At 41.5% G+C, this 251,916-nt stretch overlaps 1 protein-coding gene across 2 annotated transcripts; it reads right to left on the reverse strand.

Moving 5' to 3' along the window:
- Positions 1 to 21,399: 21,399 nt before the first annotated feature.
- LOC145361441 (phosphatidylinositol 5-phosphate 4-kinase type-2 alpha) lies at positions 21,400 to 236,811 on the reverse strand. Of its 2 annotated transcripts, none has more exons than XM_080217254.1 (10): positions 236,356 to 236,811; positions 133,803 to 133,900; positions 130,519 to 130,615; positions 76,154 to 76,306; positions 70,233 to 70,379; positions 60,362 to 60,400; positions 44,877 to 44,990; positions 34,727 to 34,979; positions 23,319 to 23,422; positions 21,400 to 22,376 (listed from the first exon to the last, which is right to left on the reverse strand). In XM_080217254.1, the coding sequence occupies exons 1-10, from the start codon at positions 236,485 to 236,487 to the stop codon at positions 22,296 to 22,298; spliced, it is 1,218 nt and encodes a 405-aa protein (XP_080073380.1). In that variant the 5' UTR covers positions 236,488 to 236,811; the 3' UTR covers positions 21,400 to 22,295. The 2 variants fall into 2 exon arrangements, with proteins under 2 accessions (XP_080073380.1, XP_080073390.1); XM_080217264.1 differs by lacking the exon at positions 236,356 to 236,811 and adding an exon at positions 235,479 to 235,525.
- Positions 236,812 to 251,916: the final 15,105 nt, after the last annotated feature.

Below are 251,916 nucleotides of genomic sequence, written 5' to 3' on the forward strand. Positions count from 1 at the left end.
ATAATACTTGCATCCCTCAAATGCCAGGTAATGACCATCACCAATAAGAGACACTCTAACCACCATCCCTTGACATTCAATGGTGTTATCATCACTGAATCCCCTACTGTCAACATCCTCGGGGCTATCATTGACCATAAGCTCAATTGGACTCACAACATAAACACAGTGGCTACAAGAGCAGGTCAGAGGTGCCATCTAAGCAACATTCTATACAATTGTGGCAAGATTTTGCTACTCTTGTACTCAGCTTCTCTTGTAATAAAGGTGAACATTCCATTAGCCTTTCCAATAGTTGGCTGCACTTGCGTGTTAACCTTCAGTGACTTATGGACGAGGGCACCCAGGTCCCTTTATACACCTACCTCTTACCATTTAGGCAATACTCTGCACATCTGCTCCACAAAGTGGATAACCTTACATTTTTCCACATTATATTCCATATGCCATCTTCTTGCCCACTCACTAAGAAGGAGGCCATTTGGCCCATTGAGGCTGCACCAACAACAATCCACCCCATAAACCCACATAGTTACCCTCCTAGTGCCCCTGACACTAAGGAGCAAATTACATGGCCAGTCAACACAACCCACACATCTTTGGAGTGTGGGGGAAACCGGACCACCGAAGGAAATTCATGCAGATCCGGGGAGAATGTTAGTGTGGACAATCACCAGAGGCCAGAATCAAACCCAGGTCCCTAGCACTGTGAGGCAGCACTGTGCCACACAGACATAGGACTAACAGACTTTATCCTGGCACAAGCATGTCTGGTGCAGGAAATAATTAGATAAATGTGATTTTTGGAAAGAGATAGTCCCAAAGTGGAAATATTCAATTTAAAAAATGGACCATTTCATTATTTTCACACTTGTAAATTTACTGATTTCTTTCGGGCCTCATGATGAAATGTGAGATCACCAAAATTCAAACCCTTCCTCACTGACTGACTTCTCCCCTTTCTCCATACCCCTCCCCACAAAAAAAAGTTAAAACACAAAAGTGTTGTTTAATATTGTGACATTTATAATGAGTTTTGATATATTGACCTGGGATCTACCGAATGTTGCATGAGCAGATAATGGGCTAAAGACCTGCCTTTGTGCAGAATGTACATGAACAAATTATAGACTGTAGCACATCAGTGTGCACGTGTATTAATCTGCCTTTTCTTTTTCAGATACTGACTGACCTGCTGTCTATTTTCACACTTCTTTTTTTAAATTTCTGACATTGGTGATTTTTCATTGAACCCTTCATTCAGGCTGCAGGGATGGACTGCAGGGAGTCAGCAGGAAATGAGAACTCTATGTAAAGCAAAGTAAGACATTTTCTCCTGTGGCTTATACATTTTTGAACTGTGCTTCTCATAAGCAATTGATTGGGTCCTGCTGTTGGTTCCACTGAAATATTAGTGGCAGTGGCTGCTATTAATAAATCAAATATGGAGGATTACTTTTGGCAGAAATGTCAGTGAACGAAATAAAATAATTAAAGGTTTACAGATGGTGGAAACCCTGTCTAAATGCACATAACACCTGTTTACTTAAATTCAGTCTGAGATGTAGGGTTAACAGGAGCTTCTGGGAACAATATGCACAAGCAAATTGCTCACAATGACATACTTTGAGTCAAAATGTTAGTATCTGTTTAAAATAAATGCAAAGTGTACATTCTAATGTGCTCTGTGGTGATTGTTGTGATGAGAAAGTGTTGAGTATCCTGAATTGCATTAATGTAGACAAATCTCCTGGGCTAGATTAGATCTATCCCAGGTTACTGCTGGAGGCAAGGAGTGAAATATCTCGGGCCTTTACAGATATCTTCACATCCTCTTTGACCACAGGCGAGGTTCAAGAGGGCTGGAGAATAGCCAATGTTGTTCCCTTGTTTAAGAAAGGAAGCAGGTATAATCAAGGAAATTATAGGCCGGTGAGCCTGACGTCAGTGATGGGGAAACTTTTGGAGAAGATACTGAGGGACAGGATACATGCACAGCCTTCAACGCTCCAGACAAAAAGGTCCCAGTCTATTCAGCCTCTCCTTATAACTCAAAGTCCTGGTAACACCCCAGTAAATCTCCTCTACACTCTTTCTAGTTTAATAATATCCTTTCTATAATAGGGTGATCAGAACTGTACACAGTATTCCAAGTGTGGCCTTACCAATGTCTTGTACAACTTCAACAAGACATCCCAACTCCTGTATTCAATGTTCTGACCAATGAAACCAAGCATGCTGAATGCCTTCTTCAACACTCTATCCACCTGTGACTCCACTTTCAAGGAGCTATGAGCCTGTACCCCTCAATCTCTTTGTTCTGTAATTCTCCCCAGTTCCCTCCCATTAACTGAATAAGGCTTGCCCTGGTTCAATCTACCAAAATGCATCACCTCGTGTTTATCTAAATTAAACTCCACCTGCCATTCGTCAGCCCAACTGATCAAGATCCCGTTGCAGTCCAAGATAATCTTTTTCACTGTCTACTATGCCACCAATCTTGGTGTCGTCTGCAAATTTACTAACCATGCCTCCTATATTCTCATCCAAATCATTAATATAGGTGACAAATAACAGCAAACCCAGCACTGATCCCTAAGGCACACCATTGGTCACAGGCCTCCAGTTTGAAAAACAACCCTCTACAATCACCCTCTGGCTTCTGTCATCAAGCCAATTTTGTTTCCATTTAGGTTATGTTTTTTGTATCCATGTAGTTTATATGGATTTTAGTAAGGCATTTGACAAGGTCCCACATGGCAGACTGGTACAAAAACTAAAATCATATGGGATTCGTGGTGGGCTGGCAAATGGATACAATACAAAAGTCTGAGGTCACATGTCAACTGACACAAGAACAGCTTCTTCCCTGCTGCCATCACACTTTTGAAAGGACCTACCCTACATTAAGTTGATCTTTCTCTACACCATAGCTATGACTGTAGCACTACCTTTTGCATTCTCTCATTTCCTTCTCTATGAATGATATGCTTTGTCCGTATAGCATACAAGAAACAATACTTTTCATTGTATACTCATACATTTGACAATAATAAATCAAATCAAATCAAAATCAAATAACTGGCTTGGTTATAGAAGACAGAGAGTTGCGGTGGAAGGATGTTTTTCAGAATGGAGATCTGTAGCTCGTTGTGTTCCATAGGGATCAGTGCCGGGACCCCTGTTGTTTGTAGTATATATAAACGTATTGGAGGAAACTGTGGGTAATCTGATTAGTAAGTTTGTGAATGACACAAAGATTGGTGGAGTTGCTGTTAATGCCGATGATTGTCAGAGGATATAACAGGATATTGACAGATTGCAGACTTGGGCGCAGAAATGGCAGATGGAGTTTAATCCAGACAAATGCGAGATGATGCATTTTGAAGGATCAAATTTAGGTATGAATTATGCTTAATTGGCAAAACCCTTTGGAGCATTAACATAGAAAGGGATCTAGGTGTGTAGGTCCACAGTTCCCTAAAAGTGGAACACAGGTGGCCAAGTTGATTAAGAAGGCATATGGCATGCTTGTCTTCATCAACCAAGCCACTGAGTGCAAGGATTGGGAAATCATGTTGCAACTATATAAAGCCTTGGTTAGGCCATATTTGGGGTATTGCATGCAGTTCTGGCCTTAACATTATCAGAAGGACATGGAAGCTTTGGACAGAATGCAAAGAAGGTTCATCAGGTATCCTTGTTCTCAAGGGTATTGGCTATGAGGAGAGGTTGAATAAATTAGGATTGTTTTCACTGGAAAGACAGAGGCTGAGGGGAGACCTGATAGAGGCCTACAAAATTATGAGAGGTATCGATAGCGTGGATAGCCACAAGCTTTTTTCCAGGGTGGAAGTGTCAATTACAGGGGGGCACTGGTTCAAGGTGAGAGGGAGAAAGTTTAAGGGAGATGAGCAGGGAAAAGTTTTTCACACAGACTGGTGGGTGCCGGGAATGCATTGTCAAAGGAGGTGGTGGAAGCAGGCAGAAAAGCAACATTTAAGAAGCATCTAGATGGGTAGGTGGGTAGGGAGGAAATAGACCGAGTAAGGGTAGAAGGGCCTGTTTCTTTGTTCTTTGTTCTAAGCACATACAAAAGTAGGGAGTTATGGTTCAGTTGTGCAGGGCACTTGTGAGAATACATTTGGAGCACTATGTGCAGTATTGGTCACCTTATTTAAAGAAGAATGTAAATGCATTGGAAGCAGATCAGAGAAGGTTTAACAGACTATTACCTGGAATGGGTAAATTGTCTTATGAGGAAAGGTTGGACAGCTAGGCTTGCATATGCTAAAGTTTGGAAGAGTAAGTGGCAACTTGATCAAAATGCATAAGATCCCGAGGGGTCTTTGACACAGTGGATCTGGAGAGGATGTTTCATCTTGTGGGAGAATCTAGAACTAGTGTTCACTATTTAGAAATAAACACCATTTAAAATGAAGAAGAAGCAAAATTTTTCACTTAAAAGATCATGAGTCTTTGGAACTCTCTTCCTGGAAAGGTGGTGGAAGCAGAGTCTTTGGATATTTTTAAGGTAGCAGTTATTATCAGATCAGCCATGATCTTATTAAATAGCAGAGCAAGTTCAAGGGACTGAATGATCTACTTCTGTTCCTTGTTCATATGTCAGCTGTAGGTACCAGATTAAAGCTCTGGAATTCTGAACTTCAATGGTAGGACAAAAGCACAAACAAGGAGACCCTCCACTGTGCTGGGCTTAACAAGATGGAGATCACCCTCCAGAATATTCAACTTAGACGGGTAGACCTTGTGCCCCACATGGATGGTTACAGAATCCCCTAGCTGATCTTCTTTGAGGAATTGTCTCAGGGCAAATGTCATCAATGTGGTCAATACATGTGATATAGGAAACCATAAAAATGAGCCTTACAAAGGAGAAATACAAAAGCCAGGGATTAAGTCTTTCAGTAAGCCCTTACTGCTGGATCAATACCCAATATCTGTTAAATTCCACATACAGAATTTACTTCATAGTTAAAGGAGAAAACACTGAAGATGTCCACATGGAAGCAAGAACTGAAATTTGGTGAAGCATGTTTTGAGGACCTAAGTTAAATTCACAACAACCGATGTGCCCAGTGGAAGGCCAGAGGTCATGCAGCTGCCCCCCATGCACCAACAATGAATAATATGAACTGCCAGTTCTGATGTTGGCCATGACGATCCCACATTAGACTTTACAGTCACGAGAAAACGCACAGAAGATGCCAAAATCATTTACAGCTTGGACGTTCTCGAGCAATGAGAAACTATTTTCACAAAATCTTTTTCACAAACTCAGAAATTGGTTGCCCCAGGTTGTATAGAATCCCAATAAGGTGCTAATAGCCAAGGGTTAGTGCAAAAGAAAAATACTGCAAGTGTTTGAAATCTGAAATAAAAACAGAAGATGTTGGAAAAACACAGCAGGTCAAGTCAGCCTCTGTGAACCTTATCTGCTGACTATTTTGATTTTTCCTATTTCTAGTTAATGGTTCATTTTTATTTCTGCATTTGCTTCTCGTACATTTCTCCTTCCGCAAAGGTTACAAACTGGATGCAAAAAAAGGCTTTGAGTGACTCTGGAACTTGAATATTCAACCTTCTTCGTGGAACGTGAGAACTCAACCACTTGAATTTTTGGTCAGTATTTGGCTCATTGTTTTATGTTCATCCTATTATTGTATCTAAACCTGCAGCTATCTATTGTATTTTGTCATCCGTATCACTGTCTATGCCATGCTGCCATAAAACTTAACAAAAATGAATCAATGACATAAATGAGAGAAAATGTGTACTTTCTTCTTGCGGTAATTTATTCCAAGTATGAATGGATATAAATTATATGAGCAATGCTCATGTTACAAACCAAATCGCCACAGCATTCCGAACTCTGCAAATAATTTGACAGTGAGACAAGGGCACAATACAATCTGAATGACATCGTGAAATTATCTTGAGACTCTGATTAGGAACAGTGAAACTGGATGAAACCTTTCCAGTTTTCAGACAGCAAAAGAACTCGGACAGATATTATCACACTAAGTAGATAATTAGAGAAGGTGGTGATACAATATTATCCCTCACTTCAGAATTCAATGTGTGCTACATTAATGATAACCCCTGAAGGAAATCTGTGTCTTCTACCAAAATGATTGAAGTTCTCTGAAGAGCTTTGTGGCCTGAGGACTATCCTTAACATTTGGTAAATGTATGTTGAGACATAAGATCCTTGTCATTCCTAAGATCTTTGAAAATTTCCACTGATGTTTTTCAGCTGGATATTTTGTCAGTTTATAATGGACTTTTTTCAATTGTTAAGACTTCTTTCAGTAAGCCCTGACTGTGGATCAGTACCCAATATCTGTTAAATTTCACATACAGAATTTACTTCACAGTTAAAGGAGAATTTAAATATTAATTAGTTTTCCAAAATTCAAACTATCATAGAATTAACACCAGCATAGGTCTGTCATATGAGTGAATAAATCAGTTAGGATTACATTCATTGGAATTTAGATGAGTGAATTGGGATCTCATAGAAATCTATAAAATTCTAACAGGATTAGACAGGGTAGATTCAGAGAGAATGGTGGGGGAGTCCAGAACTAGGGATCATAATTTGATGATAAGGGGGGTTAAATCTTTTAGAATTGAGGTGAGGAGAAATTTCTTCATCCGGAAAGAGGTGAATCTGTGGTATTCACTACCACAGAAAGTAGTTGAGGCCAAAATGTTGTATGATTTCAAGAAGAAATTAGGTATAGCTCTTGAGACTAGAGGGATATGGGGTGAAGGTGGGGTCAGGATATTGAATTTGATAATCAGCCATGATCATAATGAAAGATGGAGCAGGCTTAAAGGCCAAATGGCTTACTTGTGCTTCTAATTTCTAACTTTTGCTTTTGTTCTCTACTTTTGTTGAACTTGCTGAACATCTTTAGTTAAATATTTTAATTGTGTTTCCAGGACCTCCTCCGAGAGACTGATTTAGGAGAGTTACTGATAATTCATTCGTGTTACACAACTATTTCTAAAAATCCCTGTCCACATTCAGTTTCTCAATCCCACTGACAAAATTGTCCAGTTTTTTTTCTTCCAGGAGGCAAAGAAGATACTTTCACTGTAAAAGGGAGGAAAATGTCATAGCAGTCAAAAATATTGCTTTCCTAGTCCTGCCCTTGCTACAGTTGAAGCAAGATTTAGGGTCACTTGTCTGTATGCCATATGTTAAATGTTATTTTACAAAACTGACTCAGTTAACAAATATATGGCAGCATTTCATGACATGCACAAGTGATTAATGCACATTCAGCTTTTAATTTTTTACTTTTGTTCCTTCCACTCAGCCAGAAAAGGCAGAGCTCAGGTCAAAAGCAGAAAGCTGCTTCAACTGCAGAAGGGTAAAAGTCGGAGGGCCTGAGATGGGCAAAAGCCAGAGGTCTGCAGTGGAAATGCTGTTTATTTGCCAAAGAAAGGTTAGTTCCCTTTCACTGCTGCAACAATAGTGACCTGTGGAAAACTATCCCAAGGGTGGATTTCACCTAACTCAGGAATTTTGACATTGCTTTGTTTACCCTAGTAAATGAGAGCTGAATCATGCATTGACCCTTGTCTGTTATAACAAATGAGATACGATCAAGACATTGTCAGGAAATTGAATGAACATCTTTGGAAGTATGGTCATTAAATATAGCATCTTCATCTTCACTGGACAATTCCATTCAGCCTCCACATATTATCAGATTCAATAATTCATCCAAGTTCCTTCATGTGCGGATTCATTAAAATCTCAGGATCATGGAGATTTGTAGCAGAGAAGGAAGCTATTCAACCCATTAACTGTCACCCAGCTGACCTCATTTTATAGCTCTTGGTGTGTAGCCCAGCAGATTACAGCATATCTATGCACTTCTTAAGTATTTTCTCCTAAAATTAAACATTTATTTGTGAAATTATTTTTAGGGCACACCAGGTTTGCCACGCTGAGTAGAAGTCATTGTGAAGGGGTGGAGGCAATGACAACAACTTACATTGATGGTGGCCTGATGTGGGCACTGTTGATAAGGCCAGCATTTATTGCCTATGCCTAATTGTACTCAAGAAGGTGGTGATGAGCCACATTCTTGAACCGCTGCAGCCCATATCATGTAGGTGCAACCCACAGTGCTGTTTGGGAGGGAGTTCCAGCATTTGGACCCAGTGACAATGAAGCAACGGCGATATAGTTTTGAGTCAGGATGGTGTGTGACTTGAAAGGGAAATTGCAGGTGGTAGTGTTCTCATGAGCATGCTACTCCCATCCTTTTAGGTGGTAGAGGTTGGATATTTGGAAGATGCCTTTTTTAAATTAATTTTACAGTATGTGGGCGTCATTGGCCAGGCCAACATTTATTGCCCATTCCTAGTTGCTCTTTGGAAAATAGTAATGCCTTCTTGAATCATTGCAGTCCCTGAGGTGTAGGTACACCCATAGTGCTGTTAGGGAGAGAATTGCAGCATTTTGATCCAGTGACACTGAAGGAAAGGTGATATATTTTTAAGTCAGAATTATGAATGACTTGGAGAGGAACCTCCAGGTGGGGGTGTTCCCATGTATCTACTGTCCTTGTCCTTCTGAACGCTGCGGTTGTGATTTTGGAAGGATATGCCTAAGGAACATTGGTGAGTTCCTGTAGTGTAACTTGTAAATGGTACACATGGCTGCCGCCTGTTCATCAGCGGTGGAGAGATTGACTGTTTGTGAATAGGCAACAATCAAGCATGGTTGCTTTGTCCTGGATGATGTGGAGCTTCTTGAGTGTTGCTGGAGCTGCATACATCCAGGCAGGTGGAGAGTATTCCACCGCATTTCTGACTTGTGCCTTGTAGGTGGTGGATAGGCTTTGGGGAGCCAGGAGACGAGTTAGTTGCCGCAGAGTTCCTGACCTGCTCTTGTAATCACAGTATTTATATGACCTAGTTCAGTTTAATTTCTGGTCAATGGTAACCCCCAGTATATTGATAATGGGAGATTCAGCGATGGTAATGCCATTGAACGTCAAAGGGTGATGGTTAGATTCTCTCTTGTTAGAGATGGTCATTGCTTGGTACTTGTGTAGCACAAATATTACTTCCACTTATCAGCTCAAACCGGGATGTTGTCCAGATCTTGCTACGGTTGGACATGAACTACTTGAGTATCTGAGGAGTTATAAATGAAGCTGAATATTGTGCAGTCATCTGCAAACATCCCCACTTCTAACCTTAAGATAGAGGGAGGTCATTGATGAAGTATTAGGCCTCAGCTCCTGGGAACTCTTGCAGTGATAATCTGGAGCTGAAATGATCACCCTCCAATCACCACAACCATCCATCTTCCTTTATGCCAGGTATGACTCTAACCAGCAGGTAATTTTCCCCCGATTCCCAGTGACTCCAGTTTTGCTTGGGCTGCTTGATATCACACTCAGTCAAATGCTACTTTGATGTCAAGGACAGTTACTCTTACATTTAACATTCAGCTCTTTTGTCCACATTTGAACAAAGGCTGTATTGAGATCAGGAGCTGAGTGACCCTGATGGAACCCAAACTGAACGTCCGTGAGTAGGTTATTGCTAAGCAAGTGCCACTTGATAGCCCTATTGATGACCCCTTCCATCACTTTGCTGTTGATTGAGAGTAGACTGATGAGGTGGTAATTGGCCGGGTTGGATTTATCCTGTTCATTGCGTACAGGATATACCTGGGCAAATTTCCATGCTGCCGAGTAGATGCCAATGCTGTAACTGGAACATCTTGGTTAGAGGCACAGCAAGTTCTGTGAAAGGAGTCTTCGAGAGTTGCTACAGTGCAGCTTATAGATGTGACCCACTGCTGCTACTGTGGTGGAGGGAGTGAATGTTTGGGAATTGGATACCAGTCAAGCAGGTAGTTCCTGTTATATTTACCAGATTGAAATTTTAAATTTCACATCTTAGAGTTTAGAGAGAGGAGATGAAAAGCACTGACCAATCAATCACAAGATTATTTATTGAGTGTGTATTTTCTAGCACTTTTATGCTTTCCACTGGTCTTGCTCTGTCCTGGCTCTCATTGCTACTGCTACTCTTTTACACATCCCACTGATCTTGCTTTGTCTGGGTGGCTTGCACCCCAGGTTGCTAAGGGAAATAGGGTTGGAGATATTGGAAGGGTTTTCTGCAATCTTCCAATGATATGAGATGAGTGCCAGAGAATTGGAAAGTGGCAAATGTGACACCATTGATCAAGAAAAGATGCAAGGACATTCCGATCAATTAGAGTCGGTACATTTAAAATCAGTGGCAGGTAATGTTTTAGAAACAAACGTCAGGCACCTGGAGAGGGTCGAGTTAATGAAGGAGAGCCAGCGTGAAATTGTAAATGGCAGCTTTCAACAAATCAAACTGAATGTTTTGATGATGCAGAGAGGGCTGATAATGGAAATGTGGTTGACGTTGTCTGTATGGCTTTTGGGAAATCATGCGACAAAGTACCATGTAAAAAGTTGCTTAACAAATTTGAAGTTTGTGGATTAAAACAGTTTAAGAACAGGAAACAGTGGGTCGTGATGAAGAATTTTGTTTTTCAGTCTTATGGATGGTAGATGGTGGCATTCCTCAAGGGTCAGCACTTGGATATTGGAATGGGGAGTAAAATTTCAAAATTTGCCCTATGGCAAACAATGAGGATGATACTAATTCATTGTAACACAATGTAGGCTAACAGAAGGGCATATGAGTGACGTGTCTTATACAATTTTCTGTCAGGTAACAGTAAGTCTTTGTTAATTATAGAACTATTTTCAGATGTACAGCAAAGGACATAAATTAGAAGCTGAGTTCATTCTTCAGCCTCCATGTTTCTGTGCTCAACACTGCACTGACCCTTGTGGCTGGGTCATGTGTCTTCTTACATCATTATGTAGGTGGTACTGACTCAGTCTCACATTAACCTGATACATGCCAGATCCTTGTACAATAGATTTGGTGGGATTTTGAGCTTCATAAACAGGGGTATAAATAGAGGAGCCTAAAGACAGGGAAGCTATGCTTAACTTTTAAAAAGCTCTGGTTAGACACAAATAGAGGATTGTGTCTAGTTCTGATTGCAACAATTTATGAAGAGTGTGAGGATTCTTGTAAGGGCACAGAGGAGACTTAGCAAGATGTTCTAGCTACAAGGTTAGGGTGCAGGAGCTCAGATCCATTCTCCTGGGAACATCTTCTGATACCACACGTTCACTGATGACAACCTCACCATCAGCTCTCTCCACCGATGTTCATTATCAGACTGCTTACCCAACACCCACCTCTGGATCAGCAAAAATTTCCTTCAATGAAATATTTGGAAGACTAAAGCCATTGTTTTTGGCCCTCACTCCACTCCCCAGTTACAGACTTCATCCCTCCCCCAGCAACATTCTGAAATTAAAACAGTTTGCAAACTTTGTGTCACCGAAAGGGACTTAAGCAAAGCGTAAAGACGGCTAAAAGGGGTCATGAAAAATCATTGGCCAGCAGGATTAAGGAAAATCCCAAGGCTTTTTATACAGATATAAAGAGCAAAAGGCTGGCCAGGAAGCGAGTTAGCCCATTCAAGGACAAGGGAGGGAATCTATACACGGAGCCAGAGAAAATGAATAAGATAATAAATGAGTACTTTGCATCAGTATTCACCAAAGCAAAGGACTTGGTGGATGATGCATGTGGGAAAGGGTGTGTAGATAGTTTGAGTCATATTGAGATCAAAAAGGAGGTGGTATTGGAGTTCTTGAGAAACATTAAGGTAGACAAGTCCCAGGGGCTGATGAGATATACCCCAGAATACTGAGAGAGGCAAAGGAGGAAATTTTTGGGGCCTTGAGCGAAATCTTTGTATCCTCACTGGTTATAGGGGGAGGTCCCCAGAGGTTTGGAGAGTAGCTAATGTTGTTCCTTTGTTTAAGAAGGGTACCAACAATAAACCAGGTAATTACAAGCTGGTGAGCCTTACATCAAAGGTAGGGAAATTATTGGAGCAGATTCTTCGAGACAGTATTTATCCCCACTTGGAAATAAATGAGAGGCAACGTTGTTTTGTAAAGGGGAGGATGTGTCTCACGAACTTGATCAAGTTTTTCAAGGAAGTGACAAAGATGATTAATTGAGGGTGGGGCAGTGGATGTTGTCTACATGGGCTTCAATAAGTCCAATGATAAGGTCCCTCATGGCAGACTGGTGTAGAAGGTAAATTTGCACGGGATGAGAGGTGAGCTGGCAAGGTGGATATAAAACTGGCTCGGTCAAAGAAGACGGAGGGTAGCAGTGGAAGGGTGTGTTTCTGAATAAAGGGCTGTAACAAGTGGCATTCCCCATTGCTGTTTGTAATATATATAAATGATTTGGAGGAAAATGTAACTGCTCTGATTAGTAAGTTTGCAGATGACACAAAAGTTGGTGGATTTGCAGATTGTAACGAGGGCCATCAAAGGATACAGCAGGATATAGCTAGGTTGGAGATGTGGGTGGAGAGATGGCAGAATGAGTTTAATCCGGACAAATGTGAGGTAATGCATTTTGGAAAATCTAATACACATAGGAAATATACAGTAAGTAGCAGAACCTTTAAGATTTTGATAGGCAAAGGGACCTGGGTGTACAGGTCACTGAAAGTGGCAATGCAAGTGGAGCAGGTAGTCAAGAAGGCACACGGCATGCTTGCCTTCATTTGCTAGGGCATTGAATTTAAAAATTGGTGAGTCATGTTGCAGCTTTATAGAACCTTTAATTAGGCCGTACTTAGAGTATAGTGTTCAATTCTTGTTACCATACTACCAGAAGAATGTGAAGGCTTTAAGCGGGTACAGAAAAGACACCTATCCCTACTGTACTCACTGCCCTCCATTGGCTCAAGCAGTGTCTTGATTTTAAAATTCTTATCCTTATTTTGTAATCTCCCCGTGGTCCCATCCCTTCATATATCTATAATCTGCTCCAGCCTCAGGACCCTCCAAGGTATCTACGCTCCTCTAATTCTGGCCTCTTGACCATTCCAATTTTAATGGTTCTGCCATTGGTGGCTGTACCTTCAGTTGCCTGAGCCCAAAATTCTAGAATACCCTCCCTAAACCTCTCCAACTCACTCTCACCCTTTAAGACACTTCTTAAAACCTACCTTCTTTTGGTCATCTGACCTAATATCTCCTTATGCGGTTTAGTGTCACACTTTGTTTTGTAGTGCTTCTGTGAATGTTTTCTTTAAAGGTTCTAGATAAATATAACAAGTTGCTGCTGGAGCTTAGGATGTTGAAGGAAATTTGATAGCCATGTGAAAGATTGTGACAGGTTTAGATAAAGTAGACAAAGAAAATTTGTTCCTATTAGTTGATGATACATGGGCTAAGGGGAAATAAATTTAAGGTTTTGGACAAGAAATACATGCAGAATGAGGGGAAGAATTTTTTTTAATGTAGTAAGCAGTGATGACGTGAAACATGCTGCCTATGAGGATGATGCAGGTGGAGACAATCAATAATTTCAGGAGTAAATGAACAAACTTGCAGTGTTTTCAAATTACTTTGCAGTCTACATGACTCATTGACTTCCTACACTATGGTTATGACTCTACATAGCTCCTGATATTTTAGCTATCTTAGTTCCATGTGCGTGTCCCAATTTTTTCTTCAATGTGATTGGCTGCTGAGTCTGCTTAGTGACATCATTGTTGCTGAGATCCCCTATAACTGTGGCCAGAACAATATTAGTGTCAAGAAATGTGAAATCTATGTCATCCAGTTAGATCTTTGTGGCCAACTGTATCTGAGGCCATTGTCAAGCACCAACACATGGTTGTTGATCACAAAATCTGGGCCTATAAGTGGACCACAGACCAGAAATCTGAACAGATGATACAAAAACTATAAGAATAATTGATTATGCCATCTAGAGTATTGCACCCAGTTCTGGGCATCCTAGTTCCGGAAACATGTCAAGATCATGTAGAGAATGCAGAAGAGATTCACTATACCAGGGATGTATGGGCTTAGTTAGAAGGAGAAACTGGAATTGTTCTGCCTGACTTAGAACAACTGAAATGGGAGTCTTATAGCAATGTTTAAATTATATGGAATATTGATATTGATATGGAAATATAGAAAGACTGTTTCCACTGGTTGGTGGGTGCGTCAGTAACTAGAAGATATAAACTTGGGATAATCAAGAATGAAAGGAATAACTCAGAATTTCTTATTAATAGGAGATTTAATACATGGAATGGCCCAACGCATTGGTCGTAGAAACTCAACCCATATCAATATTCAAAGAGAAATATTTGACAAAGAAAATAATTTAAAATGTATGAGGAAAGAGTAAGGGAATTAAATAAGTATTAGCTCTTTCAGGGGTCCAACATTGGTGTGGAGATCATTCAGCCCATCAAGCCAGCATCAACAATGATCCCACCCTATCCCCGTAACCCCACATATTCACCCTGCTAATCACTCGAAACTAGTGTCAATTAGCCATGCTCAATCAACTTAACCGGCACATCTTTGGACTGTGGGAGAAGACTGGAGCACCTGGAGGAAACCCACATAGTCACGGGGAGAACATGCAGACTCCACAAAGACAGTGACCCAAGCTGGGAGTCGAACCCAGTCCTTGGTGCTGTGGGGCAGCAGCGCTAAGCACTATGTCACCACTCCACATGTTTTGTTCACCATTGTCCCATTTTCCAAAATCCTTCCTCTCTTCTTGCTATCAGGCCTTCTACAGATCCCTTTCCTCACCAAGATCCTTGAATATGTCATTACCTCCTAGATTTGTGCCCTTTTCCCTCCAACTCCCTGTTTTAATCTCTTCTACAGCTAACTAAAGTCAACATCATTTTCTGTAAAATTCCCCAAGCTCAAGGATAACAGGTCACAGTTTGTGGAAAAGTAGCTAAGTTGTTTCTGTCATCACAATGTTTCACTGAAATATAACCACAATGTTTAGAATCACACAACATGAACAACAATGAAGATAAAGTTCTGAGAAATCAGATTTAATTTGGGAGCAGCTTTTGGTTTTGTCTCCAGCCATGACTCTAAAACCAACTTTTATTAACGGATAATTTGAAGATTCAAATGTTCAGAGTTTCAGAAGAGATGGGGAGGGGAGATAAAATAATAGGTCAAGACTGAATTATTAACATAATCCCTTAACATGCATTAAGTTGATCTTTCTCTATACCCTAGCTATGACTGGAACACTACATTCTGCACCCTCTCATTTCCTTCTCTATAAACAGTATGTTTTGTCTGTATAGCATGCAAGAAACAATACTTTTCACTGTATGTTAACACATGACAATAATAAACCAAATCAAATCAGACATTGGGAGAAGCTCTCTCTCGTTTACTCTGTAACAAAATCATACCAGTTGATAAAGAATACGGTTACCATTTTGTTCCAGATGATGCACAGATTAAATGTACCACCCCCTGACCCCCTGTACCTGTACCAATGCAATGGCACCTTTTCCACCCTGCGGTGAGCCATGCCAGCATTGCAATGTTTCTAGTATGAGTTAGGAGTAGAAGCATTTTTAAAATAACAGATAATAAAGGCTGAAATATGTAACTGTCAAATGTATGAAGAGTCAAGCTAACTGCAGTTTATAAATTGTTTACAATAATATTCATCCACAAATGTGTTATATGCACTTGAGATATACTATGAAATGTATACTACATGAATGTAAGTTGAGGGGAATGTGTTTATTCCCTTTTTGGAAATTCTCTTCTGCCAGTGCAACTCATCAGGGCACATAGCAGCCCCTTGTAAACATGATTTGAAATGCAGCAACATCTGAACAATAGTCACTGAGAGGCAGGACATGAACATGTTAATTTTGCAAAAGTACTTTACAAATAAACTCAAATAAAAACATCTTCCTTCTAATATGCTAACATTAAAACTATTGCAGGACAACATTAGCACTGGGAAAACAACTATAATTGACCACAGTGAAAAAAAATCATGTAATTGTTCACAAACCTATGTGTTGTATACAAGAATACAAATTAGATGCAGGGGTAGGCCACTCAGCCTCTTGAGCCTGCTCCGCCATTCAATAAGACCATGGCTGATCTGATTGCAACCTCACCCCCACACCTTGTCTACCCCTATAGCCTTTCACCCCTTTATTAAGAATCTATCTAGCTCTTCCTTAAAAACATACAAAGACTCTGTTTCTACTGCCTTTTGAGGAAAAAAATTCCAAAGACTCATGGCCTAACCAAGAGAAGAAAAATTCTCCTCTCTGTCTTAGATGAGTGAATCCTTATTTCTTAAAATAGTGAATCCAATTCTAGATTCTCCCACAAGAGGGAACATGTATCCATAAGCACCCTTTCATGACCGCTCAGGATCTGAAGAGTTTCAAGTCACCTCTTACTCTTCTAAACAGTGGATATGAGCCTAAACTGTCCAACCTTTCCTCATAAGACAACCCACCCATTCCAGGTATCAGTTTGCTAAACCTCCTCTGAACTGTTTCTAACATGTTTACACCTTTCTTTAAATCAGGAGACCAATACGCTACACAGCACTCCAGATCTGTTCTCACTTGTGCTCAGTTATAACTGAAGCATAACCTTCCTATTCTTGTAATTAACTCCTCTCACAATAAACAAAAACATTCTACTAGCTTTACTTGCTGTATCTGCATGCTAGCCTTTTATGATGCATGCACTAGGACACCCGGATCCCTGAGTCTTGGAGCTCTGCAAGCTCTCACTTAGATAATATGCTTCATCTTTATTTTTCCTGCCAAAATGGACCATTTAACACTTACCCACATGATACTCTATTTGCCAGATTTTTGCCCACTCAATTAACCTATGTATTTCCTTCTACATCTTCCATGTGCCCTCTTCAATTTATTTTCCTACCCATCTTTGTGTTGTTAACAAGCATACCTTTGGTCCCTTCATCCAAATAAGTTATAAAAAATTGTAAAAAGAGTTGAGATTCTGACACTGACCTCTGTGGCACACACCACTCATCATATGCTGCCAAGCAGGAAATGACCCATTTATGCCTATTCTCTGTTAGCTAGTCAATCTTCTCCACACCAGTAATATTACCCTCAACATGAGCTTTTATTTTCCATAATAACCTTTGATGTGGCACTTTATCAAATGCCTCCGGGAAATCTCAGTACATCCACTGGTCAGCACTTAGAGCCACAGAGGTTTACAACATGGAAACAGGCTGTTTGGTCCAATTTGTCCATGCCACCCAATTTTTACCATTAAGCTAAACCCACCAATTGCCTGCATTAGGCCTATATCCCTCAATACCAATCTTACCCATGTAACTGTCTTAATGCTTTTTAAAAGACGAAGTTGTGCCTACCTCTGCCTCTGGCAGCTCATTCCAAACACTCACCACCCTCAGTGAATCAAATTGCCCCTCTGGACCCTTTTGTATTTCTCCCCTCATCCAGGCAAGTGGAGAATATTCCATCACATTCCTGACTTGTGCCTTGTAGATTTTGGCAAACTTTGGGGAGTCAGGAGGTGAAAGAATTCCAATAAATTGGTTTGATTTCCCTTTCACAAAAACCATGTTGACTTTATCTGATTACCTTGCATTTACCCATGTGCTATTACATCCTTAATAATAGCTGCTAACATTTGCTCTGAGACAAATGTTAAGCGAATAGGCCTGTACTTTCCTGCTTTTTGTCTGCCTCTTTTTTTGAATAAAGGAGTTACATTTGCTATTTTCCAATCTAATGGAATAGTTACCAAATCCAGGGAATTTTGGAAAATTAAAACCAATATGTCAACCATCTCACTAGCCACTTCACCTAAGATCCTAGAATGAAGTCCATCAGGTTCCAGGGCTTTGTCAGCCACAGCTCCAACAATTTACTCAGTACCGTTTCTCTGGCGATTGTACTTTTTCTGAGATCCTCCCTCCCTTGCATTTCCTGATTTATTTGGTTTCTGGTATCCTCCATAGTGAAGACTGATGCAAAATACCATCACTTCCCCACTTTCTACAGGAGACACGCTCACTTTGTTAACTTTTCTTATTTAAATATCTATGGAAGCTCTTGCTATCCTTCTTTACATTTCTAGCTATCTTTCTCCTGGATTGAATTTTCCCATTATTAATATTTTAGTCAATCTTTGCTGTTCTTTATACTTTTCCAATCTTTTGACCTCCCACCTGCCCTTGTGCAATTATATGCTCGACACTGTTTTTAACTAAATATGGTATCCGCCTTGGAATGTTACATGTTGGACAGAGATGGGATTTTGCTAGAAATGTGCATATCTTAAGTTACATATTTCTAATAATAAAGTCCTAGAACTATCAACACTATGGGGCAATTCACCCAGCTGCTGCCTTGCGCAAGCAGCAAAATGGGCCGAGAGACATCAGCGGAGCTATTTAGTGGCCTCTCCCAGGCACCCAGGCCTCTGTGGCAAAGTTTTTAGAGTATTCAATTTCCAGTTTAAATATTTAAACCCCCTTTTCAGTGACATTAGCGGGCCTGGGACTGAACAGGCAACCCAACCCTGCTGGAGGGAAGAGAGGCCATTGAGGCCCTACCAGGAAGTCGGGGATTGAGGGGGGGGGGTGGCCCCTGGGTACAGCCAGCCTGGCCTCCTGGCACTACCCAAGGGGAAACTGGCAATGCCCAAAGGGCACCATGGCACTGCCCACTGGGCATTGACCAGTGTCAAAGGGATGGGGCCACAGTGAATTGGGTGGGGGTGGGGGGCAGTGTGTCCACTGCCATTCTGCCAGAGTATTGCTGGGAGAGGGAGGGAAGGGGGCGATCGGGGTTTGCCCAGACAGATCCAGGAGGCCACCAATTGGGGGGCACAAGGGGATTTTGAAATGGCAGCGATGCAGAGTTGCGGGGCTAGCCAGCAATCAGGAGGCCGGCAGTATGGGGCCATTGAGCATGCGCCAGTCTCAGTACTGAGAAATCAGCGCATGCGCAGTGGCTCACTCAGCGCTATGCTACCAGCCTCTCCAGCCCCCTGATTTTCAGAGGGAATCCTGCTAGAGCACTCTGCCATGCTCAGTGTGGGAGGTTCAATCTGAAAATTCCGCTAAAAAAAAAATCAGTGGGAGTTACTCCAGTTTTCACGCAAATTTGGCAGTTGGAATGCGATTTGGGATAACCCCCCTATATCTATGTTTAATGACCATCACTATTCACCAAAATGACAAATTTTACATTGTGTCTAATAATATATTGCAAAGGCTTCAATAAAAACTATCAACTTTGCTGATTTCTAGAAGGGACAGCTTGTTGAGAAAGGCTTTATTAACCACAGTAGAATTTTCAACAGAAAATAAAATACTTGTTCAAAAAAAGTCTTGATGCTAAAGGCAAATCAGAAATCACTTTTTACTAATGGGACAATGTTTCCTGTAGTTGAAAGGGCAAAACAATTATTGAGAACGGGTTCACGAATGTGAATTTTATACCACTTCAGGGAACCTACATAAACAAAGGGACAACAACTCCCCCTGTTGGTAAATGGGGCAATTCTGGAGATATGTCAAGGAAAAGAAAGGATAACAATTAGTTGTCCATAAAGCAAAAGGATCTTGATTTTCCCCAAACAATTTAGAACGTTGGAACGCTATTCATTGTTCTTTTCTTCAATAGCAATTTATTAAAGGGCCCAGATCAGTTACAAAGACTATTGCATGGTCAGGCTGATTCCAAATATAGAAGAAAAGGCATCTATTATGCACTTTGCTACCATTCCTTGGCTACACATTGACAAAGGGGCACTCAATTGCTGCAAGGTGACTATGCAGTGACTGGGTCAGAGCTCTAACAGCTTCTAGGCATCAGCTCTACTTTTTTAAAATGGTTCTGGAAATGTTACAATAGGCAACTGCAGTTATTCTCACTGCCACTATGAAAATAACACCATCAATGCAAGAAACACTTTGAGACAACAGGGTGCTTTATTTCATAAAGCAAAGCTCAGATATGGAGTGTGTAGAATGCAGCACTAGTACATACTTTATGAAGTTGCCTCACTTTAACAAAAAAACAATTTATTTACATGAATGACTAATAAAGACAAAACATTGTGCATTATATTTTAAGCTGCCAGAAGCATTTAAAATACATAGATGAACCAGAGGGGAATTTTTGCCCAAATATATTGTTTGCACGCGTACCTCTTTTTCCCACATGGGCATGTTTCTTGTAGTCCTATTACTAATGGAAACTACAGCCATCCTACAGAAGATTTGAAATGAAAATGACTGGCACAACGATTATGGAAAAAATTCTTTAAATACGTAAAATATATAACTGTACATTTACATTACAGTGTTAACATCACTATATCAAGAGTAACAAAACCATGTTAAATTATTACATAAACACACTGATGATATTGCCTTTGGCCACTGAAGATGCTAATACTCACTAGAATCCTAGTACAATCTTGGTAATTGCTACCTAATGTGAAGCATTTAAAAAAATTGCAGTCCAAACAGCATTGACACATTTTTAATAGGAAAAGGCATTCTGGCACTCCTTTGCTTGCTTAAGTTCCCAAACATCTGGGGAGGGCACAGCAATGCAGCTGATAATAGTCTTAACAGCAATCTCAATGATACACCTAGGAAAAAGGCACACCTGTTGCACAGTGTAATCTTTGAAGATATTTAAGCATGTTTTATTTAACAAGGCATAATCTGCATAATTAGATATAGTGGAAGTAGTACAGAAAAGATCAGTTCATGCTTAAAATAAGAAAGATGACCATAGTTTCAGGCAACCATTTATTACATATTTACATGATACTTAAACAATGTTGCAGCAACTAAAAAGGCAACTGTGAATTCTGAAATATTACTGTTGTGTTCTGATGGTCCGAATCTATTCCTCTACACGAAAGGTGTAATGAATAATTGAGGCATTCCACATTTAATTAAGGAGTCAAATTCCTCAGAGCCCACTAATACCATGGAGAAGATGGACATTTTCCTGAGGTCATTTTATTTGAATCCATGTTAATATGGAAAAGCTGCTCACAATGTGACATATCAGACACTTCTTTTGTAAACACTAGTAACAGTGGGAATGAAAAGAAGTTTTTACATTGAGATGAAATAATTAAATCAATCTGCACGATTTATTACGATTGGTGATCTGAGATGTTACGAATGCAGTGTTCCTTTCCATTTTGTATTCCAATCCCTAACACAATGGGATCTGCTGTGTAGAAAAGTGACATGGAGATGCCGGCATTGGACTGGGGCTGGCACAGTAAGAAGTCTCTCAACACCAGGTTAAAGTCCAACAGATTTATTTGGAATCACTAACTTTTAGAGCGCTGTTCCTTCATCAGGAGCAATGCTCCAAAAGCTCGTGATTCCAAATAAATCTATTGGACTTTAACCTAGTGTTGTGAGACTTCTTACTCTGTATAAAGTGGTCAAGGTGTCTTCAAATCCTTTAACATCTTACCCATTTTTTATTAAAATACGAGTTAGATAAATGTAGTAAAATGTTGCCCAAAACAATGTTAAATAATCATAAGGCAGATCCTGACAGTTAAATGCAGATCTTTTCTGTACTGTGAGAATGAAGCTCTGATAAATTAAATACAAAGCGCCCAATTACTGTGAATGAATGAGACTGAAATTTTTGATTTCTTAATTTGACCTCTGCCTTAAAATAATTATAAACTTTTAAACAAAGATGGTATAAGCTGCCTAAAGTGGGGGATTTAAGACTAACTTATCACAACATAAATTTACAGTACTTTGCAAGTTTAATTAGGTCAAGACTCCCTTTGAAAAAAACAAGAAGCTACCTTGTGGAGTGCCAGTGTGCACAATGGAAGTGTAACATTAGCAAGTTAAACAAATACTGCTCTGCATCTTTCAGTTCAAGTGATAAACCGATCCACAGTTTATAATTTGATACCAGTAATTGCTGTATGTCAATTAACATGCAATTTCTTCCCATTATTGAAAGTACCTCCTCCCATGAAGTTCCATCACAGCTAATCCTGGAGTGTTGCTAAAGCAGTGCACTCTGATGATTTTATATTCTTCCCACAAAATAAAGTCCTTAATTGGGAGTACTGTGCTGGCAGTTTCAGGAAGCAGTTAAAGCTATTTTCCGTCAGTCATCTCATTCAGAAGATGTAAAGAAGGGAATGCTTTCAGCAAGACGAACATTGCATATGCCACTTCATTTAGCCCATTTCATTCCCACATTTTTGTAACCCCTCCCATTCCCTGCATGTGCGATCCATGTCGAGCTATGTCAAAATACTGGTGATAAATTCCACAAAGCGCTTTGAGTACTGCTCTGGGTTGACGGTGGAGATCTCAGCACCAGACTATAAACACAAGAAATACAAATGATCATCATTTTAAATTTAACTTTCTAAAGTAGGTCTTCACATAATGACTGGACATGGGATTGCATAAAACTTTGCATACAAATCTTTTAAAGTGCTTATTTCCTTGTGAAGGCTGAGAGAATTAAAGAAAAAAATTTAGGTAATTCTCCACAAGCGGCGGATAATAATGCAGTGCATCAATTTCAACCACTCATTTCTTCCTGATGACTAGACCCAATTGCAGGACTGAGGCATGTCAATTGACAGCCAGTGAATAATGTCTAATTTAGTTTGAAATTAAGAACAGGAAGAAACCTATATATGCTCATTCCTAGGTTTTTCTCATTAAGGGCAGAAATGTCAGTATTGATGACTGGAAAATTTTCAATTTAGCCATCTAGAATCAGTATCCAATGTAATCTGGTCAGCTATTGAGTAACCAGTTCCAGAAAGTTTTTGAAGTGTGGACACTTTTGTGCAGTCAAATCCGATATACAATACGCAGAGCGACAGCAAATACAATAAATCACAATTGAGTCTGTTCTGATGGTGTTGCATCAAAATTGATCATTGGGCAGGACGCAGAGCAGGACATGCTACTCTTCTTCAAATATCATGATCTTTTACTTCCAGCTGAACAGGCAGTTAGGACCTCAGCTTATTGCCTCATTGATGGGATGTCTGACAGTGCCATACCAATCCAGTTTGGCATTGGAATGTCAGCATTGAGTGGGTGCTTTAGTACTGGATGGAGCCCACAGTCTTAAGTCTCAAGAGACAAATGCACGGCCTGCTGAGCCAGGCTGACACTAAATAACTACCATAGTCACTTAGAATGACTCTAGCTACATAACCACACTTTTAACTTCATGATATGCACTCACTAAAGAAGAATAACTTTCTCAAACTTCAAAACAGGTTTTGAGGGAAAGTACTTACGCCATGCTTGACTGTTTTGGCAGCATGTGCAGCTTTCTTCTTTGCATCATAATGTGTTAGAATGTCAATAATTCCCAGAAAGTAAGTCTCCTTCCGCAGGGAGTCTATGAAATAATTATGTGATTTATGAACAGGATGTTATTGAAAATGTGTAGATAGATTTTATTAAAAAGGTGGAAATTTTTTAAAAAATGGCAACATTAACTAACATATATAGGACATGCAGCAGTGGGAGTTATCTTATGAATACTAAAAGAAGGAACAATGAATGAGCACTTTCAGTACAAGCCAATTTCCAATATATATCTTATCCCTTTTTAAACTGATAATTGTGAATCCTAACTTGTAAGCAAGGACTTGCCATTTCACATTTTCCCACATCCAACAAAAAACACTAGGCTTTGAACTAGATGCTAATCTGGAGGCACACCACTGGGATGGCTCCAGGTTTCAGTGGAAATCCAAACTAGCCTATTTCCAAAGAAAGAGAGCAGGGGGGGCGGGGAATAAAAATCAGTACACAAAAAGCAGTTTGTATGTTTAAGTTAACAAAAAATACAAAAGAAAGCACTTTGCATAAAGGCTCCACACCTTTACCAAGGTTTTCTATCTCTTAAGATGGTCAGAAGATCCAGGCTGGATTTTCACAGCAACTTCACTGCAGTATTAATGCAAGCCTACTTGTAAATAAACTAATAAATAATACTAATAAGTAAACTTAAATTTACTGTTTTTAAAACCAGTCCTTTGGTCAGGCTAGGAGCCGGGAAGGCTGAGAAAATAGTGTAGCATCATGCCACTTCTCCAGCAGCGGGAAGTGTCATCAATGGCCCACACTCCTAGACTCCTATTGAACCACATATGCAGCCTAGGGTACTGCTGAAATGGATTTGCCCCTTGCTTCCAGCCCTGCCCCTCAGCACTTAATCCAGCCCATGGTATCTATGCAAAGAAATAAAAGAGTAAGTTACAGCAACTGTAGAATCTCAAAGTACTCTTTAACCAGCCATTAAGTCATAACACTGCTATTGTTTATTCTTTATTTCATATCAGGGGCCGAGAGAAAAAGTGAGAAGTGGAAATCACAAACCAGCAACTCACCCAAAATTCAATTGTCTGTGGTATCCTGTCCTATTTGCAGCAGAACCTTAAGAACATAAGAAATAGGAGCAGGAGTAGGCCATCTAGCCCTTCGAGCCTACCCCACCATTCAATAAGATCATGGCTGATCTGAAGTGGATCAGTTCCACTTTCCCACTTTCTCCCCATAACCCTTAATTCCCTTGTCTATCAGAAACCTATCTACCCGTGACTTAAATATATTCAGCGAGGTAGCCGCCACCACTTCAATGGGCAGAGAATTCCAGAGATTCACCACCCTTTGAATGAAGAACCTTCTTGGTACAGACTGGCCTTAGCAGTCACCCATGTACCCATCAGAACCCTACTAACCACCCCAGCTGATGACCATAGTCATCTTTGCTTTGAAGAATGAGCAAGCCTTTAAGTTATAATTTATAAAACAAAAACATGAAATTAAAAATTCTGAAGAAAATGACTTGGGGAAAAAAACACTTAGTCAATGTGCAGGGTTCAAAACTTTGTAATTTGACTAAGGAATTGAAAGGTTGCCAACGTATCATGTTTGTTTCCTCTTCTGAACTTTAGACTTGGTAAACATGTATACGTCCAACATTGCTGGTTACACTGTTGTTAAATGTGACCTTACCAGAATTCAAGGAGAGAAAGCTGCAAGTCTGAACAGTTCAACTAGCTGTGCACTTAGCCAAGCTGTTCCAGTACAGACTGGCATCTGCTCACAAAAAGCAAGATGAACACAATCCTGCCAATTACTGCACCGTCAGTCTACTCCTGATCATCAGCAAAGTGATGGAAGTGTCACTTGGCATCAACAGTGCTGCCAAGTGACACTTACTTCAGCAATAACTGCTGTTTGCTGCTTAGTCTGAGTTCTACCAAGATCAGTTGGCTCTGGACCCAATTACAGTTTAGGTCCAAACATGCAGACAAGATGAATTCAAGAGGTAAGGTGAGTGACTGGCTGGCTGGCTTTTACATCAAGACAACATTTGACCCAATGTGGCATTAAGGAGCTTTAGCAATGTTGAAGATCAGGGGAAAACTCTTCACTGGTTGGAGTCATAACTAGCAAAAGATGATGATTTTGGTTGTTGGAGGCCAATCATCTCAGCCTCAGGGCCTCCTCAAGGTAGTGTTTGTGTCCATACCATCTTCAGCTACTTCATCAATTGCCTTCCCTCTATCACAAGATCAGAAGTGGGATGTTTGCTGACGATTGCACAATGTTCAGTGCCATTCCTGACTCCTCGGATATTGATGCAGTCTGTGCCTACATGTAATGTGACCACGACAACATTCAAGTTTGGGCTGATAAATGGCAAGGAAAATTTGTGCCACACAATTGCCAAGCATTGATAATCTACAACATGTGAGTATTTAACCATCTCCCCCTGACATTCAACAGCACTAACAATGCTGAAACCGCCCCCCCAATCAACATCCTCAGTCTTACCATTGACCAGAAATTTAACTGGATCAGCCATATGAACATTGTAGTACCAGAGCATTTGACTAGATTTGATTTATTATTGTCATGTATTAGTACATAGTGAGAAGTATTGTTTCTTGCATGCTATACAGACAAAGCATATCATTCATAGTGCAGGCTAGAGGTTGGGAATTCAACATAGAGTAACTCAGCTATCAACTCCCCAACCTAGGGTGTTTTAGAATATTCTCCACTTGCCTGAATGAGTGCAGCTCCAACAAGATTCAAGGAGCTTTTCATTCTGAACAAAGCAGCCCTCTTGATCGACACTCCATTCACCACCTTGAACATTCACTCCCTCCACCACAGGTGCACAGTGGCAGCAGTGTGTACTGCCTGTAAGATGCACTGCAGCAATTCACCAAGGCTCCTTTGACAGTACCTCCCAAATCAATGATTGCTACCCTTCTTATTTCTAAGGACAAGGACAGCAGATGCATGGGAACATCATCATCTTCAATTTCCCCTCCAAGCCATACACCATTCTGACTTGGAATAATATCGCTGTTCCTTTACAGTCACTGGTTCAAAACTGTGGAATTCACTGTGTGTGAGGTTCAAGAAGCTGGCTCACCATCATCTTTCCAAGGGCAATTAAGGCTAGCTTTCCCACCGATACTCAGTCACGAAAGAATTAAAAAAAAAAGTAAATTAGGTGTAAGCATTTTGAGGTAACATTTGCCCTGGTCTACACTTTTTGCAAAAACTCATGAGGTGTTAACGTGGTAAGCACTTTTTCATTGGTTGTTGGTGTAGGAGCCTGATGTAATAAAGAAAACTGTGACTATTTATAATATTACAACCATACTCTGTTACATTTTTTCTAACTCCAGCCCCGCATATACTTTGAGCCTCCACACCTTTAACTTTAGCGTGCATTGCTGAAAGATGACAAAATGTGTGGGATACATTTACTTCTCCAGTCATTTCAGCTCAGAATGTTGAGTCAAGAGTGTGAGATGGAGATACTTTGAGATTTAAGGGACAGTGAGTAATATAAACTCCAGAATGCAGTCACACTGCAGAGAAATAGAAGTACAGAAAAAGGATTAAGAATAAATAGTTGGGGGGGCAAGGGAAAACTGAGTGGATGAAGTGAAAGAGGAACCACAGAGTTTGGCGAAACTGAGCAAATATAAGCAACTTAACTGTGGTAAGGAAAGGGTCGCTGTGAAGATGTGAAAATACTAACCAAGGCACCGAAGTCCAGGATGTAGTCCAGGGTGACGGAATATAGAAGTTGAGATCTTGGGGATCTCAGTTAGAGACAGAGGGCCCAATTTTAATCATCACGTTGCACCCGTTTTTGAGTGCAAAAACTTGGTAAATTCAGGCCTGAGGCAAGTAATGCGATCCACGCCCACCTCTGCGCCAGTTGCCCCTTTACCAAGGCCCGAAAATGGCTGCAACTGGGGCCACACCTGAAACTAGTGTGACAGCCATTTAAATACATTTGCAGGCATTTAAATTGACTTATGGGCTGCACGCCTAACCTTACCAGCACTTCCCCCTTTACCACTGTGTTCGCCCATCTGGAATTGACGCGAAACAGACATACTCCATACAAGTCCGATTTGGAGGCTCATCAGTGAGAGTTAGTGAGGAGGTAAGTGCCGAGCGTCCAACAACTTGTTTGCAATTTGGGGGGTGGGGGTCCAATGGCTCTCTGCTTGAGATCGGTGAGGGGTGGTTAAAGAGGGTCTGCTACCATTCTGTCTGTGATCAGTGGGGGTGAAAGGGAGGCTGTGATCAGTCTGAGTGGCAGCAGCGTAGGGTGATGTGGGTCACTAATGTTGGGGAGGGTGGGGCAATGTCGGTGGGGGCCAGGGGGAGGTATTGTCCAGCCCAGGTGGGATGTGGCAGGGGACCAACATTCTATCCTTTCTTTCTGCGCATGCGCATTTGGAGGCACCGATCGGAGCTGCAGGATTTCGGGTACGTTAAGCCCCGCTCACAGGCTGGTGCAGATTCAGACTAGCTGATATTTTTGCAGTCAGTATGTGTATGGGGGTACCTGAGAACAGGTCTAAAAGTCAGATCTGACACACTCCCAGTCCGCCCAGCACTTAGAATCAAAATGGTAAAAAGGTAGCTCCACGAGTTGTGATCAAGGGTCCCAGAATATATATTGGCGACCTTGTTGTTCCAGAATAAAGGATATATTAAAAGCAGTTGGGAAGGAGTTTGGAAGTGAAGGAGTTGGACCAGTTGTTGTGGTTTATATCAAACCTGCCCGAGACTAAAAACCTAGTGGAAATGCTTGGTAAGACTGCAGAGAAGATTAAACCAATAAAAGGGGGAAGAGATGAGAAGGAGATCAGATCTAAGCTCTGAAGTCCTGTCACATTTAGTCCTGAACGGTGGTGGATAATTAAACAATTAACTGGAGGAGGTTCCACAAACACCTCCATCTTCAATGATGAGGGAGCCCAGCACATGGGTGCAAAAGACAAGGCTGAAGCATTCGCAACCAACTTCAAACAGAAGTGGCGAGTGGATCATCCATATTTACATTCTCCTGAGGTCTCCAGCATCGCAGATGTTAGTCTTCAGCCAATTCAATTCATTCCATGTGATATCAAGAAATGGCTGAAAGAACTGGACTGCAAAAGCTATGGGCCCTGCCAACATTCTGCTGAGGACTTGTGTCCCACAGTCAGTCAGGCCCCTAGCCAAGCTGTTCCAATACAGCTACAGCACTGGCATCTATCTGGCAATGTGAAAAACTGCCCAGGTCAAGTCCTGTCCATAACAAAATGCAACACAATTTACTGCCCCATCCTTCTACTCTGGATCACCAAAGTGATATGGCCACCAGATGCTTCTTCTGCAGGAGTCCCTGGAGCCTTGCTTGCTAATTGGTTTTCCATTATAGATACTGGCAAGGGCAATGGTTCCTAAGGATGGATGCAGCCAGAGCCAAGTCTGTGGCACCATGGATGGCTCAGCTACACTGGAGATTAGGTAGATGAGTAGAAAAGCAACAGTAATGAGGATTCCATAGTCAGAGATCAGACAGGTGCTTCTGTAGCAGTGAACACACCAGGATTATATGTTGCCTCCCTGATGCCAGGGTCAAGGTTGCCACGGAGCAGCTGTACAACATCCTTCTGGGGAATGAAGAAAAAGGCAGAAGTCGTATTCCACATTGCTACCAATGACACACAGGTAGGAAGAAGTATGAGGTCCTGAAACCAGTTTTTAGGGAGTTAGGAGGAAATTAAAAAGCAGAACCTCAAGATTATTCTTGAGGTGGGCAGCACAGTGGCACAATGGCTAGCACTGAATGGCTAGGGTGAATGCGTGGCTGAGGGACTGGTGTAGAGGGCAGGGATTTCGGTTCCTAGATCACTGGGACCTCTTTAGGGGTAGGTGGGACCTCTATAGTAGGGACGGGTGGCACTTAAATACCAGGGGGACTAGTATCTTGGCGGGAAGACTGGCTAAGGCTACCGGGGGGACTTTAAACTAGAAAGGATGGGGGGAGGGAACTGTGATGGGGAAACTGGGACGGAGGAGGTTCGCTCCCAGGTAGGGGAGGACCGCAGGCAGTATGGGAGGGAGGTTAGACAGGTGGTGGAGATGGGAAATGCCCAAACTGAGGGGCTGAAGTGTATATATTTTAATGCAAGGAGTATAGTGAATAAGGTAGATGAGCTTAGGGCGTGGATAGCTGTTTGGGATTGTGATGTGGTGGCCATTACGGAGACTTGGATGTCTCAGGGACAGGACTGGGTACTTCAGGTGCCAGGCTTCAGGTGCTTCAGGAAGGACAGGGAGGGTGGCAAAAGGGGTGGTGGCGTGGCACTGTTGATCAGGGATAGTGTCATGGCTACAGAGAAAGAGGATGTCGTGGAGGGATTGTCTACAGAATCTCTGTGGGTGGAAGTTAGGAACAGCAAAGGGTCAAAAACTTTGCTGGGTGTAATCTATAGGCCGCCCAATAGTGACAGGGAAGTTGAAGTGCAAATAGGGAAACAGATTCTGGAGGGATGTTTTAATAACAGAGTTGTCGTGATGGGAGACTTCAATTTCCCAAACATCGACTGGAATATCCCTAGGGTAAGGGGTATAGATGGGGAGGAGTTTGTTAGGTGTGTTCAGGAAGGTTTCCTGACGCAGTATGTGGACAAGCCTACGAGGGGAGAGGCTGTACTTGACCTGGTACTGGCAAATGAACCAGGGCAGGTGATGGATCTTTCGGTAGGAGAGCATCTTGGATATGGTGACCATAATTCTATCTCCTTCACAATTGCGTTGGAACGAGATAGGATCAGGCAGGCTAGGAAGGTGTTTGTCTGGGGTAAGGGGAGATACGAAGAAGTCAGGAAGTTACTTGGACAAATAAACTGGAAGGAGGCGTTCTTAGGGAAAAGTACCGAAGCAAGGTGGCAGATATTCAAGGAATGTGTGTCTGGAGCTCTGAATGACAACGTTCCGATGAGACGAGGGGGTTTTGGTGGGTCGAGGGAACCGTGGTGCACAAAGGATGTGTTGAACCTAGTCAGGAAGAAAAGGAAGGTGTACAAGAGGTTCAGGGAATTAGGAGATGTTAAAGATCTTGAGGAGTATAAGGACTGTAGGAGGGAACTTAAAAGGGAAATTAGGAGAGCCAGAAGGGGTCATGAGAAGACCTTGGCGAGTAAGATTAAGGAGAATCCCAAGGCCTTCTATAAATATGTGAAAGGTAAAAGGATAAGAAGAGAAGGGATAGGACCTATAAAAGGTGAGGGGGGAAAGGTTTGTGTGGAACCAGAAGAAATGGCGGAGGTGCTTAACGAGTACTTCGCCTCAGTATTCACGGTAGAAGCCGATCTGGGAGATTTTGTTATGGATTTGCAGCAGATGGAAAGGATTGAGTACGTGAATATTAAGGAGGAGGATGTGTTGGAACTTTTGAATTCTATCAAGGTAGATAAGTCGCCGGGACCAGATGGGATGTACCCCAGGATACTGTGGGAGGCGAGGGAAGAGATTGCAGAGCCCCTGGCGATGATCTTTGCGTCGTCAATGGAGACGGGAGAGGTTCCAGAGGATTGGAGGATTGCGGATGTAGTTCCTATTTTTAAGAAAGGGAACAGAGATAGCCCGGGAAATTACTGACCGGTGAGTCTGACCTCAGTGGTTGGTAAGCTGATGGAGAGGCTTCTGAGGGACAAGATTTACGAACATTTGGAGAGGTTTGACATGATCAGGAATAGTCAGCATGGATTTGTCAAGGGCAGGTCGTGCCTTACAAGCCTAGTTGAGTTCTTCGATAACGTGACTGAACACATTGACGAAGGAAGTGCCGTGGACGTAGTGTACATGGACTTCAGCAAGGCGTTTGATAAGGTCCCCCATGCAAGACTTCTTGAGAAGGTGAGAGGGCATGGGATCCAAGGGCCTTTGGCCTTGTGGATCCAGAACTGGCTTGCCTGCAGAAGGCAGAGAGTGGTTGTGGATGGGGCTTTTTCTGAATGGAGGTCAGTCACCAGCGGAGTGCCTCAAGGATCTGTTCTGGGACCCTTGTTGTTTGTCATTTTCATAAATGACCTGGATGAAGAAGTGGAGGGATGGGTAAGTAAGTTCGCTGATGACACGAAGGTCGGTGGTGTTGTGGATGATCTGGAAGGATGGCAAAAGTTGCAGCAGGACATAGATAGGATGCAGGACTGGGCGGAGAAGTGGCAGATGGACTTCAATGCGGATAAATGTGTAGTCGTCCATTTTGGCAGAACCAACGGGATGAACAAGTACACTATCAAGGGCAGAAGTCTGAGTAGTGTTGAGGAGCAGAAGGATCTTGGGGTCCGGGTCCACAGGACTCTTAAATCGGCCTCGCAGGTGGAGGAGGTGGTCAAGAAGGCGTATGGTGTACTGGCCTTCATTAATCGAGGGATTGAGTTTAGGAGTCGGGAGGTAATGCTGGAACTTTATAAGACCCTTGTCAGGCCTCATTTGGAGTATTGTGCGCAGTTCTGGTCGCCTCACTATAGGAAGGATGTAGAAGCTATTGAAAGGGTACAGAGGAGATTTACAAGGATGTTGCCTGGACTGGGAGGCATGCCTTATGAAGTTAGGTTGAGGGAGCTGGGACTCTTTTCCCTGGAGAGACGAAGGTTGAGAGGTGACCTGATAGAAGCTTACAAAATGTTGAGAGGAATAGATAGGGTGGACTCTCAGAGGCTATTTCCCCAGTTTGAAATGGTCGCTACGAGAGGACACAGATTTAAGGTGCGGGGAGGGAGGTTCAGAAGTGATGTTAGGGGTAAGTTTTTCACTCAGAGGGTGGTGAGTGAATGGAATCGGCTGCCGTCAGTGGTGGTGGAGGCGAACTCGCTGGGGTCTTTTAAAAGACTTCTGGATGAGTATATGGGGTTTAATGAGATTGAGGGTTATAGATAGGTCTGTAGGTTGGTAGGTGATGATGTGATCGGCGCAACTTGTGGGCCGAAGGGCCTGTTTGTGCTGTAGTGTTCTATGTTCTATGTTCTATGTTCACTGCTGCCTCATAACTTCAGGGTCCTGAGTGCTATTCCCAGCTTGGGTCACTGTCTGTGTGGAGTTTGTGCATTTTCCATATCTGCGTGGGTTTCCTTTGGGTGCTCCGGTTTCCTCCCACAGTCCAAAGATGTGTGGGTTAGGTCCCGGGATGCATAAATTAGAGGGATTAGCAGGGAAAATATGTGGGACATAAGGATAGAGCCTGGGTGGGATAGATGTCAGTGCAGACTCGATGGACCAAATGACCTCCTTCTGCACTGCAGGGATTCTATACTCCCGATGTTACGTACTAGCGAGCATAGGAATAGGAGGATTGATTGACTGAATACATGGCTGAAATACATCAGCTTTCTTTTCTCCTTTAGAATACATTATTGTGATTATTTGAAATTTGGCATTCTTGCAGTTGTCCTGCTGAGCACAAGAGTAAAAACTTCAGCCACATATTTTTTCAGCAATACATAACTAGCAGGTAATGTTACATTTATTTGGATCTGTGGTCAGAACACCTTTGGAGTACTGTATGCAATTCTGGCCTCCATGCTTCAAACAGTATGTTAAAACACTGCAGAATTTGTAGGAAAAGATTTTCAAGGTCTTTACCAAGATTGAGAGGATCTAATGATAATCAAGGATTTAACAAGACAGGACTGTTTTCTCCAAAAAAGAGAATACTGAAAACAGAGCAAACAGTGGTGTTTAAAATGAATAAGACATTAATTAAGATGGATGTGGAGAATTCAGAAACAGGCAACATAAATCTAAAATATTAACAGGTCAAGTAAAGCATTTAGCTCCAGCTTTAGGAAAAATTTATTTATAGAGCGTTGTGAGAACATGAAATCTGCCTTCATACAGTATGATTGAAGCAGATAGCATTGATGCATTTAATGAGAGTGTTTTTAAAAATAGGATGTGGGCATCGCTAGCTAGGCCAACACTTACTACCCATCCCCAAGTGCCCTTGAGAAGGTGGTGGTGAGCTACCTTCTTGAACTGCTGTAGTTCCTGTGGTGTCTGTACACCCACGGTGCTTTTTGGGAGGTAGCTCCAGGATTTTGACATAATCATAGTGCAGGAATGGCAATAAATTTCCAAGTCATGAGGGTGAGGCACTTCAAGGCGGACTTCCAGGTGGTGGTGGTCTCTTGTATTTGCTGACCTTGTCCTCCTAGATGGTAGCAGTTGTTGGTTTGGAAGGTGCTGTCTAAGAAGCCTTGGTGAGTTTCTGCAGTGCATCTTGTAGATAATAGGCAGTATTGCCATTGTTCAGCGGAGGCAGAAGGAATGAATGTTTGTGGAAGGGGTGCCAATCAAGTGGGTTGCTTTGTCCTGGATGCTGATGTTGTTCTTGAGTGTTGTTGGAGCTTCATTCATCCAGGCAAGTGGAGAGTATTCCATCACACTCCTGGCTTTGCCTTGTAGATGGACAGGCTTTGTGGAGTCAGAAGTTGAGTTACTCGCCACAGGATTCCTAGCCACTGATCTGCTCTTGTAGCCACAGTATTTATATGGCTAGTTCAGTTGAGTTTCTGTTCAATGACAACTTCCAGAATGTTGATAGTGGGAGATTCAGCGATGGCAATGCTATTGACGATCAAAGGGTGATGATTAGATTCCATCTTGTGGGAGATGGTTATTGCTTGGCACTTGTATGGCATGATTGATACTTGCCACTTGTCAGCCTAAGCCTGGATATTGTCTGGGTCTTGCTGCAGACACAAGGCAGAATAGAATGGGACCCAGAGGGTGGTGGGTAGAAACTCCAGCAGAGAATAAATTTGGCATAGAACTAATGGATCAACTAGCCCTTTTCAGATTTGTAGATTCTGTGGTTGGAATCTTCTAGCCCTTTACGCCAGTGGGACCTTCAGGCCCCGCCGAAGTGAACAGAGATTTCGATGGCTTTCTGACCTCTCTATGAGTGTGATAAGCAGCACAGGCCAACCCACGGGAATCAATGGTTAAAAAAAACACTATGCATGTGATTTGAGTGTTAGCATGCAAATGATTAAAAACAGATCCATTTTAGACAAATATTCTCTGATTAAATTAAGATCTGCAGAAGTGCAGTCTGGAGGAAAATGAGTACGCATTTATCATAATTAGAATTTGTATTTAATTGTTCTGATGTAAATGGCTGAATGCTTTTTCAGACAAGTATATAACGGTTAATTTAAATTAGTTTATATTGACAACCATACTTTTATTTTCTGTGTAAATTGCATCAGCACATAAATGTTATCAACTATTTTGTTATAACTGCTGGCAGCAACTTGGATTTTTATATTTTTATGTACATTACATGAACAAAGTACAATTGTTTACTTACTTTCATGGCTTTTTATGGCATACACATCAATAGTTGGGTCAAATTCACCAGGTGCTAATGGTCTTGAACTGTTCAGTACATTCCCAGGGCTATCTGGAGGTGTTCCACATGATCCAGTTGTATGGGCTCCAGCCCCATCACTTTCTCCTTCATCTTCTTCATCCTCAAACTCCATTTCTTCCTGTTCAGCTCGCTCAACATCATGAATTCCAACCAGAAGACTGTAGTCCATGATCTTCAGCTGAGCAAGGAACTGAAGTAAAATTACAGCAAATGAAAATTATACTTAAAGATACTTATAATTAGAACAAAACATGACAGTAATTTAAGAATTAAAAACAGTATTTATTGGCACGGTGGCACACAGGTTAGCACTACTGTCTCACAGCACCAGGGACCCGGTTCAATTCTGGCCTCGGGTCACTGTCTGTGCAGAATTTGCACATTCTTCCCGTGCGTGCATGGGTTTCCTCTGGGTGCTCCAGTTTCCTCCCACAGTCCAAAAATGTGCAGGTTGGGTGTGTTGGCCATGCTAAATCACCCCTTAGTGTCTCATAATGCAAATTCCAACAGGGAGGACATGATCTAGCTTACTCAAATGTGAATAACCTTTCAACACTTAATTTGGGCCTGAGCTTCCTCAGAGTGAGTGAGTCAGATGTTACTCCAGTCCTAGTTTTTTTTAATCGTAATATTTTTTCCTACTGTGATGTCTGACCTTCTGACTCAGGATGAGCGAGACCCAGGCAGTGAAACATGTTCTTGGGGCCTAGCATCGAGGGCAGCTCCAACAGATAAAAAAATACCATGTCCATCTGGACTGGCCTCATGGGGCGAGGTGACAGGTTGACCCTTGGGGTGAGGGGGGTTATGCCTCAAAAGGGAGGGGGTGGAATTGGATAGGATTGGTTGGAGGCAAATCTTATTAACTGGGGACCAAAAGAGAAAATGCTGGAAAATCTCAACGGTTCTGGCAACATCTGTAAGGAGAAAATAGGGCTGATGTTACGAGTACAGATGTCAAAACTGAAAGGCATGGAAAAAGTGAGAGATATTTATACTGCAGGGTGAGGGAATGAAAGATGAATCATAGCCACAAAAGCAAGGGGAAAGGCTGCTAATGGCAGTCCATAGAGAGAATAGAAGGTGCGAATGGCCAAATGGCTGAAATCTGAGGGTAAGCTGTGACAGATGAAGATTTGAGGGGGCGGGGGGGTGGGGGTGGGAAGAAAGGCAGTAAAGTAGCAAACAGTAGAGATCAGTTAAAAATGAAATGAAATGAAATGAAAACAAGGGGGTCGAGATGAGACACCGCTAATTATCTAAAGTTGTTGAATTTGATGTTGAGACCAGAAGGCTGTAATGTGCTTAGCCGGAAGATGAGGTACTATTCTCCAGTTTGTGTCACACCATTAGCAGCTTCTCTTTTGGTTTCAGATTCCAGCATCTGCAGTAATTTGCTTTTATCCCATTGATTGGGGAATTCCCATATTCACACAGGGATGGAAGAAGTCTGTTAAGAAAGCGGGGTGGGGGGTGATCCACAGGAGTGCGAGCAATAGTTATTCACAAATTAGAAGAGGTTTTAATTCTTCTAGCTTTATCTGGGTAACTATTTATACAACCCAGTTGGGACTCTTTGAAGTGTGCAATTTAATAGCATTTCCATACAGTTCCCTGAGGAATGCAATTGTCCAGAAGGAGTATGTACTTGCAGGTAATTATTATATAAATCATTATCTGTGACCATCTGAAAGAAGTCCCCAGTGCAAATTATGGGTATACAATATCTTGGAGTTTGCATGTTACAGCCCTAAGTCTAGGCTTGTGAGGAATGACCATTTGGACAATTGATTGTCAGGTGTATGTAGAACTGTATTCAATATGACTTAAAATCTTAAGAAAACAACATAGGAAACAGGAATCTGTTCTTAGTCTTATTTTAGTATGTAAACTAAATTCACAAATAAAATCAGTAAGCTCTAGAAATACTCAGCAGGTCTTGCAGCACCTATGGAGGGAGAAACAGTTAACATTTTGAAGCAAGTATGACTTCTTCAGAACTGAAGTTAACTCAGACCACGATAACTACAATAGTGCCACACACATCAGTTATCCTTATACACGGACTAATGGTAATTAGTGATGATAATCATTTGTAAGACCACACCTGGATTACTAGGTGCAGGTTTAGTCTCCGTAGTAATGGAAGGATATACTTGCATTGGAAGTAGTACAGCAAAGCTTGCTAGATTGGTCCCTGGGATGAGAGGGTTTTCATATGACGAGACATTGATTAAATTGGATCTATGTTCTCTGGAACTTAAAAGAATTAGATGTGATCACATTAAAATATACATGATCCTGTAGGGGCTTGATAGGGTAGACATTGAGAGGTTGATTCCCCCTGGCTGGGGTATCCAGGATAAGGGAACAATTATTTAGAACTGAGATCGGGGAATTTTTTTTTACTCAAAGGCTTGTGAATCTTTGCAATTCTCGACTGCAGAGGGCTGTAGATGGTCCATCGTTGAGTATACTTAAGGCCATGAGAGACAGCTTTTTGTCTCTTAAGGAATCAAGTGATATAGGTAGAAACATAGAACATTACAGCACAGTACAGGCCCTTGGGCCCTCAATGTTGTGCCGAGCTATGTCCAATCCCAAGATCAAGCTATTCCCTCCCTATAATTCTGGTGTGCTCCATGTGCCCATCCAATAACCACTTGAAAGTTCCTAAAGTGTCCAACTCCACTATCACAGCAGGCAGTTTATTCCACACCCCAACTACTCAATGAAGAATCTACCTCAGACATCCCTCCTATATGTCCCACCATGAACCTTATAGTTATGCCCTCTAGTAACAGCTACAGCCATCCGAGGAAATAGTCTCTGCGCATCCACTCTATCAATCCCTCTCATCATCTTATAAACCTCTATTAAATGGCCTGTCATCCTCCACCGCTCCAAAGAGAAAAGCCCCAGCTCCCTCAACCTTTCCTCATAAGACCTACCCTCCAAACCAGGCAGCATCCTGGTAAATCTCCTCTGCACTCTCTCCAATGTTCCACATCCTTCTTATAATGAGGTGACCAGAACTGCACACAATATTCCAAATGTGGTCTTACCATTGCCTGGTATAGTTGCAGCATAACCCCACGGCTCTTAAAAGGTAAAGGTAGCAGGTAGGAAAGTGGAGTTTAAGCCCTATTTCTTATGTTTTTGTTCAATGCTCATTAATTTCCCCCCCCAAGTAGAGATTCTTAAAACATTTTCTCAGCTGGAACTTTGGTACAGCTTGTTAAGACTTACGGTTTGGCAGAAATGATTTTTTCTGCAATGTGACTGGCTGGAATTATTTTGATGGGGCAGTGTTGTGGAATGGGAAGAAATGTTCTGCATGACATGATTAGTGAAACAGGAAAGATAATTGAGAGAAAAACAGGTCTAATCAATAATCGGACAGACAAAGTGTATCTGTCCATATCAAATATCGTGAACATTGCTCAAGTTAACATCTTTGGCCTATCACATCCCCGTGTTGCAAATTTCTTCTGACACACTTGATAGCACATTTACATCACTTAATTGATTCTCAGCCCTGGTATTTTCAGCCCAGACTCCCACAGAAAGAAAATTACAATGAACTAAAATAAATTGAATTGTTGTGAGTGTAGCTAGTTAGTGCAGTAAGAATGAAACTCTTAAATAAGGCTACTTACAATTAGGTTCATCAAATCTTACAGCACAGAAATAGGCCATTTGACTGATTGTGTGTATCCAATTAGTCCCACTTCCCCAGAGTCCTACATACTTCTCCCCTCTTAAATATGCATCCAACTCCTTTTGAAAGTTACAATTGGATCATCTTCTACTAACTTTCAGTTAGTATAATAAACCCCTGCATAAAGATTCTCAGCTCACCTACGCTCTTTTGTTAATTTTGTTAATGCCACATCCTCCGTATGTTGACTCTTTAGCCAATGGGAAAAGTTCCTCCTTATCAAAATTCTTCAGGATTTTTAATGCTTCAATTAAATCTCCATAACCACCCAGCTTAGGTGAACCACCAACTAGCTTCTCTTCTCCCTCATCCTGGTAATTTTTTTCATGCTTTCTTCAATGTCTTGACATCCTTTCTAAAGTATGGTAGCCAGAGTTGAACACAATACTCAGCTGAGGCCTACCCAGCAATTTATAATGTTAAAGTGTCTCTGAGGTGGCTGCAAAGCAAGGTAGATGAGGTGTTTAGAGGTTTGTGCATTTGGTTTGACATAGAGCCTGATCTTACCTTCAAGTTGTGCCCAATTTTGGGCGCAAAATCTTGGTAAAGTCAGGCATGAGGTGAATAGCATGATCTGCACCCGCCTCCACACCAGCTCCCCCTTTACTGAGTCAATATGCATGTATTTAAATTGACAATGGGCTGCACACCAAACCTTATTGGCACTTCTTCCTTTATCACTGTGTTCGCCCATCCAGAATCGGTACAAAACAGATATGCTCCACAAAAGTCTGATTTGGACACTCCAGTTGTGTGGGGGGCGGGGGGGGGTAAAATCGGTCTGCGTGGTGGAGAGGGTGGGGGGAGGATAAGGGGGTCAGCAATGCTGGGGTTGGGTGTGGCGATGTCTGTGGGGGCCAGCGGGGAGGCGTTATCTGACCCGGAAGCGATGTGGCAGGGGAGCCACATTCCATTCTCAGTCTGCCACACTGAGGTTGCATTTTGTCACTTACGTCAGGCTTCGTCAAAAGCAGGCTTGCAAGGTACACAATGGCGCACACTTTCCAGGATCTTGCTGTTAAACTTAATCTATGGGAGGGAGACGTGCTGTGATGCAGGTTGGAAGAGGACCTTCGTTTACTGGCTGTTTAGTGAAAGGCCATTTTCTCCTGCATCAGAGAAGGACTTGACAATGACCTGGAGCTCAGTTTGAATGAATTCACACAGAAACGTCATCTGCATACTGAACCTCAATCAAACTCCTTTTGCATGTCTGTGAACATGATATCAATCACATTACTCTCAGCAATCTTTCTCAGTTACTACATTCAAGAATTGAATCAAGTGAGTCAATTTGCCTTTAAAGGAGTTTGTACTGGCTGTCATTGAATAATTCATGTTTTTCCATGTGCCGATTAAATTTATCCCAGATTATTCTTTCTAACGTTTACTCATTGCTATAATAGGTCTAACTGGCCAGCTATACTTTGTTTATTCCGCTTCTCTTCTTTGACCAGGGCTGTAACATTTGCAACTCTTCAGTCCCCTGACATCACTCCCATGATGGATTAGAAAATGATGATCAGACCTCTGCTATTTATGTAAGTGGCAATTAGAGATGGACAGTTCATGCTGGCCTTATCAGGGCTTCTCATATCCCAAGAATGAATAAGAGAAAATATTGTCCTGGATTTTTTTTCCTAAATAGGACTAACTATTGTTACAGCCATAGCAGGCGTTATTTGTTGAGCGAGACAAATCCAAGAGGGAAACTTGTCTTACTGATCAAACCTTTCTTTATATTCTGAAAACAAGGATCCTTGAAGCATAGAACACAATATCAATCATATTACTAATAACACTTTTAGGATTTTAAAAATTTAAGGGTGCACCAACAAGAAAAACTTAAACACCCAAGATTAAAGTTATACAATTAAACCAGTCTTGCAGAACAACTCCCACCCCCACCAAAAAAAAGCAGCACTTGGTCAGAACACAGAAGAAAACTGCTTGGCATCAACTCCCATACACATTTATAACCATAAAAATCCAGTTATATTACCCAAGGCAAAAACTGTTGCCACCTTAGGTAAGGTATGCCACATGATTTCTCAAATTTTTCCACGCAGCAATGGAAAGCCAAGTTCAGAAACAAAACTACTTTCTGAAATAAGATTTTTCTGGCCTATTGGGATGGCTTTTTCAGATTTCACACCTTCTCAGTATAGAACATCTCCCCCACACAGCAACCCAATTCAGCTGGACACGTTTTAAAATATCCTTCTCCCCTTTCACCACTGATTTCATTGCCCTCCTGGGTCCTCTTTGAATTTAATTTTCATGTTTTCCCATTGTCTCAACCTTTGGGTCAACACAACTTAATAATGTCCTCCTGCTTAGTTATGAAACCTTTGTAAATTATATAAGGCCTTTAATTTCCCCCCACCTTGAAAATTAACAGCTGAAAAGCCTAATTCCTACTTATCTCAATGCAAATTTTAAACCCCATCCTATTTACTTGCAAGTCCAACTTCACCATTGTACAAAGGTGAATTGCTCTTCAGTGTCAATCACGGACTTTGATATTTTCTCTTCCTAAAGAAAGTTATGTTAAACCCAAGAGTACAGCACAGACCTTTGCATTTGATGATGTATGATATGCATGCGATGTGCAATAGAAAGGAAATACACAGGTAATCATAGAATCCCTACAGTGCAGAAGGAGGCCATTCAGCCCATTGAGCCTGTACCGACACCAATCCCACCCAAGTCCTATCCCTGTACTCCACATATTTAGCCTGCTAACGCTAACATGGCCAATCAACCTAACCTTCACATCTTTGGTCTGTGGGAGGAAACTGGAGTACCCGGAGGAAACCCACGCAGACAAGGGGAGAATGCGCGGAGTTTGCACTGTCACCTGAAGCCAGAATTGAACCCAAGTACCTGGTGCTGTGAGGCAGCAGTGCTGACCACTTTGCCAATGTGCTGCCACTTTGGTGAAGGTACAAAAGGTTCCATTTTCATGCTCACAGGAAGTCAGATGTGCTATTTATAAAGACAAGAACTTTATAACATAGAATAATTAATATTAAATTGTGTTTTATAAATACTGCAGTGTCTCCTCAGGTTACAAAGATCTAATTGATAAAGCTGTGTAAGCTCAGTCAATTGATGGGCTCTGGTATTTTATTGGAGCTCTTGGGTGTTCATCACAAATTTCTATCTTTGCTTTTTTTTTAAATGTGGTGCTAAAGGAGGTAGAGGTAGGTTGGTAAACTTATGAGAAATTTGATTCAAGGAGTATACCACCTTTCTGGTGGAATGGGTATTTGAAATGCACCACAATCGGGAATGCATGCCTACATTTCCACAGGAAGCATGTACTAGAATATATAAATACACACCGCATATTTTACATTATTATCCAAAATAAAGTCATACACATGCATGCGCTTCCTGCCAACATTTTCCATTATAAATTCCTTCAGAAACACCACTAAAGAGATTGGGCTATAATTACAGCATGACACATTTAGATAGGCAGTTACCATTTTAAATGTGGACACAGAAATATACAATTGAGAACTGCATGTATGACTTTAAAATAGGGACTCCAGCATACTCTGGTTCAATTATACCTGCCGCCCTCTCTGCCTGCTTCACTTCAAAGCTATAGTTGATTATGATTCCATGTGCAATTCTATAGAAAATTGACCAATATGTATATGCACACACAAGCAGATCAGCTAACATGGTTAATGGCGAGCCAGAAGATATGCTGTTTCATAACAGTGTTGACAGTGAGAGAGAAAAAGATTGACAAGAAGTCCAAGCGTGCTTTAGTCAAGATTTAATAATTCAGTTATAAATTTATATCCATTATAGAAAAAGGATATATAACAGAGTTAGATGAAGAGAGGCACAAGAAGATATGTGCACAGCATAGCCAATAGTCTGTTCCATAGAGTCAATGCAACTTGATGTAACACATATTCTTCCTACTTTCTAAACCAATTTGTGCATAAAATATTTATGCATACTTATTTCTTAAACTTATATACAAAAGATACACAATTCTCATCACATGAAGAATATAACAGACACTCAACAACTGATTCCAAAACAGTGTTTTAATTGATGGGTTTAAATCAATTTAAGATGATAATATAAGTGGTTTATGTTACCAAAATTACTATCATTATTTATAATAAGGTTTTCATGTTATGAAAGGTTTTAATATTGTGCAGACAAATGTCATTGAAGAGGAAATTGATATTCTGTTCTACATTCTTAACATATATTGAACTTCATATGATAATTCTCAGATAATGATTAATGATCATGTCTCCTTCAGTGCTGGATTACTGAGAAAATTGCGTCTAGTGGATGTATATCAAACAGCTATAATTTTGAGATGCCCTAATGAGGCAGTTAATATACTGGAAGGATGAGCTTCAAAAGCTAAATGACCTTTTGCTCATTCATTGCATTTCTTATGTTCTGCAGTTGCATCTGTCCAATGCAAAAATGCAAAAGCCAAAGTGATTCATTTGTATTTTTAATGTGTTGGAATTCTGTTATTTCCAACGAGTCAGCCATTTATTTAAAACCCTACAAGTGCCACAGATCAATACTCATCATAAAAACTACATCACACCACACACTTAAATTGTACTTCACTATTTTATAGTTCATTGAAAGAGAGAATTAGTGTAAGCTCTAAATGCAGTTAAACAAATCATACTATGTTTATTATGAAGGTTACGCTGACTTTTCACCTAAATTACCTTTGTAAAAATAGATACAATGCAAAATGAATTTAAGTAAATGCTGTAGGTTAGAACAAAGAAAAGTACAGCACAGGAACAGGCCCTTCGGCCCTCCCAACCTGTGCTCTAACTAAACTTAAAAAAAGATCTTCTATCCTGACCTGGGCTCGATCCCTCCCTATTCATGTACCCATCCAGATGCCTCTTAAATGTTGCTAATGTGCCTACTTGCACCACATCCTCTGGCAACGTGTTTCAGGCATCCACCACACTGTGAAAAACTCCCCCCACACCTCTCCCTTAAACTTTTCCCCTTGTCATTGACACTTCCATCCTGGAAAAAAGCCTCTGACTATCCACCTGTCAATGCCTCTCATAATTTTGTAGACCTCTATCGGGTCTTCCCTCAGCCTGTCTTCCTAGTGAAAACAACCCTAATTTGTTCAACCTCTCCTCATAGTCAACACCCTTGAGACCAGGCAACATCCTGGTGAGCCTTCTCTGCACTCTCCCCAAAGCTTTCATGTCCTTCTGGTAGTGTGGCGACCAGAACTGTATGCAGTACTCCAAATGTGGCCTAACCAAGGTTTCATATAGCTGCAACGTGATTTCTCAACTCTTGCACTCAATGCATTGACTGATGAATACAAACATGCCACATGCTTCCTTAATCACTTTGGCCACTTGTGTTGCCACTTTTAGGGAACTGTGGACCAGCATGCCTAGATCCCTCTGTTTGTTAATGCTCCCCAGGGTTCTGCTATTTACAGTATAATTCACACATAAATTTGATCCTCCTTTATAAAATTTAAAATTTATAAGTTTTAATAAATCTTCCAACCTTTTCATCCATGTGGATTACATGGAGAGAAAAAAGCTGGCGTTTTGAGTTCAGATGACCCTTTGTCTCATATAGAAAGCAATTGGATTAATAATTATGCCTGACATAGTTGCTGCCTGCTGCAGTTGTAAATGCGCCTAGTTTGGGGGCGTTTAAGAGATCTGTGGATAGGTTTATGGACGAAAAGGGATTGGTTTAGATTAGTGGGTCAGTGTTTTTTTTAAAAAAAACTGGTCGGCGCAACATCGTGGGCCGAAGGGCCTGTTCTGCGCTGTAATGTTCTATGTTCTATAGTTGGAGAGGAATTTTCTGAAGTTATTTTTCCCTGATGGTTTTTTTTTTCCCCCACTGGAAATTACAAGACTGAAGGTGGCAGCATCTGATCAGGATGTTCCATGGGGTAGACTTGGTGGTCTTTTGTCTTTTAAAGTTAAAGTTTTAAAATTTATTCATTATTGTCACAAGTAGGCTTTGATTAACATTGCAGTGAAAATCATCAGACTCCGGCGCCTGTTCGGGTACAATGAGGAAGAATCTAGCACAGTCAATGCACCTAGCCACCACATCTTTCAGACTGTGAGAGGAAGTGGAGAAACCTTAGAAAACCCACGCCAACAGAGGGAAAACGTGCAGATTCTGCACAGACAGACAGACAAACCAGGAAACAAACCCAGGTCCCTGGCACTGTGAGGCAGCAATGCTAACCATTGTGCCACAATGCCATCCATTTGCAACTCATTTCAGTATGATCACATATACTTAAGGCATCAGTAGAAGAAACACAAACTACACAATCCTTATTTAATTTCTTACCTCGACATCCTTCTTGAGCTTTTCAAGGAACATCTTTTTGTTGTTTTCATCAATGCAAATTTTTTGCCCATCGTTTATAAAATCATTGTCCTTGTATGTTGGTAGCTCCTTGGCCTGCAACAAGATCAACACTAATCAATCACAAAGATTTAGTCAAAGAAACTGGCAGATCATGAAAGTGTCCAATCTATTATCAATGTTGGATTCACATTAGTCAGCACATCTCAAAAAAATACAAAAACACAAGATGCTTTCTTAAATTAAGGAGTGAGTTGAGAATGAACCAGAGGTGGCGCAATTGAGCTGTTGCAAAACAGTCACCAAAATAGCTGAAGAGCAAAATTTGAGCAAATGCAGCGTTCTAAAAATACACAACAGTTTGTCGTCTGAGTAGATATTGCGTATGTTACAGAAGTATTGCCAAAGAAAGTTCAATATGTTGAAACGGTAATATTTGAGCTCTGTCCTTCCCCACCCCACCCAAATGATCCTACACAAAAATAAATACATCCTCAAGCTCTAAACAAAGTTTATAATATTAGAAACAAGAGGACAACTGAAAGAAACATCTGCCTAAACAGTAAATGGCATGGAGTGTTGATACAGTTGCACTCTCGGTGAGGTAATTCTCCTGAAATTGGCAAAACCAGCTCAAAATAAATTACAGAACTTACGTCCAGCACAGCTTTACGTTTATTTATTAGTAGTGTCACAGTAGGCTTACATTAACACTGCAATGAAGTTAGTGTGAAAATCCCTAGTCACCAATCTCCAGCACCTGTTCGGGTACACTGAGGGAGAATTTAGCATGGCCAATGCACCTAACTAGCATGTCTTTGGACTGTGGGAGGAAACCGAAGCACCCAGAGGAAACACACGCAGACACAGACAGTGACCCAAGCTGGGAATTGAACCTGGGTCCCTGGCGCTGTAAGGCAGCAGTGCTAACTACGGTGTTGACCTGGCTTGAGTTTCATGGGCTGGAATTCTCTTGCTGCTCATGCGAGCAGGATTCTAATGGTCGCACCCGCAGTGCACTCCCATTCACAGGTTTCCTACTGGCATGCGGGTGATGGCAATGGGAATTCCCATTGATAGCAGTGAGACCAGAGATTCCTGCCACTAGCAAACAATCTGCCATCTCCTCCCTGTGGGAAACACGCAGCTGGGAGGTTGGAGAATCTCACCCATGATCTTCAGTGCAAACTTAAAATACATCACAGTCGACGTCAACTTAAACAATAAAACTGGCCATGTCCTCAAATCGAATCAATCACCACTGGCAGCCTTCCTTAGTTGGCGATTGAGGAGAATGTTAAAATGAAACATTTTGGGAGCTTAAAAACACAAATATGAACATTCCAAAAGATTTTGAATACAAGGTTTCTTAATTTATTAAGGAACTGACTGCCGTACAGCAGTAAGACTAGCAAAAAGTTGCATAATTTCTATTACAATTCATTTCCAGTTATTTAAAAAATTGGGCTACTCATAGATGTGGTCTAGACACTGATCAAAACCTTCTTATGATTACCCTATTTATATAATAGTGAAGCTGTATCAAGTTATTTTAAAAAAGGAATTGTTTTTAAAGCACAAATTTACTTTTAAATTACATCCGCAAATGATTGCGCTGGTTCTTGGCAGAATGTGCACTTGGCAAAACGCACGAGTAAGGCAAGAAATATGAGATTAAAAAACACTTTGCAAAACTGTCGGGCACAATTTGCACCTGGATTACACACTGCATCCAAAGTGGAAACTCTAACATGATATGTACAAACGTGGCACTGTTTACTGAGTCATAACTTTGTATTGCTCAATGTTCACAAAATTGAAGCTATCCCAATTTGTCCCTGATGGAATCCACGTGTGGTGCTGGCTGAGCGAGGCATTCACTGGAACTCAATCTTACTGCTTTAGTCAACCTCCTAGCCTGAGTCTAATCCTTTCTTAAGGATACATTCTTCCACCCTTCCATTTTGTCAACACCATTGGATCAGTAATTCAGAGATCCAAGTTAATGGACATGGGTTCAAATCCCACAACAGCAGTCAGTGAAATTCAAATTCCATATAAAAAACCCTAATGGAAAGCTAGTCTCAATAATGGTGACTATGGTCAGGGTCTTTTGGTCCCACCCATGGCAGGAATCATCATGGGCAGAATGGAAAATGTGACGGACCAGCTGTAGATACATTGATTATTGATTTTGGCAGGAATTTCCAGTCCTGCAGTGCGCAGAACCAGAAACTATCCAATTGCTGTGAAAACTCATGCGGTTCACTAATGTCCTTAAGGGAAGGAGATTTCCCATTCTTAGCTTCTCCAGCTACATGTGACTCCAGACCAACAGCAGTATGATTGACTCTGAAATGCCCTTGGAAATGATCCAGTAAGCCACTCGCTTCAGGGCAATTAGGGATGGGCAACAAATGCTGGCCTTACCACCGATCTCCACATCCAGAGTAAAACCTTAGAATTTCATTTATGAACCTAACTCATTACTTCCACTGCTGCCCAAAACCCATATAGCCTACAATCACAAGGAATGAATACTCAAATTTTCCCTACACTGACTTTTCTGTGCCCACCTTTAGTGAACTTCAGCCAATCAAGAACTCCCGAGTCTCTTCCTGCTTAAAGTCCCACACTGTTGTCAGTGTTGCTCCCATCTTTGTTGGGATCCCTTGGATCCTGATGTATTATCTAGTTAACTTCAAGATCCTTGTGCCGGACTTAATGCTCCCTTTCCAGCATCTTTGTGGTGGTGGTGAGGGAGCGAGAGAGAGCACGAGAAAGTGAGCTCATTAAACACATTACGTGGCTTGCCTACTGCTGTCCTGCCTGCTCCCGATCTCTTAAACACAGCAAGAGGAGGTCTATGTCAAGCAGGTAGCCAACAGCTTTCAACAAGTTGGACTAGTGGCAGAGATCACCTTGCCACTGCGCCAAACCTCACCATCACCCTCTGCCTCCGACTCCCACTCCCTCACTATAACTGCCACCACCTACCCCTTCCTGTAAATGTTGTAAGTCCTTGTCTATATTGAAGCAAGAATTGGTTGGGGCCTGCCTGAGCAGGGGCCCACCTCCAGTCTGGTCTCCATACCTCCTCTGCTGGGGCATTGCCGTAGTCCAGGCAGTGGCCACCGTTCAAAGCTGCTGGAACTTCAGAGCTTCCAGTTGATTGGATTGGTTGATAACATTCTAAGGCGGGAATTTCTCCCTGGATGGGTGGGTGCAGAAATCTTGCTCTTGATCAACTAATGCCCTGCCCAGCTTATTCCAGCCAGCTTCTTTATAGGCAGGCTTCTGACGAACAGGTGAGAGGGCATGGGATCCAAGGGGCTTTGGCCTTGTGGATCCAGAACTGGCTTGCCTGTAGAAGGCAGAGAGTGGTTGTGGATGGGTCTTTTTCTGCATGGAGGTCGGTCACCAGTGGAGTGCCCTAGGGATCTGTTCTAGGACCCTAGCTGTTTGTCGTTTTCATAAATGGCCTGGATGAGGAAGTGGAGGGATGGGTTAGTAAGTTTGCCGAAGACACGAAGGTTGGTGGTTTTGTGGATAGTCTGGAGGGATGTCAGAAGTTGCAGCGTGACATAGATAGGATGCAAGACTGGGCGGAGAAGTGGCAGATGGACTTCAACGTGGATAAATGTGTAGTGGTCCATTTTGGCAGGACCAATGGGATGAAGGAGTACAATATCAAGAGTATGAGTCTTAGCAGTGTTGAGGAGCAGAAGGATCTTGGGGTCTGGGTCCATAGGACTCTTAAATCAGCCCCGCAGATGGAGGATGTGGTCAAGAAGGCATATGGTGTACTGGCCTTCATTAATTGAGGAATTGAGTTTAGGAGTTGGGAGGTAATGCTGCAACTTTATAAGACCCTTGTCAGACCCCACTTGGAGTACTGTGCGCAGTTCTGGTCGCCTCAGTACAGGAAGGATATCGAGAGGGTGCAGAGGAGATTTACAAGGATGTTGCCTGGATTGGGAGGCATGCCTAATGAAGACAGGTTGAGGGAATTACTTGCAACAAAAGAACTAGTTTTAACCTTCAGAGCTCCTCTGATAAAACAATAAACAACCAACATAGCAAAAATGAACATTAGAGATGGAGCACAACCCGTTCACTGATTCAAACTTCATAAAAGTAATATGTAATTTCTTTTTCACTTCTGCCTTTGATTTGGATTAAATTACATTAAAGACACCAAATCCCTGCATGTGGTTGTTAATTTTGAATCCCAACAGTGCAGGAGGACGACGACATTTGGCCCATTGAGTCTGTACCGGCTCTCCAGAAGAGCATCCCCCCTCGACCCTATTGCCAAAACTCCACACATTTCCCATGGCTAAGCCACTTAACCAACACGTCTTTGGACACTAAGAGGTGTCAATCCATCTAAACTGCACTTGCCTGGAATGTGGGAAGAAACCGGAGTACCCGGAGGAAATCCAGGCAGACATGGGGAGGACGAGCAAACTTCACAAAGGCAGTGACCCAAGCCAGGAATCGAACTGTGAGGCAGCAGTGCTAACTGCTCAATGCCACCCTCAATCAATATGGTCAATATGAATACGCAAGATTGAATAAAAAGGAAGAGATCGGCCAAGGCAACATCAACATACTGAAAGAGGTACTGCACTCGGAAAATAAATGGTAAGTCATGAATCACTTTCATCCAAATTCAACACAGCTTGTGTCATTAAACAGTGTAAATCAACAAGTAGACCTGGTCATTCAAGTTTAAAGTAAACTCAAGTCAGGAGTCACTGTATTAAAATTGAGGCCACATTTTGAAAACATATTCATGATTTATTTCAGACTTCAAGCATCCACAGTATTTTCTTTTTTATTTCCATGATCTACTTTCAAAGTTCTTGGATGGACACAAAGTACCTGCAAAATCACATGATCCCTACAGTGCAGAAGAGGCCATTTGGCCCATCAAGTCTGCACTGACTTTCTGACAAGAGTATCTTACCCAGGTCCTCTCTCCCACCTTATCCCTTAAATGGCAAATGGAATTTAATGTTGGCAAGTGTGAGGTGGTCCGCTTTGGTAGGAATAATGGTAGGAAGGATTATTACTTACGTGGCGAAAAACTGCAGCAGGTGATGGTGCAGAGGGACCTCGGGGTCCTTGTGCATGAGTCGCAAAAACCCAGCTTGCAGGTGCAGCAGGTGGTCAGGAAGGCGAATGGGATGCTGGCCTTCATAGTGAGGGGGATTGAATATAAAAGTAGGGAGGTCTTGCTGCGGCTGTATAGGGCATTGGTGAGGCCGCAGCTGGAGTACTGTGTGCAGTTTTGGGCGCCGCACTTACGCAAGGATATTTTGGCCTTGGAGGGAGTGCAGAGGAGGTTTACTAGGCTGATGCCGGAGTTGAGGGGGTTGAGCTATGAGGAGAGGCTGAATAAACTAGGCTTGTACTCGTTAGAGTTTAGAAGAATGAGGGGAGATCTCATTGAGACGTATAAGATGATGAATGGGATGGATAGGATAGAGGTGGAGAGACTCTTCCCGCTCAGAAAGGACAGTAGGACTAGGGGGCACAGCCTCAAGATAAAGGGGGGGCAGTTTAGAACGGAGTTGAGGAGGAACTTCTTCACTCAAAGGGTGGTGAATCTCTGGAATTCTCTGCCCGTTGAAGTGGTGGAGGCTACCTTGCTAAATATTTTTAAGACGCGGGTTGATGGGTTTTTGATAAGAGAGGGGATTAAGGGTTATGGGGAGAGGGCGGGAATGTGGAACTGAGCCACGACAGATCAGCCATGATCTTATTGAATGGCGGGGCAGGCTCGAAGGGCTAGATGGCCTACTCCTGCTCCTATTTCTTATGTTCTTATGTTCTTCTCCCTGGAGAGACGAAGCTTGAGAGGCAACCTGATAGAGGTTTATAAATTGTTGACAGGAATAGATAGGGTGGATTCTCGGAGGCTATTTCCCAGGGCTGAAATGGTCGCTACAAGAGGACACAGATTTGAGGTGCTGGGAAGCAAGTACAGAGGAGATGTTAGGGGTAAGTTTTTCACTCAGAGGGTGGTGAGTGAGTGGAATCGGCTGCCGTTGGTGGTGGTAGAGGCGAACTTGCTGGGGTCTTTTAAAAGACATCTGGATGAGTATATGGGATCTAATGGGCTTGGGAGTTACAGATTGTTCTATGACCTGGTAGGTATGGATATGATTGGCGCAACTTGTGGCCTGAAGGGCCTGTTTGTGCTCTAGTGTTCTATGTTCTATGTAACATCCAACATTCAGCAGTGGGAGGAGGGCAGGGGTGGAGGGTGCTGTGGGAGGCACTGGATGGGGTGGAGGGGGAAGAGGGCTGCAGGAAGCATGATGCTCCATAGAATCCAGCCAATTATAATAAACAATAGGAAATGCTGGAAATAAATTAGCAGGTCAAGCAACATCTGCGGAGACCCCACTGAGGAAAGTCAACAACCTGGAACTTTCAATGTGTTTATCTCTTCACAAGTATAATGCATAACCTATTGGTTGTTTTCAGCACTTTTTGCTTTTGTTTCATGTTTCCAGCACTTTGCTTTTGCTCAAAACTCTTGTCATGACAACGATATTCTTTTATGGGTAATTATCTTTATCCCGGCCTGGTCTGTATCTTTAGATTTTCTGACATTGGTGACTGGTCAACCCCCATTCTCTCTCTTATCTTCCAATTTTTATGACTTAACCTATTGATTTTCCTGCTAAAACCACCTTGAAATGTAGAGAGAAAGAGAAGGGCTTCTGAAAAGCTTTTGCTTCAATCATGCCCTTGATCCTTCTCTCTCCAGCCTCCCTTTACTTATTTTCCCCTCTGACTTGGAAAGTTCACACCTATGTGTGGAGTACTATGAGATGGTGACCATTGGTCAGTATAAAAGAAAGATTTCAATATTTTACACTTGCGTGGGAGCACAGGAGAAGATCATTCAGCCTGTTCCACCTTTTAATCTGATCATGGCTGATCTATATCTTAGCCCCATTTACCCGCCTTTGTTCTGTATCCTTTGATCCCTTCACCCAACAAAAATATCAATTTGAGTCTTTAAAATTTTAATGGACCAGCAAAGCCTGTGTGTGTGAAAATATGCTTCCTGACTTCATTCCAAATTTGAGGGTTACTCCGTCTCCTGAATTTGGATTTCCCTCAGAGGAAATAGAGCAATTCAATTTCATAGTACTGCCTCGGGGACTTCAATGCCACGGGGAGAATCATGGGGAGATGGTGGCCAAATGGTAACGTCACAGGACTAGTAATTCAGAGCTCTGTGTTAATGCCTTGGGGTCCCTCGTTCAAATCCTATCACTGCAGTTGGAGCAGTTTAAATTCAATTCAAATGAAAGCTAGTCTCAATAATGCTGACTATAAAAATATCATCAGCTGTTGCTAAAAACCCATCTGGTTCCCTTTAGGGAGGGAAATCTGCATCCTTACCTGGTCTGCGCCTCCAGACCTACAGTAATGTAGTCGACTCTCAACTGCCATCTAAAATGGCCTAGAAAGCCGTAAGGGCAATTAGGGAATGGTATGAAATGCTGGTCCATGTTTCCACACAGGTAGCAATTTGTGTCCCTCCTGCACCTGCAGATCAAGGCAAGTCTTTATAATGCTGCTAGCAGCAGCATCACACAAATGGACTTTGCCTCCAGTTTCTTTGCATCGACTCTACTGAATTCCTCAATCAAGTAATTTCTCAATTGTCTAAATTCAACCTTCTACAATGAACAGAATGGTAACCATGTTTGTGCGACCTGGCCTCAGAACTTAACACTAAGAACTTTCATTCTGACGAATCTGTACTTCAACCCTTAGACTGCAACATATTTTCTTGTTCTGATGAAGTGCCACTGTTGACCTGAATGATTAAATCCTCTCCACGGATGCTGCCCGATTTGCTGAGTAAATCCAGCATTTTCTGTTTTTATTTTGGATTTTCAACATCTGCATAACTTTACTTTCATTATAAATTTTCCTGTGGTTCAGTATCCTAAACTGAACATATTATTCCAAACAGGATTGAACCGAGAAACCATACAATTGAATCTTCACATTTGGGTTACAAAGCCCTTGAAATATATATATAAAAAAAATCAACATTCCAACAGTCTTTTTGATTAGCTTTGGTATCTCTGCAGTAGCTTTTTTTGATTTGATTTATTGTCACATGTATTAACCTATTATAAGTATTATTTCTTGCGTGCTACGCAGACAAAACATACTGTTCATTGAGGAGGAAACGAAAGAGTGCAGAATGTAGTGTTATAGTCATGGCTAGGGTGTAGAGAAAGATCAATGCAATGCAAGATTAATGCAAAGTAAGTCCATTCAAAAGTCTGACAGCAGCAGGGAAAAGACTGTTCTTGAGTCTGTTGGTACGTGTCTTCAGACTTTTGTATCTTTTTCCCAACGGAAGAAGGTGGAAGAGAGAATGTCCGGGGTACATGGGATCCTTAATTATGCTGGCTACTTTGCCGAGGCAGCAGGAAGTGTAGACAGAGTCAATGGATGGGAGGCTGGTTTGCGTGATGGATTGGGCTACATCCATGACATTTTGTAGTTCCTTTTAGTGCATTTTATATTTTGGATCTAAATTCATTTGCTCCAGTTTTTTCCCATGAACAAATTCCAATTTGTCTTTCTCATTTACAAGTGGATGACCTCACTTCTACCATTGTTTCACCAACTCATTTAGTTTTTGTCCTTCCACAATGTTCTCCTCCCATCTACAGAATTTACTATGCCTCCTAACTTACTGTCATCTTAGAGCATGGATATACAACTCTACTCCTTCATCCAAGCCATCAATACATATAGTGAATAATCAAGACCACAGTATAGATACCTGGGGAACACCACCCTGTCACGTTCTTCCAATCAGGAAAGCTTCTCTTTCTCCCTATTCAGTATATCGTACCTCACTGCATTACCGTGTTACAATGCTAACCTGTTTCTGTATGTTTAGCATTTTAGAATTATTGCTTTTGTAGAAAATTGGAGTGTTTTCTGCACGTTCATGTAAATAAAATTCATAGACAGCTCCCCATCTTCCGTGCTGCAAATAATTCAACTATTCTAGTTAGATATGACCTTAACATGTACTCAATGTCTGTAATGAAAGATTCCAATAAGTTCTTTCTATTTGAAATAAATCTGTAATGATCTAGTTTCACCCTTTTTCAACATTTATCCACCTGTATCTTCCTTTCAAGTCACTCATCATCCTGCCTTGGGAACATATTGCTGGACCTTTACTGTTGCTGAGTCAAAATCCTGGAACTCCCACCCTAACAACACTGTACCTACACCTGCTGCAGCAGTTCAAGAAGAGAGCTCACCACCACCTTCTGAACAGCAAATAAGTGCTGGCCTAGCCAGCAACGCCCACATCCTGTAAAAATGAATTTAAAAAAGGATCCTTGTAGATTCTAAATTTTAGTACAAAAAAAACTACTGTTAAAACATCTTAAATTTGAGGCAGTGGGTGAAAGGTTGTGGGAGCATTTAGTAACTCAATGAAAATATCAAACTCAACTTCCTATTTGCATTCTTGCTTTCGAAAGTAAATTGTTGATATATGGAGTAGTGGAGGCCAAATATTATCACATTCAATAATCGCAATAAAGTACTTAAAAAAAAAGCCACTAGTTGCAAGCAAGCCACCATGTATCAGTACGGGACACCAGCCCAGAAAACCGAGGAGGGGTATCTGGCTATAAAACCACCTGCCAAACCCAAAACATTATCAACAGCATTGTGGCGACCTGGGTAAAGCCAAATGAGAAAGAACGAGATACTTCAACATCACGAGTAAGCATCTTGTATAAGTAACACACACAATGAAATATCCCTACAGCACTACTAGCCAATCAAAAAATTAATTAAAATTAAAACTCTACTTACAAAAGGATCACATATATATGTATGGTTTGCAATTTTCTATTCTATTTCCCTGGGGGGGATGATCAGTGCTAAGGGGAAAAGGAGATGTGGCCTTGGCAATTACAGATATGTTGTAAATTTCAATAATGGCAGACTGAAGACAGTGCAATGCAACAGTGCCTCATACAGGGATTTCACTGCATTTGCCGAAACATTTTATTTGAATACTAAATATCAGTTAGCTCCCCAGCACAATTCTGCTTTTAAGTCAGTTAACCTCAAGAACCATTTTATTTTCCATACCACTACCATTTCCTGATATAAAATCCACTTTCAAAATAAACTACAAGCACATTTGGCAAGCCTGCGATGCCTGATTTCTTGCAGCATATAACATGAAGTCCAATGTCTATTAACCAATATTAATTGAGGAGATGTTTAACTTATTTGGTAAAATCTAATCAATATAATGTAGGCAAATGGTAAAACCACTGTGTCCTGAAGAAAACAATCATCTCAACTTTTGATTCTTCATTTGATATATCAGAAACAATGTTTCTGATATCAAGGGATATTCATTTATGAATATTTGGAGACATATAAAAATAAACACTATTCCAGAAAAAGGTGATCACCAATACTGTTCATGAAATTTTACTCTCAGATTTTGAGAATAATAGCGCTGCTTATCCAGTTCATTTTTTTCCCCATTTGGCAATGTTCCCCCCGCCCACCCCACCCCCTGCAAGTCTCTGAAATGTTCCATGAGCGAGTGCAAGGAGAATGAACTATTGATTTAATTTGCATAATTCTCATTCATTTATAAAGAAGTTGCTGGAGCTGATTTTTTTTTCTGGGATGTACAACCAAAACACTCTTAATGGGGGCCCACTAAATGTGTACAATTCTATCGTAAGCCAAGTAAAATATGGGAATGAGCAAATTTACTCGCACGCAATTTGCTTTGGACTTGTCACTTTGAACCTACATTTTAGTCTTGTCGTGTGAAAATCTGGTCACAAAGAGCTTTCTTGATCTATCCAACCTGCTGCACGCATGTTTATTATACAGCTTTAAGATCTCGTGCTGCTAACTTAGAACTGGAATGTATACAGTACTTTGAGAATAACACAGTACTTTGATTAATTATTGAATAATTATTTACTATTTGTGTTTTTAAATGTCTTTATGCAATGAAGATGTTAGTTTAAGTTCATAGTAAATGCCCACTTTAATTATGAAGTAAATAGTATTGCTGTTAGTGAAATTTAAAAAGATTTCATTGTTTTTAATAAAACTCTAGTCCACTCATTTCAACTCGATATTAAACATGGCTGTGCTGACTTGCAGTCCATCGTTAAGGTATAATTTATATTTGTAAAGAAATGACTAAAGGGCCAAAATTTAACGTCAGAAAAAAAGCAAAGCTAATTATCGTTGTTATTTGTCGGTAAATGGCATAACAAATTTAGGTGATTAGTTAAATACGAATAGCCAAAAATTGCTGTCAGAGTTGTACTACTCCGCGGTGCATCTTGCCCTGAACTTCCAATTCTTTTGGAGCGACTTGCTGCCTTTGTCCATTTGATTTACCACAGGAAGTCATTTCTTGTTATTACAAGCATAAATATTTTCAACAACATATTAAGAGTGAATGACTGACCATCAATTTTCAGGTACTGAAATTTAACTATTCCACATGTAGAATTTGGAATTCAGATTTTGAATTTTTCCGGAAATTTTAGAAGAATTCTTAGTTTTCTTTGTTTTTTTTCTCTCCCAGACAGGGCAATAGAAAGGTTAGTTTGGGAGAGAAAAAAAAAGGAAACTAAATCTTTCCTTTCCTCTCTATTGCCCTGTCTGTATCTACTTGACATTGAATTCACCCCCTTTAATACATATTCCTTCTTGTGTTTATTTCCTAATCCTTAAATCTCATTGGTTAAGGATATCCTGTTAGGTATCTAGTTCACAGTGGCTAGCACTGCTGCCTCACAGCACCAGGGACCCAGATTCCATTCCAGCCTTGGGCAACTGTCTGTGTGGCTTAGCCAATGGTAAAAGCGTGGGGTTACGGAGACAGGGCAGGGGACTGAGCCTAGTAAGATGCTCTTTCAGAGAGTCAGTGCAGACTTGATGGGCCAAGTGACCTCCTTCTGCACTGTAGAGATTCTATGGATCTTCTGTTTCCTTCACTGCCATTATCAGCTTGCACCTTTAGCAAAAACTTGGTGGCGAAAATTATGAACTGAAGGGTACAGGAACAGTTCTCACTGGTAGTAGACGCTTGATGTCCTGCTGCACGAAGTTCTGACCCTTTTATTATATTTAGGCAGCAGCTTGTCTGAGAAAAGATACATTGCAAGGGAATTCATGAATACTTCATCTGAGAAAAGTAGCCTTCTAAACACAGCAGCTAAACATATCCTTCTGTAAACAGGAAACACAATTTACTAATAAGTGAAAGCCCAAGTGTCTTTAGCATTGCTTTAGCACAGCAATGCTAAAGATGCATTTTGTTTGAATTTTTTTAAAACTAAACTCTCTCCAAATTAGGAGCCGAATTTGTTTCGCCTTTAGGCTAAACTGCCACTCCATATTAGGTGTTGAAATAGTAACAAAAATCTTAAATATTTTCTTATATTAAAGTGTTTTTTTTAATTTCTATTGGCAATAAACATAAATAAGTGGTTACTAGGAAAAAGGGCCGAGTGGCATTGGGAGTTAGCCTATTGTCCTCTCAGCTCTGGGACCTGAGATTCTTGAATTTAGCATAAACCAATGAGTGAAAGTCTATTTTTTCTCTTGATTGAAAGAATCCTATTTGACTAAGTTAAAGTGGATGTTGGCCCTTTGACCCAGAGGACAGAACAGCTCAAATTCCAGCACAAAAAGGAACAAAATTGACAATGATCATGAGAGGACAGTTTTAACACTTGCGCAGCAATTACTGTGTGTTTTTCCATGAGATTTGATACCATCCAGCCAGATCAGAGAAAATTCTACACAGCAGATGGTTCAGATTGTGCTTCACTTAGGAGTACTTATTTCTAATTTGACACTCCTTTTCTCAGCACTGGTGTAGTTATTCTTTCCTTTCACAGGATGTAGGTGTTGATAGCTGGGCCAGTTAATCGCCCTACTCTGAGACTGCCCCAGCAAAGTATGTCCCCATAGGTACACAAATTCACTTCCCCTTCACCAAAGGAAGAAATCAAAATGAATAAAATGAGCTAAATTTCAACAAGTATTCTCAAAACAAACATTGTTTTCACGGGTGCGCAGTGACCCTAGCATGCTTGCTTGATATTATGGGAATATTACTCAGGAAGAGTTTGTGTAAAAAAGCAAATTACTGCAGATGGTGGAATCTGAAACCAACAGAGAAAATCTCAGCAGGTCTGGCAGCATCTGTAAGGAAAGAAAAGAGCTGGCGTTTCGAGTCTAGATGATCCTTTGTCAGAGCTGAGTTTGTGTGGCTCATCTAAAATTGGTTCCAAGTTAAACAGGCAATATCGAGTTATATTTTTCTGTAGAAACGTAATAGATCAATGACAGAGCAAAGCCAGCAATGTTTGAAGGCCACAATTATTGAGGTTCACAGTACACAATGAGGCCATTGTATTATGCCTGCACAGCCTATTTACATGGGTGACACAGTGGTTAGCACTGCTGCCTCACAGCTAGGGTCACTGTGTGGCGTCTGCACGTACTCCGAGTCTGCGTGGGTTTCCTCCGGTTTTCTCCCACAGTCCGAAAGACGTGCATTGGCTATGCTAAATTCTCCCTCAGTATACCTGAACAGTTGCCAGAGTGTGGTGACTAGGGGGTTTTCACAGTAACTTCACTGCAGTGTTAATGTCAGTCTACTTGTGACACTAATAAACAAACTTTAAATTTAATCCAAAACTAATTCTATTGCCCCACCCTCTCACATCTATACCTTACTCTATTTCAAATATGCATCTATATAACAATGTATTATTTATCAGAAAAAATCACTTCCATAACAACAATGAATATTGTATAATGCAAAGGAAAATATTCTTCACTGAAGCAAATTCCTGAATCAATTTGCTATTTGTGTTTGACATATTTATTAGGGATCTGTGAGGAAGCAACAAGCAGAGTGGATAAAGGGAAAACATTAAATGCGGTGTATTTGGATTTCCTAAAGGCAGTCGATAAGGTGCCATATAAAAGGTTACCACACAAGGTAACAGCTTATGGTGTTATGGATGATGTATTAAATGGCAGAACAGGTTCAAGAGGCCGAACGGCCTACTTCTGCTCTTATTTCATATGCTTGTGAACATTCATGTGGACAGAGGATTAAAGGGAAACAGAGTTTTGAGATAAATGGGTCACTTTTCATTTGCTAAACTGTAACTTGTGGAGTGGCATAGGGATCAGTGCTAGAGCCTCAACTATTTACAATCTGTATAAATGACTTGGTCAAAGGGTATATTGTAGTTAAATTTGCTGATGGTACAAAGATAGGTTGGAAGCTGTGAGGTGGTTGGATAAATTAAGTGAGTGGCAAAAATCTGTCAGATGGAGTATAATGTGGGAAAATGTGAGGTTGTCCACTTCCATGGGAATAATTGTAAAGTAGAATGTTATTTAAAAAGAGAGAGACTACAGAATGCTGCAGAACAAAGGAAACTGGGTGTCCTTAATCACAATATGTTAAGCTTGCAGGTACAGAAAGTAATTAGGAAGGCAAGTGGAATGTTGGCCTTTATTGCAAGGGGAATGGAGTATAAAAGCAGAGAAGTCTTGCTACAACTGCACAGGACATTGGTGAGGAGGTTCAATGAAACACTTAGATTAATGATCTGAACATTTCTTGGGTTAGGCGTTTCCAATTCAGCAAGTAAAATTACTTACCTTTCTTTATAATGGGAAGTGTGGTTCTACAATGATTAACTTTCCCATTAATCTCATATTCAGAGAAGATCCCATGTCACACCATGTGGCCTTTATAAGTGAATTCAGATGCTCTGAACTATCGAGCAATAAATAACCGAGAAACATTTCAGTAATTAGCTGGAGGAAGGAGTGAAAAAAAGGATTTCCTGCTAGTTTTTAGTTTCTCCACCAAGAATGTATACAAAAATTGAAGTAATCAGTTAAATGCGCGAAAGTGAAGAAAGGCTGTATGTGTGGCAGAAGCAGAAAAAGTTTAAAAAATAGGAAGAAGCATTACAATTGACATGGCCATTCATTGTTAATAGATCCCAGCTACCAATGTCATTCGATTCCTGCTCTTAGCTGTTTTGCAAAGTAGTGTTAACCTTTCTTTATTGCAGTTTTCAATCTCCTAAAGGGCTTACAGCACTAGTCAGTTTGCTGGGCTAATATTTCATCTTGTTTTTTTAAGTTGGGATTACGCTGGAACAATGTAATGTTACTTTAACAAAATCATTTTCTTTCACATGTATATTTGGAAATTGATGATTAAAAAAGAGAAAGAGAATAAATTTGTTAAATTCCTATTTTAGTCAGACTATTGAAATAGCACTTTTTTGATTTAAAGCTTAATATTGCATGCTGTCACCTATAATTTATCATTGGCATAATTAGCAATTTACCTTTTCTTTGTCACTAGCTTCTCTGGCCACTGTGGAACCCTGAAATGAGGAAACAGAAGTTGGGTATCACATCATACATCCAGTGCCAACAACTTGTATTAAATTACCTTTAACATAGCAAAATGTCCCAAGGCCCTTCTCACAGGAGTATTATCAAACAAATACTGAGTCACAAACAGAGATAATATGGCAAACGATCAAACTCTTGGTCAAACAGATCATTTTAAAAGGAGCATCTTAAGTGACCTGGAATGCACTATCAAGCAAGTTGGTTGAGGCAGACACACTAGGAACATTTAAGACTTATCTAGATAGCCACATGACAGACTGGGAAGAGAGGGATACAAACAGATGGTCTAGTTAGGAACACATGATCGGTGCAGGCTTAGAGGGCCAAAGGGCCTGTTCCTGTGCTATATTTGTTCTTCTTTGAAAGGAAGGAAGGGAGCCAGAAGTTCAAGGAATGAATTCCAAAGCTTAGCATCTTGGCAGCTGAAAGCACGGTCACCAATGTTGGAAGAAATCAAAAATAAAATTGCTCAAAAGTCAATAACTGGGAGGACTGCAGATATCTGAGGCTAGTAGGCAATTGAGATGATAGGGAGGCCATGGAGGGATTTGAAAACAATGGTAAGAATTAACATTGAATTGTTGCTTAACCAGGAGCCACTGTAAGCCAGCGAGCACATGGGTGATGGGTGAATGGGACTTGGTATGAGTTGTGACATGGGCTACAAAATTTGAAAAACTTTAGTCATGGGCATCACTGGCATAGCTTTGGTCCAGGCCTCTGAATTACTAGTCTAATAATGTAACCATAGTGCTACCTTAAACCTAGGATATTGGAATAGTCAAGTCTAGAGACAAGAAATGCATGAGGGTTTCAACAGAGATGAGCTGAGGCAAGGACAGAGTCTGGCAATATTATGGAAGTGGATCAGGTGGCCTTGGTGATTATGCAGATATGTGGTCAGACACTCCACTTGGGGTCAAATATGACAGCAAAATTGAAGCTGGCCTGGTTCAGCCTGAAACAGCTGCCATGAAGAATGAAGTCAGTGTTGAGAAAACAGAGTTGTGGAGGAGATTGAAAACTTTGTTGTGGTTCTTTGATGCCAATCTCAGTCAAACGCAACCTTGATGTCAAGTGTAATCACTTTTACCTCATCCCTGGCATTCAGCATTTTTGTCATACTTGGACCAAGCTGCAACAAGGTCTGGAGCCCAAATTGAGTTTAGGCACCTTAGATGACAAAGGGTCAACTAGACTCAAGCCATTAGCTCTTTCCCCTTCTTACAGATGCTGTCAGACTTGCTGACATTTTCCAGTGTTTTCTCTTTTGGTTTGCTGATTTAGTCCTGTGGCAGCATAGAACCCTGACCGGAGGGATTCAAACATGGGAGTTCTGGAATTATGGACATGGATTTGGGAGCTAATTACATTCTCAAGGAGTTCGGAAAGGAAAGAAATAAAGCTGGAGATCAGTGTTAGTTCAGAAAGAGACAAGGGCCAAGGGTTTTTATTGGGATGCAAGATACGATGGTGACAGATTAGAAAGGGTTCTTTTGGGGGGGGGGGGGTGTGGTGTGGAGCGAGAAAAGAGAGAGAGAGTAATAGTACATTAGGATAAAAAACCATTAACAACAGGGATCCAGCAAGAAAAGCCCCTTGAAACCCTTTAAATCCAGCAAGGTCTGCTGTTTATTTTGAATAGGGTCAAGAGAACAGAAGGTGGGCCTTCTGTGCAAGATGAGCTTCGAGAGGGCATGGAAGATGCAAATTCTGCACCAAAGCAGTGGGGGCACCTGAGAAGATATTTGGCTCAGGAGGAGAAAAAAAAGGAGAAGCAGTTGATCAGATGGTCTCAATCTTATTGACAAAGAAATCCGGGATTTCCTAGCAAGCATTGTTGAAGAAAAACCTGAGAAGGCATGGGAAGAGAGGTCTAAGGAGATAGTTTACTGTAGGAAAGAAGCTGTGGATGTCTTTGCATCCACAAGCAAATAATTTTAATGACTGCACCTCAATATAGAAGTTACTGTCAATAACAAAGAAGCACACTCAAATCCATTAGTATTTCATGGCACAATTTACTTCACTTTAACATGGCGCGTGCATAAATTGGATTATAGACAGACAGAGTTGCACATTGTCAGCCTTATTCTCTTATCCTGGTCTATTCTACTCGAGTGGCAAGATAAGTCTAGATGACCCGAGATAGGTCTGGATGCAGTGGGTGACCAGGATGTCTTGTCTCTTCTCAAGCTCTATGCTGATCTCCCACTAAGGCTGTTAGATCTTAGATTGCCCAGTCTTCACATGCCAAAGTAAATAAATCCCTAGGTTATAGAGGGTAGGAGACCAGACAGCTACTTTAACTGTTTTGGCTCACATGTCAAAGCAATTTAGCAGACCGGGACTGCTTGGAGGCACAGGTGGGAACCAAATGAACGTGAGGACCAATACAACATGAGTCACTCACCATCATGCTGCCTCTAGGTGACATCATCCGAAGGCACGGTATTAGTTTCTACACATAGAGCCGAGTGTCACCAATGTATCTGACCATCAACTCTCCCAACTCTGCTACTGTTGCTAAATTATCAGACTGCTATCCGACATGCAGTTCCAGAAATTTCTTCCAATTAAATTTTGGGAAGAGTGAAGCCATTGGGTGGGATTTCCTGCTCAATCCGCTGCACGCTTCATGACAGCAGAGATGGCCCACCATTGGCTGGCAGCGAGATCTTCTGGACCCACCATTGTCAACCAGGCTTCCCGTGAGTGTATCATTCACCGCCAGGAAACTCAGGATAGGGGTGTGCTGTTGTCAGGATCAGCGGAACCCCCAGTCGGAATGGCCTGAAAATTCCGACCATTGTTTTCAGTTCCCTCTCTAAACCCCATTACCTTGGAGCTCATTGTCTGGGCTCCAAGCTTTGGGATTCCTTCCCTATGCTTATCCCCTTCTCTATCACACTTCCTTCAAGTCTACTTTTAAAACCCACCTCTTAAATCAAGGAATTGGTCTCCTAACCCAATATCTCTCTATGGTTCTGTATTTGTTTTATAACACTCCTGTGAGTCACCATCTCCATCTCGTTTCCCGGTAACAATGAAATTAAGCCAGCCTGTTTGCAACCTTAGTGTCATGTTTGACCTGAGATTAACTTCCTATTTCAAACTTGTGCCATCACTAAGACCACTTTTTACTAGCTACATAATAGTACTCATCATCTGTTGCTGAAAGCCTCATCCATGCCTTTGTTACCCCTCAGTTGACAATTCCAATGCAACTCCAGGTTGGTCTCCACATTCTACCCTCTGTAAACTTGGGGGTCATCCAAAACTCTGGTACCCATCTCACCTCACTGTGTGCCCTGTTCCACTAACACCCTTGCTGACCTACATTGGCCTCAGGTCAAGCAGCATTTTAAAATTCACATTCTTGTTTTCAAATCCCTCCAAGGCCTTGCCCTCTCCATCTTTGGAACCTCCTCAAGATTTCTTTGTTCCGTTAATTCTAACCTTTTGTATATTCCGAATCATAATTGCTCCACTAATAGCTGTGCCTTCAGTTGACTGGGTCCCAAGCTCTAGAATTTCTTCCTTCCACTTCTTCTTCTTCTTCCACCCACCCAACCCCCCCACCTTCCTCCTTTAAGACCATCATTAAAACCTACCTCCTTGATCAAGCTTTTGGTCGTCTGAGCCAATATCTCCTCTGTGCCCTGGTGTTTATTCTATAATGCTCCTGTGAAGCACCGCAAGGTGTCTCATTACATTAAAAGCAACATACAAGTCGCTGTCTTGAAAATTATGTTGGGTTCTGAGATGGTGAGTAGTGAGATTTTGGTGAGACTGTAATAAGGGTGCATGGACTGAAAAATCATCACAAGAATGAAGAAACCGGAGCATCCAATCTTTTCCCTCCACTTTTCTGTATGGAGGCCTATTTCACACATTAGTCACTGTGTCTATGCAGATGAAAAGGAAGAACAGGAAAAGGATAGGGAAATTTAAAAAAATCTATTTTCTCTTGGGAGCTGGGTGATATTGCTCATACAAGCTACTTTGAAAAGTTGGTAATGAACTTGCCTGAATTGCTGCCCCCTGGTGGTCCTAAAGCAATATTAACTAATAAATTCTAGGATATTGATGCAGCAACAAAAGAATGGCGATTTAGGTCCAAGTCAAGATGATGTGGCTTGAAAGGGAACTTTGATACGATGCTCCCATAATATTGTTGCTCTTGGTTCCCCCAGTGGTAGGAGGTGCCATTAAAGGTAACCTGCAATGAATCTTGTAGAACATATATTGAATCTATAGACTGTAGTCAGTGTATCAATATTGCATAACAAATCACGGGCAGCACCCTAGCTTCCTCTCTCCTAGATGGTGTGCAGCTTGAAATGCTGTCGCTCCTGCACCCATCCACACAAGTAATGAATATTACATCACAAACTGGTCTTCAGCTTTGTAGCTGGAGGAGGAACTTTTGAAGAGATCAAAACATGAGCCAGTAATCACAAAGCATTCAGCTTCAGCAGGAAAAGTCATTGCTTCAGAACAAAGATACAAGACAGTGGAAAAAAGTCACCATTCCTTCATAGTTACTGGGTCAAAATCCTGGAATTCCCTCCCTGACGGCATTGTGGGTCAACCAACAGCGCATGGATTGCAGCAATTTAAGAGGGTGGCTCACTGCCACCTTCTCAAGGTCAATTCGGGATGAGCAATATAATGCTGGCCAGCCAGTGATGACCATCCGCACAAATAGATAACAAAAAAGGCAGTTTAACTTTGAGTTTAACATCACATCGACTCTAACTTCACTGAAGTGTCAAACCTGGTTTATGCAGTGATTAGGAGTTCTCCTGGACTCCCTGCAAAAGATTCAGAATGTAAGCCTCTGTGACGGGAGCTATACACATGCATGCAATGATACAGGCACAGAATTCTCCACTGAGCAGGAGAATTGGGGCTCTAGTCAGGCAATGTAAATGGGATACGGCCTGACTGAAACCCATTCTAACGCTACTATTTCAGATGGATAGCTGTGGTATCAATTTGACACCTGTCAGCCAGGCCAATTATTCCAGTGGAAATTGGGAGAGTTTTAATTGTATGATTAGAAGCAGGTTTCAGTTGCTGGGGAATGTGCATGAGATAAGAAGGGAAGATGGGGAGGAACAACTATGGCTAAAAGATGCAACCAATGCTGGTTCTAGTAATTATAGTTTGTTAGTTAGAAGCAGCACATTGGAAGCCACAAATTGAATTAGTAGGAACACTTGTTAAGGGGATATAAAAGGAAAACAGGGACAAGGTTCATCGACAGGGGCACAAAAGGATAGACAGGAGGGCCAGACTGACTTACAGGGACAGAAGGGGGCTGGCAATGTGATAGTGGTAGGGGATGGGAGGGTCAAAGGAATCGACAGGAGGTTCTGTGGGCAGAGGCGTGACTCCAGGATGGTGGTCTGCCTCCCTGGAGCATGGGTACAGGACATAACGGAAAGGATAGAGGGAATTTTGAAAGGGGAGGGGACCCAGGCAGAGGTAATAATACACGCAGGGGAGAGGGACGTAGGAAGGCGGGATAGGGCAGATGTACGTAGGCAATTTAGGGAGTTGGGGTCCAAACAGAAGAGCAGGACCTCCAGGGTGGCATTCTCTGGGCTGCTGCCTAGTACCAGCAGGGCTAGGAATAACGAGATCATGCAGCTGAATGCATGGTTGAGGGATTGGTGCAAGGTAGAGGGCTTCACTTTTGTAGACCACTGGGAGGTATTTGTGAGAGAAGGGCAGCTGTATAGGAGGGATGGGGAAAATTTGAATGGGAGAGGGACAAATTTCTTAGCAGGGAGGTTAGCTGGAGTGTTTAGGCAGGGTATAAACTAATAGGGAGGGGGGGTGGGGATGTGTCTGATAGCTCAGTAAACACTGGGGTTGGGAGGGTGTTGGGTGATAGGGTAGGTTTGGATGAAAGGAAAATTAGCAGGGAGAAGGAGGTTCTGAGTGGCACTGGTGGGTTGGACTGCGTCTGTTTCAATGCGAGGAGTGTGACGGGTAAAACGGATGAGCTTAGGGCCTTGATGTTTGTGAGGAAATTAGATGTGGTGGCAATAATGGAGACGTGGTTACGTGAAGGGCAGGACTGGCAGCTGAATGTCCCTGGGTATAAGTGTTTTAGGTGTGACAGAGGAGGGTTGAAGGGAGGTGGTGGGGTGGCGTTGTTAGTAAAGGAGCACATCACAGCAGTGCAGAGGGAGGACAATATGGAGGAGTTAGGGATTGAGTCGTTGTGGGTGGAGTTGAGGAATAAAAAGGGAGAGATTACGATGCTAGGGGTATACTATAGGCCACCCAACAGCCCGAGGTCAGTGGAGGAAGGTATTTGCAGAGGCATTTTAGATAGGTGCAGAAAGAAGAAGGTAGTTGTAGTGGGTGACTTTAATCTTCCTGGAGTAGATTGGAAGGTGCCTAGAGCTGGGGGTGCAGAGGGAGAGGAGTTTGTAAAACGTGTGTTGGAAGGGTCCCTGGAGCAGTACGTAACTAGCCCGACTAGGGAGGGGGCTATGCTGGATTTAGTGCTGGGAAATGAGCCAGGGCAGGTGGCTGAGGTTGAGGTAGGTGAACATATGGCTAACAGTGACCACAAGTCCGTCTACTTTAGGATAAAAATGGAAAGGGATGAGTGCCGGCCGAAGGGGAGGGTTCTGAACTGGGGGAAGGTGAGCTATAGCCAGATTAGGAGGGAGCTGAAGGACACTGATTGGGAGAGGTTGTTAGCTGGCAAGTCCACGGTTGGTAAGTGGGAGGCTTTTAAGGGCAAACTGATAATGTTGCAGGAAAGGCACGTGCCGGTAAAGAGGAAGGATGGGAAAGGCAGGATTAGGGAGCCGTGGATTACAGGGGGTATAGAAGACTTCTTCAGGAAGAAGAGGGAGGCATATGTTAGGTCGAAACAACTAGGAACAGAGAGTGCGCTGGAGGAATATAGAGCGAGTAGGAGGGAGCTAAAAAGGGGAGTTAGAAGGGCGAAAAGGGGGCATGAAATGGCCTTGGCCGATAGGATTAAGGAAAATCCAAAAGCATTTCACTCTTGTATTAGGAGCAAGAGAGTGGTTAGAGGGAAAATTGGTCCTCTTAGGGACAAAGGAGGGGAGCTATGTATCGAGTCTGAGGGAATGGGGGAGATCCTGAATGAATACTTTGCGTTGGTATTCACGAAGGAGAGGGGATCGGTGTCGTGTAGTGTCTTGGAGGGAGCTGTAGATCAGTGGAAGGAAATATCCATTACGAGGGAGGAAGTGCTAAGGTTTTTAGGTAGCATAAAAACGGATAAAGCTCTGGGGCCTGATGGTATTTATCCCAGGCTGCTTAGGGAGGTGAAAGATGAAATTGCTGGGCCTCTGACGCAAATCTTTGTCTCTTCTTTGGACACAGGTGAGGTCCCAGAGGACTGGAGGGTAGCTAATGTGGTACCGCTGTTTAAAAAAGGTAGTAGGGATAACCCTGGTAATTATAGACCAGTGAGTTTGACATCGCTGGTAGGAAAATTATTGGAAAAAATTCTTAGGGATAGGATGTATGAGCATTTGGAGCGTTGCGATCTGATTAGGGATACGCAACATGGCTTTGTTCGGGAGAGGTCTTGCCTTACGAATCTGGTAGAATTCTTCGAGGAGGTGACAAAAACGGTTGACAATGGGCGAGCCGTTGATGTCGTCTATATGGATTTCAGTAAGGCGTTTGACAAAGTCCCTCACAGTAGGCTGGTAGAAAAGGTTAAGGCACATGGGATACAAGGACAGGTAGCTAGGTGGGTCGAAAACTGGCTGGGCAATAGGAGACAGAGTAGTTGTCGAGGGGACCTTTTCTGGCTGGAGGCCAGTCACCAGTGGTGTGCTGCAGGGCTCAGTACTGGGATCTCTCCTCTTTGTAGTATATATAAACGACTTGGAAGAGGGCGTACGTGGCGTGATCAGCAAGTTTGCGGATGACACCAAGATGGCAGGATTGGCAGATACCGAGGAGGACTGTCAGGTGACACAACAGGATATAGATAGGTTGGTATATTGGGCAGATAAATGGCAGATGGAATTTCATCCTGACAAATGCGAGGTGATGCATTTTGGAAGAAATAATGCAGGGAGGAGTTACGTGACAAAAGATAGACCGATTAAGAGTATAGAAATACAGAGGGACCTGGGAGTGCAGGTGCACAAGTCTCTGGAGGTGTCAACACAAGTAGAGAAGGTTGTGAAGAAAGCTTATGGGATGCTAGCCTTTATAGGAAGGGGTATAGAGTATAAGAGCTGCCATCTAATGTTTCAGTTGTACAGAACATTGGTTAGACCACATTTGGAGTACTGCGTCCAGTTCTGGTCACCTTACTACCGGAAGGACGTGGAGACCCTGGAGAGGGTGCAGAGGAGGTTTACCAGGATGTTGCCTGGCATGGAAGGAGTGAGTTACGAGGAAAGGTTGGAGAAACTGGGGCTCTTCTCCTTAGAAAGACGGAGATTAAGGGGGGGTATGATAGAGGTGTATAAAATACTGAAGGGAATAGATAGAGTCAACAGTGGTAGGCTTTTCCCTAGATTGGCCACAATTACGAGAGGTCACGATCTAAGGGTGGTGGGGGGGGGGGGGGGGGGGGGGGGTGGGTGGGTGGGGGGGGGGGGGGGTGGGTGGGGTGGGGGGGGGGGGGGTGGGAGTATAATTTGGATATGAGAGGAAGGTTTTTCATGCAGAGGGTCGTGGGGGTATGGAACGTGCTACCGAGTAGGGTGGTGGAGGCAGGCACGTTGGACTTGTTTAAGGTTTACTTAGATAGACACATGAGCGAAACAAGGATGGAGGGTTATAGTAGAGGGTATTAAATACGGTAAGAGCCTCGGGACAACACCGGAAATGTAGTATTACATGTTAACGTTTTGTCTTTTTAATCCACAGGTGTCGGTCCACCTTGTTGTCAAACGAGGGGCATGCACACGGTGGGTCGTGCGTAGGCTGCTCTTGGAGGTTCCGGGAGTGGCCCAGTACTTCGTGTCGGTGTGTGTGCTTAATCCTGGACCAGCAGACAGGCACCACAACAGCTCAGTGACTAGCACTGCTGGCTGTGCAGATTCATGGATTTGGGCCTGTGTCTGTGGGAGTTTGTGCATTCTCCCTGTGGTTGTGTGGGTTTCCTCCGGGCGCTCCGGTTTCCTCCCACACCCCAAAGATGTGCTCTTAGGCTGATTGGTGTACTAAATTGACACTATTCTCCCCTGAATCTGGCTACATTAGGGGTTCCACTCACATACACACAGGGCAGGGTAGGTGTAGGAGGATGCGGCAGCGCGGGCTCGTTGGGCTGAACGGCCTGTTTCCCATGCTGGGTTGTTCTTTGTTCTGTAAGATTAAGCTGGGAAATAAATGAGTGAGGAGAAAAATGTTGGTTAAAGATGAATGAAAGGGAATCAAATGGCTGGGGATGGAAACAAAGTATAGAAAAAATGCAAACTGTCTTCAGCCAGTGAGAATAATTTAAAAGAGAGCAAGAACAGTGCAAATAAAAAAAAGTGGAAGCTGAAGAACCAATATGGTTATTGAAAGGGTTTGTGAAAATTACTTTTAAAAATGTGCTCATGTGTTTTTAATTGGCAGCTGGGAAATTTGACCCTCACTGTAATTTTGTAGCTTACATGTCCTATCGACATGTGCCAGATATAAACCTTTTTTAAAAGCAGCAGAAATCAGGAAAAGAAACTAGATTGAGAAAAAATAATCAAGGGAGAAGAGTCATTGTTAATGTTTTCAAAAATTAATAATTGCAAAAAATTCTAACAAGCGAATTTGGAACCCAGCTCGCAGTACCTTCAGATCATATTTTCTGTAAACAGGGAGTCGATGACCAAAGACATTCCTTGTGACAATCATGTAGGTCTCAACCCCATCCACCGTCAGTCGGTACATTCCTAGGAACTGTGGAATAAGGGTGTTCCCATGACATTCCACAATGTACTGCATGGAGCACATGGAGAAGGAGAAAAGAGAAAAATCATTTAGTTCTACAATACTGAAACTCGGGTTGAGACACTCATAAAAATGCACAACAAAAATAGATTAAAAAACTGAATAATTTGTCTAGTTAATCAAAAAGAAATTTTTTTAAAAAGTCCCCTCTGCATGACCTTAGTAAGCCCAGTTATCTGACCATCACCTTAATTCATCCAATCAACAGTTTAAGTATAAACAGGTGGAGGGCATTGATTGCATGATTGCTAAATTACATATAAGAGACACCTAACTGGCAGTCTTAACAATTTAACATCTACTATCCTTGAGGATGGCAACCATGTGATAGCTTGTATTCTGAATTGTTTATTTTGAATAAAACCCAAGTTGGGACTGCAATTTCCAATGAAGAAAAATAAAGAGATGCTTATAACACTGGTTGAGTAGTGGTGCTTGGAGCAATACATTTGTAGCTTTTCACTCTGAATAAATCTAAAACGGAGTGAAGATAGACTTCCGGTCTCTGACTTCACTGACTGGCAGTCAGGACTTTAAATGGGCATCTATATGCTTGGCTGATATAATGGATGGCATGGCTATGCAGAAAAGCACAAATCATTTATCTTATAGAAAGATGAATAATGGTCAAACCAGGGGGTCAGCACATGTTCTCATCCCTTCGGGACCAGATCTGAATCCAGTCCAGTGAAGTGATCACAATCTCCCATCTCTGCTGAAAGGGTCGTCTTATTAAAATGATCTGAACAGCTTGAACACAGCTCCTTATAAAAATGGACACCCAACTTAAAATTACTCCTCATTTCAATGACCAATATCTTGTGCTCAAAATGGAAAAATTAAGATTTGAAAAGGTGGACTACTCTTCCATACAGAAAAAATGCCACTAAGAAGCTTCACTCTGTGTCTGGCTGTGCCATTCCCACATTACAGGAAGGATGTAGAGGCTTTGGAGAGGGTGCAGAGGAGGTTTACCAGGATGTTGCCTGGTATGGAGGGGAGATCCTATGAAGAGAGACTGAGAGATTTGGGGTTGTTTTCGCTGGAAAGAAGGCGGCTAAGAGAGGACCTTATTGAAACATATAAGATGATTAGAGGTTTAGATAGGGTGGATAGTGATAGCCTTTTTCCTCGGATGGAGAAAGCTAGCACGAGGGGGCACGGCTTTAAATTAAGGGGGGGGTAGTTATAGGACTGATGTCAGGGGTAGGTTCTTTACCCAGAGGGTGGTGAGGGACTGGAATGCCCTGCCAGCTGCAGTTGTAAATGCGCCTAGTTTGGGGGTGTTAAAGAGATCTGTGGATAGGTTTATGGACGAAATGGGATTGGTTTAGATTAGTGGGTTAGTGTTTTTTTTAAAAAGCTGGTCGGCGCAACATCGTGGGCCGAAGGGCCTGTTCTGCGCTGTAATGTTCTATGTTCTATGTTCTATTCCTGGTCTGGATGAGGTTGATGAGAATGAAACAGAATTCTCTCTTTTCTGAAGCATAAGAAATTCTTCAAGCACAAAATACTCACAGAACACTAAACGATTCACCCTGCCCCCCCGCTTGACCTGATCAACAATTCTTTAAAACCCCAAAAACACACCACAGTAAAGTAAATGTGCATTCATACTGAAAAATTATGTAGCATCAAGGCTCTATTCCTCTATAAAACAGCAGTGCAAGTTCTGAATACATGCACATAATCCATACGTGAGCAGGCTGATGCGCTGAAGTCTATGACATTTTAAAAGGGCTTGGCTCCTGTAACAATATTGTTCATGATTTTTGAAAATGTTTCAAAATATTAAAAATTACACTCAATTCCCCTAAAATACAGGACTCCCATTTAAATTGATTTGCACTGGTCAAATATGTTATGGAAATGGTGTTGTTAATGAACCAAGGGCTTGTGGCACAGTAATAGTATCCCTGCCTCTAAGCCAGAAGCTCCAAGTTCAAGTCCCACTCTGGATCTTGATGACCATGGAAGGGTGTGTTTATAATGTGACTACACTGATTGTAACCTTCTAATGTGCCTGATGCAGGCGGTAAGAGCAGGAGAGATGGCAAACCACTGAATTATTTTACCAAATATAATCATGGACCAATCTAATAGAAGTCCATGGTCACCAACTTCCTCTCAGGGCATGGTACTTGAAGTGGGAGGAGGCGCTTTATGAGGGCTGGATGAACCTGTCAGGTTAGTTATTTAGTTGCTTAGTCAAAATCCCATGCCATTTCTCCAATAATGTTATTGTACGGTAAAACAAAGTTACTCCAATTTGAAACCTACACATTCTGCTGAAGTTTCCCACCAATACATGCCTTTTGTTTAAGGCATTGCATGACACAACAATTTCTACCGTTGACAAAATAAAAATATTGCATTATACGATTAGTGTTGTATTACCACAATATTAATAAAACAATATTTTAATAATTTAACAATTTATAACAATAGTTATCACTAAGCACCATTGAAAAGTTATCTAGCTTTGGATAGTCAGATGCTCTTTCCCAAGTAGAAAAGTCAAGTACTAGGGGACATAGGTTTAAGGTGCATGGGGAAAAATTTAGATGTGTGAGGCAAGGTTGTTTTTTTTTTACAGAGAGTGGTGAATGTTTGAAACGCATTGCCTGGGGAGGTAGTGGGAGCAGGTACAATAGTGGCATTTAAGGGGCAACTAGACAAATACATGAATAGGATGGGAATGGAGGAAAATGGTTTTATTTTTGGCAGGCATCATGATTGGTGAAGGGTTGGAGGGCTGAGGGCCTGTTTCTGTGCTGTATTTTTCTTTGTTCTTGGGAAAAAATTATTTTTTGTCTGCAAGAATACATGTTTGGTATTGTTAACAGTTTATTTTCCTTCTGTGTATTTCAAGAACTCCACCTATGCAAAGGGAGCCTTACAGAGGCATCGATGGCCCTTGAGTAGAGATTGGATACTTGATTATAAAGCTGCTGCAAAGTTAAGCACTCCTCACAACACAGAATAGCTGAAAATAGTTAGGTTAGACTATCTTTGAAAACTTGACAAGTTTTTGTTTCAAAACAAGGAGCATTTCTTTGTTGTTAAAATCTTCAACACTAAAAGTCTGTCACATTGAGCTCAAATAAGACTTGCTTTAAGCATAATTTTCAAGTCATGGAGGTTTACAGCATGGAAACTGGCCCAAATTGTCCATAGTAAAAAGTCTGACAACACCAGGTTTTAGTCCAACCGATTTATTTGATAATAGACTCACAAGCTTTCGGGGTTAGTCCCTTCGTCAGGTGAATGGGGAGTTCTGGCCTCAGACAGAGCATATAAAGCACAGACAGTTTAGAGATTACTGATTAGAATGCAAATCCTTACACCTAACCTGCTGTTCAAGACCTGAAGTGGCTGACAATGTGAGTGGAAGGAGCACTGATCACAGGTTAAAGAGACGTGTATTGTCTCCAGACAGTACAGTAAGTGAGGTTTTGCAAACTCAGGCAAGTCACGGGGGTTACAGATAGTGCGACATGAACCCAAGATCCCTGTTGAGACCGTCCTCATGTGTGCGGAACTTGGCTATCAGTCTCTGTTCAGTGACTCTGTGCTGTCATGTGTCGTGAAGGCCGCCTTGGAGAACGCTTACCCGGAGGTCAGAGGCTGAATGCCCGTGACCACTGAAGTGTTCGCCAACAGGAAGGGAACAGTCTTGCCTGGTGATTGTCAAGCGATGTTCATTCATCCGTTGTCGTAGCGTCTGCATGGTCTCCCCAATGTACCATGCTTCGGGACATCCTTTCTTGCAACGTATCAGGTAGACAATGTTGGCCGAGTTGCAAGAGTATTTACCACGTACCTGGTGGATGGTATTCTCACGTGTGATGATGGTATCCATGTCGATGATCCGGCATGTCTTGCAGAGGTTGCTGTGGCAGGGTTGTGTGGTATTGTGGTCACTGTTCTCCTGAAGGCTGGGTAGTTTGCTGCGAACAATGGTCTGTTTGAGGTTGTGTGGTTGTCTGAAGGCAAGAAGTGGGGGCGTGGGGATAGCCCTGGCGAGATGTTCGTCTTCATCAATGATATGTTGAAGACTCCGGAGAATCACCAGGCAAGACTGTTCCCTTCCTGTTGGCGAACACTTCAGTGGTCACGGGCATTCAGCCTCTGACCTTCGGGTAAGCATTCTCCAAGGCGGCCTTCACGACACACGACAGCGCAGAGTCGCTGAACAGAGACTGATAGCCAAGTTCCACACACGAGGACGGTCTCAACAGGGACCTTGGGTTCATGTCACACTATCTGTAACCCCCGTGACTTGCCTGAGTTTGCAAAACCTCACTTACTGTACTGTCTGGAGACAATACACATCTCTTTAACCTGTGATCAGTGCTCCTTCCACTCACATTGTCAGCCACTTCAGGTCTTGAACAGCAGGTTAGGTGTAAAGATTCGCATTCTAATCAGTAATCTCTAAACTGTCTGTGCTTTATATGCTCTGAGGCCAGAACTCTCCATTCACCTGACAAAGGGACTAACCCCGAAAGCTTGTGAGTCTATTATCAAATAAATCGGTTGGACTAAAACCTGGTGTTGTCAGACTTTTTACTGTGTTTACGCCAGTCCAATGCCGGCATACCCACATCATGACTACTATCGACACCCCAAATTGTCCATGCCATTCTTTTTTTCTTAAAGCCCCTAAACTAATCCCAATTGCCCGCATTTGTCCCATATCCCTCTATACCCATCTTACCCATGTAACTGTCTAAATGCTTTTTAAAAGACTATATTATTATTATTTTATAGACCTCTAAGATCACCCCTCAAAAGTGTTGCTGTTTTGCAACAAATCATGTTCCTATAGCAAAAGGTAAACAAAGTTCCTACTTTAAGAACTTTGCCATTGTGCAAACTTTGAAATAATAAGACCAGAGTCATCAGTTCATCACAATTCATATAATGTCCTCTAGACTTGACGATTCCCATGCACGCCTGGTTAACCACCCACATTCTTCCCACCATAAACTTAAGGTCATCCAAAATCTGCTATCCGCTTTCTAATGTGCAGCAAGTCCTGCTCTCCTACCGCCTCTCTGCTTGCTGACTTACATTGGCTCCTGGTCAAATAACATCTTGATTATAAAATTCTCACCTTTGTTTGCAAATCCTCCATAGCCTTGCACTTCTCTTTCACTGTATTTTCCTCCAGCCCCACAATCCGCTGAGATATCTGTGCTCCTCTAATTTAGGCCTCTTGTGCTTTTCCAGTCATAACCACACTGTCATTGGCAACCATGCTTTCAGTGACCTTGGCCAAAGCTCTGAAATGCCTTTGCTGCACCTCTCCACTTCACTTTTCTCCTTTAAGACACTTTCTAAAGCCTATAATTTTTAATCAAACTTTTGGTTATGTGACCTAACATCTCCTCGCGACTTGTGTCATACTCAGAAGTGTTGTAGGATATTTCATCATGTTAAAGTTACTATCTAAATATAAGTTGTTTCTGCTGTTGAGGTCCATTTTACAGTTACTGGGGGAAAAATACACAAAGGAAAGGCATAATCATAAATTTCTGGCCCACATTTCATTTAAATATACTTTGACTTCTGTCAAAGATAACATTCTAGTTAGACTTTTATTCAGGATTCCGAGTGAAGAATGTGATGGAATACGTCTTTTCTGAAGTACTTAACATAATTATTCTCATTAGTGCTTGGGAGGACCACTGCTCTATCATTTAAAACAAAAAAAGTTCCCTATTTCATACATTATTCTAAGAACTTCTAAGAATTACCTGATGGTATTTCTTCAAAATGTTATGCATTTCAGCCACATCTTCGCTGGATATAGTTTTGACCACATATCTCCTGTCATACGTGGTGTGAAAACGAGCACCACTTCGACCTTGAGAGTCATTTGAAAAGGGAGCACTCCGTGTCACTGAATTCTGAAAGGAAAAGATGCAGCTTATTTGATAGTGAATTAATGCCTTGTGACCTTTTGGGATAACGTCCTTGCGCATTTGTTGAGCTCTCATCAGCAAGCTCTCAGTTGACTGTGACTGTCAGTGAGCAAAAGCTTAAAAGCCATTCACGTCTTTGGCTATGAACTATTAATGGATGGCATCTAATATGAAAAAAACAAAGATTGGAGAAGGAAAGCACAATTACCAGGTGTTATCTTGGCACAATTGGCAACACACAAGTTAGGAGTGTGATGGAATACTCCCCGCTTACCTGGAAGGGTGCAGCTTCCACAACACTCAAGAAGCTTGACACCATTCAGGATAAAAGTGACCCACTTGATTAAACACCACATCCTCAAACATCCACTCCCTCCACCACTGATGCTCAGTAACAGCAGTGTGCACCATCTACAAGATGCATTGCAGAAATTTACCATAGATCCTTACACAGCACCTTCCAAACCCATGACCACTTCCATCTAGAAGGACAGGGCAGCAGATACATGGGAACACCACCACCTGCAAATTACTCTCCAAGCTACTCATCATCCTGACTTGGAAATATATCGCTATTGCTTTGCAGTTGCTGGGTCAAAATCCGGGAATTCCCTCCCTAGCAACATTGTGGGTCAACCCACAGTATGCAGATTGTTGTGATTAAAGGCGGTGGCTCACCATCACCTTCTCAAGGGCAACTCAGGATGGGCAATAAATGCTGACCAGCCAGTGATGCCCATGTCCCATGAATGAATAAAAAGAAACACTTGCACCAAAGTCAGGTGGCTGGGGTTCAAGACTCATCCCAGTGCTTGAGCACTTAATGTAGGCCAAACATCAAACTTAGGGACTGTTGCATTGCTAATTATTCTGTTTGTTGAAAGAAATATTTTAAAATCAAGATTCTGTCTGGCTGTTCTGGTGGATGTTAAAGATCCAGTAGTGCCATTTGAAAGGCTGGGAGCCTTCCTGGGTTATAACCCCACATTTCTCTATCTATCATTATCACCAAAAACAAATTTGAAGCCACTGATGTTTGGGGCTTCTTGTGTGAAAGATAGCTGCACTGTCAACTACGTAACAATAGTTACCATCTTCTTGCGCCTTTTATAATTCTAAGCACCAAACTGATAACCACAAAACAAAAATTAACAGAAGCAATCCATGAATACTTACCCCCCCCCACACAACTTGTTCCAAACTTTGCTGTACAATAGTGTTTTTCTAAAATTTTCAATTTTAATTTGTAGCCTCATCATTCTGGCCTCATTGAATCTAACCTGGCGTTGCGAGACTTCTTACTGTGCACATTGAATCTACACCTCACTTGTTTCTGTCCATCATTGAACCACAAACCAGTGATGCAAATTTCCAACGAATCAGGAGAAGTTAAAGCAACAATAAAATTGAAAGGCAAGGCAAGTAAGTTACTTTCCTATATATACACATATATTTAAATTGAATTACAGCTGTGTAATAAATTTTAAAAAATTAGCACCAAACTTGTGATCCAATGATACTTCATCTATTAGAAAGATCCTATAATAAAAATATTCCTTTCTCCACCTCAAAAATGTCAGAATCTATGTTCAGTTTGCGATATCCGTGTCCTTAAACAAACAGAAACACCTGTTTACATAAGTAGAGGCTGCAAAAAACAAAAATCAATTTGATAATAGGTATGAGACGATTCCAATATTACAAAGTAAAGTTGACAGGCCAGGAAGAACAGAGAGAAAGAGGGGGAGGGAGAGAGAGAGAGAAAGAGACGGAGGAGTGGAAGCAGAAAACAATTAATAATATCAAGCAATTACTTAACATGTGAAACCACAAGACTAAAACTAAAAACATAAAAAAGGAAGAGCGCAACTAAAGTAAACAGTGGTCTTCTAAAGGGTGAGATTGGAGAATTAATAATGGAAAACAAGGAAACAGCAGAGAATTTAAACCTTTGGAGGCTGAGTCATTGAACATATTCAAGGCTGAGTGTGTCTGATTTTTGATCTACAAGGGTGTCAGGGGAGAAGAAAGAAAGGTAGAGTGGAGATTTGATTAGATCAGCCATGATTTTATTGAATGGCAGTGCAGGATCAAGGCGCCGAATGGCTTGTGCCCATTCCTATTTCTTATGTTCGTATGTTCTCTGTAACATAAGATTTATAATCTTTGCAAACTAAGGCTGAACAGGGGTAAAAAAAATGACCAAGGCTCAAAATAATTGATGCAAGAGGCGATATCAGTTTGGGCCAATTGACAGCATTGTATATCAATCCTGACTTTGCATACATGTTATCAAGACAATACCTTACAAGTCAATTATGACGAAAAAGCAATTTGGTCAATTTAAATTGTTCATCCTGAGAGATGCCACCCTACCTTCAAATTACTCCTTAAAATGTTTTCAGGATTTTTAGTTCTACTACGTTTTATGATCTCATATAGGCAGAAGAACGAGAATGAGAAAAATATCAGCCATGGTTGAATGGCGAAGCAGACTCGGTGGGCCAAGAGGCCTAATTTTGCTCTTATGTCTTATGGTCTATTTATAAGTCCATCCCTCATGTTGCTCACTGAGTTTGTGAAGAATTTCCTCTTTGCAATACAAAGGGAGTGCACAGGTGAGATTTTGAAACAATATTGGAGAACATGAAAAATTGTAGGGCACTATTCTGGCTAACATTTCCTTACAATTTTAACTTGCTATTCATCTCCTAGTACACAGCAAATGACAGCAAACAGCAATGTGGCCGCCTCATCTTCCTAAATAGCTTAACAGACTCCATTTTCACAAAGTAGTTGGTTGGACGTGAAGTACAGCATCCTGAACGACATGGATGGAATTCTCTGGCCGGGTTAGTCTAGAAGCTAAAAACTCCCGCCCGGCCGTCAATGGTGTTTCACATTCTCTACAACTGCGCACCAACATTCCAGTAGCGGGCGGGATGGGAAAATTCTGACCGTGATAAGGAACTGCAAAAGCCTATTCTTTTCTTTGCTCTTTTTCCATTAGATGGCTCTGGAATTTGGTTTCAACAATGTGTCTGCCAAGTGGCTTGGCAGAAGCCATTGTTATAAATCAATATCCTCAGATTTCACCTTCATTCCTAATCCCAATAGCTGTTATTCAGGAATGAGTACGATTTTTGCTCTAGGGCTTCAAAGAGTGTGGTCTCTTGTTTTGACCTAAGCAGAAGTGCACTACAGCTTTTAAGCTATTAACTCTTAGCCATTAGTGCACATGCCAGTCAAGATAGCAACAGTAGGTAGCACAGTAGTTAGCACTGCTGCTTCACAGCTCCAGGAACCTGGGTTCGGTCCCGGCTCGGGTCACTGTCTGTATGGAGCTTGCACATTAGCGGGTTAAAAAAAAGTAGGGATATGGAGGTAGGGCCTGGATGGGATTGTGGTCAGTGCAGCCACGATGGGCCGAATGGCCTGTTTCTGCACTGTAGGCATTCTATGAATCTAGTTGAGCAGCAACACAGTATTCTCAATGTGGTAAATATGTTCTCCTACACATCTCTCATGTATACCTTGCCTCTCTTTGCACTTGGCATGCATCAGTAGCACAGGCTTATAACACTGGTGTTTTGTAGTCATGCAAATAGCATTTTTGTTTGTAGTGTATTCATTTCACTTATTGCAAAATATTATAGGCTGTCAAATAAATTGCATAGTTTGCCCGAGGACCATTCACAAAACACCTAACAATTTTCTGCTGAAGATACGTGGGCTACAATTACAACCACTTCTAAAGATGTGAAGCTGTAGAACGTTTTCTGGTAAAGGGAAACAACAGGAGTCAGGAGGCAAAAATAACTGAGCAAGGTTCCAAGCTAAGACATATAAATAGTTTATGTGAGCAGATCACCAGAACCATCTGTTGAGACTATAGAATCTCTTAAAAGGGACATAGCCTTGTGATTCTGTGAATTGTGTGATGTTTTCAAGCAGTTACTTCATTCATCCAAGGGGTGAGGGCTTAGCTGGCTAGTCCAGCATTCATTGCCCATCCCTAACTGCCGTTAAACAGGTTATGACGAACTGCCTTCTTGAACTGCTGCAGCCCATGTGTTGTAGATACATTCAGTAAGAAGTCTCACAACACCAGGTTAAAGTCCAACAAGTTTATTTGATAGTAAATCCACAAGCTTTTGGAACGCTGTTCCTTGGTCAGGTGAGTGTAGGTACACCCACAGTGTTGTTTGGAAGGGATTTCCAGGATTCTGACCCACTAACAGTGAAGGTCAGCCAATGTATTTCCAAGTCAGGTTGGTGAGCGATTTGGAGGGGAACTTCCAGGTGGTAGTGATGGTGGCGTTCCCAGGTATCTGCTGCCTTTCTTCCCACATCTTGTCCAGATGGTCACAGGTTTGGAAGGTGCTGTCTAAGGTGCCTTGGTTAGTTTCTGTAGTGCTATCTTGTAGATGATACACACTGCTGCTACTGTGCCTTGGTGGTAGAGGGAATGAATGCTTGTGAAAGGGGTGCCATTCAAGAGGTGCTGCTTTGTCTAGCTTCTTCAGTGTTGTTGGAGCTGCAATCATCCAGGCAAGTGGAAAATATTTCATTACAAACCTGACTTGTGTCTTTTAGAATGTGGTTACGCTCTGGGGAGTCAGGTGAGTTACTTGCCCAACAGCTCTGAGCCCTTGTAGCCACAGCATTTGTACGGCTAATCAAATTCAGATTCTGGTCACTGGTAAACCCCCAGGATATTGATAGAATTCAGCAATGATAATGCCATTGAATGTCAAGGGCGGATCCTCTCTTGTTGGAGATGGTCATTGCCTGGCACTTATGTGGTGCTAATGTTACTTGTCAATTGTCAGCCAAAGCCTGGATATTGTCCAGCTCTTGTTGCATTTAGACATGGACTGCTTGAGTATCTGAGTCGTCACGAATAGTGCTGAACATTGTGCAATCGGCAAACAGCTCCACTTTTGACCTTATGATGGGGGAAAGGTCATTGATGAAGCAGCTGAAGATGGCTGGGCCTAGGACACCACCCTGAGAAAGTCCTGCAGTGCTGTTCTGGAGCTAAGATGACTGATCTCCAACAAACACTATAAATCTTCCATACTATAAATCTTCCATTTTACTAGGTATGAGTTGAACCAGCAAAGAGTTCCCCCCCCGTTCCCATTGACTCCAGTTTAGTCAGGGCTCCTTGATGTGACACTCAGTCAAATGCTGCCTTCATGTCAAGGGCAGTCACACTCACCCTACCTCTGGGGATCAACTCTTTTGTCCAAGGTTATAATGAGGTCAGGAACCGAGTGACCCTGGTAGAAACAGAATTGGCATCAGTGAGCAGGTTAGTGTTAAGCAAGTGCCAGTTGAGTGCACTGCTGATGATCCCTTCCATTGCTTCACTGATGATTGAGTGTAAACTGATAGCGCAGTAATTAGCCAGGTTGGATTTGTCCTGCTGTGTGTGTGTTCAGAATTTAGGCAATTTTCCACATTGCTTGGTAGATGCCAGTGTTAGGGACACAGTAAGTTCTGGAGCACAAGTCTTCAGCAGTATCTCAAAAATATTGTCAAGGCCCAAAGCCTTTGCAGTGTTCAGTGCCTTCAGCTGTTTCTTGGTGTCATGTGGAGTGAATCAAATGGATTGAAGATTGGCATCTCCGGAGGAGACAAAAATAGATCATCAACTCAGCACTTCTGGCTAAAGATTGTTGTGAATGCCTTATCTTTTGCACTGATGTGCTGGGCTCCTCCATTATTGAGGATGGGGGTATTTGTGGAGCCTCCTCCTCCAGTGAGTGGCATGTGGCACGTGGCACAGTAGCGAGCACTGCTGTCTCACAGCTCCAGGGACCCGGGTTCAATTCTGGCCTTGGGTAACTGTGTGGAATCGCCTCCCACACTTCAAAGATTTGCATGCTTAAGTTGATTAGCCATGCTAAATTTAACATTCGTGTGAAGAGGATTAGCAGGGTAAATATGTGAGGTTACGGGGATAGGACCTGGATGGGATTGTCAGCGCAGGCTCAATGGGCTGAATGGCCTCCTTTTGCAAGTAGGGATTCTATGAGTTGTTTAATTGGTCACCGCTATTTATGGCTGGATGAGGCAGGACCTCAGAACTTCGATCTAATCTGTTGGTAGATTGGAGGATAAGTAAAATTATACTAAAAGGTTGCATTAAAAGGTTGAAAGATTTGGTCACAAATGGTACAACTTAGTAACATGAAGTGCTAAAACAAAATGAAGCTACTTAACGTTCCTGGAAATTGTGGTAAGAAAAGGTTATTAGAAAGGAGATGCCACCAAGGAATCTCAAGGTACATTTTTAAGTGTATAACGGAGACATGAAAAAAGTTCCTCTTTATTAATGAGCCCAGAAGAATAGATATGAAGAAGAAAACAACATAAAATGGTCTGAACAAAGCCATTTCGTTGGTGTGGGTGGAGGGGAGGGTGGTGGATGAGAGAAAATCTAATGGAAATTGACACGGATAAAGTGAAATATAGTTAAAGTTTATTTATTCGTGTCACAAGTAGACTTACATTAACACTGCAATGAAGCTACTGTGAGTGAAAATCTCCTAGTCGCCACACTCCAGCACCTGAGTACACCTAGGGAGAATTTGGCACTGCCAATGCACCTAACCAGCATGTCTTTTGGACTATGTGAAGAAACTGAAGTACCTGGAGGAAACCCACGCAGACATGGGGAGAATGTGCAAACTCTACACAGTTACCCAAAGCCGGAATTGAACCCTGGTCCCTGGCGCTGTGAGGCAGCAGCACTAACCACTGCTCCACTATGCTGCCTAGATTATATACTTTTCAGTTATGAACAACTATATTGAGGTATAACCTACCTTTGCAAATTTAGTTAAAGCAAACTGGAAGCTAAATTTTTTTTGAGAAGCTAATTACAAAAGGGCAAGAGTCTCACTGTGGGCACCAATGTTAAAACAGGCAAGAGGAGAGGTAAGTAGTAGGCGATACAAAGTTTATTCAAACAGAAGTGTGGAACAAGCCATCTTAATGTCAATGCATTAAGCATGTGGGTATTAAGGAACAAGCAAGATGCATTTTTGGAGTTTAAAAATACAAGTAGAAAGTTTGATGGTTTCTGACCACAAACAGTACCAATGGGACACAAAGAAAAAGGTTGGCATCTATAGGTGATGTAGGATTTGTAATCGGTTACAAAGCATTTACTTGTAAACTGTCCAAAATTTCATAGACATCAGCTTGATATAGAGATTAAAACTTGTTGATGCAAAAAGAAATGTTTTCCACAGAAGAGAAACACATGCTTTGGATACAGCTTGTGGCAACAGAGGAGATGTGGGAGTTCTATTTAAGGTCAAGACGTCAAGGCCAAGAACGTCAGCAGATGGAGGAGGATTAGGACTACTGCTGTCAAAAGGTAAGAGGTGGTAGCTTCCCCGTGCACTAGCAAACGCAGAACACAAGATTATAAACTCCAAACAGATTGTGGTCAATCTTTTCAGGTTCTTAAGTTAGAAGATGGCAAAATACCAATTTAATGTCCCCAAAATGCTCAATGAATTTTTTTTGAAACAAACTTCAATAATGCTGCTCTTATGTTTATTTCAGAAGGGAGGTGTGGATTTCAGATGATTCTTCCCTTTTCGTTCTTAACTGTACATTTTGAGGTCTAGCTTCAGATTTCTAGGATTCTCAGTCTTTTTATCTCCATCTTTCCCGCAATCTCAAATGGTACATTTTTCTGTCTGACTGTTATTGTCTACTCCCGACCGTTCCATGTGCTGTTTTCTCTGAAAGCTGCAGCTAAAATCACGGTGATGTCAGTGACAAGGCTCATTTTTCTGGTGCGCATTAGGAATCCTCAAGAGCAAAATAAATTTATCCGAAAAGATTTGTTTTTTTCCCTTGGCAGAACATCAATAATGATTTTTTTCGAGCTGGATTTAGTCAGCCATGGCAGCTGTTTCTCATTAAACTTTTTTCCAAAAGACCTTTAAAAATCTTATTCTTTGCAAACTCAGATTCCATCAACATTCCTGACTTAAGCTGAAAGTTGCTATTTCGAAAAAGACCTAGTCAATACAAGTAGTTATATGTAATTTTCTTCCACAGTTCTTTTAACATTTGAAAGCCCAAAAAGCTTTCAAAATATTTAATATTTATTTGTCTTGTGGGAAGGAAAGTTAACAATTTATAAATGAACATCCTACTCCTAGTCGGTATACAACTTCGCTCTTGCGGCCTATCAACTTCCTTTTAGCATTAGTTCTGATCCAGTTCTACCCATCTAGCTGCTCAATGAGATCCTGGAATAGTTGGACCATTTTCCAAATCTTGCGAGCCTCCTTTCGATGTCGGTTCGATGAAAATCATCATCAACTCCAATGTGCCAGTTCAGCCTTTGTCCCAACTGAAGAATGGCTCTGAAGCTCAAACCCAAAATCAAGGTGAGGGGTAACCAGACAGCAGTGATCCTCATCCTTCCACATGGTTTTGAGACTGGGACAACCTAGAGGAGGCATCTCAAACACAAGAGAAATATCTCCAGAGGTGTCTTTGTAAGATCCCCCAAATCTGGTGGCAAGACAGACAGTCCAACAGCAGCCTCTCTCAAACCAACCTGCCCAGCTAGTGATGCAAAGCCAGCTCCAGTGGGTGGGATATATAGCTCATACGCTTGACACCATACTCCAAAGCAATGGTGGACAACCTAAGGCAAGAGTGGATCGCATGTGGAGTCCTCCTTCTTCTCAATGGGCCGTAAGATTGAAATCAAACATACTCGCTACCCATGACCCCATGAATAAGATCAAATACATTTAATTACACACAGAATGTGTCATAATGAGTTAATAAGAATATTAGAACCAGAAGCAGAGTAGGCCATCTGGCCCCTTGAGACTGCTTCGCTATTCAATAAGATCATGGCTGATCTTTTTGTGAACTCAGCTCCACTTACCTGCATGCTCACCATAACCCTTAATTCCTTTACTGTTCAAAAATGTATCTATCCTTGCCTTAAAAACATTCAATGATTTAGCCTCAACTGCTTCACTGGATAGGGAATTCCAGATTCACAACCCTTTGGTGAAGAAGTTCTTCCTCAATTCAGTCCTAAAATTGGCTTCCCCTTATTTTGAGGACATGCCCCCTAGTTCTAGTTTCACCTGCCAATGGAAATAACTTATCTGCTTCCATCTTAGCTATTCTGTTCATAATCTTACATGTTCCAAAAGACCTCCCCTCATTCTTCTGAATTCCAATGAGTTTAGCCCCAGTCTACTCAGTCTCTCCTCATAAGCCAAGCCTCTCAACTCTGGAATCAACCTAGTAAATCTCCTCTGCACCCCCTCCAGTGCCAATATATCCTTTCTCAAGTAAGGAGACAAAATTGAACACAATACTGAGGTGTGCCCTCACCAGCACTTTTTACAACTGCAACATAACCTCGCTGTTTCCAAACTCCATCCTTCTCGCCCTGAAGGACAAAATTCCATTTGCCTTCCTAATTACCTGCTGCACCTGCAAACTGTTTGTGATTCTTGCACAAGGACACCCAGGTCCCTTTGCACAGCAGCATGCTGCAATTTTTAACCATTTAAATAATAGTCCATTTTGCTGTTATTCCTACCAAAATGATGACCTCACATTTACCAACATTGTACTCCATCTGCCGGACCTTTGCCCACTCATTTAGACTATCTTTATCCCTTTGCAGACTTTCAATATTCTCTGCACACTTTGCTCTGCCACTCATCTTAATGTCACTTCTGAACTTTGACACATTACTCTTGGCCCCAACTTCAAATCATCTATGTAAATTGTAAACAATTGGTCCCAACACTGACCCCTGAGGCACGCCACTAGCCACTGATCGCCAACCAGAAAAATACCCATTTACCCCCACTGTTTGCTTTCTGTTAGTTAACCAATCCTCTATCCATGCTAATACATTACCTGTAACACTGCACCTTTATCTTATGCAGCAGTCTTTGGTGCGGCAACTTGTCAAATGCCTTCTGGAAATCCAGATACACATCCATAGGTTCCCCACTTCCACTGCACATGTAATGTTCTCACAGAATTCCACCAAATTAGTCAAACACGACCTGCCCTTCATGAACACATGCTGCATCTTTCTAATGGGACACTTTATATCCACGTCTTGCTACTTCTTCCTGGATAATAGATTCAAACATTTCCCCCACTACAAAAGTTAAGCTAACCAGTGTATAGTTACCTACCTTTTGTCTACCTCCTTTTTTAAACACTGCATCATATTTGCTGTTTTCCAATCTGCGGCAACTACCCCAGGGTCCAGCAAATTTTGGTAAATTACCACTAGTGCATTTGCTATTACCCCCACCATCACTTTTAGTACCTTGGGTTGCATTCCATCAGAGCCAGGAGACTTTTCTACCTTTAGCCCCATTAGCTTATCCAACACTATCTATCTCTTTCTAGGTCCTCACCAGCCATAGTCTTCTTGTCGTCAATTTTTGGCATGTTATTTGTGTCTTCCATTGTGAAGACCAACACAAAATAACTGTTCAATGCCTCATTTCCAGTTATTACATGCCCCTTCTCATCCTCTAAAGGACGAATGTTTACTTTAGCCATTCTTTTCCGTTATATATATATATCACACGTAGAAACTTTTGCTATCTGTTTTTATATTCTGAGTCAGTTTATTCTCACAATCCACTTTACTTTCTTTTTAAAATAGTTTTCGTGGCTTTCTGTTGACCTTTAAAGATTTCCCAATCCTCTTGTTTCCCACTAATCTTTGCCACATTGTATGCATTTTCTTTCAATTTGATATCTTTATTTCCTTAGATAATCAACCATGGATATCTCTTTTTCTATAGTCCTTCCTTAGCACTGGTATATATTTTTGCTGAGCACTGAAAAATTGCTTTGAAAGTCCTCTCCTATTCCTTAATCGCCCTACCATAAGTTTTTGCTCCCAATCTACCTTAGCCAACTCCTCCCACATCCCATTGTGGTCTCCCTTGTTTAAGTGTTATAGGAAATGCTTTATCACTAATATATTAACAGTACTATCAAATGGTAAAACAAAAGAAGTATTCACCCTTTGGAGATATAGAGGGAGCACAGCTGTGTTGTATGCAATCAGCATGCACCTCACTTCGTCTGCCCTCGCTTTATGCGCGTATCACTTCAGTCATACCAGTACAAAGAAAATTTTGCAGATGGAAACCAGTGGAATGTGGCAACCCTGAGAGTGGGCAATGGTCAACAAAATGTCTGGTGGGCCACATGTGACTCCTGGGCCACAGGTTGTTCATCACTTCTCTAAAGCAACTGCTATACCTAGAAGTCAGTTGCAGCAGAAGACTCCTAGGATAATAGAAGTGTTTTAGGGATATCCTCCCAATGTCCCTGAGGAGGTTAAACATACATGTGGACTCCTCATGTGAAGCCCCGGCCTAATACCAACCAAAAAGAAAGCCAATAAATACCCCAGCATACAACATAGACAAAAAAAACTATTAAATGTCATGTTGATTTCTGTAGGCTAGCAAGGAATGATCGAACCAGGTCAGAGGAGAAGGACTGTTATCCCTCAGCGGGCAGTTTCAGAAAGAATGCAATGATGGGAACAAGGATCAGGAAAACAGTTACAGGGAAGCAGGTTTTCAATCAGAAAACAAATTCAGGTAGGAAACTGCTTTAGTATTCCTCGCAAAGACGCAAATGGAAATGCCTTAACCAAGATTATTCCTTTGAAGTATCAAAACATTCTATAAACATGATATGAAAACGAGGTTGGGGGAGGGGAGGTGGTGATGGGAAAGCGAAAACATGTTTGCTTTGAGATTAGAGGATTTCTATATCAGCATTAGAAATGTCCCAATTTAATATCTTTAGGAGTCATAGATTGATTCCACACACGATGTCACCAAAGGGATTTGCCTGCCATCATAGGAAACGCAAACAATAATAACTGATATTGATGCAGGGTCTTTAATGAAACATCCCAGGATGCTTTGTGGAAGAGAAATAGACACAAGGCAGTGGTGAGAGATGAGTTAAAAGAGGTGAACAGCCATCGTCTGTGTGGTTTTTCTTATAGGAAAAGAGGATTTAAAAAACTATAAACAGAAGTCATTGTTTAGAGGATGATTTATTTAAAACTGACTAGCAACTATGTTGTTTTTGAGTGACTATAGTAGCCATAGTAAGAAGTCTCACAACACCAGGTTGAAGTCCAACAGGTTTGTTTGGAATCACGTACCATCAGGAATCACGAGCTGTCACACAGCCATCAGGAGATGCGTCAATACCAGATTCATCAGCCGCACTCACAAGACAGCCTCAAATGTCACCCAATGTCTATATATGCCTCACCTACCTTTCCGCTCACCTGATGAAGGAGCAGTGCTTCGAAAAACTCATGATTCCAAATAAATCCGTTGGACTTTAACCTGGTGTTGAGAGACTTCTTACTGTGCCCGCCTCAGTCCAAAACTGGTACCTCCACATTGTTAGCCATAGACCTGGCTGAAGTCAGCTATTCCAACACAAGCCCACTCTGCTTTGTAACGCGAGCTTTTCCTGATCATCTGGGTTAGGTTGATTGGCCATGCTAAATTGCCCCAAGATGTTCAGGCTTGGGGGGTGGGGGTGTTGGTGTTGGTGGTGGTGAGTGGGGTAACCACGTGGAGTTATGGGAAAGGAGCTGGGTGGGATTGTTGTCAGAGAGTCGGTGCAGGATTGATGGGCCAAATGGCCGCCTTCTACACTGTAGGGAGTCTATGATCTGACACTAATGTAATGATAAAGGATACATTATGATTATGAAGTCTTGCTGTCATTGTAGCAATTTCTAAGCACAAGACTTTCACTAATATGGATTTGAACTCACGTTCACTTAATTGTGTACCATAGCTTAGAAAGCAGGTCACAGCTGCAATAAAACAAGAATTGGTCAAATACTGTAATTCTCAACAGATAAAGATTTGTAACTGTGTAACAATCTATGACGCATTTCAAAACCAGCCAATATCCACAAAACCTTAATGAATGCAGATAAATTAAGTTTTGCAATGTAAATAGTAAAATTGTTTGTCAAATTTTATTAATGCATATACAATAATAAATTCAGAGTAATAGGACAAAAATTAAGTTAGATTGCCATGACTTATAGATGAGATTAAATGCACCATATGGTCTCAAACTGAGTTACATAGATTGGAAGACAGCAAGTTTAATACCTGGTTTTTGTCAAGTTAGTAAATCAGCAGTATTACAATAGGCCTCTAGGATAGAAGAGGGTAAAAGTTAATTAGTTAGGGTCCCACTTTTCATGTCTATCCAGGAATTCTGGTAGGAAAGTAGGTGTTCATAGGCTAAGACTGACCATCCAGGCCACACAGAGAATACAGGAGGGCTGTTGGCAGTAAAGCATGGGTCAATGCCTTCAGGTAATTAGAAGGGAGATCTGATTTTTAAAAATCTAAGGTAGAAAAAGTGTAAAAAATGCACACTCAACAATATTAGAACTGTTCCAATGGCATCTATCACCTCTGGCAATATATCCAGCAGGATTCTTCTCAAAATATTACAGGAAGCTGTGAGTCACCAGTAGGGTTTCTTTACAAGGTTCTTTACAAGGTCATAAATTTTAAATACCATGTCTAAATACTATGTTGTGGTGAGCATGACCATTGTACTTTTCATGGAGAGTAGAAATTGTTAAGCACCGGGCTCATCTTTAAAAGAATAGGACAATTATGGATGTATATCACTCAGGTTTAGGGGTTATAATGGAAGAATCATGATACTGCAATCAAAATAGGAAATATACTATTCTGATTTGATTTATTGACTGAAATTCTCCCGCTTCGCCTGCCCTGGGGTGTGCAGAATGGCATTCTCCGTTGTCCCCAGATGGGATTTTACATGCCTTGGGCAGGCGGTAAAATTCCAGCAATTATTGTCACATGCATTGGGATATAGGGAAATGTATTATTTCTTGCGTGTCACACCGACAAACCATACAGTTCATAGAGTACATAGAAGGGAAGGAAAAAAAGGGTGCAGGATATAGTGTTACAGTCAGAACTAGAGTTTAGAGAAAGGTCAGCTTAAAAAGAGATAGGTCCGTCTAAAAGTCTGATAGCAGCAGGAAAGAAGCTATTCTTGAGTCAGTCATTTTGATACAAGGAACCCGATTTTACCATCACGTTGTGCCTGTTTTCGGGCACAAAAAGCTTGGTAAAGTCGGGCATGAGGCAAGTAGCACAATCCATGCCCACCTCTTGCCAGTTCCCCCTTACCAAGGCCCGAAAACGGCCTCAATTGGGACTGCGCCCGAAATGGGCACGACAGCCATTTAAATGCATTTGGATGCATTTAAATTGACTTAATGAGTGCATGCCCAACTTTACTGGCACTTCCACCTTTACCATGTTCACCCATTTGGAATCGGTGCAAAACAGACATGCTCTACAAAAGCCCAATTTGTTTAGTGAGGAGATAAGTGCTGAGCATCTGATGGTTCTCTGCTGGAAATCAGTTGTGTGGGGGCGGGGGAGCCGTTCCCACCCTGCCCGAGATCGATGGAAGGGAAGGGGTCCACAATCGGTCTGGCTGGGGAAGTGGGGCAACATGGACACAAATGGATATGATCTAGTGGCCATTACAGAGACGTGGCTGCAAGGTGACAGGGACTAGGAGCTGAATATCCAGGGGTATCAAGTGTTAAGGAAGGATAGGCGGGAGGAAAGAGGGGGGGGCATAGCTCTGCTGATTAAGGATAGCATCAGGGTGGTAGCAAGGGATGATATTGGAGCCAAGGAGCAGAACGTGGAATCGTTGTGGGTAGAGATTAGGAACAGCAAAGGGAGGAAGACGCTGGTGGGTGTCGTCTGTAGGCCCCCGAATAATGATCTGGAGGTGGGGCGGGCTGTTAACGCGCAAATAAGTGCGGCGTGCAGGAATGGGATAGCCGTAGTTATGGGGGATTTCAATCTGCATATTGATTGGTCGACCCATGTTGGACACGGTGGGCTCGAGGAGGAGTTCTTGGAATGCTGCCGGGATAGTTTCCTCGAACAGTGTGTGTTGGAGCTGACGAGGGAGCGAGCTATCTTGGATCTGGTGCTATGTAATGAAGCGGGTAGAATTAGGGACCTTGTGGTGAAGGATCCTCTTGGGGAGAGTGATCATTGTATGGTGGAGTTTCTGGTGCAGATGGAGGAGGAGAAAGTGGGTTCCCGGACACGCGTCCTTTGTTTGAATAGAGGGGAGTATGGTAGGATGAGAGAAGAATTGGCGAATGTGGACTGGGGGAGCGCGTTGGAAGGTAGGTCTGCTGAGGAGCAGTGGAGGATCTTTAAGGAGATCTTTCTTGGTGCTCAGCAGAAATTTATTCCGATGGTCAAAAAGGACCGTAGGAGGAGAGGTAATAAGCCGTGGATAACGAAAGAGGTGAAGGAAAGTGTTAAAGTAAAAGTGGAGGCGTTTAGAGTATCTAAGAGTAGTGGGCGAGAAGAGGATTGGGAGAGGTTTAAATGTCAACAGAGATTGACAAAGAAGTTGATAAAGAAGGGTAGGAGAAACTATGAAGCTGGGCTAGCGCTTAATATAAAAAAGGATAGCAACAGTTTTTATAAATATATAAGGAAGAGGCTGGCTAGGGTGAACGTTGGTCCCTTAGAGGATGAGAAGGGGGACTTAGTGGTAGGGGATGGGGATATGGCTGAGGTCTTGAATAACTTTTTTGTTTCTGTCTTCACGGAGGAGGACGTGAATAATTTGCCGGATGTTAGAGATGGAAAGGTGGTAGGACTGGAGGGTCTTAATGACATTACTGTTACTAGAGAGGCGGTGCTCGACAGACTGGAGGGGGCTGATGGTGGACAAGTCCCCAGGACCGGATGGAATGCATCCGAGGGTTCTGAAAGAAATGGTCCCTCTGCACCGTCGCCTACTGCAGTTTTTTGCCCCGTAGGTAATAGTCCTTCCTACCATTATTCCTACCAAAGTGGACCACCTCGCACTTGCCAACATTAAATTCCATTTGCCGTTTCCTGGCCCATTCGCCCAGCCTATCTAGATCCTTCTGTAGACGCTCCACACCCTCCACGCAATTTGCCGTTCCACCAATCTTGGTGTCATCAGCAAATTTCGACACCATACACTTGGTTCCCTCCTCCAGATCATCTATATAAATGGTAAATAGCTGAGGCCCCAGCACCAACCCCTGGGGCACTCCACTAGTCACCAACCGCCAATCCGAATAGCACCCATTAACCCCCACTCTCAATGTAATGTTGCAGTCATAGCTCGGGTATAGAGAAAGATCAGCTTAATATTTAGTAGGTCCATTCAAGAGTCAGCTGGCAGCAGGGAAGCTGTTCTTGGGTCAGGTGATCTGTGTCCTTAAACTTTTGTATCTTTTTCCTGACCGAAGAAGGTGGAAGAGATAGGGTGTGTGGAGTCCTTGATTTATGCTGGCTGCTTTCCTGAAGCAGCAGGAAGCGTAGACAGAGTTAACAGACGGAAGGCTGGTTTGCGTGATGGACTGGTCTTTGTTCATGACCCTTTGTGGTTTCTTGCGGTCTTAAACATAGCAGGAGCCATACCAAACTGTGATACAAGCAGAAAGAGCGCTTTCCAAGGTGCATCTGTAAAAGTAGGTGAGAGTCATAATGGACACGCCAAATATCCTTAGCCTCCTGAGCCTAAGGCAGACTCCTAAGTAATTGTTATGTTCTGAACTTGGTTGTGGCAGTAGACAGTCAGGAGCATCGTGAAAACACTTTAGCGATGTTCTCAGTGTCACTAAAGAGACCACATGTACTTGTCAATTTAGAGACTGAAACAGGATGGGAGATTGAGGGCAGAGAGACTGAGGTGGGAGAGTGGGGCAGAGAATGAAAATGACGAGGCTGGAATCTGAAGGTCCTGTTTGTGAATTGAACGAAGGTGTACAAACTTCAAAGAAGTTGAACTAAAATCACCATTTCTCCTGGAAAGAATATTTAGAGTGCTGGCCAGTGAGAAAGGAGGTGGTGAAAGGCCAGATGAAAAGCATCCCCTATCAATAATGACCATTGGTAATCCGATTTTTAAAATAATAATTGGGTACTACGTTTTCTTTTAATTTTCTTGCAGTTTAAAATGACTTCAAAATATTTTTGTTTCCCAAGTTTCATATTCTTGACTTCCAAGTTTTGAAATCTTTTTTAGATGAATTTCTGTCTTAGCATTCTGCTAATAAAACAATAGATTTTTTTATTTTACAAAATCCAAATATTAAATAAATGTAATGATTTTAAGTAACTTATGTTGATAAGGTAAATAACCATCATTGTGAAACAAATAAAAGTAGGGTCCACTTTACATCTGAATCGTGCTTTGAACTGTGGAATCACTTCTTAGGCACGACGGGTATAACTAAGACACTTGTGTGAAGCTCTCTCCTGGTAAAATCGGAATAATTTGAAAGCTCAAAACATTGGAGAAAGTTTCTAATGCTTACTAAAAAGTAAAAGGTTTAAGACTACTCGAGCATTTATTAAACATAAACTGACACTCTGCTATCCTTATTCTTTATGCCAAATGAAGCTTCAGCCCCAGAGACACTCTCCTCACTGCTCTGGAGTCTGACTAAACCAAACTATCAACTCCACTCTAATGTTTCCATGACTGGGGAATAAAAAAAATACACCAATGCAAAGGTGTAACTGAACATCTCTAATAGCTGTGATTCCATATATGAAGAGTTAGTTTATTTTTGGCACAATAGGCTGTAGTGAACCGATGACATCAGTCTTGTATCATTTCAGTATTGCATCCAGTCATGAAATGCTTAAGGTGCATCATTAATATGCATGTATAACCTTCAACTTGGGCCTGGAGTTCCCTTGTATCTGCAGGACTAAGTGATTTTCAATGCTTACAGTGAACGATGAAGCTTTTCGGATCAGAGATAAGTAACATTCAACACACGTTTACTAATGAAAGAAAAGGAAGACTAACATTTATGTAACAGCTTTCACAATCTCAGGACATTTGATAGCCCAGTACGATCAATTATGTACTTTTATCGCTAATATACTATAGGGATGGTGGTAGCCAATTTTTGCACAACGAAGCCCCACAAACAAAGAAATACCGATCATCTATTTTAAGTGTTGGTGGAGGAATAAATGTTGGTCAGGACACCAGGAGAATGTTCCTACCCTCCTTTTGACCAGTGCCCTGGGATCTTTTCTATCCAACTAAAATGGCAGTTGCAGCTTGACACATGAGCCCTATTTTACCAAATTGGTAAAATAGGGCTCATGTGTCAAGCTGCAACTGCCATTTTAGTTGGATAGAAAAGATCCCAGGGCACTGGTCAAAAGGAGGGTAGGAACATTCTCCTGGTGTCCTGACCAACATTTATTCCTCCACCAACACTTAAAATAGATGATCGGTATTTCTTTGTTTGTGGGGCTTCGTTGTGCAAAAATTGGCTACCACCATCCCTATAGTATATTAGCGATAAAAGTACATAATTGATCGTACTGGGCTATCAAATGTCCTGAGATTGTGAAAGCTGTTACATAAATGTTAGTCTTCCTTTTCTTTCATTAGTAAACGTGTGTTGAATGTTACTTATCTCTGATCCGAAAAGCTTCATCGTTCACTGTAAGCATTGAAAATCACTTAGTCCTGCAGATACAAGGGAACTCCAGGCCCAAGTTGAAGGTTATACATGCATATTAATGATGCACCTTAAGCATTTCATGACTGGATGCAATACTGAAATGATACAAGACTGATGTCATCGGTTCACTACAGCCTATTGTGCCAAAAATAAACTAACTCTTCATATATGGAATCACAGCTATTAGAGATGTTCAGTTACACCTTTGCATTGGTGTATTTTTTTTATTCCCCAGTCATGGAAACATTAGAGTGGAGTTGATAGTTTGGTTTAGTCAGACTCCAGAGCAGTGAGGAGAGTGTCTCTGGGGCTGAAGCTTCATTTGGCATAAAGAATAAGGATAGCAGAGTGTCAGTTTATGTTTAATAAATGCTCGAGTAGTCTTAAACCTTTTACTTTTTAGTAAGCATTAGAAACTTTCTCCAATGTTTTGAGCTTTCAAATTATTCCGATTTTACCAGGAGAGAGCTTCACACAAGTGTCTTAGTTATACCCGTCGTGCCTAAGAAGTGATTCCACAGTTCAAAGCACGATTCAGATGTAAAGTGGACCCTACTTTTATTTGTTTCACAATGATGGTTATTTACCTTATCAACATAAGTTACTTAAAATCATTACATTTATTTAATATTTGGATTTTGTAAAATAAAAAAATCTATTGTTTTATTAGCAGAATGCTAAGACAGAAATTCATCTAAAAAAGATTTCAAAACTTGGAAGTCAAGAATATGAAACTTGGGAAACAAAAATATTTTGAAGTCATTTTAAACTGCAAGAAAATTAAAAGAAAACGTAGTACCCAATTATTATTTTAAAAATCGGATTACCAATGGTCATTATTGATAGGGGATGCTTTTCATCTGGCCTTTCACCACCTCCTTTCTCACTGGCCAGCACTCTAAATATTCTTTCCAGGAGAAATGGTGATTTTAGTTCAACTTCTTTGAAGTTTGTACACCTTCGTTCAATTCACAAACAGGACCTTCAGATTCCAGCCTCGTCATTTTCATTCTCTGCCCCACTCTCCCACCTCAGTCTCTCTGCCCTCAATCTCCCATCCTGTTTCAGTCTCTAAATTGACAAGTACATGTGGTCTCTTTAGTGACACTGAGAACATCGCTAAAGTGTTTTCACGATGCTCCTGACTGTCTACTGCCACAACCAAGTTCAGAACATAACAATTACTTAGGAGTCTGCCTTAGGCTCAGGAGGCTAAGGATATTTGGCGTGTCCATTATGACTCTCACCTACTTTTACAGATGCACCTTGGAAAGCGCTCTTTCTGCTTGTATCACAGTTTGGTATGGCTCCTGCTATGTTTAAGACCGCAAGAAACCACAAAGGGTCATGAACAAAGACCAGTCCATCACGCAAACCAGCCTTCCGTCTGTTAACTCTGTCTACGCTTCCTGCTGCTTCAGGAAAGCAGCCAGCATAAATCAAGGACTCCACACACCCTATCTCTTCCACCTTCTTCGGTCAGGAAAAAGATACAAAAGTTTAAGGACACAGATCACCTGACCCAAGAACAGCTTCCCTGCTGCCAGCTGACTCTTGAATGGACCTACTAAATATTAAGCTGATCTTTCTCTATACCCGAGCTATGACTGCAACATTACATTGAGAGTGGGGGTTAATGGGTGCTATTCGGATTGGCGGTTGGTGACTAGTGGAGTGCCCCAGGGGTTGGTGCTGGGGCCTCAGCTATTTACCATTTATATAGATGATCTGGAGGAGGGAACCAAGTGTATGGTGTCGAAATTTGCTGATGACACCAAGATTGGTGGAACGGCAAATTGCGTGGAGGGTGTGGAGAGTCTACAGAAGAACATAAGAACATAAGAACATAAGAAATAGGAGCAGGAGTAGGCCATCTAGCCCTTCGAGCCTGCCCCGCCATTCAATAAGATCATGGCTGATCTGTTGTGGCTCAGTTCCACTTTCCCGCCCTCTCCCCATAACCCTTAATCCCCTCTCTTATCAAGAACCCATCAACCCGCTTCTTAAAAATATTTAGCGAGGCAGCCTCCACCACTTCAACGGGCAGAGAATTCCAGAGATTCACCACCCTTTGAGTGAAGAAGTTCCTCCTCAACTCCGTTCTAAACCGCCTCCCCTTTATCTTGAGGCTGTGCCCCCTAGTCCTACTGTCTTTTTTGAGCAGGAAGAGTCTCTCCACCTCTATCCTATCCATCCCATTCATCATCTTATACGTCTCAATGAGATCTCCCCTCATTCTTCTAAACTCTAACGAGTACAAGCCTAGTTTATTCAGCCTCTCCTCATAGCTCAATCCCCTCAACTCCGGTATCAGCCTAGTAAACCTCCTCTGCACTCCCTCCATGGCCAAAATATCCTTGCGCAGGTGCGGCGCCCAAAACTGCACACAGTACTCCAGCTGCGGCCTCACCAATGCCCTATACAGCTGCAGCAAGACCTCCTTACTTTTATATTCAATCCCCCTCGCTATGAAGGCCAGCATCCCATTCGCCTTCCTGACCACCTGCTGCACCTGCAAGCTGGGTTTTTGCGACTCATGCACAAGGACCCCGAGGTCCCTCTGCACCGTCGCCTGCTGCAGTTTTTCGCCCCGTAAGTAATAGTCCTTCCTACCATTCTTCCTACCAAAGTGGACCACCTCACACTTGCCAACATTAAATTCCATTTGCCATTTCCTGGCCCATTCGCCCAGCCTATCTAGATCCTTCTGCAGACTCTCCACACCCTCCGCACAATTTGCCTTTCCCCCAATCTTGGTGTCATCAGCAAATTTCGACACCCTGCACTCGGTTCCCTCCTCCAGATCATCTATATAAATGGTAAATAGCTGAGGCCCCAGCACCGACCCCTGGGGCACCCCACTAGTCACCAACCGCCAATCCGAATAGCACCCATTGACCCCCACTCTCTGCCTCCTATTTGACAACCAATCCTCTATCCACGCTAACACCCTACCCCCAACTCCATGTCCCCTGACCTTCTGCAATAACCTCTTGTGAGGTACCTTGTCAAACGCCTTCTGAAAATCCAGAAAGACCACATCCACCGGCTCTCCTCTATCCACTGCCCTAGACACATCCTCATAGATAGGCTGGGCGAATGGGCCAGGAAATGGCAAATGGAATTTAATGTTGGCAAGTGCGAGGTGGTCCACTTTGGTAGGAAGAATGGTAGGAAGGACTATTACTTACGGGGCGAAAAACTGCAGCAGGCGACGGTGCAGAGGGACCTCAGGGTCCTTGTGCATGAGTCGCAAAAACCCAGCCTGCAGGTGCAGCAGGTGGCCAGGAAGGCGAATGGGATGCTGGCCTTCATAGCGAGGGGGATTGAATATAAAAGTAGGGAGGTCTTGCTGCAGCTGTATAGGGCATTGGTGAGGCCGCAGCTGGAGTACTGTGTACAGTTTTGGTCACCGTACTTACGCAAGGATATTTTGGCCTTGGAGGGAGTGCAGAGGAGGTTTACTAGGCTGATGTCAGAGTTGAGGGGGTTGAGCTATGAGGAGAGGCTGAATAAGCTAGGCTTGTACTCGTTAGAGTTTAGAAGAATGAGAGGAGATCTCATTGAGACGTATAAGATGATGAATGGGATGGGTAAGATAGAGGTGGAGAGACTCTTCCCGCTCAAAGGACAGTAGGACTAGGGGGCACAGCCTCAAGATAAAGGGGGGGGTGCGGTTTAGAACAGAGTTGAGGAGGAACTTCTTCACTCAAAAGGTGGTGAATCTCTGGAATTCTCTGCCCGTTAAGGTGGTGGAGGCTGCCTCGCTAAATATTTTTAAGACACGGGTAGATGGGTTTTTGATAAGCGAGGGGATTAAGGGTTATGGGGAGAGGGCGGGAATGTGGAACTGAGCCACGACAGATCAGCCATGATCTTATTGAATGGCGGGGCAGGCTCGAAGGGCTAGATGGCCTACTCCTGCTCCTATTTCTTATGTTCTTACGTTATGTTCTTTCCTTCTCCATGTACGGTATGCTTTGTCTGTATAGCACCAAAGAACAATACGATCACTAATACATGACAATAATAAATCAAATCAAATTAAGCAAGCGAACAGCATGTTCCACCCAGTGAAGTTGGTTTTCAGTGATTAGTTCCTTGATACCGGGCAAGCTGGTTTGGGAGAGGGTGCTGCTGTTGGACTGCCTTTTGTTGGCAGGGGATTTGGAGGATCTTGTGAATGCACCATCAGTTGTACTTTTTGATGATTAACTGGTCAATCTACCATGGAATTGCACGCAAGTCAGAAAATGTGATCCCTCTCTTTCCTATCTCTGTACTGCTGTTTCCCTCTTTGCTTCCCTTCAGTTGATTTCGTCTGAGGGATTTTAACTTGCTCATACAGTGCATAGTGGGTGAACGGGTAGTTAAAAACACCTAAAGAACTTGTCCACTGGACTCCTGCTCTCTGTTTGAGGGTACCAATGCTAACTGAGTCTTCGGAGCAGATGAGAAGTTGCCTGTTAGAAATCAATGTGGTCCTATAATAAGTAGTCAGACTGACCTCTGACAACATCCTTGGGGCCTAACTTGCCATTTTAGAGAGAGGCCTGCAAGTCAGTGTGGCTTTCCTACCAGGACTACTTAGCAGAGAAGCTTGACTATAACAAGCCCAACAAGCCATTTATTTTACTACAAATTTTTAATCTTTTGAGCCTCATATAGAAGGTTAAAGCCTCCCATAAGGCCTCTTGTTAAGATTTAGTGGAAGACCAGGAGCCACTTCTTTACTCCCCCAGTGACAACCGCTGCTACCCTTCATGCAATCTCACCTGCTGCTTCCAGCAATTTCGAACAAGAAACTAATTCGATGCAAATGAGGCCTGTGTATTAAAATCTCCCTGGCTTCTCACTGCTGGTATCAGGACAATTTACTGCCCACTTCAGCCCCAATTGCTTGATTCAAGTTATTTAAAATTAAAGGTCGTGTCTCTTTGTTTTTCTTCCATTTCTTATCATTTGTACTTCTGCAATAAATCTTTATATATTTTCTATCAATCTCGGTTTCTATTTGATGTAATTTTTAAAAAAAGGTAATTAGGTTAAAACAATAATCCACAGAAATCATTTTCAAAATTACTATGATATGTATTCCTGTATGAGGCAGCTGTAAATACATCTGTGGCTTTAACCACTAGAGAATCATACTTTGAATCACCTACAGAGTAAACTAGATATTCCGTAATGTTTTATGCGTTGTATATGGTTCGGTTCAGGAGATGTAACAAATTGTTTTTCAGATGGCAAAGGCAGACAATTAAAAATTCCAAGTGCAAGCTTCTTTTGTAAAACGTTTAAGTATAGTTTAATCTTAAAGTGTCACCTTTTATTGACAAGGTGAAGAAAAATCAATGCACTGTTTTATTTTACAGCTTCGGCAGATGAGACATGCACACCAGCAGCAGACATAGTGAAGTCATTATTGTGAATAAGAAAAGCACTGATCAAATTTATGAGATTTACATGAGCTGACAATTTCAAAAGCTATAGAACCTTTCCTAGGCCATTAAACACATGTTGTAAGGAGTGACATTTTTATTAAGGCTTTCCCACTCTCACAAATGCTGCATTGATACATATTTCATGTTTTGTTGTAATGCAATCAGCAATATTATTCCTTTCGTATCACTGACTTTAATTAAACATATCTTTCCACAATGCAAATAATGTACATTTCTTAAAATCTTCAACTGCAGTAAAATATAAAGACTAAGGGGCCAATTTTACCATTCCACTTGGAATAGGAGCGGGCAAGGGGTGGACAATAGAAAAGGTCCATTGACCTCGGGCGGAATTTTCTGGTGTTGGGAGAGGTGAGGCTGGAAAATCCCACCTGAAATCCCTCTCCTTACAAAAGGATGATGGGTTAAATAAGGGGCACGATCTTACCTGCCATTCACGCCACACTCCTGCTGCAGCAAGGCCAAAGAATTTGGCGGCCAGCCAGATCTCAGTTCACTGTGGTGGGTTGGGAAAAAACCACTAGTGGTGAGAATCCACCCCTTGTTATTGAAGAACTTCATTTGTATTAAAAAAAAATCAATTTTAAAATACATTTTAAGAATAATTTTGATCAAATGTCCTATGCAGTGGATAGGAATTGGTTAAAATATTTAAAACATATTGCAGATGTATTATTTTTCTACTTCCATGATTTATTCTGCAACAACTATATTTCTTCCACATAATTAGTTGGACCCACTGTCTGCTAAAACATAGGGCAAGGTGCATAAGGCAAATTAACAAGTGGGACTTCTTTCAAATACCAGTATTGTGATTTTTCAAAATGAGTAATGAGCAACCTCTGGCAATGGCACAACTGTGTTTACAGCTAACAGATAAAATACTTTGAACATCCTATCTCTACACTGGCTGCTTTAGGTTTATTAACCTGCGGCTCATGAGAGGAATATTACTGAAGGTCAGTTTCATTAGACAGTTATAATCACTGAGTCTAGTCAACTAATGACACTTTTGCATGACCTGCCCCTAGAAACACAGCATGGTGTGCAGATAATTATTAATTCCCTGCTCTGCAGCTAAGAGACTAATCTGTCTTCTTCTCTCCTACAGGGTTTTCTCGAAGGATAACACAAATAATTTGTGCCAATGCAAACTGCAGACGTAGAATAAATGTATGCTTTTAAGCAAAGACATTACAACACCACTTTGTCAGCACAAATGCAGCCTACTAAGGCTAATTATGTTTTTGTAATTTTCCACACATCTAGAATCATTTTGTTGCTTTACGAACCACTAGTAAAACAAAACTTGCAATTGTAGATTAAGGTGCCTACACAACATTGAAAATTTGATGCACTAAATGTAAAATGTCACATTTAAAAATACATATTCTCACCACTTTATCAAATCCACATAGTGCAAAATATACAAACAAATAGATGTACGTAGTAACCTGTGGTTGCCCATAATATACCTGGCTGAAAGCTTTCGGTTTACTGCACCCATACACAAGTACATCACATTCCCCAAGGACTTGACAATTCCCCATTCTATTACACCATTTTTCTATTGGTAATCAAAACACATTGTGATGAATCAGACAAACTAGTTAGCTATATCTGTACTAGCTTTGTAACATCCTATGGGCAGGACTTTTTGGCAGTACTCACCACAAAACTGGAAAATCCTGCCTGAGGTCAACACATCTTTGATTGGTCCACCTACCCATCTGCTACAATTTACAATTCCAGTGGCAGACAGGATGGAAAAATTCCACCCTCCCCTCTTCCAAGTGTCGAAGCATGCCATGCGGGAGATTCAACGCTCACAAGTAAACAGTTCCGCTAATTTGAGAAGAACCATAGTACCCAAATCCTGCTCATGTTTCACTTTCATAGAAAGGTTTTAGGATTTATCTTGCAATATCATTTTATTTGTATCCCAAGTAACAAGGAAAGCTTTTGTAGCTTTTTTGTCTTTGTGGCTTTAGTTTGATGGATTAAACATTTTCCACTCAGAAGGAAGAAGGTATGCAAATTTTCTTCCTCACTATAACTGATATTATGGTCAGAATCTTTTGCTGACCTTAACAATTTCTGCACTTGTGACTTACTAGGGCCAGCTATGCTGGAAAGTGTGCACAATTTTCTTTTCTGACGATGAGTGACTTTGCGTACGTGTTTATAGTCTTGGTTTCTGGTTCTACATCTGCATAATTTGGATTGACAAGACAACATTGTTTAGCTTTTGTGCATTGAGCGGGTTGTTTTTTTTGTTGGTTCATCTTCCAGAGCTACTTCGTTGTTGTCTAATATTTTGACATTTGAACAGATCTTTTTCAGTTTGTTTTGCTGACTGTTTTTTTGGCTTTTACAACTTGTGATTCTGCAACTAATGCATAATAAAATAAGGAGCATTTAAAATGCCTCATTGAAAAAAATGAGAAGAAAATGCTAATCATGTTAAGTATGTCTGGAAGTAAAAATATATTTCCCAAAATATACTTTAATCACAAAATTGAGAGAAGTGCATTACAAAGCCATTTACAGTTGGTTTGCAAAGCAAATATTGTTATGTACTCACTACAATTAGTTAATATTTACAATATTCATTACATGTCAAACATACAGCCTGAGGGGTTTTACACAGGTTACACTTCACTGTACCCTTTCCCCTCTTGTGCCTTTCTAGTAGCTGCCCCAAGCTTTTATCCATCCCCCAGCACATTCTCCTTGACCTTGGAATGTGCCAATTTGCAACGCTTAGTTTGTTGACAACTCTCTGTATTGGGAGGTCAGCACATTTCAGGCAAATCAAAGAGAGTGAGTTGATGGTCCTCCAAGAGCAGTTGATGTTTATCTTGGTGTGCCCTGGGAACACCCTGTACAGCACAAGAGAGCTTCAATGCCAAACTTCAATACCAATACCAAATACCAGAGTGATAAAAGGTTTACAGCATGGAAACAGGCTCTTTCGACCCAACTTGTCTCTGCCACCCAGTTTTTACCACTTAAGCTATTTCCAATTGCCTGCATTTGGCCCATATCAGCCATGTAACTGTCTAAATGCTTTTTAAAAGACAAAATTTAATTCACCTCTACTACCCTCTCTGGCAGCTTGTTCCAGGCACTCGCCACCCTCAGTGTAAAAAAATTGCCCCTCTGGACCCTTTTGGATCTTGCCCCTCTCACCTTAAACCTATGCCCTCTAGTTTCAGACTCCTGCCTTCGGAAAAAGATGTTGAGTATCTTATTTATGCCTCTCAATATTTTGTAGGCCTCTATAAGATCACCCCTAAGCCTCCTATGCTCCAGGGAAAAAAGGCCCAATCTATCCAGCTTCTCTTTGTAACTCAAACCATCAAGTACTGATGGCATCCTAGTAAATCTTTTCTGCACTCTTTCTAATGTAATAATGTCCTTTCTAAAATAGGTTGACCAAAACTATACACAGTATTCCAAGTGTAGTCTTACCAATGTGTTGTACAACTTAAACAAGATGCCCCAATGCCTGTATTTAATGTTCTAACCAATGAAACCAAGAATGTTGAAAGCCTTTTTCAGCTTGGGATGAATTTCACTTTTCCCTAATCTGCTTTGCAGAGGGACATAGCAGGAGCTGGACAATAGCTTCCTCTCCATTGTAGCTGCAACCTGCAGAGGGAGTGAGGCTCTGGTGAGCAGGAGGAATCTAATAGGGGAGCCCATTCTCAAAAAAAACAAGCTACATCTTGGTACTTGTTTGAAGTTTCTGGCATTGAGGGGTTCCATCAAAATGACATTGACAGTCTGTTCAGGAAATCAGCTCAAAGGGTCCCGCATCTCTTTTTTTCCCCCACAGAACCTTGAGGACATCAACATGAAGGCGCCCTTGGGAGTCTAAATAAAATTGTGAAGGTGGGGGGAGGAAATGATAGGCCCCTTGGATTGGAAAGGAATCCCTCTGTTTGGCTCATAAAGGGCCTTAAGGGTATCTACTGATGCCCATGCCCTTCTCTTTGGTGGATGAAGCCTCCAATTCCAATGGCTTTCCAGACTGTTGCAGAGAGGCTGCTTGCATTCAACTGATGGCCTCCTTATATGTGAGGAGGAGCGGGGGGGGGGGGGGTCAATCTGATATGGCTCCCTGTTGTTTCCCTTCCTCTCTTCATCTCTCCTCTCCTATTCCTGTTTACTAACCCACTGTGAATATTACATACCTCAACTTCGTGGTTAAAGCTAATTATTCCACCATAGGTAAACCAGTTGAACCTCTGCCTCTATTCTGACAAAAGTGCATCACTATTGCCTAGAAATCTCTTGAGGACCCAAACCCTACACAATAGGAATGAACAACAAACGCATTTACATGTTTTTCTTTTTGCAGAAAGCCAAGGAGAAGAAGTCCTGAATTAATAAAAGCTTAAATCACTCCACTCAACACTATCCCCATAAATCCAAATCCATACTGCACTAACACTATTGGTCATATGTAACTTTGTTGTGAAGCCCTAAATGTGGAAAAAGTCATCAAATTATTCAAGGTGTGACCCTTCTGAAATGATTAAGCAAGACACTTAGCTCAAGCGCAATTAGGAATGGGCAACAATACCTTGTCTGCAATGCCCACATACCATGTAAAAATTTTGAAAGTGCTTTGAACAGGCACTTGTTGACTGTATTCACCTACAAGGCAGTCTTTCCACAGGAGCATCAAATCCTTACAGTGCAGAAGGAGACCATTCAGCTCATTGAATCTGCACCTACTCTTCAAAAGAGCATCTTACTCAGGCCTGCTCTCTCCCCACTCCTGCCCTATGCTCATAACCTCACACATTTACCATGGCTAATCCACCTAACCTTCACATCTTTGGACTTTGGGAGAAAATCAGAGCACCTGGAGGAAACCCATGCAGGCACGGAGTGTGTGCAAACTCCACACAGATAGCCACCCAAGGCCAGAATCAAACTGCAAGGCAGCAGTGCTAACCATTGTGCCCATTCCATTAATTATAGCATGAAGAGGTTCAGAGAGTTAAACAACATCAACTCTTTTCAGACATCAGCTGACAAGAATGAATGAATGAATTCATAGAATGTGTTTAAGGATTCATACCAGTAGACACTTTCCCCTACCCAAATGCAAGCCCCAAGAACCATGGGTGAGTAAACAACATCAATGCTGAAAAGTTCCAGGCAATGACAATATCTTAAAAAGAGAGATCACGGGATGATGGCTGAGGATTAATCTTGTTGTTGAGTGACATTCTTTGCCAGTGGCATTTTATGTAGATTTGTTTTCAAATGAAGCAGATCGATGAAATGTGATTCAAGCAGAACATCTTCTTGGGATAAACACCATTAGTTATTGAGTGCTGCAACTTGGTCATAGTTTGGCATTCAGCCAAATCTCCCTGGTGGAGAAATATGAACAATTTTATGTTTTGCACTACAATAATTGGAATTACTGCAATAGCTAATCTTGGGATCGGTTGAAAAGTAATCAACTCTCAAATTTAAATACATTTTCAATTTCTTGATTGGTATTTTAAAAAGCAATGATACCAAGAAAAACATTGCCTGTAACAAGTATAGTAGAGGTCATGCAAATCCCTAATCCTAATTTGGGATCAATGGTAAGCCTTTCTTGATATTTAAATTTCTTAAATCTGAATCAAATATCCCATAGGCATTTCTCACAAATATTAAACACATCAATTAAATGAGTTAACAACGTAATTTTGCGAGTTTTAGGGATTGCAAGGGAAAAACCACTCTCCACTGTTCAACCCCTGCCAGAATCTGAAAACTTTGGCCCATGAATTCCATGCAGCTTCTCTGTAAGGTAATCCAGTCACTCCCATTGGACTATTCTATCGCTGTAACACTGCTTGTTTATTTCCCTCAAATTGTCTGCCCAACTTCCTTTTGAAATCAATGTCCCCTCTTCCACCACCTTCATAGGTAAGTCAGTATCACTCATTGCCCAAGTTCTTCCTTATATTCCCCCTAAATGTCTATATACAACCTTAAAATCATTGTCTCCTCGACTTTGTGCTCTCAGTTAATGAGAACAGATTTCCTCAGTCTAATTTATCGAAACCTGTCATGTTTCTGTACACCTTCATCAGCACTCTCCTCAAACAGTCTTGCTTGAACAACTACTCCAGTTTCTCTAAACCCAAATTCCCCTGAACCATCTTGGTAAATCTCCTTTGCACCCTCTCAAGGACTCTTACATTCTTCCTGACGTGTGCTAACCAAACCTGGTTGTAATACTCTATGTGTGGCAGATCTAGAGCTTTTTACAAGTTTGGCATGATTTCTCTGCTTTTGCACTCATTGGTTCTGTTTGTCAAGCTCAATGCTTGGTTAATTACCCTCTCAATTTGTTTTGCCACCTTCAAAGATCTATGCACATGAATTCCCAGACCTTCTGTCCTTGCATAGTCTATAGAGCTGCAATATTAAGCCATATTGCCTTTCTCTATCACCCAAATACATACATATGCTGAGGCTACTGCCACAACATCTTCAACACAGCTCACTCCATAACCTGGGCACGCTTAACGTGTAGATACGGTGAACACAAATAATGAGGCAGTAAGAAGCAAAAAATGAATGGATTATATCCACAATTCAGAGAAAAATCCACGCACTACATCAATGTCATGCAAATATATTTGATGATCCAACTCGAGAGCAACAGATTTTGCCGTAATGAAAATTAATACAAAAGGTTAGTATGTAGTACGTAGCACAGCAACAAAGTGGAACCTTCATGGATTTGACCGGTTGAAAACAATGCTATATAATTCACTTTCCCAGTGGTTTTGAATTCACACAATGAGATAGGCACCCCGATATGAGCCAATCTTGTGGGCAATGGTAAAGAATTTCCAGCACAAGTAATGTAGATGAGGCCAACTGTCCAACTTAGGCTAGAGTTCCTTTTCTGTGAAGCTGTTTAGATGGTAAATAGCAGACTGAGCTCTTTGCAGGTCAATATTACTGGTTCCATAAGCCAGAGGCCCATGTCACACGACTCCCACTGCTCCACACTGTCTTTGATAGAGGATGTGCGCCCTTTGAATTTATTAAATATTAGATAGTTATATGTCTCGACCATTAAGAATTAAAAGGTTGTGGGGCAGTTTGTCTTAGCAGACCAGCAGCCTCCTATTGGCCAACCTGGATTATGAAATGCAGATGGCCTTTGAGGTTGGGCTGTACAATCCACAGGAGGCTATTAGTGGCTCTCAGAGATAAAGAGGCGAGAGACTTCCGAAACTGCCAAATGGTTCATTTTGTCCACGGGTCACAGTACAACACAGTTTCAACTATTTTGTTCAGTTTTTAACATTTAGAAATAGCCCATGAGGATATCTGTATATATTTTGTAAAACCAAACAGCATGAGATCTTAATCCCTCACAATATACAGGCACAACATTTAATGACCTCTGGCAATATTTTTCCCCTTTACACTTGTTCAGCAAGACCATTTATATGTTTGACTTCATAAAATATTCAAAGTTCTTTTCATTCAGCAAATTAAAGAAGAAAAATGTTCTAATTATACGTTCCAGATTTGTAAAATTTTATACCATTGAAGAAAAGGAGAAGTGAAAGGAGCCATGAAGTTTTAATATTTTTAGTTTATGGAAGCATTTTTGAATACCTTCGAGATTTATGGTTGGCATAGAACTCTATTTGTAGTCAGCTGCAAAACAAAGCTAAGTCACACTTGAAAGATCAGTAATTAGTTAGATTTATGAAGCATTTGGATGATGAAAATAATATCAGGCTCACAAATTGACAATCCAATGTTGTACAATAAACATGGTCGCTGAATAAATCAGGTCAGTGAAATATGATCCATAAGTCACCAACTATTGACTACTAAATTGGGATAGGTTAGAACATATCCCAATTTGTAATCAAAAGTAATTGAGATATAATCACTTGGTCGTACAAAACTTCTATTGCTGAAAAGGGGGACATGCTATCAAAGCTTTATGTCTTTCACACACCAGAACAAATGCAAGAATGCCAAATTTCAAATGGTCACAACAATTTATACTACAGGAGAAAAGGGTGTTGATTGGTTAGCTAGTCAACTCAGTCTGGCCAAAGCATTGTCGTAGAGAAAACAACAGAGACCAATAGGCTTCCCAAACTCCCAGGTAATAGGGTGCTGCTGTCAGTCTAAAAAAAAGACATAGGATACATAGGGTGGAGTAGGAAATTGCAGGGGCTGGGAACATCTGAAATGTGGAGCTTATTCAAAGAGCAGCTACTGCGAGTCCTTGGTAAATATGTACCTGTTAGGCAGGGAGGAAGTGGTCGAGTGAGGGAACCGTGGTGTACTAAGGAAGTTGAATCTCTGGTGAAGAGGAAGAAGGAGGCTTCTGTAAAGATGAGACGTGAAGGCTCAGTTAGGGCACTGGAGAGTTACGAAATAGCCAGGAAGGAGTTAAAGAGAGAGTTAAGAAGAGCTAGAAGAGGACATGAGATGACTTTGGCAGATAGGATCAAGGAAAATCCTAAAGCTTTCTACAGGTATGTTAAGAATAAAAGATTGGTTAGAGCAAGATTAGGGCCAGTCAGAGACAGCAGTGGGAAGTTGTGCGTGGAGCCTGGAGAGATAGGAGAGGCACTGAATGAGTATTTTTCGACAGTATTCACACAGGAAAAAGTCAGTGTAGTCGAGGAGAATGCTGCGATACCAGGTAGTAGACTAGATGGGATTGAGGTACATAAGGTGGTGGTGTTGGCAATTCTTGAGAGTGTGAAAATAGATAAGTCCCCTGGGCCAGATGGGATTTATCCTAGGATTCTCTGGGAGGCTAGGAAGGAGATTGCAGAGCCTTTGGCTTTGACCTTCATGTCGTCATTGGCTTCACGTATAGTGCCGGAAGACTGGAGGATAGCAAATGTTGTCCCCTTGTTCCGAGACCATCCTGGGAATTATAGACCGGTGAGCCTTACTTCTGTTGTGGGCAAAGTTTTGGAAAGAATTATAAAGGATAGGATTTATAATCATCTAGAGGGAAATAAATTGATTAGGGATAGTCAACACGGTTTTTTGAAAAGGTGACCAAAGAGGTGGATAAGGGTAAGACAGTTCTTCATGGTGTATATGGATTTTAGCAAAGCGTTTGATAAGGTTCCCCATGGTAGGCTATTGCAGAAAATGCAGATGCATGGGATTGAGGGTGATTTAGCAGTTTGGATCAGGAATTGGCTAGCTGATAGAAGACAGAGGGTGGTAGTTGATGGGAAATATTCAACCTGGAGTGCAGTTACAAGTGGTGTACCTCAAGGATCTGTTTTGGGGCATCTGCTGTTGGTCATTTTTATAAATGACCTAGATGAGGGTGTAGAAGGATGGATTAGTAAATTTGCTGACGACACCAAAGTTGGAGGAGTTGTAGACAGTGAGGATGGATGTTACAGTTTGCAGAGGGACATAGATAAGCTGCAGAGCTGGGCCGAGAGGTGGCAGATGGAGTTTAATACGGAAAAGTGTGAGGTGATTCACTTTGGTAAGAATAACGGGAGTACAGAATATAGGGCTAATAGAAGGACTCTTAGTACTGCGGACGGGCAGAGGGATCTCAGGGTACATGTGCATAGCTCCCTGAAAGTTGGCACCCAGGTTGATAAGGTTGTTAAGAAGGCGTACAGTGTGTTAGCTTTTATTGGTAGAGGGGTTGAATTTCAGAGCCGTGAGGTCATGTTACAACTGTACAAAGCTCTGGTGCGGCTGCACTTGGAGTATTGCGTACAGTTCTGGTCGCCGCATTATAAGAAAGATGTGGAGGCATTGGAAAGGGTGCAGAGGAGGTTTACCAGGATGTTGCCTGGTATGGTGGGAAGGTCTATGAGGAAAGGCTGAGGGACTTGAGGTTATTTTCATTAGAGAGAAGAAGGTTACGAGGTGACCTGATTGAGGCATACAAGATGGTCAAAGGATTGGATAGGGTGGACAGTGAGAGCCTTTTACTTCGGATGGTGATGGCTAACACAAGGGGACATAGCTTTAAATTAAGGGGTGGTAATTATAGGACGGATGTCAGAGGTAGGTTCTTTACTCAGAGGGTAGTAAGGTCTTCGAATGACCTGCCTGCAGCAGTTGTGGACTCGCCAACTTTAAGGGCATTCAAATGGTCAGTGGATAGGCATCTGGATAATATTGGAATAGTTTAGGTTAGAGGGTCATTAGATTGGTTCCACTGGTCAGTGCAACATCGAGGGCCGAAGGGCCTGTACTGCGCAGTAATGTTCTATGTAGATTCTGTTCTGCTTACCATACAATTGAGCAACTTTGTGTATGAATTCCAAAGCTAGTACAATGCCAGGTACATGGGCCATGCATCCCAATAAATGGCTGACTGAAGCAAACAATGTTTCTGCTGTTCACACATTCTGCTACCTTACCTTTATGCCACTATCAGCACCTTCTTTAGTCTTTAACACGCCTGTTAATACATTTTGACTTGTGCCATGTGCCTTTGGTATCTTTGTTAAACCTCTGAGCTCCCATCTATCCCCAACCTTTTGTCCTTTCCCCCTTCTTACACAGTATAAAATCCATCATATTTCTCTCTCTCTTTAACTCTGAAAAGAATTATATGGACCCGAAATATTAATTTTGTTTCTCTCTCCACAGATGCTGTCCAGTCCTGCTGAATATTCCCAGAACTTTAGTGTTTTTATTTCAGACTTCCAGCATCCATAGTATTTTGCTTTTATTTATCATAGCTCTTTTGGTTGTTTGTTGCAGATGGAGTACAGACTCTGTCCAACCAGCCTACGCTTGAAAAATCTAAAAACAAAATCTGCTGTTAAATGGGATTCCACAATTGGGCAGCACTTGCTGAATAATCCTGAGTGTGCTATTAACTACATTTAGTTATGCAGGAGCTTGAGACCTGTTGCTCCACATTGTTTTCTTCATGGCAATACTTCAGCTAGAATCAACCTGCTAACCAATCAGCACTTTTTCTCCTGTAGTATAAATTAATATCGTTTGAAATTTGGCGTTCTTGCATTTGTCCTGTTGAGTACAAAACTAAAATCTTTGGCAATATGCTGTCTTTTCAGCAACAACAGAAACAGGCCATATAAATAAACAACAGCCATAATCACAGATGAAATTTTACCAGCATGTTATTCACAAAGTTGCTGAAAATAGCATTTCATTGAATACAAAAATAATGCAGAATCATGTTGTAACTATTTGCATACTAGGTCAGAGCTAAAAGAAAAAATGGATATTAGTGAAATTTAGAAGGAAGGGATTTTAAATCCTGCAAAACTGAAGAAGTGGTATTCTTACACGTACCACCCCAAATGAATCACTTCTGTTAACACTTCAGTTTACATAAGAACATAAGAAATAGGAGCAGGAGTAGGCCATCCAGCCCTTCGAGCCTGCCCCGCCATTCAATAAGATCATGGCTGATCTGTCGCTGCTCAGTTCCACTTTCCCGCCCTCTCCCCATAACCCTTAATCCCCTCTCCTATCAAAAACCCATCAACCCGCGTCTTAAAAATATTTAGCGAGGCAGCCTCCACCACTTCAACGGGCAGAGAATTCCAGAGATTCACCACCCTTTGAGTGAAGAAGTTCCTCCTCAACTCCGTTCTAAACCGCCCCCCTTTTATCTTGAGGCTGTGCCCCCTAGTCCTATTGTCTTTTTTGAGCGGGAAGAGTCTTTCCACCTCTATCTTATCCATCCCATTCATCATCTTATACGTCTCAATGAGATCTCCTCTCATTCTTCTAAACTCTAACGAGTACAAGCCCAGTTTATTCAGCCTCTCCTCATAGCTCAACCCCCTCAACTCCGGTATCAGCCTAGTAAACCTCCTCTGCACACCCTCCAAGGCCAAAATATCTTTGTGCAGGTGTGGCGCCCAAAAATGCACACAGTACTCCAGTTGCTGCCTCACCAATGCCCTATACAGCTGCAGCAAGACCTCCCTACTTTTATATTCAATCCCCCTCGCGATGAAGGCCAGCATCCCATTCGCCTTCCTGACCACATGCTGCACCTGCAAGCTGGGTTTTTGCGACTCATGCACAAGGACCCCGAGGTCCCTCTGCACCGTCGCCTGCTGCAGTTTTTCGCCCCGTAAGTAATAGTCCTTCCTACCATTCTTCCTACCAAAGTGGACCACCTCACACTTGCCAACATTAAATTCCATTTGCCATTTCCTGGCCCATTCGCCCAGCCTATCTAGATCCTTCTGCAGACTCTCCACACCCTCCGCACAATTTGCCGTTCCCCCAATCTTGGTGTCATCAGCAAATTTCGACACTCTACACTCGGTTCCCTCCTCCAGATCATCTATATAAATGGTAAAAAGCTGAGGCCCCAGCACCGACACCTGGGGCACTCCACTAGTCACCATCCGCCAATCCGAATAGCACCCGTTGACCCCCACTCTCTGCCTCCTATTTGACAACCAATCCTCTATCCACGCTAACACCCTACCCCCAACTCCATGTCCCTCGACCTTCTGCAATAACCTCTTGTGAGGCACTTTGTCAAACGCCTTCTGAAAATCTAGAAAGACCACATCCACCGGCTCTCCTCTATCCACCGCCCTAGACACATCCTCATAGAACTCCAGTAAATTTGTCAGACACGACTTCCCTTTAATGAAACCGTGCTGCGTCTGCTCTATCAAGCAATTCCCTTCAAGATGCCTCGCAATTTCCTCCTTAATGACAGATTCTAACATTTTACCTACCACAGACGTTAAACTAACCGGCCTATAATTCCCCGCCTTTTGCCTGTCACCCTTCTTAAACAACGGCGTAACATTAGTCGTTTTCCAGTCATCCGGCACTTCCCCGGAATTCAGCGACGTTTGGAAAATAACCACCAAGGCATCCACTATCACCTCCGCCATTTCTTTCAGAACCCTCGGATGCATTCCATCCGGTCCTGGGGACTTGTCCACAATCAGCCCCTCCAGTCTGTCGAGCACCGCCTTTCTAGTAACAGTAATGTCATTAAGACCCTCCAGTCCTACCACCTTTCCATCGCTAACACCCGGCAAATTATTCACGTCCTCCTCCGTGAAGACAGAAACAAAAAAGTTATTCAATACCTTAGCCATATCCCCATCCCCTACCATTAGGTCCCCTTTCTCATCCTCTAAAGGACCAACATTCACCCTAGCCAGCCTCTTCCTTTTTATATATTTATAAAAACTCTTGCTATCCTTTTTTATATTAAGCGCTAGCCCAGCTTCATAGTTTCTCCTACCCTTCCTTATCAACTTCTTTGTCAATCTTTGTTGACATTTAAACCTCTCCCAATCCTCTTCTCGCCCACTACTCTTAGCGATTCTAAATTCCTCCGCTTTTAGTTTAACACTTTCCTTCACCTCCTTCGTTATCCACGGCTTATTACCTCTCCTCCTACTATCCTTTTTGACCATCAGAATAAATTTCCGTTGAGCACCAAGAAAGATCTCCTTAAAGATCCTCCACTGCTCCTCAACAGACCCTCCCTCCAACGCGCTCTCCCAGTCCACATTCGCCAATTCTTCTCTCATCCTACTGTATTCCCCTCTATTCAAACAAAGGACGCGTGTCCGGGAACCCACTTTCTCCTCCTCCATCTGCACCAGAAACTCCACCATACAATGATCACTCTCCCCAAGAGGATCCTTCACCACAAGGTCCCTAATTCTACCCGCTTCATTACATAGCACCAGATCCAAGATAGCTCGCTCCCTCGTCGGCTCCAACACACACTGTTCGAGGAAACTATCCCAGCAGCATTCCAAGAACTCTTCCTCGAGCCCCCCACGTCCAACATGGGTCGACCAATCAATATGCAAATTGAAATCCCCCATAACTATGGCCGTCCCATTCCTGCACGCCGCACTTATTTGCGCGTTAACAGCCCGCCCCATCTCCAGATCATTATTCGGGGGCCTATAGACGACACCCACCGGCGTCTTCCTGCTAGGTGTCACATTTGCAATGTTTCTTATTTAATTGATAAAATGCTTTGGTTTTAAGATCCTTTTAATAAGCTGAAGCAGGCCTAGGGTCTAGTGGTCGACTGGACTCACACACCAGGGTGTAATGGTTAAAGCAAGTCAAGATTATTAACCAACAGTAGTCGTGTCTTTAACTGCAACAAAGCACACAACAGTACTAGTGATTATTTTCCATCATATCTCTTCTCATTCTCTATTCCTTTCTCTCCAAGTTAAGAATGAGTTCCCTGCCGTTTATCTTTACAGGCTGGAAGTTCTTCTTCATCTGGAGCACTTAGAATCATACAGTGCAGAAGGAGGCCATTTGTTCCATTGAGTCTGCATCGACCACAATCCCATCCAGCCCCTATCCCCATAATCCCATACATTTACCCTAGCTAGTCCCCCTGACACTGAAGAGCAATTTTGCACGGCCAATCCACCTGACCCGCACATCTTTGGACTGTGGGAGCAAACAGGAACACCCGGAGGAAACCAAAACCACGGGAGAATGTGCAAACTCCACACAAGCTGGAAATTGAACCCAGGTTCCTGGGACTATGAGCTGCAGTACTAACCACTGTGTCACCATGCCACTTAAAGGGCAACAATTTCTTAAAATAATACCAATATGTCACAGATTATAGCCTTTGGCTCACACTTTCACAACCCACTAAGATCTCTTAAATTTCCAATACTGTCAGACATTTTGCTCATCTCTCTTCCTATGTAGCATCCTTGCTGTCTGAGGATTGCTAACTTTGGCTCATAGCACAATATCAGAATGGGGCAAAGTGAAGAAACAAGCCTCAAGAATAATCTCAGCCAGGACAGGGATTGAACTAGTGTCATTGGTCTTTCTCTTTACAACACTGAGCTGACTTTTCCATGATTCTTTGTAAACAATTTTCAAGTCAAAATTTTGTAAATAGTTTTGTTTCTGTTTAAAAGACCCAATGTATAATTCAACAACACATCATCTTATAAGCATGCAGGTACACGAGGCAGTAAAGGCGAAAAATGGTTTATTGGCCTTCAAAGTGAGAGGTGTTGAGTATAAAAATAGAGCTGTTTTACTGCAATTGTATAGGACATTGGTGAGGCCATATCGGGACTATTGTGTGCAGTTTTGGTGTCTTTATATGAGAAGGATGTCCTTGCCATAGCAGATAGTACAGCAAAAGTTTACCGGGCTGATTCCTGGCATGACAAGTCTGTCACATGAGGAGAGATTAAGTCAGTTAAGGATTATATTTGCTGGAGTTTAAAAGAGTGAGAAGGGATCTCAGAAACTTATAAAATTCTAACAGGGTCAGACAGGGTAGATTCAGAATGTTTCCAATAGCAGGGGGAGTCAAGAACTAGGGGTCATAGTTGAGGGTAAACCTGAGGCGAGGATAAATTTCTTCACCTAGTGAGTGGTGAATGTGCAGAATCCAAATGGAATTTAATGTTGGCAAGTGCGAGGTGGTCCACTTTGGTAGGAATAATGGTAGGAAGGATTATTACTTACGTGGAGAAAAACTGCAGCAGGCGACGGTGCAGAGTGACCTCGGGGTCCTTGTGCATGAGTCGCAAAAACACAGCTTGCAGGTGCAGCAGGTGGTCAGGAAGGCGAATGGGATGCTGGCCTTCATAGCGAGGGGGATTGAATATAAAAGTAGGGAGGTCTTGCTGCGGCTGTATAGGGCATTGGTGAGGCCGCAGCTGGAGTACTGTGTGCAGTTTTGGGCGCCGTACTTACGCAAGGATATTCTGGCCTTGGAGGGAGTGCAGAGGAGGTTTACTAGGCTGATGCCGGAGTTGAGGGGGTTGAGCTATGAGGAGAGGCTGAATAAACTAGGCTTGTACTCTAGTTAGAGTTTAGAAGAATGAGGGGAGATCTCATTGAGACGTATAAGATGATGAATGGGATGGATAGGATAGAGGTGGAGAGACTCTTCCCGCTCAGAAAGGATAATAGGACTAGGGCGCACAGCCTCAAGGTAAAGGGGGGGCAGTTTAGAACGGAGTTGAGGAGGAACTTCTTCACTCAAAGGGTGGTGAATCTCTGGAATTCTCTGCCCGTTGAAGTGGTGGAGGCTGCCTCGCTAAATATTTTTAAGACACGGGTTGATGGGTTTTTGATGAGAGAGGGGATTAAGGGTTATGGGGAGAGGGCGGGAATGTGGAACTGAGCCACGACAGATCAGCCATGATCTTATTGAATGGCGGGGCAGGCTCGAAGGGCTAGTTGGCCTACTCCTGCTCCTATTTCTTATGTTCTTATCCACTACCACAGAAAGTAGTTGAGGCCAAAATGTTGTGATTTCAAGAAGGAATTAAACATAGCTCATGGGGTAATGGGATCAAGGGATGTAAGGGGGGGGGGGGGGGGGTGGTGAAAATCAAGATATTGAATATGATCAGCCATCGTCATAGTGAATGGCAGAGCAGGCATGAAGGGCCAAATGGCCTTCTCCTACTTCTAGATTCTATGTTTACCTACAGAAATGTGCAACACAAACAATGATACAATGCTGCATCACGGTCCTCATAAACAGTAGTTAATTTTCCATAAGGAAATAATCCATTTATTACGCTGCCTGATAGTGATCCATGTAAGCCTTTAATGATTACACCTGGGTTGAAATAAGCTCAAAATAGGTTTTTGTCACTCTTTTTTACCAACAGAATCGAAAACAGCCGCTTCTAAATTGCCAAGAAATTTAGGATGAGATTTGAAAACCATGGTGGGGGATTCAGTGGAAACTGGGGGAGGTCCTGGCATTTTGAAAACAGGCTAACATCATGCCCAAAGGGTGAGAGCACAGATCCAGGCATCTACCTACGTGTCAACCAAGGAGCAAGGTTGATAGCTGTTATATTAATAACCCATTAAACAGTGCTACACAGATGCAGAAGTGAAGTTCAGTCTCCCTGAAGTCTGAGGAAACAATATTCCAAATGGACAATGGAAAGTGCTTCAATATGCCGTGACTTCCAAAAACCACGTGTAAAGGTTCTTGCCAAAATCTTACCAGTTAAGCGTAAACTAGTGGGGAAATTCAGACCAACATATGGGCGTTCTTTCAAGGGCAGGAAACAACAGATTCTTTCAGAAGTTTTATTAGGGCGAGTGCAATTACTGAGTTGGGTGCCCAGATATCCCCATTTTGAATTGACATTAATGACATGGATTCATAAATCCAACACAATACAAGCTATACCAAACCAAGGCGGGCAATGAGGAATGCAGGGGAACATGCCAAGATCTGCAACAATCATGCCTAAAAATGAAGTGCCAACATGGTGAAGTTACAACATGCTTGATAAACAGCAGAGACAGCATATGATAGCCAGAACCAAGTGATCCCATAACCAAAGGATAAGCTTGATGCTCTGCAATCCTACCATATCCAGTCATTATTGGTGATGGGCATCAAACAATTAGAGGACGGGTTCCAACAAAATACCCATCCTCAATGATGAGGGAGCCCAGTATGTCAATGCAAAAGATAAGACAGAAGCATTTTCAACTAACTCCAGTCAGAAAAGCTGAGTGGATGATCCATCTCAGCTTCCTGCTGAGAACCCCAGTATCAGCCAACTGGATTCACTCCAACTGATAAAGAAACAGCTGAAGGCATTGGACACGGAAAGGTCATGGCCCTGACAACGTAGAAGCAGTAATATTGAAAACTTATATTGCAGAGCAAGCCACAACTTGAGTCATTTTGTTTCAGTACAGCTAAAACACTTATCTACCCGACAATGTGGAAATGTGCCCAAGTATCTCCTATACAAATTCAAGCTGTTAACCTGACCAATTCTTACTCCATCAGTCTACTCTTGATGATCAAAGCAATAGAATGCGTTGTCGATGTTAAAATGGCACTTGCACAACAAGAGCACACTCACTTTGGATTCCGGGCCCACTTAGTTCCTGACCTCAAGACAGAACATAGAACATTACAGCGCAGTACAGGCCCTTCGGCCCTCGATGTTGCGCCGACCAGTGGAACGAATCTAATGACACTCTAACCTAAACTATTCCAATATTACCTATACGCCTATTCAATGACCATTTGAACGCCCTTAAAGTTGGCGAGTTCACAACTGCTACAGGCAGGGCATTCCACGACCTTACTACCCTCTAGTAAAGAACCTACCTCTGACATCATCCTATAATTATCACCCCTCAATTTAAAACTACGTCCCCTCGTGTTAGCCATCACCATCCAAGGAAAAAAGGCTCTCACTGTCCACCCTATCTAATCCTCTGATCATCTTGCATGCCTCAATTAGGTCACCTCGTAACCTTCTTCTCTCTAATGAAAATAACCTCAAGTCCCTCAGCCTTTCCTCATAAGACCTTCCCACCATACCAGGCTACATCCCGGTAAACCTCCTCTGCACCCTTTCCAATGCTTCCACACCCTTCTTATAATGCGGCGACCAGAACTGTACGCAATACTCCAAGTGCGGCCGCACCAGCGTTTCATACAGTTGCAACATGATCTCACAGCTCTGAAATTCAATTCTTCTACCAATAAAAGCTAACACATCGTACGCCTTCTTAATCACCTTATCAACCTGGGGGCCTGCTTTCAGGGAACTATGCACACTTACACAGAGATCTCTCTGCTTGTCGACAACTACCAAGAATCCTTCCATTAGCCCTATATTCTGTAATCCTGTTACTCTTTCCAAAGTGAATCACCTCACTTTTCCGCATTAAACTCCATTTGCCACCTCTCAGCCCAGCTCTGCAGCTTATCTATGTCCCTCTGCAAACTGTAACATCCATCCTCATTGTCTACAACTCCTCAGACTTTAGTGTCATCAAATTTACTAACCCATCCTTCTACACCCTCATCTAGGTCATTTATAAAAATGACCAACAGCAGATGCCCCAAAACAGATCCCTGCGGTACACCACTAGTAACTGAACTCCAGGTTGAATATTTCCCATCAACTACCACCCTCTGTCTTCTATCAGCTAGCCAATTCCTGATCCAAACTGCTAAATCACCCTCAATCCCATGCATCCGTATTTTTTGCAGTAGCTTACCATGGGGAACCTTATCAAATGCTTTGCTAAAATCCATATACACCACGTCAACTGCTTTACCCTTATCCACCTCTTTGGTCACCTTCTCAAAGAACTCGATAAGGTTTGTGAAGCACGACCTACCCTTCACAAAACCATGTTGACTATCCCTAATCAAATTATTTCTCTCTAGATGATTATAAATCCTATCTCTTATAATCCTTTCCAAAACTTTGCCCACAACAGAAGTAAGGCTCACCGGTCTATAATTCCCAGGATGGTCTCTACTCCCCTTCTTGAACATGGGGACAACATTTGCTATCCTCCAGTCTTCTGGCACTACACCTGTAGCCAATGACAACATAAAGATCAAAGTCAAAGGCTCTGCAATCTCAGCTGATGACACCAAGATTGGTGGAACGGCAAATTGCGCGGAGGGTGTGGAGAGTCTGCAGAAGGATCTAGATAGGCTGGGCAAATGGGCCAGGAAATAATGGTAGGAAGGACTATTACGTGGCGAAAAACTGCAGCAGGCGACGGTGCAGAGGGACCTCGGGGTCCTTGTGCATGAGTCGCAAAAACTCAGCCTGCAGGTGCAGCAGGTGGTCAGGAAGGCGAATGGGATGCTGGCCTTCATAGCGAGGGGAACTGAATATAAAAGTAGGGAGGTCTTGCTGCGGCTGTATAGGGCATTGGTGAGGCCGCAGCTGGAGTATTGTGTGCAGTTTTGGGCGCTGTACTTACGCAAGGATATTTTGGCCTTGGAGGGAGTGCAGAGGAGGTTTACTAGGTTGATACCGGAGTTGAGGGGGTTGAGCTACGAGGAGAGGCTGAATAAACTAGGCTTGTACTCGTTAGAGTTTAGAAGAATGAGGGGAGATCTCATTGAGACGTATAAGATGATGAATGGGATGGATAGGAGAGAGGTGGAGAGACTCTTCCCACTCAGAAAGGATAGTAGGACTAGGGGGCACAGCCTCAAGATAAAGGGGGTGCGGTTTAGAATGGAGTTGAGGAGGAACTTCCTCACTCAAAGGGTGGTGAATCTCTGGAATTCTCTGCCCGTTGAGGTGGTGGAGGCTGCCTCGCTAAATATTTTTAAGACGCAGGTTGATGGGTTTTTGATAAGCGAGGGGATTAAGGGTTATGGGGAGAGGGCGGGAATGTGGAGCTGAGCCACGACAGATCGGCCATGATCTTGTTGAATGGCGGGGCAGGCTCAAGGGGCTAGTTGGCCTACTCCTGTTCCTATTTCTTATGTTCTTATGTTATGTTCTCCCAGAGAATCCTAGGATAAATCCCATCCGGCCCAGGGGACTTATATATTTATCATACTCTCAAGAATTGCTAACACCACAAGATAGCACTGGTCAAAACATGGACAAAACTGAATTCATCAGGAGGGAGACTCTCCACTGGTTTGACTCATCTCAGCCCAAAGAGCTCTTCAGGGGACTGTCCTAGGTCCAACCATGTTCAGGTGCTTCACCCACGACTTTCTCACCATCATAAATTCAGAATGTGAAATACTACACCTTGGAATAAGCTAACAGGTACACTTGCTTGATAAGACTATTTTATAATCAACTTTATACATACTAGCCATTCTTTAAATCTTTTACCATCTCCTCCATTATTTGCTCACATTTTTGTTGAGAATCAATCATGTCATTGCAATTGGAATTAATGATTTGTTCTGTTCTATCGAAGCAAGGATACACAATGGCATATTCATTCAAATCCATTTCTGGACTCATCATCTTTAGCAGCAACACGGTCTGATGAAATTGTTACTTGTCTAACTTCTATTTTCATTCACTTATGTGAAGGTATGCATCGTGCCAAGGGCACGTGCTTAAAGAATGACACAGAATGCACAGCAAGGAAACAGGCTATTTGGCTCAAGTCACTGTTTTTCTAAAGTTCATTTATTAATGTCAGAAGTAGGCTTACGTTACTTTTGAATGGACTTGCTTGCATTAAGTTGATCTTTCTTTACACCCTAGCTATGTCTGTAACACTGCATTCTGCACTCTCGTTTCCTTCCCTATGAATGATATGTTTTGTCTGTATAGCACACAAGAAACAATGTTAATACATATGACAATAATAAATCAAATTTAAAAAATCAAATACATCTTCTCTATTCATTACACCCAAGGGCCTATCTGTTCCCCTAAAGCTCTTTGTTCCTTTACCATGTTTGGAGACTCATTATCCAGGCAGCGTGTGACCTCCTTATTCTTCCCACCTATATGCACCACCTCACATTAATCAATAGACCAGTAGCCAATTAAGGTAAATCAAATGAACAGAGTTAAGTACATTTGCCAATTACCTATTTTGCAAGTGGAATTGCCTATTTAATTTTGCAATATTAATTAGACCAATCACACCCTCTATTTATATTCTGTCATTACTTGGTCGAATACGAACAAAATAAATGTCTTGTTCATGAGTGGATGTGGACAAGGGATATTGTTTAGTTCGTCCATCCAGTCCATGCCCACACATTCTCAAGCGTATCCTGTTATTTTAAAATATCAGGTGTTCAACCTGACTATATTGCCATCCATGCCATGTGTTATTCAGTTATTTTACAAAGAACATTCTGGCATTGGTTCTCAGTTTCACTTTTCCTCCATAACAGTAATGATTCCACTTTTAGTATTGATCAAATCATGGAGAGCTGGCATGTGCTGAGGAGCTATACAAATGCAGCCTTTCCCTTGCTTTTAACCTTCTCATGTCCCCTTACAGTGCTTTCATAATTTACCTGAAGTGTTTAATTACTTGTATAGCTTTTCTACTTTGTTCATCTGCGAAAACACCTCTTAAGTTACCTGCTTTGAAGGCTCAAAAGCCCAAATCTCTCCAGCTTTGCTTCTCATTTTGATTCCAAAGTTCAAATTAATCCATTATTGCTGCACCATCTGCAAGGCTTCTAGTAACTTTTTCGTCTGTCCGAAACTGGAGACAGTTTGATGTTCCGACCCGATTAGGTCTCCTTTTCGGCTTTGCATTAATTCCTCCAACGTTTGTTGTATTGAACTTTTACTTTCTTGCATGTGATTCAGCATTCTGCCAACTTTATTGATTGCTTTCCTTTTATTTTAAAATAGGAAATGTACAATTTTGGTTGAATTCTCCAAATGATTCATAATTTTTTCGACGTTCTTGTAATATTCCTCTTACCAATACTCATTACTCATGTGCATAAATTTGAATTTCTGGTGATTTTACTTCAGTGTTCCATTTTATCAAGAATAGATTCAAACCTTCAAGTGCACAACTACAAAATAAACTTGGCGTTGACACTCAGTTCTCAAAATATAAAACAAAAATCAAAACAAGATGACTAAGCCAAATAGGGAAAGATACTAATAACTGGAGTGAAGCTAAATGCAGAGAAACTGAACAGTATAACCTAGATAGCTCCATCCACAGTACAAGTTAATATAAAATGGAAAATACATTATACTTTGACATACATGGCATATACAGTATAAAAGACTAACAACCCCAAATTTAAATGAGCAAGAATATTTCTGGAAGTACATTGATGAACATAGGTAAGCAGAAATGCAAAAGGGTAGAACCAATATGGGCAAATTTACAACTGAAAATAAAATTGTACCTTATATAGCAGTCAAAAATAGATGCCAATTGTTCACCATTACTAAATTAAGTATTGAAAAAAGAATGAATGTTGTCTGTCTGGCCCCAAAGTGGCTGACATTCACACAATAAAAGCTTATGTTTACACTGCACTTTTAAATAAAGAAAAAGGTCAAAGATAATTCACAAATATGCAATTAAACAAAAATTGATATTAAGCCAAAGAAGGAAAAATTAGGCAATGTGGCTGCAAGTTCGGTTAAAATGGTAGATTTGAAAAAGATCTTGAAAGATGAGAAAGAGGTGGAAGATTTTGGGAAAACTTCAGGTCTTAGTCTTTGCACAGCCAGGACCAAGGACAAAACGCCCTTCGATGATGGACACTAGCCTCGAACGGGAAGAATGCAGGTTTCTTGGAGGATTGTAGTTTGCAGAGATGGGAGATATGTGGGCTGGCGGTGCAAGAGATTTAAACACCAGGGTGAGAATTTTAATTTACAGTTGTTGGCGGAGTAGGAGTGGATATCGGTGAGCAGCCATACAAAGTAATGGTTCAGAGAGGATTTTTGCAAGTTGGAGTATAGGGAGCCTAGTTTTGGCTGAGCTTAAAGTAATGGAATGTGGAAGTTAGGAGGCCAGCCAGGAGAGCATTGGAGTATGAGTTAAGACAGGCATGAGTGGCTATTTCAACAGCAGATTAGCTAAAGGACCAGTGATGTCTTGATTTCATTTATTATTGTCACATGTATTAGCATACAGTGAAAAGTATTGTTTCTTGCATGCTATGCAGTCAAAACATACCGTTCATAGAGAAGGAAATGAGAGAGTGCAGAATGTAGTGTTACAGTCATAACTAGGGCATAGAGAAAGGTCAACTTAATGCAAGACAGGTCCATTCAAAAGTCTGACAGCAACAGGGAACAAGCTGTTCTTGAGTCGGTTGGTATGTGACCTCAGACTTTTGTACCTTTCTCCCCAACGGAAGAAGGTGGAAAAGAAAATGTCCGCAGTGCGTGGGATCCTTAATTATGCTGGCTGCTTTTCCGAGGCAGTGGGAAGTGCAAACAGAGTCAACGGATGGAAGGCTGGTTTGCGGGATGGATTGGGCTACATTCATGACCTTTTGTAGTTTCTTGCAGTTTTGAGCAAAGCAGGAGACATACCAAGCTGTGATACAACCAGAAAGAATGCTTTCTATGGTACACCTGTAAAAAAGTTGGTGAGACTTGTAGCTGACATGCCAAATTTTCTTAGTCTTCTGAGCAGGTAGAGGCATTGGTGGGCTTTCTTAACTATAGTGTCAGCATGGAGGGAGCAGAACAATTGTTGGTGATCTGGACACCTAAACATTTGAAGCTTTCAACCATTTCTACTTTATCCTCATTGATGCAGATTGGGGACGGGGTGGGGGGCATGTTCTCCACTACACTTCCTGAAGTTGATGACTATCTCCTTCATTTGTTGACACTGAGGGAGAGATTATTGCCATCGCACCAGTTCACCAGATTCTCTATCTGTCCTGTACTCTGCCTCATCATTGTTTGAGATCCAAACCACTAAGGTGGTGTCGTCGGCAAAAAACTTGAAAAGCGTGTTGGAGGAGAATTTGGCCACACAAATCATAGGCATGCAAGGAGCATAGTAGGGGGCTGAGAACACAGCCTTGTGGGGCATCAATGTTGAGGACGATTGTGGAAAAGGTGTTGTTGCCTATCCTTACTGATTGTGATCTGTGGGTTAGGAAGTTCAGGATCCAGTTAGAGGGAGGAGCTGAGGCCCAGGCCACAGAGTTTGGAGATGTATTCCATAGGAATAATTGTGTTGAAGACTGAGCCGCAGTCAATAAATAGGCGTCTGACATAGGTTTCTTTGTTACCTAGCTGCTCTAGGGTTGAGTGTAGGGCCAGGGAGATGGCGTCTGTGTGGACCTGTTGAGGTGGTAGGCGAACTGCAGTGGATCCAGGCACTCTGGGAGGCTGGAACTGATTTGTACCGTGACTAGCCTTTCGAAGCACTCCACAATGATGGATGTTAGAACCACCAGCTGATAGTTATTAAGGCATGCTGCTTGGCTTTTCTTTGGTGCTGCGATGATGGACGTCTTCTTGAAGCAGGTAGGGACCTCAGATTGATAAGAGGGATCGAAGATGTCTACAAATACCCCCCGCCAGCTGATTCGCACAGGGTCTGAGTGCTCGTCCGGGTACCTCATCCGGGCCCGTCGCTTTCCAGAGGTTGACCTTCAAGAAGGCTGCTCAGGCATCTGCAACGGTGACCCCAGATACAGGCTTGTCCGAGACCTCCAGGGTGGATGGTGTGCGCTTGTTGACCTCTTGCTCATTGGGCATAGAATGCATTGAATTCATCTGAAAGTGGTGTGTTGAAGCTGGCAATTTCGCGTACCTTCATCTCATATCACAGATATAGAAGATGACAGCCTTTGATTTCAGTTTTCTATCAGTCTCTTATCAAGCACCTACATTTGTTCACTTACCAGCATGTTACATCTGTTGCTGCATGCTAAAAATAACGTTTCCTGCCAAGTGACATTATTCTTATCTGAGCGATTGTTTCTTCTAGAAACTGGGGAGCTTGTCAATATGTTTAGGAATCCTCAGGGAGAAGTTTGAAAAATCACCATGGTTGCAGATTAAGGAAAACATAAATATCCACTATTCTGTTTCATTTCTTAAGATTGGAAGCCAATCTTTTCATTACGAAGAACAAGAATAAAAAGCTGAGTTGTTGCAAGTTACTAGGAATATGTTCTAATATATATTTGTATTGTTGCAAAGTGACGTGCTACCAGTGAGGAAAAAGGGTATGGATTGGAGATGGACTTTAATGCTGAATTTCTGAACTGTAATTCCAGTGAGCACAATAACTACTGGGAGCACAGGATTTACTCTGCAGTGTATACACAACGATAATCTTAACAATTATTCATAAAAGAACATAAGAACATAAGAAATAGGAGCAGGAGTAGGCCATCTAGCCCTTCGAGCCTGCCCCGCCATTCAATAAGATCATGGCTGATCTGTTGTGGCTCAGTTCCACTTTCCCGCCCTCTCCCCATAACCCTTAATCCCCTCTCTTATCAAAAACCCATCAACCCGCTTCTTAAAAATATTTAGCGAGGCAGCCTCCACCACTTCAACGGGCAGAGAATTCCAGAGATTCACCACCCTTTGAGTGAAGAAGTTCCTCCTCAACTCCGTTCTAAACCGCCTCCCCTTTATCTTGAGGCTGTGCCCCCTAGTCCTACTGTCTTTTTTGAGCGGGAAGAGTCTCTCCACCTCTATCCTATCCATCCCATTCATCATCTTATACGTCTCAATGAGATCTCCCCTCATTCTTCTAAACTCTAGCGAGTACAAGCCTAGTTTATTCAGCCTCTCCTCATAGCTCAACCCCCTCAACTCCGGTATCAGCCTAGTAAACCTCCTCTGCACTCCCTCCAGGGCCAAAATATCCTTGCACAGGTGCGGCGCCCAAGACCCCGGAATCCAGCGACGTCTGGAAAATAACCACCAAGGCATCCACTATAACCTCCGCCATTTCTTTCAGAACCCTCGGATGCATTCCATCCGGTCCTGGGGACTTGTCCACAATCAGCCCCTCCAGTCTGTCGAGCACCACCTCTCTAGTAACAGTAATGTCATTAAGACCCTCCATTCCTACCACCTTTCCATCGCTAACACCCGGCAAATTATTCACGTCCTCTTCCGTGAAGACAGAAACAAAAAAGTTATTCAAGACCTTAGCCATATCCCCATCCCCTACCACTAGCTCCCCTTTCTCATTCTCTAAAGGACCAACGTTCACCCTAGCCAGCCTCTTCCTTTTTATATATTTATAAAAACTCTTGCTATCCTTTTTTATATTAAGTGCTAGCCCAGCCTCATAGCTTCTCCTACCCTCCTTTATCAACTTCTTTGTCAATCTTTGTTGACATTTAAACCTTCCCAATCCTCTTCTCGCCCACTGCTCTTAGCTACTCTAAATTCCTCCGCTTTTAATTTAACACTTTCCTTCACCTCCTTCGTTATCCACGGCTTATTACCTCTCTTCCTACTGTCCTTTTTAACCATCGGAATAAATTTCTGCTGAGCACCAAGAAAGATCTCCTTAAAGATCCTCCACTGCTCCTCAGCAGACCTACCTTCCAACGCACTCCCCCAGTCCACATTCGCCAATTCTTCTCTCATCCTACCGTACTCCCCTCTGTTCAAACAAAGGACGCGTGTCCGGGAACCCACTTTCTCCTCCTCCATCTGCACCAGAAACTCCACCATACAATGATCACTCTCTCCAAGAGGATCCTTCACCGCAAGGTCCCTAATTCTACCCGCCTCATTACATAGCACCAGATCCAAGATAGCTCGCTCCCTCGTCGGCTCCAACACACACTGTTCAAGGAAATTATCCCGGCAGCATTCCAAGAACTCCTCCTCGAGCCCACCTCGTCCAACATGGGTCGACCAATCAATATGCAGATTGAAATCTCCCATAACTACTGCCGTCCCATTCCTGCACGCCGCACTTATTTGCGTGTTAACAGCCCGCCCCACCTCCAGATCATTATTCGGGGGCCTATAGACGACACCCACCAGCGTCTTCCTCCCTTTGCTGTTCCTAATCTCCACCCACAACGATTCCACGTTCTGCTCTTTGGCTCCGATATCATCCCTTGCTACCACCTTGATACTATCCTTAATCAGCAGAGCTATGCCACCCCGTCTTTCCTCCTGCCTATCCTTCCTAAACACTTGATAGCCCTGTACATTCATCTCCCAGTCCCTGTCACCTTGCAGCCACGTCTCTGTAATGGCCACCAGATCGTATCCATTTGTGTCGATCTGCGCCACCAGCTCATCCACTTTATTCCGAATGCTTCGTGCATTCAGATAAAGCGCTTTCATCCCAGCCTTCACCTGGACCCTATTTGCCGTAACGCCACCAATTGGGACATCCTCGGCCTCTTCCCTTACCTGTACCCTATCCTTAACTTTAGGCCTCGTAGCGTCACCTACCCTCGCACCCTCCCCCCCCCCTAATTAGTTTAAAGCCCTGTCTACAGTCCTCTTTACTCGATTCGCCAACACTCTGGTCCCAGCACGATTCAGACCAACCCCATCCCGCCCGAACAAGTCCCACCTACCCCAATACTGGTGCCAATGCCCCATAAATTCGAACCCATTCCTCCCACACCAATCCCTGAGCCACCCATTCACTTCCTTTATCCTGTCAACCCTACGCCCATCTGCACTCAGTTCAGGCAGTAGCCCAGAGACGACCACCTTGTCGGTTCTACTTTTTAATTCCATTCCCAGCTTCTCATACTCCCTCCCCAGATCCTCAGTCCACACTTTGCCTACGTCGCCGGCACCCACATGTACTACAACGACCGGGTTCTCACCCTCCCACTCCAGGTTCCTCTGCAGCCCAGCTGTGACATCCTGTACCCGAGCACCAGGCAGACAACACACCCTTCTGTGCACTTTGTCATTGTGACAAAGGACAGTGTCAATACCCTTCACCCCACTATCCCCAATAACTATTACGTTCCTTTTCCTCTTCTCTTTGCCTATGTCCTGCTGCATCACTGTACCGTGTGCAGTTTGCTCACCAACCTCACCTGCCTCGTCCTCTTCCAGACTGGAAGCAAGAACCTCAAACCTGTTATGCAGATTAAGAGGCTGAGGCCTCCACTCCTCACCCCCCTTCCTCCTCCTCCCAGCAGCCCCCTTTTGTCCCTGACCCTTAGATTTAGCCAGTCTAGGGGCACCCTCTCTCCCCTTGATGAGCCTCAGTGTCTGTAGCTCAGAGGCCAGCTCATCCACCTTGAGCTGGAGCTCCTCCAGCAACCTGCACTTACTGCAGACATGGTCACTGGGAAGGACCCTGGGGTCCGCCAGTTCCCACATCATACAGAAACCACACATCACATGCCCCTCCATTATTCACTGTAATTTTTTATGGGGAAAAAATTTTTTTCCTTGTTTCTTGCTGTAGTAGTTTTGAAAAAATTTTTTGTCCTTGTTTTTTTTCAAACAAACTCACCTGGCCTTTTTTCCTCCAAGCCCTTTTTGATATTAAGCCCTATTAACTCACTCTGCTTCCCACTCACTCCGCTGCCCGCTCAGACGCTGCCCGCTATCTACACCAGGCCTCCTTTTAAACCTGGCGCTGATTTAAAGCAGGCTGGTCCACAAATGCCTTTTCACCACACCCTCAGAATTCATAAAGCAGTAAATACAATAAATAAATGCTTTAAACAGTTCTACAAAGAGTAAAGTGCTTTAAACTTATTTTAAACAGGTTTTTAACAGGTAAAATCTTAGCTCTCTCTCTCTCAGCTCCAGCAAACAATGGAAGGCTTCACCGTGTGGCCCCTTGATAATTAAAGCAAGCTGGTCCACAAATGCCTTTTCACCACACCCTCAGAATTCTTAAACCAGTAAATACAATAAATAAATGCTTTAAACAGTTCTACAAAGAGTAAAGTGCTTTAAACTTATTTTAAACAGGTTTTTAACAGGTAAAATCTTAGCTCTCTCTCTGCTCGTATAAGTTATACCAATACAACAGACACTTCATAAATGCCACAAAATCAAAGTAGGTTACATTCACTGATATAAAATTTGAGAAGATAGTTGACATTTTTCTTTGTAGACTGGGAAACAGCATTTTTCATATACATTATACATGCATACAGTTTCTCTGGTTGCAATGTTCCTTTAATTTTCTTTGAAACTATGGCCAGAATTCTCCCGCCTCTTCTGCGGTTGGAGTTATCCGGTTCCATTGCTGAGAACAGAGATTTGGTTGAGTGCCAAATTCTCCATTCTCACTGACAGCAGTAGCGGGACGTGCAAGATGAGAATTCCGGCCTATGACTATTTTGAAAATTCAGTACACCTTGATCTATTAATGGCCTTCTGCTGAATCAGTCATTGTTGCCAATGTGTTCATTGCTATCTTTTAAGTCAAAGAATCCTAATTTTCTATCAATATAAATTTCACTTCAAAGATACAACTGCATTCCCCTCCTCCCCCCACCCCCGCAAGCAACAAAAGCACACCAATTGGTAAACTAGGACAATTTGAACCACTGTCAGTGATCATGTGATTGTCCAATGGTATTCTGAGTCCCAGCCATTAACTGTAATCTTAGGATGAACACACTGCTTCCAGTAGCCATCTACGTAACAGCTATCCACCCCACCAACCCCCACAAAATAATTTAAACTAGCTAAGGCAAATTCTTAAAAGGCAGCTCTGGGATTGGAAACCAAGGCCTCACAAAGAAGTTAAGCATTAAATCAATTGATTGATCATACCAAACAAATTCACCGAGTTACGGAAGAGAATTTGAAAAGAGGAATTTTCATTCCTGTCACAGTTATTAAGTGGTTGCAATGCAGACCTACCTGGAAATCCTGATCATCAATTGCAAACCTCTCTCTCAAATTTCGGAAGACCATAGGGCAGTACTCTTTAAACTTAAAGTGACTTGGCATATTCTCCCTGGTAAATAAATTACATCTCTTAGATACCGTTTTCATAAATAACTGAAGACATGTCAACCAGTTGTGGAGGGAACAAAACTGTTCATTACTGCAGTATAAAAGAAAAGGGTGCATTTGATTAAAAAAGTAAGACTTTGACAGAACACACAAAGGTCAAGATCAAGTCCAGGTGAATCAGAGTTAGAAAGTGTGGGGGTGGATAAAATTCATCTTAATTTTGCCTCTATTATATAGATACATTCTGTGGAGCATTAAGAATGGGGGGGAAGGGTTGTGGAGATGGGGGTGACTGAATACATTGGAAATTTTCAGCTGGACAAAGACAGCCAGTATGAATTTGTAAAACATTGACGATAGCCAACAAGTCTGATTGATTTCTGAAGAGGTAATTAAGGAATGGACATGGGATTGTCTATGGGTATTATTTATATGGACTTCCAAAAGAAATTTGATAAGTTCTTCGAAGAGACGGTTAGCTAAGATTGAAGCCTGTGAAATTGAAGGCAAATTGTTGAACTGCGTAGGAAAATGGCTGAATGGCTGGCTGGAGAGAATAGGGATTACGAGCAGATACTTGATTGGCAGAATGCAAAAAGTGGTACCCAACAAGGATCTACATGGCAGCTGCAGCTATTCACTGTATTTTGTAATGACAGATGATGGAATAGAAAGATACTTATCCACATTTGCCTGTGACACAAAGGCAACTGGATGGAAGTGTACCATTACAACAAGATACTGATAAATTAAACGAATGGACCAAAATGTGACAAATGGGTTTTACTGTGGGCAAATGCAATCACCCACATTGGTCTGAAAATGGATAGAACAGGATATTTTCAAAATGCTGCAAAACTAGAAACAGCCAGGGTCCAAGGCGACTTGGTGATTCAGATCCATAGATCATCAAAATGTCATGAATAGCTACAGAAATAGTTCTTAAAAATAAATTAATAGAATCCTGGTCTTTATATCTACAATTATCATACAAGGGAGTGCAAGTCATGCTTCAGTTGTCCAAAGTTCTGGTTAGACCACACCTGAAGTCTGCAAGTAATTCTGGGTACCACACCCTAGGGAGGAAATATTGGTCTTGGAGAGAGTGCAATAGAAATCTATCATAGGTGATAGCTGGAAACCAAGGGTTCAATTGTGAGGTGATAGTATGTTGATTTCCCTGGCATTTATTAAGGGATGATTTGTTCAAAGCTTTCAAGATTGTTAACCAAATTCATTAAGAGGAAAATGGGCCAATGGTGGGTTTATGGAGTTAGGTCACAGATCAATCATAATCCCACTGAATGATGGGAAAGGCTCAAGGATCTAGATGGCTTATTCCAGCTCCTATGTTAAAACAGTGAAAGTGAAGGCAATCTGGAAAGTACAGAAATACTGTAGATTGGCTGAAGTATAGGAATTTTTCTGTAGTCCTAGCTAAGGAACCAGGTAATGCTATTGCATCGTTATTGGCAGGAGGGTTCAATCACGGCATTGCAAGTTAAAAAGGGCAATTTTATTATAAATTAGGATGTAGGAAGTCAGTGAGAAAGTTGACAGTGTTAATGCAGATCTAAGTTCCTAAAATATAGTGTAGATGCATATTTGAAGGATTGCATGGTGCAAGGAATTAACCACACCATCCATCTGCCTTTTAACATGATGGTATTTACAATAAACATTCTCAAGTTAACAGTGAAAATTTGTAGCTTTTTAGGAAGTACTGACAAGTTCTCTGCACAACATATCAACAGTACTTTTCCCTAGTTCAGCCTTAGTCTAACTCTGGCAGCTATACCCAGGGTTTCTTTCATTGCCTCATCTTATTGTCAGGTTGGCCTCTCATTCTCCTGCTGTGAACATCAGCTCCTCCTGCTGTAAACATCAGCTCATTCAATCTCTACTGCCTACACCTTATCCTGCATCTACCTATTCCCTCTGACCTCGCTTAACTATATGGACATCTGACACCTCATGCCATAAATTTAAAATGCACATTTAGAGAATAATCATCTCACTTCCTCTACCCTCTCAAAACCCCCCCAACTTTCTAAACTTCCAATTCTACAGGTAATCTAGTCTATCGCACATGGTGAATCTCTTTTTGAGGGACGCGAGTTTTGTGTGGTTGAAAGAGAAGAGAGCAAGATAGACAGTTGATTTCAAATTACCAAGATTCATCAATAGTTTCTGAATAAACTATCAGTAAGCCAATGATCTGACGTAACAAATAACCCAGAGTTATCTAATGGTTGAAGCTTTCTCAGGTTGATGAACTGAACAGAAATCATTGAGTGTTTCTGCGAAGTGTGGTGTATAAGTGCAAACATCTCTCAAAGTTGAGGGATCCTCTCAGATCCACTTTGACCAATGGGTTTTGGTTTATGGTCTTGCCCAAAGGATGTCACCTTTGTTAATGCAATACTACCTCTACCAAACGCAACATTAAGGAGAAACTTCAGGAAAAAAAAGTATGCATGAATCTGGGGATTAAAAATCTAAATCTAAGCAGAAAAATGTATGGCAAAAGTGCAACATTCCAATCAGGAATTCTCAAACAGAAACAATCAAATTGTATTGTCGGATTATTCAATGCATCCCACAAATCATATGAATTGTTAAAAAATGCAAGCAAATGAAATTCTTTTCTCCAAGTAATGTTCTGTATCACTTTCTGCCATAATATATATTTACACTTCTGATTGTAAACTTAAGCTATAAGTCAGCACCAAGTTGGGGTGCAATCATTTCCTCCTCTACGATGGAGAACTGTTGACAGCATTGTGTGTGGAAGCACGAACACAAAAGGCTGTAAGCAAAAGTTTACTTTAAGTTTATTTATTGGCCACAAGTTGGCTTACATTAGCTTCATTGCAGTGTTAATGTGAAAATCCCCAAGTCGCCACAGTCCAGTACCTATTCGGGTACACTGACGGAGAATTTAGCATGGCCAATACATCTAAACCAGCACATCTTTCACTCTGAGGGAGGAAACCGGAGGAAATCCGAGCAGACACAGCGAGAACATGTAGACTCTGCATAGACAGTGACCCAAGCCAGGAATCAAACCCTACTGGGAGGCAGCAGTGCTAATCCATACCGCTGCACATTCCATTGCACTTAACACAAAAATAACTTTCCAACTTAGTTAAAAGTTATTCAAAAGCAATGTAAGGCAACAAACTTACTTATTGAAAAGGTGGTTATCCACTTTTATCTTGCTATAGGCTTTGAAGTCATCTGGCATCAACATAACTGGAATTTGGACATGACTTAACTCATTGATCTGCAAAAAAAGGACAATTTTTCTAGAAGTATATCAATCACATTACATTAAGATTTTTAATCTTGTTAGAAAAAAATCTGATTTTATTTTAAATTTCAGAGTAAATTTCGATATTCTGCAATATGACAGCAAAAATGAAAGTTCTTGTTAAGATCTGTATCTTTGAATCCAATATTACTGTTAAGACGACAGACCCCAAGTGTTTGAGAGCAGAAGGAAAAGCAAGAAATGTCAAACGTTAAATCATTCTTCTTGCACATTATTTCCATCGTGACACTAAAATACATTTTGGCTGATTTCATTGCTTTTGCTTTTATTCCTTTGCTAGATTATCCCAAACATCCATCATTCTGTGATCAAAGAGTTTAAATCTAAATATGCATTTTCAGTTTATTTCTACTTTCCACTTATGCTTAAACTTCTCTAAGCCTGACATGGACCCCAATTCTTTATACCACGTGTCAGTCAATGTGCACTTATTGCACCTTCTGGAAAGAATATGGTCACAGCAGAAGGTCTGGATGATATTGAATGCAAATTTCTTGATTCTTTCTCCTGTCTCCCCCAACCATGATCCCAGTATTGAAAAAGAAACCATTTCCTAGATTATCAGTGGTCTTATCTGTTCTGGGATTCTTCCACTCCCCTACTTCCCCATCTCAATTCCTTTATTGCACACAGCTCCATTTCTACCTCTTCTACAGATGCACAATTCAGATTGTCCCAGCAGACTGTAATTTCAATTGTTCCTGTCACACTCATCTAGTTCCTTCCCCGGAATCTAATGATTTTCTCTTAAGTTATACACAATTACATAGAATATATATAGTACAGAAATGACCATTCAGTCCAGCTAACCTGCGCTGCTGTTTATATTGTTGCCTATACGCAAGTCCATCTGACTACTTCATCGCAGCCACTCAGTTTCTCTTCCCATTCCTTTACCTCTCACATACTTATCTAGTTTCCTTTTGAAAATATCCAAGATGTTTGCCTCAATCACTTTGTGGTACTAGGTACCACATTCTAACCACTCACTGAATAAAGAAACTTCCCCTCATTTCCTTTTGGGATTTATTCATTACCATCTTGTATTGTTGGCCCCTAGGAAATAGTCTCCTCACATTTACCCTGTTCATGATTTTAAAAGCTTTTATCAGGTTTCTTCTGAAGCCTTCTCTTTTCTAAAGAAGAAAGCCCCAACATTTTTGATCTATCCTGGCAGCTGTAATCTTTCAGTTCTGGTATCATCCTTGCAAATCTTTTTTTCTTGCACTTTCTCCAGTGCTTATACACTTTTCTCATAGTATGGAGATCAGAATTGTGCACACTAGTGTGGCCAGAACAAGTTCCCATACACTTTAACATAACCTCACTATTTTTGAATTCTGCCTTTTCAAAATCCATACCCTGAAAAAAAAACCTTATATTTGTCAAACACAATTACACTTTAATAAAAAGGATGCTGACTTTGTCTAATTATGATTTTCTGAGTCATCTATCACCACTTCCTTAATAACGAAACCAGCATTTTCTCCATGAGCGACTGTAGTTCCTGGTTTTCTCTCTCTCTTCTTGAATAGTGGTATCACATTTACTACATTCCGATGCACTTGGGCATTCCACAATTTTAGGAATATTACAACCAATGAATACACCCATCTCTATAGCCACCACTTTCTAAATCTAGGATATTGCTCAAGTCAATGGAATGTCAACTTTTAGTCTCACTAATTTTTCCAGTACCTTTTCTTTCTCCAATCAACCAATTTTTAAAAATTTGTTCAGGGGACATGGCCATTGCTGGCTGGGCCAGCAGTTATTGTCCATTTCTAACTGCCCTCCACTTCAGAAGGCATTTAAGAGTCAACAACATTGCTGTGCGTCTGGGAGTCGCATGTAGGCCAGACCAGGTATGGACGACCAATTTCCTTCCCTGAAGGACATTTGATGGGTTTCATGGTCATCAGACTTTTTTAAATTAAATTCATATTTCACCAACTGTTGTGTTGAGATTTGAGCTCAGACCCCCTGATCTTGTTCTGGGTGTCTTGATTAGTAGTCCAGTGGCAATACCAGTAAGTCATTCCCTCCAATAAGGAAGTTTAAGTCCCTCATTCTCAATAAACTCAGTTTTCCATTATTTCTGGTACATTTTTGAGACTCCCACCAGAGGTACAAAATATTTGTTCAACATGTCTTCCATTTCCTTATCTTCATTATAATTTCCCCTGTAGCAACCTCTAAAGGACCTCTTCTTTTTAAAAGTGGTAGAAGCTCCCACAATGGTGTTTTTACATTACTTACTAGTTCACTTATGTTCCATTTTGTGTCTCCACTAGTCTTTTCATTATCCTTTGCTGGTTCTAAAGCTTTCCATATGCTCACACTTACTACTCCTTGCAACAGGGGAGACAGTGGTGTACTGGATAAATTACTGAACCAGTAATCCAGAGGCTTAGGCTGATGCACTGAAGGCATGGGTTCAAATCCTTCCATGGCAGCTGGTGAAGTTTAAATTCAATGAATGAAGCCTGGAATTGAAAAGTCAGCTTCTGTAATGGTGACCATGAAATTATCATTGGTTGTTTGTAAAAAGCCACCTGGTTCACTAATGTCCTTGAGGGAAGCAAATCTGCCATCCTTTTCTGGTCTGGCCCTCACGTGAGTCCAGATCCTCAGTAATGTGGTTGATTCTTAATTGCCCTCTAAAATGTTCAAGGGCCATTAGGGATGGGCAAGTGTTGTGTTACTCACATTTTACCTTTAGTTGGACCCAATCTGCCTTTTTAACATTGTGTTTTTCTAAACTGTCAACTTCTGCACTGGCAGGATTTGTTTTGCTTTCTCATGTAGGTACTTACTGCTCCCTTTTACCACTTCGGCTGTTTTTAATGTTATTTTGTCATTTTCAATCTTTTGATTGTGTTTGTACAGTATCCTCCCAAGTTGCCCAAGATCATTATATTTTTATGTGGATGTGCATTTCTAACCCTTTTTTAGGTGAGCGAGTCAATTTCAAACAACTCAGCAACAAAGCCTTTTTGTACTTGAAAAGAACAGGTTAATTAGTTTCTACCGTCTTGCTCTGGAGGTTACTTAAGGAAACACAATACCACTTGCACACACAAATACACACAAAGACTAATTACAGATGAAGATAAAACAATACTTACAAAAATCCGAATCAAGTTTAGTCTTTCATTGTTTGATGTGGGTTTGGTTTTTTGAAACTGAAATGTTGCATTGTCTGAAGTGAAGGCCAGGAATTGGCACAGGCTGCTTTCACAGTTAGTTGTTACGAGATGGAACAGGGCCCAGGGAAGAGAGGGGCTTCTTATTTTGATTTCACAGTATTGCAGGTGTGACTGCCCAGTTACAGCAGACCATGAGCTTTTTCGAGGTGTCTCTCCCTCTCACTCCAAGTTAAAGCCCGTGTCTACTCCTTCCACTTTACAAGATGTCTCTGATTGTAGGCTGCTTGCCCTGACTTTTCTATATTCTTGGCAGGCAAGCAAAGATGGCCACTGTATCATCTGACCACACCTGCCCACCCACCTGCTACCCCCCACCACCACCACCCAAGAAAAATGCAGAATCATGTTGCATATAAAGCGGGCGGTAATCCAATTTACAATTTGGATTCCCAAATGCTTTTCAAACCTGAGTTCATTCTTTCAGTGTTCTTTGAATAGAACTGGACAATGGCAGGTATGAAATTCCACAGAGGACTTGCCTTAGCACCTCTTATTTGTAATCCATTTTCAACTTTCTAGAAGCTTGACAAACATTACAGCTGCAAAAGGGCAGGTAATTCCTGGATTCATTTTAAAAGTTAAATAGTGTCCTTTATAAAATAAACTTGTTTCTAAAGTTTTGTAATACCCTTGTGTCTGCTCAGGGATGGCAATTGCTTCTGTCCACTTGCTATTCAATCTGTTCCTTTACTTGTGTAATTGAAATTTATTTTCTATTTTCCCCCCAATTTAAAAAGAAACTGGGGAACACATTTTAAAAGCTTTCTTATCTTGAAGTAGTAAGGAGAGTCAAGAACCAAAATACAAATCTGTCTTCTCTGTTTAATGGAGTAGTTCATTTCTAGCAGCCTGCATGTTGCGACTGCATTTCAAATGCATTCGGATTAGGACAACACAGCAACAGAAAAGAAATACTAATTTCACTGCATCTCAGCAAAGTCATATTGAACAGAGAAGTGATTCAGCAACTTGGGTCACCATCTTAAACACATCATTTGGTTAAAATTGACAACGTTTCTCTTCCCCTTCCTTCCCCACCAATATCGAGATTTGTTAAAAATGGTGTTTGAGTACTGCTCAAACCAATAAGTATTATTTATCCCTTCAAAATTCAGTTGATTTGTTGTCAGATGGCGCAAGTACAGTGTTGTTTCTTTATGGCAGCTAGAGAAACAATAGTCAACTACAACGAATAAGCATGACAACGAGCTGCAATTGTCTATGACAACATACATTACTGAAGGATCCTTAATATAAACAGTGTCCCAAATGGACTGGCTGTCATGGACAAGATAGGCCAAAAGGCCACCTTCTGTGCTGTAACTTTTCTATGGTTCTAAATGGAAAAGGATACAGCAATGGACACTGAGCCATGGAGGAAAAACTTTAGGATGGCAAACTAAAAACCTGATGGAAAAGATAAATGTTGAAAAGACTTTTTTAAGAAACAAATGATAGAGCTGGAACAGTTGAGAATCCCCGAGGCAGGCCCAGTATCTGAAAAGATTTACAAGATGTTATGAGACAATGCATGCAAGGGCTGAAATAAGAGGACTGAAGAGCGTGGAACGAGAAATAAGGCTCGAGAGGGTTGTAGAAACAGGATGTAGTGAGGCAGAGAAGGATTTGCAGTAAATAATGTGGATTTTAGATTTAGTACAGCACAGGAACCAGTGTAAGTTGGCGTGGGCAGACCATTGTTATGAGCAGAACTTAGTACAAATGGGTTTTAAACAAGCTTTTGGAAGGTGAATGATGAGAGTCCAGAGAGGAGGATATGGGATGCAGCTGGCCTGCAAGGTGAGAAAATGGATAAGGATTTCAGTGCTTGAGCAGCTGAGGAAAAGCAAGCAGTCCTGCAAGTCGCTTGGTGACAGAAAGAGTCAATGCTCAGATCAGGGTCCAAAAAGAACATGAAGGTTTTGCACAATCTGGATCAGTTTCAGCGGCTGGGGAGACTGGAAAGGAGGAACCGAGTTTGCTGCAGGAAATGAAAACTGCATTTTGATATTCCTGATGTAACACCAGCTGTGTTTCACTAAGTAGAACCCTGCCATTGTTCTGACAATAGGATAATTAAGTAGATTCATGCAAAATGTCAAAAAGAAATTCAATTTTAATCCTAGCTGTCTGAAAGGATCTATTACGTCACCATCAATGAATCCTACAACAGTTGTAAACACAACTTCACAGACTGCAAATTAAGGATTAAAGCTCCTAAGCTTTAGTATTACAAGTTTTAGAAGTCTCAGAGCTAAAATACAGCATGTAATCACAGAGCAAAATAATTTTACTCTTAAGAGCTGAGACAGACTACAATTGTAAGCAAATGAGGGTTTCAGAAACATTGAAAAGTTGGTTAGACAGGAAACAGGAGATTAACTCAAAAGGATGGGAGTACCAACATGTAAGCAACACTCAAGTGTTGCAGGATCGCCTGCCTTTCCTCAGCTGCTCAAGCATCGAGATCCTAGGATGTGATGAGGCAGAGGGAGATTTGCAGAAAATAACATGGATTTTAGATTTAGTACTGTTATTTTCTGCAAATCTCTCCTTGCCTCACTACATCCTAGGATTAAAATCGGAGATTTTGGTTAGGACTAGGTGAGATGGCTTTAATTATTAAAAAGAAAATTAAAATAATGATAAGGATACCAGTAGAAATACAAAATTCACTGCTAAATATTTGAGGTCCTGCAATGCTAAACAATGATGTGGAGGTGCTGGCATTGGATTGGGGTAAACACAGTAAGGAGTCTCACAACACCAGGTTAAAGTCCAACAGGTTTTTTTGGTAGCAAAAGCCACTAGCTTTCGGGCCTCTGACCCTTCGTCAGGTGAGTGGTGAGTTCTAATCTCAAACTGGGGATGTAAAGAGACACATTCAGTTTACAGAATACTGATTCAAATGCAAGTTTTTACAGCTAATCAAGTCTTAAAGATGCAGACAATGTGAGTGGAGATAGCATTAAGCATAGGTTAAAAGAGATGTGTATTGTCTCCAGACAGGAGACTAAGAGAGATTTTGCAAGGCCAGGCAAGTCATGGGGGTTACAAATAGTGTGACATGAACCCAAGATCCTGGTTGAGGCCGTCTTCATGTGTGCGGAGCTTGGCTATCAGTTGCTGCTCAGCAACTCTGCGCTGTCATGTGTCGTGAAGGCTGCCTTGAAGAACGCTTATCTGAAGATCAGAGGCTGAATGCCCGTGACCGCTGAAGCATTCCCCAACAGGAAGAGAACAGTCTTGCCTGGCGATTGCCGAGCGGTGTTCATTCATCCGTTGTCGTAGCGTGTGCATGGTCTCCCCAGTGTACCATGCCTCAGGATATCCTTTCCTGCAGCGTATCAGGTAGACAACGTTGGCCAAGTTGCAAGAGTATGTATTGTGTACCTGGTGGATGACGTTCTCACGTGAGATGATGGCATCCGTGTCGATGATCTGGCATGCCTTGCAGAAGTTACTGTGGCAGGGTTGTGTGGTGTCATGGTCACTGTTCTCCTGAAGGCTGGGTAGTTTGCTGCGATCAACGGTCTGTTTGAGGTTGTGCGGCTTGGCCTTGGCGAGACGATCGTCTTCATCAATGACATGTTGAAGACTCCGGAGAAGACATCGTAGCTTCTCCGCTCTGGGGAAGTACTGGACGACGAAGGGTACTCTGTCCACTGTGTCCCGTGTTTGTCTTCTGAGGTCAGTGCGATTTTTGACTGTGGCACGTCGGAACTGTCGATCGATAAGGCAAGCGCCATATCCTGTTCTTATCAGGCATCTTTCAGCGCCTGGAGGTGTCTGTTACAATCCTCCTCATCTGAGCAGATCCTGTGTATATGAAGGGCTTATCCGTTCGGGATGGCTGCTTTAACGTGCTTAGGATGGAAGCCAGAGAAATGGAGCATAGTGAGGATAACCGTGGGTTGTGGTACAGTGAAATGCTGATGTGACCGTCCTTAACGAAGGGTCAGAAGCCCAAAAGCTAGTGGCTTTTGCTACCAAATAAACCTGTTGGACTTTAACCTGGTGTGGTGAGACTTCTTACTATACTAAACAAAGAACAGGTGTTGACGTGTGAATAATACGTAGGAGGAGTGATACACTGCCGATATCACCAAATGAGAGTTAGGGTTAACATGCAGTGGTTATGCTTTCTAACGTTCCGACCAATTATCAACCGATAAGCAGATACAAAAAGAACATCCACGAATCGGTCTATCCCATCTAGAGGAGTGCATAAGGCAGCATGGAACCTACATACAAACTAGTGGCATACTGTGAATGTCACTGCACTGCTAAGCCAGTAGTCCAAGTTAATGATTTGAGGTTTGGATTCAAATCCCACCATAGCAGTTGGTGAGATTCAAATCTGATTAACTAATAAATCTGGAATTGAAAGCTAGTCTTAGTAATGGTGACCACGAAACCATCATCGATTGTAATAAAAACCCGCCGGGTTCATTCAGATTCATTCACTTTAGCAGTCTGCTGTCCTTCCCTGGTCTGGCTTAGTTGTAACTTCAGATCCACAGCAACGTGGTGGCTATTAACAGCTCTCTGAAATGGCGCATCAAGCCACTCAGTGCAAGGGCAATTAAGGAATGGGCAAAAAATTCTGGCCTTGCCAGTTATACTCATATCCCAAAAGAAAAATAATAAAAACAGAATTGCCCATACTGTGAAATATACTCCCTGAAATACAGCGGCATTCCAATTGTCAAAGTTGTGTAATTTATTGGACTTAGTAAGGATTTGGGGTTGAATACAAATAATAGTCTAAATGTTCTGTGGAGTGCTTCCATTCCTTTTTACTTATCTAGCATTGGAGCTAGTCGGGTTGGAGATTTTAGTTGGGTGGTTGCAGGTGGAGGGTTTGGTTAGGGGTAGTGGGAGTGGAGGTGGGTTAGTTTGGTGATCGGCGAGGGTGGGAGAATGGGGGCAGTGCTGAGTTGGGGAGATTGGTTGTATAATCACCCAGGAATTAGAACTCTTCTTAATTCTAATTTTTCCTGGTTAACTATTCTCTGTTAAGCGAGTTGGAACATAGAAGCTGGAAACATAGAAAATAGGAGCAGCTGGTCCTTTGAGCCTGCCCTGCCATTCATTATTATGGCTGATCATCCAACTCAATGCCCTGATCTTGCCTCCCCCCACCTTTCCTTTGATCAAGAGCTATATCTAACTGCCTCTTGAAAACATTCAATGTTTTGACCTCAACTACTTTCTGTGGTAGCAAAGTTTATAGATTGGCCACTCACTGGGTGAAGCAATTTCTCCATATCTCAGTTGTAAACCATCTACCTTGTATTCTCAGACTGTGACCCCTGATTCTGGATACCTCAACAATTGGGAACATCCTTCTTGCATTTACCCTGTGTATCCAGTTAGAATTTTATTGGTTCCTGGGAGATTCTCCCTCATTCTTCTGAGCTCCAATGAATACATTCCGAACTGACTCGGATCGCTCCTCTTATGTGCTGCCATCCCAGGAATCCATCTGGTAAAGTTTCTCTGCACTCTAGAGCAAGAACATTCTTCCTCCGATAAGGAGGCCAAAACTGCACATAATACTCCAGGTGTGGCCTCGCCAAGACCCTGCATAGCTGCATCAAGACATCCCTGCTCCTGCACTCAAATCCTCTCTATATAAAGGCCAATTTTCTACTTGCCCTCTTCACTGCACCCGAGCGCTAACCTTCAGCGACTAGGGTACAAGGACACCCAGGTTTCGTTGCTCATACCCCTCTCCTAATTTATGGCCATTCAGATAGCTTCAGTGCATGCGATAAGAATAGCAGTGTAGGCTCCTGACAGTTATTATCTGGCCTCAGAATTTCAAAGTATGGAGATCCGATATCAGAAGTTCTGTATTTTAAGGTTCAGCTTGATATCCCAACTAAAATGACATTACAGTGTTTAAAAGCACAATGTAATCTCCAAGCTACCTGATCTCCATTATAATGTTACTGCACTCTGTATTTAAATATTACTGATGCATAACTAATAAACTAAGCCAAGTGCAAAACTGAATAACATAGTAGGGGAGACACAATGGATAGCTATAAAGCGCCCATTTAGCACTAAGTGACAAAAACCCCAGTTGCAGGTAGCAATATAATGACAGCTGCATCATAAACTGGATAAACACCCACCATCTGGTAAATGAGGTGCATTTTCCTCATTATAGGGAGACAGGGTAGGTGAAGAGAAAAAGGGGAATCAGTTTAGTGAAAGGAAGCCTCTAACTTAGCAATGTTTATGCATGGGGGCAGCAAGGCGATGTGAGGGGCAGGGAGGAGAGGCGATGTGTGAGATGGGAGAATGAGAGGAGATGAGAGTAAGGAAGAGAAGGAGCAGAGAGAGTAGAAGAAAAGTGGTGTCATGGAGTAAAAAGCATCAGTGGATAAACAGATAAAGGAGACAGGGAGAAACTAACATGAAGACTGAGGGTGCAAGGTGCAAGTGACCATGTTCTCCAGTGTGAACGATGCAATGTTTTTGCAGATCAACATTCAATAAGTAGGAATTGCTTTGTATTATTTGTAAAGAAAGCGAAAACAAAACTAAAACTTCCATTTGTTTTTCAAAATACTGGCATTTTGTTCAAGAATATTTTAAAAGGGAGCTTTTGAATTGTTGCTTTTTGGGATCTTTATCTACATGGTAAACATCTAAGAGATTATGCCATATTCAAAGGTTCTTTGGGAGTGGATGCTTAGACAATTGAATATAGATGAGCAAGGGAGGACTATAGTTTTTCAATCTTACCACGGTCAGAATGGGAAAATGTCATTGATGAAAGCCAGTCAACTCCACCAATTCACATCCTCCAAACCTCGATGCAAAAACATAGTTGTCTCCTGAATTCATTGATCTGGACTGTGTCACAAACCTTTCCTGTTCTCATTCACAATCATGTAATTGAATGAAAAAAGAACCTGCCTGACTTCCTACCTCACTAATAGCTTTCCAATTTCTGAGTGCTCTTTCTGGATTCTGAACTATTCATGACAAGAGTCAATTTGCCAGGGTCATTTTGTCAATTCTCTGAAAATGTGTAAATTTCAATTGGTCACCTTGAAACCTCTTTTCCAAAGAGTTTTTCATAACTCGAATCACTTTTGTTGCTGTCTCTCGTGAGCAGTAATAGCTTTCCAATAACCATGGTTATAGGAAACTTCTATTCTCTGCACCCATCAAAATGATTTACACTGTTTTCTTTCCCCTTATTTTATTCCCAGTCAAACTCTTGAGTTGATGTTACTTCAATAGTATACATCAATGGTCTGAGATATTATACATTGTTGGTCGAAATACAGAATTTCTAAACAGATACTTCAAAGCGATTACATTGGTTCTTGACAGAGGGGGAGTTGGATGGAATCATGATAGAGTTTATACGGGACCACGGACATAAGTTACCATTTTGACACTTAAACCAAGAAACCAAAAAAGAGAAAATGCTCAAAAAACCTCAGCAGGTTTGACAGCATCTTTAAGGAGAGAAAGAAGCTGATGTTTTGAGTCGAGATGACCCTTTGTCAAAGCTAAAAGGCATAGAAAAGGAACTTAAATCAAGTTGTTGACATAATTTAGCTGAGGCTGGCTGACTTTACTGCCGATCCATATTTGAGAAGGCAGTGACAGTTGCCTTTTGAGTGGCAATTATTGATGGTGAATTCTATGAACATCGACAAAACCTTGGGGTGGCACCGTAGCATAGTGGTTAGCACTGCTTCCTTACAGCACCAGGGACCTGGATCCAATTCCCAGCTTGGGTCACTGTCTAAGTGGAGGCTGCACATTCTCCCTGTCTCTGCGCGGGCTTCTTCCGGGTGCTCCAGTTTTCTCCCACAGTCCGAAAGACATGCTGGTTAGGTGCATTGACCATATTAAGTTCTCCCTCAGTGTATCAAAACAGGTGATGGAGTGTGACAACTACAGGATTTTCGCTAACTTCATTGCAGTGTAAATGTGAACCTACTTGTGACTAATAAATAAATGTTACAACTTTTTAAGTTGAAGATTATTCTTCCCTGTGGATAGCTGTATGGAACTGTGGTGTTAGCTGGGGTGCGCAGATGGCTTTTGAACCCTATCTTAGCCTTGCAAGTTCTGCCAGAGTGATGTCATCATTTGTTAGTCAGTAGAGGTGGTGTTGAATCTTATCTTGAGGAGCTGTCCTTTCTTTCTGTCTCTCTCACGACAGTTGCTCTTGTTGATTGAAAATAAATCTTAAGACCCTTCAATGTGAGCATTGACATTAATGCAGCAGACCTTCATGCAGACTTTGATTGCCTTTGAAATGTGTTCCCTGGCCTTTGTGTAAACAGGCTCCCTAGCATAGCTTAGGGAAAGGTATTTGTTTGGGCAGTTTTGAGTTTGGCATTCTGATGGCATTGCCTGTCCATCTTAGTTCATGTGTGATTGTTATGATCGCTACACATGGTATATCTGTGTCTTGGAGAACACTTGTTTGCTCTTCTGTCCTCCCAATTGATTCACAACTGCTCTGCACACTAGAGCTTTTGTTGACTTGTAGAGGTCTTTGTTGTTAAACACTCATTGCTATAGTTTATAGAAGGCCAAACTGGTGCAGCTGATCTGGTGTTGGATCACCTCATCAATGCTGGCCTCCTAAGATTGCCAAGGTCTTAGAAGGTCCTAGAAGGTCTTAGACTCTGCACCAGCTTAGCCTTCTACAAACTATAGCAGTGAATTTGTAACAACAACAACTTCTGCAAGTCAAAAGTCCTAGGGTACAAGGCAGTTGTTGATGCAACTACACTCCTGTCCTGCTGTGAAGCTTGGACTGCACATCAGCGACACAGAAATTTCAGCAGCAACACCTTTGCTACAAGCTCTGGATTCAAAACAGGGACTGTCAAACAAATGCTAATGTGCTGCTTGAAACCAACTTAGATGGATTGGACACTGTGTCTGAATGGGTGAAAGCCATTTCCCCACTCAACTGGCCACTGTTCTGGGGAAAACAGAAAAATATTGCTTCAAAGACACACTGAAGCTCTTTCTGAAACTCTGGAATCATTGCCATTAAGTGGCAGGGAAAAGCTACTATCAATCAGACAAAACAGCAACAGTATGTTTACCCCAGCTGCATTACACTACGAGCCACAGTGCTCAAAATGAGGCAGAGTGGCAGCAGAGAAGAAAAGAAAGCAAATCCTTCACTCTGGATCACACTACCTGCTTCATGTGCCCAAAGACCTGTTGGTTGAGAATTGGCCTGTTCCGTCACATGAAGATCTGTGGCAGAAACTCGCAGCCCTGAGAATATGTTATCTTTGAATTGATGGACAGCCGACAATGACAGTGTGGGTCTTTATATGACATCTATAGTTTGTCCAAACCAGCACCATTGAGAAACATGGAGAGAACCACTACCTGATTACTTTAGGTAAGGAATCATGATTCTCGAAATCATAAGGATGTAATTTATCATATATTCAGCTAGCAAATTGTCAACAGGTACATTACCAAAACCAATGTCACCTCTTTGGGATATATACCTTTAAAAGATATGGGAAGTGAGGGACATTTTCCAACAATTCACCATTCATCTCTGTTGAAAGCATTAGATTTGATTCACTTTGCACGAGTTGGCAGAGGATTTCAGTCTTCCTGAAGTTAGGGCATGTCTCATGCTCTCATAATCTTTGGAGAATATGTCAACTATCTATTGTAATTCTTCAGATTGAGCACAAACTTGTACATCATCAGAATACTGTCATTTTATTACAGAAATGGTTGTTGTCTTGGTTTTAGTCTTGATTCAGGTTGAAGAGTTTACCAAAGCTTTGCCATCAGTTATTCTTTCTGGTTGCATCACAGCTTGGTATGGCTCCTGATCTGTCCAAGACATCAGTAAACTATAAAAGGGTCGTGAACAAAACACCGTTCATCACACAAACCAGCCTCTCATCCACTGACACTGTCTACACTTCTCGCTGCCTCAGAAAAGGATAGCGTAATCAAGAACCTCACACACCCCAGACATTCTCTCTTCCATCTTCTTCCATTGGGGAAAAAGATGCAAATGCCTGAGGACACTTACCAACCAACTCAAGGCAGCAGGAAAGAAGCTGTTCATCAGACTTTTGAATGGACCTACGTTGCAACTTGATCTTTCTCTACACTCTAGCTACGACTGTAACACTACATTCTGCACTCTCTCCTTTCTTTCTCTATGTACGGAATGCTTTGTCTGTAAATGGGCAAGAAACAATACTTTTCACTATATACCAATATGTGACAATAATAAATCAAATCAAGTATTACCACACCAGGGACGGGAATGAGATGCTGTCAGTGTTGCTGCAAGAAAGATTGGCACAATAACATACCCCTTTGACTTGGTCTTGACAGGCAAGAGGTCCATTGTGGAGCCTGTTATTTACATTTTGTCACGTAGGAGAAGGATGATGTTTGTGAACTTAGTTGGGCACACATTTCTCTGTAAAACTATTCAAACGTTCATGCAATTAAGCAGCTTACAGAAGCCACTTCAGAATTAACCAGTTAGGATGGGGCTAGATTGCATACTTGACCAACCAGATTGGTGAAGCAGATTTCCTTCCTCGAAGTAGTGAGCTATTCAATAATCGCACTTCCCTTCTGGAGCTCAAACGCTACATTAACAATTCTGACAATTATTATCTGACCATCCACGTTGACAAGGGGAAGTAAAACAATTTTCTAGAGAATAGTAGAACTAAATCTCGATGAGGTTGCAATGGAGTAATTTGGTTTCATACTGAAATACTCACTTCTACATTAGCAAAACAGCTGGGGGAATGAGTGAAAACATTATCTGGCTACATTTTTCAGTGTCTCTGAAGCAGTTTCTGTTTTGCAGCAGCGCTAACACTGTAATATTAATTCAGAGCCTGGATCTGATCTGCCTTCAAAAGAGAAGAGGTGAGAGGAAAAGGTAATTCCACGCAACCTGGGGACGAATATGGCAACTCCAGTACAGCTTCAAAAATAGATTTATGACAAAAGCAAAATACCGCAGATACAGGAAAGCCAAAATGACAACAAAAACACTGGAAATATTTATCAGGTCAGGCAGTTACTGTGGAGACAGAGGCCAGGATTTTCCAGCTCCACCCACAGTATGAATCATCGTGGGCAGGATAGAAAATTTGACAGACCAGCCAAAGATCTGTTTGTCTTCAGGCAGGAATGTCTGGTCCCAGGAAAGGCGGGACCAGAAAATCCTAGCCAGAGTCAACGTTTCAGTTTGAGGTGATTTTTCAGCAGAACTAGACTTACACAGGTGTGTGGCGGCAGTATTGTGGACTGTTCAGCGTTCACCTTTTAGACACTAGGCAGCAACTTGAAATTCAAAAACGGTATTTGAAATTCATTTGCACACTCAATGGGATGAGTGCAGACGGGACATTCTAACCAACCTCCTCAATCCAGCCTGGCTGAATAGGACATTAAACAGAATGAATGAAGGATATTCCACCTGTTCTCCTTGAAGGGATCAGGAATTACTTACAGCTCAGGAGCTGATGTGATTAGCAATTTCTGTAGCACTCCTACACTGGCTCCAGTTTGAGCATTCTACAGGGAAAGACTTGGCTGGTGTTGAAGTACATTTTCTGAAAAATGTTGCTTCCAGACAGAGGTGGCCTGCTAAAACTTTATCTGGGAATTGAGCGTGACTCGAGAATAACGGGATGCCATACAGTGCAGAATAAGTTGCTAAAGGAAACAAGGGAAAAAGGCTTCTCAGCAGGAGGCCAGATCCACTTAGGGTCTTTAGGAGACAAATTTCTGATCTCAACTTCATTGACAACCAACGTACAAGATTTCCTTTGCTTCACAAAGGTGCTTACATATGGAATCTACCAAATGTTGCAGCTTCAACTGCAACCCCAAAGTAGGGCAAGGATACCACTGCCAGTGGTTCATAGTTTTTACATACCTGGCTCCTTCCATGCTGTTACAGGGAAATATAAGCAACATCTTGCAGCATGTGGCACACTGCTGCACAAGGGGTGTCACAGAGACTCTCCATATAAAGAGAAACAGCTTCATTTCGTTGTCTCAATAACAATGAGGGTTTTCATAAGAATCCCTATAGTGCAAGAGAGGGCCATTTGGACCGTCAAGCCTGCACCGAGAACAATCCTACCCAGGCCCCATCCCTGTAGCTTCATATTTACCTGCTAATCCCCCTGACACTAACGGACAATTTATTATGACTAATCCATCTAACCCGCACATCTCTGGAGTGTGGGAGAAAACCATAGATACAGGGAGAATGTGCAAACTCCACAGACAGTGACCCTAGCCAGGAATCAAACTCAGGTCCCTGGTGCTGAGAGGCAGCAGTTGCTAACCACTGTGCTGTCCCTTTGATGGACGGTAGACTTTCACATGGTGCAGTCTGCCATTAACTGCACATATATTTTATTTGTGGCACCTCTATGGAGCTGAACCATTTTCATAAACCTAATGGGATTCCACTCCCTCAGTAGGTAACTAATGTGAGACCACAGGGAGCACAACAGGCAAGGCTAAATACTCCTGTTGTTGCAACAATAATAAAAGGTTCCTTCTTCTGCAAGTCCTTCACACCACCCATGTCTGACCCACCACGGAAAGTAAAAGGCCAGCTACTGGGTCCACGACATAGCTTATGACTTAGGTCCATGTGTGTGCAGCAGGTCTAGAAGGAGTAACATGCTATCACGAGGAATATTATAGAGCACACTAATGATATCTTCAATCAATGTTTTGACAGTCTGGGTCACTTTGGAGCAGCCCTGCAATACTCAGCTGAGCAGATGGCAGAGTTTGTAGAACATGCTGCATGGTGTTATGTGGGCACAGCCAGGGGGGTTAGTGAAAAAGAGGGATGCGTAAAGCCTGCTGATGGGATTGTCTTGATTTCCATGAGTAAGGAGTCCACGAGTTCTTTGCGCTTGTTGTGGAAAGCATGGTGAAAGGGACAGGGGAAAGGGATTTAATTGCAGCAGATGATCATCAAAGCTGAGGGCCATACCAGGGGGACCAGGGTGAGAGAGAGAGAATAATGATTTTATTGGTGTCTAGCACAGCAGAGGTGGGAGATGAAGGTTGAGTAACTCAATAGCTGCAGAAATATTGTGGCAAATGGAAGGCTAAAGGCCAGATAATTAGGATTTTGGAAGTGAAATTGGGGTTTTTTTTTTCCCCCGGGGCAATTACTGAAGGAGGTGGGGTTGGGCCTTGGTGGTCAGTGATGCAAGAAAGACTATTTTGCTTAACTGGAAAACCGTGGCAAGTTACCAAGATTCCTTTGACAGGAATTTCCAAATTTGTGACCTCTATAACTTAGGAGGGCAAGAGCAGCAGGTGCGTGGGAACACAATGACCTGCAAGTTCCCCTCAAAGCCACATACCATCCTGGCTTTGAACTATATCACCATTTCTTCAAGTCAAAATCCCAAAACTCCTTTCCTATCAGCATCATGTGCGTTCCAACGCCACATTGACTGCAGCAGCTCACCACCACCTTCTCAAGGGAAATTAGGAATGTGCAATAATGCAGGCCTACTCAGCAATGCCCACATTCCAAGAAATAATTTTAAAAGATGATCAGCAAACACAGGAGTTATGAGGTTACTGGGACTTAGTACAAGTTAAGACATGGGCAAAACACTGGATGACCTGAAATTTGTGGAAGGCAGAAATCATAGGCTGACTAGGAGCGCAGTGAAAGAAATAACAAAGGCAAGGGTTTCTCCTTTCTTGATTCTTTCATAGGATATGGGTGTTTGACACATCACTAAATGCCCTGAAGAGCAGTTAAGAGTCAAGTACATTTCAACAACACATCAGCTGAGACAGGATGGAGGTACCAGCTGTTACTGAGGTGGAAGCAAGTGGTCTTAGTGATAGCACAGACAACTGGAAACTCATCTGGAGGTTACATATGATTCACCAAGATTGTTAAGGGTCAGTTCAGCCTCTGATAGTTGCCAAGGATCAATGTGGGTCAATGCTTAGGGAATGGAGTTTATTGTGGGAAGCGAAGACAATGGCTTCAGGTCTCCCAATAATTAGTTGGAGGAAATTCCTGCTCATCCCACACTGGAAATCAGTCAAACGATCTGACAACTTAGCAACAATAGCAGTGTCGAGAGAGGTGGTGGTGACGTACAGCTGGGTGTCACAGCATATTATAAAATATGTATGGTCTACACATGTAGATCATTTTTAACCTTTCAAATTAGTTTTGCATTAGAGTGCAGGGATGTGAATTTCAGGTAGTGCAAGATGATTTTCCACCACTAGGCTTCACTGCAGTTGGTATGGAGATTGCTGAACTGATTATGCTAGCACTTTTTCAATGATGTGTCATGGCTTTAGATACACATTGGATGTCTTAAGTGGTAGCTCCACTGATCTAACCTAAAACATACTAATCTTTCAGTGTTGACAGATCTTTCTCACAAACATTATTTAACATATCAAGCAAAGACAAAGGCTTTGAATTAGTCAGTGCAGTGCAGCTGGTTCAGAAGAAAAATATGTCTTTGAGAAGCTTGGTCCAAATACACAAATAATCCAATCGTGTGTTAAATTTTTCAAAGAGTGCCCATTTTATCTGGTGTGTTGTGGTGTGCATGTTATAGATCACTCAGATTCCAAGTTGCTGTGACAGCATGGTTTGCAGGTGCAGCAGGTAATTAAGAAGGCAAATGGGATTTTGCCCTCCATTGCTCGAGGGATGTAGTTTAGAAACAGGGAGGTTATGTTGCAGCTGTATAAGGCACTGGTGAGGCCACACCTGGAGTTTTGGTCTCCTTACTTGAGAAAGGATATACTGGCACTAGAGGAGTGCAGAAGAGATTCACTAGGTTGATTCCAGATTTGAGAGGATTTGCTTACAAGGAGAGACTGAGGCTAAACTCATTGGAATTTAGAAGAATAATGGGGGGGATCTTGTAGAAACATATAAAATTATGAAGGGAATGGATAAGATGGAAGTAGGGAGGTTGTTTCCACTGGTGGGTGAAACTATTACAAGGGGGCATAACCTCAAAATAAAGGGGGAGCAGATTTAGGACTGAGCTGAGGAGGAATTTCATCGCCCAAAGGGTGGTGAATCTATGGAATTCCCTGCCCAGTGAAGCAGTTGAGGCTACCTCATTGAAAAGGTTTTTAAGGTAAAGATAGATACATGTTTGAACAGTAAAGGAATTAAGGGTTATGGTGAGTGGGCAGGTAGATGAAGCTGAATCTACGATAAGATCAGCATGATCTTATTGAATGGTGGAGCAGGTTTGAGGGGCCAGATGGCCTACTCCTGCTTCTAGTCTTAAGTTCTCATCACAAATATGCTGCAGTCTGGAGTTATAGATAGTGATGGCACAGGCTTCAACTCTTTCAATTGTGTGGCTGACTAGAAATCTCTCCCACTCTTATTGTCTGCCATTGGCATGCTGTTAGGGGGGATTTGCAATCTGATAATTAACTTGTTGGGTTACATTATGAATGCATCTTCCTTGGTCATCAAGTCTGGGGTTTGGACTTGAATCTGGAGCTTCTGACTCAGAGGCATGGATGCTGCCCAGAGCATAACAAAACTTCTTGTATCTATTGTGTAGAAGGCATCAACTACACAATGTCACAACATGGAACTTTTGGCTACATTTAGTAATAAATATCACTCATTTACAGTTTTGTAAATACAAGGCTACACATCTTTGCAACTGCTTCAAAATGTTATTTCCTTTAGGAAGTCACAATGTCCCCAAGATAAGTATGCAAAGTTATGCAGTACATTCTTGCCAGACCTCAATTAGCTCCATAATTGGTTGGAACTCATCAGTGGTTGCCATAAATAAAGAAATGGCCAGTTAGTTTTTTCCTGACAACAATAGCACGAACATAGTCCAGTAGATTAGCTGGACTCAAACTTTAACACTGAAGTTTAAAAAGCTGGTTTGCATTGATTAGTGATACTGATTTTGTTGCACTTACACTGCTTATCTTGTGTTGCTCAGACATATCGAGTAAAACATAAGAACATAAGAAATAGGAGCAGGAGTAGGCCATCTAGCCCTTCTATAACTACATTAATTGACATCCTGCAAAATACACGCTTGCTGATTCTCGAAGTTTAGACAATGGTGTAAACTGTCACTCGTTAATGTGTTTGATTTTATTCAATATGCTTGAATGAACAAATCAGACATTAGCAGGAGAGCTATGGTTCAAGGCATGTTATTTTAAGAACATAAGAACATAAGAAATACAATCAAACAGAATCAACAAGTGTCTCTGTAGTTCCAAAGGGCATTTGATAAAGTGCTACATAAAAAGGTTAATGCACAAGAGCTCATGGTGTTGGAGGCAATTTATTACCACAGATAGAGGATTGAGTAACTCTCAGGAAAAGATAAACAGGGTAAAATGTGACAGTTCTAGGTTGGCAAATTGTAACTTGTGGGGTGTCACAGAGATCAATGCTGAGGCCTCAAATATTTACAATCTACACTACTAACTTGGATGAAGGGACTGACCTTACTGTAGCCAAATTTGCTGATGACACAGATAGATGGGAAAGCAAGTTGTGAGGAGGGATACAAAGGATCTGCAAGGGGATATGGAAAGATTGAGTGAGCAAGAATTCGGCAGACAGATTGTAACGTAAGAAATTGAGGTTGTCCAATTTGGCAGGAAGAATAATATGAAGTTATCCATTTTCGAAGGAAGAATAGAAAAGCAGAATATTGTTTAAATGGAGTGATACCACAAAATGCTGCAGTATACAGAGATCTTAGTGTCCTCACACGAGACAAAAAAAGAGTTAGCACGCAAGTGCAATGAATAATTAGGAAGGCAAATAGCACACTGGCCTTTACTGCAAGGTGATAGAATATAAAAGTAGGAAAGTCTTATGGCAACTTTACAAGCAATTGGTGAGACCACACCTGGAGTACAATATAGTTATGGTCTCTTTAGTTGAGGCAGGGACATGCCTGCATTGGTAGTTCAGAAAAGATTCTATAGGTTAATTCCTAGGATGAAGGAGTTGTCTTATGAGGAATGGTTGAACAGGTTGGGCCTATACTCATGGGAATTTAGAAGAATGAGATGTCATCCTATTGAAATATACAAGACCCTGAGGAGGGTAGTTCCTGAGAGAATGTTCCCCTCCCATGGGAGTATTGAGAACTTGGGAGTCACTGTTTCAGAATAGGGGGTTACATTTAAAACAGAGGGAGGGAGAAATTTCTTCCCCTGGAGGGTTGCCAATCTTTGGAATTATTACACCAGAGAACAGTGGCAGCTGTATTATTGAACATACTCCAGGCGGAGACATTTTTTTTAACGTTAGGGGAATCACAAGAGTTATGGGGAATGGGCAGGAGAATGAAATTAATACAAAATCAGATGGTCAGGAAGTGCAATAAAGTCATGACCAATGTGTCCCAAATCAGGAATTCAATACAAACAAGACAGTGTGTACGTGTAAATACAAAAATCAAATATCCCACCCATCTGAACTCCAATATTCTACTGATGAGGAAAAATTAATCTAAAAATAAAGCTAATGGGTGTTCGAAATTGAATAATCTTCCTTGAACTTTGACCAGCACAAAGTTTGATGTTAACAGATACAACACTGTTTAACATTTAAAAACAAAAACATATTGAATGTATTTTGAAACATTGGTTTTACATTATTTCTGTCGGGAAATACCTTCTGCACTTTAGAAATATCACAGGCACTGCCAAATAGCCTGCACCCCTTGGCAGATATCAATCACCACAATTTTGAGGTTTATAGCTTGCCAAACTTATGATGCATTTCTGAGATTATATTACTTAAAGAGCACAAGCACTGTATTTTAAGCTCTCAAACTCTGTATTTATGTTAAACTTGGAGAGCTTCTTTGTCTTTTAATGTTATTTGAGCAACATTTATAAAATAAAGGACGCATCTTCAATGCAGCTGCAACCATAAGCACAAAATGTGAACTTGAATTTAACCTAACATATTTCTTTCACACAGTCCAATCATTTTGTTCCCTTAGTTCTTTTAGAACTCTAGAACAGCAATCTATACCATCCCCATCCAGGAATGTGCAATACATTTATCAGGAATGTGAAATAAATTTATCTAAGTGCCCACAAACTGACAGTTAAGGGCACTGAGCCATGAAGTAGGTAGATTCCAGTTAACAATAAATCTGGACTGGTGTTTGTTCACCGCTGTCTGATAACTGCCTTAGGTTGCTGCTGCAATTCTTAATTCTGACCAATAGTCCCTGTGTTCTGTTTAAAGAAAACTTTCTTTGAAACATTTTTCAAAAAGAAAGTGCCCTTGTTATGGTAATGCTCTCAGGGCAGTATTGCTTAAAGTTAAAGTTTATTTATTAGTGTCACAAGTAGACTTTTATTAACACTGCAATGAAGTTACTGCGAAAATTGCCTAGTCGCCACACTCCACATTGTGAACAGGCTTGGCTATGATGGCAGCTCTCATGGTCACTTTCCAGTACTAGCTACATTTGACCATATTAAATATAAATTGAATACAGAAAATGCTGGATAAACACCACAGATCTGGCAGCACCTGTGGAGAGAAATGTTAACTATTTCTTTGCCCAGACGCTGCCTGACCTGCCAAGATTATTCAGCATTTTCTGTTTTAATTTCAGATGTCTGGCATCCACTGTATTTTACTTTAAAATGACCATATTCACTGAGTTCAATTTATCATCTTGCGATAGTGAGATTTGAACTCATGATGAGTTGCCAATACCATGACCACTATAATACTCTATGAATCTGCAGTGGTTGGTGCAAAATAAAACATTCAACTTCCACTTTTGCTGTTTCTAGAATCTTACAGCACCGAAATTGGTCATTAAACCCACCATGCCTGTGCTGGCTTTGACAGAACTTAGTTGTATTCTCTGATCTTTTCTCCCCTTGAAGTGTTTATCCAATTCCCTTTTGAAAGTTACTATTAAATCTACTTCTACTATCCTTTTGGGTAGTGCATTTCTGATAAGCTGCTGCATAAAAAAAAATCTAGTTATCCCAGCTCCTTCGCCAATTACCTTAGCGTCTCCTCCTAATTCTTGTCCCTCTACCGTATCCTCACTTCAATTGCTGTGACTGCATTCCTCAAAGCTGAACAAATGTCAGAGCTGTACTTGTTGGATCGAACAGGGTCACCTAGACTTGAATGTGATTTCAATGAAGCCCTGACCAGAGGTGAAGGCCGTGAAACTGCTGCCTGCCTTGAAGGGATGTATTCCAAATCAAGTGACCTCTATCTGCGGACATTAAATTCAAAGCCCGCATTACTGATAATCAATGACTTAAAATGCAATTTAAAAAAAATAAACTAATTAACACAATTAAACGTCAATAATGATTGAACTTTAGAGAAAGTATAAAAATAAAAATCATTAGGTTAGCCATGATCTTATTGAGTAGCAAATCAGGCTCAAGAGGCCACATGGCTCTACTTGGGTTCTTATTTCTTATGTTAAGAATATGCTCAAATATTATGATGCTTGTGGTCTTAATGTGAAGCCTCGGATGAAGTTTTGTTATTTTCCACCAAAGAAACTGCTTGTACTTAACAGAAACAATAAATTATTGAGGTTTACAAATTAAACTATTAATTATTCCTGCCTTCTGTGAAAGCAAACAAAAATAAAACATGGCCAAACCAGGAAGACTGTGGCCTTCAGATTGCTTTCATGCATCACCTGACAGTGACCAAAAAGCTGCATCTACTGCACTCAGCAGCCAGTCAGATGACCTGCCCGTCATCCTCTTAGCTGCAAAAGGTACACAGAATTTAGTTCATGAATATTTTTAATAGGGGACCTTATATGGATGGGTATGCATCATACATAGTGGTTAATGTGCAGAAAGTAAATACCAATTGCTTTTCAATTTATTGCCCTGTGGGAAAAAAATTTCAAAATGCAAACATAGCTGATACCTGAATCTATTATTGAAATTTATTTTCAGTGTACCTAACTGCTTATTTGAATAATGGTACAGCTATGTTTTTGTAAGTTAACTTTGCACGATGAAGATACACAAACCTGTTGTGGCTATCCTACGCCTGATGAGCATGGCAATCTGCAAGCTCCAAAATATATTTCAAAATTTGCTACAACTATCAACATAATGTACTGAAAATACAGGGATTATGAGCGATTGGACCAAAACATTTAGCAATGGTGGATGACATCCGTCTTGAATCACAGAATCCCTACAATGCAGAAGGAGGCTATTCAGCCCATCAAGTCTGCACCGACTCAAGAGAGCACCTTACCCAGGCCCACTCTATCCCCATAACCCCACAAAAGGGCAATTTTAGTATGGCAAATCCACCTAACCTGCACATCTTTGAACTGCGGGAGGAAACTCACACAGACACTGGGTGCAAATTCTACATCATCTGGGGCTGGAATCGAACCTGGCGTCATTGGCACTGTGGGGCAGCTCTGCTAACTACTGTGCCACTTAAAAATGTTGAAATGCCAACATTCTGATGCTTTTATGGATATCAATACAATTGCTTTTTGTAAAATAATTTATGGGGCTCCAGGGTCATTGGCAAGGCCAGCATTTAGTACCCACCCCTAACTCCACTCAAGAAGCTGGTGATTTGTTGCAGTTCATCTTGTCGGAGAAGTGGTGAGTTGGAAGAGGCAGGGTCAGGGAGGGAAGTAGCAAGCAGGAGAGGCAGTGGTATGGAGACAAGAAGTGGTGAGCAAGAGTATAAGAGACAAAAACAGTGAGCATAGACAGTTGTGAGCGGGTGAGTCAGGCAAGTTGGCAAGCAGGAGTATTGGGATCGGAGCAGCAAGAGATTGCAAGCTGCAAACAAACAAAAACGGAGTTACTATTGTAAGTTATTAAGGATTAGTAGTAATTTAAAGTTGGTAAGAGGTTTTTCAGATGATCTGGAGGAGGGAACCAAGTGTATGGTGTCGAGATTTGCTGATGACACCAAGATTGGTGGAATGGCAAATTGCACAGAGGGTGTGGAGAGTCTGCAGAAGGATCTAGATAGGCTGGGCGAATGGGCCAGGAAATGGCAAATGGAATTTAATGTTGGCAAGTGCGAGGTGGTCCACTTTGGTAGGAATAATGGTAGGAAGGACTATTACTTACGTGGCGAAAAACTGCAGCAGGCGACAGTGCAGAGTGACCTCGGGGTCCTTGTGCATGAGTCGCAAAAACCCAGCCTGCAGGTGCAGCAGGTGGTCAGGAAGGCCAATGGGATGCTGGCCTTCATAGCGAGGGGGATTGAATATAAAAGTAGGGAGGTCTTGCTGCGGCTGTATAGGGCATTGGTGAGGCCGCAGCTGGAGTACTGTGTGCAGTTTTGGTCGCCGTACTTACGCAAGGATATTTTGGCCTTGGAGGGAGTGCAGAGGTGGTTTACTAGGCTGATGCCGGAGTTGAGGGGGTTGAGCTATGAGGAGAGGCTGAATAAACTAGGCTTGTACTCGTTAGAGTTTAGAAGAATGAGGGGAGATCTCATTGAGACGTATAAGATGATGAATGGGATGGATAGGATAGAGGTGGAGAGACTCTTCCCGCTCAGAAAAGACAGTAGGACTAGGGGGCACAGCCTCAGGATGAAGGGGGGGGGGGGGGGGGGGGGCGGTTTAGAACAGAGTTGAGGAGGAACTTCTTCACTCAAAGGGTGGTGAATCTCTGGAATTCTCTGCCCGTTGAGGTTGTGGAGGCTGCCTCGCTAAATATTTTTAAGACGCGGGTTTGATGGGTTTTTGATAAGCGAGGGGATTAAGGGTTATGGGGAGAGGGCGGGAATGTGGAACTGAGCCACGACAGATCAGCCATGATCTTATTGAATGGCGGGGCAGGCTCGAAGGGCTAGATAGCCTACTCCTGCTCCTATTTCTTATGTTCTTATGTTCTCAAGGCATGTAACATATAGAATTCCAACATTTATATAAAATTTATAGTTGGGATGCAACCCATCCTTATGGCATTTTAGGCACAGGTTTGGAGAGATAAACAAGGATAGTTGTACTGACACTTCTTTCCAAAGCACAACTGATAAATCACAAGTGTGCTAACATGAACCGAGCAGATATGATATTCCCTCAGAGTACGTTTGGGCTTTGACATTCCAGCTATCCCCAGAAAAAAAAACAAATGTCATTCATTTACAAGTTCTGAGAACACTAGAAGTTTAGGCCGCTCAAAAAAATAAATCTCAATAATAAAACAACAGTTTCAGACAGGAGAAGACTTTTGGTCTATCTATCCCACTGGTCCACACTCCTGAATCACGTATGTTTATAAGAATCTAAGACCCTAGTCAGACTCCACTTGGAGTACTGTGCGCAGTTCTGGTCGCCTCATTACAAGAAAGATGTGGAAGCTATTGAAAGGGTGCAGAGGAGATTTACAAGGATTTTGCCTGGATTGGGTGGCATGCCTTATGAGGATAGGTTGAGGGAACTCGGTCTTTTCTCCCTGGAGAGACATAGGGCGAGAGTTGACCTGATAGAGATTTATAAGATGTTGAGAGGTATAAGATCAGGTGAATTCTCAGAGGCTATTTCCCAGAGCTGAAATGGTCGCTACGAGAAGACACAGGTTTAAAAAGGTGCTGGGGAGTAGGTACGGAGGTAAGTTTTTCACTGAGGGTGGTGGGCGAGTGGAATTGGCTGCCGTTGGTGGTGGTGGAGGCGGCGGCGAATTCGTTACAGTCTTTTAAGAGACTTCTGGATGAGTACATGGGATTTAATAGGATTGAGGGTTATAGGTAAGCCTAGTAGGTAGGAATATGATCAGCACAACTTGTGGGCTGAAGGGCCTGTTTGCGCTGTAGTATTTTTATGTTCTATGTCTACCTCATTCTTAAAACAAGTGGTAATCCTAATGTAGAGTAAAACATTGAGTCATTAATATTTTGCAATCATGGATTAAATTTCATCCAGCACAATTTCATGCCATTATCCTATTTGCAATCATATTTTAAGCTTACATTTTTGTCAAATCATAATTCATTAACAAAATTATTTCCAAAATATATAATTGATATGTAGGAGTACTTCAAAAATCTGACCAATTCAAATTCCTCCAAGTCCTTGTCCCTCTTTATGACTAATTTCCTCCAGCCCTACAAGCCTTTGAGGTATCTACACTCATCTAATTCTAGTGTCTTGGGCATCCCAATTTGATTGTCACATGTATTAGTATACAATGAAATGCACTGTTTCTTGGGTGCTATACAGGCAAAGTATACCGTTCACATGGAAGGAAAGGAGAAAGTGCAAAATGTAGTGTTACAGTCATAGCTCAGATGTACAGAAAGTTCAACTGAGTGCAAGGTAGGTCCATTCAAAAGTCTGATGGCAGCAGGAAAGAAGCTGTTCTTGAGTTGGTTGGTACATGGCCTCAGACTTTGTATCTTTTTCCCGATGGAAGAGAATATGTCCTGATGCATGGGGTTCTCAATTATGCTGGCTACTTTTCCGATGCAGTGGGAAGTGTAGACAGTCATGTATGGGAGGCTGGTTTGCATGATGGACTGGGCTTCATTCATGACCCTTTGTAGTTTCTGGCGGTCTTGGCCATGTCTTCAGTTGCCACAGCCCTAAGCTCTGGAATTCCCTCCGCTCTCTCCCCCCCTTTAAGTCCCTCCTCAAAATGTCTTTGAACAAGCTGTGGCCATCTGCTTGATGTAATCTTATGGTTCAGTATCAAATGTTGCTTTCTAATGCTCCTGTGAAGTGTCCTAATGAAGCGTTTTGGGGGGCATTTTATGTTAGAATTGCTATTTAAATGCAAGTTGTTATTGCTCCTTAAAAGGGCATGTTAGGAAAAACAATTTTTTTCCAAATTCTTTCCAAGATAATCAAAATCATATTTTCATGTAATAATTAGCCTGCTGGAATGTGAATTATATATTGAAATTATTAGGAGATCTAGTCACTAAACTTAGCTATATTCTGTTGCATTCCAGGTAGCAGGACATTAATGGGTTTAGCCTGAAATATAGAACCATCAGTTCACTCCAAAGCCTTTTGCAGTTCTTTTTTCTTTTCAACAATGCACCACTTTTCTCCAGCTATTGTTTGATATTCACAACAAATTAAAATGCAACAAATCTCAGATCCAATTCAACATGTGCCATCCAGCACCACAGTTTGCACTGGAAAACAATTGCTCATTGACCGAGCTGTCTGACAAGTATTGTAAACTGAACATTGCTGTGTCGGGTACACATTTGCTCGTCTGGTAACTGCTGGCTGTCAGGCTGTAACAGAAATACATTTTCCAACTAATCAAGCAAAACAATGATTTGTGCAGAATTAAAATGGATAAATGAACAATTGCATACCATTGCACCCATTTATTGGTGTAATCAGAGCTCTAAAGCATATATGCCATGAAACTTAAAACTCAATTTCGAGGATTGTGGTGAAGCCACTATAACAGAATGAAAAAGATGAAAGTCTGGAGATAAACTTTAGTTATAAAGCATTGAGAGGAACAATCCAAGGGCAGTAGAGTTTGATGCCACTGGCTCAATATTATCAAATTAAGTGTGATAGCCATGCATTCAAGAAGTTTAAGTCTACGTATGGTGACCAGACATCCTGATTTTTCTTTAAAGATCCCAATGCCCTGACAATTTTCTCAAGATAGTTCAAATATCCTGGTTTGCAGATTTTCCTTTTTACATGAATCACACGTCAGAGATTTCGATCAGCACTTCATCTCTTTTGCACAGTGTCAGTGTCTCTTCACTTCACGTCCCTTGCCCTTTACTTTGTACTTTGTTGGAAGACCCTAGCAATTGGAGCTATTAAGTGGTTGCACCATGACAATCTGGCAACCGCAGAAATCTTTCACACTGGGATCCAGAACTGGGAGGAAATTTCTCTTCCTCAAAATGATGTTCAATGGGACAGCTTGTATTGTGAAACTGTTGTAGAAGCAAAATACTGCAGATGCTAGAATCCCAGACAAAACAGAAACCACTGGAAAATCTCAGCAGGTCTGACAGCATCCAATTAGAGAGAATAGAGCCAATGTCTATGGACTCAAAACCAAAAGAGAAAATGCTGGAAAATCTCAGGTCTGGCAGCATCTGCAAGGAGAGAAAAGCTGACGTTTTGAAACGTCAGATTCCAGCATCCACAGTAATTTGCTTTTATTTCTGACTTGAAACATAGGCTCTGCTCTCTCTACACACATGCTGGCAGGATTGCTGGGGTATTCCATTATTTTCTGTTTCGTTTAAAATTAACCTGCTTGATTCAATGTGATTTATTGCCACATGTATTGGAACATAGTGAAAAGTTTCTTGTGCACTATATAGACAAAACATACTGCTCATAGAGGAGAAGGGAACGAGAGGATGCAGCTTATAATGTTACAGTCATAGCTACAGTGCAGAGAAAGAACAATTTAATATATGATAGGTCCATTCAAATGGACGAAAGCAGCAAGGAAGAAGCTGTTCTTGAGTCAGTTGGTATATGATCTCATACGTTTGCATCTTTTTTTCAAATGGAGAAAGGTGGAAGAGAATATGTCTGGTGTGCATAGGGTCCTTGATTATGCTGGCTGCTTTTCTGGGCAATAGGGAGTGTAGACAGTGTCAATATATGGGAGGCCGGTTTGCATGACAGGCTGGGCTATGTTCACAACCCTTTGTAGTTTCTTGCATCTTGGTCAGAGCAGGAATTGTACCAATCTGAGATACATCCGGAAAGGATGCTTTCTGTGGTGAGTCTGTAAAATCTGGTGAGTGTTGTAGCAGGCATGCTGAATTTCCTTAGCCTCCTGAAAAAGTAGAGGCATTGGTGGACTTTTAGCTATAGTATCACCATGGAGGGACAAGGACAGTGTGTCAGTGATCTGGACACCTAGAAACTTGAAGCTCTTGACAATTTCCGCTTCATCACTGTTGATGTAGACAGGGGCATGTCCTCTACTATGCCTGAAGTCAATGACTCTCTTCTTCATTTTACTGACATTGAAGGAGAGATTATTGTTGTCACCATTTCACCAGATTCACTATCTCTATCCTATACTTTGTCTCATCTTTGTTTGAGATTCAACCACCAACACAGTGGTGTCATCAACAAACTTGAAAATCGAGTTAGAGGGGAATATAGCCACACAGGTCATAAGTATAAGGAGTATTGTAAAGGGCTGAAGACTCAGCCTTGCGAGGTACCAATGTCAAGGGTGAATGTGCCTACCCTTAACGATTGCTTTGATATCCATGAAGACACAAACTATTTCAGCAGATTTACAAACCTCTAATCAGTTATTCTCTATCATAATGAAGATCTCCACAGTACAAACAAAAAATCTAGTTAGTCAAACATCTCAAATTCAACAGACCAACACATTTTAGAAACTTGGAGCAAGAATCAATTTTAACCCAAAATATGATTCGTACAAAAAATGGTTTGTGCAATTGAACTGTTCAGACTTCTATACTGCATCAATATACTAAATTCCTTGTTTACACAAGACCACTTGTAATTTTCAGAAGATAATTACAATGAGGAAAACCATTTTATTCATCTTTAATTTCTCCATTCAAAAACAAAACCCTGAAGTCATCCACTGAACAATCTAGCTGTTTCTTTAAATGATTGGAGGATTTCTGCTGCCACTACCATCTCTTTATTCTTTCATAGGAATGTTTCACACTTGTTTCATATCCCTGATTGCCCTTGGACTAAGTGGCTTGCCAGGTCATTTCAGAGGGCATTTAACCGCATAGCTTTAACCTGGTCTGGTCTAAATGTGACACCAGGTCCTAGGCAGTCAGATTTTCTTCCCTAAAGGACAGTGGTGAACTAGGTGGGTTTTTACAACAATTGATGATAGCCTCAATCACCAGCACTGATATTAGTTTTCAATTTATTCATTGAATTTAAATTCCAGCAGCAGCCTTGGTGGGATTTGAACCCATGTTTGCAGAACATTAGCCTGGGTCTCTTCCTTATTAATCTGTAATTAGTCTCTGCAGAACATTAGCCTGGGCCTCTGGATTATTAGTCCATTAGCACTATCTCCCCCTAAATCTGCAAATCTTTTCCTAGCTATATTAAAATAAGTTACATTGAATGTGTGATTTTGATAAACTAAACGGTTCTTTTAAATTTAAATACAATGGTTTGCTCTTAAATTTTTTTTTGCAATCTAACAGCACCGTTATACAGCTTTGATAAGCATCCCTGCGGTATTTTACCTACTGTCCACTTTTATTATGGGTCTGGCCTTGACTGATTTTCATTAACAATTAAAAGCCAGTTTATAAAGCGCTCCAATAAAACTATTGCAATTAAAAAGTGACTGTGAATATAATTCCATTGCTGGTTTACAAAAAGTCCCTTATTTTAAAGGCCACATTAGGATTTTTAAAAACGTGATTTTATTATTGACGGAGCATAAAAGTATTGGCTAATGAAGACTATTGTAATAAAGAAAGTAAAGTCAGTGCAGAAAAGCTTATTCGGATAGTTTAGAGTAATGGAATCAAAGCAAAATGTAATAATGCAGCTTCTTGCCAACAAGTTTTGTACTAAACTATCAGACTCGTTGTGCTGAAACATCTGCATCTTGTTTGCAGAGAACAGGAAGAGAGCTCAGCAAGCTGCTTGCTCTGCCAAAAACCACTTGCTGATCCAAAAGAGAAGCAGAGTCCTTTTTATTTACAATTGCAGAGTAGACTTGCAATTGCAGAGTTGTCTGCTGCGTTTTTATTTCCTGTTACTGTGCAAATCTATACTTGATATCTAGAACAAGACCTCCTTCAAATGTAGGCAAGGTCCATTAAACAATATTGATTAATGCAAACAATTATTACAAATATTGCACGTCATGAATCTATTAAAAATGCTACCATACTTGGCTTTTTTTTTTAAAACAGATCTGTAGAAGTCAAAAAATACGACAACTACATTGTTTAATTACAGTTTAAATTCTAACAGTATATACAATCAACTTTTTGAAGGCTCAGGCATCCATATTTCACAGCACTGAACCGACTAAATTATCAACAGCAACCATAACGAGAGAAGTATTTATACTGACACAGTGCGTATAGAGCAAGATGAATGAGAAAATTTCCACACTGTTTTGATGTAACAGTTTTAGTGGTGTGTCTGGTCCAGGTGCAAGGGAAGGGGCGTGCTATTCAATTATAAGCATCATTTGGCATTTATTGATCTATATTGTGTTTGACTGGCATCCTTGAAGGACAATTAAACTTGCTATGACATAGACCAGTTGGGCTGAATGGCCTGTTATGCAATCCCACTGAACACACATTGTAACCTCTCTAAAGCCTCAATATCATGCCTAAATTTATGCAATCTTACCAATGTGGCTACAAACCTCGAACAAGTTTCGAAATGTAATAGAAACATGCTTGACATATGCTTTAATATACACACACACACACGCATTGCTCAGTTTGGATTATAGAAACATAGAAAATAGAAGCACGAGTAGGCCATTCGGCCCCTTGAGCCTGCTATACCCATTCATTATGATCATGGCCAATCATCAAAATTCAATACACCAATCCCCCCTCCCCCCCCTTTCATATCCCTTGATCCCTCTATCCTCAAGGAGATATACATTTAATTCTTTCTTAAAATCACACATTTTGGTCTCAACTACTTTGTGGTACTGAATTCCACAGATTCACCACTCTTTTCGTGAAGAGATTTTTCCTCAGTCCAAAAAGTTTTACCTTTTATCCTTAAACATTGATCCATATTTCTGGACTCCCATCATCAGGAACATTCTTTCTGAATCTATCCTGTTAGAATTTTATAAGTTTCTAGGAGATCCTATACCACTCACTCCAATGAATACAATCCTAACTAATTTGGTCTCTCCTCATAGAAGGACGAATGTCAAAGGTTCGATATAGAAACATGACTATGTTTAACTGGGCAACACTGCCAATTAAATCTTTAACTTCTTCCAGTTCTGATGCAGGGTCTTCGATCTGAACTGTTTCCCTCTACAGTTGTTGCCAGACCAGCTGAATGCTTCTGGAGTTTTCTTTCTTTCTTTAACTTCAGATTGCCAGCCTCTGCAGTATGTGGCTTTTATTACATTTTAAGCTTGTTTATCTGTTATAATGGGTGATGTCTGGAGTGTGGTATTTCATTTCTAACATCATCAGCAAATGCCTTGCGATGTTGCCCACTGCAAGTCAGAGGATATACTTCTATAAAAGATAGAAAGGCTGCATCAGGCAACAACAAATAATGTTTGAACAAACACATCACTGTTTATTTATTAATTTGCTTTCACAGTCTTAAAGGGGCATATTTACCACCCTTAAGCAAACTTAGTATTTGGTGAAAGCTCGCACTTTTCTTCCCCACGCACACTAATTCCAATTTGACATGCTGAGAAGATAACTTTTCAATTCTTGTCAATCCTTTAACAAAGCAACAAATGAATAAATGTGTAAGCTGCTGAGAGGATGACGAGAGTGTGCCAGGTGGTTTCAACACTCACTACACCCACCCCAGACATTGCGCACGGTCATTTCTGTTGTTACTTAAGCTGACACAGCAATAAGGAAGTTAAATTTGTGAAGGTGGAGCTTAGTGCAAAGACACTGTCCGGTTCCATGAGAGTAGGTTTAAAAACGTCATAACAGGAAATACATTGCGCAACTTGGCCACTGGTGAGTAATACTTTTTACCTTAATATAATAAACAAAAGTGTCTTTCAAATTGTTACGGATTAACGTGGCTACAAAGAAAACTTCGCTGAGTAACATCACTGAGTATTCTCAAAGACTATTTGAGATTACATTGCACGTTGTAAATTGGAGGAGTAAAGCAACAAATTATTGATTAACAGTTCTTAAAGCAGATACAAATGAAGACCACACAAATTTATTGAGCCCCAAATAAACTAACATCCACCTTTGATGCGAGTTATGCAAACCTTGCATAACTTAGAGGTGACAGAGATGTGTTGAGTTTCATAGGAATAATGGGGTTGAAGGCTAATGCTGAAGAAGCATAATTGATCCTAATTGCTGGACTGTTTGTTTTAATCTGGGTTAATGCAGTTTGGTTATTTTGGTGTTTGCCCCTGGGTTTTTTTCCCCCCTAAGAGTGGGGTTTGATGAGGTTGATTGACAGGAAGAATTACGTCGCTGGGCAGGATTAGGCCGAGTGAGAGAAACAAGCTCAGTTGCTGCTTGGGAATCTTTAGAGAGAAGTAGATCTCTATCTTTCTCTCTCTGGAGATTGGTGTCTGGGACCTGCCAGAAAATAGGTCTCTTTGTTTAAAGAGATGTTGTTTAAAGATAGATCTTCCATTGGAGACTACTGTATAGGAGTCAGAAGATAGGTGTCTTCCTCTCTGTCCAGAGGTTTTTTTTTGGTAACAGATTTTGATGAAGAATTTATGTCTGTGGGGATATTGCTTAAATTGGAACTATAGAGATAGCTAGCAGTTAAGAACTATACCTTGTCATGTTTACGTTGGTTAAATTGGTTAAAGTTATATTAAATTATTTTGTTATATTTTAACTCTGTTGTCAAATAAAGTTCATTTTAATAAACACTTCTCAGCGGGTCAATAGAATCACACCTGGAGTGAAATACCTTATGCTCACACTAATCCAAAATCAAAAAAGGTTGGCATCTAGGTTAACTTCATAATATGCTTTGGGAGTTTCTGCTTTGGTCCCTAACAGACTCATTCCTCTGATGTTTGAGGGGGCGCCCCTAGGGGAGTTTGAATAGACTGGGATTATATTACCCAATGTTTATAAGAAAGCTTGTGGGTTCACTATCAAATAAATTTGTTGGACTTCAACATGGTGTTGTGAGCCTTCTTACTGTATGTTTACCCAGGTCCAATGCCAGCATCTCCACATCATGACGATACAAGAAAGCCAGATACAATCTAAGCAGATCCAAAGATGCCAAAAGACAGTACCAGACCAAGCTAGAATCCCAGGCTAGCCACACTGATGCCTGCCACCTATGGCAAGGTCTGCAAGACATAACAGGCTACAAGATGAAAGGCATGTAAAATCAACAGCTCCAACGCATCCCTCCCTGATGTGCTCCATGTATTGTTCGCCTGTTTTGAGCAAGAGGTCAGCGAGAGCTTGGCCTCCACCTCAGAAGCACTGGACGAACCTGTATCTGGGGTCACCGTTACAGATGTCAGAACAGCCTTCTTAAAAGGTCAACCCACAGAAAGCAACTGGCCTGGATGGGGTACCTGGACGTGCACTCTGATCCTGCATAGATCAGCTGGCGGAGGTAATCACAGACATCTTCAACCTCTCTTTACAACAGTATGAGGTCCCTATCTGCTTCAAAAAGACAACCATGATCCCGGTACCCAAGAAAAACCAAGCAGTGTGCCTTAATGACTATTGACCGGTGGCCCTGATATCCATTATTATGAAGTTCTTAGAAAGATTAGCCATGGCACGAATCAATTCCAGCCTCCTGGACTACCTGGATCCACTACAGTTTGCCTACTGCCGTAACAGGTCCACAGCTGACACCATTTCCCTGGCCCTGCACTCAATCCTAGAACACCTAGATAACAAGGACAACTACGTCAGGCTCCTATTTATTGAGTACAGCTCAGCCTTCAACACTATTATTCCCATGAAACTCATCTCCAAACTCCATGGCCTGGGCCTTGGCACCTCCCTGTGTGGCTGGATCCTGAACTTCCTAACTCACAGACCACAATCAGTAACAATAGGCAACACCACCTCCTTCATGATAATCCTCAACACCAGTGCCCCACAAGGCTGTGTTCTCAGCCCCCTCCTCTCCTCCTTGTACATCTATTCCCCCCCAATTTGATTTTCAAGTTTGCTGATGACACCACTGTAGTGGGTTGGATCTCAAACAATGACAAGACACAGAACAGGAATGAGATAGAGAACCTGGTGAACTGGTGTGGCAACAATAACCTCTCCCTCAATGTCAACAAAATGAAGGAGATTATCGACTTTAGGAAGCACAAAGGAGAACATGCTCCTGTCTACATCAATAGGGACAAAGTAGAAAGGGTCGAGAGCTTCAAGTCTTTAGGTGTCCAGATCACCAACAACCTGTCCTAGTCCCCCCTTGCCAACACTATAGTTAAGAAAGCCCACCAACGCCCCTACTTTCTCAGAAGACTAAGGAAATTTGGCATGCCAGCTATGACTCTCACCAACCTGCCCAGATGCACCACAGAAAGCATTCTTTCTGGTTGTATCACAGCTTGGTATGGCTCCTGTTCTGCCCAAAACTGCAAGAAACTACAAAAGGTCGCGAATGTAGCTCAGTCCATCACGCAAACCAGTCTCCCATCCGTCGATTCTGTCTACATGTCCCACTGCTTTGGGAAAGCAGCCAGCATAATAAAGGACCCTACGCACCCCGGACATTCTCTCTTCCACCTTCTTCCTTCGAGAAAAAGATACAAAAGTCTGAAGTCACGTACCAACCGACTCAAGAACACCTTGTTCCCTGTTGCTGTCAGTCTTTTGAATGGACTTACCTTGCCTTAAGTTGCTCTTCCTCTACATCCTAGCTGTGTGACTACAACACTACATTCTGCACACTCTCGTTTCTTTCTCTATGAATGTCTTATCTGTATAGTGGGCAAGAAACAATACTTTTCATTGTGTTAATACATGTGACAATAATAAATCAACTTCAATCCCACATTCCTGCCTATTGATAATCTTTTATCCCCTTGTTAATCAAGCATCTATCCAGCTCTGCTTTAAAAATATTGTAAGATTCTGTTTCCACTATCTTTTGAAGAAGAGTTCCAGAGGCTCAAATAAAAAACGTCTCCACATCTTTATCTTAAACGAGTGACCCCTGGTTTTTAAACAGTGGCCCCCTAATTCCAGATTCTCTGACAAGTGGAAACATCATCTCCACATTCACCCTGTCAATATTCCTCAGAATTTTAAAGATTTCAATCAAGTTGCCTCTTTACTGAGCTCTAGTGGATACAAAACTAACCTCTACAACCTTTCCTCATATTAGTCAAATAAACCTTCTCTGAACTGTTTCCAATGCACTTACATTAGATTTCCATTTACATTGCATTTCCTTCAATAAGGAGACCAATACTGTACACAACACTCCAGATGTGGTCTCACCGATGCCATCTATGACAAAAGCATAAAACTTACCTACTCTTGTACACAATTCCCCTCACAATGAATGATAACATTCTATTATTTTTCCTCATTACTTGTATCTGTATCCTAGTCTTTTGTGATTCATGCATTAGGACACCCAAATCCTCTGCACCTCAGAGCTCTGCAATCTCTCACCATTTAGAAAATAAACATTTTTATTCTTCCTGCCAAAAATGGATATTTTCACATTTGCCCACAGTATACTACATTTGCCAGATTTTTTTCCTCACTCACTTAACCTCTCTACATGTCCTTTTATAGCCTCCTTGCATCCTCTGCACAATTTCCTACCTATCTTTATAGCAACCATATCTCCAATCTGTTAATCTAAGTAATTTATATAAATTGTAAAAAGTTGAGGCCCCAACATTGGTCCCTAAGGCACATAACTCATCACATCGTGCCAATCATAAAGAGAACCCATTTATGTCAACTGTTTCCAATTAGCTATGTGGAGATCTTTCCACTTTCCACTCACATTGTCTGCATCTTTAAGACTTGAATAGCAGGTTAGTTGTAAAGACTCACATTCTAATCAGTAAACCGTGCGTGCTGCTATGTGCTGCGTCTGAGGCCAGAACTCTCAACTTACCTGATGAAGAGGCAAACCCTGAAAGCTTGTGAGTTTACTATCAAATAAATTGGTTGGACTTTAACCTGGTGTTGAGAGACTTCTTACTCCAATTAGCTAGCCAAACTTCTATCCATGTCTATGTGTTACCCCCACACCACGAGCTTTTAATTTTCCACAATAACCTTTGATGAGGCACCTTATTGAAATTTAAGTACCGGTTCCCCTTTATTCACAGCACATGATATGATCTTACTGAATGACTATGTAAGACTGAGGGGCTGAATGGCCTACTCTTAATTTTTATGTTATGTTCTAGGCCACATGAAGAAGTCAGCCCAGATCTACAAAAAGGAGATTGATAAAACAGTGTGTGGCAAATGAAATGCAATACTAAGTGGGAAATAATAAACATAGATACTAAACAAATGCTGCTGAAATAGATTCAAGTTTATTAGAAGGCATGGTCACTTTATCACTGCAAATTAGCAATCAACAAGAAAAATAAAATGTTTAACCACAGTGCCAAATCAGCATAGTTCAAGTCATGGGGTGTGATGCTAAAACTATACAGCGTTCTGGTCAGACCATTCAAACATTGGCGCAAGCTCTGATCACAGACTTTAAGGAAACATTCAAATGTTTACTTGTGGGATCCAATCTATGGCACAGGAAAAAAAATATTGGTATACAAACTGATAACATCGGATTCCCAGTGTATGGTATTTGATAAATAAGGCAAAAATAACCATGGGCTGCAAAGGCAGGGGGAATGGATTGCCAATCAAATGATGCAACATCAACTGTGTACAGGGTAATGGTTCATTTCCATCTGGAGTATTTTATGCAGTCTGCCAACATAGTAAAAGATGGACATTGTGGTACTGGACAGAGCGCCATCTATCTTGTAACAAAAACAAAATACTGCGGATGCTGGAGATCGGAAATAAAAACACGATAAAAAGTGTGAAAATTTAGCAGATCTGGGCAGCTTCTGTGGAGAATGAAACAGAGTTAATGTTTCAAATCCAACATGAAATGTTGGCCAGGGGCTGAAAGGAGCAGATAGTGTCTGCAAACTCTGTTTAAACTGCAATAACCTGAAACTGGCTAAACTTCCTCAGTTCTGTAAAAAAGACAAAGACAATGTTATAAGGCATAAGCCCTTATTTGGCCAGAGAGCAATGAGGTAACCCTAGGACCTCGGGTTACAGCCAATCAGGAAAAGCACAAAATACGTGAGGAAGCTCAAACCAACAACGAAGACGCAGAATATCTTAGAAGGGATAAAGAACAGGATAAGAATGAAGACTTCTGGACCAGCTGCAGCAAAATTCTAGAGATTAACAACATAGAAAAGGAAGATCCTGCGTCAAGGACATAGAGAGGAGACCCAGAGGGAAGACAAATGCCTGGCCAGCATTAGCTCTCTGTTCTTGGATAATATATCTCATATTCTGTGGTTACTCATGAATTGTCATGGAAACCAATGGGAATGCATTTAGACTGCATAGTTTTATTACTATGATTTATACGTACACTGCCTAACAACGATAATAAAGTGGATTACTAATAGAGACAGGACTGCCTCCTCTTCTTTGTACTGAGCTGATAATTGTTGCCGTAAGATACGGACAATACCGTTCTTTGGAACCGACTGAAGATGAGTCATATCAGCCATCTCACTCATATCTGACATCGGAATCCAAGTTACAAAAGGAAGTTATAGCATCTGGGTTTGTTCATGCTACTGAGACTGTAACCCAGAGAAACAGTTTACCACAATCATAAAAATAGAGGACAATGAATGCAGACAGCACAGCGACTATGGCCTCACAGTGTCAAGGCCCTGGGTTTGACTCTGGCCTTACTTCTTCCTGTAACTGCATAGGTTTCCTCCGGGTGCTCCGATTTCCTCCATAATTCAAATATTTGTGTGCTTTTGGACCGGCCATGTTAAATTACCCTTTACCTGTCCAAACATGTGTAGGTTTGGTGGATTAGCCTCAAGATACGCTTTTGGGAAGGTCAGTGCAGGCCTCCTTCTATACTGTAGGGATTTTATGGAATGAAGTTCAGAACAGGGGAGGTGAATAGATGGATCAGGTATCAGTGGTGAGGATAGGGTATTGGAGGCAAAATACTGAAATTTGAGAAATGTAAAATGTTGAGAGAAGGAAGATTGATTTGTTCTGGATGGATTGCACTTATAACTTTCAAAATGGAACTCAAACAACTTGAAATGGTAGAAAATTTGCAGGGCTATGGGGAAAGAACAGGGGAGTGAAATTAATTGGACAGTTCCTTCAAAAGGGTCAGCGTAGGCACCATGAGCTGAATGGCTGACTGTGCTGCAAGATTGTAAGCCCTACAAGTATGCATACCGAAACAAAAATGTATTTCTCAACCATTTACTGATTATATTCTCTGTGTCACTTTCAGTATGCTTTGATGGATAAACTCCTATAGCACTACTTGAACAGGACAAGGTCCTGTTTGACAATTCACCACTACCATGAAAATAGGTCAACTGATCATTCCACTTACAAATGTCTGTGGGAGTCTTTGAAGACTGCTACCACATTTGCTTGCACAACAGTCACTGCACTTCAAAGCAATTCACAGCACATACCCAGTGCTTTGAGACATCTCTGATGTGATAAGGCACTTTACAAAAGGCAAGCAGTTTTCCTTTTCTTTTAAAAAAAAAGCCTATTTGTATTCTCTTCCTTTTTAAAATCAATTCTGAACAATTGCTGAAGCAGTCAAAATATGATATACTGACTAACCAGACTGCATATCTCTTTATAACATCCACTTCATCCTGTGCCAATGATGTTATCTCATTGGGTTTTCTTCAATACTATACATACAGAAAAACGGCTACAAAAAAGTGAATTAAAAATGATGAAAGGGCATTCTTTGTCATTTATGGGTTTTATACACTTACATTTGATGTCTTTTAGAACATGCCAAAGATAGGAGGCAACAGAGAAACACCAAATTCATTAAGCCCATCATATCCTGTTAAACTGCAACTTCACAAAATGACCTGCATCACAATTCACCACACCCCTCCCCACGCCATATATTTTCCTGGAAGAGGCAGAATAAAAAAGGGGAAATTATGCAATACGTACACCAATACCTTTATAAGGGGGAACAAAACTCAAGGAAATTTGTCTTGGAACATCAAAAGCAATCAGTTAAAGTCCAGTAGACTAGAAGGCACGTCAGCAAAAGCCACTCACGTTTTCCATATTGCAATGTCAGCCAGCGTTAGGAATTCATCCAACTCTCTTTTTAATCACTTGTAGCAAATCAGCTTTCACTGCGTGAGATCACAACTTGTTCCAAAGGTCATCTAACCACTGCAAAAAGTAAAATTGCCTCCTGACATCTTACCAAGTTCATTCATGGGACATGGGCATCACTGGCTGGCCATCATTTATTGCCCATCCCTGGTTACCCTTGTTCAGAGGGCAGACGAGGGTCAACCACATTGTTGTTACTCTGGAGCCACATCTAGGCCAGACCAGGTAAGGACAGCAGATTTTGTTCCCTGAAGGACATTAGTGAACCAGATGGGTTTTTCCTCAATTGTCAATGGTTTCATGGCCATCCATAGATTTTTAATTCCAGATATTTATTCTTAATTGACTAAATTTGCCTCAAGCCTACTTGAAGATTACATTTGATCACAATTCCCCTTGCCCAGAGTCTTTTAAACTATACAAAGGATAGGCAAGAAACGCTGGCCTAGCCAGTGAAGTCCACAACCCTTGAATAAATGTTAATTTCTTTTTTAAATGGTCTTTCCCATTCTAAAATCAGATAAATTCTCGAGGCAGTACCTTCTACGAGCAGTTTATAAATCACAAGATGCAGGGGGCCCAAAAAATTAGACCAGGGAAGGGGTAGGCATGGCAAGAGGGGGAAGAAGGGAAGAATATTAAATATGAGGTTCAGGTCAAAAGCATACAAAATGGCATTGAGGGTCAGTCTGAAGTCCTCAAATGAGATACTGCATAGGACCCAAGAAATACCAATAAGGCAGTATGCTAACTCCAGGAACAGAGGAAATGTCAAACATTCTGCATGGAGGTGGGAGGAGAAGGTTTGTGACACTGGGAAAGTGAAGGAATTTAGACCAGTGAATGCTGACATAAAATGATTAGGTTTACAAGTTAAAGTAACAATTTATTTAACAATTGTACATTTAATGTTGAATACTGTTTCATACTAATGTAATTGCAGGGAGGGAGGAGAGAAAACAATAGGGAATAATAACTGATACTTGAGTATCATGACCAATTTGTTTTCTGATAATTTATTTGTCTAGTTAGGGAGACTCAGAAACAAACAAGTGATTTGTTTAGTTGGTTGGTTTTATACATGTTCCATATGGCTGTGCCAGCCTTCCTTGTTTAGTTACAATCAAATATTTGAACATATTGCGCAGTTAATTGACTTTGTAAGCAAACACATGGTGGTTACTGATGTTAGTCAGAACATTCCATAAAATGTAACACTTGGTGTGACGCCTTAACCAAGGCCTATTTTTACTTATGTAAATAGCAGTAAAAAAAAAAGGAGAAAATGCTTTCAGTAATTTGATACTAGCATTAATCTTGAACAGGAATGTCGACAGCCTATATAAAACAAAATACACATTGCAATGTTCATCTACTACCTCTATTTTTTTTAACGTCAGTTGTAATTCTATTGTGTTTGTACTTGCCAACATTTCTCCAAGTGTTTGCTTCCTGCTGAGTGTGCTGGTGGCAGCAGAAGATCATCCTGGGCAATATTTTGATTTGATTTATTATTTTCATTGTATGTTAATACATGTGACTTGCACGTTATACAGACAAAGCATACCATTCGTAGAGAAGGAAAGGAGAGGGTGCAGAATGTAGTGTTACAGTCATAGCTAGGGTGTAGAGGAAGATCAACTTAATGCAGGGTAGGTCCATTCAAAAGTCTGACAGCAGCAGGGAAGGAGCTGTTCGAGTCAGTTGGTACATGACTTCAGACTTTTGTATCTTTTTCCCCGATGGAAGGTGGTGGAAGAGAGAATGTCCGGGGTGCGTGGGGGTCCTTAATTACACTGGCTGCTTTGCCGAGGCAGCAGGAAGTGTAGACAGAGTCAATGGGTGGAAGGCTGGGTTGAGTGATCATTACTGAATTTTGACAACACCCATTTCATTTTTTTTTATATATACCCTTCTGAAAATAGAGTGCCATAAACTGTACACAATACTCATCAGCAGCCTGACATTTTGTACAAGTTCAACCTTTTTTTTGCCTTTGTACCAAGTGACCCTGGGGACAAAACAAAGGATTCCAATACTTTTGCTTTTTGTTAAAATGTTCTGATCTATTTGTACTCATCTTTAATGATCCATCTTTCTGCAAATTAAAATATCTGTTTCTCTGCTTCATTTCAAATCTTACGATTTGAGTAATTTCTTTCCCCATTCTTCTACAGCTCTTGCTGTTCTCCCTGGCTCTTTTGAATAAAGTTGCAAGAGTCTTTTTTTTCATAAAGAACTAGATGCTTGACCACACATGGGGCACGTTACCTTTGCTTCTATGCATCTCCGATATTGCCTGTTTCAGTGGGGTCCAGATCCCACAGAGTTGCCAAACTCCAGTGCCTGAAGCCTATGGTCAATCTCGTTGGAAGCAGTGTCAGAGGAGCTGTGGCAAAGATACTTAAATGATCCACTGGCTTACAATGAAGACTCACGGTCAGCCAAGACTTAGTTGAACTAATCTAACAGTCTTCAGTGATATATATTCTTTAAATGGGGCCAGCTACATTTCTTACTCCAATGTGAATGTTGCTTATCCAAATGTGAAATGTTAGAGTGGTTACAAGATCCATACCTGGATGTCCTGTAGCAGATAACTAAAGCTGCTCCATACACATGCAGAGGTCTAGCAAGTTTCCATAAAGAAGAAGAAAATGAACTTTTTTCTTTGATTCCTTCTCAGGATGTGGGTATCACTGGCAAGGTGGCATTTATTGCCCAATCCTAGTTGACCATATAAGTAGTGGTAGGCCTCATCTTAGTGTACAGGGTAAATGGGCTCTCACAAAGCTGTCAGGTAGGGAGTACCAAAGTTATGAATTAATGACAATGAACATCTACAGATTTTTAAATAATGTATGTAAGAAAACACTAACACTGCAAATTAAGTTGATAAAGTAATATTTAACCTCAATTGTTTGCCATTACATAAGCTCTTACTGTAACAAACAGAATTGACATACTGAACTTAAATGTGCATCTTGCTATCATAGTTGGGCCAATAGCCACAATGTTACTTTGGCAACAAGAATAGAAAAGTAGCCCATTATTTAAGTCGAGGGAGGCTGCAGAACTCGGTGGTTGAGAGCTATTTGGGTGTCCTGACACATGGAATCACAAGAGGTTGAGTATGCAAACCCGAAATCAGAACCCACCCAAAAACCGCACTTTTTTTTGGAACCTCAATCAACTTTAGTATGTAAAATCTGTGACCAAGCCGATATGAATATTGCTGTCTGCACTCGATCTTCAGCATGAGAAGTCTTTAACCAAAGCTGCTAACACCCGAGGTGACACTACCTGACCATTAGCATTGAAAGTCTCTTGGTTTTTCTGCGCTGTTTACCTTGCAAACCTTCTCCAGAAAGCATCATTGGTGGGAGCTTATTACCAGTAATCTATTATTATTATTGTGGTACATCTATTTTTCCAGTCATTTGATTTACTTGAGACTATAGCTAGCTTAGGTTTTAGCCTAAATGCCGCATTTGAAAACTGGAATTATCTGAAATCCAAAACATAATTGTTTCGGATAAAGGATACTGGGCCTATATGACCCTCCCACTGATGTAATGTTACATTAGTATGGTCAATAACAGGTTCACCTAGACATGAAACTGTGGTGAAGGGCTCCCCTGCGACCAAAGTATAGCCTTTGGGGAAGAGGGACATGGCTTGGCAATGGGTGGGTGCCAAATGGGGATGGGACAAGAACCTGAGACCTCTTGTGGTGGACTGGACCACCCTTTGGACATTGCACCCCGATCTTTGGAAATGAGCGGAAGCCCCACCCACCTACACGAGGGCATGGAATATGCCCCTCTCGATTCTTTTCAACATGGTGTGGTATGTTTTTTCATACCAACCACATAAACAAACTCAAATTAACTTAGGGGAATCTAGAGAGAAAACTGATAGTATGGTTCTTTCCAGAGAAACACACTATCTTTCTCACCAGAAACAACACTGCCATTTTTTGTTAAGATCCCCCACTTTGATACAAATGCATGCGGTTGCTTAGTTGATATTATGTGTGCTTACTCAAAGTCAGATGTGAAGACCTAATTCTGTGACAACACGGAAGGGCCATTTTGATGTAATAGCTAGTCTGATTGCAGAGAAGTATTTTAAAAATACCCTCTTTTAAAGCATTAAATGGAATCCTGCAATTTGGCTACAGTTCTGAATTTCATCATGTTTGCCAATACAATGACTGGGAGGTTTGCACAATCTTTCAAACAGCTGGTTGAAATGCAACAGTGTGTGATCTTAATATTGAAATTACAAATTGCTCTTTGCGATTGTTATTTGGGTGAAGTCCCAAGGATGGAAGATCAATGTCAAAACAGAAGCAAATGATCAGAAAGAGAGATTTCCCTCTCATTAAGTCCCACACACAAAATCTGCTTAAAAAATACATGTAACAATGATGAGTCACGCTGTCACTCATGAGCAAATGAACAGCCTTTGGCAACAGTATACAAGTTTAATATTTCCACAGAGGGAATTTCTGCTCTAATTAATCTGGTATCCTAGTGGTTCCAAGTAAAATTTACAAAACAGAAAACAAATTCCCTCAGTACAGATCAACAAAAACATCTGCACGTTCACATCAATTTTATTTTTTTTTAAACAAAGTACATATACTCAAGAAAATTCAATAGTGCCAATGAATATAACATAATTCAGGTCATAACATCTAATTTTAAATCACAAGGTTCCTAAATGTACTGCAGCAAACCTATCTCCTGTCACCCATCTATCCAGCTTGAGTACAGAGATTGTTGCACAAGTCAGGAATAAAACTAATTGTACTACATAAGCCAGGTTGACCAACACATCCATTAGATAGAAAGACATGGCCTTGGCAAATTATAGGTTTTCTGTACCACCAAGTGAACCAAGTTCTTTCAAATGACCATTCTTCTGTTTGTCTGGCTGGCAGACCATAGACAGACGAGAAAATGAAACTTGATTCATGTAGTAGAACCCTCACATCAGCTGCCATTAAAGCCCCATCACGTATGAGCACACAAATTTTGGTTGATATTTTAGTATATATTGGAGTGCTGTATTGTCAGAGATAGTGTTTCCTCATAAGAAACAAAACTGCTCACAAGGGTCATGGAAATGATAGAATGTTATTGGCACAGAAAGAGGCCACTTGGCCCATCATGACTGCACCAGCTGAAAAACAAGCCGTCCAGTCTAATCATGTTTTGGTATTTGATCCTGACCTCCTCAGAATCCTATAAGGTTATGGGCACATGAGGTCCATATCCAGATAACTTTTAAACGCGTTGGATGTTTCTGCCTCCACTACGCTTTCAGACAGTGAGCTCCAGACATCCACAACCCTCTGTATCAAAAGGCTTTTCCTCATCTCCCCTCTAGTCCTTCTACCAATCACTTTAAACATATGCCGGCTAGTTACTGACCTCTCTGCTAAAGTAAATAAGTCCTTTTCATTCACTATCATATGAACATCGAAATTAGGAGCACAAGTAGGCCACTCATCCTCCTTCACTTTCCAATAACATCATGGTTGATCTAATTTTAACTTCAGCTTCACATTCCTGCCTACCCCAACAACCTTTCACCCCTAGCTTATCAAGAATCTATTTACTTCTCCCTTAAAAATATTCAAAGACTCTGTCTCAAGCACATTTTGAGGAAATAAATTGCAGTCTCACATCTCTCTGAAAGAATTTCTCCTCATCTGTCTTAAATGGTGACCTTTCATTTTTAAACATTGGCCCTGGTTCTAGATTCTCTCATAAGAGGAAACATCTGTTCCACATCCACCCTGTCCAGACCCCCTCAGGGTCCTATAGGTTTCAATCATGTCATCTCTTACTCCTCTAAACTCCAATGGATACAAGCCTAACCTGTCCAACCTCTCCTCATTAAGGCAACTCATCCATTCCAGGTAATAATCTGGTAAACCTTCACTAAATTGCTTCCAAAGTATTTACATCTTTCCTTAAATAAGGAGACCAGTACTGTATCAGATGTGGTCTCATCAATGCCTGTATAACTGAAACACAACCTCCCTATTCTTGTATTTGATTCTCCTTGCAATAAACAATAACATTCTTTTAGAATTGCCAATTACTTGCTGTACCTGTATAATAATCTTCTGTGATGCACGTACTAAGACACCGAGAACCCTGTGCATCTCAGAGTTCTGCAATCTCTCATCTAATATGCTTCATTTTTATTCAAAAGTGCCAAAATGGACAACCTCAATTTACTACATTATACTCCATTTTCCAGATCTTTGCCCACTCACGTATCTATATGCTTTTGTAGCGTCCAAGTCTTCTTCACAACTTACTTTCCAACCTTTGCTTGTATCATCAGCAAACTATACCATACTGTGAATGGCAACCATACCATTGGTCCCTTCATCCAAATTTTTTTTTTTTTAAATTGTACGGTATTGAGACTCCAGTACTGCTCTCTGCAGTACACCACTCATGACATCCTGGTAATCAGGAACTGACCAATTCTCCATTCTCTGTTAGCTAGTCAATCTCCTCTTGAAGCCAATATTTTACCCCCAACACCATGAGCCTTTATTTTCCATAATAACATTTCATGAGGCACTTTATCAAATACCTTCTGGAAATCTAAGTACAGTATATCCACTCGTTCTCCTTTATTCACATTGTGTTACTCCTAAGAACTAAAAATTGGTTGAACATGGTGTCCTTCTCGAAACCATGTTGACTCTACCTGAATTTATCTAAATGCCCTTTAATTTTTTGTTTAACTTTTTTGTTTCTGTCTTCACGGAGGAGGACGTGAATAATTTGCCGGGTGTTAGCGATGGAAAGGTGGTAGGACTGGAGGGTCTTAATGACATTACTGTTACTAGAGAGGTGCTGCTCGACAGACTGGAGGGGCTGATTGTGGACAAGTCCCCAGGACCGGATGGAATGCATCCGAGGGTTCTGAAAGAAATGGCGGAGGTTATAGTGGATGCCTTGGTGGTTATTTTCCAGACGTCGCTGGATTCCGGGGAAGTGCCGGAAGATTGGAAAACGGCTAATGTTACGCCGTTGTTTAAGAAGGGTGCCAGGCAAAAGGCGGGGAATTATAGGCCGGTTAGTTTAACGTCTGTGGTAGGTAAAATGTTGGAATCCGTCATTAAGGAGGAAATTGCGAGGCATCTTGAAGGGAATTGCTTGATAGGGCAGACGCAACACGGTTTCATTAAAGGGAAGTCGTGTCTGACAAATTTACTGGAGTTCTATGAGGATGTGTCTAGGGCAGTGGATAGAGGAGAGCCGGTGGATGTGGTCTTTCTGGATTTTCAGAAGGCGTTTGACAAGGTACCTCACAAGAGGTTATTGCAGAAGGTCAGGGGACATGGAGTTGGGGGTAGGGTGTTAGCGTGGATAGAGGATTGGTTGTCAAATAGGAGGCAGAGAGTGGGGGTCAATGGGTGCTATTCGGATTGGCGGTTGGTGACTAGTGGGGTGCCCCAGGGGTCGGTGCTGGGGCCTCAGCTATTTACCATTTATATAGATGATCTGGAGGAGGGAACCGAGTGCAGGGTGTCGAAATTTGCTGATGACACCAAGATTGGGGGAAAGGCAAATTGTGCGGAGGGTGTGGAGAGTCTGCAGAAGGATCTAGATAGGCTGGGCGAATGGGCCAGGAAATGGCAAATGGAATTTAATGTTGGCAAGTGTGAGGTGGTCCACTTTGGTAGGAAGAATGGTAGGAAGGACTATTACTTACGTGGCGAAAAACTGCAGCAGGCGACGGTGCAGAGGGACCTCGGGGTCCTTGTGCATGAGTCGCAAAAACCCAGCTTGCAGGTGCAGCAGGTGGTCAGGAAGGCGAATGGGATGCTGGCCTTCATAGCGAAGGGGATTGAATATAAAAGTAGGGAGGTCTTGCTGCAGCTGTATAGGGCATTGGTGAGGCCGCAGCTGGAGTACTGTGTGCAGTTTTGGGCGCCGCACCTGCGCAAGGATATTTTGGCCCTGGAGGGAGTGCAGAGGAGGTTTACTAGGCTGATACCGGAGTTGAGGGGGTTGAGCTATGAGGAGAGGCTGAATAAACTAGGCTTGTACTCGTTAGAGTTTAGAAGAATGAGGGGAGATCTCATTGAGACGTATAAGATGATGAATGGGATGGATAGGATAGAGGTGGAGAGACTCTTCCCGCTCAAAAAAGACAGTAGGACTAGGGGGCACAGCCTCAAGATAAAGGGGAGGCGGTTTAGAACGGAGTTGAGGAGGAACTTCTTCACTCAAAGGGTGGTGAATCTCTGGAATTCTCTGCCCGTTGAAGTGGTGGAGGCTGCCTCGCTAAATATTTTTAAGAAGCGGGTTGATGGGTTCTTGATAAAAGAGGGGATTAAGGGTTATGGGGAGAGGGCGGGAAAGTGGAACTGAGCCACGACAGATCAGCCATGATCTTATTGAATGGCGGGGCAGGCTCGAAGGGCTAGATGGCCTACTCCTGCTCCTATTTCTTATGTTCTTATGTTCTAATATCTTAAATAATAGCTTCCAACATTTTCCCCAATGACAGAGATTAAACTAACTGGCCTATAGTACCCTGCTTTCTGTCTCCCTCCTTTTTTGAATAAAGAGATTTCATTAGCTATTTTCCAATCTAACGGAACTTCCCCAATCCAGTGAATTTTGGAAAAATTGGAAAATTAAAATTGAGGCCTAATTGAGGCATACAAGATGATCAGAGGGTTAGACAGGGTGGACAGTGAGAGCCTTTTACCTTGGGTGGCGATGGCTAACACAAGGGGTCATAACTTTAAATTAAGGGGTGGTAATTATAGGATGGATGTCAGAGGTAGGCTCTTTACTCAGGAGGGTGGTAAGGTCGTGGAATGTCCTGCCTGCAGCAGTTGTGGACTCGCCAACTTTAAAGGGCATTCGAATGGTCAGTGGATAGGCATATGGATAACATTGGAATAGTTTAGGTTAGAGGGTTGTTAGATTGGTTCCACTGGTCGGTGCAACATCGAGGGCCGAAGGGCCTGTACTGTGCTGTAATGTTCTACGTTCTAAAATCAATGCATCAACTATCTCACTAGCCATTTATTTTAAGAACCTAGGGTAAAACCATTAGGATCCTGACATATGTCAAACTGAGGTTCCAAAAGAATAGCATAGATACCAATTATCCTGTAGTGTTATTTGAAAAAAAAAGCAAGTTCTGTTGTCTTCAACATATCTCTTTAAACAACTTCATTCTTGTGATTAATTTCTTTCAGTGCTACAAATTCTCATCCCACCACCCAAATTCTGGTGATCAGTCCCTTATAAATCTATTACTGGTGGTGGTTATACATTCAGCTATTTAGACCCCATGTTCTGGAATTCCCTCCCTAAACATTTATGCCTGCTCACCTTCCTCTCCTCCTTGAGCCTTCTAACCAAGCTTTTGGCCATCCATAATCTCTCCTCATTTGGCTTAGTATGCATTTGCTTCATCTTGGAGCTGCCTCAAATTTCTCCTCTATATTTAATGTTGTTTTCTTGTGGCATTGTTGGAGATTTTATGTGATGCTTGTACAACAGTGTGACTATTTGTAGCATTACTGTGGTGGCAAGAAGGGAAAAAAAAAGTTCATATGCAGAGGCGATGGGGGTAAGAGTGTTGATAAATAGTTGGTTAAAAATATGAAGTCTGACACTGAAGCCACAGCTTCATGCAGATAGTTATATCAGATTCTATGAGAATGAAAGTAAAGACCTTCCTCTTTGTCCACTTGACTGGTTACGGGTGCAACCCAAGTACTTGTTCATTTGTTCATACCAGCAGTATCCATTGCTGCCAGGTTGATTTCTGCAGTTAATTTCTTTTTTCCTCAGCAGATAAATGTAATGTTTAAATTAGCTGGATAGACAGGTGGTGATTGGTTATTATTGTATTTGACATTTTTGTTCAATAGAAAAGGAATCTTTAGATCGGCACAAGTTTGTTATCAGCACCTTTTAGCTGCTCTTTAGTAAAAAATTTATTTTAATAAAATTGTACAATTTAATGGAGATAATATTTGTGTTAATGCACATTCAGCACATCTAATGTACTTTTAATATGCTATTAACATGTAGCATAATTAATTGAAGTATTTTCCCCAACAAAGAGTTTTTTTTAAAGTCTAAAAATAGCAATACACCGTAATATATATCTTCTGCATCACAGGCAGAGTTCCCACACTGCCCTGTCTCAGATCGCAGTCATGTTGCCGGTGAATCAATATCAGTAGTAATTTAAAGGTTTTAAGTTGTGGTACATCTCCTATTATATCCCTATAATTCTATTAACCCGCTCTTGCTTGTATATGATCAAATCTCTTGATTTATTTATATAAAGTGGATTAGTTTCCCATTGTCTATCTGCCTACTTAAATGAATTTAATCAAAGTGAATGGCCTTGAGAGGCAACGTAATATTAATAACCAATGCAACAGAGGCGACTCTCTTCAAATTCATGGGAGAAGGCCAATTTTATATTGGACTCTATGCAAAGTTAATTATCCATACCTATTTGCTACACCTCTGTAAATGCATGTACTAAACAGAGGTAGTTTTAAGCACCATATTAAATCGGATTAAAGGGTGGGAAGTGGTGTTCCAGAGGAATGTGCTGAGGCCACAGTTATTCACCATTTGCATAAACAAACAATTTAAACTCAGGAATCAGAAGTACAATTTCAAAGCTTGCAAACATCATATTGGGGAAATACCTAATACAGAAGAGGACTGTGAACTAACAAACAACTCAAACTTACAGAATGGGCATGCAATTGGCAAAAAGCACTTTAATATATTCAAATATGTGTTATTGCCCAACTTTAGTTGGAAGAATGAGGAGGACAAATACTCCTGGAAATAAGTGCCTAAAATAGGTAGAGCAGCAGAGCGTTGGAGGATATAGATACATAAATCATTAAAAGCACAGGTGGATCATTAAGCCATGCAAAGGAGGGAACAAAATGTTGGGTTTCATTTCTACAAAGATGGAACTGAAAGAGATATTAGATGGAATTCTCCCATGGTGGGTTCAATGGCAGACAGGGGAGAACTCAACAAAATTTCAAAGATTGGTTTTACAATGCTGGTGCTCGCCATGGTGGATTGGAGAGTGGAGGCTGGCATGAAATTGATTTGCACCTGACTGATGGGATGTAAATGAAAGCCCAAATGGAATTTTTTCCTCTACTCCTGGTTCTTTGCAACACAATGAGAAAAGACACTGGTCCAGAACGCATCTGGAACACCATGGAATACAGGGGCTCACCTGTACCATTTCTGTGGCTGCCTCTGGACTTCAGGATGGAGGCCGCCAGTAATCCTGGATCCCAGAACACTATTGCAATGAGTTGGAGAAGCAGCTACAGGTGAATCTTCCAGCTTCAGTATCACTGAGGAGGTCCATCTTTCAGCCTCAGAGTGTTCCTGCAGGTACATCATCTTTTTCAGAAGGTTCATCCTCTTTCTTCACTGGTGGTTCAGTGATATTTGAGCATCTTTTAAATATGGCACCCAGATATGATGGCAGGATTTCCACCAACATTGCCACCTTACCATGGAATAAGGCGCAAAAGACCAAAGTCCATAATTAAGGGCCAGAAGATTAGATGCAGCTTTCCACTGGCGTCCGCAGAGGGAAACAGCCCATACTCCAAGAGGTTGTGCTACCAAATAAACCCGCTGGACCAAAACCTGATGATAAGACTTATCAGATAGAATACTCAGATGAGTAGAAGAAATAACATTAGACCATTTGATCTCTCTAGCTTGCTCCACTATTTATTAACAGTGTGGCTGATTCGATTATGGCTGTAAGTCCACTTTCCTACCGCCCTTCATAACCCATGACTTCCTCAATAACAAAAAAATCATCTAACCCAGCCTTGGATATATTCAATAACCCAACCTCCACTGCTCTCTGCGGAAGAGAATTCCAAAAATTACATTTTACTATGTGAAGAAATTCCTCCTCACCCCCACCTTGAATGGGAGACCCTTCACTTTTAACCATGCTCCCTGTTTCTAGATTTCCCCACAACCAGAAACATCATCTCTCCATCTACCTTGTCGAACCTTCTTAAAATCACCTCATTCTTTTAAACTCCAATAGGTATGAGCCCAATCTGCTCAACCTTTTCCGGTAAGACAACCCATTCATCAGCCTAGTAAAACCTCTCTGAACTGCTTCCAATGCGAGTATATCCCTTAAGTAAGCAGACCAAAACAGTATATAGTGCTCTTGGTACAGTCTCACCGACATCCTGCATTGTTATATAAAGATTTCCCCACTTCTATATTCTAACCTGCTTGCAATAAAGGCCACCATTCTACTTGCCTTTCTAATTACTTGCTGTATTTACATGCTAACATCTTGTGACTCACGTGCAACATTATCCAGATCCCTCTGTACCACTGAATTCTGTGGCCTGTCACCATTCAAGTAATACTTTACTTTTCTATTCTTCACAAAGTGGACAACCTCACATTTTGCCACACATACTCCATCTGCCAATTTAGTGCTCATTCAATTAATCTGACTATATCTCTTTTTATGTCCTCCTCACATAGAGATATAGAAGATAGGAACAGAAGGAGGCCATTTGGCCCTTCGAGCCTGCTCTGCCATTAATTATGATCGTGGCTGATCATCTAACTCAATAGCCTAACCCTGCTTTTTCCCCCATAACTTTTGATCCCATTCGCCCCAAGTGCTATATCCAGCCTCCCCTTGAATACATTCAATGTTTTGGCATTCCACAGATTCACCACTCTTTGGGTGGAGAAATGTCTCCTCACATCCGTCCTAAATGGTCTAACCTGAATCCTCAGACTGTGGCCCCTGGTTCCGGATTCCCCCACCACTGGGAACATCTTTCCTGCATCTACCCTGTCTAGTCCTGTTAGAATTTTTAAAGTCTCTGAGATGGCCCCTCATTCATCTGACTAAGTTGGGATTGTTTTTGCTGGAGTTCAATGTCTCTTCATACATCAATACTTACATCTTTGTATAATCAGCAAATTTTGCCATAATGTATTATTAGGTCCCTTCATCCAAGTCATTAATATAAATTGTAAATAGTCAAGATTCCCATCACTGATCAAGGTACAATTTCCGAACCTGAAAATGACCCCTTTATCCAGACTTTGGTTTCCTGTTAGTTAACAAATCCTCTGTCCGTGATAATGTCTCATCTGCAACATCATGACCTCTCAACTTGTGTCATAACCTTCTCAAATTTATTTTTGCCCTATCAAATACACTATATCTACTAGTTAGCCACCCTGCTTCTTACTTCCTCAAAAGAACTCTAACACATTTGCCAAGTATGATTTCCCTTTCATAAAACTACACTGATTCTGTCAGATAGGATTACGATTTCCTAAATGTCTTGTTACTACTTCCCTAATGTATTCCAGCACTTTCCCAATCACAGATGTTATGCTAACTGGTCTTCAGTTCTCTGCATTCTTTGTCTCCTTTCTTGAATACAGGCATTAAATTTCTTTCAATCCTCTGGGACCTTTCCTGAACTGGAAAATTTTGGAAGCTTACAAACTTAAGTCTGCAGTCATCTGTTTTAAGATACTAAGATGCTTCCCATAAAGTCTCGGGGATTTGTCAGCCTTTAGTTCCATTAGATTTCCCTGTACATTTTCCTCTAGTGAAGGGACTGCTTTCAGTTCCTCTCTCACTTTTGCCCCTTTATTTTCTACTATTCTTTGCTGCTTTTTGTTTTTTCTACTTTGAAAACAGATCCACCCAGGTCTATCTGCTCCTATATCTCCTTTAGAATTGTATCCTGCATTTTAAACTCCTTTTCCTCATTGTGCACCAAAATGTATCACTTCACAATTGGCTGCATTAAATTTAACCTGCCAATGTGTTCACCCTTTTCACTTGTCTATGTTCTTGAAGTCTATCATTACTCTTACCACAGTTCTACCCAAGCTTTGTGTCATCTGAAAATATTCAAATTGTACTGACCTATGCACACACACAAGTTTCAGTTATTAATACCAGGTAAAGAAAAGCAAGATTCTAATTCAACCCTTGGGGAGCACCAAGATACACTTTCCTCCAGTCCAAAAGCGGCTCTTTACACAGTTTCCTGTCACTCAACCAACTCTCCGTGTTACCACAATGCCTTTTATTCCATGCACTTTATCAAATGTTTTTTGGAAGTCTACAGACACCACATCAAACATTATCCTCATCAACCCTCGTTGCTACTTCATCAAAAGCTCAGCCAAGTTGGTCAAATAGTATTTTCCCTTACCTGCTGAATTTCCTTACTTAATCTACACTGCCCAATTGTTAAATGCTCTCCTGGATCATCATTTCTAAAGGTTTTCCAACCCAAGGTTAAATCGACATGCCTGTAGTTGCTGTGCTTATCAATGCATCCTTGTTCTGAAGAAGCATGTAAACATTTGCAATTCTGTAGCGCTCTGTGCCACTTCTTGATTGCTATACTAAAAGGATATACTTTCCTCAATGGGGATGCAATGAAGGTTCACAAAACGGTTTGCTGGAAAGATAAATTGAATAGAATTTGCCTTTACGCTTCAGAGTTTAGTAAAAAGAGGATGACTTTATTGAAACATATATGATTCGGAGATGGTTTGACATGGTAGAAGTGCAGAGGCTGTTTCCCCTGGCAGGAGAGTCTAGAACTAGGGAGGTATAACCTTGAGATTATAGACTGGCCAATGACGGCTGAGTTGCAGACAAATTCCTTCATTCAGGAGGTTGGGAGTTGTTGGAATTATCTACCTCAGAAGGTTGTCTCTGCTCATTGATCTCAGCCTTTGATCTACTCAAATCAATAATTAGATTCTAAGAAATCAAGAGACATGGGGTTCAGTTGAGAAAGTGGAGTTGAGATTGAAGATTAGCTGTGGACTTATCGAATGACAAAATAGACCCGAGGCAACACACTGTCTACCCATGCTCCATTTTCCTGATGCTCTGATGTTCCTCTCTCAGTAAGGGTCATTCCTTCTGTTCCTGGACAAGCTTGCACTCTAATGAATGTACTCTTTTTCCCTGTTGTATCTTTTTACTCTCCTCACAACACCAACCACCACTCCATCCCACTTCAGAGTCTACCACATTTCCCAGGATATTTGTCCTTCTCTCTTCTACTCAAAAACCGTCTTCCTCTTTTTGTCCTCATTCAGGCACTGTCTCATTTCCTTTCGTCCCAACATGTCTGCATCCACGCACCAAAATGCCCCTCTCCATTCTACCCATTTGGGAGGATCCCTCCCTCTGTCACTGCTGCAAAGGCATGCATTTTATCTGTAACTTCTCCCCACAGTCTCTGGGCAAGTTTACTGAAAGAGTGTTACAGAACACCTGCATATATCTTTCACTTCCCCCTTAGAATACATTGTACGAAGTGGAATATACAATAGATATCTGCCTGCATGATGACCGAAGGAACAAATCATGCAGCTATAGTTAGCCTCAAAAGTAGATATCAAAAATCACTCTGTCAAATGTCAGAGAGGTCTTAAAGACAAACATCCATTTATAATGCTCCAATTATAATGATAAATAAATCAGAAAAATCACTTCAAATTGGAGAACTAACTTGGCATGGAATTGACTTTCCCCATTAAGTTTAATTATTATTGCCTTGCACCATATACAGCCAAAAATCAAAAGATTTTTTTTGGTCGTCTGCAAACTGGGCGATAGTACTTCATTAACATGCAAAATTTTTTTGTGGAATATTGAAACTGAAGATATTCAAACTACAAAAACTGTGCTAATTCTAATGTTATGAAGGACCAAGAACTCAAAAGCTTCTGTTTCTCACCATCTGTTCTGCTTAGTATTTCTAGCATTCTCTGATTTTAGTTTAGATTCCAGCATCTGCAGTACTTTGTTTATGTAGCAGTCCTAATGTGCATCAACAACTGCAGCAGTGACATTTGTTTAATGTTGTACATTTTAATTGAACAATGCCTTGGGCTGAAGGCATTTTGCAGCATTCAGATTTCAAGATGGCCTTTGAACTTCCAATAGCTTGTATCCTGGTTAAACATCAATACTGCACAGCCAGTTATAGCTTGGATTCAGTAAGCCTAGCTCAATAAAAACCCAACCACTGCAAACATCAGTGAATGGGGAGCAAAAGAGAAAATAGGTGTACTCACTGTCTCAAAACAGTCACAGCTAGACTTTGATTTGATTTATTGTCACATGTATCACCATACAGTGAAAAGAATTTTTTTTTGTGTGCTCTGCAGGCAAAGCATACCGTTCATAGAGAAGGAAATGAGAGAATGCAGAATGCAGTAGTGTTAGTTATAGCTAGGGTGTAGAGGAAGATCAACTTAATGCAAGGTAGCTACATTCAAAAGTCTGATGGCAACAGGGAAGAAGCTATTCTTGAGTCGGTTGGTACGTGACCTCAGACTTTTGTATCTTTTTCCTGATAGAAGGCAGTGCAAGAAAGAATGTCCAGGGTGCGTGGGGTTCGTAATTATGCTGGCTGCTTTACTAAGGCAGCGGGAAGTATAGACAGAGTTAATGGATGGGAGGCTGAATTGCGTGATGGACTGGGCCTTTTGTAGTTTCTTGCAGTCCTGGGTAGAGCAGGAGCCATACCAAGCTGTGATACAAATCGGAAAGAATGCTTTCTATGATGCATCTGTAAAAGTTGGTAAGAGTCGTAGCCGACTTGCCAAATTTCCTTCGTCTTCAGAGAAAGTAGAGGCATTGATGATCTTTCTTAACTATAGTGTCGGCATGGGGGGGACCACGACAGGTTGTTGGTGATCTGGATACCTAAACCTTGAAGCTCTTGACCATTTCTACTTTATCCCCATTGATGTAGACAGGGGGATGTTCTCCGCTAGGCTTCCTGAAGTTGATGACAATCTCCTTCATTTTGTTGACATTGAGGGAGAGATTATTGTCATTGCATCACTTCACCAGATTAGACACAAACTTCAGTAAAATGAGATAATTAAATTGAGACATGAACTCATAAAAAAATATGCAAACTGCAACAAAAATGTAACAGATTCTGGATATAATGACATTATTGCTACGTGGGCTTGGTACTATCCAATGACTACAATGTTGCACAGTCATACAGTTCAGCAGCCTGTGCTGCACAAGTATCTCCTATGAATATTGAAGGGAAATAGGAATGCACAATTCTAGGTACTATCATCCACATCAAAACATGCACTGTTACTGTAATATGATGTTACACAAATTCTGTCACATGCAATAGCGAAAAAACCCTAAACAGAGGAGTAAAAGTTTTCAGAAAAGAAAGTTTTGAGGTCCAATAACAGGATCCTGCATTTCTGGGAAATAGCCATCAGATATCCACACTAACTGCTGCACAAAGCCTAAATATTATCTTCTAATTAAGTGCTCTGATGGCATTGGCCATAGCCAGTTCCAATAAAATGCATGAGATAAATTTTAGATGGCTGTAACACATTGTATAAATTTTAATGCTCCATTTCAATGACTTGTGTGTCGTCTAGCACACTTTTTTCAAATAGAGTACACACAAGAAAGAAGCTGGAGGATATTTGTGAGCACCACTATCTTCTTTCCAGATTTGAGTAGAATGTGATTTTAACTCGTTAGCACCGTTCTTCATGGTGAACTGATTAATACAATTGGGAACGTTAGACAGCCCAGGAGGTGGCTGTAATAAGTACAGGGGTTAAAGAAGTCTTGAAGTTATACTGCATTTGGTTTTGGTCTCTCTACATCAAAAGGTTCACTAAATTGGTCCCTGAAATGAAGGGATTATCCTACAAAGGAGAGGCTGAGTACATTGGACTTTAATTCTCTGGAGTTTCGAAGAACAAGAGGCAATCTCATTGAAACCTACAAACTCTGAAGAGACTTGATAGGGTGAATGTTGAGAGATTGCTGACTAATGGAGACAAAAACATGGGGGCACAGTCTCAGGATAAAAGGGGATGATCATTTAGGACTGTGATGAGGAGCAATTTCTCCACTCAAAGGGTCACAAATCTTTGGAATTGTCTACCCTACAAGGTTGTGGATGTTCCATCATTGAATACATTTCAGGACTTTTAGTCTTTCAGAAACTAAGAGATACAGGAGCTGGGCAGGAAGATGAAGTTGGAGCCCATGATCAGCCATGACCATATTGAATGGCTTTCAAGATGCACTTTGAGATTCCATGAGTGAACACAAAAGGTATTTATCAATAAGAACTGTTCAGTAACTGCATGGTTGCAGCTAACTCCCTCCATGTCTCTTGCCTAAGAGGACTCCAGCCCCTGGAGTGATTACCTGCTCGGAGTCCTAATTGGTCACCCAAGCCAGGAGCCCTTTTTCGATTAGGTACTTTGAGGTTTACCAGTTTGAAAACATTTCTTGATAGCAACCCTCACTGGTGCAGCATCACTACTCCTCAAGTGATCCATGCATTGACAAGTGATCCATCCTTCCATGTCCATTTGGTACAACAGCAGTCTGGTCTTAGAGATAATAATTCCAGGGATCGAACTTAATCAACTGCCAAAGGTATGTATTCTGACAGCATGCCATATTATGTACTTAATATGGATTTTTATGTTGAGGTAGTGATGACTCACTGATAAGATTTGAAATTAGTGTGTTTAAGTACAAACACTTATTGGTAGGCTTTAACAATGTACAGTTCCAAATATGGTTTTGCATGAAATTGTTCCATGCAGGCTTGCCACTTACTGAGTTCTATCCTAGGCTTGTACTCGTTAGAGTTTAGAAGAATGAGGGGAGATCTCATTGAGACATATAAGATGATGAATGGGATGGATAGGATAGAGGTGGAGAGACTCTTCCCGCTCAAAAAAGACAGTAGGACTAGGGGGCACAGCCTCAAGATAAAGGGGAGGCGGTTTAGAACGGAGTTGAGGAGGAACTTCTTCACTCAAAGGGTGGTGAATCTCTGGAATTCTCTGCCCGTTGAAGTGGTGGAGGCTGCCTCGCTAAATATTTTTAAGAAGCGGGTTGATGGGTTCTTGATAAGAGAGGGGATTAAGGGTTATGGGGAGAGGGCGGGAAAGTGGAACTGAGCCACAACAGATCAGCCATGATCTTATTGAATGGCGGGGCAGGCTCGAAGGGCTAGATGGCCTACTCCTGCTCCTATTTCTTATGTTCTTATGTTCTTAAACTGTTCTCTGACCATGTGACTACAAACATCACTCCATAGGCGGTCCATCCTACATTGACCCTTGTGTGTCCAAGCACCTTACATTATAATGCACACAGGCACACATCACAATACAAAGAGTCTTGTGTCTTGACAGTTCTTTCACAATCTTAGATTATCAGGCGAAGAAATGATAATGGTACTGTATATCTGGTAGTTGGGATTGTGTGATAGCATTTCAATTCAGCATCTTTTTCATCAACCAATTTATTGTGTTGGTTCTTGTGCTTTTCTATTCATGTGACCATTTCAGCAATCTTGCTCTGGCATACAATTTCAATTTCTTTCCTTGTCTGAATTGCTGATTCTGCTGTCAATTTCAATGTCTTTACCATTTCACTCAAGCTCCCCTTCAAGATCTTATTCTCCCAATTCTTCGCTGGACTTGTTCTTATTTCCTGATTGCTTTTTCATGGAGTTCAGCTTATTTTACTTGCCTCATTAATTTCTCCTTCATTCAAGTTTGCTGTCCGTCACTTTACCTTGTTGTTTTAATGTCTTCTCTAGAGCATTTTTTTTTGCTGATTCCTGTTTATGTTCAATATTTTCAAGTTTCTTTTGTAGTCTTTAATTTCTACATTTCTTCTGAGGGGAATCCATCATGTTCTTACTGGATTTTTTTTATTCATTCGTGGGACATGGGTGTCACTGGCTGGCCAGCATTTATTGCCCATTCCTAGTTGCCCTTAAACTGAGCGGCTTGCTCGGCCATTTCAGAAGGCAGCTAGAGTCAACCACATTGCTGTGGCTCTGGAGTCACATGTAGGCCAGATCAAGAAAGGACAGCAGATTTCCTTCCCAAAGGACATTAGCAAACCAGATCGGTTTTTCTGACAATGGTTTCATGGTCATCATTAGATTCTTTATTGATTATTTTATAGAATTCAAATTCCACCAACTGATGTGGCTGGATTTGAATTTGGATCCCCAGATAATTAGCTGAGTTCCTGGATTAATAGTTTGTACCACTAGGCCATCACACCCCCACCCCAACATTTCTAAAATTGAACCTTCATTTCTACTTGAAATAAAGTCAGCAAACCTTTTTGGCTTTACTGCTGGTCAGGTCTGCCTCCAATGAAGTGTTGACTTGTTTCCATGCAATTTTCTCTTTACCTTCATGGAGTCATTTAGTGCCCTCCTTCTAGGGTTGCTGTTGCATCTTGTTTAAAGTCTTTGTTGCTTATACACTTCTTAAAAAGTTGCCTTCCATTGGGGTCTTCCCTAATATTCCTGCCCATTGTTTTGTTCCTTCTTGTAGTTGTCGCTTTAAGACTCTCATTTTTTTTCCACTCAGCTATCAGCAGCTGTTGGCTTTCTCTGTATTTTCCCCCCATGCTTTTGAAGTTTTGGCACAAAACTGCTGCTCTGTATATTTGAGCTTTTAAAAATTCTCCTTTTACCAAAGGAAAGCATTTTCAGTGGTCTCTGGAGTTATTTTTTTCTTCTGGACATTTGAAGAATCCTTTTTTGTTTTCATAGAATTATAGAATTCCCTACAGTGCAGGAGGCCATTCAGCCCATCGAGCTTGCACCAACAACAATCCCACCCAAGTCCTACCCCAAAACGCCACATATTTATCCTGCCAGTGACCCTAACACTAAAGGAACAGTTTACCATGGCCAATCAACTTAACCTGCATATCTCTGCATTATGGGAGGAAACCAGAGCAAATCCTTGAACACACAGGGAAAATGTGCAAACTCCACATAGAGTATCACTTGAGGCCAGAATTGAACTCGGGTCATGGCGCTGTAAGGCAGCAGTGCTAACCACTTTTTGATGTGCCAGTTTTTGTCTATTTCACTCTGACACCTGGTGCACTCGAAGTTCAATAGGGCCAGTGTTTTTAAACTGATTAACTTCTCTCCTTTTGCTTTAAGCCCAGTCTGGGATTGCTGCCACGGAACCGCCGGAGGCTCTGCTCCAGTCTTGCATGTCGGGAGCTAGTCAGGTTCAGTTTCATGAATTTTCCTGAATTTGTGACACTTGCTGCAGTTCACTTGGGGCATTTTTTTAAAAAATCCTATAGCATTGCTTTCTGACTGCTCTTAAACAAAAACTTTGCAGCAATTCTGTGTTTCTTTTACTGAAGATCTGTTTTTAAAATTAAAGCCACAGCTTTTGTTTCACAAGCTTACTTTCTCTTTGTTTTTGTTCTGTATACATTTCTTTCCAAACTTTGATTCTGCTGGCCAATTCAAGTTTATTCTGCTTCTGGCCTCAGCCTCTCCAATGCACTGAGTCATCTGGACATGCTCGGAGATGACAATGTAAGTGGAGGTACATTTTTGTATTTCGCTTACCCTTCTTGTGGATTCTGGCCCAAGATCTAGCTTCACTTGTTGCTCACCCACCGTCTGTCTTGTCCTTTTTGTTCTACTTTGCTCATGATATGGCAACATTACAGTCCCTCAAATGACTTTGTGTAAAGAGATTATGGTACCTTTTTTCCAGACTGCTACTAAAACAGAATACTCATAGGTGTTGGGCCAAAGACAGTGTCAGGATAATTTATTCTCACTGCCAAATTTTCACTGAAAATTTATAATTACAAAAAAAGGCATTTATTAAGAATTGTTCAGTCATATGGTCGTAGCTAGCTCTCTACATGTCTCTTGCCTAAAAGAACTCCACCCTCTGGGGTGATTACCCACTTGGACTTCCAATTGGTCACCCAAGTTGGTGACTTTTTTTGGCTGTATTGTCCTTGAAGGGACAAATCAGCATAATGGTGGAGTTGGCATGATGGACTGTATGATCTACTCCTGCTTCTATTTCTTATGCTCTTATGATATTGAGCAATGATGCCGATACCAGCTCCATGAAAGAGCTTTCCAGCTAGCTCCACCCACCTGGTTTTTCCCATAGCCTCACAAATTTTTCCTCTTCCAGTACATATTCAATTTGCTTTCATAAAGTTACTTTTGTTCAATCTGCTTCCCCGCTCTTTCAGGCATCAGTGCATCGCAGATCATAACTCTGTGAATGTTTTTCCAAGTCACATCTGGAGCTTTTTTAAATTACTAACCCTGCTGCCACTGGAAACAGCTTCTCTGTTCATGATTTTGAACACCTCTATCAAATATCCGCTTAATCTTCTCTGCTTTAAAAGGAAAACAAACAGTTTCTCCAGTCTCACCACATAACTGAAATCCATCATCCCTTGCCTTATATCATTCTAATAAATGCCCTCTTCACCTCTGCAAGGCCTTGGCATCCTTCCTACAGTGCAGTGTCCAGAATTAATTCCACTACACTAGCTGGGGCCTAGCCAGGTTTTATAAAGTTTTAGCACAACCTGCTTGCTTTTGTACTCCTTATAAGAAAGCAAAGGATCCCTTATACCTTCTTAAACAGCTCTGAGTGTGTCCTGCCCACTTCAAGGACTCATGGGCACACATCCACCTTCCCCCACCTCAAGGTCTCTTTCGTTCTACACCCCCAATTGTAACAATCGTTTCACATGGTCTTCCCTCATTCTTCCTCCCGCAATCAAGCATTTATCAGCATTAAGCTTCATCTGCCCATTTCACCAGTTGCCTACATACTCCTGAAATCTACTACCGCCATCCCTTCTATTGGGAAATAATGGCCTTTCAACTCAAGCCTATGTCATAATGCAATTGAAAAAAAACACTGTTCCCAATATCAATCCCTGGATTACACCACCAAATCTTCCCCTCCACTCTGAAAAATAATCCTTCACCACTAGTGTCCCTAAGCCAATTTCACATTCATGTCAAATTTACTATCACTTAGAAAACACCTTCCAAACCCTGACCACTTCCATCTAGAAGGACAAGGGCAGCAGATACATGGTAACACCACCAATCCTGGAATTCCCTCTCTAAAGGCATAGTGGGTCAACCCACAGCATGTGGACTGCAGTGATTCAAGAAGGCCGCTCATTATCACTTTCTCAAGGGCAACTAGTGATGGGCAATAAATGCTGGTCAGCCAGCAATGCCTATGTCCCATGAATGAATTTATGATTACTAAGAAAAAGTGGTTTAAAAATAAACAAAAAACTAATCAGCAATAATTAAATCAAACAGCAACTTGATTAAACATTGCATTACAAAACATTCCTGCATATTGCCTGCTGAAAGGAGAAAAATTACCCTCCTAAACTGAGCTGTATACACACATGGGAGGTGGGCATCACACGTATTCCTAAATCTGGAGTCACACGTAGGCCAGGCCAGGTAAGGACAGCTGATTTCCTTCCCTAATGGGCATTAGTGAACCAAATGCATTTTTATGGCAACAGACAATGATATCATTAGACTTTCAATCCCAGATCTTTATTTAATTTAAATTTCACTATCTGCCCTGCTGGGATTCAAACCCAGGTCCCCAGAGTTTTAACCTGGGGATCTCATTTACTATTCCTGTGAAAATACCATTGTGCCACCACTTCCCCTTGCATGCATTTGAATAATCAAAAATCTACAATATCTAACAGAGAAGCAGGGTATAAACTGTTAATTCAGAATACAAAGTACATTCACTTTTAAACAAGAATGCTGATTTTTGGGATGGATCTGGCTTCCATTTGCTGCTATGGGATACAGAAGAGTTATGATTGAACTGAGACAATTGAGTGGCTTGTTTTCAGAACAGCTGTGCTTTTTTTCCATATTCTACCTCAGATTTGGATCTGGATAGGACTGTATGGTTAAATCTAAACTACAAAGGGCAACATGGGGATTTAAAATATATTTCTAATTCCAGATAAAGTTGAATTTATTGGGGAAATAAAAACTATCTTTTATGGCAACAAGTACATTGATTAGTGTCCATTGCTATGGGGAACATTTCAGTAATGGAGAAGGAAGTATGTCAGAGCTATTACCAGAGAAGTTGCACATGACAGAATTATTTAAATACAGAGAAGGTTGCTGTAAACTAGGTGAAAAATTCAGGTCTGTAATTGATTGAGTTGGTTTATCTGTTCTAACACTCACTGTACAACTCAGAGGATGTAGAATTTTTCACAATTTTTTTTTGAGTGACGTTTCTGGATATTTTTTCACATATAGGGACACATGCACAAAGTGGAAATATTATCAAGTTATATTACACAAGAACAGAACTGGGTAAACAAAATTCGCCACATGAAGTTATTCTCACAAAGCAGATCGGTTTTATTCTCGGCAATACTCTACTGACCTAGTTTTCTATTTATTTTATAGATGATGTGAGATTAGACATACTACAATAAAGACGTCAAGGGGAAATCTGTAAAGAAATGCACAGCTTACTTGCCAACTTATCTACTTGGCCTAAATAAAACAGGATAGAAATGTGATACAAAAGAGTAGAAAGTTAAATAATTAAGAGCAATAAAAAAACTGCAGTGATCAGTCTTTCTGGAGTTGGCCATCACAATGCAGTTACATAATTTGGCATTTTGATTTTATGGAAGTTTCTGTTTATTCAGCAACGTAGGGTTAGTTGCATAAAGTGAACAGACAACACTTGCACATTTATTTTCCAAGCAACATTGTATATGTGAGTAGGTGCTCTCCAACTACTAGATCAATCATGCAGGTGAAAAAAGAAAACCAGTAAGCATATTTGTACCTTCAAAATATCGGTGGTGGTTTTGGCATTATTTATTCCATATTAATTAGCAAGAAAAACCTCGATCTTATATTAAACCTGTAGCAAGCCCATGCTTCTAAGCACACCATCCACAAAGCATTTTAACAATAGTAGCAAAATGGTTTTCATTTTTTTTTAAAAACGGTAGAACTCTCAATCAAAAGCGCTAGTGCCTGTAAAACTAACACAAACTAAATTGCACACAGATCTTCCCCCATGTACCAATGCAAAACATAAAAATGTACTTGAATAATTCTAATTTGTCTCATTTACAAATATCCTATTCACAAATAATTACAAAGTGCAAAAGAGTGTTAGGATAACGTTTGTTTTAAATCAGGCAACCAGACTCATCGGAAACTAAAGGCAGAACTGGATCAATCTACAATTATTTTTCAATAGCGGCACTCAGTCCTCATCAGCAATGAAGGAAGTGTACATTGCAATTCTGACAAAGGGAGCAAAAGCCTATTATATGGCATTTTCTCCACCTCTCTCAATACTGTAACATTGGCAGCCCCTTCCCCTTTAGGTGAAAAAGGATGCAAAGTATTCACTTCGTATCATAGCCATGCCCTCCAAGATGATATTCTTTATGGTCCCTAATCTCCACTGTGGTTAAGGAAGTGGGATGTTTTACCTAGATTCTGTATGATTTAATTATTGATAATTAAGTTTGGATTTTAAGACTTTTTTTTCAAAAACCATTCTGCAAATTTTAATCTCCTGATGTGTTTCTGCTTCTTAAATAAACTACCTTCATAATTTTCAAAATGGGTTCTGGCTGCATTATTTCAGTAAGTCCTTCACTTCAGTTGACTCATTCTTGAATTTGATTGTATATCATTCCATATGAGTAATGCATTGGTTGCTCACCAAAAATCCTGCTGTTTCTAAAATTACACAGCATGTACTCTGGTGCTGCCTCAGGAGATGGTGCAACTTGACGACAATTGGTATGTGGCCTATGTCTCAGATATAAAACAAAAGATCCATCCAGATTTATCCTATTCATTAGATAGTGCTATGCCACCTTTACAACTGCTAGTAATGTTAAAATGGTTTTAAAAAAAATGCAGACAAAATTCTTCCTTCTGATTCCCTCACGAAACCCATCACTTTTCTGGGTCATACAGGTACATATTAAACAGGCTGAGAAGTTACATATAAACGTTATATTCATGTTCTTGATAGTAGTGTATATCTCACGTCACTGATACTGGTATTCTAATTTACGAAGCAACAGCATTAAAAAAAAAGCCCAGTCCAATCTTCCAGCTAAACAGAATGAGAGAAGTAAATAAAATACGTGTCAAGTTGCCTAGCTTCAATGGATAGATCAGTGCTGTGAGACTGCATGCTGCCCACAGGTATAACTGGAGGACCGTGCCCTAATGTTAATCAAGGCAACTCCAATTGTTAACAATCACCAGATATACTTAAACAAACTCAATACCTGTCCTTGGATATCTTAAAGAACACAATACTCTAAAGCACCTGGAAATGACTATTTTGCCCTGTTATGCTAACAAATAAGGTGGTGAAAACTTGAAACTATGACTTTTATTTTCGGTTCCAGACCACACAAATGCTAGCACAGAACAACAAGTTAATGAGATTATAACCACTCCATATTTGAACTGCTTACGGTTGTTACACCTGCATGGAAGAAAAATGCAATACAGGATATCACATAGGCAGTCGTACAATGCAATTTATATCTCACTGAACATAAAAATTTAGCAATGATTTTGATGCTCGTGACTTAAGTCTCAAGAATAAATAAAACCTAGTAATTTTTTGCAACATGCAAACATCATAGATCAAGTTATTTTTGTTTTAAAATATAACATTTATTGATATAGTTTGTATTTGTGAAAGACTAATGTTTTTGGGAACCACAAAAATAAAAAAGGTTTGAGATTTGCTATTGTGCTTTTTATAGTACTGGTTAAACTGGAGCTGATCAAAAAGATAGAAATTTTGACCAGCTTTATTCCATCCAAATTCTGATTGTTAAAAGATAAAACTTTGCTTGGAGCTTCAAAACCCGATTTAAACTTAATTGCTTTCCAAATGTGGAATTTACTGCTTTGTGCAGTCAGAAATGTCTTTCCTCACCACAATCAACTGTGCAGCAAAACCAAAATATATAATTCTATTCATCACCATATACAGTAAACTAATGTTTAAAATAAAATCATAGCCTTTCACATATCATTACAGTTGTCACAACTTTGAAATTTCCCCTCATGTTGAAAAGCCACATCGAAAAATCAATTGCCACCTTATTAGCTGGGAAAAATTACAATTACAGTGTAGAAGACAAATCAGCACAAAAAAAAAGAAAAAACTATACAGTGGCTTAATTTGAATGATACAGGACATCAATTAGGACCCTAGAGTGTTTTGGAGACTTGGAATACACTCCTAGCAATTTATTATTCTCTCCAATAGGTTAATGACATGAAAGATATTTGTGCGCACATTCTGTTGTTTCAACATCACAAGGGACGTTCAGAACATTTTTCACAGTACTGACATGGCAGTTTATCAGCTCAAGAATTTTGTTTTTAACTGTAGCAATTTCAAGACCAAGCGGCATCTACAAGCATACTTCTTTTGTGTACCCAAAACAAAGGAAGTCAAAAGTGAGAAACAGAAGAATTTTTCACTACTTTTAAAATCACTCAGTCATCCCAAACTCCCAAGAGCATTACAGCACAAGACAGTTTTTACAAAAATTCATATATGGCCACTGCTGGCTGGGCCAGCGCTCACTGCCCATCCCTAATTGCCCGAGGAGGTGGTGATGTCTGCCTTCTTGAACCACTGCAAGCCCCAAGGTCAAATAATAGGAATCCTGTGCCGAGTAACTCACCTCCTGACTCTCCAAAGCCAGAACACCCTTGGTGCTATTAAAGAGGGAATTGCAGGATTTTGACACAGCAACAGTGAGTGAACGGCAATATACTTCCAACTCAGATGACGAGTGATTTGGAGGGGAACCTCCAGGTGCTGGTGTTCCCATGTATCTGCTGCTCTTTTCCTTTTAGATAGTAGTGGTTGTGGGTTTGCAAGGAAGCTTGAAGAGTTCCTGCAGTGTAACTTGTAGATGGTCCACATGGCTGCCACTTTGTCGATGGTGGCGGGATTGAATGTTTGCAAAAGGAGTAGCAATCGAGTGAACTTCTTTGTCCCAGATAGTGTTGAGCTTCTGGAGTGTTGTTGGACCTGCATTCATCCAGGTAAGTGGAGAATCATAGCATCTCTACAGTGCAGAAGGAGGCCATTTGGCCCATAGAGTCTCTATGAACCCTTCGACAGAATATCTTACACAGGTCCTATCCCCACGTAAGGGGCAATTTAGCATGGCCATCCACCTAACCTGCACATCTTGGGACCAAGGGAGGAAACTGAAGCACCCGGAGGAAACCCATGCAGACATGGGGAAAACATGCAAACTCCACAGTCACCCAAAGGCTGGACTTGAAGTTGTGTCCTTGGCTCAGAGGCAGCAGTGCTGATCACTGTGACACTGTTACATTTCTGACGTTTTTTTTTAGCTGATGGACAGGTTTTGGGGAGCCAGGTTACTTGCTACAGAATTCCTAGCTCTGGTAGTCAAAGTATACAAATAGCCAGTCCAGTTCAGTTTGTGGTAAATGGTAATCCCCAGGATGTTGATAGTGGGAGATTCAGTGATGATAATGCCATTGAATGTCGTGGGGTTACAATTAGATCCTGTCTTGCTGGAGGTGGTCATTGCCTGGTCATTGTGTACTGCAAATATTACTTTCGACATGTCACCCCAAACTGAATATTATCCAGGTGTTGCTGCATTTGGATAGGAACTGCTTCAATATTTGGGTCGCTGCAAACGATACTGAACATTTTGCAGTCAACAGCAAACATCCACACTTCTGATCTTATGCAAGCAGTTGAAGATGATTCATTTGAAGACATTACCTTGAGGAACCCCTGTGTGATGTCCTGCAGCTGGGATGATTGACCACCAACCATCTTCTTATTTTTAAGTACAGGAACAGGGATGTCTTGTTGCAATTAAACAGGGCTTTGGTGAGACCACACTTGGAATATTGTGCACAGTTTTTGGCTCCTTATCTGAGGAAGGATATTCTTGCTATACAGTGTGCAGCAAATGGGACTGCTGTATGAGGAGAGACTGAATCTGTTAGGTTTATATTCACTGGTGTTCACGAGAATTATGAGGAAATATCATAGAAACATCTCAAATTCTAACAAGACTAGACAGAGTCGATGCAGGAAATATGCTCCTGATGGTGAAGAGTTCAGAATCGGGAGTCACAGTTTGACAGGTACAGAGTAAATCATTTAGAGAGAAATTTCTTCATCCAGAGCATGATAAGCCTGTGGAATTTGCTACCATAGAAAGCAGTTGAAGCCAAAACATTAAGTTTTCAAGGAGGAGTTAGATAGCTTTTAGGGTGAAAGGGATGGAAGGATATGGGGGAGCGGGGGGTGCAGGAACAGGCTATCGAGTTGGCTGATCTGCCATACTCATTATGAATGGTGGAGCAGGCTTGAGGGGCCTCCTCCTGCTCCACTTTTCTATGTTTCTATGTCAGGTACAACTCCAACCGGTGGATGGTTTTCTCCCCGATTCCTATTGACTCCAGTTTTGCTAGAGTGCCTTTTTGCTATACACGGCCAAATGCTGCCTTGATATGAAGGGCAGTTACTCTCACCTCTGACATTCAGCTCTTTTGTTTATGCGATAAAAAAATCCTTTGGCTATTAAAGGAGGGAGGGGCAAAAGGATCTAGGAATACAAATATGCCAAATCACAAATTTGCTTCACAGGGTAGCATGAAAAAGTCAAATCAGACACTAAGATTCATTCCAAGAGGGATTTAATTGAAAAGTAGGGATAACATGCTGAACCTGCATCAAATTAGACTAGACTTAGGGTACAGCGTGCTGCTCTGGATGCCATATCATTAAAGGATACTGTGACAGTGGAGAGGGCGCAGCAAAGACAAAATGGCTGGGTCTCCTCTTGAGGGATAATCTAGAACTAGGGGGTCACCATTTAAAAATTAGGAGACTCCTATTTAAAGCCGAGACAAGGTGAAATGTTACCACTCAGAATTGTGAATCTTTGGAACTCTCTTCTTGGAAAGGCGCTGAAAGCAGTCTTTAAATATTTTTATGCAGAGGTGAATAGATCCTTGGCAGCAAGAGATGATAACTTATAGGGCATAGCTGGATTCAGGATTTGCACTTACTATCAAATCAACCATGAACTTATTACATAACAGAGCAGACTTGAAGGGCTGAATGGCTTACTCCTGCCCCTTGTTTGTATGTTCATACGACTCTCTTCTCTTGAAAATGACCTCAAGATCTTTAAAATTACGGAAGGTTTTGATCAAATGAAGAGAGAATGTTTCCACTTGTGGGGAAGAGTATGAAGAGACCATCAATATAAAGTAGTCACCAGAATTCCAATAGGGAATTCAGAAGAAACTGTTCTATCCAATGAGTGGCAAGAACTCACTACCAAGGGAGTGGTTAAAGCAAATAGTATTGATGTATCTAAGGGGAAGCTAGATAAACGTATGACAGAGAAAGGGATGGGGGTTGGGATGATGGATTTAAATGAGGAAAGATGGGATGAGGCTTGAGTGGAGCATAAACACTGGCACAGGCCAACTGGGCTGAAAGGCCTGTTTCTGTTTAGTGATCATTGAATCATAGAACCCTACAGCACAGAAAGAGGCCCTTTGGTCCATCAAGTCTGCACTGACCACAATCCCAGCCAGGCCCTACCCCCATATCATACCCACTAATTCCTCTAATCTACGCATCCCTGGATACTAAGGGGCAATTTCTTAGCACGGCCAATCAACCTAACCCACACATCTTTGGACCAGTATATGCTAAATAACCCTACGGTCATTTCTAAGGTGCAACTGTTGGATTGATTTACTTGTGAGCACCCACATTGCAGAGATCCATTCTAATTCTTGAGCACAATTTTTAAAAATGCATTGTCAGAGGTGTTGTCTTTTAGATGAGACGTGTTTCATTACTCAAGTCTCCATCTGAGTTCAGATGGATTACTGGCTAGCATTCAAAAAGGAGAAGGGAGCTTTCCTGGCACTGTAGCCAACATTTAGCCAGAGGCCATCTGGCCCATCATAACTAGGTCAACTCTTTGCTCTTGCCCCTTAACTAACACCTTCAAAAATTGAATAACTGGACAATTAGCATTTGTAGGACCTAAACATGCACAATTCAGCTGCTGTGTTTGACTAAATAAAGCAGAGACTACACTTCAAAAGTAATGAACTGGTTGTGAAGTGCTTCAGAATAGCAACATATCCCATCCACAGGCTACATACAATTGTTGAGTAACACAAGTGCAATTTTTTTGCTTTCTACAAGAGGTGGGGAAAATTTTCATTCTGTTGCATTAAAAGTCAATTTGGATCAATCACTACCATTTCTCTTTGTTCCTTATGACATTTTAGCTCATTAATACACACCCACAAACGTTTAAGCCGAACACACGTGAAGCTTTCACCATATGCTCATGAAAGGTAGGTAGAGATTTCACAGCAAGACGAAAGATAATGAGCTCAGCTGCAATCCTGCAATAAATAACAATGTAATGAAGCATCAAAGTAATTCTTCAATTTTAAAAATGCTCATTTTCAAAATTAACATTTCAGATGACAGTTTTCCCAGCGAACTGAGTAAATCAGCACAGTAGTCCACAGGGACTTAATGCAGAAGTGACTTTATTCAAAAGTTGGTCTGAACAGCTGTTAACCAGGTAATTGCACAATAATACAGAAATTGTCATTATTAAGAGTTCTCAAATACTCAGTGATAAAGCAGCATAGTGCAAAATAAACAAAAAGAAAGCAGAAGTTAGACATGTACTAGGAATAAACAGACTGCACATTTATACCAATCCATATCTCCCCACAACTCAACGTGTGATCCCAAGAAAGACATTCCATCACAATAGCCAAAAGAGCACTGATTTAAATTCAATTGCTAAGAGGAAGAATGAGTGGAAAAGTAGAAAATTTTTTTTTGGAATATGCATCACACTCACATCCCATGAATGGAATGGAATGGAATTGAATCCCTACTGTGCAGAAGAGGCCATTCAACACATCAAGTCTGCAACAACTCTGATAGAGTATCTTATCCAGCCTCTCCCCTAACCAATCTGCATAACCCCAAACATTTACAATGGCTAATCCCCCAACCTAGACATTTTGGAACACTAAGGGGCAATTTAGCATGGCCAGTCCATCTAATCTGCACATCTTTGGACTGACAGGACACCAGATCACCCAGAGGAAATCCATGCAGACACGGGGAGAATGTCCAAACTCCACACAGACAGATGCCCATGACAGGAATTGAACTTGTGACCCTGGCGCTGTGAGGCATTGTGAAATAATGAAAAAAAAATGGTATTTTCATTGCTTCCAACTCCACTGAAGTCCTAATGGCAACTAGCCTGCTGGGAAAGGCAACAACTGGATGCAAGTAATCTCATTCAAAACAGTACACATCAGTACGTGAATAGTGCTAAGAGGCCCAGAAGTTTAATCCTCATGATTACAAGGTGTATGGCCAGAAGAAAGTGCAAAAGAAGATAAAAGGAGAAATACAGGTAGTCCACACCCTTACTTTAACAAGACCACACAGGGAATTAAGCTTAAAAATGATGAATAAAATATGAATGACTTATTAAATAAAAGATTGAATGCACAGTCATCTGTGTGAGCTTTAGCATGCCCACAAGATCATAAAATAAGACCAGGTGAAAAATATGATGCAGGATATTCTTCATGCTACACAGCATTAAACATCAAATGATAGATAAGTTGAGGTTTTAGGAAGTTGATCACTTTAAAAGAATAAAAACAAATAAAGAAGTTCACCAGAATCAGCAGGACAGCTGGACTGAATAGACTTGAGGGGAGGGAAGTTGAATAGCTCCACACCAAAAGAGCATATTTTACCTCTGATGGAGAAACCACTGTAGCCACTCTGAGTCTAAAGGAAGTTTATGTTCCAAGCACACACCAAATGAAATTGAAACAAAAATGAATGTTAACTCATCAGATACTGGAAATGAAACTATCTGGGTGCAGTCAGCTGTCAACAAGATAATGCAACCAGTCATGTTGGAACTATATCAATGACTTTCAGTCACTGACAGCAACTTTTTTTTTTAAACATGGGACCCAGCTGCAAATGGATGATATGACCTGGGAGATAAAGGAAACCAGGATAAATAAAAATAACTAACACTTTTGATGAATAAAGGCATAGAACAGTTGGAACACTCTTAGAATGAAAGTAGAAAAAAAAGTTAAAATAACCAGGAGGGAAAGAAAACAAGATGAAATAGTACATATGCTGACAACCTTTTAAAAAAATATTTTGGGTCAGGGGACAGGAAAAAAACATCACTGCATGCCCCCATTCTCTTCCCCCCTCAACTTCAAGTAATTGCAGGCAAACTAGTCTTACATTTATAAACATTTTTAAAATATTGCTGTATGAAGAAACATGCTGTTGAAGCATTTTGTCTTGCATGCATCAGGACAAAAGCAAGGCTAAATTTAAAGTGAACCAACAATTTACATGGCATGAAAAGGTAGTGATGATTGGTTAACAAGTCAACTGCAATTGATCATGGTTTTGCCATTGAGGCTGCACCAGAAAAAGTTTGTACCTCATATTTTTTGTTTAATTCAGTAATGTCACAATGCCCACACATGTTCTTTTTGCCTGCCAGAGGACAGGACTCCACGTATAAATATATGTAGCTTCATGCAAGCCTTAGTGAGCCACATTGAGAGTCTGAATCATGATTAGTTGTTAGTGTAATTCTTAGCACACAAGGTTCTTCAGCAAGTTCTTCAGGCGTATGGTGTACTGGCCTTCATAAATCGAGGGATTGAGTTTAGGAGTCAGGAGGTAATGATGCAACTTTATAAGACCCTTGTCAGGCCTCATTTGGAGTACTGTGCGCAGTTCTGGTCGCCTCACTATAGGAAAGACGTAGAAGCTATTGAAAGGGTACAGAGGAGATTTACAAGGATGTTGCCTGGACTGGGAGGCATGCCTTATGAAGTTAGGTTGAGGGAACTGGGTCTCTTTTCCCTGGAGAGACGTAGGTTGAGAGGCGACCTGATAGAGGTTTATAAAATGTTGAGAGGAATAGATAGGGTGGATTCTCAGAGGCTATTTCCCCGGGTTGAAATGGTCGCTACGAGAGGACACAGGTTTAAGGTGCGGGGAGGAAAGTACAGAAGTGATGTTAGGGGTAAGTTTTTCACTCAGAGGGTGGCGAGTGAATGGAATCGGCTGCCGTCAGTGGTGGTGGAGGCGAACTCGCTGGGGTCTTTTAAAAGACTTCTGGATGAGTATATGGGGTTTTATGGGATTGGGGGTTATAGATAGGTGTTGATGTGATCGGCGCAACTCGTGGGCCGAAGGGCCTGTTTGTGCTGTAGTGTTCTATGTTCTAAGTGTTCAATCATGGAATCACATTTTTGAAAAAAGTAATTCCAAATGCTTCACAGAAGCGATTATCAAATAAAATTTAGGACAAATAGATCACAAGTAAATTTAAAGGTGCATTTCAAGAAGTTGGGAGAAGGGAGCGAAGTCCAGAGCTTAGATTCTAAACAGCTGAAGACATGGCCAATGGTGGATCAAAGAAAATTGGAGATGCATTAAGAGGCCAAAAGTAGAAGGGTTGCAGGGCTAGAGGTAAGGTGAGGCAAAACCATGGATGGATTTGAAAATAAGGGTGGGAGTTGTTCAAAATCATTTAAATTTAGCTGTTGCTAAACTACTAGAATGTATATTTTACAATTAAATTACCAAGTTAGAGAATATAAATTAATCATGACTGCTCAGCATGCACTTCCGAAAGAGGTGAGTTGCATGACTAAGTATAAAGGAAAGGCTATGGATATGGATTTCCAAAAAAATTTGGTTAAAGTGACTTATGGCAAAGATCCTGGCATATGCAATTAATAGGAAAGCTGGATTGAAATGGTTGAACGCTGCAACTATACAGGACCTTGAGACCGCATTTGGAATAGTGTGCAGTTCTGGTCACCTCACTACAAGGAGGTGATGGAAGCATTGGAGAGTACGCAGAGGAGATTTATCAGGATGCTGCCTGTTTTGGAGGGTAGGTCTTATGAGGAAAGGTTGACGAATCTAGGGCTTTTCTCTTTAGAGGGAGGAAGATGAGAGGCCACTTAATAGAGATTTATAAGATGATGAGGGGGATAGATAGAGTGGACGTTCAGGGACTATTTCCTCAGGAGGATGTAGCTGTTACTAGGGGGCATAAATACAAGGGTTCATGGCGGGAGATATAGGAGGGATGTCTGAGGTAGGTACTTTACTCAGTGGTTGGGGTGTGGAATGAACTGCCTGATGTGATAGTGGAGTCGGACACTTTAGGAACTTTCAAGCGCTTATTGGATAGGCACATGGAGCACACCAAGAATGATAAGGAGTGGGATAGCTTGATCTTGGTTTCAGACAAAGCTCAGCACACCATTGAGGGCTGAAGGGCGTGTATTGTTCTATGTTCTAAGGGCAGAAAGTAGAGGTTAAGTGTAAAAAGGATCACAATGATTTGGACTGGTGTGTGGTGCTTCATTGAGGTCAGTATTGGGGATGCACTTATTTGTTTGTGAAGTCTTGTGAATCAGTGAGTAGCATCCCTAACTCTAAGCCAGAAGTTCTGGGTTCAAGTCTCCCCTCAGGACTTGACTACAAAGGAAAGTGTTTTCATAACCTGGCCAAACAGATCGATTTTATTTGCCAGGAACAAACCACATATGCATATACATTTTCTTCAGTATTTTGGATCATAATAAATAGATATTTCCAGCTTGGAGTAAATAAACAGCCAGTGGAAACCAATAGTAACCCAGTGTATGCCAAAGCCTTAAAATTAAGCTACAGTAACAGGACGAGAATACACAAGTTATGGGGTGGATTTTACACTCCCCTGCCAGTGGGTTTAAAGGTTTAAAAAAGGTAGGGGGAAATAAAATCCAGTCAAAGGCCTTCCCATCCAACCTTAGCCCAACTGAAACTTTACTAGTGGCATCAGGCCTGCCAGTGGGTCAACTGAGGCCCTTATATGGGCAAGGGTTTTCTCCCTGATTGACCGTGAGTCAATGCAGGCCATTAGAGATAATGGGGGAATAAGACTCATCAGGTTAAGGCGAGCAGTTGTATGTTGGAAGACCTCACATTTACATATGGTAAAAGAAAGCGGGAAACCAGCCAGGAGTGCATTGGAATGGTTGATTTGAGGTAATGAAAACATGGGTGAGGGTCTCTCCTTAAATCACCCTATTTTGGTCTCCTTCATTAACAGTCTCCTTAATCAGACTTTTGGTTACTGGATCTAATGACCCTTAATGTGGCTTGGTGTCAAACTTTGAAAAAGTATCTTGGGGTGTTTTACTATATAAAAGGGCTGTATAGGGCACTGGTGAGGCCGCAGCTGGAGTACTGTGTGCAGTTTTGGTCGCCGCACTTACGCAAGGATATTTTGGCCTTGGAGGGAGTGCAGAGGAGGTTTACTAGGCTGATACCGGAGTTGAGGGGGTTGAACTATGAGGAGAGGCTGAATAAACTAGGCTTGTACTCGTTAGAGTTTAGAAGAATGAGGGGAGATCTCATTGAGACGTATATGATGAATGGGATGGATAGGATAGAGGTGGAGAGGCTCTTCCCGCTCAGAAAGGACAGTAGGACTAGAGGGCACAGCCTCAAGATAAGGGGGGGGGGGGGGGGGGGTGGGGGGGGTTTAGAACGAAGTTGAGGAGGAACTTCTTCACTCAAAAGGGTGGTGAACCTCTGGAATTCTCTGCCTGTTGAAGTGGAGGCTGCCTTGCTAAATATATTTAAGACGCGGGTTGATAGGTTTTTGATAGGCAAGGGGATTAAGGGTTATGGGGAGAGGGCGGGAAGGTGGAACTGAGACACGACAGATCAGCCATGATCTTATTGAATGGCGGGGCAGGCTCAAGGGGCTAGATGGCCTACTCCTGCTCCTATTTTTTATGTTCTAATGTTAAAAGATGCTTATATAAAAGCATTCTTGTTCTCGTTACTGGAATCCATGAAGAAACATTACTGCAGTTACTTAAGTTATTTCTTTCAACCTGGGGTAAATAGCTTGTGTGCATTTCAAATCAGGGCTCATGGTGTTTGAGTGAAGCATTGGAGGGTTGCTAGCATTTGCAAAGCAAAATGCAAACAAGACGTACTGCCATCAGGGAGGAAGAAAAACGCTGAGAAAATACATACGTGAAAAGCAAAACAGAATGTAAGCATGAAAGAATAATTGTGCGAAACAGAATATGTTGTGGCAGGAAATCTAACATTTAATATATCAGATTCTGCAAATATATCATTACTTATTTCAGTAAATATGTTTTTGCTAACCCTTTGCAGCTGCCCTTTGCAGCTTCCATTACTCTACAGTTTCACACTGAAATCAATAATACACACCACAGAATTCCTGGCCCCCAGAAAACTCTATTTTAAATCTGTTCACTCTGAAGATATGACACCAACTGTTCTCAATTTAGCACAGCTAGTTTTTAAGTCTGTCCTATTTACACTCTGATCACCAAATCAAGACATAATTAGGAGGGTACAACCATATGAATTTTCTTGAAGGATAAATGGCATATGACTGTCTTGATCTGAGTATACAGACGTTAGATTTAGAGAAATCGCAATTGAGTTTTTTTTAATTCTTGATATTTAAAATTACCATTTCAGTTAACCAGCATTTTACATTCTGAAGGAGGCTCCTATCCTAAAGATTGTCTGGTATGTTCATTACATAAGCTGACTTGACCTGTTGCATTTCTGGTTTTTCCCCCCCATTTTTGTTTAATATTTTGTATTAATAGCATCTTAACAATAAGTATCATAGGGTAATGCAACTTATACCACAGTTGAATAATTATGTTCTATCTTGTGTTTGAGGTGGGGCCCTAATAAAGTAGCAAGCTACACTAAAGCTAGATGAAGTGGAGATGGAGTGAATATTCTATTCAATGCTGCTCATCTATAAAAATCAATGTTCTCATACCTACCCTCATCATCAGCATAGAAATAGTGGGTGGAATTTTACCATGAAGAAAACTATCATAGCGGTGAGAATAAAGGAGATTTGCACCGGCCTCACCACAATCTTCCATCACTCAGTCACCTTTTTTGTGATAGTGGCCAGTTGCGTACCAAGAACCTCCCCCTCCCTCACAGACATTGGGACTGCTCCCATCCCACTCATCGGCAGCACATTGTCCCATGTCCCCACCATGGGTCACCAGCATCAGAGCATCTGTTACAAGTCTTCATGCTTGACCACTGACACTTATGATGCACTCATGATCCACCCCTGCATAAAAACTGACCCCCACCCTCCCCTCCCCCCCCCCCCCCCCCGCCATAGCCATCCACTCAGACTCCACCCCCTTGGCACTGCCCTGGCATGCTGGCACTGCCAAGGTGCCTGGAGGGCACCAATGGGCACCACCCTGCCAACCCTAAGTGGTTTAATGGCCTTCAGAACCCCTGGCGTGATCAGCTCGCCAGGTCAGCGCTTGTGGAGATCAGTAGTGATTCGCAAGAGCATGACCTCTTGCTGGGCACATGAGAAACCTTCGGAGGGGCCGGGGGCAGGAACGAATGGTGAGTTCACTAATGATATTGAAATCCAGTCAATCTCATGCTAATGACCTTCACACCCTTTCTGTGCACAATGTATTTCAAACCATTTCAAAAAGGTGTGGGAAAATTGCAAAGCATTTGGCACCAGGCGTGAATCAGATTTTTAAACTTCGCACACTACTTTCCTAGCTTGGCACCACTTGTTCCAGGCACAGCAAGGTGGTAAAATCTCTCCCCATGTCTCTTGAAATATTTAATCACCATCTTTACTTAAAATCAACACCATATTAACTGTGGAAAATCTGTTCTATACTGATTTGCATGGAACAAACCTTCCTCAAATAGCGTTTCATTTTGAAGCAGAGCTTTCTAGTTCAGTGGTCACTGCTTACAGCTACGTCATCCAAAATCAATCCAATCCTGTTTCAAAAAAAGAAAGCTTCAGCCTATTAAACGTGGAGCCCCAAATCCTAGAATCATCTTTGCAATTCTTCATTAAAACACACCAACATAGCATCATTTTGTTATTAGATTTGAACTTCAACATGTTAAGTGTGGTTGCAAAAGGTAAATTATTCCTGGTCAGCTTACTTTGAAAATTAAACTATGATCTGAATGTAAGAAAACATTTATCATGTTTAAAGAACATAAGTGGTTTTTTTTATTAGGGGAAGAACGACTCCAAAAAGCCCATCCCAATCCTAAGTGGCAGTGGGAATGGTTAGAAAGAAATTGGATAAATACACTGTTTCAAGTATTGGCCAAAATCAGCCAAGCTTCCAAATTAAAATGCAAACATTTTGAAATTATTGAAACAATTAAATATTTGTACAACATACATGTTTCCATTATGTCAATTTTGTGAAATGATACATTATCTATATCTAAGACATATTAACCAAAGTCAGTCATCATGGGATTGAGTTACAACTTTGGGTGGAGGAAGGAAGGTGGCTAACTGAACAAGCTAACCTCAACGGTAATAAGCCACGATGTCAGTAAAATACAATAGCTCGACTGAAGTTGAAACATTTGACCGCAGCAGGACAAATGCAGAACTACAGTGAATTCAGAAGAACTACAAAACTCCAAAATGGTGATTACAAATTGGGATTCTAAAGATAAGCTTTGCCACCCCCACCATCACACACCACCTTCAACTCTTCCTTTCCCACTCATCCCTCATAACCATCACACATCACCCTTCATCCACTTTCAAAAATGAGCTACAGTGGTTGGCAATGTTCAATGTTATTTTCAGCTTGTTATTGGATGACTCAAGCTGGATATCACCTGTTGCTTAAGTTTTCCAAAGCCTCATGGCTGCCAAAGGTAGAACAAAGGACAGCTGGGATTCAATCCCTAATAGGATTAGAAAAAAATCTTAAATTCATTTATCGTGAGACTCTTCCATCCTTGATACAGAGGCAAATAACAACTACTGTCCGATTCAGAAGTTCTTTTTTCTTCTTACATATGAAAACTGGCAAGTCTTTGCTATGTAACTTCCACTCAGTCAGGCAGCAAAGGCGCCTTGAATAATGGGACAGTCCCCCTCTACGTAGTTTTCACAATCCTTATGGTCATATGTGGTCTGATACAATATAGCTAATCACAAGACACCCTTTGTTCTAGTCAGGTTAACCATATCTAAGGTTGTAATATGGTTATGTTGAAAGAAAGAACTGTTAATGGGCAAGTTCGTTAATCACAGACATCTTAAGCTTGTCATCTTGAAATCAAATCATAGCAGCACGTGATATTTAACGCCATATCTCAAAAAACCTAGAAAAATGTCTAATGAGAGGGTGGACTAACATCAGGGGTGGCACAGTAGCACAGTGGTTAGCACTGCTGCTTCACAGCTCCATGGTTCTGGGTTTGATTCCCAGCTCAGGTCACTGTCTGTGTGGAGTTTGCACATTCTTCTCGTGTCTGCATGGGTTTCCTCCCACAGTCCAAAGATGGGTAGGTTAGGTTGATTGGCTATGCTAAGAAATTGCCCCTTAGTGTCCAGGGATGTGTAGGTTAGAGGGATTAGTGGGTGTAATATGTAGGGATATGGGGATAGGGCCCAGGTGGGATTGTGTTCAGTGTAGACTCAATGGGCCGAAGGGCCTCTTTCTGCACTGTAGGGTTCTATGATCTTTCTGAGCTAGAATTTGATCAGTCCGAATAAAATTACACTGCTAACATTACTTGAACAATTAACCATTTCATAACAAAGCAGAAGTTCTGTTGAACCATGCCTTTGATTAGAAAAAAAAACAAGATAAAAATACTCAACAAGTCAGGCAACATCTGTGAAGAGAGTGACAAAGTTGATATTTCAAACTTCTGTTGGGAGTGGGAAAAGTTAGAAGTATTACAGATTTTAATTAAGTAAAGAGAGACAGAGAAAAGAGGAAGAGGGAGCTGAAGAAGTACAAGGAAGGAGGAGTTTAAAATTTCAAAAGGTGATGGCTATAGAACAAGTAAAGAAACAAAAAGATGGGCCTTGGAGGAGATGTAAATGGGAATAGCAGATTCATCATCAACAGGTGCTATCTGGACCCATGTTTATGATTGAAATTGCTGAACTCAACATATGCAGAAGACTGTAAGGTGCCTACTTGAAAGACAAAATGCAGTTCCTTGCATTACACCGACCTTTACTGGAACAGAGAAAGACCAGGGGCAGAGAGGTCAGAAATAAAAAGTGTGGCAAAGAATTAAAACAACAGGTGGAGATTCTGCTGCAAGCTGAATGCAGGTAGCCTGCAAAATGGTCACTGAATCTACATCTGGTCTCCATAGTGCAGAGGACACTGCATCATGAGTGACAAATAAGGTACCACGCAAAGGGGAGGGGGTTTCGGGGGTGACTGAAGAGTAGACCAAGATGTTGTGGAGTAAATTGTTCCTCCTGGAATGCTGAAGGGAGAGGATCAGAAGAGATGTCTTTGGTGGTAGTGAAAGTACACAAGCTTGATTTGTTGAACATGGAGGCTGTTGGAGTAGAAAGGAACTTTCACAGAATTGTTGAAATCAAAAGGCGGCCATTCAGCCATTGTCTATGTACCAGCTCTCCAAATGAGCATCTCACCTAGTGCCATTCTCCTGTCTTCTCTCCATTGCCCCACAGACAGATTATTATTTGAAAAGAAACAAACTCCCTCTTGAATGCCTCAACTGAACCCGCATCTGACACATTCTCAGGCATTCAATTTTGACCCGAACCACTCACTGTTTGAAGAAGTTTCTTTGTCATGTCGCTTTTGCTTATTTTGCCAATTACTTTAAACCTTCAAGTGAGCAAGATGATTACAAGAAGGGAAGAAATGAGGACAGAAATGCAGAAAGTGGAATAGACATGGCCGAGGTCCCTGCCAACTATGATGGAGGAGTATATCAAAAGCACTAAAATGGAAGACGGCATTTGGAAGAGCAGATGCTTTGGAGAAACAGGGATAACAGAACATTCTTACAGGAAGCCAGATGGGAGGAAGTGTGATCAAGGCAGCAATGGTAGTCAGTGGCTTTATAGTAACCATTAGTGGGTAGCCTATCTCCAATCTCCAGAATTGAGACAGAAAAGTCAAGGCAGGGAAAAGAACAGCCAGAGATGGACCATGTGAAGCTGAAGGAGGGGGTGGAAATTAGAAATAAAATTGAAATTTTCAATTCTGGCTGAGAGCAAGAAGCAGCATTGCTACATCAATCAACATTCAGAAAAAAAAGTGATAAATCCTGAGTCAGACTAGAATAAGGAACATTATACATTACCTACAATAAGACCCATATGGGTGTATATAATCCCTTTTAGTTAGAAGGTGTGAGTGAATTCAAATGAGAAGTTAATGTGACAAGATCAGAAACACTTGCAAGAGTAGGCCATTTAGCCCATCGAGCCTGCGCCACCACTCAGCAAGGTCAAGGCTGAAATGACTGAGACTTTAACTCCACTTCCCTGCCTCTCTGCCAAAATTCTCAAACAAAAATTTTTCCAATTCAGTCTTGAATATATTCAATGATCCAGCTTCAACTGCCCCCTGTGGAAGAGAATTGCAAAGAGAGAAGAATTCTGAGAGAAGGAATTCCTCATCTCCATCGTAAATGGGACATTCCTCACTTTGATACATTTATTGAAAATTTTCTTATATTTTGCATAGCAAACACAGATACAGGTCCACACAGTGCTCATGAGTACATTCCATTGCAACTGGGCACAGGGCTTCCCGTGGCCAAGGAACAAGCCCCTGGTACCCCCACCATCCATCCTGCCCAAGTCCCATCTAATTGCACCAGTAATAATACTTTTTTTAAAAAGGCAGAGGAACGCCACTGGAGAACCAACTAAGCGCCCAGGATATAAACTAGCGAGCGGAGAAAAGAGAGACAGCGGAGGAAAGAGACAGCGAGATGGAAACGTGAAAAGCTTTCACATTGGTCCCCCCCACCTCGGCAGGCACACTCAGGTAAAGGGCTTAGTGGAGGGGTTTCTGTGGGAGCACCAGGGGTCCTGGGGCCATCAGGTATCTACTCACCCAGCTCCAACTGCAGCATCCCAACACGCACTATGAATGGTTGCCTGGTCTTAAATAGCCTAACAGTGGGCCCACTGTAGCAAGCACCTCATCTTCTCCAATTTAAATGGTATCTACCATCTTCTTTGCCCATTGAGTGCCTTAGGAGTGCACCTGATTTCCACCTGAATAGGATTAGTCGCCTTGCCAGGAGTGTAGTGAAAGCTACAAAATCCACTTGGACCCCTCACTTCTAAACCGTGCTCCTTAGTTTTAGATTCCCCCAGGAGCTTCTACCCTGTCAAGTCCCATCAGAATACGTTTTGAGAAGATCACCTCTCATTCTTCTGTATTTCAATAAGTATAGGCCCAATTTGCTTAAGCTTTTCTCAAAAGACAACCTCTTTGGCTCAGGAATAGCTGCTGAACCTTCTCTGAACAGATTCCAATGCAAGTGCATCATTCCATAAGTAAGGAGACCAGAATTGTATACAGTACTTCAGGTGTAGTTTCACAAATGCATGGCATTGTTGTAAAAATACTTCTCTACTTTTATATTCCTTCACCCTGACGATAAAGTCCAACATTTTATTCCTCTTCTTAATTACTTACTGTGTCTCTATATTAACATTTTGTGAATCACATACAAAACCTAGATCCCTCTATACTACTGCATTTTGTAGTCTGTCCTTTTCAGAAATATTCTGCTTTCCTATTTTTCCCGCCAAAGTGAACAACCCCCCATTTTTGCACGTCATATTCCATCTTCCAACGTTTTTGTCCACTTGTTTAATTTGTCTGCTGATTTTTAATGTCTGTTGCACAACTTCTTTCATATGATTTTTGCTTAGTCAGCAAGATTAGCAATTCTTCACCCAAAAGATTAATTTGATCATAAAGAGTTAATGTCCAGCACTGATCCTCGCAGCACTTCACTAGTTAGTCTGCCAACCTGAAATGACCCATTTATTCTGAATCTGCTTCCTGTTAGTTATCCATGCTGATATGATAGCCTCAACACCAAGAACTCTCATCTTGTACATTAACATTTTGTGGTAGCTTACTGAGTGCCCCTTGATAATTCGATACACCAGTAGTCCTGTTTGATACATCAAAAATCTCTATTAAATAAATTTGTCAATTACGATTTCCCTTTCACAAAACCAACTCTGCCCTGCTACTATATTCTTGATGGTAGACTATAGCCCAATAACATGTTGGACTACATAGCGTAGAGTTTCCTGTCAACTCCTTTCTTAAAATGATGTTACATTTGTGGTCTAATCCACTAAATCCTTTCCAGAATTAGGTAAATTTGGAAAATTACAACCAATTCATCTACCATCTCTGCAGCCAATTCCTCAAAGACTGTAGGATACAGACCATCAGGCCCAGGAGACTTGGTATCCTTTTTTGTCCCATTAGTTTTCAGAGTACTTCTTTTCTAGTGATTGTTAAGTTCTTCCCTCTCTTCTGCCTCTTAATTTTCTACTATTATTGGGATACTTAGTGCATCTTCAGCTGTGCAGACAGATACAAAATACTTGTTCAAAGTCTCTCCTATTTTTGTTGCCCATTACTTCTGTAGTCTCACATGCCAAGAGAACAACACTGTCACTTCTTTTTTACTTTTAAATATATTTGTAGATGCTTTTACTGTTTGTATTTCTATTGCTTGCAAGTTTCTTCTCATTCTCCAATTTATGTTTTTAGTCATCCTTTGCTCATTTCTAAATTTTCAAATCTTCTGCCTTACATCTGATCTTTATAACCTTGTACATATTTTCTTGCAGTTTGATACCACCCCTAACTTCCTTAGTTAGCCATGGATGGTTCACCCTTTTCATTGTCTTTCTTTCTCAATGGAACATATCTTTGTTGAGAACTATTAAATAGCTGCTTAAACGTTTGCCACTTCTTACCATCTTGTAATCCATTTCCCTATTCCACTTTAGTCAAATCTGTCTTCATACCCTTGCAATTACCTTTATTTTAAATTTTAAACACTAGTTTCAGATAGGGGAAGGAGGAAGGAACTCTGTCTAAGGAAGAAGCAGTTGGAACCCTGGGCAATTGTGGGTCAGGATGAAGGCATCAAAGCATTGGGTTTCTACAGTGTAAAAGAAGTGCTGAGGTGTAGGAATCTGGCAGAAGGGGAGGGAAGATTTGTGGAGAGACTGAACAAGAGGAGAAAAAAGAAATTAGTGAAGATAAGAAAAACATCAAGAAGTTTAATGTTTATTTATGAGTGTCATAAGTAGGCTTATATTAAAACTGCAGTGAAGTTGCTATGAAAATCCTCTAGTCGCCACACTCTGGCATCTTTTCAGGTACACTCAGAATTTAGCATGGCCACTGCACCTAACCAGAATATTTTTCAGACTATGGGAAGAAACTGGAGCATCCAATGGAAACCCATGCAAACATGGGGAGAATGTGCAGATTCCACATAGACTGTGACCTAAGTGGAAATTGAACCTGGGTCCCTGGCACTGTGAGGCAGCGATACTAAACAGTGACTGAACATTCATGGTGGTACAAAGTATATTCAAGACAGAAATCAATGCATTTTTGGGTACAAAGGCAATCAGGGGGTAGTGCAGGAAGATGCAATCAAAGCAGAAGATCACCCATGATATTAATGAATGATGCAGCAAGTTTGAGAGTCTGAATAATCTATTCGTATTTCTAATCCAGCTCCACGGGTAAGAACAGGCTGAAACAATTGGGAGTACTTTTATGGCAAACAGCATAAATGCAAACAGGGAGTTAAATCACCAAAAAGTGACAATTGAATCAGGATCCATACACCACCCCATCCACTTCCAAGTTTCATCCAGATGGGTTTGCAGGTGAGCAAGGAACCCCCAGGAATTGTCAATAATACTCAATAATTAATCCTTTGTATATTCATGCACCTTGCCATAAAAATAAAATCAAATAATGACTTACTCTAAATCATTCTAGCTTTAATAGCCAGTGCATCTATTTCATGAGATCTCAGCCACAAAGCAGAATGAAGCAGGTAAGGACATAATAGTGAGTGCTTTTGCATTGAAACTGACAAGTTTGGGAATCTTTGCAATGAAACTGATGATATCCAACCTTGTCCGGGAGAGAAGTTGCTGCTCACAGCAGGTCTTCTCTAATAGTGCTTTTATGTGCTCAACAGGTGACTGCCAACTTCTTCAAAATCAGTTCAGCTGTCCTGCACTTCACTAACCTTGAGCTGCATGCCTCTGCTGCCAGCTTTCAGCATAGCATGGGGGCAGCATCAGTAGCTGCCTATTCCTCACCATGTGTTGCTTCACAGGGTAGAGGAATTGACACAGATCCAGCTCCAAAAAGGCGTGATCCTCAAACAAGGGCCTATAGTCAGAATATCAGTACTCAGAAGTAGGATGGGTCACATTCCTGCTGCTGACTTTCTTGGCCTTTTTTTTAAAATTTAAAAAAAAAATCATTATTTAAGTTACAAAGCCAATGCCAATGCTTTGAACAAACCTAAATTAATTCCTTGCTTGCTCCAAAAATCAAATTCAAATTGAATCCAATTTATTGTCCCCATAAGAGAAAGACAAACATGATCCAAGCTGACAAGGCACTGGACCCCATCATGGGCTTGATCTGACACTTGATTTTAGCCAAAAGGACAAGCTTGGCCATTTCCAGGTACACTTGTTTGTTTTGAGAAGTTGGCTTCTTCCTCCCTTTCTCTCTATAGTCCCTCCAGGTAAGAGTGAAAGACCCTCATGGGGGTGAGCAGTCTCCACTCCATCTCTGTGGTTGCCATAGCTTCAGAAATCCATGCACCGTCCTTACCCTTGCTAGGGTCCCATTAGGTTCCTGCCATTAACATTGGCGATGCATTACCCTACCCACGCTCTGGTTAAAGTTTTAAGTTTAGGATTAGTCAGGAAACTTGGAGACGGGATGCTGTTGCTGTGGCTCAGTTAAAAAGCCTCATTAAAGCCTGCAGTAACTGTTAGCTAGTTTACGACCTGCCACAAGTCCCACTGTTTTGGCTGTGACCAATACGCAAAAGTTTTGCCTGATCTAGGGTTGAAGGCCATGAGAAAGATCTTCAGAGATGGAATCAGAAATACTCAAATAGTGGCCTTGGATTAAAAATTTTGTTCCACCTGCAGTAGTTTAGGATCATCATTCTATGCATTCAGGTTTTTTTTTAAAATGTATTACACAGGAAATGAAAGGGTGAGACAGCAGCATAAATTTTAGCATTTGCTCACGTTAAATTTTTTAATGTAATATTAAAATTTATATAAATCTCTGAAGCTTCAGAACATAATTACATTTGACTGGACTTCATCATTACACTGGTATGCAACCTTTGAAAAACAAATGAAATACTGCTTAACCAAATGGTAGAAATACCTAAAAAAGATACTCACTGACCCACACTTCCTATCATTTTCTTTCTCCCTTCACTCTCCCCAGAAAATAAATTAATAAAAGAATCCTAAACTGCAGTAGAAAGATAAAAACTTCCGCTATTATTATAGGTCTTCTGTGTCAAGAGTAAAAATCCTGCTGGAACAAATGGCCACTGAAAACCTAACAGCTGAGACCCTGGATGCAAGTTAATTATGATCAAGTTTGTACACACTGCCCAGTTGCTAACCACATTCTTAAACTATTTCATTTCAATTTCAGTCAGTTGTTTCAACCTCCAACATTTTTGTTCTTCATATATAAAAAGGGATAGTGAGTACGTGAAAATGTCCAAACTTCAGTGCTTACATATACAACCAGTTGCCACATTCACACGTGAAGGTGCAAATTAAGCTTCAAGGACAGATGCAAGGCTGAACAAACAAGAACTTATAGTCTAGGAGAAAAGGGACCTGAAAAGTGTCCAATCCACCTTAAATTAACCTGGAAAAGCAAAGAAAAAGGCTGGTTTATTTACTGTTGTGTGATTGGCACTCAATAGGAAGTGTCAGTGACAAAGTTACGTTAACTGTAACTAATCCAGTCAGTCAAGCTTAAGCAATGCAGTTTCAACCCAAACTTATAGCCAGATTAGAAGATGGCTATAAAAAGAAAAAAATGCTTACACTATGAAATACGCAAGGTTGGTTACATTTTAACACATGCCCAGTTTCAGACAACATGCTTAAAACATTGCAAAGTCAGGGACGGCATGGTGCCTGACATGGAATGATAGCCAGCTACTAAAACATCATCTGCCGAAAGGTCATCAGCATGGAACATTAACTCTGTTCCTCTTTGCAACCTGCATTTAAATGGCTGTCTAAGAGATGCAGTCCAAATAGGTGATAACTGAGCAGGAATGCCTGGCATTGCTGACCATTGAACTTGTGAACATTTAATTAAACGGCAGGTTCACTACCCCTGGATGTGCAGGCAGTTTTGATCATTGTGAGAAGAATAGAAAAAGGCTAGAAAAAGGACAGCAGGTCAGGCAGCATCTGTGGAGAGAAACAGAGTGAATGCTTAAGTTCCAATAAAAGATCACTAACCTTAAGAGAGATTGAAATACAAGAGATTTTAAGGCAATGGAAGGGGGTGAAGCAGAAAGAACAATAATATGGAGGGCTGGGGAGTTTAAACAATAAATAATTTAATGATGTAAAAGACGAAAAGAGTGGTACTGGATATAATAAAGAAACAAAGGCTCTGTCCAAATGTGGCATAAATCGTATGTAAAAACCACTTGATTGCAACATGAAGTAATAAACAAAACAAAGACTGACCCAACAAAATTTAAACATAAAACAAGATGGAGTCAGAGATCACGATCTAAAACTGTTGAATCCAAAAGGCTGTAGAGTGCTAAATTGAAAAATGGGGTTATGCTCCTCAAGCTTGCATTCTGTTTTACTGGAACACTCTGGCAGCCCATGGACAGATAGGTCAGCATGAGAAAAAGGTAGAGAACTATAATGATAAGCAAATCAGAAGCTCAAACTCATGGACTGAATGAAGGTGGTCCACAATGAGGTCACACAGTCCTCATGGTCTGCTCAGATCACTGCAACTTCTCGTGCAGAAAAGTGTGTTCCAGAAACTCAAGACTTGCTGCATATTTCCAGCAATTTTTGTTTTTCCAATAAAAATATTTTATCAATATCATAATTTACCACATGATCACAACTGCTTTCTAGTAATCAAAATTTTAAAAAGTGAAATTCTGAAAAGACTGAAATGTTGGTCCAGACCCAGATCAGAATAAGGTTTGTAGACTTGTGTCCTGGTTGTGGCAAGAACTTACATATGCAAATTCTACATGCATAATGATCTATAATCTGTATGTTCAAGTTTTACCTACAACATGGTTATGATCTACTTCAATGTTACTTTTTTTAAAAAACGTGGTAAGTAAGTATTCTTTACGTTCTCAACTTCAGAATGGTACAAAAAAGTTAACATATTACCCATTTACACCATTGCTTAAATAAGCTCTCACTGGTATTCTAAAAAGAGCATTTCTCACAAACAAACAGAATGGAGCAATCAATAGATTACTCAGATTTACACAATAGAAGATGACATTGCATCAATATGTAATCCTTTCACCCTCAGTATTTCAAATGACACAAAGTACAGCTCAATACAGAGCGGTAGCACTGGTAAAGACTGAAAAGGTTGCATTCTGAAGCTAAATGTAGTGCATATTTCCTGCCAACATGGCCATAATCTAGTTATCTGCTAACTTTACTCGTTCCACGCTTCCACAGAGTCCCATCTACTTTGCATTTAAAAAGAGAGAAAAAAGTTGAGAATGCAGGTTGACAATGTCAGTTGACAAAGTACTGAGAAATAAACAGGAAATCTAGCTTTGTAGCATGGGGCATATCAAGTATTATCTTTAAATACAAACACACAACATTACTTCTCAAAACTAAAAACAATTATGGATTGCAAAGGGAATAATATTACCATTTGGAAAAGGGACATTTCAATTTCAAGCACTTAGGATAGTTACAGTACAATTAGGTGCAAAATAAAAGGTTTCCATAATCTGACTGACCCAGACCCAGCTTCAAATGACTGCTCCTCATTACACCAGTGACATTTTTCTATTTTCCACACCAGTCATCCTGTGGTCTCTCTATATGTGACTGCCAATTTTGTGCTAACATATCTGTGGCTTTGCATTACAGCTCATGCCCAAAGGAGCTAGATTGGGAGGATTTGAAGCTCAAGCCACATGGAACTGTTGTGGTTAGTAGACAAAACAGGCTTTCAATTCCAGCAGTTTGGAATGGATCTGAACCCAGAGGTTTAAAAGCCACTGCATGACAGGGCCTTCTCTCCTTCCTCCAGTCCAAGATTTTGATGTTGTTTTAAGAAAAACTTCCCCAATTACTCAGCAAGTTAATTGAATGACAATTAATACTTCCAAGTTTGAATGATCTGCAAATTTGAAATTGTCATTAATGGTCAGGAAACTCAGCTAACAAGCTTCATTTTTGTAGTATTGAGTATTACAGTCAAGTTCAACAACTGTGGGCTGTGGATAGGAAGGGAAGGAAGGTGAAAATCCTTTTTCTGATCACTACCAATAATTATTATTCAAAGCGAGAAAGGAATGTTGGGCAAAGATCGGATTGGGCTTATTATGATGCTGCAGTCGGCTGTCCATGCACTGTCAAGGATCACATGAACAACAGCCACTTGGATAAGGGGTTGGAGCATAATTCTCTCCATAGGATCCTGTCTCATATCAAACAGTCAATACCTTCAGGGTTGGAAAGCATTGAGAGAAAAATTGGTAAGGGAACAAGGACCCATGTGTGCAGGTCAAAAGTCAGGACTTCTTCATCTCTTTTCACAATTTATAAATCATAAATCTCAAATATTTTCATCATCTTGTACAACCACTTACAAATTAATAATTAGAAGTGAGGGGCAGAAAAAGATCCATTTATGGGTTTCACTCCATTTTAAGCCAACATGCCAGACATATCACAGAATTAAATTCTATGTTCGCTGCTGCTCTATATCACTATTATTAAATATTTTATATTCTAGTAATTCACCCACAAGCCTTACCTCAGCTCCCAAGTCCTCAATATTACATTGTCACCACAACAGGAAGAAAGCCACTTGGTACATCTCAAAAGAACAGACAGTTGCCAGTGAGTTAAGACAGTAATCAGGGTTCTGTTGACATTCATAAAACATTCAAGCCCTTACTTAAAACGCAATTGACTTACTATCCTCTATACAAATGATAATGGAGAAATTTCTATTAGCACAATATCAGAAAGAAAACAACATGACAAATTAGCTCTCAGATTGCTCATGAACATTGAATTCTGTCATTTTCCTTGCAATAGATTTTTAAAAAAGCTATGGCACCTAACTCATTTTAATAAACCTCCATAAAACATGCTTTGTACCCGACAAATGGGAAGGAGATTTACTCATGATTCATCAGTGAATTTAAGGCTTAGGTTAACATTAGCCATGGTCAATTATCAATTACAATACCCTCACCCCATCACTCTACCAGAGACTGGTTAAACACGGTAACTCCACCACCCTGAAGGGAAAAAATTTCTTCTTAGCCAAGTCTTTATGTACCCTGAGACTATGGCCCCTTGTTCTAAACTCTTCAGCCAGGAGCAACAGCCTCACAGCATCTACTGTTGAGCCCTCCCAGAATTTTATACATTCATACAAAAATCACTTGTGATTCTTCTCAAATCCAAAGATATGGGCTGGAATTTTACTGCCCTGCCCACCATGGGAGTGGGCAAGGGGCAGGCAACAGGAAGGTCCATTGACTTGGGGGGGGGGGGGGGGGGGGATTTAACGGTTTTGGGATGAGCAATTGATTTGACTTGTCACATGTATTAGTATACAGTGAAAAGTATTGTCTCTTGCACACGATAAAGCATACAGTTCATAGAGAAAGAAACAAGAGGGTGCAGAATGGAGTGTTACAGTCATAACTAAGATGTAGGGGAAGATCAACTTAATGTAAGGCAAGTTCATTTAAAAGTCAGCACGGCAGAAGCTGTTCTTGAATCGGTTAGTACATGACCTCAGACTTTTTTTATCCTTTTCCTGACAGAAGGTGATGGGAAAGAGAACGTCCAGGACGCGTGGGGTCCTTTATTATGCCAGCTGCTTTGTCGAGGCAGCGGGAAGTGTAGACAGAATCAATGGATGGGAGGTTGGTTTGCGTGATGGATTGGGTTACTTTCACGGCCTTGTGTAGTTTCTTGCGGTGTTGGCAGAGCAGAAGCCATACCAAGCTGTGATGTAACCAGAACGAATGCTTTCTACAGTGCTTCTGTATAAGTTGGAGAGAGTTGTAGCTGACATGCCAAATTTCCTCAGTCTTGAGAAAGTAGAGGCAACGGTGGGCTTTCTTAACTGTAGGAGGGGGGGGGGGGAGGGGGGGGCAGGTTGTTGGTGATCTGGACACCTAAAAACTTGAAGCTCTCGACCTTTTCTACTTTGTCCCCATTGGTGCAGAAGGGGCACGTTCTCCACTATGCTTCCTGAAGTTCATGACGATCTCCTTTGTTTCATTGACCTTGAGAGAAAGGTTATCATCGCACCAGTTCACCAGATTCTCTCTCTCATTTACGTACTGTCTTGTCATTGTTTGAGATCCAACCCACAACAGTGGTGTCATCAGCAAATTTGAAAATCGAGTTTCAGGGCCATAAAGCCCTGACCTTAGGCTCTACGCAGGCCGGAATGTTAGTGTTCACATCAACGGAATTTTCCCATCCCACTGCAGTGTACAGAGATTTGGCTGGGCATCAAATGCTCTGGCTTCACTGCAGTGGGAGTGTGAATGAACGGCCAGTAAGATCGCACCCTCAATCTTTCTTTCAAGGCAAGCCGACTCATCTTGTAAACTTTGTTGTACCTACACCAGGACAAGTACACCCTTCAAGTGAGGAGGCCAAAACTGCATACACTACTTGAGGTGTAGTTTATAAAGGCTAACATATCCATTACTTTCCCACATGCTTGCTGCACTTGTATGTTCACTGTTCTGTCTACAATGGTACCAAAATCCCTCTCAATAAATCAACATTTACTAGTCATCTCCCTTTTTAAAAAAAAAATTGATTTTCATTCTCCCTACCAGAAAATATGGTGCAAGGATAAACCCAGGAACCAAAGACTAGTCAGTTTCACCTTAGTGGTGAGAAAATGTTTAGAAATGATCACTGGATAGTGGTGGATGTATTAAGGAAAGTCAGTATCATGTTAATTAACTGATTGAGTTTTTGAGGAACTAAGAAAGCTGATAAGGGTGATGTGATTGTTAAGGTGTACATGATTTCCAAAAGGCATTTGGTAAGGTGCATGCAAAGTTGAAGCCCATGAAATATAAGAAACAATGACAGCAAATTTGGTTGAGTGACAAAAACAAATAGTTGTGAAAAATTGTTTCCACAATGGACAAAAAGGTATATTGTGGATTTCCCCAGGGGTCAGTGTTAGGACTACTGCTTTTCTTGATCTATAGTAATGACCTGGACTTGGGTGCACAGGACACAATTTCAAATTTGCAGATCATTCAAACTTGGAAGTATTAATTGTGAGGGCTGCTGCAGGCTTGACAAACTGAATGGCCTCTTTCTGCATGTTAACGATTCTACAATTAAATGTGGATAAACACCTCTAAGTTATTCTCCATCTGTTGCCTTCTTTCCACTTGCTTTTGTAGCTTTGTTTTATCCTCCTCCCATCTTAATTTCCCATCTACCTTATTGTCAGCAAACTTTAATACATTACATTTGGTCCCCTCAAGTCATCGATATAGATTATAAACAATGAGGCTTGAACACTAATCCTTGCAGCACCCCACTAGTTACCAACCCAACCCAAAAATGACCCATTTGTTTGTTTTCTGTCCATTAACAATCCTCCATCAATGTTAATATATTCATCCCAATCCTGAACCTTAATGTTGTGTAACTACCTTTTGTATGACACCTCATGGAATGCCTTCAGAACATCAAGATGCATTACATTCACCAGTTCCCTTTACCTAATTTGCAAGTACACCCTCAAAACAAAACCTCCCTAAGAATCTTACTGACACTACCTCATAATATCCTTAGCTGTTCTATTCATGTTGAAAGGCTCTGGCAATACCTGCTAAAGATGACGATTTGCATCAATTACATTTCAGGGATTAAACATGCCATACTTGCATAAATGTAGTTACATGAACACAATGCCATTGATAGGCAAGATATTACATTCACTTTTTACTTCTAAAAAGTCATCGCCCTAAGCTTAGTGTCACCACAATAATGATCTTAAAATCTTGGTACCTCAGTGGGATTTTGTTGGTTACTGCAAATCAAAACATACACCTCACTGAATGAGCCAAAATATACTTTGCATTTTTCACACTAGAAACTGAATTCTAATTGAAATTATGATAATTAGTGGACAACAAATAGGACCTTAACTGCATCTACCACAGCCATTTGGCAAGCACGAAATGTGTATTTTTTATGGACTGCTTCCCCTGAGAACATCACAGCACTAATTAAAACAGCAGCTGGATAATATTTCTCCTCTCCACCTACTTCATCCCCCACCTGTGCACAACTCAAAAGGTAATACATGGATTGCCCAATCTCAAAACTGTTTTGTAAATAATCTGCTGGACCACAGTAGAGTTTGAAGTGCTGTCTACCTTAAAACTAATAAAGATCATGTCGCTTTATAATGAACATTAATAGTGAAAGATCGCTCATCTAGCTTTCTGATGGGATGCTCCACCTCTAGACATCACCTTTTAATTATGAATTACTTAATGTTGGATTTTCTATTGTCTTTGGTAGTATTTCTTATGTAAAATAATATTTTGTTGCTAGACATTTTTTTTTAAAAAGGAGGTTAACTATATCCAGTTCACCCTTTTATATGCATCACATGATATTGTCCCACTGAGAGTATTTACCTCACAATAGTTGCAGGCCAGAAAACCCAAATAGCAAAACATGGTAAACAAAAGACAAAATGCTGCAGGTGCTGCAAATCTGAAAAGAACAGAAAAGGTCCGAACTATCACATAGATTCAGCTGTACCTGGACTGTCCAGCAGATTTGATAGGGCTTCTAAAGAGGCTTTTGGATAAGTACATGAGTCTTGGTAAGATAGAGGGTTATAGGTAAGCCTAGTAGGTAGGGGCATGTTCGGTGCAAGTTGTGGGCTGAAGGGCCTATTTGTGCCGTAGTTTTTCTATGTTCTATACCTGTGGGGAAACAGAGGCAGTCAGCTGATGTTTTAATTTTAAGACCTTTCTCAGAACTGGAGTCTGGATCTGACCATGGACAGACTGGACTTGAGTCTCCATTGATTCTGTCTGATTTTCTTTCCCCCCAACTTTTCCTGATTTCAGTAGAACATTGTATTAACTGCAACTGAATGTAATATAGATAAACAACTAGTGTAGATAAACAACTCTTACTTGGAACTATGTTCATTGCCTACACCACAATCTGAAACTGCATCTCTTTACTGCATCATTTGAAGCTTTCTTTGCATGGTTATATACCTCAAACCAGCTATTATCCTATTTACAATGTAGTAAATAGATTGCCAAAATGGGTTTGGTTATTAAGAAGGCAATAAATGCCTTGGATCTTAAAATATGTTCAGTTCCACTGCAAAATGTATTTTAAAAATTAGTGTTTCATGAAGGAGTAGTACAGGAAACTTTCCATTTGAGTTCTTTTCTCATAAATACAAGAATGTTGCTCCTGAAAATGTCGTACAATTGTTGCTACATTGCTTATTTCATAAGTGCTTCTAAGTATCCAGGGTAAAGTTTCCATTTTGGATAAAATCTGGAAACTGCACCCAAAATTGGCTCAAAATTGTGCTGGCCAGATTACAGATTCTGCTAAATATCAGTACAGATAGAAAATCTTTAATGACCCAGCATAACAGATCACAAGTATTTCTTGAAGAGTGGTAACTTGGTGCAGTTTTAACACAGCTGAAAATAAGTTTATCAAGAATATGCACGAATGTTCAGTCCTCACTGAATTTCACATTAAAAACTATACTGAACCATTTAGTAATTTTATTAGTGTAGACAAGCCAGTTTTTTGTCAATTAAATATTATATGAAAAACTGTAAAAATATGTCTACTAGTGCCAGCACATCTAAGAAAATTACTAGAATTTGAAGAACATTTGTGAACCAGTGCCATTGGCAGAATCTCAATTTTGACCTCGGTATGGACTCCATTTTGTGGCCAAGGCTAGATGAATTAGATCTTTAAATCAATGCAAAAGATCATGGAAAACATGTTATTCACTCAAAAAGTGAAATGTTTTTGTTTTACGCTGGTTTCACCAATTCTGCCCTATTGCACTTGTATTGCAAGCCTAATGTTAAACTTTGTAGCTACTTTGTTAATGTCCTACGGCGCTCGACTCATAGATCGACAGTTCCGATGCGCCACAGCGAAAAACCGCACCGATCTCCTCAGAAGACAAAACACGGGACACAGAGGACAGAGTACCCTTTGTCATCCAGTACTTCCCTGGAGCGGAGAAGCTACGACATCTTCTCCGGAGTCTTCAACATATCATTGATGAAGACAAACATCTCGCCAGGGCCATCCCCACACCCCCACTTTTTGCCTTCAGACAACCACACAACCTCAAACAGACCATTGTTCGCAGCAAACTACCCAGTCTTCAGGATAACAGTGACCACAACACCACACAACCTTGCCACAGCAACCTCTGCAAGACATGCCGGATCATCGACATGGATACCGTCATCACACGTGAGAATACCATCCACCAGGTACACGGTAAATACTCTTGCAACTCGGCCAACATTGTCTACCTGATACGTTGCAAGAAAGGATGTCCCGAAACATGGTACATTGGGGAGACCATGCAGACGCTACGACAACGGATAAATGAACATCACTCAACAATCACCAGGCAAGACTGTTCCCTTCCTGTTGGCGAACACTTCAGTGGTCACGGGCATTCAGCCTCTGACCTTCGGGTAAGCGTTCTCCAAGGCAGCCTTCACGACACACGACAGCACAGAGTCGCTGAGCAGAGGCTGATAGCCAAGTTCCACACACATGAGGATGGTCTCAACAGGGATCTTGGGTTCATGTCACACTATCTGTAACCCCCGTGACTTGCCTGGGTTTGCAAAACCTCACTCACTGTGCTGTCTGGAGACAATACACATCTCTTTAACCCGTGATCAGTGCTCCTTCCACACACATTGTCAGCCACTTTAGGACTTGAACAGCAGGTTAGGTGTAAAGATTCGCATTCTAATCAGTAATCTCTAAACTGTGCTTTATACACTCTGTCCGAGGCCAGAACTCTCCATTCACCTGACAAAGAGGGAAACCTCGAAAGCTTGTGCGTTTACTATCAAATAAATCGGTTGGACTAAAACCTGGTGTTGTCAGACTTTTTACTGTGTTTACCCCAGTCCAACGCTGGCACATCCACATCATTAGGTGGACTGGCCATGCTAAATTGCCCTGTAATGTCAGGGGACTAGCTAGGGTAAATGCATGGGGGTTATGCGGATAGGGCCTGGGGTGGGGGGGAAATTGTGGTCAGTGCAGAGTTGATGGGCTGAATGGCCTCCTTCTACACTGTAGGATTGTATGATTCTACAAAACCACATTTAAAATTACTTCTTAAGTTGCAGCTGGCTGACCTTCTCTGGATTTACTTAGACAACATTTAAAAAATATTTCTCTCTTCCTGTAACTCTTTTTCTCAGTCACATTTCCGATTATTTTCTCATCTTTCACTTTCTTTCATTTTATTTGTCTCTCATTATCAAATCTCTGCAACTTATTCTTACCTCCCTATTTCTGTGTCTGCCTCACTCACGGATCCTGATATTTACCAAGGTGTGGGAGGGAGCGGGGCGAGGATGATAAAACTTAGAGAGCTTTCTTCTGAAATTTAGCTGAATTTAACACCAGAACCTGATTAGCATTTTTGGAATCTATTTTCCATTTGCTATCACTCAGATTGAAAAGTAAAGCACTGCAGGACAGAGGTTGTGAAATGCAAGTCTTTCTTTTGATTTGTAAAAACCTCCTCGAGCCACACATTAATTCCTGATCAAAAGCAAGGCAAGATGACCAATTCCCAAAGCACTTCCAATGCTGCTCTATGACTAAATAGTGACCCAAGCCAAATCGTGTATTAGCACCATGTGTGGAATTCTTATCACACTGTATTTTAGTTTTGACTATATTCAATATTAGATACTTGTGCAAAATGACAAGTAGCAATTTAGCAGCAAAATTCAAAACAAGCATCGATGACTGCTAACTGGTTTAATATGTGTAACTGTAACAGACGATTTGTTTGCTCTTTCAGTGTAACTGTTTCATCCTTGGCAATGTATGTAGGTAACCTCACCAACTTGCATTCTTATCCATGATGTGTATCAATTACGATTTGAGCATATCACAAAATCAAAAACAATTTTAAAGAATTTCCGGTGTCAGAATTAGGATTCTCATATTGTTCTGCAAATAAGTGAAAGCTGAGTATTAGTCCTTTTAAAATACCTGAAGAGGCCAGGCATAATTAGTAACACAGCAACAATTCTGCAATAAGTCATTTTTTTAAGCAAATCTATTTTTGAAACATTGTGACACAGATATAAATAGTATCAAAGAAAGTTGTCATAGTTCCAATGCATTGCTTACAAGCAACACCAATACATAGAAACCTCAGCATTGTGAAAGACCATTTGGTCCACTGTGTCAGTGTTGTATCAAACACACAGCAGAGGTGTTCTACTCCAGTCTCATTCCCCTGCACCTTTTCTTCACCATCATGATGAAGAAAATGAATACTGGTTTTCCAACCCCAGAAATTTGCTTTGGAGAATAATCTGAACTGGAAGTTTCTCTGCTATCTCTAAACTTCTCCATATCACGATGCAATTATATTTAGCATTTGAACTTTATATATAAAACAAAACGTACTTCTTTAATATCACAATCCTGACACAGATTACATTCACATAGCATCTTGCAATATCTCCTGCAGTTTAGAAAGCCAAGTCAAAAGAGTTTTCTCAAGTTATTTTAGCATGCCAATAGAGACCAGACAATTTTAGAACACATCCTCACCAGTTGCTGCAGAGAATCCCCATTGTTTTCAATGTCAATTGCTTTTGGCGCTTACTTTCGGCAACTTCATTGTTTACAAAAATAAATGAAGTGTCACTGCTGTATTACTAATCTTTATGTCACTCACATATCTTTTTTCCCCCTGAGAATCAAAGCAGAACGAATCCAATAGAAATTCAGTTTATTTCCAACAGCAGTGTAACTATAAAAAAATGTGTTTCACCCAAAATCCTGGGAACTATGACATGATTAAATAATCTGAACACCATTTAAATGAAAGTATTGTAGAAAAATACTCCAACTTAAATCAAAAAGAAGTGTTTGGGAGACAGTCCTTCCAAGAAAGAACATAAAAGAAATACTTTCGTTTTGAAAATTGTCTTTCTCAGCTCTGGCATTCAGTCATTTCCTATACCCCCACCCCTAACAAAAGGGAAGTTACACTGTTTAGCAGTGTTCCACAAATAGTTTCAATACCACTGACAAACATATGAAATAGGAGCAGAAGTAGGCCGTTTGGCCCCTCGAGCCTGCTCCATCATTCAATAAAATAATAGCTCATCTGTTTGTGTTGAGTTCCACATTCCCCATCTACCTCCAATGACCTTTGATTCCCTTGCTCACAAGAAGCTATCTACCTCTGTCTTAAAAGTATTCATGATCCTACTTCCAGTGCCTTCTGAGGCATAGATTTTCAGAATTGTACAACATTCAAAAAATATTTCTCCTCATATTTTTCCTATAAGAGTGACCCCTAATTTTAAAACAATGCCTCCTAGATCTGGACTCACTCACGAAAGCAAACATCCTTTCAACATCCACTTGTCATTACTCATCAGGATCTAATGTACTACAATCAAGTCATCCCTTACTCTTCTAAATTCCAGTGTAAACGAGCCCATCCTTTCCAACCTATCCTCATAAAACAACTTGCTCATTCAAGGTATCAATCCAGTAAACCTCCACAACGAATTTTCATCTTTCCTTCAATAAGGAGACCACAACTGCTGACAGTATTCAAGATGTTTAACCATGCTTAGGAGTTGCACTACTTCCTTAACTGCTATGCATAATTTCATAGCTGAGATGGAGAATTCTCAAATAATAATGTGGAAGAGAGCAGAAATGGGGAGGGATGATAGCTCCCAGAGGAACAGAATAACAGCCCAATAACCACAGACTGCAGGAGCCTAGAATTAATGATGTTGTTCCTAATAGAAAAGTCACATTTCTCTATTGTAAAACTTGCCAAAGTTCAAACTGTACAATCAAACTGACTTCACAGTTCAACTCTGTGGAAACAAGTAACAGCTGAGCATCATCAATAGGGGATTAATGTCAGACCCACCCCTGCAAACAGTGGTGAGATAAAACCAGCAAGATGAAGCAACAGGATGCAGATGTCCATCCAGGGCCCAAATCTTGGTAAATGGTTCAGGCTCCAAAGCTATGGTCAGATCACTCTGGAGCATTATTCTTCGTATATACCATTTAAGATGTATTTTATGGTGGTTAATTGCCTAGAGTTGAGGCAAGCAACTGACACAGGACTTTGAAGTGCTATCAGTGAAAGAAACCTGATTAAACTGGGTAGCAATTTTTCTGCCTTCAGATTAAGTACTTTCGTCACTGAGATGAGAAACTGGTTATGTTGATACATGATGTGGGTATGCCGGCGTTGGACTGGTGCTCCTCTCCATTCACCTGACGAAGGGGCTAACCCGAAAGCTTGCGAGTATATTATCAAATAAATAGGTTGGACTAAAACCTGGTGTTGTCAGACTTTTTACTATGTTGATACACACACATGCTAAGACTGTGGGTCTGGTAATGTTGGCACACCGAGACCAGCCTACTAGATGCACTGGCACATTTTCAACGCTCTGGCCAACAACCCTGCTTTTGAAGATAAGTGACGAGTTGCACGCCCGCGTCTACTAATGGCAGAACATTGTAGATCAGTTAAACAGCCGCTCACCTTGACCCTCCACAACATAGAAACGCCGACACGCGAAGTTGGAGGTCAGAAGACGAGAATGAGCCGTGACAGGGAATCCGGCAGAGGATGGTCATTGGAAAGAAATGAATGGGAATGGGAAGGGGAAGGGGAAGGGGTGCGCTCGGTTGAGTTGGCTACTCCAGGCAGAGAGGAATGAATGGAGCTGTCAGTTCCGCAGCTGCTGCAGCTTCTTTAAAGCCGCAGTTCCCGCCCCGCCCCCTTCACATTGGGCTTTCCTTTTGGGAATCGCTCGAGCTCAGGATGCAGGCGGCCCATTGGTCAGCCGAGCTGTCAGTCACAACTACATCACAATCCGGCACCAAGTTGACACTGAGGGGTTTCCAGGCCGTCGCCTCTGGTGTTAAAAAAACCGCTAGGAGTCAACATGCAGTGTGTGCAGGCCCCTCAGCCAAACCCAGAGGCAAAAGCACAAGCCACAGCTCCCCCAGCCAACCTCCCCCCCGCCCACCACCTCAGCTTACTCCCAGCAAGCAAACACACACAGACACACAAGCAGTTCACCAAAAAGGCAAATGCTTGATGTTAATCATCAGAATGAAACATTTGTGAAAGGGTGGGGGCTGTCATTTCACGGACTCGTCCAGAGTGGAATTGGTGCAGGAAAATTGATGTTTATCTTGGAAGTCTCACATCCACCCGCTGTAGCGCTGCACGGTTTGAAGAGCTTTAAAAAAAAGATAATCTCTGTCGCTTAGCTTTGGTGCATCACACCGAAGTACAATGTTTCTAGACGCAGAAACATAGTAACCTGCCCTGAAGGAAATCCAGCTGGTGTGATTTCCTGCAGAAGTTCTCCGCAGCAGTTAACGCGTTTTTTTTAAAAAAACAGACTTACCGAGTGATTGACTCCCCACATCAGGACGCTGAGCAGCGGATCACTAGCTCGGAACAGCTTTACTTTCTGAGCCACAAAATGTTTCTTCTTGGTTTTCGTTTTGCTGGCGAATGTTGTGCTGTTCGCTGCCATCTTTCTCCCTGTCTCGCGTTTCCCTTTTTACTTCAATTCACAGCGTTTTTTTTTAAAAAAATCACCAGATGATGTGCCTTCCCTAGCAATTTCTGAAATGGAGACGTCTACAATGAAAACTTAGTCCGTCTTCTTCCTGCCCTCATTGAAAAACAAGTTAAAACGGTTAGGGTGAGGATTTGTTTCTGAGGCTTGTTGGCAGTAGCAGCATAGGCTGGTTACTATATATTCTCCAATGCTGTAGCTGCTTCCGGACCCTGATGAGTGTGTATGTGTGTGATCTGTAAAGGAGGCGAGGCTCCAGCTTACAAGCCGCACACACGCATTGCACACACTGCAACGCAGCCTGGAGAGCCAGGGAGCAGGCGGGGAAACAATAGCGGGCTGATTGACAGCGCCACCAACCAAACAGACCGCGACTCCCACTTCACAACCCTCTAAACAGGGCGGTGCCCGCACGCAGCCGGCCAATAACCGGGATGCACGGAGCCGATTTGATCCCGCGTGTACCTAAAGAGAATAAAAGCCATCAAGTTGGGTTGTGATATGAGCGTGTGGGCGTCATCTGGTATTTCAGAAACATTTGAAAAATGCCTGAAACTTTATACCTTTCCGTTATTTGCATCAAATACGTCGTGGAGGAGGACTGAGACGTGTACACATTGCACGTCTCTGCTAGTGAGCTGCTTGAGGGAGAAAGGGGATTGGTATCACAAAAAAAAATCTTGGGGAGAAACTTGCATTCTGAAATAGATGAGTTGGCATTATGAAATGCACAATGATGGGAACAATACTGTGTTAATATTTCTACAGTAACTACATTAGCGATAGCTTCACTGGTATGAAATAACGCCGCTGCCCGGTTGCTGTTGTGAATTACCTTTTCCGTTCCACTGGGAAATAAGATAACTCTGCTGGGATCGATCATGCTAAAAGTACAGTAGTTCTAAATTTCAAGGTTTACTTACCTTAACACTGCGTTTTGAACTGATATACCGCAGATAAATTCGCGTAATCCCAGTCTTCCCAGATCGATGGGTTTAGTAGGTGTTCAACATTTCACCAATATTGCAGCAGTGCAACAACTTGCAGTATCTCTAACAGAGCCATATGAAATAAAAATATAACGGTTCTGAAACATGGGGAAGTTATAGTGTTTTACAGCAGGGAAGGAGGCCCTTCAGCCCATTGTGTTTGCGCCGGCCATCAAATATCTATTTATTCTAATCCCATTTTCCAGCACTCGGCCTTTTCCTTGTATGCTATGGCATTTCAAGTGCTCATCGAAATACTTCTTAAATGTTGTGAGGCTTCCGGCCTCTACTACCCTTTCAGGCAGTGAGTTCCAGATTCTCACCGCCGTCTGGGTGAAAAAGATTTTCTTCACACCTCCTATAAACTTCCTGTCCCTTAACTTCAATCTATGCCCCTTGGTTGTTGACCTGACTGCTAAGGGAAAAAAGTCCTTCCTATCCCCCCTCTTTATGCCCCTCATAACTTTATACACCTCAACCAGTCTTCAGCTTTCTCTGCTCCGAAGAAAATAACCCCAGCCTGTCCTGTCTCTCTTGATTGCCGAAAAGCTCCAGCCTAGGCAACATCCTGGTGAATTTCCTCTGCCACTTCGCAATCACTTCCTTCCTATAGTGTGACAACCATAACTGCACATAGTACAGCAGCTGTGGCCTAACTGGCATTTTATACAGCTCCACCATAATCTCCCTGCTATTATATTCAATGCTTTGGTTTATAAAGGCAAGTATCCCATATGCCGTCTTAATCACCTTGTCTATCTGTCCTGCTGTATTCAGAGATCAATAGATACACAAACCATGGTCCCTCTGATCCTCTGTACTTTCTTGGGTCTGACCATTGTATATTTCCTTGCCTTGTTAGCTCTCCTAAAATATATTACTTCATACTTTTCAGGGTTAAATTCCACTCGCTACTGTTCTGTCCATCTAATCAACCTGTCTATTTCGTCCTGTAATCTCGCACTTTGCTCCTCAATTTTTTTTATCACACCATCAATTTTTGTGTCATCTGCAAACTTATTTATCATACCTCCTACATTATTCACACTTAGATTATTAATGTACACTATAATTAACAAATATCCTAGCACCAATCCCTGTGGAACACCATTGGACACAAACTTCTAGTTACAAAAACAACCTTTGACCATCACCCTCTGCCTCCTACCGCTAAGCCAATTTTGGATCCAGTGTGCCAAACTGCCCTGGATCCCATGAGCTCTTTACCTTCTTCATCAGCTTCCTATGTGAGGCCTTGTCAAAAACCTTACTGAAATCTATGTAGACTACATCAACTGCAGTACCCTTCTTTACATACCTAGTCACCTCCTCAAAAAATTAAATCAAATTTATAAAAATGATTTCCCTTTGACAATACCATGCTGACTATCATTGATTAATGGAGATTAATTCTGCCCCTTAGAATTTTTTCCAATGGTTTTCCTACAACTGAAATTAGACTTACTGGCCTGTAATTTTTTGGTTTTTCCCTACTTCCCTTCTTGAATAATGGTACATTAGCTGTCCTCCAGTCCCCTGGCACCTCTCCTGTGATGTGGAGATGTTGGACTTTAACCTGGTGTTGTGAGACTTCTTACTGTACCTCTCCTGTGGCCAGAGAAGATTTGAAAATTATTGTCAGATCCACTGCAATCTCCTCCCCTGCCTTTCCCACAGCAGCCTGGGATACATCTCATTTGGGCCTGGAGATTAATCCAATTTTCAGTCCATTAAGACCGTTATTACCTCTTCCCTCTCAATGTTGAATTATTAAAGTAAATCACAGTGCCCCTCCCTGATTCCTAGACCTACATCATTCTTCTCCATAGTGCACATAGGTGGAAAGGACTCACCTACGTCTTCCAGCTCTACAAATTACCACATCAGTCCCTAATAGACGGTACTTTTTCCGTGGTCATCCTCCTGCCCTTAATATACTTATAAAACACCTTTGGATTTTCCTTTATTTTACCTGCCAGTGTTTTTCACGTTCCCCTTTGCTTTCCCAATTTGTTTTTTAAGTAACCTCTTGCACTTTCTATATGCTTCCAGGGCTTCCACTATTTTGAGCACTCGGTATTAGCCATATTGAACATTGGAATTAAGAACAGAAGTAGGCAAACTTAGCCCTTTGAGCCTGCTCCACCATTCATGGCTGATCTCTCTTTGGTCTCAAATCCACTTCCCTATCTGGTCCCCATATTTCTTTAACTGTTCTTCTTCTTGAAACCATTTAATGATTCAGACTCCACCATGTTATGGAATAGCAAATTCTACAAATTCACCACTCATTGCAAGAAGTAGTTCCTTCTTATCTCAGTTTTAAATCTACTGCCTCTCAAACTATACCTGTGACCTCTTGTTCTAGATTGCCCCATAAGGGGAAACATTTGGTTTATGTTTACTCTATCAAGCCCTTTTAGAATTTTACATACCTCCTGTTTTTAAGACATTTTTTCCTTATCCAACTCTGGGTATCCCTTAACATCCTAGGTTCTCTGGACTTGTTGCTCCCACCCTTTGCTTTCATGGGAACATATTGGCTCTGTGCTCTCTCTATTTCCTTTTCAAATGAACCCCACTGCTCTGATGTAGATTTTCCTACAAGTTGCTGATCCTGTCTTATCCTAATAGAGTTGCCCCCATCCCCAATTCAGACCTTTTATTCCAGTCCATCTTTGTTCCTTTCCAACTACCTTAAATCCTACTGAATTATGGTATCATCAAATGCTCCCCCACTGAAACTTCTACCACTTGCCAGGCTTCATTCTCTAAAATTAGGTCTAGCACTGCCCGTCTGTTATAGGCCTTTCTATGTATTGACATAAAAAGCTCCCTGGATGCATTTTAAGAATTCCGTCCCCTCTAAGCCTTTCACACTTTGACCATCCCAGTTAAAGTTGGGGAAGTTAAAATCCCCTATTATTCTTACAGTTCCCAGAAGTTTGCCTACATATCTGCCCTTTTATCTCTCCCTGACTGTTTGAGGGGCCTATAGTACACTCCCAACAATGTCATTGCTGCTTTTGTATTTCCAAGTTCCACCCATATGGCTTCATTTGAGGAACCTGCTAAGATATCATCCCTCCTTACTGCAATAATTGACTCCTTGACCATTATTGTGACACCACCTCTTCTTTTACATGTTCCCCTGCCTCACTGAAGATTCTATACCCTGGAATATTGAGTTGCCAGTCCTGCCCCTCCCTCAACCATGTCTCTATGAACAGCAATAATATTACATTCCCATGTGTTAATCAACACTCAACTCATCTGCCTTACTCCCAAGCCACCTTGCATTAAAATAAATGCCAACCAGCCTTGCCGTACTATTCCCTTATGCCTTAACTTGTCTATAACCACCCTGCCTTCCAGACTGACTAGTTTTTTCTTCTATATTTGGCTGTGCTTCACCTCCTACTCCACCTCTATGCTGTATTCCATCTTCTGCCAAATTAGTTTAAACACCCCCACCAGCAGTAGCAAAACTCCCTGCAAGGAGGTTAACTCCATTCTGGTTTAGCTGCACTTGTCCAACTTGTACAGGTCCTCCCATCCCCAGAAACAGACCCAGTGATCCTGGAACCTAAAGCCCTCTCTCCTACACCATGCATTGATCTGCTCTATCCTTCTATTCCTACATTCGCTGGTACATGGCACTGGGAGTAATCTGAAGATTACAACCTTTGAGGTCTTGCCTTTCAGTCTGCCAACTAGCTCCCCAAATTCCTGTGGCAGTGCCACAACATCTGTTCGCCATCCCCCTTTAGAATGCAGCTATTCAATGACATTGCTGATCCTGGCACCAGAGAGGCAACACACCATCCTGCAGTCACATCTGCAGCTGTAGAAACAACTGCCTGCACCCCTCACTATTGAGTTTCTTATTGTTCTTCCATTGTTTCTCCTTCCCCCTTGTGCACAGCCACCCACAAGTGGCTGAACTTGGCTCTGGCTGCAGTCCCCAGAGGAACCAGCTCTCTCATCATTTTCCAACACGGAAGAATGGTTCTTGAGTAAGATGCACCCTAGGGCTTTCCTATTTAACCATAAAAAAAGTACTAGGAGCAGGAGTAGGCCATCTGGCCCCTCAAGCCTGCTCCATCATTCAATGAGACCATGGCTGATCTTTTTGTGGACTCAGCTCCACTTACTCGCCCACTCACCATAACCCTTAATTCCTTTACTGTTCAAAAATCTATCTATCCTTGCCTTAAAATACTTGCCTGTCTGCCTCCCTTCTTCTGATTCCCTCTCACACTGCACTTCATTAAGCTGTGGGGTGACCACACCTAAAAAACATCCTGTCCACGTAACTCTCAGCCTCCTGGATGCACTTCAGTACCTCAAGCCAGTGTTCAAGCTCCAAAGCTGGTCAAACCTATGGCACTTCCTCTTTGCATGGCCATCCAGAATGCAAGGAGCATCTATGAATTCCCACATGCTGCAGGCGGTGCAACACACAGCACTGACCCCCCCTGCCGTAACAAAATTAGAAAATGCTGGAAAATCTCAGCAGGTCTGACAGCATCAGAGCTCTTGACAAAGCATCATCCAGACTTGAAACTTTAACTGTATTCTCTCCCCACAGATGCTGTCAGACCTGCTGTGAGTTTCCAGCATTTTCTGTTTTTGTTTCAGATTTCAGTATCCGCAATATTTCGCTTTTATCCCCTGCCATAACCTTAGTTTAAAGACTCTGACATTAAATTTATGCCCAGTAGAAATATATTTAAGGTTCTCTTTAAAAAAAAGCTGGAACTCTTAGCTTAATGTAGCTTTAAAATGGAGAAAATAACTTACCGACTACCTACTGAGTGAGTAGGGTCTGTCCTGCTGCTCTCTCAGAGTTCAGCTGCTGTAACTATAACTTAACCCTTATTACCTATATCCCTCAGTCGTTTATATATATACATATAGATGACTCAATTGCCCTACGCCTGGTGATTAGCACCTATTCAAAAACAAATGCTCACAACTGATTGACAGTTACCTGCCACTGGCAGGCAAGTTCTGTTACCAGAATTTCTAAGTTTAAATTGAGCTACTAAACTAGATTTCAGTTTTTACAGATTCTACTTACCAATACCTACTAGAATTTCCCACTGTCTCCAAATTCCCAATTAAGCTATTTTGTTCAGGTGCCACTCCATTCCAGAAACACTTTGCTCAGCTGTAATATTGCCATAGCTGTAATGTTGCCACATTAATCTCCAAAATAAAATCTACATACATGTGGCAATCCTATTCTTTTACTTCAGCTTTTGTTTAATTTTTATTATCTGTAATTTAAACTTTTTTAACTACAATTTAATATATTACGGCCACCTGAGAGGACAGACAGGATCATGGTTTAATGCCCCCCCACCCCTCCCCTCCCCCCGCTTTGAAAGTCCACAGTGCCAAAAGAGAGCATTCTCTCAGCACTTCGTGTGAGGCTAGATTATAAGATCAAGTCTCTGGATTGAAACTTGAACCTGTGATCTCATAACTCAGAGGCAAACTTTCTATCCTGAGTGAAGGTAGACAGCTTTTATCGACAGTACCGCCCCAAAATTCTGGCTTCTACTTTTAGAAGTGAGAGCAATTTTGGCACATTTGTCAATTGACCAGATAAATTGTGGCCAAAAAGATTGCAATTTCAACAAATTGCAAAGAATTCAAGACTGACAACGGTTTATGTAACTATTTAATATATTACTTTACGAGCAGAAGAATGAAAAATGTAACTGGCTGCATCAAAAAGAACCGTGACCACAAAAGGAAATACCTGCAGGATGTAAGAAGTTAAAATCATACAAAAAATCCAAATGCATTTATCAGTTCTTAGCTATTTAACACCAATTCCAAAAGCAGAGGATTAGTGTTCCTTACACAGTTACTTGATTCTTGGGTGTTAGGGTGATTTCTTGCTAATTCTTTAACTTCCTGAAACAGTCATTACATAATAGAGGTGTAGAAGCATTACGCTAAGCTGCATCAAACCAGCATGTTAGCGTAAATTGGATCATATGGAGCAAGGAGTTATTTAAAGGTTCATTTCCTGATTTGGATGATGGTAGGAACAAAGATTTATAGCAGAACAGAAACATTGAAGCACATCTTCAATTGGAATCCTGGAGCTAGCTGACATTCATATCTGTCAGCCACGCTCAAGGTCATTTTTGCTAGTTTCCAACCACACCTGTTGGTGGAGTTCTTTTCGGTGCAAGTGCTCCATTTTGTGGTGAACATGTAGTTCGATGAGATCAGTAACACAAGTGAATTAAAAAGAGAAACCAAAGACATGTATATGGTATTGTTTGAAATCAGATGCTAATATCAGTGCAATATAGAATTTTGGGGCTGTATTGTCAATAAAAGATGTCTAACTTCAGTGAGGGTAGAACATTTGCTTCTGAGTTATGAGTGCAGGTTCACGTTTCAATCCAGAGACTTGAGCCTATAATCTAGCCTCACACTGAAGTGCTGAGAGAATGCTTTCTTTTGGCATTGTGAACTTTCAAGGGGGGTGGCATTAAACCATGATCCTGTCTGTTCTCTCAGGTGGCTGTAAAATATCTGATGCCTCTATTCAAACAGCAGAGCAGTTCTGAACAGTACTTCCTCTCACTAAAATGGATTATCTGGTCAGCATGCAACTCCTGTTTGTAGGATCTTACTATGTGTAAATTGGCTGCTGTGTTTTCCTAAAGTACAATCGAGACTTCACTTCAAAACTACCTAGTTGTCAGCAGAGAGCTTTGAGATGTCCTGAGGTCATGAAAAGTGCTATTGAAATGGAAATTACTTCCTTATTAAATGTGTACAGAAATGTTTAAGTTGCTGAACAATCTGCGGAGTCTTCTATATTCCCAACAGGAACATGCAACAGTGCCTTCACTAGACATTGGAGCTGGGAAATTTCCACTAGCGGTGTCTCTGCAGAGTGCGCGAAGACAGACAAACAGACATCCAGCATCCTAGCTACGATCATGTAAAATCAGTTCTGCTGGTCAGGATGCTGCATTTGCAAGCTAAATAATTGACTTCTGAAGTAGGTCCTCTTCTCACAACATGTGGATGACACCTGATGCCAAAGAGAACAGAGAAAATGTTTCAAGGACACTGAAGGCCTCACTGAAAAGGAAACAAATTAACATCAGTGTATAGGAGGAACTTACCATGAACCATATCATGTGGCTGTGCCTCATTCAACAAGCAGCGACACGATTAGAATCTTACCATATATACTCTGTTGCAGAGAAGCTACAAAAGTGGAAGGAGAGAAAGTAGTTCCGGGGCTTGAGAACCACCACTCCCCCAGCTTGTGGACTACCACCACCCCCCCCCACCACCATTTCTCCCCCACCCCCTCCCATCCCCACCCCCAATGGGCAACTCTAGTCCTCTCTACCTAAATTCTGTGACTCCAGATTTGGCCTGAGTCACCTGTGGACACACAAATCATGAAGCCTAGCAGAAATCATCCACATTTTGAGAGATTAATGATGACAACAATGATATTGGAGCAGAATCCAGATGCTTGATGACCATGTCATCCAGAAAGCACCTTGGGACAATTTAATACTCTAATACTGTTAAATAAATGTATTTTGTTGTTATTGTTATTGCTCCGGCTTCCTCCCACAGTCCAAAGATGTGCAAGTTAGGTTGATGGCCATGCTAAATTGATCCTAGCATCAGACGGATTAGCAGGGTAAATGAGGGTTACGGGAATAAGGGAATGAGGGTTACTAGCATAAGGGCATTTTATCTGAATGCTCGTAGCATCCAAAACAAGGTAAATGAGTTGACAACACAAATCATTACAAACAAGTATGATTTGGTGGCCATTACATAAGAACATAAGAAACATAAGAAACATAAGAAATAGGAGCAGGAGTAGGCCATCTAGCCCTTCGAGCCTGCCCCGCCATTCAATAAGATCATGGCTGATCTGTCGTGGCTCAGTTCCACTTTCCCGCCCTCTCCCCATAACCCTTAATCCCCTCTCTTATCAAAAACCCATCAACTCGCGTCTTAAAAATATTTAGCGAGGCAGCCTCCACCACTTCAACGGGCAGAGAATTCCAGAGATTCACCACCCTTTGAGTGAAGAAGTTCCTCCTCAACTCCGTTCTAAACCGCCCCCCCCTTTATCTTGAGGCTGTGCCCCCTAGTCCTACTGTCTTTTTTGAGCGGGAAGAGTCTCCACCTCTATCCTATCCATCCCATTCATCATCTTATATGTCTCAATGAGATCTCCCCTCATTCTTCTAAACTCTAACGAGTACAAGCCTAGTTTATTCAGCCTCTCCTCATAGCTCAACCCCCTCAACTCTGGTATCAGCCTAGTAAACCTCCTCTGCACTCCCTCCAAGGCCAAAATATCCTTGCGTACGTGCGGCGACCAAAATTGCACACAGTATTCCAGCTGCGGCCTCACCAGTGCCCTGTACAGTTGCAGCAAGACCTCCCTACTTTTATATTCAATCCCCCTCGCTATGAAGGCCAGCATCCCATTTGCCTTCCTGACCACCTGCTGCACCTGCAGGCTGGGTTTTTGCGACTCATGCACAAGGATCCCGAGGTCCCTCTGCACCGTCGCCTGCTGCAGTTTTTCGCCATGTAAGTAATAGTCCTTCCTACCATTATTCCTACCAAAGTGGACAACTTCACACTTGCCAACATTAAATTCCATTTGCCAGTTCCTGGCCCATTCGCCCAGCCTATCTAGATCCTTCTGCAGATTTTCCACACCCTCCGCACAATTTGCCGTTCCACCAATCTTGGTGTCATCAGCAAATTTCGACACCATACACTCAGTTCCCTCCTCCAGATCATCTATATAAATGGTAAATAGCTGAGGCCCCAGCACCGACCCCTGGGGCTCTCCACTGGTCACCAACCGTCAATCCGAATAGCACCCATTAACCTCCACTCTCTGCCTCCTATTTGACAGCCAATCCCCTATCCACGCTAACACCCTACCCCCAACTCCATGCCCCCTGACCTTCTGTAATACAGAGACATGGTTGCAGAATGATCATGACTGTGAGTTGAATATCCAGGGGTATCAAACTGTTCAGAGGGACCAATAGGAAGGTAAGGGAGGTGATGTAGCTCTGATATTTAAGGATGATATCAGGGTGGTAATGAGAGATGATATCGGTTCTATGGAAAAAAAGGTTGAATCCATTTGGGTGGAAATTAGAAATAGTAAGGAGAAAAAGACACTAATAGACGTAGTCTATAGGCCATCAAATATTGACATCATGGTGGGCGATAAATAAATAAATAACTGATGCATGTAAAAATGGTACAGCAATTATCATGGGGATTTTAATCTACATGTCAATTGGCTAAACCAGGTCAGTCAAGGCAGCCTTGAGGAGGAGTTCATAGAATGTATCTGCAATAGCTTCCTTTAACAGTATGCAATGGAACCTACAAGGAAGCAAGCTATCCTAGATCTAGTCCTGTGTAATGAGATGAGAATAATTAATGATCTTGAGGTTAGGGATCCTCTTGGAAGAAGCAATCAAAGTATGGTTGGATTTAAAATACAGATGGAGCGTGAGAAGGTAAATGAGGTGCCTGAAGTTATAATCCAATGGAAAATATAAAATATCTGCTGCCACAGTGTGTCAGTGGTGGCTGGAGTGAATGTGTTTAGGTTAAAGCCAAAACAGTTCCTGAGGCTTGCTCAGTCAAGTAGAATGCACATAGACAATAGCTCCCAACAAGCTAACTCTGTCCAGTTGTGACTCCACTTTCAAAGAGCTATGAACATGTACCCCTAGATCTCTTTGTTCTGTAACTCTCCCCAGTGCCCAACCATTAACTGAGTAAGTCCTGCCCTGGTTCAATATACCAAAATGTATTACTTCACATTTGTCTAAATTAAACTCCATCTGCCTAAATTAAACTCCATCTGCCATTCGTCAGCCCACTGGCCCAATTGATCAAGATCCCGCTGCAATTGGAGATAACCTTCCCTACTGTCCACCATGCCACCAATCTTGGTGTCATCTGCAAACTTACTAACCATGCCCCCTATATTCTCATTCAAATCATTTTCAGTGGTTTCTCTTCTTGTTCTCTCACCTATCTCGTGTCTTCTAAGGATCTATCCTTGCCTCCCTCCACTCCTATTTGTCATCTTTATGCTGCCCTTTGGGGACTGCATAGTGCTAGTTTTCAAATGTATACTTACAATTCCCAGCTCTACCTCATTACTAGCTCTCTGGAGTGGCACAATAGAACATAGAACATAGAACATAGAACATTACAGCGCAGAACAGGCCCTTCGGCCCACGATGTTGCGCCGACCAGTTACAAAAACAATGACCCACTAGCCTATACCAATCCCTTTTCGTCCATAAACCTATCCAGAGATCTCTTAAACGCCCCCAAACTAGACGCATTTACAACTGCAGCAGGCAGGGCATTCCAATCCCTCACCACCCGCTGGGTAAAGAACCTACCCCTGACATCCGTCCTGTAGCTACCCCCCCTTAATTTAAAGCCATGCCCCCTCGTGCTAGCTTTCTCCATCCGAGGAAAAAGGCTATCACTATCCACCCTATCTAAACCTCTAATTATCTTATATGTTTCAATAAGATCCCCTCTTAGCCGCCTTCTTTCCAACGAAAACAACCCTAGATCCCTCAGTCTCTCCTCATAGGACCTCCCCACCATACCAGGCAACATCCTAGTAAACCTCCTCTGCACCCTCTCCAACGCCTCCACATCCTTCTTGTAATGCGGGGACCAGAACTGCACACAGTACTCCAAGTGCGGCCGCACTAGAGTAGTGTACAGTTGCAACATTACACTGCGACTCCTAAATTCAATCCCCCTACCAATAAACGCCAAGACACCGTACGCCTTCTTGACAACCTTATCTACTTGATTCCCAACTTTCAGGGATCTATGTACACACACACCTAGATCCCTCTGTTCATCCACACTATTCAAAGTCCTCCCATTAGCCCTATACTCGACACATCTGTTAGTTAGCACCCTGCTGCCTTAACAGCAACAACGACCCTGGTGCGATTCCCAGCTTGGGTCACTGGGGCGTCTGCACGTTCTCCCCGTATCTGCGTAGGTTTCCTCTGGCTGCTCCAGTTTCCTCCCACAGTCCGAAAGATATGCTGGTTAGGTGCATTGGCTATACTAAATTCTCCTTTAATGCATCTGAACAGGTGCCGGAGTGTGGCGATTAGGGGATTTTCACAGTTAATTCATTGCAATGTTAATGTAAGCCTACTTGTGACCAATAAATAAATAAACTTTAAAAAACTCAACTCCTCCGCTGATGCTAGTTTTTTTAGACTGCTTAGCTGATATCTATTACTGGATGAGGAACAATTGCCTCCAATTTAATATGGGGAAGACAAAAACTATTATTTTGGTCCCTGCTTCAAACTCTGTTCCTTAGCGACTGACTCCATCCTTCTCCCTGGAAATTGTCTGAAAATAAACCAGTCTGTTTTATCTTTATTCATTCATGGGACGTGAGCATCACTGGGTAGACTTTATCGCTTATCACTAATTGCCCTTCCAAAGGTGCTGATGCGCTGCAGTCCATATCGTGTAAGTTCACAAACTGCTGCTATGGAGGGACTTCCAGGATTTTGACCCAGCAACAGTGAAGAAATGGCAGGATATTTCTAAGACAGAATAGTGGGTGGCTTGGAGGGGAAATTCTACCTGGAGGTTTCCCGTATGCCTGCTGTCCTTGTCCTTCTTGATGATAGTTGTCATGGGTTTGAAAGGTACTATCTAAGGAGGCTTAGTGAGTTCCAGCAGTGCATCTTATAGATGGTACACATGCTCACTATGCGTCGGTGGTGGAGAGAATGAATATTTGTGGATGGGGTGCCAATCAAGTGGGCTGCTTTATCCTGGATGTTATCAAGCTTCTTCAGTGTTGCTGGAGCTGCATTCATCCAGGCAAGTCCATTAAACTCCTGACTTGTGCCTTGTAGATTGTGGACAGGCTTTGTGGGGCAGGTGGGGTGGGTGCAGGAGGTAAGTTATTTGCCAGAGGATTCCTAGCCTCTGTCCTGCTCTTGTTGCCACAGTATTTGTTTGGCTAGTCCAGTTCAGTTCCTGGTTAATGGTAACTCTCAAGATATGGATATGGGGGTTTCAGTGATGGTAAGGTCATTAAATGTCAAGGGGCAATGGTTAGACTCATTCTTGTTGGAAATGGTGATTGCATGGCACTTAACGAAATGTTACATGCTACTTGTCAGGTTAGCATGGTGGCACAATGGTTAGCACTGCTGCCTCACAGCGCCAGGGAACTGGGTTCAATTCCTAGCTTGGGTCACTGTATTCTGCATGTTTTTCTCTTGTCTGCATGGGTTTCCTCTGGGTGCTCTGGTTTCCTCCTACAGTCCAAAAGATGTGCTGGTTTTGTGCATTGGCCATGCTAAATTCTCCCTCAGTGTACCCAAACAGGTCCTGAAGTGTGGTGACTAGTTGATTTTCACAGTAACTTCATTACAGTGTTAATGTAACTCACTTATGACACTAATAAACAAACTTTAAGGAAGCCTGGATATTGTTCAGATCTTGCTGCATTTAGACATGGACTGCTTCAGTATCTGAGGAGTTCCAAATGGTGCTGCTGAACATTGTGCAATAATCTGTGAACATCCCCACTTCTGATCTTATGATGTAAGGTCATTGCTGAGTTGCTAAAGGTGGTTGGGCCTAGGACACCACTCTGAGGAACTCCTGCAGTAATATCCTGGAACTGAGATAACTGATCTCCAACAACCTCAACCGACTTCCTTTGTGCTAGGTATAACTCTATAACCAGCAGAGAATTTTCCCCCAGATTCACATTGACTCCAGTTTTACGAGGACTTTTTGATGCCACACTTGGTCAAATGTCACCTTGATGTGAAGGGCAGCTGCTGTCACCTAATCCCTGGAGTTGAGCAATTTTGTCCATGTTTGAACCAAGGCTGTGTTGAGGTCTGGAGCTGAGTGGCCCTGGTGAAGCCCAAACTGAGCATCAGTGAGCAGACTGTTGTTAAGCAAGTGCTATTTGATAGCACTGTTGATGACCCTTTACACACATTACTGATGATCAAGAATAGACTGATGGGATGGTAAGATGGGATGGGATGATAAGAGAGGGGATTAAGGGTTATGGGGAGAGGGCGGGAATGTGGAACTGAGCCACGACAGATCAGCCATGATCGTATTGAATGGCGGGGCAGGCTCGAAGGGCCAGATGGCCTACTCCTGCTCCTATTTCTTATGTTCTTATGTAATTGGCCGGGTTGGATTGTTTTGGAGGTTTTCCACAATGCTGGGTAAATACCAATATCATAGCTTGGCTAGCGGTGCAGCAATGTCTGGAGTACAAGTCCTCAGTACTATTGCTGGAATACTGTCAGGACCCATAGTCTTTGCAGCATCCAGTGCCTTCAGCCATTTCTTGATATCACATGGACTGAATCAAATTTACTGGAGATTGGTATCTGTGATGCTGGGTACCTTCGAAGGAGGCTGAGATGGATCATCCACTTGACACTTCTAGCTTAAGATTGTTGCAACTGTTTCAGCCTTATATTTTGCATGGATGTGCAACACATCCTCCAACACATTGTTTAATTGTCCATCACCATTCATGACAGGATGTGGGTAAGACTGCAGATATTAAGTCTGGTTGTGAAATCATTTAACTTGGTCTATAACTTGCTGCGTATGCTGTTGACACTTAAGTTGTCCTGTTTTGTAACCTCACCCGGTTGACACCTCATTTTTCATTGAATCAGGGTTGATCCCCTAGTTTCGTGGTAATGGTAGAGTGGGGGATTTGCCAGGTTATAAGTTATCAGGACTACTATTCCAGGCCATCTTGCTTAGCTAGCACTGCCTATAGAAATGTTAAGGAATGCAGATATTGGCAGAAGTTAGATTGCCCCTGTGCTGAATGAATGGCACAGCAGACTTGAGAGGCTACAGGGTGAATTGGTAAGGCGAGAGCAAGCTCATGTGCAACATAAACGTTGTCAATGAATGATCTGTTTGTGTAATTTGCATTTTGATATTAAAAAGGTGGCAGATTCTAAAGGGCGGCATGGTGGCGCAGTGATTAACACTGGGGCCTCACAGCGCCAGGGACCCAGGTTTGATTCCCAGTTTGAGTCACTGTCAATGCAGAATTTGCACATTCTCCGTACGTCTTTGTGTGGTTTTCCTCCGGGGACTCCAGTTTCCTCCCACAGTCCAAAAGACATACAGGTTTGGTTGATTGGCCATGTTAAATTGCACCAGGGGGGTTAGATGGTTACATGTTGGGTTACAAGGATAGGGTCGGGGTGGAATTGTGGTTGGTGCAGGCTCAATGGGCCGAATGGCCTCCTTCTACATTGTGGGGATT

Source organism: Carcharhinus amblyrhynchos, chromosome 2 (genome assembly GCF_965287045.1).
Source record: "Carcharhinus amblyrhynchos chromosome 2, sCarAmb.v2.hapA, whole genome shotgun sequence".
In the NCBI taxonomy this organism is placed as follows: Eukaryota; Metazoa; Chordata; class Chondrichthyes; order Carcharhiniformes; family Carcharhinidae; genus Carcharhinus; species Carcharhinus amblyrhynchos.

Bases quoted from the DNA above. Each gene is read 5' to 3' on its own strand.
- LOC145361441 (XM_080217254.1), bottom strand. From the start codon at position 236,487: ATGGCAGCGAACAGCACAACATTCGCCAGCAAAACGAAAACCAAGAAG. The intron at 44,991-60,361 runs GTAAATTGCTAA...ATCTTGTTGCAG, and splicing joins AAGCTAGTGACAAAGAAAAG to GCCAAGGAGCTACCAACATA. The intron at 34,980-44,876 runs GTAAGAAATTAA...ATTTTACTTCAG, and splicing joins AGCTCAAGAAGGATGTCGAG to TTCCTTGCTCAGCTGAAGAT.